A 288,358-nucleotide genomic window follows, 5' to 3' on the forward strand; every position below is an offset into this window, starting at 1 on the left:
CTCGCTGACCCCCTCCCCTCCTCGCTCATACGGATTAATCCCAAACCACTCCACAGAGTAAACATCTGATTAGGGGTGAGGCCTGAAAGATGAATTTACCATATTAATTCCTGCGATCCAGATGGAAGGCGACATCTGTTTTTATGATGAATATTGGTGTTAATCTGAGATTGCTACGACCATTACAGATATTAAAAATGATAGGTCACCCGGCTTACACACTGGGGGGACACCAGGGGTCAGGGGTCCATGTCTGGAGGGGTCTCCTTCAATCTAAGACATTGCAAGAATAAGACTCAGACAAAAGGGAACTAACCAGGAGACAAATCATAATTCTTACACCTGATTGGTTGGTGGGCGGGGCCTAAAGTGGATTAAAGCGGCAGATGGGTGCAAGTGACCGTTTCAGGAACCGGCTGGACGCAGGTGGAGCCCCAGTTGGCTGCAGGAGGTGGCAGTCAGGGTGGGTGATAAAACATTTAGGGTCAGTTCACACGTTGCAGCGGTCTCCTGGATCCAATTCTAGTTTTAGCTTAAAAAATGCATGAAAAATCTGCAGCAAATCGGCATTGTGTAAACAAGGATCTTTCCATTCACTGACAGCAAGCATAAAATTTGAAAATGGTAAGAAATTAAAACACACAGTCTAATAGGAAGTTGCAGAATTTATAGAATGATTAAAACGTATTTACATAAGACTGGGGTCTTGAGGATATGACAGAGTTGAGCTTTTTGGACGTCGCAGAGCTGAGTTTGTCATTTAATACAAATCATAATGGTTGTTGTTGTTGTTTTTGTTATATCGTGATGTGTCATCTGTGGCTTTACATCGGACTGCAGGTAAACTTACTGCATCTTGTACGAAGAGTTAAAGAACACGTTCGGCTCTGCTACATCTGAATATTTTCCACATTTCTATGGTTTTGTGCATGCTATTGCATATCTCTGAGTGTTATCCCTGTGGGCTGTGGGTCCGCCAGTATGACCATTGAATTGTGCGCTGTCCTGCTACGTTTTATGCACATTTTGCCCCAGTTTGGTTTATTAGGAAGCGCCCCGGCAGGCAAAGGGTTACGTTTTTGCTTTGTGTAAAGGAAACAGATGGATGATTCTTTTAAAAGCCCAACGTATGCAAATCTCCATACTAAAGTGTGCGGGATGTATTTAATAAGAGACCACTGCCCGGGGCCATGATTTAAATCCATCTCACTCAGGCGCTGGGCTTTTTATCAGTCAGATGCCTTGAGCGCACAGTCAGCGCGGACATCTGGGGGTCTTTCTGTCCTCTTCCCTTACATTCTGCCAGAGAAGCTCTCCAAACCAGAACAATTGGAACAATATCTTTAAAGCAAACATGGCGGCCGTATTTCCTTGTCCTTTCACACTCAAGTAAACGCTCAAGGAATCTTCACCGGTTTACATTAAAGGGTTAACGGTATAAAAAAAGATCTTGCTGAAATTCAGTCTATAGCAAGATAGGCTGCAATGGTTATCATGGGGCCCTTTACCACGAGGGCACTAAAAGTGGCTGGTTCCAAGGCACCGGTAATTGCCCTTCTATTACACCCTATTAGATTGGGTCATTTAACTATTTTGATTTATACTTCGTTTCATAATATGTTATAGCGGTCGGAGCTGTATTTTTGTGACACACCGAGCTCCAAATCCACTGCATAGAGATAGTTAAATGATAAAATTCTCGTTGCCTGCAGTCACCACTAGGGGGAGCTTTCTGCATATTCTGTGAGTTCAATGTCTGCAGTAAGCTCCCCCTAGTGGTGGCAGCATATAATAGACTAATATTCTAATACTAATACTAAAAGCTTCAAGGCAATTTCTCTATAGCAGCTGACACACTCTGGTAACTGGGTTTGTCCTCCTCCATGGCCCTATCTCTGTCTACAGGTCTCTACTGCCCACCTAAGGTTGGACAAATATATAGGGTTCAGAACCCATCCGGTTCACCTCCTATGTGGTTGGCATCCATTCCTGAATATGGCGGCCTGTCTGACCCACACATGATTATAATGGAACCACTAGATGGTGGATTGCTCCTCTTTAAATAAGGACGGCCTGGACATCATCGGTTGAAAGTGATGTCATCGGTGCACATCATCAGGGGAAAGTGATGTCATCGGTGTACCTCGGTACAGCTTTTGCTAGATCATAGAAGCCCCAAGCTCTAAACACAGTCTTCAATATGTTTCTAAGACAATTCAGATAGTTCTTAAAGAAGAATCAGACCGGGAGGTCAATGGCGGCCCATACATGTGTCCGTTATCGGAAGAGAAGACATGTTGTTGGCTGCCACCTCCCGTTCCCACCATAAAGTAGTCGGGAGAGTTCTATCTGGTAGAATTTCTGGTTTTTAACAAAATGTATATGTTAATTTTATCTCAATTTTGCGATTTTAAAGTGAAGCTAAATGGAATCGGTCAACAAGATGCTGTTGACGGATCTGTTATCATCATGTTTCTCTGTTCATCTCTTATGAGGTGTAGGATCTGATTGGCTCATTAACAGCAACCAAATGAAGGAATTAGATATTCATAATCGCCCTATGTAGACATTGGTCAGCTGAGCTGTCTTGGCTGTTCACACACCCGCAATAAGATCTGTCAAGAGCAGATATCCTGCTTGCTGATGGTTTCCACATGTCAAATACACTGTAAAAAAAAAAAAAAAAAAAACTAAACGATTTCATAACAACCAGTCTGTCTCAACTCTTCAACTCAAACCTTGAGAGAATCAGCAACCTATAAAGAATTTATTGTACCAATCAATTTTCCAGAAAAGTGACGAGCTCCCGGCTCAGCCTGGCATTGTCTAGGTCAGTGTCCATCATCTTCCGGTACCTTCACATTTCCACCACTACCCAACCGCAGTATAATTTTATTTTTAAAGATGCACATTCAGGTCTACGGTTAGACGGTGCCCTCCATATGGTATTCTCTCATTTAGGGTGCAAATAACTATACCATTTGATGCCCAATTATCACCATCATATGTGGATGATGCAATAATAACCGTGCCGTATGTTGGCCACTAAAAAACTACAGACAATGCCATACGGTGCCTAAGTAAATAGCGCCATACAGTGGCCAAATAACAGCTCCATATATAAAATAATCTAATAACAGTTAAGATTTGGGGTGGTCTCAAGCCTCAGGTGCCAGGCCATCATTGGCACCCCCATCAACGGGGTCGCACACTTGTGGCACATAATAATATATGCTACCAAGTCAAAGTGGGGACCAACTTATGAAGTTTTGCGCAGCCAATGCCAAGGAACCATAAAAGTGGTCCATCACGTAGGGGGCATCCTGGCTGCCAAGTTATTCAGATTGCATTGCAGGTTGTCTTAACCCTTTCCTTCCCAAATCAACCCCCCCCCCCCCCCCCATCTTTGCGGCAACGACTTATTTAACTATCTCGTTCACTGCGGCAATCTTTTCCTGGAACTTCAGACGGCCGGCAGCGGGAAAGTTATTTTTTATTTAAAAGTAATTTGGGTCTCTCTCTCTCGGAGGAGCAGATAATCAGCGCAAAGAGCCCGGGGCGGAATCCTGATTGACAGGGCAACTTTACCGCTTCTGAAAAGCAAATTGGCTATTGACAGAACAGTGTACAAAAGGAAAATGCTAAGCGTGTGTTATTTAGAAGCTATTAGGGAAATGCTGGGAGCATCTGTTCTACACATGTGCCAGAACACCTGTCATCCAGCTCCACATCACACAGAAAACGCTCCCCTCTGCAGCCGCCTCCCTCCCTCTCCAGTCTTTTAAGCAGCGGCTTTGTTAAAAAGTTATTAAAAATTGAATGTCATCTTAAAACAAACTTTGCAGATCAGTGCGGCCCCCCTACAACCACTGCTGCCTTTTATCTCCATCTTCAGTTGTTGTGTTTTCTTTAAGGAAACGTTCGTGTGGCGAGAAGACAATATTTACAGTATTCAAGGGGTTAAACTCGCCCCCATGACCGATCGCAGTCTGCATCAATCGTCTGGCTAATGATCACTTATTCTGTGACCTTCTGTTGGCATAAGATCATTGACGATCATTGACGATCATTACTGATCTCATCGGAATATTGTTCTATCGACATTTAAAAATTCGCGTGGGCCGGTCAAAGTGTTTGACCCAATAAGTTGGCCTTTTCCGATGACCAGATAAGAAGTTGACCCAATAAGTCAGTGTTTGGAATGTCCAATCAAGGTTCTTGACCCAATAGATCAATGTTTTGAATGGCCACTGAAGGCGCTTGACCCAATAGGTCAGTATTATCAAATGGACAGACAAGAAGCATGACCTAATGGGTCAGTGTTTTTGAATGACCAGTCAAGTTGCTTGATTCAATAGGTTGGTCTTTGAAATGCCCAGTCAAGAAACTTTACCAAATAGGTCTAATTTTGCAATGCCCACTGAAGGTGCTGGACCTAATAGGTCAGTGTTTGGAATGCCCAGTCAAGGTGCTTGCCCTTATAGGTAAATGTTTTGAATGCCCACTGAAGGTGCTGGACCCAAAAGGTTAGTGTTCTTGAGTCAGGGGGGTTGAGACAACAGGTCAAAGTTGGGAGTGTCCATTTAGGGTTCTTGACCCAATAGGACAGCGTTTGGAAAGCCTATTCAAGATGCTTGACCAATAGGTTAGTGTTTTGTCCAATCAGGGGGGTTGACCCAACAGGACTAAGTTTGGAGTGCCCAATCAGGGTGCTTGATCCAATAGGTTAGTGGTTTGAATGGTCATCCAAGAAGATTGACCTAATAGGTCAAGCAAATAGTTGAATTCCAGTTCCCTTTGGGGAGGAGAGTGTTTGCGCCATTGGGCATTTACCAACCTAGAATCACTGTACAGTTGGGGCAAACAAGGTTTTTAACCCAATTTGTGAGTATTGGGTGGTGACTGCAAGTTCAGACTACACAGTGTTTTTTTCGTATTCTGTAACCATGGAGACACTTAGTTCTGCATGGAAGCTGTATACATAAAATGGATCTGTCAGACTTGCTCCCCCTTAGCCTGAAGGGTTCTAAACATTCTTGGTCCATGCATGTTTTTGGAACGATCGTTCGGACAAAAGGACAAAATATATCCAACCACCCTCCATCTTGTTCTAACCTTCATTTTTAAAACCTTATATGATCTGTTGAGCGGCTGTTCAGCTTAATACCAAGAATAACGAGGAATTTATATATTATTTTTTTTAAGTCGATCTTGGATGTTACTAAAATTACTGTTACTAAAAAGTATTGGAGCCATAAGGTCCCCGCTAATTAGGTAATGGATGGAACAGCTCGTTAGTCAACCAGACAAGTTTTTCTCTTTCGCTCTACGGACGCTGATACGGGATCATTAAATTGACAAATGCTGTTCCCACAGCCCAAGAGCTGAGAATCTAAACGAAGAACCCGGAGCAAAGGGCGATGTAAACAAGACTGATGAATGAAAGACGCACTACGGACTCATTAGCTGAATATATACTGATACTGTAGATGAATCTCATCAACATAATTATTCTATTAAATATTGGACAGATACATACGAAGATAGATAGATAGATAGATAGATAGATAGATAGATAGATAGATAGATAGATAGATAGATAGATAGATAGACATGACAGGGGCGTAGCTAGGGGGGCAGGCGGGGCATGTGCAGATACAATTAAATACTCCTCTGAGAGCGGAATCCCCCCTGACGTCACTATCCCTATATGGACAGTGATGTCAGGGGCTGCAGGAGAGGAATCATACCTCCAAACAGTCACGGACGGCCTGGGGTATGACCCGCAGTCAACTGTATCTGCTTCCTCAGCCCTTGACGTCACTGTCCATATATGAATAGTAGCATCTAGGAGCGGAATCCCCGGCCTATGCTCTGGCTGGGGATTCTGCTCCTGGAGGGAGTCCCAATGGCACTATCTACAGGGGGAGGGGGTAGTGCTATCTACAGGAAAGGTGTGGCACTATCTACATGGGCACTGTGGCACTATATAGGGGCACTATCTACAGGGGACACTGGCACTATCTACATGGGCACTGTAGCACTATCTACGTGGGCACTGGCACTAGGGGCAACTAGGGGCATTATACAGTATGGGGGCATCTAAGGCAGCATTATACTGTATGGGGCAGTTATGGGGGCATTATACTGTATGGGGAAAGCTATAGGGGCATTATACTATATGGGGCAGATAAGGGGAATTATAATGTATGGGGAAGCTAAGGGGCATTATACTATATGGGGCAGCTGTGGGGGCATTATACTGTATGGTGGCACATATGGGGGCATTATACTGTATGGTGCAGATATGGGGACATGAAGCTCTATGGGGCAGCTTTGGGCCATTATAATGTATGGGGCAGCTATTGGGGCATTATGCTGTATGGCAGCAGCTATAGGGGTATTATGCTGTATGGCAGCAGCTATAGGGCATTATGCTGTATGGCAGCAGCTATAGGGGTATTATGCTGTATGGCAGCAGCTATAGGGGCATTATGCTGTATGGCGGCAGCTATAGGGATATTATGCTGTATGGAGAAATTTGATTGGGCATTATACGGTGTGGGAATTATACTGCATGGGAGAATCTGTGTAGGCATTATACTGTATGGTGGCAGCAATGGGGGCATTATACTGTGTGGGGGCAGCTAGAGGGCATTATCTACATGGACACTGTAGCACTATCTACATGGGCACTGGCACTAGGGGCATCTAAGTGGGCATTATAAAGTTTGGGGGCATCTAAGGCGGCATTATACTTTATGGGGCATTATACTGTATTGGGAAAGCTATAGGGGCATTATACTGTATGGGAGAATCTAAGGGGACATTATACAAAGATTATAGGGTTTTCGGATTTTCTGAGGTTCAGAGGAGGTGGGCGCCAAACTGAATCTTTACCCTGGGTGCTGGAGAACCCAACTATGCAGATCGATAGATAGATATGAGGATAGATAGATAGATAGATAGATAGATAGATAGATAGATAGATAGATAGATAGATAGATAGATAGATAGATAGATATGAGATAGATAGATATGGGATAGATAGATAGATATGAGATAGATAGATATGGGATAGATAGATAGATAGATAGATAGATAGATAGATAGATAGATAGATAGATAGATAGATAGATAGATAGATAGATAGATAGATAGATAGATAGATAGATAGCAACTCTCTTCTGATTTGTTACAATCTATCAGTGCAGCTAAAATGTATCAGTATGGAGTCCTGGCTTTTTAAAGGCTATAAATGGCCCCAACTATTGGCCTAATGTTTATACTAATGAGTATATGAAGAGTCAGCTGCTGCCCCTCACATGGACTCCCTCCTATCCTGAAATACTGGAAGATGAGCTGGATACAACAAACCCTCAGCTGTGAGAAGTATTAGATTTGTACAGATTTTCAGGCTTGGAAACACAAAGTATATATAAAAGTTACAGTTTATTCATGTAGCGCAATATCACACATTATAAATAACATTATATGTCGTCACACTTATGTCATAGTGACATGTCAGAAGTTTTGATTGGTGGGGGTCCAAGCACTGAGACCCCACCAATCGCTAAAACGAATTGGGAGAAGTGCCTGTGTGAGCGCTCAGCCACTTCATTTTTGTTTGGCTTTTTCCAGAAAGCCGAGGTATCAGAGTACGAGCTCATAGACTTTCTATCTATCTATCTATCTATCTATCTATCTATCTATCTATCTCATATCTATCAATCTATCTATCTATCTATCCCATATCTATCTATCTCATATCTATCTCATATCTATCTATCTATCTATCTATCTCATATCTATCTCATATCTATCTCATATCTATCTCTCTATCTATCTCATATCTATCTATCTATCTATCTCATATCTATCTATCTATCTATCTCATATCTATCTATCTATCTAATATCTATCTATCCCATATCTATCTATCCATCTCATATCTATCTATCTATCTATCCCATATCTATCTATCTATCTATCTATCTCTCATATCTATCTATCTATCTCATATCTATCTATCTATCTATCTATCTATCTATCTATCTATCTCTCATATCTATCTCATATCTATCTATCTATCTATCTATCTCAATCTCATATCTATCTCATATCTATCTATCTATCTCTCATATCTATCTCATATCTATCTATCTATCTCATATCTATCTATCTATCTATCTATCTATCTATCTCTGATGTGTTTTCCCCATAGACGATTGTATACAATTGTAACAAACTCTGAGCTGTGAGAAATATTATGTCTTCATGTTTTTTCCGCAAGCAAGAATGTTCCTATTCACTGACGGCAAGCAGACATCTTGAAAATGGTAAGGAATTGAAACACAAAGACAATTTGACATATACAGAACATTTAATTGTACAATTTACATAAAACGAAAATGTGCATAGCGTGGAGAAGATTTAGTTCGCACTTTCTGTCCTTGGTCGGGAAGGAATCAAAGTCACATGACGAGCAGATCTCCCCCTCATGTGGCTGGTCCCCGGGCGGCTGCTCCAATAGAACCCCAATCATACGAGTCCCCCGTGGGCACAAAACAGCCGCATCCCTTTCATATGCTAATGTGTTTAGATCAAAATAAAATACAAAAAATCTGCCAACATGATTGTTCCCGGCTCGTTTTATCTTAGAATTTCAATAATTCAAAGACATATCTCCGTCTCACACATCCGGGGGACGCAGCGCTGGGGATTCAGCAGGCAAAGGGTGAACATAGAGAGCAGTGGATTACATTACCCATGGTGCATTGCAACTTAATTCCTCAGATACATATAGTAAATTAACGCCCCACAGTTATAATGGCGGCCATTGAATCGCCTGTAATTCTGCGGATCCAACCACTATGGCCACAATTGTAGCATTTGAAGAGCACTTCCCCTTTAAATAAAAAATATGTATATCTAGTACAGTCCATGCATCCTCTTCCGTCAAGTTATATTATAAGATTATTATCCAGCTTTCCCAGACTCCTAAAGGAGAAGATTATACAACATTATGAGAGAAGGCAATATACATAAGAACTAGGAAGTCTAGGAAAGCCCGGTGACCACCTCTGTGGGACATATCATAGTGGGCATGTTGGTGGTCGCCAATCTTTCCTGAAAATGTATATAATTAAGAAGTGTTGGAATAGGATTGTTAAGAGGGCGACTGCAGGATTTATACGTTTTGGGAATATTTTGATGTTAGTTGGGAATTTTTTTTTAACAAAAACTATCCAAGCGATGGAGGTTAGATTGGAGTTCCCCTTTAAATTGTTAAACGTTTTTGATACAAGTGGAAAGATCTTCCATGGAAAAATCATTCCAATCATAGCAGGATATCTATGCAGCGTATAATATTGAAGATGATGGGAGTGGAATTTTTAGGACTACATCAAGACCATCACATGTACGACCAAATTATGAGACATCTGGTTCTTCAATCCATAACGTTTATGGAAGGGGTCTCAGAAGACTCCAAAGTATTGTGCTTCCTCCATTAGAAGATGACTTGATACACATCATGAGGACTATTGTCTACTGAACACATTGGACAACCATTCGAGAGGACTGTTGTGAGGCATGGGGCTGAATTTGACCCTATAGATCCTAATATAAGGGTCTGAGTGCCTGAAGAACCCTACAACCAGAGGCATAACTATAGTGGGTGCAGAGGTAGTAGCCGCACCTGTGCCTGAGGTGGCCCAAAGGACCTTCTGCCATGTAAGAAGACACCAGTGTTACAAATGACCCATGGTAGGTGGTGGCCCTGTTACAGATTTTGGATTGGGGCCCAGTAGCTTCAAGTTACCCGTCTGTCTTTAGCCACAAGGGATATCTTGCCCCTCAGGAAAGTTGACATGTCATGGTTGTTGGGAAGACATATAAGTTCTTTGTAAAAATGTCTTGACCCATCAGTACCTGCTACCACCATGCATCACTAGGATAGGTAACCAAGGTAAGGATGCCCTCAGAGGGTAGAGTAATGGCCTTTAAGTCCACCGAGTGAATTGCCCCATCTATAGATTGCAGGGTGCACAGCTCAGGTTACCAGTTACACTTATAAGCATGTGAAGAATGAGTGAAAGAATATCTAGAAGTTAAGAGCCACCACGAGGATAGACTGGAACCACCCTTGGTTGGCACTGGTGATGTCAACATGTTCATCTTCAGGTAGGAGCCCACGGTCTGATGCATATGGGTCCACTTGCCCAGATATGAAGTCAGGGCAACCAATGTATGAGATCATCTTTTCCATTAACTGTGCAAAATTGTTGGGAAATCAGTCAAAATGTCCACATTCTGGTCAATGGTCAACATTTTGCTCCATCTGTCATAATGATAGGACGAGGGATGTAATGTCTTCATCCACCAACCAACTATTATTCAGTAATATTGTCGAGCCAGCCCTGCAGCAGCAATGAGGTCAATGCAGGAGGCGGCCAGAGCTCAGGTTGGTTCCATCCTCTTCTTCCATGATCAGTGGGATTCTTGAGAAGGGTTAGTCCTTCTACACATGCAACCAACGTTGAGGTCATGCTGCACTACAAGTATCAAGCTCTACAACCCTAGAATGATGATGATGGTCGTGGTGATGGTGGTGATGGTGGAGTCAACCAGCTCTAGTAAGGTGGCTTTCTCTTCACATCCACCAATAGGATAGAACATATCATCTGGGCAAAAACTAATTTAGAGGAGTTTAGAAAACTCATTGTCATACACTCTATTAGGGAATTTTAAGTTAATAGAAGGGGGTCCTCTGTTCAGGATCCTCACCTCCTGTCCAGAGTGGAAAGTGGTAATAAAGAGCGTCTCTCGCTCTGGAGGACCTGTCCTGTCCTGTATTACACAGACAACCCATTGATATGAATGGATACTGTGTAATACTTCATTTCCCCTGTGGTGGCGCTGCAGGGAAATTGAACACTTACTGCCAGGTTCCCCACCGATCACCGCTGATCGCTGGGGACTATTTGTGATCGACTTATTGTCAAGGGAATTAGGAACTGTCCAAAGTGGAAACCGCTTTAAGGGTTGAGCTCAATAAGTCTGTCTATGGTGGGGCCGTTGGTAGATCTATATTTTGCTACAGTCAATAAAATCTGATCTGATTGACTTCAGAGGATTCAATATGATCCTTCATGTTGGTCAGAACCACCCATTCGTGATCAACGTGACCAAAATTCCAACACAAGACGATATATACGGTAGATCCGGTGAGGCAGGTGACAGGGTAGAGTCCATTTAATACATGATTGATCCAAACTATGGACTGTCTGCAAACTTCCCCAAGACTCCAGTCTTGGTAGAGGCCACCGGGCCAACCTTGGCTTTTTAATTAAAATGCATATTCTTTAATTAAAGCCACTATAACACATGAAGGGCACTCATTGAAATATGATGTGTGACATAGTCATTACCCCGCTGTTAATTACTAATTAATGAAGCTATTTCAATTAATAGCTTTCCTGCTGTCATTCCGAGTCTGACAGGCCTCCTAGCTGTGAGTCAGAAAGGAATCGCAGAACATCAGGGTAGTTGGAATGCCACCAAACGGGACCGCATTGAATATTCATGCTCCGAGTCCGCAGTTCTTTTCAATTAAACATAATAGAGACAACCCCTTCGTCAAACGCGCAAATCAAACGAATGTCAGGACAGGGTCCTTTGTAACAACAAGAAAAATAGCGCCGGAGGCTGTCTTCTCAAACTTCGAGACAGGAGAAGAGCAGGGAAGTGCTGGTGCTGCGGATTGCAAGCTCTTTGGTCTAGTTAACACTTTAAGGGGAAGCGCACAAGACTAAAGACGGCTAAAGATGCCTGACTAATATTCACCATCTTCCAAACCCCAGTGCCACCAGCACCAGAAGAATGCAGCGTATGGCACCCAAGCTACTATATATATCCTGTATATACTACTCTTCTATGCCGGGCTATAGAAATCCTAATAGCGGAGGAGCCACGGGTTACCCATATATGCTAGTCGATGGGGCACAGGGTTGGTAGGTGCTTTACCTTCTATGGACGCCCCTCATGGTATACCATATAGTGCCCAAATAACAATAGGTGCCCAAAAAATACTGTCCAATCTATAGACTAGGTAATGTAACTGCATCCCATGTGGGATCGGGAATGTAAGCTCCCACTGCCCAGGCCATCAGGAACGGGGGGCGTTCACTTCTGTTGTAACAGGTGATGTCATATACACTAAGTGTCCTTTAAAGACCTATCACCCCTCCTGACGTGACTGTTTTAGTAAATAATTGTATTCCGCATGAAATAATAATTAGAGAACATGGTTTTTTAGGACGTTGTGCCGTTCCTCTGTTATTCCTCCTAGAAATTTATGGATATATTGACATTTAGATGTTACCAGACTGTCTGACACTGTCCAATCAGTGCTGACATAGTGAGACTGTGTAGGGACTTGCCTCGTTGACAAGGGGACTGGTAACACCCAGTTATCAATATATTCATAAATTTCTAGGAGGAATAAGAGAGGGATGGCACAACGCAGAATTCTAAGAAAAGATGTTCCAGAAATTTTATTCCATGGGGAATACAAGTATTTGCTCAAATAGATGTCAGGAGAAGCGACAGGTTCTCTTTGAGGATATGTTCACACGGCGGATATTTCACGCAGGTTCCGACCTGAAATCCGCATCAGAAGTCACGTGAATTCTGCCTCTTGTTGTCAATGGCAAATCCGGAATGTGGCTCACACAACACGTTTTTTTAACGCCGCAGATATGAAATAGAGAGATAAAAACATTTAAGTGGAAACAGCGTCACGCAGCCGCACACGGATTAGCGCCATTGAATGTCACACACATATGATGACATCATCACATTTGGAAGCATGTGATTTTTCAAATTTGCAGTGAGGAGGTGGGTCAAAGTACAGCATTTATACAAGTTTCCACATACTGGGGGTGTAGTATAGGGGCCCACACCCTGCTATGTGGCCCTGGAGGTGGGAGACCCTGCAAACGTTTGAAGCTTATGGGCGCCAATTCAAAATCTGTAACAGGGTCCACCTACAATCTGCCATTTATAATACTGAGGTCTCCTCAAGTTGTAGATAGGCCTTTCTAATATACTTTGTGTTTTAATTCCTCACCATTTTAAAGATCTGTGCTTGCTGTCAGTGAACGGGAACATTCTTGTTTCTGGATCTGTAACATCATAACAAACCAGGTGTTAGTCATAGATCATCAGGACGGGTGTCGTGCTCTGGATGTAAACAATGTTTCCATTCACTGGCAAGAAGTAGAGATCTTGAATATAGTGATTAACTGAAACAAAGTATAGGAGAAATGATACAATGACTTACAATAAAATCAGAAAAACCCTATAATCTTTGTATCAGTACTATATGAAATGTTACTTTTCTAAAATTGTATGAAATGTTCCTGAAAAAGCAGTATCCGGTCATACGCAGCAGTAACGGCAGTCCCCGGCGGCCATATTTTGCGCTATTTCAAGCTGATCTAGATATTTACACCTGACTGTAGTCTCAAGGTCAGGCTGCAGCAGCAAAATCCCTGCACAAGTTGCGGGAACAAGAGTCGTGCGACCCGATGGGACACGAGGGACGGAGCTGCAATCAGACCTGATTGGAGTGCAAAAACTACTACAAGTCTGGAGATGGGGCTCTCCATCAGGCCGCAGCAGGGCAACATCTGTTCAGCAAAGCCCGGCCTCGTATTTGCACAACAGCCTGACCTTCCACACTCTGGTTTGCAAATATACAATGTGCATTGACAGTAATGGTATGCCGACCCCCTCCTCCTGCTCACAGGCTGCCCGGGCATCACACTGGGCAGGACATAGCAGTATATATATATCACAGGAGATGACCATTCACTCTGTCAGTGTCCAAATAGCAGGACTGAGTTGTGCGAGTGAATGGCCTAGTACCATCTGTCCACTTGGCACAGAGCAGAGGCCTCTGGGATAGCGCCATTGGCTCGCATTAGCTCATCCACAGTGCCACTAACACTTCCATACGGCAGACAGGAGCCCGGCCATATGGACTCAGCTCTTAGTGGGAACCGAGGGGGAAATCATGCAGGTCTATCAATAACGTCCAATCACCGGGGCATAAAGAAGTCCAAAGCTAATGTCTGTAACAATGTGCAGCCCCCGCTCTCCGCCGCCGCAGGAGCGAACACGGGCACATTACCTCAGTCCAGTGACTCCAGATTTCATCCAGAAATGGCTGCAGCCCATATCAGACAATAGTGTTACTGACGCATTGTCCTACCCAGTTGTACACAGCGTGAAAATAAAACTATAAACTGCAGCGTTGTACACGGTCCTCATAGTATAGAGATACATAGCAAAGAGACACGTCAGGTGTGTATATCTCTGTACATAGAAGAGACATGTGAGGTGTGTATATCTCTGTACATGGAGAAGAGACACGTGAGGTGTGTATATCTCTGTACATGGAGAAGAGACACGTGAGGTGTGTATATCTCTGTACATGGAGAAGAGACACGTGAGGTGTATATATCTCTGTACATAGAAGAGACACGTGAGGTGAGTATATCTCTGTACATAGAAGAGACACGTGAGGTGTGTATATCTCTGTACATGGAGAGACACGTGAGGTGTGTATATCTCTGTACATAGAAGAGACATGTGAGGTGTGTATATCTCTGTACATGGAGAAGAGACACGTGAGGTGTGTATATCTCTGTACATGGAGAAGAGACAGGTGAGGTGTGTATATCTCTGTACATAGAAGAGACACGTGAGGTGAGTATATCTCTGTACATAGAAGAGACACGTGAGGTGTGTATATCTCTGTACATAGAAGAGACACGTGAGGTGTGTATATCTCTGTACATGGAGAGACACGTGAGGTGTGTATATCTCTACAAGGAGGAGAAGAGACACGTGAGGTGTGTATATCTCTGTACATAGGAGACACGTGAGGTGTGTATATCTCTGTACATAGAAGAGACACGTGAGGTGTGTATATCTCTGTACATGGAGGAGAAGAGACACGTGAGGTGTGTATATCTCTGTACATGGAGAAGAGACACGTGAGGTGTGTATATCTCTGTATAAGGAGGAGAAGAGACACGTGAGGTTAGTATATCTCTGTATATAGAGCAGACACGTGAGGTGTGTATATCTCTGTACATAGGAGACACGTGAGGTGTGTGTATATCTCTGTACATAGAAGAGACACGTGAGGTGTGTATATCTCTGTACATAGAAGAGACACGTGAGGTGAGTATATCTCTGTACATAGAAGAGACACGTGAGGTGTGTGTATATCTCTGTACATAGGAGACACGTGAGGTGAGTATATCTCTGTACATAGAGAAGAGACACGTGAGGTGTGTGTATATCTCTGTACATAGGAGACACGTGAGGTGTGTATATCTGTACATGGAGGAGAAGAGACACGTGAGGTGTGTATATCTCTGTACATAGGAGACACGTGAGGTGAGTATATCTCTGTACATGGAGAAGAGACACGTGAGGTGTGTGTATATCTCTGTACATAGGAGACACATGAGGTGAGAATATCTCTGTACATGGGGGAGAAGACATGTGAGGTGTGTATATCTCTGTACATAGAAGAGACACGTGAGGTGTGTGTATATCTCTGTACATAGGAGACACGTGAGTTGAGTATATCTCTGTACATGGGGGAGAAGACACGTGAGGTGTGTATATCTCTGTACATGGAGGAGAAGAGACACGTGAGGTGTGTATATCTCTGTACATGGAGGAGAAGAGACACGTGAGGTGAGTATATCTCTGTACACGAAGAGACACGTGAGGTGTGTATATCTCTGTACATGGAGAAGAGACGTGAGGTGAGTATATCTCTGTACATAGAAGAGACACGTGAGGTGTGTGTATATCTCTGTACATGGAGAAGAGACACGTGAGGTGTGTATATCTCTGTACATGAAGAGACACGTGAGGTGTGTATATCTCTGTACATGAAGAGACACGTGAGGTGTGTATATCTCTGTACATGAAGAGACACATGAGGTGAGTATATCTCTGTACATGGAGAGACACGTGAGGTGTGTATATCTCTGTACATGGAGAGACACGTGAGGTGTGTATATCTCTGTACATGAAGAGACACGTGAGGTGTGTATAACTCTGTACATAGGAGACACGTAAGGTGTGTATATCTCTGTACATGGAAGAGACATGTGAGGTGTGTATATCTCTGTACACGAAGGAGAAGAGACACGTGAGGTGTGTATATCTCTGTACATAGAAGAGACACGTGAGGTGAGTATATCTCTGTATATGGAGGAGGAGACACGTGAGGTGTGTATATCTCTGTACATGGAGAGACATGTGAAGTGTGTATATCTCTGTACACGGAGGAGAAGAGACACGTGAGGTGTGTATATCTCTGTACATGGAGGAGGAGAGACATGTGAGGTGTGTATATCTCTGTACATGGAGGAGGAGAGACACGTGAGGTGTGTATAGCTCTGTATGTGGAAAAGAGACACGTGAGGTGTGTATATCTCTGTACATGGAGAAGTGACACGTGAGGTGTGTATATCTCTGTACATGGAGAAGTGACACGTGAGGTGTGTATATCTCTGTACGTGGTTCTATCAGTGCATCTAAATAATAAACTAGAACAAAATCATAAAAATGCTATATTTTATTAGGGAACATTCGTTCTCCTGCAGTATAACTTGTGGTTAGTCAGTATGGGATGTCCAGTTGTGAAGCTCGTGGGTTGTGTATATTCACAGTGTTGGCCTCCATCGGTTTTGTGACATGACAGGAGTTTCCATGTTATTTCTGCCATAACTTTTTATATCAAGTCCTTTGCGCTATAGAATAAATTAAATACATCTTTAAAAAAAAAAAAGTCTACTTTCTCCTGAGTTGTCCTTTATAGCTTACATGGAGTCATACTTATTTTCCATTTGTGTCTTCATCTCTTCTTGACCAAGGTAACCTATCAGCCAGCAGGGGCGCTATAACCCAAGTTGGTTGGGGTAACTCAGCTGACATGATCATCTTGGTATACTCAACAGATTGACAAAGACCAGGAGGGTAATGTTGGTGCCAAGACTGTTCTGCAGATCCACCTGGTCTTGATCCTCCATGGCTTCTCCATCCATTGCCCGCTTAGATGTGGATCATCTCCACGTCCATTCTTTCAGACTTGGCAAACTCCAGAAACACGATTAAACCCAACACATTAACAGCAACCACCAGATGAAACATGGGGCCCCAGGAGCCGGTGGTTTCAATGAGGTAACCACAAAGATAGACCCAAACTACACCTAGGACCAAAAATGTAGAGTCAAGGAAACACAATATAGAACTGGTCAGACAAAATTATAAGATCCCTTCTCTACCGGGGATCAATCATGGACTGAATCATATCCAAGAACCTATATCCTACAGCAGTGGTCCCCAACTAGTCACTTGGAAGCCACATGTGACTTGTGACCTCCAGTTGTGCGGCTCGCGATAGGATCCCAGAGTTATGACTATATGCATAGGCTACAATATGATTTCCAAATTGACTATATCGAAGACATATCCGAACCTCTGAACCGCGACAATTTGAATGCTATAATACATATTTTCTTCTGTATGTAGAATTGAAACCCTGCAATACCACTTGTACCCCTTTCTTCACTTCCGCTACATGTTTCTTCTTATTTGGAATGTGGCTCGTGACCATCACTCCTTCTAATGTGGCTCACAAGATCCAAAAGGTTGGGGACTTCTGTCCTACAGGCTGTATGGAGGGGTGGGACCTATGTGATCAGCTATTCCTCCTGAAGGGGGCACCATCCATGTCCTGCCACCCAAGGCTGGTGACCACCATAACTCTTAATATTCATTGTGTAGCAGTATTATTTAGACATTGTATACATCCTTGTTATTAGATTACTTTATGTATGGCACTATTTGGTCAGTGTATGGCGGTAATATTTTTTTGTATGGTGGCATTTACGTGGCACTGCTACTGTAGCACTCCACAGGGTATTATTTGTGCAGTGTATGATGGTGGCGGCACTGTATAGCATTCTTGTTTAGCCACTATATAGCACTGCTATATGGGCACAATTATGGAATGCTGTATATGGAGGGGGGGGGGTTACAGCAACAAAATGTACCGCACCGGGCACATCTAACATAAGGCAGCCCTGCCAGTCGTTTTAACCCTTTTTGGACATGTTTAGCCAATAAAAGTGAATTGGACCCAACTTTGAACTCCAAAGATCCTGTCCTGGGTTAATGGAGATCTCAAAAGTCACCCACCCTAATGGATATTTATTTATTACAATAGAGAGACTTGGTATTTATCCATCATAAACCAACAGATCCCCTGCCTCAACAGCTTATCAGTGGGGGCTTCCGCATCTAAACCCTACCCCCATCCCTAAAGATCAGCCCCTGGGAGATTAACCTGCCATATGGGAAGTGACATACAAACTGGACATCCCCTTTAATTGGCAATTATTAGTAACATTGTGACTACACAGTGCAGTTCATTAATATAGGACAAACTCATACGGACTGAGAAGCAATGAGTCCTTTCCCTACATGACGTAGACACCCAGATGCCAGGAGGCTATGCCCACCCATGCCAAAAGTAACGATGAGAACCTTTACCCAGGGAAGAACACAGATCTACAGGTAACATCATTAACCTGAACCCACGGTGCCCCCTGTACAACACCAGACAGAGAACTCTTGTCATATTATGGAGACATCTCGTGGCCACAAAGGGCATAAACTCTGGATCATGGACCATAAATTCCAATATTATACCTAAACAACCACAAATAAAACGTAACCACTGTATAATCATTACACACTTTGTGTTTTTAAATTTCTCACCATTTTCAAGATCTCTGCTTACTGTAAGTGAATGGAAAAAAATATTGTATAAACCAAAATTCTGTACAGACCTGATACTTGTAATAATTAGTCAATAGAAGTATAAGGTCTGTACAGGTTTTAACCCTCTGGATGTAAACAAGTACATTCCAATTCACTGACATCAAGCAGAGATCTTGAAAATTGTGAGGCATTAAAAGTCTATTAGAGAGATTTATATGTTGGTGATCAGTTTATGACTTACCGAGTAATGCTCCTCCAGTGTTGGCCACACCTAATGAAGAGAAGAAGGGATGAGTTATAATGGACTAGCCCTTTAAATGTTTTAAACCCCCATCTGTGTAAGAGGCATCAGTGTGACCCCCTGTAATATAGACGCAACACGTGCCATTACTTTTGAACAATAGGTCAGTAATGAAATCTGATCTCAAGATTAGTACAGGATCAGTAATGTAATATATGTACACAGTGACTCCACCAGCAGAATAGTGAGTGCAGCTCTGGAGTATAATACAGGATGTAACTCGGAATCAGTACAGGATAAGTAATGTAATGTATGTACACAGTGACTCCACCAGCAGAATAGTGAGTGCAGCTCTGGTTGTATAATACAGGATGTAACTCAGGATCAGTACAGGATAAGTAATGTAATGTATGTACACAGTGACACCACCAGCAGAATAGTGAGTGCAGCTCTGGAGTGTAATACAGGATATAACTCAGGATCAGTACAATGTAAGTAATGTGATGTATGTACACAGTGACTCCACCAGCAGAATAGTGAGTGCAGCTCTGGAGTATAATACAGGATATAACTCAGGATCAGTACAAGATAAGTAATGTATGTACACAGTGACTCCACCAGCAGAATAGTGAGTGCAGCTCTGGAGTATAATATAGGATATAACTCAGGATCAGTACAGGATAAGTAATATAATGTACAGTATGTACACAGTGACTCCACCAGCAGAATAGTGAGTGCAGCTCTGGAGTATAATACAGGATGTAACTCAGGATAAGTAATGTAATGTATGTACACAGTGACTCCACCAGCAGAATAGTGAGTGCAGCTCTGGAGTATAATACAGGATGTAACTCAGGATCAGTACAGGATAAGTAATGTAATGTATGTACACAGTGACCCCACCAGCAGAATAGTGAGTGCAGCTCTGGAGTATAATACAGGATGTAACTCAGGATCAGTACAGGATAAGTAATGTATTTACAACTGCACTGCAACTGAGGATATGAGGCCCCGGCCGACTCCTGACAATCCCCTATAACAGATATATACGCACCAAAAAGGAAGCCGGCACAGGAGGGTGCGAGGTCTTGAACATTGACTGTTATACCACTGTAACGAAATAAAGTCATGTTACTCAGTGTATGTAATAAAGGGACCACTTATAATCTACAGCAGCAGGGTCCGTACCTGTGGTTGAACGTTTGCAGTCCCACCGACACAGATGCAAAAACAATAGCCTGGGAATAACTGTCAGTGTGAGCCAAGCAGAGGATGAAAAGGCTGGAGACCCCCATTCCAAAGACCTGGGGAGATAAAAGAAGAGACTGTACAAGAAGGAAACATAGTAGCACTACACACCAGGTGTACAGAGATGTAGCAGAGCCAGACTTTAACTTTTTTTGTGCGTAAAGCGATAACCCTTTGGGTCAATATGGTAGGATTATCTGAAGTCCACACATTACACATTGTGAGCTTAGCACTGCTGCATCAGATAAGTTCAGCTTTACTGCATCTGACACTCAGTTACAGTACACCTAACTCACACAGCCCTGCTACATCTGACATGTCCAGCTAATCTAAACCAAACTAGCTTGGCTGCATTTGGCACGCTCAGCCCTGCTGCACCTGACAAACTCAGCCCCGCTGCCCCTGACAAACTCAGCACCGCTGCCCCTGACAAACTCAGCACCGCTGCCCCTGACAAACTCAGCCCCGCTGCCCCTGACAAACTCAGCCCCGCTGCCCCTGACAAACTCAGCCCCGCTGCCCCTGACAAGCTCAGCCCCGCTGCCCCTGACAAGCTCAGCCCCGCTGCCCCTGACAAGCTCAGCCCCGCTGCCCCTGACAAGCTCAGCCCCGCTGCCCCTGACAAGCTCAGCCCCGCTGCCCCTGACAAGCTCAGCCCCGCTGCCCCTGACAAGCTCAGCCCCGCTGCCCCTGACAAGCTCAGCCCCGCTGCCCCTGACAAACTCAGCCCCGCTGCCCCTGACAAACTCAGCCCCGCTGCCCCTGACAAACTCAGCCCCGCTGCCCCTGACAAACTCAGCCCCGCTGCCCCTGACAAACTCAGCCCCGCTGCCCCTGACAAACTCAGCCCCGCTGCCCCTGACAAACTCAGCACCGCTGCCCCTGACAAACTCAGCCCCGCTGCCCCTGACAAACTCAGCCCCGCTGCCCCTGACAAGCTCAGCCCCGCTGCCCCTGACAAACTCAGCCCCGCTGCCCCTGACAAACTCAGCACCGCTGCCCCTGACAAACTCAGCACCGCTGCCCCTGACAAACTCAGCACCGCTGCCCCTGACAAACTCAGCACCCCTGCATCTCCTCCTTCTTACATCTGATCCTGATATCTGCCACCCGAGCATCTTCCACCAGAAGACAACAGAGAAGAAAGAAATGACAGAGATGCAATTACCTGCATGAGTTTCCGGACCCAGATAGTTTTATATCCTGTAAAGAAAAAGAAGGATGAATATTTCCACAACTATTAGAGGGGAAACCACCAGCAATAGACGCACCAAATATATCCACTCTATATTTCACAATGTCAGTAAAACAAGATCAGAAATTGTCATAGCAACAGCGCCACCTACTGGATATGATCAGTTTTTGTCTTTATATATGTTCTTGCAAATTTCCCTTGCATTTCATTAGCTCATTATCTGGCTAAAGTTTCTAGTATATTTTCTTTACAATTAAATACAACTTTTTCCAGATGAACCAAAATTCTTTAGTGTTCAGAAGGAAACAGTCAGCAGGTGCAATGCTCCCACTGACCATATAATGCCCTTGTGAGAACACTGGAAAAACTGGCTAGGAATTTCAATGAACGCTGCCATTTGTAGTAGTCAAAGAAGCAGGATATTGGCAGATATTTTAAAGTGACAGTTACGCTTTTCGGGGTCAAACTAACCCCTTCTTCAGGCAGCACATGGGGTCAGACAAATAAAAACGGCCGCCGAGCATTCACAATAATATTGGTCACCTAAACTCTTATGCAGAAAGCCGCCTATATATGGGTCAACTTGCCCCCAATCCAATCAGGAATATGGTTATTAAAGGGACATGCACTGCAAATTATTGTCTATGATCGGAAAGATTCTCCAGTGAAAAATCTGTATTGGCCAAGCCTGTTACGACCAATGGAGCAAACGAGTTGACATTGATTATTTTAGCAACATAGCCATAATGGTGTTCAATTAGTGGTATCTTGCAGGTGCCTTACCTTGCGTGATGAGGTAGTCAGACAGGAGCCCACTGAGAACAGCAGATGGGATAGCGACAAGCCAGGGCACAACATTAAACACCCAACCCTGGAAGACAAGAAGCTAGTTAGGAACAAGAAGATCCAGGACATCCGACAACAAAAGATTATGGAAGACTAAGGGCCCGTGAAAGACGACAACTTTTTTCACGCGCTAGACGACAACTTTGGTCACACTATCTCGGTGGCAGAACAGTTGCAAGACCCGAATCACATGTTGCAACTTTACTCACTTTTAATAGAAGTGAATTTAAGTCACCGTTCACTTCTATAGGGTTGTGATTTTACCCTGCAGTTTCCATATTTTACTAGTAGGTGGCACAAGACAATCACATGAATGTATTCCAAGCCTGGGAATTCTTTTGGGTCACATGACTCTCACCTTGGCGTCTGGGAATCGCTCCTTGAAGAAAGTTGGAACCCAGGAAAACAGGGTGAATGAGGTGCTGGCCACGCTGAGCTGGGCGACGATCACTGCCCTAAAATTACACAAACATAGGAATAGAGATAAGATTTAAAGAGACAGTGCTAACAAATAACCAGGGTCTAGAACTGCCTATAGGGATCGGATTATGTGCTGTATGCCCAATCATAATATGAATGTACAGCTGGCGGTGCCAAATACCCTGTAATGCCCACTGATGGGATAATATAAAAATGATTTTTTATTGTATCCTATCAACTCAGGGGTTAAATAGATGCCTTTAAGACCTACATACCACACAGGAGCCTTCCTAAATAAGCGTCTCCAGGGCACGCTGGTCTGCGCGGACAATGAGAAACCCTTCCCCAGGTCTTCAAAAGAGAGAATTCTTTCTAGGAACGACACAAAGCAAAATAATAATAAATAATAATAAATAAATAAAATTATAAATAAAAAATACATAAATAAAAAATAGTAATAATAATACCTAATAATAATTAATAAAAAATAATAAAATACATAAATAATAATAATTAATAATAAATAAAATAAATAAAAATTAGTAATATTAATACATAATAATAATAAAATAATACATAAATAATAATAATTAATAAATAATACATAAGAGAATAATAATAAATAATAATAATAAATCATAGTAATAATAATACATAATAATAATAAAATAATAAATAATAATACATAATGATATAAAGAGCATTATCTCGTCTTGAGAATATCAGAAGTATGGCTAGACATGCGGGCATACAGTGCAACCCCGGGTTGGGGAACTGTGTGTTACCCAATTTTACCTTATGGGTAGAGATGAGTTAGGGTCTTAAGGCTTTGGGGTCATAGAATTGGGTGGGGGTCTGGACAGTATTTGCAATGACAGGCATGACAATACCATTCCCTGTTACATCCATTCATCCAATAGAGAAGATACCCTCACTAATTTTCATGCTGGGAGTTCCCTTTTAAGAAATCGTTTCAGGGGGTCGGGCAGTGAAAATGGTTGTAGTTCTTCTTTAATGCCGATTTGACTATATGTTCAACCCTCTGAGGACTGAAGACATTGATGAACTATACAGAGGTTTTCGTCTCTTGACTGGAAGCAGAGTGGTGACCTGACAACCCCATTCCTGACACTACTAGTATACAACTGGTGGGTACCTTGCAGTTGTCAATGGCCATATTGAAATTTGGGAAAATGGAGACAGCTACGACCTCCCAAACCCCCTCCCTCCAGGTGAATTTAAAATTTTATGTAGAGTTCCCCTTTAAGATGTTAACTTACCTCTTTCCTTCAGTAGGTAGGTGCTCAGACAATACCCCCAGCTTAGGGTGAGAAACCCAGCAAAATAGAAGACGGATTCCCAGCCGTACCACTCCAGCAACACCGACCCGACCCCACCAATCAGCAGCGTCCTGGAACAAGAAAACGAAAGGTCTTTGTTTAGCTGACCCCATACTGCTCCTCACTAAAGGCAGGTAACAATTGCCCAGACCCTAGTGATACAGAGATACACCCTGTGTTCCCATATCTCTGAATAAATAGGTAGATCTGCCATTAAGGAGCCTAGGAAAGCTGGGTGGCCTGAGGCTATATTTTAAAAACTTGATCGATTAAGATGACTTTACTTAATGGTTCTTTCATAACTTTATTTAGACAATTTGCAAAACCCTAAATGTCACTGGTACATACCCAAGCTGGGAGCCACAGCCCACAACGCTGCAGGTGAACGCTCGCTCATTATCCCGCACACGCTGGGAGAAAAGACTGGCCAGAGCCGGGAAATGCACGCCTTATATAGAGGGAACAAGAAGGGTTAAAAGCCAAAACATCAATACAAATTTATGTTTCCATAATAGCAGACATATGGTCATCAGGCCTGACGGCACTTAAAGGGAAACTAGCCCCAGGAACGGACCACCCCTAATATTACATAATCCCCCAAGACCAAGGGACTAGAGGACAAAATTGCACTGACTATGTACCCTCATAAAAGCTGATCAGGGGTGGAGATTATCTTGTCACATAAGCCCCTCCCCTGCTGAACCTACTCAGCCAATAAGCACAGCTGAGAGGAGTCACATAACACTTTCCTGCAGCTGTGACTACTAAAAAACGAGTAGAGGTCCATTTCTAAAAGAATGACCTAACCTCCGTCCTCTTGATCAGGAGAGCCCCATGGGCCCCATTGCGCTAGGGGTTGACACTTGGAGGGCCCACTTAGAAGCTGCTGTTGTGCCCACTAGTTCTGCTTCTGCAAATGCCCTGGAAGTTCCTGGTGATAGTCGCCTTTTACTAGCCAAACACTCTGCCCCATATGGAAATCAAAATTAATCTGAAATTACATTTTAGTACCCACCCCCGAGGATTACCTTGCAGAAGTCCCATTAGAAAGCGTAGAAGACTGACCAAGAGGAGGGGGTCTGTGGTCACATGGGCAGCCAGGGGGGTCACTGCTGTGATGAAGCCCCAGGAGAGAGCAGATAAGAGGATAACCTTCTCTCCCCCCACCCTAGAAAACAGATCACAGGATATCAAGAAGGTTAAAGCCAACCTCCGCTTAAAGCTATCATTTAATATGTCATTGAGAGGTGTCACAAAGTACCAAAGTGGGGGGTCCTCGATCTGGGACCCATGGGTCGCTAAAACAAAGGGGTCGGTGCTCTTCCAAGACAACTTTCAGTCGTGAGCTCAATGGAGCTGCCACCAACATTACTTGAACCTTCAAGCCTAATGGTGGTCCAAAGACCAGCCTGTGCCCCTTGGTAGTAGAGATCTTGGGGGTCCCAGTGACCAGACCAGTATGACATCTAAAAAGGGTTCACTTACTTAAAATGGAGCCAACTGATAGAGAGTGATCCGTGTACTCACTTGTCACTGAGATGCCCCCCTGCCACTTGGGTTACGCAGTACCCCCAGAAGAAGCTGCCCAGGGCAACTCCAGACTGGCGCTTGTCCCAGCCAAAGTACCCGCTCATTGACACTGCGCAGATTGGCATGCTGGCACGGGCACAGTACAGAAGACATGTTCCCATCAGAAGAGCCACGGTCCAGACACGGATCTCCAGCCTGTAACAAAGATTTGATCCCTATTAATAATCTGCATATATGACTCTCCTTGAGATCTACTGGATCGCTATGACATGCGGTCTTAAAGGGGTACTCCAATTTGGACAACCCCTTTTGTATACTGTGACACTGCTTCAATAAAATTGATTGAGGGTGGCACAATTGCATTCAATTACAATGGACACCGATGGTCCTTTTGGCTCTGGCTAATACAGCGGGGTCATGTTTGGGCGACATCCTCTACTGCCTGAAGATTTAGAGGGGCTCTCTATACCAGACAGCCCCTTTAAGGCTTATACAATACTAGTATGTGTGGGTTTCTATGTATCCATATATGTGTAATAATCCCCTTCTACATCTGCTTCTTGGAAAGCTGAATGACCACCAATATGGCTGCCATTAATACTCCCACAGGAGTTACCACCAAGCTTTCCTAGATGCCTGAATGGTAAATCTTCCCAATCGTGTAGTGAAACAGAAGTGGAAGATTTATCACGGTGTAATCAGGCAGACTTTGACATTAAGAAGCCTGGAAAGCTGGGTGAGAAGCCCTGCTAAGGAAAGAATGGAGGTTATATTGGTTGTCACCCAGCTTTCCCTGACACAGACATGCTGCATCTCTGTACTGTAATCAATTACTATGTCGGGGAATTTCCCAGCAGATAAACTGGTAGCACTGGTTTTACAGGCAGCAAATTGGGAGACACAAAATGTAAACCTGAGACAAATACTGGACACCACTGCTTATACAGGTGAGGGGTGACTTTACATCAAGGACAACTCTGCTTTTCGACAGCCTGTATAATGCATTCACAATTCCGCCGGCAGTCTTTGGAAACAGTCAGCAAGCTTGTCACCAGACATACCCCTGACATATGAGCTCTTACAAAACAAGGCGGGCAGTTGTTTTTTCCTACATCAGATTGTAAAGAGATCAAATCCCAGAAGTACTGTACAGACACGGAACAAGCAGAGAATGCTGGGGGATTTCAGCTCTGAAGCCTGCAGTAAAAGGATAATATCAGGTACTGTCCACACATATTCTAAGGGAAATGAGCCTCAATAAGGGGGAATCTGAAGGTCCCGTCAGGACAAGCTCTTTTCTAATACGGACCTGCTGGCGATCTTTTCATTGCTGAAGGTCCGGCAGTTAAAATATCCAACATCCCCAGGAGACAGATAATTAATTACCTCTAGCTCATAAAGGGGGGTCCTGAGTCTATCCAGGCCCCTGTGACATCTATATGCCTTAATAGAACATATAGAAAAGGATTGTACAAATTTAGAAAAACGTAACTGCATTGATCAAAAAACAGCGCCACACCTGTCCACAGGTTGTATGTGGAATTGCAGCTCAGCAATACATTTCAATGGAGCTGTAATACCAAACACAAGCCATGGACAGGTGTGGTGCTATTTCTGGAATAAAGCAGCCATGTTTTTCTAATACTATACAACCCCTTTAAGGCGGCCATATGTATTAGGTCCACCAGGTACTTGCCCTAATGCCCACAGTAGCATGCACAGCTGTACACATTAACTCTATAGTTCAAGGAAGATGGGCGGCTGCCAGACAGCTCTGGTGACGATGATCTCCATTAAAGTGGGCACGTGGTCGCAGATATTGGACCACAAGATCATTGGCCAATCAGTCCCGATTCCCCTACGGACGTTCTTGTTATTTAAAGGAACAGATCGGAGATAAATGGAGCCAGTTGTTTTAGCCCTGAATACAAAATAACAAATAAATTCCAGGTCAGATACAACCTGATGATACAATGTATCACGCAGCATACCGGAATGTAAACAAGGAAGTCTCTTCCCCTCCCCCATCCTTCAGTATCACTGCAGGATAAAAGTCTCCATAGGGAATTATCTTTGTATGAATCAAATAGATCGGGTAGAGCAGGACAGGGAGGACAAATCCACTATGTCTTCCCTGTCCTGTTTTTCAGGTTAGTTTATGACAGCTGGATACAGTCTGCCATAAACAGCAGCCAATGTTCTGCTAATAGATGGGATTGCAATAAGAGTAACATACAGGGGAATATGCAATTCCCTTAGAGCAGAATTCTCCAGCCTGTGGCTCTCCAGCTGTTGCAAAACTACAACTCCCAGCATGCCCTGACAGATGGTGGCTGTCAGGGCATGCTGGGAGTTGTAGTTTTGCAACAGCTGGAGAGCCACAGGTTGGAGAACACTGTATTCGAGTGTGACCTTCAATGGTGTAAATCAGTGATCGCCAAATTGTGGCACTCCAGTTACTGAAAAACTGCCTGCGACTGTTAGGGCATGCTGGGAGTTGTAGTTTTTCAACAACTAGATAGCCGCTAGTTGAAGACCACTGATCCCTAACCTGTTTTCAGTGGAGAGATGGCCAAGTAGTATGTAGAATTACCTGCAGTCCTGTCGACAACCGCAGAGGTCACAACATCTATTGCCAGGTGACAAACTCAGCACTGCTACAGCATTGTATTGTTGTTTATATATAATACACATAGTGCGAGGTTTGGAGACACAGACAGTTTGTTCTCAGGAGATTTTCATGCCAATGATAAACAATAGCGACTTTTTTTTTTACCCAATGCCAGAAGGAACCAAAAAGAAAGGAAAGGTATAAGGAAAAGACTGATGCATTTACTTTCTTTTGTATCCACTTTTGAGTTTGGCTCAAATAACTGATCCAAAAACTGCATCAAAACTGTGCGTGTGTGATCCTGGCCTAAAACAGATGTTTACACCATTACAAATCTGCCACTAGGGGGAGCTCAGTGCATATAGATTTATGCAGCTGCCTCTATGTTTAGTATAACAGTATGCAGTGAGCTCCCCCTAGTGGTGGCTGCAGGAAGACAGAATGTTATCATTTATCTCTATGGCTATGCAGAGGATTTGGAGCTCTGTATCAGGAAAATGGAGCTCTGACCAGTATAAAGATATATTAAGAAACTAAATCAATGCAGAATTTTGAGCCGATGTACATAAAGGCGCTAGATCCAGTTTGGTCACATTATGTAGTAACTTCATGTAGTGGAACTGTGCTGACGGCATCGGCTTTCTAGTCCGAACCTACCAGTTTGATTCTACAATGTAACATTATCACCACCCGCGACTTTATCCGGCTGCACATGCCTAATAAAAGCGGTCAATAAAAACCACAGCTGGCAAAACACGACAGGATTTGTTGTTATCTTGCGCTGTTTATTTTGCACGGTTAGATGTACTGCAGAGCTGAATATGTCATTTAACTCTTGGAGGTGGCTTTCAGATTGGGAGAAAGTGTAACGATAACGTAGAGGGTTTTGTTTGCAGTCCTATGTAAAAACATAGATACATTGTGGCATAACCACGGATTTTGTCAAATGACAAACTCAATTCGTAACGCATCTGGCAAACGAGTACTGCTGCACCTGTCAAACTCGCCTCTGCTGCTACTGATACAATGAGCACTGTTGCATCGGACAAGCTCGGCTCTGCTGCATCGGACAAGCGCGGCTCTGCTGCATCTGATACAATGAGCCCTACTAAATCGGACAAGCTCGGCTCTGCTGCATATAACAAAATGAGCACTGCAATGCTGGTAAACTCAGCTCTGCCCCATGCAACTAACCGATGCCTATTCCATCTGGCAAACCTGGCTCTGCTACATAGGACAAATTAGTTGTGCTGCGCTTCTTTCCATGTTTCTCAGCTTGACACAAAGTGTAAACATCTGTAATCACTGTAGAACTACAACTCCCAGCAATCACTACCAAAAGGATACTCCTATACCAGACACCGCATATTGTGCACAAACACAGCCCAAACTATAACGTGCTAAATGATCATCAAACTGCGCCATTTTTTATGCGGGGGCGTTGCGAATGTCACAACATTGCCACATATGTACGACAGACTGAACCCATCACACAGGCTCAGTGCCCAACTTACACGGCGACAAAGTTACTAAATGACGCACAACTTGTAAGAATTTGTTACAGGCGCAGACCTGTCAGCAGCCACATCAACACTAAAGTGTGGCAATAGATTGCAAGCTCTGTGGGCTCCATACTGCAGTCTGATCACTGACCTGGACCAGTAAGGGTCTCCGCTGTTCCTCTTCATCCGGTCCACATGTTGAGGGGTCTTGAGCGGGGGCTGTGACTGATCATCATTTAGTAATCGTACCAGGTCGCTCCTGTGGGCATGTTTGCCCCCAACAGATGCCATTCAATATAAAAGGGGAAATTGGATTAACCCACGCTGGCACCTAGAAGCATGGCACATAAAGTGGCATATAAAGCTGTGGGCATTGAAATACTAAGGATCCAGGCACTTCCTAAATCTCTCTTAAGCCCAGCTCTGACCCCTTAAATCTTTGTGCATTGACCCTCTAAAGTTCTGAGCCCTGACTCCCTAAATCTCTCCCCATTCACTCTCTACAGTGGTGTGCGCTCCCTATAGTCCTCAGCACTGAATCCTGGAGTATTTGGAGCTGGAACTTTTTCTAGTGGGAGGGACTTTTTTTTTTTTTTTGCATCACAGAGAAACTTTTCTCCACGTTGTCAGTGCTGGTTTCCTGTTCCTGCAGCAATGTTATATACAGGCAGGAAGCCAGGCAGTGGCCACTGACACTTACCTGCTGCCACTCAGGATCTGCTGCATGCCAGGGGCAGCAGTCAGTGGCACACATACCTAGTAAAATAGGGTGACACACCACACCCCAAAACTGACAGCTTAAACTAAGTGAAGAATCTGGGTAGGGAAGGTCTGGCTGACTCAACCCAATCATGAAGTGTTGATATTATTATTTATTTATTTATTTATTCCTTATTATTATTACATCTATTTTTATATTATATATTCTTATTATTACTTTTTTTTATATTATTATATTTTATTATTACATTTATTTTTTTATATTATGATATCTTATTATTATTATTATTATTATTAAATCTATTTTTCTATTAGATTTTATTATATATATTTTTATATTATTATATATTATTATATCTATTATTAGATTTTTTTATTACATTTATTTTTAATATTATTTATTATTTTTTATTTCATATTTTTTTTATATTATTATATTTTATTATTATTACATCTATTTTTATAGTATTATTATATATATTTTTATATTATATATTATTATTATTATTTCATAGAATTTTTATATTGTTTCTTTGTATTTCATATATTTTTTATATTATTATGTATTATTTTATTTTTATATTGTTTTATTTTTAATTAAATATGTAATATTATTAGTTTTTTTTATTAGTGGAGTCGTTTCAAGACATTTTATCTAGGAGTAGCCGTTTACCTAAGGGCAGGGCTACATCTAGACTTTTTGCAGTGCTACTGATTGATTTTAACGATTCGGGCTCGTCCAGACGTAGCGGAATTGCTGCATATTTTACCTACGGAAAATACGCAGCCGAATACATTAGCCGCAAAGAGGGTGAGATTGAACAAATCTCATCCACGCGCTGTGTAGATATTCCGAGCAGAAATTGACCTGCGGTGCATATTTTTCGGATCGCAGGATGTCAATTCCTGCTGCGGAAAGTGGCCTGAATTGCTTCGTTTTTCAGAGCAGAGGTCACCATCCCCCAACATTGTGAAAAACGCAGCAAATTTTCTGCAGTAAAGAAAACAGGAAATGGTGCGTTTCTGCCGCAGCGGAGAGACATTTTCTGCAGCAATTCCATTATGTGTGGACGAGCCCTTAAAATCAATCAGTAGCCCTATGTAAGGTCTAGATGTAGTCCTGGCCTCACAAACCCCCAACGATCAGCTGTTATAACAGGGGAAGCTGCAGCGGCCACTGCAGGTGAAATGTAGTACTGCATGGCAGCCATTCATAGACTAGTAGGGTCTGCAAGAACAGCTCTCTGCTCTACCTGTTTGGAATCCCCCTCTATTATAGCCATACGCCCAAAGGCTATGTTCACACAGGGCAGAAACACTGCTTAAAAGCACACAGCGTATCCGCCCTGGTTGTCGCAGGGAAATGTGGTGCGGAGGAAAATCTGCATTATTTATGCTATGTGTGAACCCGGCCTAATAGGACATACGGAAAGGAGCGGTCTTCATGGGATATAGACGATTTATGAATTATTTTTGCCCATTGACCGTGTACCATTAATATTGTTTTCATTATCAATTTATATTCTAATACAGTTGTTGATAACAATAAATAATAATAATAATAATAATAATAATAATAATAATAATATGTAACTATGATTAAATATTTATTATCATTTATTTACTATTAAGTATTTATTTTTATTTTTTATTAGATTTTTATAGTATTATACTATCAAGGATTTATTTTTACGATATTATTGTTTTATTATTGTTGATAATGTTTTTGTAACTCGAACCTTTAAATTTTTTTGTAATATGAATATTTTTATTTTTTTCAAAAATTGTTAATATAAATTTTTTACAAAAATTTGTATTATAAAGATAGTTTAATGGTAAAAAAAAAATTCTCCAGATTGATTTAAAAAAATAAATAAATAAAATGACCATTAATCTTGTGTTTTATATATTTATATTATTATAATACACTTAGGGCATGACCACACGTGGCGGATTTCCTCCGCAACTGTCCGCATCAATGCCGCACCTAATCCGGGTTGCGGATTACGGCTGCGGATCTGCACAAAATGTGCAGAAAATTGATGCGGACTAGCTGCTGCGGACTGCGGGAAAAGTGCTTCCCTTCTCCCTATCAGTGCAGGATAGAGAGAAGGGACAGCACTTTCCCTAGTGAAAGTAAACGAATTTCATACTTACCGGCCGTTGTCTTGGTGACGCGTCCCTCTTTCGGCATCCAGCCCGACCTCCCTGGATGACGCGCCAGTCCATGTGACCGCTGCAGCCTGTGCTTGGCCTGTGATTGGCTGCAGCCGTCACTTAGACTCAAACGTCATCCTGGGAGGCCGGACTGGAGACAGAAGCAGGGAGTTCTCGGTAAGTATGAACTTATATTTTTTTACAGGTTGCTGTATATTGGGATCGGTAGTCACTGTCCAGGGTGCAGAAACAGTTACTGCCGATCGCTTAACTCTTTCAGCACCCTGGACAGTGACTATTTACTGACGTCTCCTAGCAACGCTCCCGTCATTACGGGAGCCCCATTGACTTCCTCAGTCTGGCTGTAGACCTAGAAATACATAGGTCCAGCCAGAATGAAGAAATGTCATGGTAGCAAAACCAATACGCTCCGCAGCACACATAAGATCTGCGGACTTCATTGCGGAATTTTGACTCTCCATTGAAGTCAATGGAGAAATTCCGCCATGAGTCCGCCACTGCTCCGCAACAGACAGAGCATGCTGCGGACACCAAATTCCGCTCCGCAGCCTATGCTCCGCAGCGGAATTTTACGCCTCGTCTAAACGAACACTGCTAAATTAAAGTGTAAGTCAATGGACAAACGGCTCCGCTGCGGATTAACGCTGCGGAGTGTCCGCAGCGGAATTTCAAGTGAAATTCCGCCATGTGTGAACCCGCCCTTAGAGTGGTTTGAATAATAATAATAATAATAATAATAATAATAAAAATTAAAAATAAAATATATATATATATATATATATATATATATATATATATATAAAAAGTTTGGATCATTCTCAGTTGCATATTTAATAACACTGGGGTACAGCTTGTTCCAGTGCATCGTGTACCATGTTCGAGGCGCGACGGCTGAACTAGGCCGCACTCACCGGCAATTTTCTGGAGCCACACCCCCTTTTTCCAGTGCCCGCCTCATTATTACCCTTCAGGCTAAACACAAATCCCAGCAGCAATACCTCAAAATCGAATGGAAAGTTTTCCCGAAAAATGGAGTTTGTTATAATTCCAAAAAGACCCCCACGATTTTGGAATAATTTGAGTATGTTCAAGGGTTCACATACTTTAAGTCACATGGCGTATATATAAAGTCGTCTGGGGTGACGAGAGAATAAAGACAAATTGTTCTGTAATGTCGGTTTCCTGCTCCGTCGCTGGCGCAGTATTGACACGATCCCGATCACCTTGTAATCTCTAGGGTCAATATTTGCCCAAGGATTGTAAACCGAATGTAGCAGAGCTGAGATAGGAGACCGAAGCGCCGGGTTCTAATGACGAGTGTCTCCTGCCATCATTACTGGAGTCATATATTAATAATAGTCAATATTTCCCTTCCCCCGGATCAGACCGCAACTTCCATATAGAGCAGCGTATATGGACCTATACATGTATCGGCCCTATAACTCTTCTTGTGGTTTACCTTTGTCCGAGTCATTTGGTCTCATCCTACAAATTTTTTCACCGGTATTGGTCGAAATGGCGAGTCAGTATCGGTACCAATTGGAAAATTGCGCACGTTCCCGATACGCTATGAATGTTGTATGTGGAAAGGGCCAAATCAATAAAAAGTTTTCATGAATTCGGCGCATTCGAGCGCCACTATAATTGTTTAAGGGAAATTAAAAGGACATTGCGACCACCGACTTTATGGAATATCCAGAGGACGTCCGATAGGGAGATTCCCGTGACTCCATTGCGCCAGCCAGGATAGGGCGGATAACGAGATCTGGGCTGTCGTCAACTCCGATAGACTTTAATGGAGGAAGTAACGCGCGTGGCGGGTGTGCCCTCTCTTTCTCAGCCGCTGGTGGCTATTTTGCTTGGCACAACAGGGGTCACAGGACCCCCTACCTATTAGACATTTATAATGTATCCTACAGATACGCCACGAGGCTCGTATCGGACGACCCTTAAAGCGGCAGCATTTACCGGACCGCCTGCGGTTCTACTGAAGTGGACTTACATGACCAGGTTTTATGGGGCTCGTCGTCCGATTCAGTAGAACCGCAGGTCTGGGTTATAGCGGCAGTGATACGGATGCTAAAATGTGGGGTGCAGGTCAATCGTTGGAATACCCCTTTAATCTGGCCGCTCCGGGTTATCTCAAGGGAAACTAATAACGTCCAGTGCTTCTTTCTGTTTGATGGTGCCCATAGATATGGAGAAGAACATAGGAAGCGATTATCCGGTAACTATAGGCAATTATACTTAACCTGTCGGACTTGTTTCTAAATTTGACAGGCTGTGGGTTTATAATAAACTTGCTATGTCTGTTTAGGAAAATTCCTGGGTGTAACCTCTCATTTTGTCTGTGGATTTCTTCAGATATCAAGGTACAGCCCTGCCGGGACCTTCCTCCTCAATGACATCATCATAGAACTACATTTCCCTACATTCCTTGCTCTGGGCTCTGCTGGTCTCACTCTCTGTACATGTCTAGCAGCACCCAATAGGAAGTAGAAGAGGTGGGGCAATACGAGGGCACTGACAATGGCTGACGGGCACTAAAGGAGGGGAGCGCAGGCAATATGAGGATGTCATCAAGGCATAGGGCATGCTGGGAATTGTAGTTTCACCAGGGCCGGAGAGCCACAGATTTAAATTCACTGCATAAAAGAGCAGTCCAGACAAAAGTGATACATGCCTAGTCCGGAACCTAAGGGGCGGAGCATGACACGGGGATTTAAAGAAAAACTCATAACAGTGTACCAGTTTTGCCCGGTGTGTCACTTTACATATGTTCTTTTCTTCACCAACATCTATAACATAAACATATCTCACTAAAATTCTCCAGCTCGGGGGCGTTACCCACACATTCATGTTAATAACAATTACTCTTGCATCCAGCACAATGTCAGATTATTAAACCTCAGGTCTGTACGGCCCGTTATATTTTTGCTGTTACGGCACCCCTGTAATACGAATACTTACCTGGCAGGGGTCCTCAGCATATTGTGCTGTTGCTCCCATTGTTTATCATGTGAGCAACTAAGCGTGGGAGGGGCTGCAGTGTGCTTGACAGCGCTGCTGTGAAGTTCCAAGTCTTCTCAGATCTAATTCACACGAGCGTGTCCGTTTTGCGCACAAAAAAACGCAGCATTTTTCCTGCATTGCAGTTCCGTGTGGCATCCATGTACGGTGCGCGTCCGCGTTTTTTAACGTATGTCACGCGTCTTTTAAGCCTGCGAAAAAAAACTGAAGGTGTTTGATTTTTTTTCCCTTATTTCTTTAGCAACTGGTGGGACCCTTACCTATAAGGAGGAACGGGTCTGGTTCACCCATTTACGGCCGCTGCCACCCCCAGTGAAGAGATGGCTGTGCTTGTACTGCTTGCTTGGCTCAGTCCATAATTCCCATGGACTTCAATGGGGACCGCAGTGGCCGGGAATCAGCGAACGTAGTCACCGGTCCCCAATAAGGACCCGCACCTATCAGACATTTATTGCATCTCCTCTGGATATGTCATAAACACTTTAGATGGGAATGCCCCTTTAATGTCGAAAGACGGTAAAATAAAGAGTCGGCAGAACGGGTCTCGGTCTCAGATCTTTTAATTGCAAAACATTTGACTAACCTCTAATGGGTCGGATGCAAATCTTATACAGCGCACGCACACACAGGTCAATCAATCAATGGTTACAACCTGCAATAATGTAAAACTATATACAAAGGCAGACTGCTATATACAATGTAACGCACACCCCTCCCCCGCACAGAGGTGTGCCACCCCTGCATTCACCTACTGATGTGAACCACGGGAAAAGGAAAGAAGGAGGTGGTTGGTTTTAACCATAGCCAGACGAAATCCATTTTGGCGTCCCTCCCATACTGTACCCCCCCCCCCCCAAATGTATAGGGAATGACCACATTACAATCACAAATAAATACCATACAGTTGTGGCCATGCCGGCAGGTAAGAAACTACAACTCCCATTATGCCCTGGCCGCCACAGCTTGCAGGTCACCGCTTTGTAGCATCTGAAGTTCACAGTGGAACCAATACTGCCAAAAAATGACAAATTTCAGTAAATTTTTAGTAAGTCATTCAGCTTTCCCAGACTCCTGAATAGCAGAGCTACCCATATTGCTCCAAAACTAGGCAGATTTGCCATGCAGAAGTCTGGAAAAACTGGATGACCACACCAAAGGAAGCTGTAATAGTGGCCATTTTTTGTAGCCACCCAGCTTTCCCATTAACAGAGAAGTATTCGAGCCTTGTACAAGGTGTCGAGCTTCCACCGCGTGCCGACGTAAACACATAAAAGTGATATAGATCCCGTCCACCAGGTCATTAACCAATAACATATATATCCCATTTACCAGTAAGGCTGCATCTCAGCTCCTATAGGAATTGCCACCCAGCTTTCCCATAGCCCTGAATGGCAGCCTGCCCAGCTACGCATTAATATGGCACCGGGGTATTGGCCATTATTTTGTATGATTTGTGGTAACGTCAATGTCACCTTTGTTTCCATCAGAGCGGATGATAAATGTTGTGGTACACAATTGCCGTCCAGCACAATGGGACAATCGCTTTAAAGGGAGTGCCTGCTACGTGTGCCAGTCTGATGCAACACTTACCAAGCTTAATGCCCGCACATGATGGGAAAAGTAGTGTGTGTGTGTGAGGTTTGGCTGCAGACGGGGGCTGAGAACTTGTCTGGGAATCGCTTACATACTATAATGGGATCATCCACATTAATCCAGTGGGACTGGTCTGGATGTGCTGCATTGCTGCGGGAGGGAGGAGGGCGCTGCCACGGATTTCCCACCAGCAGCCTCCCTGGTTCCTGTCAGCAGAATACAGACTAATTTTTGGCAGACTGAAATGTTCCTCCAAATATACATTTAAGAAATACAGTGCCCCCCTCATCAACTAGGCCAGCAACCTTCGGCAATCCAGCTGCTGTAAGACTTCAACTCCCAGCATGCCCTGGATACAACCTGGACACAAAGGCTATAAGGGCATGCTGGGAACTGTCGTTTCACAACAGCTGTAGTGCTGAACGTTGCCGACCCCCTGCTCTAGGCAAAACCCAATGGCTCCAATGTCAGTCAATAAGGCTCTGAACGGCTCGTTCGGGCAACGCTTGACTCCAGGTAACAAGGACGGCCCCCAAAGACGAGCGGAGGACTGTAAGTTTATAAATTTGTGATAATGACAAAAGGGGGATGTCCGGGATATTAAAAAAAATGGCTGCTTTCCTCCAGCGCCACATCTGTCCACAGGTTATGTGTGGTATTGCAGCTCAGTCCTATATAGTTTAATGAAGATGAGCTGTAATACCAGATGCAACCTATAGACAGGTGTGGCGCCGTTTCAAGAAGGAAGCAGACCATTTTTTTTTTAATCCTGATGATAGGAATCCCCAGTAAATATAAGACCTTAAATCAACCTTTTCTGTCAAGTTTGTTAAAAACACAAAACACTGATCAGCCAGTCCTCCGTTATATCTGCTTCTAGAAAAGCTGGGTGGTAACCAATATGGCTGCCATTTCAGCAAGTTTATCACCCACCTTTTCCAGGATACTGCATAGCAATTCTAGGTATGCAGCAACACAAGGTACGTAGCACTGTACCCAGGGAAATTAAGTAACAACCTCTATAGAAGCAGAAATCGTGGCCATATTGGTTGTCACCCAACTTTTCCAGAATCCGGTATAACTAAGAAACAGAACAGGACGTCTTATGGATTTCTATGTACACGGGATTTGTACTGCGACTAGAACCACATGGCGCTCCACGGACAAGAAAGCGGCCGGTCGCCATCAGTCATATCACAGACCAGTGCAGACCAGATGGACATTTTCTGAACTAACCTTCAATTGCAGCTTATGATCTCCCCTCGTCTACCAAACATCTGCCTAGCGATTTAACGCGGACCTCCGATTTACTATAGCGGATTCTAACACTTTTCTCATATACCCCAGAGGTGTTTGCTATGGAGCACTGCTCCCCTCCCCCACTGGTTTTAATATTTATATGGCTCCAACGTATTCTGCTGCAGTGTACATAACTGTAATCACTACAATAGTATGAGCTCCTAACGATCAGACCCCTGAGAGGGAGACATCGCGGCTCAGAACTAAACCGACGGAGCACCGACCCCGACAGAGTATTTTGAGGGAAGAGTTAAAATACAATCATAATTAATTATTAAAAGTCCTACAGAAGTCCACGTTACAATGTATCTGCACCTCGGAACCCCCTTTCACAGTTTATATATATAGAATTATGCTACAGGAAAAGTTGTCACTTTGTAAACGCTTTATATTACTTATCCTGTATTATACTCCAGAGCTGCACTCACTATTCTGCTTGTGCAGTCACTGTGTACATACATTACATTACTGATCCTGTACTGATCCTGAATTACATCCTGTATTATACTCCAGAGCTGCACTCACTGTTTAGACTAGTGAGTGCAGCTCTGGAGTATAATACAGGATGTAACTCAGGATCAGTACAGGATAAGTAATGTAATGTATGTACACAGTGACTCCACCAGCAGAATAGTGAGTGCAGCTCTGGAGTATAATACAGGATGTAACTCAGGATCAGTACAGGATCAGTAATGTAATGTATGTACACAGTGACTCCACCAGCAGAATAGTGAGCGCAGCTCTGGAGTATAATACAGGTTGTAACTCAGGATCAGTACAGGATCAGTAATGTAATGTATGTACACAGTGACACCACCAGCACAATAGTGAGCGCAGCTCTGGAGTATAATACAGGCTATAACTCAGGATCAGTACAGGATAAGTAATGTATGTACACAGTGACACCACCAGCAGAATAGTGAGTGCAGCTCTGGAGTATAATACAGGCTATAACTCAGGATCAGTACAGGATAAGTAATGTAATGTATGTACACAGTGACTCCACCAGCAGAATAGTGAGTGCAGCTCTGGAGTATAATACAGGATGTAACTGAGGATCAGTACAGGATCAGTAATGTAATGTATGTACACAGTGACTCCACCAGCAGAATAATGAGTGCAGCTCTGGAGTATAATACAGGCTATAACTCAGGATCAGTACAGGATATGTAATGTATGTACACAGTGACTCCACCAGCAGAATAGTGAGTGCAGCTCTGGAGTATAATACAGGCTGTAACTCAGGATCAGTACTAGATAAGTAACGCCATGTATTTACAAAGTGACTACTTTCTATGCAGAGTAATTCTATATATAAACCCTAAAAATGTGTACAAAAGCGAACCTATCCTTTAGACTGAGCTGCCATTTCTTCGGAGAGTATGAGGCGTACAGATGAGGTAACCCAAACAGTCACATAATACATAAAAATAATCTAGTTACTAATATTGGAGAAGAACAAGGCCACAGCAAATATCCGATACGTTGTTTCTACTATAATTATCACATTAAAAAAAAAAATGATAATATTACATGTGCCGGATTGCTAATAAAGGTTATAAATTACATTTTGTCAGATAGTTCGTAGAAGGCTATGGTAAGAATGGGCATAATAAATATATAGGTCACAGATCACTGTACTGTGGCTTAAATACTCTGTACTGTGGTAAAATGCATAGACTACTACTTCCTCCCTATATTTCCGCTCAGGATCAGTGGGACAAATCACTGAAATCAAACACTGGACAGCCGAGGGGCCAAAAGGGGGAGAAAAACAGACTTTTTTTTGTTTTGTTTTAACCTTGCAGGACTTTGCTTGGGTTAGTTGGACCCTTGCCCCCTGTAAACCGCAAGTGTCAGTGCCCCATGAGGAACCGGCTCGGTAAAGGAAGTGTCCAGGTTTAGTGCCGGTATGAAAAAAAACAAAAACAATGCTGCAGTCACAGACTGGTAATGTAGGAGGTCACACACGTTCTTGGTTATCCCCCGGGTGGGGGTGTTACTTGGGGTCCTCCACTGTGCCTTTACTGAGGTCGGCCATCTTGGGGTATTTAACTTTCTTCTGGTCCAGCTCGTTCTGAGCCCACAGGAGCAGTTTAAGGAGCTTTGCCAGTTTGGGCGTTGACTCGCGGTTCTCATAGTCTAAGACGGCCTGGTTAACTTCGCTCCAAACCTGAAAGGACACAATAGGTTTAGTTTACAGAAGGTGCATATGGATATTGGAGAGAAGCGGTGGTGGCAAGAAAATACAGAAAATGTTATCTCCTGACCACTTACCAGGAGAAACATTACAAGGGTTGTGCATAATAAGAAAAACATGGCCGCTTTCTATTAACAACAGCGCCACACCTGGCCATAGGTTGGGTGTGGTATTGCAGCTCAGTTCCATATAAGTGAATGGAGCAGAGCTGCGATACCATACTCAGCCTGTTGACAGGTGTGGTGCTGTTGTTAATAGAAAGCAGCCATGTTTTTGTAACTATATACAACTCATTTAACTACACAACAGTCTGAAGTTTCACTTTGTTTTCTTAAAGGGGTTGTCCAATGAATACCCCCGCTACGTCGCCCAAAGTGCTGTTCCCGGGAAAGCCCCTGATGTCACGGTCTATGTGTATGAACAGTGATGTTAGGGTTTTGTTTTTTTTAACAACAGAGTCCCCGGCCGAGCATTGCAAGCGCTCTGACTAGGGATTCCGCTCCTGGGGGAGCCCCTGATGTCACTGTCCATATATGGACAGTGAAGTCAGGGGTGTCTCTAGTCCCGGAGACCCCGGCCAAAGCGCTATCTGGGACTACAGGTATAACTAGGGCAAAAAGAATTGACAGGAGTCCAAAATTGAATCAAAAACAGTAACACATTTTTTTTTTATTAACACCAAAAAGGAAAGGACAAACAAGTTAAAAACAAACATTGTATACAAAAATTCAAACTGTGATCCCTAATAAGATACACCGTAAAGTGCGCACGAGCCCCAAACTAAATCAGATCTGCTGGACACATGAATGGCACGAATAAGGATCTGGGACTACGAGGACTCCGTAGTTGCAAAGCCCTGACATCACTGTCCATACATGGACTGTGACCTCAGTCCTTCCCCAGGCCCAGAATCCCCGGCCAGAGCGCTACTTAACGCTCTTCCCGGGGACTTCCCACGTGACGTGAATCAGGCCTAAGAGCAGCTCCCATTGTGGCGGACTCTGAATGGCTGGCATATAATACTACGTTACCCCTGCAGGAGAAAAACCCGGCTGGTGTTGGGAGTCGGACCCGCAGTGATCGGCTCATTGCGGCTGCGGCTCCGTTCTGAAGAGACAAGCCCTTTAACTCCCTTCCTGCCAGATGTGCTTCTGGGGGGGGGGGGGGGGGTAGTACCTTCTGCCGCTGCATCATATTCAGCAAATCACCGAACGGAGATTCCTCTGGGTTATCAAAGGCCAACAGCGCCAACGTCCGCTCCATCTCCGTCAAGCACTCTCTGCTCTCCTCCCCCTGCTCAGCCAGCTGCGTCTGGGCGAACTCCAGGGCGGCCTCCGTCTCCCTCTGTCTGATCAGCTCTATGAGATGTTGTTGCTGTAGAAACAAAAGAAGAAGAGATGACCTCTGCTCAGAACTCAATGGCTTCAAACACCCCCAATATCCATCGTCCAACTCATGTCAAGAAGCTGAGATAGGTGGAGCTGTTTGGTAAGATCCTCACCCTATAGATAATGCTGCCTATGACAAGGGAACGCAGCGTTGCAGGGTCAAAAAGACCCCCACGTCCCTTCCATATTACAGGCAGGCACCAAACAGCTTCATGTACCCGTCAGTGTGACAGGTGAGGAATGGGATATAAGGGAGAAGTCCAGTCACCCATCTACGGAGTGATGTTTTATACTTTGCACAGTCCCTGGCCTGACCTGCAGGTGGAAATACAAGTAACGGTGAGTGTCCAGCAACTCCGGATGGAGGGAGTTTATCAAGGCGATGGCCTCCTGGATCTGTCCTTTAAGAATCATCTCCCGAATCTTAATCCTTTCATCCAGGCTCTCCAAGTCTACGCTGGGCTCGATACCGGACTCCATCCGAAACTTCTCTGCTGCCTCCTTGAACCCTTCTGAAATGACAAAAGACAAATATGGATTTATACATCTTCTTGTAAGCAGTGAACTCCTTAGCGTCCCCTAGTGGTGGCTGCAGGATGTCAATGTCAAATGTATCCTACAAAAGCGGTATTCCAGGAATCGACAATTATCACCTATCCACAGGACTGGTCATAAGTGCCCAATTGCTGGGGGCCCCACTCATCATGAGAAAGGGGGCCAGAACCCCACGTTCCTCTTTACTGCGGTGAGGAGGACATTGAATGTAACGGCGGTGGAGAAGGTGCGCTGTTGCTCTATTCAAAGTCTATGGGAATGATGGGAACAGGAGTACAGCGCTCGGCTGTTTGCCTCAGTTCCATAGACATTGAGTGCATGCTCCACCGCCGATAGATTCAAGCTGGACCGCAGTGAGGAGGAACAGGGGTTCTGGATCCTGTTCTCGCGATCGGTGGTGGTCTCAGCAACGGATCCCCCAGCGATCAGGCAATGATCACTTATTCCATGGAAAGGTAATAATTGTCGATTTAAAGGGGTATTCGCAAAAAAAGGGGTGGTCTCAACACAACGACTCCTATCAGAAGTAAGCCGGTCCAGCTCCTGATACCCCTGGAAATGACGGCTGCGGCCAGCCACTGATCTCCGCTGCAGCGTCCGACACAGGTCAAATGAAGTATTACATCACACCCATTCAAATGTAATATATGGCTCCCCCGAGTCCTCCTGAAGTTTATATATAAAATATTCTGAAATGATATACAGTACAACAAAACACATGAGCAGTAATGATCGGAAATGATATCTACAACATTCTGTACGATGTTCAAAATGGTTCCGATGGCCGCAGATCTCTCGCAGAGCGCGGTCCAACTGGCGTCCGTATAGCGGCAGATGTCAGAACGCTTTCCAGGCCTGTGGCGAATTAACCCGCGCATGGCTGGATTACATATGCTTAGTTTACTAATCCGGTGGAGCAGGAATTTCTGCTAATCAGGTATCGAACAATTATAGTCCCAATGTTGGATTAGCGGGAAATTGCCTCCTGGCCCCCGGACCTGAATGTGGAGCTTGATTTAGTGTACGGTCACTGAGGGGAATCATCACAATCATATTGTAAAGGTGTTTGCAGCGTCCAATAATCTAGAAAACGAGATAATCCGGCACCTGTATAAATACGATCGTGGATTTGGAATAGATACTGGAGACGTCATCATTACTGGATCCTACACCTATGTTTATATAGGACTGGAAATATTAACCCCTTAAGAACCACTTTCCATGTGCCCAATTAGGGCATATAAACGTCATAAAGGGGGGAGGGGTCCCCCACGCGAGTCACAGCGGAGAAATGCTAACGTATTCAGGCGCCCTAAACATTTAATCATCATAGAAATTTATACCGAGGGTTAAATAAGGATATAGTAAAATGGGCACATATTACAGCTATCCCCTTTACATTTATTGGGCAGCTAAATATATGCTATTGTCCTCTGTTATCAGCCACTACAGATGACTGCCGTTTTCTTCAACGGGATGAGTGACAGAGAGTAAAGAAAACTCCCTGCCCCCCCCGGATCACCGCTTTATGTCACGTATTTCCAGTGCGGAGACGTGATACCCAGATGTGTGACTGATATCAGCCGCTGCTGCACTAGTAGGGATCATGCACGTAGCGCAGCTCCGGGCGATGGCGGTAATGTTATACTATGGAGGTTTCCGTCCGCTGTGTGCCGTCATGTACCAGGTGTGCAATATGGCGCTGATCTTTCCCATAGAAGACAAAAAAATCGTCCCATATGAGACTTGACATTTGCAGTTTGCGCATTGAGAGTGGAGATTTTTTCATATGGCCACGTATAAGCCTCGGACATTAGGTACACTGGCCCTTTAATAGCGCACACAATCAGCACTGACCGGTTACCAGGTAGTTCATGATCAGTCGGTTCATGTCCGCTCGCTGGATGTGCAGGTTGTTCAGCTTTTCCATCCATTCATCCTTGGTGACCTCCTCAGGTTTCTCGGAATAGCTCATTGTTGCTGTAAAAGACAGATTTTGTTTTTTTTATAATTATTCAGAATTCTTTTTACTTACATTTTTTTAAACCTCAACTACCTGAATAGCCTCAAACAAGACAGATGTGTCACACAGGTGAGGCGCCGCTCGTCTCCTGTCCCTGGACTAGACCTCCGTCCATTGTGGACGTAACATCCCCTCATCGAGGACATTGACCTGTATGGACCACATCTGATCTCTCTCAACAGGTCAGTGACCTACTGAACACCAGAGGGTCATCTGCCCCGAAATCTGGATAAAGCAAAAGTAGCAACCCCTACAGTATACTTGAAGGGTGGTCCGACAAAAACACTTCTTTTTATGACCTGTCAATTAGAAATATGGCAGGTGGGGGTCCATTACCGGGAACGAGGGGCCCAATTCTGCGCTTGTGCGAACCACTCATCATAGAAATGAATGGGAGCGTCAGAATCAGCCAAATGTGACACCAGAGGTTGGACGACCACCACCTCAGCGCCTGGTTTAAAAGGGTCTCAGCGTTCACTCATGATCGGTGGGGGTCCTAGCAGATAGACCCCCTAAAATTAGCAAGCGACATTATAGCCTAGTCGTATATTGTTACTTGCTTCGCTCAGAATACACTTTGTGGTTTGTCAGCTTACCTAATTTTTAGGACAATTTTTCCCTATTGACCTCACGGGGGAGGGGGAAATAAAGTAGAACACAATTGCTATGTGAATATTCCCTACAACTGCATCCATGGCAACCTCGGATTTGTAGAATCCACGGTCGCTGATTGCACCAAACCCACGTGTTACCTGTGCCGCTAAGTATAAACTTTGCTTTTTGCTAATGTAAATATAATAGTCACAGACAGGTGGATGGAGCAAGACAGAGACCACCAGGACAGAAGGAACGAGACCTATACATGACAAATAGACACAAGACCACCAGGACAGGAGGAACGAGACCTATACATGGAAAATAGACACAAGACCACCAGGACAGGAGGAACGAGACCTATACATGGAAAATAGACACAAGACCACCAGGACAGGAGGAACGAGACCTATACATGACAGACAGACAGGAGACCACCAGGACAGAAGGACGAGACCTATACATGGAAAATAGACACAAGACCACCAGGACAGGAGGAACGAGACCTATACATGACAGACAGGAGACCACCAGGACAGGAGGAACGAGACCTATACATGGCGAATAGACAGGAGACCACAAGGATAGAAGGAACGAGACCTATACATGACAAATAGACACAAGACCACCAGTACAGGAGGAACGAGACCTATACATGACAGACAGACAGGAGACCACCAGGACAGAAGGAACGAGACCTATACATGACAGACAGACAGGAGACCACCAGGACAGGAGGAACGAGACCTATACATGACAAATAGACAGGAGACCACCAGGACAGAAGGAACGAGACCTATACATGACAGACAGACAGGAGAACACCAGGACACGAGGAACGAGACCTATACATGGCAAATAGACACAAGACCACCAGGACAGGAGGAACGAGACCTATACATGAGAAATAGACAGGAGACCACCAGGACAGGAGGAACGAGACCTATACATGGCAAATAGACAGGAGACCACCAGGAGAGACGGAACGAGACCTATACATGACAAATAGACACAAGACCACCAGGACAGGGGGAACGAGACCTATATATGACAAATAGACACAAGACCACCAGGACAGGAGGAACGAGACCTATACATGGCGAATAGACAAGAGACCACCAGGACAGGAGGAACGAAACCTGTACATGGCAAATAGACACAAGACCACCAGGAGAGAAGGAACGAGACCTATATATGACAAATAGACACAAGACCACCAGGACAGGAGGAACGAGACCTATACATGGCGAATAGACAGGAGACCACCAGGACAGGAGGAACGAGACCTATACATGGCAAATAGACAGGAGACCACCAGGACAGAAGGAATGAGACCTATACATGGCAGATAGACACAATACCACCAGGAAAGGAGGAATGAGACCTATACATGGCAGATAGACACAAGACCACCAGGACAGGAGGAACGAGACCTATACATGACAAATAGACACAAGACCACCAGGACAGGAGGAACGAGACCTATATATGACAAATAGACACAAGACCACCAGGACAGGAGGAACGAGACCTATACATGACAAATAGACAGGAGACCACCAGGACAGGAGGAACGAGACCTATATATGACAAATAGACAGGAGACCACCAGGACAGGAGGAACGAGACCTATATATGACAAATAGACAGGAGACCACCAGGACAGGAGGAACGAGACCTATACATTGCGAATAGACAGGAGACCACCAGGACAGAAGGAATGAGACCTATACATGGCAGATAGACACAAGACCACCAGGACAGGAGGAACGAGACCTATACATGACAAATAGACACAAGACCACCAGGACAGGAGGAACGAGACCTATATATGACAAATAGACACAAGACCACCAGGACAGGAGGAACGAGACCTATACATGACAAATAGACAGGAGACCACCAGGACAGGAGGAACGAGACCTATACATGGCGAATAGACAGGAGACCACCAGGACAGGAGGAACGAGACCTATACATGACAGACAGACAGGAGACCACCAGGACAGGAGGAACGAGACCTATACATGGCAAATAGACAGGAGACCACCAGGACAGAAAAAAAACAGACTTATACACGGCAAGAGACCACCAGGACTTGGGTAGATCCGGAGCGCTCCGATGTGTATTTATTACCATAATATTTATCCTTAAAGGGGAAATGCAGCTAAACATTCAATGACATGTCATCGTCCATGAAACTTCTGTAACTTACTAATATTTGGAGTGCTTCAAGATCTCTGCTTGTTGTCCATGAATGAAAACATAAATGTTCACATCCAGTGCGCTTAAAACGTGTGCAAACCTAATACTAAAGGGGTTGGGAGGCTTTAGAGTGCCCAAACCCCAGGGAGGACTCTACAATGCTCTGTGGACTCCAGACTGATAAATTTTACCTGCACGGATACATTGTAACAAACTCTCAGCACAGGAAAGATTTGTTCTACCGATGTCTTTATCTCAGAGAGCATTGTCTAGACTGGATACATTGTAACAAACCCTCAGCTGTGAAAAGTATAACGCATTCCCCTGGTGCCACTTTTGCACTGCCCTTTGGCTCTTCATATCACGTGACCATGGCAGCGAATCACTGGCTGCAGCAATTACATCGCTACAGACGACAAATAACCTCAACGTCCAGCTGCTTTGGTCACGTGACATGTCGCCGGACAACACGTAATCGCAAAAAAAAAATATACAAAAATAAAACATCGGTTTACGTTATTTTTTCGTACGAATAACAGATCGTAAATCTCATGCGATGTGAATGACCTTAATAATGGCGATAGCAACCAGCATGAATCATGGCGGAGACGTTTTACGACAGACGCGGTTTTATCACCATAGACGCACAGATCACATTGGTCGGATTATCTCTGCGTCTATGACCAGAACAAATGAAGCAGGACACAAAAGATGGAGGAGACAGAGGCCTGAAAACACGGAGAGAAAGATGGAGGAAAAACCGGGACAGAGAAAGAAATGTGTATGGAGAAGCCCCCCTAGGAAAACCGGATGTAAACACACCAGTGACAGCCCGGGTACCTGGGCCCGGCTCTCACACAACGACCGGAAGTGGGCACAGTACCACCGGCCGACAACACCATGCAACGAAAGAGAATCCACGATCAGCCCCCGGTAAACAGACACTTACCGAACATCCGGCGCTGACGTCACCGAGACACCGAGATCTCAGCGCGCGTCACGTGACTCGGCACCATCGCGATGTTTAGTCACGTGATCGTGAGGTTGCGTCGAGCTGTGCCTGCCGCACATGCGCAGTACACTTAGCTAGTTCTCACTGGTTGCTATAGGCAACTGATGAGGCCTACTAAGCCCAGCAAGGCCTTAGAGCTATAGCAAAGCTGCTGGCTGAAATTTTGTTTCTCTATGATGAAGGATGTGTAGCCGCCATTTTTTCCTTAAAATAAAATGAGTTACAACATAATCCATAATTACGCTGGGGCTCCAGGGCCACATATCGCGATCATGTAATATCGTATCGCAAATATGCACGCAATGTCGATACGTTTGTCGGCACTGGGCCCGACTTAAGTTTGATTTTTATGAAGTTTCCGTAAAATCGTGAATGTATGCTCATAGGATAACATTGTATGTGATATTACAATGCCGTTTTGCATACGTGCACAGGCGCAATAATTGCACGCATTAAAAAACGCAGTGGAGACCTGTATTTGAAGGGTGTTTTTCCACCAATAACGTATATGTCACTTCCTATCGAAATAAGTGTTTGATCAGGCTATAATGGAAGGCACATACACGCTGAGCTGACTCTCCAGTACTCTCCCTCTGGTAGGGCGGCGCAGGACCCTGACCGTCAAGATCGTCAGGGGTCCCAGTCTTTGGCACCACACCAATCATACATTTATGGCATATCCCTATACCATAAATGTTATTAGGGAATCAATTTGTTATTACAGCAACAGCCATCTTTGTTTCTGGGTCGCCATTGCTTGAACATTATTAATACTTGTTACCAATTCTTCATTACTAATGTGGGTAAAGGGGGTTTTACACTGGGCAATTATCGGGCAGACGAGCGTTCATAGAACGCTCGTTGCCGGTAATTGTCCTGTGTAAACAGGGCAGCGATCAGCAAATGAACGAGCAAATGCCCAATCATCTGCTGATCGTATCGTTTTAAAAAAGTGAAATATTATCGCTGTCGGCAGCACATCTCGGTGTGTAAACAAGGAGACGCGCTGCCGACACGATAATAATGTATGGGGACGAGCGGTCGGAGTAACGAGCGCTCGTCCCCATCCATAGCTCCGTGTGACAGGAGCAAACGAGCGCCGATCAACTATGTCTCGTTGATCGGCGCTCACAGCACCAGCCAAAATCGTCCCGTGTAATAAGGCATTAACACAACTAGATTGCCGCATGGTAGTGAAGATCCAGCTGCGTCACCCTCTCCCTCTGGTGTCTGTGGCGAAAAAAATGGCCACAACCTGGTAAGAAAAAAGAAAACATTTACATTTAGAAAAAAAGTCTCATGAAGACAACCCATCCATATGTCCTATTGGGGCAAATGGACATCATGTGCCAGAACGGTGGCTGGCGGATTCGAGCTGTCCATCTGAATGGCTGCCATGTAATACTACATTTCCATCTGTGGCATCATTAGGCCCATGGCAATCAGCTTCTTTGGGTGGCTTTACATGAGACGATTTTGGCCGCTCGGTAAAAATGCATAAAAAATTGTAGCAAAATTGCATGTGGTTTTACCACGAACTCCCGCGGTTTATGATGCGGTTTTCGCCATTGCGGTATCAGGCGAAAACAGCATTGCAAACAACTGCAATTTGAGGTAAAAACGCATGAGGTTTTGACACTATTTTTGATGCATTTTTTTTTATTGCGCGGCCAGAAACTTCTCATGTAAACTTCTCCGGTTTCTGCCACCCCAGTGGGGTAACTATAGGGGATACTGAAGTTGCAGTTGCACCCAGTCCTTTAATTCCTAAAGGGGCCCAAAGGTCCTTGTACCACATAAGAGGACAGCAATATTTAAAATGAAAAGTGACGGCTGGCAGGGCCCTGGTACAGACTTTGCATTATGCCATGAAGCTTCAAAATTTGCCTCTGTCCTGTAAGGGTATGTTCACACGCAGAGTCAAAAACGTCTTAAAATACGGAGCTGTTTTCAAAAGAAAACAGCTCCTGATTTTCAGACTTTTTTGTGCCAGTTGCGATTTTTGCAGCGTTTTTCGCTGTGTTTTTTATAGTTGTTTTTGGAGCTTTTTTCAATAGTGTCTATGGAAAACGGTTCCAAAAACATCCCAAGAAGTGACCTGCACTTCTTTTTCGTGGCCGTTTTTTTCCCACGTAAAAAAACGCAGCAAAAAACGCTCCGTCGGAACTGACCGCCGTTTTCCCATTGAAATCAATGGGCAGATGTTTGGAGGCGTTCTGCTTCCGATTTTTCGGCCGTTTTTCGGGCGTTTACGGCCCGAAAAATGGCCGAAAATTGGCCGTGTGAACATACCCTTATAGCAACAGTTTTAGTTCACACTGCATTTGTAGTCTGTGTAAGGCCTTATTCACACAAGCGTGTCAGATTTACATTCACAAAAAACTGGTCTTTTTCATGCATATGACTGTCCCTATTCCATCAGTGCGGTTTCCGTGTGCCATTCATTTTTCTCGTCCGTGTTTCTCCTCTGTAAACACTTCTTGGTTTCACTTTTTTTTTCTCTGCATTTATTTAGCAACTGATGCATGAAAAACGGACAGCGCACAGATGTCGTCCGTGTGCTGTCCGTTTATTTCACTCACCCAAAGACTTTAATGGGTTTGTCTGATCCGCAAAAAAAGGACCCTAATATAATAATAATAATAATATGCAGTGAGTTTCACGCAATGGACACACGCTCCGTGAAAAAACCCCACAAATGTGTGAATAGCCCCATTGAATTGCACACGGACGTGAATTACGTTAGTGTGAATAAGGCCTAAGGTCTATCCATTTTGCACCGAAAACATCCATGAGGATATTTTTTTATGTGTAGTTGGGGAAGAGTAATTGGCTAGCTTTAGATTGGGATCACCCAGAAATGTATGTGCATATCGGACATGAAACCGCAGACAGTTCATAGCTAATGCGCAGTGAAGCGCGTGAGCTGTCCTCGGCGGTATCTGTGCAACACGATTACACCCAATGCCGATGGACTCATCTCGGTAACGTGTAAGTTCTTTCACTAACTATTTCCAAAACCTCCGGTTTTGACCTGGGCAGGTTTGGCACCCCAGCTACTTAACCACATGCTGGTGGTTTAGTGGCTCCAAACCTAGTGACAGGTTAGATACGCTGTGAAGCTGCAGCAACATCTTCAAGTTAGGCTATGTTCACACGCTGAACTAAAAACGGCTGTAAAATACGGAGCTGTTTTCAAGGGAAAACAGCCTCCGATTTTCAGCCGTTTTTTAAGCATCAAATGTTTTTTTGATGCGTTTTTTGCGGCCGTTTTTGGAGCTGTTTTTATATTGACACAATGAAAAATGCCTCTAGAAGTGACATCCACTTCTTTTTACGGGGCGTTTTATTTACGTGGTCGGAGCAAAATGGCGTTTTTCTCATTGAAATCAATGGGCAGATGTTTGGAGGCGTTTACGACCCGAAAAACGGCTGAAAATAAGCTGTGTGAACATACCCTTATACATGCGGATATAGCTGCGGATTTAGGGTCCGTTCACACGGTGGATTTTGGGTGGCAGGTCCCGCCGCAAAATCTGCCGCGGAATTATTCCTGCCGTTGGCAGGAAGATTTTGCCTCCCATTGACTTCAATGGGAGGTTCAGGCGGGATCCGCCCGAAGATCGAGCAGGACGCTTTTTTTTCCCACTTGCTGAAAAAAATCAGTTAGCGGGAGAAGGAAGCGTCCGACTCCCATTGAAATTAATGGGAGGCGGAATTTTGCAGCAGAATTCGCCTAAAAAATTCCGCCGTGTGAACAGGGCCTTAAAGTGAAAGATTTTTTTTCCACTATGTCTGGAAACATTCACACGATAGGCTACATTCACACGATAGTGAAAAACGGCCGTGCAATGGACGTCTTTCTGACGGCCTTTACACGGCCGTTTTCTGAACGTTAGATTTCTATTGGTGTATTCACACGGCCGGTTTTTTTAACGGCCCGTGAAAACTCGCCATCAAAAAGTAGGACATGTCCTATTTTTGGCCGTTTTAACAGCCACACGGCTCTCATGGAAGTCAATGGAACAATTTTTTTACCAGCCGTTTTCTATGAATCAATCCTTGTAACGGCCGGTAAAAGCTAATCCTGGCCGAGGATTCCACACACACACAGCGCTACTTTGAGCGCTGAGCCCGGAGAAGCCCTTGACATTACTGTCCATATATGGACAGTGATGTCAAGCTTTCAACTGTGGAGTCTCCGGCCAGAGCATTGCGAGATCTCTGGCCGGGGACTCCTGTCTCCCTCTGACTGCCCCTGTAGATAGTGGCAACCCCCCCCCCCCCCCCCCGTAGATGCCGCTCCCCACCCTCCAGATTGCGCCAGGGGATTCCGCTACTTGAGAAGCCCCTGGCGTTACTGTCCATATATGTCTGTTTATTTTTTACATTTAGCGTGTACGCCAGAAAAATCTCCTGCGTCATGTCGCCTATAGGTTCAATGTGAATAATCACATGTATATGGCACGGTATACTTTTTTTGGCACATGTTGAGACTAGAATTGAAAGCTGTAGATATGTTTGGCGAACGCGTACCAAAAAAACGTAGTGTGGACATAGCCTTGGCTCGGTTCACATATTTGTCATGGCATCCGTTCATAATGGAAACCACAATGCTGCGTCCAATCCATCGTATGGAGGACCCCAACGGACTTCATTGAATTATAATGGGGTCTGTCGGAGTTCCATCGTTTTGACGGCCACAATAGCGCTCCATGCTGATTATTTCTTGCCGTTAACATCAGTGTGAACAAAGGCTTATAATGCACATTTTTTTATTCAAAGAAAGAGTTCTTTCTAGACGGCAGCAATGCAAATATATCACTAAACAGCGATAGTTTAAAGAACAACTCCCATGAAAATTGTTGCTGTGCCCATTTGTAATGGGTATCTTGGGGCACAGCAACAATAATTTTCATGGGAGTTCTTCTTTTAGGGCATTTTCTCGGCGCATGCGTATAAGGGAGCGCCCGCCATTTCCCTTTGTCGTTGTAGCTCGGGTCGTTGCTGCGCATGCGCTTTACCAGTCACCAGCAGAGGGAGCCGTTGGTACTTCCTCTAGCAGCCCCTGCTGTTTAGCCGCAGAGACCCCGCAGATGAGCGGCTAATGGCGGCAGTTGTCGTGTGAGAGACTCGGCTTCGTGAGGTGAGCGGGCGGTAGTCTGGCCTGGGGTGGAAAACGGCGATTTTAAGAGACCTCCGCGGTAATTCGGTGATCTTTGGGGTGACATTTGTCGCTTAATCGTGGTACTGAGCAGAGAGGCGCGACTGAGTAGGGGAGGTCATGACTGAGACAAAATGGACGGCGCCGTCTGAGGCGTAGTCGACGAGGATTGGGAAGTTTTGTGAGGGAAACGACGATGAACAGGACTCCGGGCGCTTATGGGAGATGTGAGGGGGGAATCTGACGCGGGTCGCGGGGTTGTATGAGAAGGCGCACCCTAACATTTTTTTAGGGTTTTGTGGATGACGCACTGGAAAATAAAGGGTCATTTGGGTGTATTAGAGGGATAGTCTCGTTTTATTTAATGGGAATAAAGTTTTAGACCCCCAATTGAGGGTTTGTAGTTCAGGCGTCGACATTGGGTGTAGAGTAAACTGTATTTGTGGGATTTTTGGGAGCGTATTAAAGGGTAACCTGTCCAGTTTATGGGTTACAGACTATAGATGGGTGTACTGGAGGATCTACTATATTATAGGGGGTGTACTGGGGGATCTACTATATTATAGGGGGTGTACTGGGGGATCTACTATATTATAGGGGGTGTACTGGGGGATCGACTATATTATAGGGGGTGTACTGGGGGATCTACTATATTATAGGGGGTGTACTGGGGGATCTACTATATTATAGGTGGTGTACTGGGGGATCTACTATATTATAGGGGGTGTACTGGGGGATCTACTATATTATAGGGGGTGTACTGGGGGATCTACTATATTATAGGGGTGTACTGGGGGATCTACTATATTATAGGGGGTGTACTGGGGGATCTACTATATTATAGGGGGTGTACTGGAGGATCTACTATATTATAGGGGTGTACTGGAGGATCTACTATATTATAGGGGGTGTACTGGAGGATCTACTATATTATAGGGGGTGTACTGGAGGATCTACTATATTATAGGGGGTGTACTGGGGGATCTACTATATTATAGGGGGTGTACTGGGGGATCTACTATATTATAGGGGGTGTACTGGGGGATCTACTATATTATAGGGGGTGTACTGGGGGATCTACTATATTATAGGGGGTGTACTGGGGGATCTACTATATTATAGGGGGTGTACTGGAGGATCTACTATATTATAGGGGGTGTACTGGGGGATCTACTATATTATAGGCGGTGTACTGGAGGATCTACTATATTATAGGGGGTGTACTGGGGGATCTACTATATTATAGGGGGTGTACTGGGGGATCTACTATATTATAGGGGGTGTACTGGGGGATCTACTATATTATAGGGGGCGTACTGGGGGATCTACTATATTGTAAGGGCGTACTGCGGGTTCTACTATATTGTAGGGCCGTACGGGGGATCTACTATATTATAGGTGGCGTACTGGTGGATCTACTATATTTTATAGGGGGTGTACTGGGGGGATCTACTATATTATAGGGGCTGTACTGGGGGGATCTACTTTATTATAGGGGCTGTACTGGGGGGATCTACTATATTATAGGGGGCGTACTGGGGGATCTACTATATTATAGGGGGCGTACTGGGGGATCTACTATATTATAGGGGGCGTACTGGGGGATCTACTATATTATAGGGGGCGTATGGCGGGATCTACTATATTGTAGGGGGTACGGCGGGATCTACTATATTGTAGGGGGCGTACGGCGGGATCTAGTATATTGTAGGGGGCGTACGGCGGGATCTAGTATATTGTAGGGGGCGTACGGCGGGATCTAGTATATTGTAGGGGGCGTACGGTGGGATCTACTATATTGTAGGGGCGTACGGCGGGATCTACTATATTGTAGGGGCGTACGGCGGGATCTACTATATTGTAGGGGCGTACGGCGGGATCTACTATATTGTAGGGGCGTACGGCGGGATCTACTATATTGTAGGGGCGTACGGCGGGATCTACTATATTGTAGGGGCGTACGGCGGGATCTACTATATTGTAGGGGCGTACGGCGGGATCTACTATATTGTAGGGGCGTACGGCGGGATCTACTATATTGTAGGGGCGTACGGCGGGATCTACTATATTGTAAGTGTGTACTGCGGGATCTACTATATTGTAGGGCCGTACGGGGGATCTACTATATTATAGGGGGCGTACTGGTGGATCTACTATATTTTATAGGGGGTGTACTGGGGGGATCTACTATATTATAGGGGGCGTACTGGGGGATCTACTATATTATAGGGGGCGTACTGGGGGATCTACTATATTATAGGGGGCGTACTGGGGGATCTACTATATTATAGGGGGCGTACTGGGGGATCTACTATATTATAGGGGGCGTACTGGGGGATCTACATTATAGGGGGCGTACTGGGGGATCTACTATATTATAGGTGGTGTACTGGAGGATCTACTATATTATTGGGGCTGTACTGGGGGATCTACTATATTATAGGGGCTGTACTGGGGGATCTACTACACCGTGTTCCAAATTATTATGCACATTGGATTTAAGTGTCATAAACATTTAATTATTAGTTTTTCAATGAAACTCATGGATGGTATTGTGTCTTAGGGCTGTTTGGATCATTGTAATCAATCTCAGACACCTGTGATAATTCGTTTGCCAGGTGTGCCCAATCAAAGGAAAACTACTTAAGAAGGACGTTCCACATTATTAAGCAGGCCACAGGTTTCAAGCAATATGGGAAAGCAAAAGGATCTCTCTGCTGCCGAAAAGCATGAAATAGTGCAATACCTTGGACAAGGTATGAAAACATTGGATATTTCAAGAAAACTTAGGCGTGATCATCGCACTGTGAAAAGTTTTGTGGCTGATTTAGAGCACAGACGGGTTCGTTCAGATAAAGGCCTAGTGAGGAAGGTTTCTGTCAGACAAATTAATAGGATTAGGAAAGCAGCTGCTAAAATGCCATTGCAAAGCAGCAAACGGGTATTTGAAGCCGCTGGTGCCTCTGGAGTCCCGCGAACCTCAAGGTGGAGGATCCTCCAGAGGTTTGCAAGTGTGCATAAAGATATTATTCATCCACCCCTAAAAAATGCTCACAAGCAGAAACGGTTGCAGTGGGCTCAGAAATACATGAAGACTAATTTTCAAACCGTGTTGTTTACGGATGAGTGCCGTGCAACCCTGGATGGTCCAGATGGATGGAGTAGTGGATGGTTGATGAATGGCCACCATGTCCCAACAGAGGTGCGACGTCAGCAAGAAGATGGCGGAGTCATGTTTTGGGCTGGAATCATGGGGAGAGAGCTGGTAGGCCCCTTTAGGGTCCCTGACGGTGTGAAAATGACCTCTGCAAAGTACGTCGAGTTTATGACGGACCACTTTCTTCCGTGGTACGAAAAGAAGGACCTTGCCTTCCGTAGCAAAATTATCTTCCTGCATGACAATGCACCATCTCATGTTGCAAAGAATACCTGTGTGTCTTTGGCTGCAATGGGCATAAAAGGAGAGAAACTCATGGTGTGGCCCCCATGTTCCCCTGACCTCAACCCTATTGAGAACTTTTGGAGCATCCTCAAGCAAAATATCTATGAGGGTGGGAGGCAGTTCACATCAAAACAGAAGCTCTGGGAGGCTATTCTGACATGCTGCAAAAATATTCAAGCAGAAACTGTCCAAATACTCACAAATTCAATGGATGCAAGAATTGTGAAGGTGATATCAGAGAAGGGGTCCTATGTTAACATGTAACTTGGCCTGCTAAGTTTTTTTTGGATTGGAAGAGCTTTTGATTTCTGTAAATATGACCTCCTGATGCTGCAAATGCAACAAATTACCATTTTAGTTCTCTTTACAACCTTTAAAATGTTTTTATCTCTGTTGTGCATAATAATTTGAAACCGTGCGTTTTTGAGTTTTTTTACTTCTAAAAAAAAAAAGCTGTTATTAGAAGTGTTCAATAAAATTTGCATTATCCTCCAACGGTTGATGGCTTGAAGATTATACTGACTGTCATTTGCATAGACTATATTTAGGAAAATCAGCGAAAAATAACATTTGCATAATTTGTAATTCGGTGTATATTATAGTAGTGTTCTGGAGGATCTACTATATTACAGGGGGTGTACTGGGGGATCTACTATATTATAGGTGGTGTACTGGAGGATCTACTATATTATTGGGGCTGTTCTGGAGGATCTACTATATTACAGGGGGTGTACTGGAGGATCTACTATATTATACGGGGCGTACTGGGGAATCAACTATATTATAGGGGGTGTACTGTTGGATCTACTATATTATATGTTGCAGGGGGTGTATTGGAGGAGATGTTGCAGGGGGTGTATTGGAGGAGATGTTGCAGGGGGAGATGTTGCAGGGGGTTTATTGGGGGAGATGTTGCAGGGGGTGTATTGGGGGAGATGTTGCAGGGGGTGTATTGGAGGAGATGTTGCAGGGGGTGTATTGGAGGAGATGTTGCAGGGGGTGTATTGGGGGAGATGTTGCAGGGGGTGTATTGGGGGAGATGTTGCAGGGGGTGCATTGGGGGAGATGTTGCAGGGGGTGTATTGGGGGAGATGTTGCAGGGGGTGTATTGGGGGAGATGTTGCAGGGGGTGTATTGGAGGGGGTGTATTGGGGGAGATGTTGCAGGGGGTGTATTGGAGGGGGTGTATTGGGGGAGATGTTGCAGGGGGTGTATTGGAGGAGATGTTGCAGGGGGTGTATTGGAGGAGATGTTGCAGGGGGTGTATTGGAGGAGATGTTGCAGGGGGTGTATTGGGTGAGATGTTGCAGGGGGTGTATTGGAGGAGATGTTGCAGGGGGTGTATTGGAGATGTTGCAGGGGGTGTATTGGGGGAGATGTTGCAGGGGGTGTATTGGGGGAGATGTTGCAGGGGGTGTATTGGGGGAGATGTTGCAGGGCGTTATTGAAACGGTGCTGGCCGTACACACAATCTCCCTCATAAACCAGCACGCATGGATCGGCCCAGCGTACGTGTTCATCAAATCGGTAAAAGCAGGATTAACAGATTCCCAGCAGCACTTCTCCCATCTGAGCGACAGCCACATGTTAATCCTTATTACAGGTGGGCAGTCCACACACATTAGATTAAGTTATGGTAAAATCACAAACTGACTTCAATGTTTCCCTGTATGAATTCATAAGCGACCTTGCGATCATCATAAGAGTCTGACCGTGTCAGAAATTCAGCAGTAGTCACGAGGTCCTGTACGGAAGCTTTGTAGTTGCTTCATGATTTCTAGTGGAACTTGCGGGTGACATTGTGTAGGGCCTAACCTAATTTGTTTCACCAAATGTACCTGTGGAATAAGGACTCTTCCACGTCTGCGCTAGGGCGACATTCCGTCGGAACGGAGCCTTGACAGACACAAACGGAAACCGTAGGTAACATTGGTTTCCGTTTTTCTCCATAGTGCAAGGTTTCCGTCGTTTTGATGGAATCAATGTCGTAGTCGACTGCGCTATTCTGTCAAATTGACGGAACCCTTACACAACGAAGACAAACGAAACACATTGTCCCCGTATCTGTCTCCATTGAAATCAATGGTTAAGTAAACGGAAACCTATGGTTTCCCATTGTCTGCCAGGGCTCCGTTCTGATGAAAAGCTCTGTGGGAACGGAGCCCTGGCGCAGATGTGAATGCCTAACACTATTTTTGGCAGTTTTACGACTTGTATCCTGTGTTTTTCACCAGTTTTTTTTCCCTCTGAGGGTATGTGCACACACAATCTCAAAAACGTCTGAAAATACAGAGCGGTTTTCAAGGGAAAACAGCTCTGTATTTTCAGAAGTTTTTTTAAAGCCACTCACGATTTTCGCAGCGTTTTTACTAAGGGTATGTTTCATATGGCTTATTTTCACACTGCTTATTTTTAGCAGTTTTTCGGGACGTTTAAAACTGGGAGCTGTAGGGCTCCAAACATCTGCCCATTGATTGCAATGGGAAAAACGGCGTTGCGTTCCAACGGGGCGTTTTTTACACGACCGTCTGTAAAAACGCCCTGTAAAAAAGTGCATGTCACTTCTTGAGCCGTTTTTATTGTCTCAATAGAAAAACCGCTCCAAAAACGCATAAAAAAAATGTTTGATGCTTTAAAAACGGCTGAAAATCAGAGGCTGTTTTCCCTCGAAAACAGCTCCGTATTCTACTACCGTTTTTAGTTTAGCGTGTGAACATAGCCTATAAGCTGACTCACTCACTCACTCACTCACACCTCTTAAATGAAAGCAAGGAAAGACTTGTGATTTCGACCATATAAAGACTATCGCATAAATATGTTTCAGGTGTGCGCTTTAGTTATCAGCCCAAGCCTGCTGAAGCCAAATATCATTCCATAGTTTCCTGGGTTATAATCACATAGTCAGAGGTGGTGATCAGCCTAAGAGTATGTTCACACGCACTAATTACGGACGTAATTCGGTCGTTTTTGCCCCGAATTACGTCCGAAAATAGTGCCTCGATAGTGTTGTCAAACATCTGCCCATTGTAAGCAATGGGCAGACGTTTGTCTGTTCACACGAGGCGTATATTTACGCGCCGCTGTCAAATGACGGCGCGTAAATAGACGCCCGCGTCAAAGAAGTGACCTGTCACTTCTTTGGCCGTAATTGGAGCAGTTATTCGTTGACTCCAATGAATAGCAGCGCCAATTACGTCCGTAATTGACGCGGCGTTCAAGCGCCTGCACATGCCGTTACGGCTGAAATTACGGGGATGTTTTCAGGCGGAAACATCCCTGTAATTTCAGCCGTTACGGACGCCCTCGTGTGAACATACCCTAAGGGCTCGACCACACGTAACGGAATTGCCGCGTATTTTCTGTCTGGAGTTGCGGACGGAAAATACGCATCAGAATACAGTAGAAGCAAAGTGGGTGAGATTTAACAAATCTGATCTACACGTGGTGTAATAATTCCGACCAGAAATTCACCTGCAGTGCGTATTTTCGTACCGTAGCACGTCCACTTCTGCTGCGGAAAGTGGACTGAATTGCTGCGTTTTTCAGAGAAGATGTCACCATCTCCCAGCATTGAAGAAAAAAACTCCACACCATTTTCTGCAGCAATTCCATTGTGTGGATATATCCTAAATCAAATTCTTAGGCCAGATGCACACAATGCATATTACGTGCAGATTTACTGCACAGATCCTGCTGCAAATCCACAACATAATACAGTACCAGCAAAGTAAATGAGATTTCAAGTAGTCTCCTCTAAACATTGCAGAATATTTATGCTCGTAAATTGACCTGCGGTGTGTTTTAACCCCTTCCCGACATTTGCCTCATGGGTACGCCATGGAAAGCATTGACTTCACGCAAATTGCCGTACCCATACACCAAATGTTTGGCACCGGCTCAGTAGCTGAGCCGGTGCCATCATCGCCGGATCTCGGTTGTATTTTACAGCTGACAACCGACTAACGGCGGGGACCGAAGTTAGCTTCGATCACCGCCATTAACCCCTTAAGTGCAGCGCTCAAACGCGAGTGCTGCACTTAAGGTGTTTGCAGCTCATCGAAACCCCAGCAATGAAATTGCCGGGGTTCCGGTGACTGCAATGGCAACTGGAGGCCTAATACTGGCCTCCCGGTCTGCCTAGCACGGAAACCGGTGAAAATCCACCCGGCAGCGGAGCCTGATCGGCTTCCGTAACCACCGGCTCAGGAGCTTATCCGGAGTCATCAGCGGTGGAAGTCAGCTGTATGTTACAGCTGACATCCACCTGTAACGGCAGGAACTGGAGCTAGCTCCGATCCCTGCCATTAACCCCTTCGATGCAGCAATCGAAAGCTCTGCCATTACGGAAGACGATCAGGCCCCGCCGGGAGGCGAAGCCTAATCGGCTTGCGGTCAGTGAATAACTGACAGATCTAATACATTGCACTACGTAAGTAGTGCAATGTATTAGAAAAAAATCAATCTGACAGCTGGACCTTCAAGTCCCCTAGTGGGACTTGAAAAAAAGTGAAAAAAATAAGTTTGATAACCATAAAAAGTTTCAAGTAATAAAATAAAACACAATCCCCCTTTTACTCCTATCAAGTCCTTTATTATTGAAAAAAAAGAAACCATACGTATTTGGTATCGCCGCAACCGTAACGACCTGAGAAATCAAAATATTATATTTATTGCACGCGGTGAACAGCGTAAAAAACTATACCAGAGTTTCTGGTTTTTGGTCACTTTGCCCAATAAATATAGGAATAAAAAGTGATCAAAAAGTCGCACGTATTCGAAAAATGGTACCTAGAAAAACTATAGCTTGTCTCGCAAAAAAACAAGCCCTCATACAGCTCCGTCGACAAAAAAATTAAAAAGTTATGGTTCTCACAACATGGCGACAGAAAAAATACGTTATTTTTACAAAAGTAGTTTTATTGTGCAAAAAGTTTTAAAACATAAAGTCCTATAAAATAGGTATCGCCGGAATCGTACTGACCCTCAGAATAAAGTTAAAGAGGCTCTGTCACCAGATTTTGCAACCCCTATCTGCTGATAACAGTAATGTTTTTATTTTTAAAAAACGAGCATTTTTGGCCAAGTTATGACCATTTTCGTATTTATGCAAATGAGGCTTGCAAAGTACAACTGGGCGTGTTGAAAAGTAAAAGTACAACTGGGCGTGTATTATGTGCGTACATCGGGCGTGTTTACTACTTTTACTAGCTGGCCGTTCTGACGAGAAGTATCATCCACTTCTCTTCACAACGCCCAGCTTCTGGCAGTGCAGACACAGCCGTGTTCTCGAGAGATCACGCTGTGACGTCACTCACAGGTCCTGCATCGTGTCAGACGAGCGAGGACACATCGGCACCAGAGGCTACAGATGATTCTGCAGCAGCATCGGCGTTTGCAGGTAAGTTGATGTAGCTACTTACCTGCAAATGCTGATGCTGCTGCAGAATCAACTGTAGCCTCTGGTGCCGACACGATGCAGGACCTGTGAGTGACGTCACAGATCTGCACTGCCAGAAGCTGGGCGTTCTGAAGAGAAGTGGCTGATACTTCTCATCAGAACGCCCAGCTAGTAAAAGTAGTAAACGCCCCGATGTACGCACATAATACACGCCCAGTTGTACTTTTGCAAGCCTCATTTGCATAAATATGAAAATGGTCATAACTTGGCCAAAAATGCTTGTTTTTTAAAAATAAAAACGTTACTGTAATCTACATTGCAGCGCCGATCTGCTGCAATAGCAGATAGGGGTTGCAAAATCTGGTGACAGAACCTCTAACATTTAATCTATACCGCATGGTGAACCTAAATAAAAAAACCTAAATAAATCTATGCCAGAATTGTCGTTTTTTGTTTACCTAGCCTCCCATAAAAGAGGATAAAAGGTGATCAAAAAGTCGCATGTACCCCAAAATGGTACCAATAATAACCACAGCTCGTCCCGCAAAAAAAAAGCCCTCCTACCACTACGTCTGAAAAAATAAAATTAGTTATGGCTCCAATAAGTCAGAAAATAAAAAATATGCAGTTGTGCCCGAGGGGAACATTTCTTCTGTTTGAAGAGGCGATTTATCAAGGACCTAAAATTAGGGAACCAGGAAAGGGAGGGCCCAAACATATCCGCTGGAAGCGACGGTGCCCGTATTATACCAGGACAACACTTTTCCAGCAAAATTCCCCAAACTTCAAAGGTGCTGTGTGGACCAAAAGGGGGATAATAGAGGACGCCATATATCAGTGCGACACCGGCCTGTGCAGAAAGGATTGCTTAACAGCGTAACACACATCTATGGATTATTTTATTGTTTTTTTTTACCTCATTATTATACCACCTGACTATGCCCCTGATATACTCTGCCCAGCTTACATGTGCCCCCACATTATAAACGGAAACACCAGCAATACTCAAACAAATCTACTACCAAGCTAAATCCGCTCTCCAAAAGCCAAATGGCGTTCCCTCCCATCTGAACCCTACAGTGTGCCCAAAACAGTGGAAACCCCCCAGAAGGGACCCCATTTTGGAAACTACACCCCTCAATGCATTTACCTAGTGGTGTATGAGCATGTTAACCCCGCAGGTGTTTTGTAGAAATTAGTGTGCATTCGATGTTGCAGAGTGAAAATTTGATTTTTTCCATAGATATGCCAATATGTGGTGCCCAGCTTGTGCCACCAGAGCAAGACAGCCCTCTAATTATTATGCGGTGTTCCCCGGTTTTAGAAACACCCTACATGTGACCCTACTCTTTTGCCTGGACATTTGACCAGGCTCAGGAGTACCATGTGAAATTGAGGCCTAATTTGGCGATTTACAAAGTATTGGTTCACAATTGCAGAGGCTCTGATGTGAAATAATAAAATAAACCCCTGAGAAGTGACCCCATTTAGAAACTACACCCCTCAAGGCATTTATTAAGGGGTGTAGTGAGCATTTCACCCCACAGGTCTTTTCCATAAATGAATGCGCTGCTGATGGTGCAAATTAAAAATGTATATTTTTCCCTAGATATGCCATTCAGTGGCAAATATGTCATGCCCAGCTTATGACGCTGGAGACACACCCCAAAAATTGTTAAAAGGGTTCTCCCGGGTATGACTATGCCATATATGTGGAAGGAAACTGCTCTAGATCATTTCCTTGAGGTGTGTAGTTTCCCAAATGGGGTCACTTTTGGGGGATTTCCACTGTTTTGGCACCGCAAGAGCCCTTCAAACCTGACATAGTGCCTAAAATATATTGTAATAAAAATAAGGCCCCAAAATCCACTAGGTGCTCCTTTGCTTCTGAGGCCGGTGCTTCAGTCCAGTAGCACGCAAGGGCCACTTGTGGGATATTTCCTAAAACTGCAGAACCTGGGCAATAAATATTGAGTTGCATTTCTCTGGTAAAACTTTGTGTTATAAAGAAAATTGGATTAAAAATTAATTTCTGCAAAAATATATGAAATTTGTAAATTTCACCTCTACTTTGCTTTAATTCCTGTGAAAAGTCTAAAGGGTTAAGAAATTTTCTAAATGCTGTTTTGAATACTTTGAGGGGTGGAGTTTTTAAAATGGGGTGACTTTTTGGGGGTTTCTAATATATAAGGCCCTCAAAGCCACTTCACAACTGAACTGACCCCTGTAAAAAATAGCCTTTTGAAATTTTCTTGAAAATGTGAGAAATTGCTGCTAAAGTTCAAAGCCTTGTAACGTCCTAGAAAAACAAAAGGATGTTTAAAAAATGATGCCAATCTAATGTAGATATGGGAGATGTTAGCAACAATTTTGTGTGTTATAACTGCCTGTCTTACAAGCAGATACATTTAAGTTGAGAAAAATTCAAATTTTTGCAGTTTTTCGCAAAATTTTGGTGTTTTTTTCACAAATACTGAACATATCGAGCAAATTTTGCCAGTAACATAAAGTCCAATGTGTCACGAGAAAACAATCTCAGAATTGCTTGGATAGGTAAAAGCATTCCAACGTTATTACCACATAAAGTGAAACATGTCAGATTTGAAAAATGAGGCTCTGTCAGGAAGGTCAAAAGTGGCTAAAGAGGGAAGGGGTTAAAATGCACAGCATGTCAATTTATCTTGCGTTTTGTATCTCAAGTTAATAAAAAAATAAAAAAAGGACCAAAATATGCAGCATAAAACCGCACCTAAAAATACATTTAAAAAAGCAACATTAGGTACGGAATCGGCATGAAAATACGTCCGAGATCGCCCCTTATTAAGTTTAATAGGTGGCAGAGGAGGTTTTTTTTCCCAGCTTTTGGTTGCTCGCGGGTAAAAAAAATCCAATTTCTCTTGCTGCGGTTTCCGCCTCTGACCTCCCATTGAAATGAATGAGAGGCAGAAAAAAACCAGTCACTCGTTTGAGCGTTTTTCGCTTGTGGTCCTTGCATTAGATGCAATGGCCAAGGACGAAAAATGCTCCGAAAAAACAGATACCTGCAGGCAGTTTAAAATCTGCCTCAAAAATCTTAACGGAATTCTGAGTCAGATTTTTTTTCTGCCTACAAAAAATTTCAGCTTGAACAGAACCTTAAAGTACCTATCACCACCAAAAGGTACATGTTTTATTTAAAAAAAATAAATGCCTGAATATAAAAATATTTGACTAATTACAGGTCATTAGAATTTAATTTAATAAAACAAACAAACTTTGTTTCGTTATACAAATGACCTGACTCGGTGCCGTGTCCGAACTGGCTCAGAACGCAAGATCCTGCACTCTGTCAAAGGCCTTATTCACACGGATGTGTACGTTTTGCGCACGCAAAAAATGCTGCGTTTTTTGCGCATTGCAGTTGCGTGTGTCATCAGTGTGTCCTGCATGGCTGCGTGATTTTCACGCATATGCTATGATTATGACACGTGGTTTTGAAGTTTAGAAAATAGAAGGAAGTGCTTTTTTATTTTTTCCTTCATTTCTTTATCTACTGTTGCGCGAATCACGCGCGTCACATGGAAGTGTTTCCGTGTGCCATGCACGATTTTCACGCACCCATGGACTTCAATGGGTGCGTGATGCGCGAGAAACGGCCAATTATAGGACATGTGAGTTTTACACAGCGGACATACACTGCGTGAAATTCACTGACTTTCTGAACGGCCCCATTCATTAACACAGGTCCGTGCGACGTGTCTCCAATATGCGTAGTTCTCAGAATGATGGAAACCCCCACAAATGACCCCATTTAGAAAACTAGACCCCCTAAGGTATTTATCTAGGAGTATAGTAAGTATTTTGACCCCAGTTTTTTGCTAAATTTAATAGCCGGTGAAAAAAATGTAAATATCCAGTTTTTCATAAAAGTATCAGTTTGAAGACCGATTTTTTTCTTTCTAAAGCTAACATGAAAATGAAGAAACACACCACGAAATCCATCACCCTGTTTTCAAAAATACTCCCATTGTTGCCCCAATCTGCTTATTAGACGTGTGGCTGGGCCAAAAAGAGAGGGAGCACCCTTTGGCTTTCAGGGCACAATTGAATAAATTCTAGGCCCCATATCATGCATTTAGAGGCATTGAGCTGCCTGAACAAAAAAGAAAAACCACGCAGAAATGAGCCCATTTTAAAAACGAAACCCCTAAAGGTATTCATCTAGTGGTGTAGTGGGCATGCGGACCAAAACATTTTCAAAGGAGGAAATGATGGGTTTTATTTCAGACACTATGGGTATATAATGTTTTCTTCCAACTCTTATTACGTTTCCAGATAAAATAGGGGAGACGTGTGTAAAAGGTTGTTTTGTTAGAAATATACTACATTAATAAATTTGTGCGGCATACAGAAGAGAAGTGAAGCCGTGTATTCATAACGGATACATGTTGCTATAGACTGTACTTATGACTGCCTTTCTGAAGAAGCCGTTGTCCCGCATCTGTGCCATTATGATGTCATTGTGGATACAATTCTGTCCTAATATAAAATCAGTCAGAGAGGAAAAAATAAACTGTACTGGAGTGACGGGCAATATCTTCAAACAAATGGAGGAAAATGTATCCAGTTATGTTGCAAACTCGAGTCTGTTCACTAGATAGAAGAACACCTGCAGGGCTGTCATGACAAGGTTTTTGTTTTTCAGTGACTGGTTGTACAACGTCTCTTTAGCTCTATCAATCCCTATATGAGGGTTGAACGTGCCAAGTGACGCGGTACAACCATAACAAGCCCCTGCCCGGCAAGGTAGGAACAGCTATGTGCACAAAACAACCAATCACCTACAGAATATATAAAGGGGCAGTGTCCAAAATCATCAATAGGAACAGTAAAGGATCACTAATCCCCAAAATGATGTCAGTATTTCCAGAAGAACTGTAACAAAGCCCATGGTGTATTGATATGGAACAGCTCGATTATTAGAGATCCTCCAAAAAAAAAAATATCATGCCCGTATCACGGTACAGAATTAGGAATGTAACAGCCGTATGTGGCAGGACGTAGTCATAAGAAAAAGGAAATACATCCCCAATTTATTCTTGTAACCATTGCTAAAATGCACGACTTCCACTACAGGGGCGGCTTAGGCCGCAGGTGTTGGATTTATCTACTAATAAATGCAATGCCCACATCTATTTTTTATTTCAAGAACACTTGTGGGGACCATGTTCTGAATAGACAGATGTGGGCTTCTGCACAATAAACAGTATTCATTTGTGAGTGATCAAGTCCTGGATTTAATTGTCCAAGAAATGTATAAAAAAAAAATCAAAGGGGAAAAATAGTTTTACAGTCTGAAATAAATACTTTACTTTACCCCGTGAAAATCCCTCCCTCCCTTGGAAAGCCCAAAAACTCCCTAAAATGAATCCCCCACCCCACCCTTTTTGGTGTTCCCTAAATTATATATAAAATCAATAATTAGAAACGGTTGTGATAGGTCTCAAAACAGGGGAAGTTGCACAGGCCTGGATTTGAAGGGCACATGGGGCAGTAATACCGGGTATCCCTCCTCCTTCCATGTTTACTGCACACCCGGCATCTCCTTTGGGGGTATTCCTTATTCCCAGTGGCAGGGACGGGGTGAAGGAAGTGGCATCCTCTGACTCAAAGGATTCTCCAGGTGCGGGGGGAGTCAAACGGGAGGTGCTCTATAATTTTCTCCTGATACTGGAGGAAACCGGGGCGTTCCCTGGGTCTTAGAGCACATAACTATTGTAAGTGGCCATTTGGATGAGGTAGGTCGCTACCTTTTTATACCAGGCCCTAGTTTTGTGCTTGACCAGGTACGGTTGTAGGACCTGGTCACAGATCGACTCCCCCCATGAACTTATTATAGTCCACCACGCAGACCGGTTTCCTCTTATCAGAGGTAGCGCCCCTCTCTCACTGCCACTGTGGTGTCCTCGTGCACAGTGGAGAGCATGTAAACCTCCTTTTTGTCACTCCATTTGACAGCGAGCAACTGGTTGCTTGGAAATGAGTGTTACACCCCTTTCTACTCGCCTGGACACCAGTTGTTGAGGGAAGCCGACTCTATTTTTGCGTACCGTCCCACAGGCCCTTGTATTAGCAGCATGGAGGGACTTATACAGGGGGACACTGGTGTAGTAATTGTCGGTGTACACATGGTACCTTTCCTGTAGCAATGGCACCATGAGTTCCCAGACAATTTCCCACTAATGCCAACATCCTCTGGGCATCCTGGGGGATTAAGGTGGCGGTTCCTGCCCTCATATATAAAAAAGGCACAGGTGTAGCCCGTTGTGCTCCCAGACACCTTATAAAGTTTCACACCGTATCGGGCTCTATTGGAGGGGATGTATTGGCGAAACGATAGACGGCCCTTGAAGGACATAAGGGACTCGTCTACCGCTATTTTTTGGCCTGGGGTGTACAAATTTGGAAATGACTCAGATAGGAGGGAGATGAGGGGTCTTAACTTGTTGAGGCGATCATGGCATGGGTCACTTCATGGGGGGGATTTGGGAGTTGTCTGAGAAGTACATGAAACGCATTAGAGTCTCATAGCTCGTTCGGGCCATGACCGCAGCAAATACAGGCGTGCTATGGATAGCGCTGGTAGCCCAGTAGGAGCGGATAGAAGTTTTTTTTTACTATCCCCATGTTTAGTGTAATTCCCCCAAAAATTTTAATCTCACAGACGGTTGTGGGGATCCATCGTCTGGCATTTTGGGTGACAAATTGCCTGGCGTATAAATTTGTCTGCTGGACAATTAGTTCCAGGACCTGGTCGCCTATAAACAAATGAATAAAATTATAGGGTGTAAAATTTGCGACATCAGTGTTGATGCCTGGAGTCGCCGTAAATGGCGGAATTTGGGGGGAGAAAGAAACTGCAGGATCCCACATTGCGGGAGGGACTGCAGTACTAGGCCCTGCTCCTGACCCTTCACCGGTGACAGCTGCGTCCACCACCATAGGGCTGGGGGGTCCAGTGGCAGAAGCAGAACTTGTGTCGCTTTCTGAGCCAAGTTCTGCTTCTGATGCAGTGTCCGTATCACTGCCGGAACCGCTAGAGCATAGCATGGCGTATGCCTGCTCTGCAGAGAACATTCTGCGGTTAATTTTTTTTGTAACACTAAACTAAGAAGTTAATATTTTTATTTTTTTTTGTATCTTACATTTATAATATAGACACAAAACTAACAGAAAAAAATACGGTAAACCGCAGTTAATAAAACAATCACCGGAAAAAAAAAAAGATTACGGAGATCACAAGTAATTACGGGTAATCTGGAGTGTTGTTAGGGGTAATCTGGGGGGTGATTACAGGTAATATAGGAACACGGGCAAATATGTGGTGTATTTCACAGTATAATACAGCACAAGATTTGTATAGTATCTCTCGCTCTCCTCTCAGAGATCAACTACAGTGAGAGGAGGGAGGGAAAGAGCACAAATCCTGTGCTGTATTTAGAAAATCTGGGACTATGGTCACTGTGATAGGTATATCACAGTGACCATCTGATCAGGGACCAATTATAAGGGTCCCTGATCAGTTTCTATTTACAGGCAGAATAGCTGCCTTACACTGACAGCGCATGCGTGCGCCATTTTTCTTTTTTCCCCGACAGTTAAGGGTGGGGGACGGGGGGACACGATCGGTAACAAGTATTTATTTTTTTTTTATCCCCTCTCACCAAACATACACGTTGAGAGGAGATAAAAAAAACTCCTTTTACATCGGCACATACATTGTAACGGCGGTCGCCGGTCACTGATCCAACCCCTCAGCTACCTCGGGCAGCTGAGAGCAGGGAGCTAAATCTCCCCCCGGCGGCGCTACTTTATTCCGATGCAGTGACATAGAAAGTCAATGGCATCGGAATAAAGCCTGTTAGTGACCGACGTAGAAACACTATGGGCCGGTCACTAACGGGTTAAAGCTAATGTTTTATTTATAAAAAACAAAAACAAGTACCCTCTTGCTGGTCATAGGTAGACTTTAATATTGCATGTAATCCAATATGTAGGTGTGGGGATACTTTGGTGTTTTTATGATCTGTACGATTGCTGCTCTTGGTTCAGAGTTGCTTACATTTTGTCTGTTACCTGCGGCCCAGTCGTAGGGGCCGGCGGCTCTGCCCTTTGGAACAATATGGGATCTGCCTGTCACAATACTGACAGCCATTGGCGGCTCGCCCAGTTCAGTTTGCATTGTGGCTAATAGTTGTCATGGTGGAATGTGCATCATACTGAGCTGAGCTCATATACTATACTGACTACATGTGCTGTTTAGGATTAGATTTGATTAGAATGTCACATGAAGGTAGTACATTATATTAAAGTATTCGCCCACCCTGACTGGTGTGGAGAGGAGTTCCTTCTCGCTGGGAAGTACAGTTGCTGTGGCAACCGTACAACACCCGAATAGTTGCCCAGGTATAATTTTAATTAATAGGACCCATGCATGATACTTAAATTCAGCACAAAGACAGCGTTTTTATTTACTATAGCTTTGATAAATCTGTGTTTTACTGCCTGCATGTGACACAGCAACAACAATGAACCCATTACAAATGTGTTTCACTGTCACTTTAATTAAAAAAAAATTTTTTTTTTTATAATCTGGTTTTCTTGTGAGCTGTCAAATTATATATGAGATTTCTAAACCAATCTCTGAATCATTTAACTGCCTCACTACTTTGGCCATCATTTTTTTTACATCGGCTTAGGCCCCATGCACACGACAGCAAAAAACCTCCGTTTTTGCGGACCGCACTACGGAAGGGTGTCAGTGCCGTGGAAATGTTCCGGGAATTATGGAACATGTCCGTTCTTTCGAATTTTGCGGGCCGTGCTCCCATACTTTGTATGGGAGCACGGCCCGAAAATGCGGCAGTCAATCAGCGGCCGGCCGTGCCCGCAATCGTGGGCCGTGATTGCGGGCACGGTCGTGTGCATGGGGCCTTAGTCACATTTATGCTGCTATGGCTGAGGGCAGAAAAAAGAACTGGTAGTGTGCTGTCACTACTTAGGAAACTTTAAGGGCCTGTACACACAGTTTTTTGCAGGCAGCCAATTCTGCCTGGAAAAATCAGCTCAGTTTTTTCTTTAAGTGGTTTCCGCGGCAAAAACTGTGGCAAAAAAAAACTGTGTGGACAGGGCATAAGAAGTTTCAGCGTGTTTAGAACTTACATGTGCGATGCAAGTGCCGCTAGTATGAGTCCAAATATATTCAGCCTTCCCCTGCCCTTGAGCCACAGTAAGTTCACACGCAAACTCAAAAACGTCTGAAAATACGGAGCTGTTTTCAAGGGAAAACGGCTCCTGATTTTCAGATGCTTTTTAAGCCACTCGCGATTTTCGCATTTTTTTTACAGCAGTTTTCAATAGTCTATGAAAAACGGCTCCAAAAACTTCCGAAGAAGTGACCTGCAAAAAACGGCCGTCGGAACAGAACTCAGTTTTTCCCATTAAAATCACTGGGCAGATGTTTGGAGGCGTTCTGCTTCTGATCTTTCGGTCTTTTTTTCGGGTGTTTACGCCCTGAAAAACGGCCGAAAATAGGCCGTGTGAACATACCCTTATAGGGAGAACAGTGGCAAATAGGGGCTGGAGGACAGGGGGCGCATACCTGTACTTAGACTCGTATTTGCTGCGCAAGTCTAACTACTAAATTCTCTACTTAAAGCAAGCCTTTAGGCCCCATGCACACGACCGTAAATTCGCCCGTAATACGGCCCCATTCAGTTCTATTGGCCACAGACACCTTTCCGTATCGCTACGTATGGGTGTTTGTGGCGTAAAACTGTGTTGGGAATTATGGAGCATGTCTGTTTTTACATGCTGTGCTCCCATACTTTGTATGGGAACGCGGCCTGAAAATGTTTACCGGCGACCGTGCCTGCCCTCGTGGGCCTTAGTCCTCATAACAAAAATGGACTATACATTTTGAAATGTATAGTCAACTTGCCTGCTGCTCCGCTCCTGAATGATCTCTGTTCCAGGATGGCCACTGCAGTCCTAGAGACTTCTATGGAGATCTTCTTTACAAATCTGAGACATGCCCTCTCCACTGCCCTTTGAGGGACCAGCGCTGATGTCGGCCCTGTGTCCAGAAGTGCCAACTTCATCATTGCTGGTCCCTCTGATACACTTACTATGTATTGTAAATTTTTATCTTTTTGGGACTCGAGGATCGCTTTAACATTAACTAATAAGTGACCGCCTGTTGAAATCCCTGTTTTTGTCACTTCAGACAGAACAGCATAAATATCTGACCGATCCGCTTTAAGTGGTTTTGCCTATTTTGATTGCTTGCTTTTTAAATCTGTTTTAAAGTATCTGTCCGCTGATCATGTAAGAGTAGTATATTTGTCAATTTGTGTCGTTTGGCTAAAAGGATCACAAAGAATACAGCCCTGATAGTTATGAGTCCGCTGTATTCCTGATGAGATTACCCATCTCCCATGAATACAGCGGACTCCTAGCTATGATTTTGCTGTATTCTTTTAGCTATTCTATTAGTCAAACGACTCAAAATAAATTTTTGGCTGCTAGGCGTACGGACCTATAACTGATGTGCTGCGCTTACGTAGGGCCGCGTATTAAAGGGGTTATTCTGGTATTTTTAAACTTTGAAACTCTCCCTTCAAGCAACGGCACCCCGTTCGCCGCTTCTCCCTGAAGTTCCTGCAGTGGTCATGTCAATTATTGACCTCAGTGGTCACATCCTATTTATGGTGGTATCACCGCTGTAGGAGCTTATGGGAGCGGTGGCGTATGGGGTGTTAGTGTTGGATCCGTTGGCATTTCAACGGGTTGAGTACCTGTAAGTTAATTATTTTATACCCCTACCACCTGCAAGATTTGAATACTCCCGGAAAACCCTTTACGCTGACTGATCCACTTTAAAGATTTACCCATTGTTCCTGTGTTTTGGTTGATCACATTTGGGCACCTCTTTAATGTCCCCTTATTTATGTGGTTTTGGCCATATACTAGAAAGCTGTCAGCCAAACATTTTATTATTTTCCTAATTTTTACTTTCCATATGGACCTGTATGCCAACGGTGTTGCCTTATTCTTCTGAATTTCCGGCCTGTTATCTGTGCTTGTTTATAAGGCACTCAATTTTCTAAAGTAAGGAAAAAGGTTTTATTGTGGTACATATTTATTAGATTTATGAAAATGGTGCTTTCTAGATAGATATCTTGCACTACTAGAATTTTATGTATGTTATGGAAAGATTCCAAAATTGGGACACATTTGTCTAACATAATGGCCATAGACGTGCACCATATTTATTAAAGATTTGTGTTATTTTCAATTTAGGCCGTAAGGAGTTCTGTAGATGGCACCGTTTTAATAAATGTTGCGTAATTTGCACGAAATGAAAGCTGTCTTTCCTGTATAAAAATGACTCTTGCGATACTTGATATTTGCCCCACAGTAGTTTAGTAATCGCATCGGTACTTTAAACGTTTTCTGGTACATATGGTAGATGTATGTTGGGGTGAACTAAACTAATGTCCTTTTGAGGGTATCCTCAGATATGGAGGTAGACGGGCTCGGTAATATTTCATTGTTGCATTTGCTCTATAAAGAATATCAACAATTTTTATATAGTTTTATGCAGAATATATTGCCACTTTTACATTCCCTGGGGGGAAAAAAAAAATGAAATGCTACAGAAGGTGATATATATGCTATATAAGTAAGTATGGAATAATGTAGTAGACTACACTATTCTGTCCCACTAAAAAAGTCACACTGTAAATGTTGTTTTTTTAACCCCTTAGTGACCAGCCCATTTTAGGCCTTAATGACCAAGCTATTTTATTCGTTTTTCTATAGTCGCATTCAAAGAGCTATAACGTTTTTATTTTTTCGTCTACATAGCTGTATGAGGACTTGTTTTTTGCGGGATTAGTTGTGCTTTTTAATGGCACCATTTTTGGGTACATATAATTTTTATATTAACTTTTATTAACCTTTTTGGGGGGGATTATAAAAAAAAACTGAAATTCCGCCATTGTTCTATGCGTTTTTAAATTGACGCCGTTCACTGTGCGACGTAATTAACATGTTACCTTTATTCTATGGGTCGGTACGATTACGGCGATACCACATATGTGGAGGTTTTTTTATGTTTTACGACTTTTGCACAATAAAAACACTTTTGAACTAAAATTATTTGTTTTTGCATCGTCGCTTTCCAAGAGCCGTAATTTTTTTATTTTTCCATCAATGTAGTGATTTTTTGGGCTTGTTTTCTGCGGGACAAGACGTAGTTTTGAGTGGTACTGTTTTGGGGTACATGGGACTTATTGATTCATTTTTATTATGACTTTTTTGGGGGGCAATGGAAAAAAATTGCAATTTCGCCATAGTTTTTGGCGTTTTTTTTTTACGGTGTTCACTTTGCGGTTTAAATGACATATTAACTTTATTAATGGAGTCATTACGGTCGCGGCGATACCACATATGTGTACTTTTTTTTTTTTTTTTACACTTTTACTAAATAAAACCACTTTTTATGGAAAAAAATGGTTTTATTTATTTTTTTACTGTACTTTTTATTAATAATCTTTATTTCACTTTGATGACTGATTTTATTAGTCCCACTAGGGGACTTTACTGTGCGATGTTCCGATCGCTGCTATAATGCTCTGGTATACTTCGTATACCAGAGCATTATTGCCTGTCAGTGTAAATCTGACAGGCAATCTGTTAGGACGTGCCTCCGGCGCGTCCTAACAGGCATATGTCCAGGGCAGACCTGGGGGCTTTTATCAGTCCCCCGGCTGCCATGACACCCCATCGGAGACCCGCGATTTCATTCGCGGGCCGCCGATGGGTGAGAGAGGGAGCGCACTCCCTCTGTAAACAAAGTTAAATGCCGCTGTCGCTATTGACGGCGGCATTTAACGGGTTAAACGGCCGCGATCGAAGTAAACTTCGATCGCGGGCGTTGGAGCAGGAGCTCAGCTGTCATCAGACAGCAGAGCCCCGGCTCCTGCCTGCACGGGAGACCCGTGCAGGACTTAGACTAGGCTGACGTGAAAAGGCGTCAGCCTAGCCTAAAGCCCAGTAGTAAATGACGTGAAAAGGCGTATTAGTGGTCACTAAGGGGTTAAACATTGGTATACCGGCATGCAGATTGTTAAGGTTTATTTAACCCCTTAACGAACGGGCCATTTTGTGTTAATGACAAGGATTTTTTTTTTTGTTTTTTCATTGTTGCATTCTAAGGCTATGTTCACACGGAGTATTTTGGGGGAGGAATATCTGCCTCAAAGCTCCAAACGGAATTTTGAGGCAGATATTCCTCCCCCAAAATACTCCGTGTGAATAGCAATGATCGCGCCGTTTTTCGCCCGCGGCCATTGAGCGCCGCGGGCAGAAAACACGCTTTCTCCTGCCTCCCATTGAAGTCAATGGGAGGTCGGAGGCGGAAGCGCCCGAAGATAGGGCATGTCGCTTCTTTTTCCCGCGAGGCAGTTTTACTGCTCGCGGGAAAAAGACGCCGACGCCTCCCATTGAAATCAATGGGAGGCGTTCTCGGGCCGTTTCTGCCGAGTTTTGCGACGCGGTTTCCGCGTCAAAAAACTCGGCAAAAGACCCCGTGTGAACATAGCCTAAGGGTCGGTCAGTTGTGGTTTTTTTCCGCAAAAACCGTGTCGGAAAGCGTGCCAAAAAACTTCCAAAAATGCCTTCCATTTATTTCAATGGGAGGCGGAAGCGTTTTTTCCCACGAGCGGGAAAAACCGTCTCGCTTGAAAAAGAAGCGACATGCCCTATATTCGGGCGTTTACGTCTCTGACCTCCCATTGACATCGATGGAAGGCAGAGAGTATTTTGCTGCATTTTTGCCCGTGGCGCTCAAAGGGCGAGAGCGAAAAACGCCTCAAAAGGTGTGCAGGCAGATAAAAAATCTTCCTCAAAATTCTCAACTGAATTTTGAAGCAAAATTTTCTGCCTGCAAAAAATTCCATGTGAGCATACCCTAAGAGTCGTAACTTTTTATTTAAATTATTATTATTCAGTCGACATAGCCGTATAAGGGCTTGATTTGCGGGACGAGTTGTATTTTTCAATGGCATCATTTTTGGGTACATATAATATATTGATTAACTTTTATTAACTTTATTTTAGGAAAGAGTTAAAAATAAACTGCTATTCCAGCATAGTTTTTTACGTTCTACATTTATGCCGTTAACTATGCAGCATTAAGAACATGTTACCTTTATTCCATGGGTCGACACGATTATGGGGATACCAAATATGTAGAGGTTTTAGGTTTTTCTACGTTTGCAAAACAAAAAAACATTTTTTGTAAAAAAAAAAAAAAATACAAATTACTTGTGTTTGCATCGCCGCATTCCAAGAGCCGTGACCTTTTTTTTTTTTTTTTTTTCTTCCTATGTAACCATATGTGGGCTTGTTTTTTGTGGGACAAGGTGTAGTATTTTGGGGGACGTGGGGCTTATTTAAAGGAATTAAGTCTTTTTTTTTTTTTTGGACGCCGTTCACCCGGCGGTTTAAAGCATTAACTTAATTGTTTCAGCTGTTACGATCGCGGTGATACCATATATGTGTGTGTTATTTTTTTTTTTTTTACACTTTAACTAAATAAAACTACATTTTGGGGAAAAAAAGTGGTTTTTATTTTCACTGTAAACTTTTTTTTTTTTTTTTTTTCCTTCCATAAACTTTATTTAACTGTTTTTTAAATTATTATTATTTTTTTTTGTCCCAATAGGGGACTTCACCATGCGATCTGCTGATCGCTTATATAATGCTTTAGTATACTTTGTAGGGCCCCCGTCTGCCGTGAGAACCTGACGGCACCCCGCGATTTCTTATCGGGGGCGTCGATGGGGTGACAGAGGGAGACCCTCTGTCAAACACATTAGATGCCGCTGTCACTTTTGACCGCGGCATCTAATGGGTTAAGCTGCCGGAATCGGAGCGCGCTTAGATTCCGGTAGTTGCGGCAGTAGCACGGCTGTGTAGAACAGCCGCGCTCCTGCTGCTGATCGAGTGGGTACACTGGCAGTACCCACCCAATCAGAGCGACGGATTTAAAATAACCTAAGGAAAAATGTCTATCACCCCCTAGGGTCACTGGAAGGCTGTACAGGCTGTGATCCTTCTGCCTGCTGTCACTTGAAACTACCCCCTCCCGAACACGCACGCATCAGAAAAATGAGCCAACACCTGCATCAAAACTGTTTGTGTACCTGCCCTTACAGAGACATTGAACCAGGAAGTGACACTTTTCATCCTGTTCCCTGACTATAAAATGCTGCACCCTAAATATTGAGTCTAGAACTTTGTTCCTGGTATGTTTTAAAAGCGAAGATTCCTGGCTTTAATATTAAACAAGCTGTAGTTCAGATTCTAGTTGCGGCAAGCATACCTACTTAGTAAATTAAAGTGAATGTATATCATTTGTATTATCTGCACATGCCATACTTTATTTATCCTAAATATCTCTCTAGTAATCTACTTTTAATGAGCAGTACTGTTAAATCCTGTCCATAAGGCTGGATTCACACAACCGCGTTCGGTCTGATATATACGGACCGTATGCCGGCAGTATTTCCCGGACAGAACACATTGCAGGGAGCCGGGCTCCTATCGTCATAGTTATCTATGACGCTAGGTGTCACTGCATCGCTGTGGGAAAACTGTCCCGTACTGTAATCATGTTTTCAGTACGGGACAGTTTTCTGCAGCGAGGCAGGGACTGCTAGTGTCATGCCGATAGAAGCCCGGCTCCCTGCAGTGTGTTCGGTCTGGGAAATATTGCCGGCATATCACGAAACACGCTCGTGTGAAACCGGCCTAAGACCAGGTGAATCTCTTTATTAAAACTTTCAAGATGGACATAAAATTTTTGGCGACTTGAGCAGGTCACAAAACCCGGTAATTTTATCTTCTGGAGGAGTCCTTTGTTTAACTCCTTAGTGAGCAGCAATAGGCCTTTTCACGGCGGTCACTAAGGGGCCTCAGGCTAGGCCGTTGCCTTTTCACGGCGGCCCAGTCCAAGTCCTGCACGGGTGTCCCGTGCAGGCTGCTGCTGGGGCTTGGCTGTCTGATGACAGCCGGGCTCTTGCTCCAACGTCCACGTTCAAAGTTTACTTCGATCGCGGCTGTTTAAATGCCGCGGTCAATAGCGACTGTGGCATTTAACTTGTTTACAGAGGGAGGGAGCTCCCTTTGTCACCCATCGGTGGCCCGCAAATGCAATCGCGGGCCTCTAATTCGGTGGCCCCCTGGGCATATGCCTATTAGGATGTGCCGGAGGTATATCAAAGCATTATAGCAGCGATCTAAAGATCGCATAGTAAAGTCCCCTAGACTAAAATAAGAAGTAATGTGAAATTAAAATTATTAATAAAAATGATATTAAAAAAAATAAAATCCATTATTTCCCGTAAGTGGTTTTATTTAGTAAAATTTTATAAAATAAATAAAACTACACCTATATGGTATCGCCGCGACCCGTGATGACCCAAACAATAAAGTTAATATGTCATTAACAGCGTAAATAAAACCTGCAAAAAACAATAGCGAAACTATTTTTTCCATTTCCCCCCAAAAGTCATAAAAAAAGTTAATCAATAAGTCATAAGTATCCCAAAACCGTACCAATCAAAACTACGTCTCGTACCGCAAACAACAAACCCAAAAATCACTACATTGAAAGAAAACTTAAAAAATTACGGCTCTTGGAATGCGACGATGCAAAAACAAATGTTAGTTCAAAAGGGTTTTTATTGTGCAAAAGTCGTAAAACATAAAAAACCTCTGCATATGTGGTATCGCCGTAATCGTACCGACCCATAGAATAAAGGTAACGTGTTATTTACGTGGCACAGTGAAAGGCGTGAATTTAAAACGCATAGAACAATGGCGGAATTTAAGGTGTTTTTTTTCTATCCCCCCCCCCCCCAAGAAAAGTTAATAAAAATTAATAAAAAATATGTACCCCAAAATTGTGCCATTTAAAAAGTACAACTAATCCCACAAAAAACAAGTCCTCATACAGCTAGGTCGACGGAAAATGACGGCTCGTCAAAGGAAGTGCAGGACACTTCTTGGGATGTTTTTGGAGGCGTTTTTCATTGACTCCATTGAAAAACAGCTCCAAAAACGGCCGTGAAAAACGCATGTTAATAAATGTCTGAAAATCGGGAGCTGTTCGCCTGAAAACAGCGCCGTATATTCAGACGTATTTTGCGTTTGCGTGTGAATATACCCTTAGGCTCATTCAGACAAGCATGTAACTTGTCTGTGTGACGGCTGTTAAAACAGTGGCCATCACACGGACTCGTGCATTACAATTGGGCCATTCACACTGAGTGTGTGACGGGTCCGTGGAAAAATTGGACATGTCCTATTTTTTGTGTTTTCACGCATCGCTCTATAGACTTTAGTCTGAGGGATCCATGATAACATGTCCCGTGCAGGTGCACTTCGGACATGGAAATCTTCAGTTTTTCACATCGGAGGTTGCACTCGCTCGTCTGAATAGACGCAAATAGCGCCGATCAACCAGACAGCTCCTTTCACAAGGAGCTATGTATGGGGTTACTCTGATCGCTCGTCCCCATACAGCATCATGATGGCAGCGCGTCTCTGTGTTTACACAGCTGGATGTGCTGCCGACGATATTTCAGTTTTTAAAACCATACGATCAGCAGATGAACATTTGCTCATTCATCCGCTGATCGCTCCCCTGTTTAAACAAGACAATTATTGGCAACGAGCGTTCTGCCCGATAATTGCCCAGTGTAAAACCCCCTTATTCTTTGTTATACAATGAAAATAAGTTTGTTTTTTTCCCTTTCCAGGACACTGCCTTTAGGGGGAAGTGCTAACTCCTGAGTATAAAGGTATAGAGGCCAGCAAGCATGTCATTACTGTGACCTTCAGGATGGATCCAAGACTAATTTCTCCCTGAAACCCAGGTAAAGCTCATATATCTCTGTGCTGCATACATCCGCTTTATTGCGCTGGCTTTGTTTTATGGGCATGGCACAGATTCGTTTATTTTCAGGCTTTTAGTTGCATGCAAAACATTTTGTGCTTGACTGTATGATTCTTTGTGTTCTTTTTAATTGTTTACAATTTTAATTTGGAGCACAATCTTCCCACTGAAGCATTTGCTATTATCTGCAGTCATTCTAAGGGCTTTATTCCCTGTGAAATTGATATAAATGATCTAACTATGAAGTCTTATGAGACTGGCCCATGCCGTCCTTTAAGATACAGTCAGACACACTGTGTTCCGCACATGTTGGCTTGACGCTTGCTCTGAAAGATTTGGCTACTGCTGCTTTTACCAAACGTACGTATTTGTTTTCAGAGTTGCAGTGTGGGAGCAAAAGCATCACCTGCAATGGAGGAAGTGACAAGTTCGCTATCTTCAGTGACTTTTGAAACTGAACTCAACCTTGAAATCTTGGAGAGCAGTTCTCCTGGTATGCTGTAGTTTATGTACTCTTCATAGGATCAGTACAGATGTTAAATATGTGAATAAGTATTACTATTATTCCTTATGTAGAAGTATTTCATTTTTTAATGAGTGTACACGCAAGCCTGTGTAAATCAGGCAGGGGTGTGGGCCACTGTTCTGCTTTCATGTTAAAGAGGCTCTGTCACCAGATTTTCAAACCCTATCTCGTATTGCAGCAGATCGGCGCTGCAATGTAGATTACAGTAACGTTTTTATTTGTAAAAAACGAGCATTTTTGGCCAAGTTATGACCATTTTTGTATTTATGCAAATGAGGCTTGCAAAAGTACAACTGGGCGTGTTGAAAAGTAAAAGTACAACTGGGCGTGTAATATGTGCGTACATCGGGGCGTGTTTACTACTTTTACTAGCTGGGCTTTCTGACGAGAAGTATCATCCACTTCTCTTCAGAACGCCCAGCTTCTGGCAGTGCAGACACAGCTGTGTTCTCGAGAGATCACGCTGTGACGTCACTTCCCCAGGTCCTGCATCGTGTCGGCCACATCGGCACCAGAGGCTACAGATGATTCTGCAGCAGCATCGGCGTTTGCAGGTAAATCGATGTAGCTACTTACCTGCAAACGCTGATGCTGCTGCAGAATCAACTGTAGCCTCTGGTGCCGATGTGGCCGACACGATGCAGGACCTGTGAGTGACGTCACAAATCTGCACTGCCAGAAGCTGGGCGTTCTGAAGAGAAGAGGATGATACTTCTCATCAGAACGCCCAGCTAGTAAAAGTAGTAAACACGCCCCGATGTACGCGCATAATACACGCCCAGTTGTACTTTTGCAAGCCTCATTTGCATAAATACAAAAATAGTCATAACTTGGCCAAAAATGCTCGTTTTTTAAAAATAAAAACGTTACTGTAATCTACATTGCAGCGCCGATCTGCTGCAATAGCAGATAGGGGTTGCAAAATCTGGTGACAGAGCCTCTTTAAGTACAACTGGGTGTGTTTAAAGTTAAGTACAAGTGGGGGTGTCGTGTGTGTACATCTGGGAGTTTTTACTTCTTTTACTAGCTGGGCGTTGTGAATAGAAGTGTATGATGCTGACGAATCAGCATCATCCACTTCTCTTCGTTAACACCCAGCTTCTGGCAGTGCACAGACACACAGCGTGTCCTCGCGAGATCACGCTGTGACGTCACTTCCTGCCCCAGGTCCTGCATCGTGTCGGACGAGCGAGGACACATCGGCACCAGGCGACAGAGGCTACAGTTGATTCTGCATCAGCGTTTGCAGGTAAGTCGATGTAGCCTCTGTCGCCTGGTGCCGATGTGTCCTCGCTCGTCCGACACGATGCAGGACCTGGGGCAGGAAGTGACGTCACAGCGTGATCTCTCGAACACGCTGTGTGTCTGTGCACTGCCAGAAGCTTGGTGGTAACGAAGAGAAGTGGATGATGCTGATTCGTCAGCATCATACACTTCTATTCACAACGCCCAGCTAGTAAAACAAGTAAAAACGCCCCGATGTACGCACATAATACACGCCCACTTGTACTTAACTTTAAACACGCCCTGTCGTACTTAAGAGGCTCATTTGCATAAATATAAAAATGCTCATAACTTGGCCAAAAATGCTCATTTTTGAAAAAAAACAAACGTTACTGTAATCTACATTGCAGCGCCGATCTGCTGCAATAGGAGATAGGGGTTTGAAAATCTGGTGACAGAGCCTCTTTAAAGGGTTTTTCCCCACAAAAAACATTTATCGCCTGTTCACTGGATAATTGATAAATATTCGATCTCTGAGCATGGCACCGCTGGGATCCCTACTGATCAAAGTACAGGCGCCCTGAATATTCCGTTCCTCGATGCTGAGAATATATGGAGCGGCGGTCAAGCATGTGCGCTATGCTCCATACAAACTTTTTAATGGTTAGGAAAACAGTAATGTTGGGGTCCACTGGGGATCTAGCATTTATTTATTACCTCTCGTCGATAAAGGGATAATTGTTTGTGGGAAAAACCCCTTTAAAGGTAAATTGATAGGTTGTCTTAGTATATGTTTCTAAAAAGGTATGTCAATTCGGCTTTGTGGAATTTAGTGATATATACAACGCTATATTTCCTTGTATATGTTCAGCATGTCTTAGGAGTAGGGCTGGGCGATTATGACCGAAATCAAAATCACGATTAATTGAACATGTATCCTTGATTACGATTATTTAGGCCACACCCCTTTTACATTCCATGCCCCCTATGTGCATGCTACGCCACTATATTAATATTTATCGCTTGAGCTTGCTGCATACTACTGTATATAATATACCCCCTGACACTGCCTCCACGCAGTATAATGCCTCCATAGTGCTCCCCACGCAGTATAATGCCTCCATAGTGCTCCCCACGCAGTATAATGCCTCCATAGTGCTCCCCACGCAGTATAATTACTCCATAGTGCTCCCCACGCAGTATAATGCCTCCATAGTGCTCCCCACGCAGTATAATGCCTCCATAGTGCTCCCCACACAGTATAATGCCTCCATAGTGCTCCCCACACAGTATAATGCCTCCATAGTGCTCCCCACACAGTATAATGCCTCCATAGTGCCCCCCACGCAGTATAATGCCTCCATAGTGCCCCCCACGCAGTATAATGCCTCCATAGTGCTCCCCACGCCGTATAATGCCTCCATAGTGCTCCCCACGCCGTATAATGCCTCCATAGTGCTCCCCACGCAGTATAATGCCTCCATAGTGCTCCCCACGCAGTATAATGCCTCCATAGTGCCCCCCACGCAGTATAATGCCTCCATAGTGCTCCCCACGCAGTATAATGCCTCCATAGTGCTCCCCACGCAGTATAATGCCTCCATAGTGCTCCCCACGCAGTATAATGCCTCCATAGTGCTCCCCACGCAGTATAATGCCTCCATAGTGCTCCCCACGCAGTATAATGCCTCCATAGTGCCCCCCACGCAGTGTAATGCCTCCATAGTGCTCCCCACGCAGTGTAATGCCTCCATAGTGCCCCCACGCAGTATAATGCCTCCATAGTGCCCCCACGCAGTATAATGCCTCCATAGTGCCCCCACGCAGTATAATGCCTCCATAGTGCTCCCCACGCAGTGTAATGCCTCCATAGTGCTCCCCACGCAGTATAATGCCTCCATAGTGCTCCCCACGCAGTGTAATGCCTCCATAGTGCTCCCCACGCAGTGTAATGCCTCCATAGTGCCCCCACGCAGTATAATGCCTCCATAGTGCTCCCCACGCAGTGTAATGCATCCATAGTGCTCCCCACGCAGTGTAATGCCTCCATAGTGCTCCCCACGCAGCGTAATGCCTCCATAGTGCCCCCCACGCAGTGTAATGCCTCCATAGTGCTCCCCACGCAGTATAATGCCTCCATAGTGCTCCCCACGCAGCGTAATGCCTCCATAGTGCCCCCCACGCAGCGTAATGCCTCCATAGTGCTCCCCACGCAGCGTAATCCCCCCCACATTGCTCCCCACCCAGCATAATCCCCCCCCACATTGCTCCCCACCCAGCGTTATCCCCCCCCCACATTGCTCCCCACCCAGCGTAATGCCCCCACATTGCTCCCCACCCAGCGGAATGCCCCCCACATGTGCCTGATAAAAATAGACATCCTCGCCTATCCCTGTTCAAAACGACGTGTGGAAGGGATCCCTCTACTCCTCCAGTCCGTACGGCTCGGCGCAGAAAGGAGCGATGATGTCACTGCCTCAGTAATACATAGTGAATGGTAGAGCAGGGACCTTGGACATTAGATTAAAGTGCATCTGTGTCCTGAAGATGCAAATAGTTTTAAACCGGGGAAAAGAAAATAATTAAAAAAATATATAAAATCTGCAAGATAACGTTTAATTGCGCTGATTTTGGTTTCGTACTTTTTTTTTTCTGCTAATAATTGCCCAGCCCTCTTTGAGTCAAAATGTAAACACCCCTTTAGAAATGTTGATGCTGGCCAAAAGAAAGCCGCATGTATAGTATGTAAATCATTTAAAGAGTGTTACCATACAGTACAAAAAGTGTCTGATTGCTTGTTTTGGAAACCTACTCTCAGAAACAAATACAAAGCGTTGCACAGCAGGCGTCTATCCCCCGCCTCATGTATTGTTATAAGCTCTTGCACGTCTGAGGAATAATAATGGTTGAAAAGACACAACACTGTTTTCTGACCTTCTACTTAGCACTACTATGTGTTAGATCCTGTTCACATCAGTGTTGCCCTTGAGGGGTGCTGTCGGAGGTTTCCGTCGGGGTTAACCCCTCATCGGATAACTAAGCTTCCGTTTCCCTCGCCATTGATCTCAATGGTGACAAACATTGCTAAAGGTTTCCATTTCTCAATGTTGACAGGGTTCCGTCAAAAACAACGGAACGGTGTCACAAAGGTGACAAACTGAAACCTTTAGTAATGTTTCCGTCACCATTGAGATCAATGGCGAGGGAAACGGAAGCTTAGGTATCCGATGAGGGGTTAACCCGATGGAAACCTCAGACAGATCCCCTCAACGGAAGGTCAACGCTGATGTAAACACAGCCTTACTGATATAATAGGTTGGTAGGCTTGTCAGTCTGCATTCACAATTCACATAAAGATACATTGATTAATGCATATGGGCCGAATAGTCAAAGCACTAGATCAGTCAGCGAATTCTGCCAAAATATAATGTGTATGGGGGGGCCTCCTGACTTTCCTACAATAACAGAGGTTTGAGGATTGGGCCTGTTGGATTTTGTTCAGCTGTGAGATAAGCCATTGTGTCTGGCAGTGACTTTTCTCGCTCTTTCCATTTAAATGTTACGTTTTTTTTTGTATATTGAGATAGACTTTTATATCTTGTATATAGAACAGCAACAGTGCAAAAAAAAAATGACACACTCCCAGAAGGCTCTTCACCAATCCAGTTAGTAGAGGAAAAGAGAACGGAACCAACGGCTGCATCCATACATACACTATCTATTCCCGCAAAGCCATTGTCTAGTCAGTCAACCCCCGTCAGCCACTCTAGGCTATTCACATCTCGATTAACATATTACGTGGCAGTGAGATTACAGTTTATCCACCTACCCCATAGCTACATTTCTCAGGGTTTACTCTACTCCTGCATTATAATTTGTACATGAGAACAGAAGAATTTACATTCTTGTGACTATTTAATGGGATGTTGGTGGTAATAGCGGTTGGTGTTCACGTAACGGCTATCTTATTTGTATGGCCAGCTTTAGTATCTCTGCACACAGATGTATTACAGCTCTGTGCAGGAGCCATATATGTAGAGCCAAGGACAGGAAACTAGGTAAACCTTTCCCAAAGCCTTTTATGGCGAGCTTTAATACAGGTTTAAAGGACTTTCTAGAAGATATGTTAGTGCAGTTGCACACGACTGAGTTTGGGCCGTATTGCATCGTATACATTTTATGATACTAGGAGTCCCTGCCTCCCCACGGAACTGCTTTTCCCGACTGAACCAATTGAAACGTTACGATTAGGAGTTCCGTGGGGAGGCAGGGACGCCTAGTATCATAAAATGTATAAGATGCCAGGAGTCTCGTTCACCTGTACAGTGGTCTGGCCGGGAAATGCGGCCGACGCTTGGACCTTTTTTCACGGCCCGAACTCTGTTGTATGGAAGAGGTGTTACTCTGCTTCTTGCTAGCTGTGTAGCTTTGCCCTAAATTACCAAACATTTTTTTACTTAATGGTGTACAAAACTAAAATGAACTGGTGTACTGATAGTCCAGTTTGCCTAATAGGAAGCAGATTGGCAGTTGCAAAGTGGTTTTGTTACTGTAGTATTTTACCACAGTGTTCAATATTCATGAAAGAGAACGCTTATTTGAGGTATGACAATGTTGCACGATCCCCCTTTTACACCTATCAATTAAATGTCACTTCTTTTTATGGAGATGAATTTGTGCAGACAGTAATACGTGAACGTCTACTTTATTTTTGAACGCTAGTACAATAATGGTTTTGGGATAACCTGAAAAGGCTCTAATTTTATTTATCTTTTGTAAATATTAAGGGTTGAATCTATAACCAGAATTTTTAATATCGAGCCAGAACTTGTGCATGCAACGCTTGTTTTTCTGTACGTATGCTTTTGACCAGGCTTGCCAGTTTTTTGAATGGGGCAGTTTTTTTTATTTGAAAAAAAATGGATTTAAACATTCATAAAGGTTAGATTTCCTTAAATGTACTTAAAGGGGTATATTATGGCCTATTTTCAAGATAGGCCATCAATATGACATCAGTGAGGGCCGGATCCAGCACCCCTACCTATCAGCTGATTGAAGGGGCTGTGATGCTACAGCGAACGCAGTGTTCTGTTCATTGATTTCCAGGCACACCTCTGTACATTTTGTAGTGGCTGTGCCTGGTTTTGCAGGTCACTGATCGGTTCCACTCAAGTGAATACCAGACACAGCTGCTACAAAAATTGGGACGCTGCGTTCCCATCCCTTTAATCGGCTGATTTGGGATGCCAGTAGTCGAGCCACCCCCCCCCCCCCCCCCCATTGATGAGATATAGAAATCCCAGAAAACCCCTTAAACTTTATTTTAAATAAATAAATAAAAAAAAAATGTAATTTTTTTTTTAGTAACTTTGTTATGCATGTTTGAACTGAATTAGATTTTTTTCTTTTTTACTAAGTAACACTTTTAAACTTGCACAAACAACAAAGAAAAGTCAATGCATATGCCAATCGATACGTAATCCATATTCCTTCACTGGTTTTTATTTTTTTTACGTTTTTTCTTTTACACCCCTGAATGGCAAAGTGAATGGAGCGGTTTCATTCATTTCAATATATGAATAGTATATATTAGTACAATGTTTTTTTTTTTTACTTCTAGCCTGTGCCAAAGTCTACTCTCTAAGGCTTCGTTCACATCTGCGCCAGGGTCCCTTTCTGTTGGAAACCATTGGCATCAGATCTGTCACCTTTTGAAATCAATGGTGATGGAAACGGAAAACTTGGGTTTCAGTTTGTCAGTCTGGGTCCTGTTCCGACGGAACGGGACCCTGGCACAGATGTGACCGAAGCCTGATAACTAGTGATATTTTTCCGGCTTTTCATTTGTGGCCATCACCTTTTTGTTTAGAAGTTCTCTACTGTCTGTAGTAATTGTTATAAAAGGGTCCTATATTATTGCAAAATAGTGTGGAACTGGAATAAGGCACATCCCACGTTCTCATTTTGTTAGGAATTGTGGGGTCGGGCTACAGCAGTACTATTTTACAATGGTGTAGGACCCTTTCAGCAAAAAAGTCACTTACGGAACATTGGCCCCACTTTTATTTAGTAATGGCACATTCTACGCTTTGTGTACTGGGTAAAAACGAAGGGTTTAAACATTGATCTCTTAAAGAGTATTGTTTTTGTTTTACTTTTTATCATAATAGCCTCCTTTTCGGATGATAAGGAACACTTTAGTGAAGATGTGCTGACATCCGTTAAGCCAACAAGCAAGGAGTTTAAGAAAACTTGGGGATTTCGTAAAACGACAATTGCCAAACGTGAGATAGTCAGTGACAACGATATGGAGACTGCGGACTCCTCTCAGACTCCCTCACTACGACGCAGCGGGCGCCAACCTAAGCGCACTGAGAGGGTGGAGGAGTTTCTTACGACGTTCAGAAGAAATAGAGGGAGAAAAAGCAACAATGTGGAAGAATCTAGTGATAGGTCATGTCCAGTAACTGATGCTGAAACTGCATCAGAAGGGAGCGTAGAGGGCACTCCTGAACTAAAGCTTGATTCAAAGGCTAGTGGGGTCTCTCCCAAAACCCATGTTAAGAAAGAAGAGGATGACAGTTCAGATAGTGATGGAATGACTCTGAAAGAGATTCAGAACAAACTTAGAAGCCGGCGCAGCGACAACTCTGCCGGTGAAACGGTTAATGTGCATGCGATGAACACTGGAAATGCAATCGCTTCAGAGTCCACTGTCCGCACTAGGAGTGCAAATCGTGCAGCTCTACTTCAGCAGCAAGCCCAGATCACTACTATAAAGCAGGAACCCCTTAGCCCAGAACGCATACAAGACCGGAAACTGGAAAAAATTGTTGTCTCGCCGAAGAACAGACCTGAATCTGAGATCTATGACCCAAATGCACTATACTGTATATGTCGTCAACCTCACAGTAACAGGTATGATTTACCTCAAAAGCATTTTGTTCGTATGCAATTCGTCTCTACATTAGGCTCTATCGATAAATACTACAACCAAAATACAACTGCAATAAGACCAATTAAAATGAGCGCGTCAGTAGTCGTGTCCGAAGTACACCTTCAAAATAGCTTTATCAACTTCACAATGTACAGGGGGGGGGGGGTTGGTGGGTGCTTGCAGACTACTTCATCCTGGAAAAATGATTGCAGGCATCGATTGTAGCCAGAAAAGTATTATGCCATAGAGACTAGATAGAAATTGAATTGCATGCCTACTGAAAAGAGTTTGAATATTTGTCAACGCCAAAAGCTTGTCAATTTAATTCCAGTAAATCATTTTAATTTGTGCTTTCAGAGAGATTGTTACCGTAGCCTTGTCTTCAGAATAATAGAATTTCCTATGTTCCTTCTTTTTAAAAAAAATAAATAAATATATATATATTTTTTATTTATTGCCTTTGGGACAGATTCATGATTTGCTGTGATAGATGTGAAGAGTGGTTTCACGGAGATTGTGTTGGAATCTCGGAAGGCCGTGGACAACTTCTGGAGAAGGATGGTGAGGATTATATTTGCCCCAACTGCACCATTTTGCAGGAGCATGAAGAAAGTGGAACAGATGGCGAGCACAAGGAGCCAGTTACTGTACCAGTTTCTTGCGCTTCTGACGTTACCAGTGTAGGGGTCGTGGAACACTCTGCACCCAATCAAGGCATCAAAGGCAGAATCGAGAAAGCTGCACACCCCAGCGGGAAAAAGAAACTCAAGATTTTCCATCCTGTAAGTATCCTTTGAAACCTTGTTCAGAACTATCTCTAGACATAAAGTAATGTCTCTGTGCTGTGTTCTTACACTATATTTTCATAAATGTGACTCCAACACCCCATGTAGACAGACATTTTATATATACTTATTTTGCTCGTTTGAACTGCAACATTTTATTTATCAACTAGATATCATAGTTAAATATCAGTCCATCTCCCCTCTATTTTAGAAATAAATAAAGAGAATACTTGTCACTGACTTACCTGTGCTGCAGTACAAAGTACATCACTGACGCTTTCCTACAACTATAGAGTGAAGGGTGTGTAATAATTTACTGTAGTAACAAGATGTTCTGCTTTGTGCATGTGATGCCATTAGCTTATATTTTAAATTATTTCTTCGGTCAGCTGATTGCAAGTCTCATTCAGTAACTGGAAAGGGAGGGCTTTGCTCCGTGAAATTAAATTGACTGATGAACCTTAAATCTTTTTGCAGATAATGGTTCCAGAGTCCATAGCGCAACCTCAAGTGGTGTCTGAGACCGCTCGGGTTTCCCATCCGGTTACTACGTGTACGGAGTTGACTGACTCTCCTGATGTAGCCAAGTGCATTGGACCTGGCTGTGTCAACAATGCCCTGCCAGACTCTGTGTATTGCAGTCATGATTGCATACTCAAGCATGCTGCTGCCACAATGAAATCCCTTAACGCAGGCAAAGAAAGCAAGCCCAAGGAGAAGGTCAAGGTAAAATCTGAGAAGAAGCTGCCACCCAAGACCCAGGTAAGACAGACCTCTTTGTAATTATACTATATGTAAATTCCTTGTTTGCTCTGGTGACAATTCTATTTTTCATTAGGCCAGTTTTAGACTGCTGTAATATGGCTGCATTGTACTTTTGTTCCCACCGAAATACCCAGACCTGCGTAGTATGGAGCTAAGGTGTAGTGGCCACAAGGCAGATGCTAAAGAGCAGACATGTGAAGCCAGTCAAATACAAAGTAACTAGACAAGATTGATATGGGAAATTACAAAGCATTTGCAGGTTACAAGCCAAATCTTAAGTCCATTTTATCCAAATATTGTTGATTTTTCTGTAGGGATTGCATTTGATGATTTTTTATATATATATCTCACATAACTGGCGCTGTCAATATTTGAAAAATTAACTTTTAGGTCACAATCTATACAGTATTGTCCCTAAATTTCAGGTTACCCTGCATTCCTAGGATGGGGCAGCACCAATAATCTATAAAGCTCAGTAGAAACCACTGCCTCAGAGTTAAAATAAATGTGATGTTATGTGGTGCTTTATGTCACTGATCTGATGGTTTCCATGCTGTTGTGTAGTAGATTTCCATCAAGAGTAAACTATCTATTCCCATTTGTGGCTGCCGTAGTGGACTGAAGTTGAAATTATATTCCACAAGTTTTACAGGGTTTAAATGTCATATACCTATCCGCTCTAAATACTTAAATAATTAATCTTCATGTATTCATTCTTGATGTTTACTAAATCATATCAATGATAGAAAAGGAGTATAGACTATTGAAAGTGTCCAGAATAAGTGTTGGGAATGTTAAGAAACTGTACCTTCATAATTTTATATTTATTAGACCTCAAAATACTTCAGACTTTGGGGGGTCAGTACCACCACTGCAGGAGCCAACGTCCTTCTTTTGGTGGCTACCAATAAGAACTACAAAAGAAGTTAACTTTTCAGTTACGGGCCCGTAGCAAATTTTTAGGCACATTGGCCACCTGGTTCCTAGAATTTGTCCAGCCCTGTGCTTCCGACACTTGATAATCCAATGCAAAGACTTTAAGCCTTAATTCACTGTAGTGGTACACCCTTATCTTACTAGCATACGTTAGAATGTCTCCATATTGGATGATGGTGGCTTTTTGCCGACTTATAAACCGGTTATACTTATGAACTTTTAAATGTATTATTTTTGAGGTATACGATAGTAATGCAACACCGATATTGCAAAACTTGTCAGCTTTATTACAGTGTCTGTACAGAAATCCTAGTAAGGCTTCATTTACATCTGCGTCGGAACGCCGTTCATGGGTTACGTCGGAGCTTTCCGTCCGGGGAACACATGAATGGAATCCAAACAGAAACAATAGGTTTTCTGTTTGCATCACTATTGATTTCAATGGAGACGGAACCGCTGCAAATGGTTTCCGTTTGTCACCGTTGTGCAAGGGTTCCGTTGTTAGAATGAATAGCGCAGTCAACTTTGGTATTGATTCCGTCAAAACGGACCCCTTACACAACGGTGACAAAGGGAAATAATTTGCATCGGGTCCGTCACCATTGGAATCAATGGTGATGCAAACGGAAACCTATGGTTTCTGTTTGTTTCAGTCGCGATTCCGTTCATGGGTTCCCCTGAAGGAAAGCTCCGACGGAAACCATGAGCGGAGTTCCGACGCAGATGTGAACTAAGCCTAAGCATGCTGCAGACTAATTTGTTGCTATAGTTTCTATGCTGTAATTTCTAAATATTTTACATTGAAATACTGACATTAATCTGGGTTTTATCTTCTGTACTTGTATTTATTTTCAGTGTTATTCCATCCATTAACGTTTATAATTTATTGAATAGGTGATAGATGTTAGATTAGCGCCTATGGGAAAACCCTCAATATGTGACTCGTTGGGGTTCGTAGTCGCCTCCGTAATTGAGAAACGCTGTGCTAGAGCACATACCATACTACTTTTTCTTACATGAATTTCTCAAATTTTTCAGGCTTAGCATAAAAGTAGCTATAATCTATGAAATATTGTGGCTTTCAATAGATCTTACTCATGAGCCACAAATTGTGCATTTTCTGATAAAAAAAAATATCATGTAGTGACCTATATAGGAAATGGAAGTAACATGGGAAGAATTGTTTTTCGATTTCCCTCTATTTAAGTCCATTCCCCTTTTTATGACATAAACAGATGTAACACTAAGGCGGAATTCACACAACAGGATTTCCCGGCCGGGTGACGGCCGTTCATAAATTGGCCGTCACCCGGCTGCATTAGGGACAATAGACCCCTAATGGGGCTATTCACATGACCGATTTTTTGACGGGCCGGGAAAACCGGCCGTCAAAAAATGGGACATGCCCTATTTTCGGCCGGGTGCCCGGCTCCCATAGAAGTCTATGGGGCCGGGTAATACACGGCCATCATCGGAATGTGTCCCGAGTGATGGCCGGGTCTACCGTCGCGCGCGCACTCTCCTCCTCACAGCGCAGAGTGCATGTGAAGGAGGAGTGTATCCCATTCAGAAGAAGCGCTGTATGCAGGGGTACTGTGTGGCAGGGCTGGGGTGTACAGCAGGTGGAAGGGGGCGCTGTCATGGCTCCCTTCCCAAATCTCCCTGGCCCGGCGAATCAGCCTCCTTTCCGCCCTGGCGCTTCTTCAGGCGTCGCTACAGCAGCCATAGCGGCTGCTAGCGGCGACATCTACCATGGCCGATGGCGCCGCTAGCAGCTGCAGCGGCTGCTACTGCTGTAGCGAGGTCCCTGCTCTATGTGCTATCCCCACTTTAGCTCCCTGAAGGAGCGGAATCCCCGTGTGTTCGGGGATTCCGCTCCTGGACAGAGCGCTTGATGTCTCTGTCCATATATGGACAGTGACATCAGGGGAAACTCGTGAAGTGGAATCACCGGCCACATGGAGATTCCACTTCAGGAGTTGCCCCTGATGTCCCTATCAATTGACAAATTAAATTCATCCGATTAAAAAATGGTCAGGGATAAAAACGGATGCAAATCGGCCGGTAAAAACGGCAACCGACCCGGAACGCATGCAAACCGGCCAAAAACTGCAGATTTTCCCGGCCGACACTCGGACCCTGTCGTGTGAATGAGGCTTAAGGCCTCATTCCCACAACAGGGTTTCCCCGCCGGGTGCCGACCGCATTAGGAATAATGGGGCTATTCACACGACCGATTTTTTGACGGCCTGGAAAACCGGCCGTCAAAAAATAGGACATGCTCTATCTTCGGCCGGGTACCCGGCCGCCCGGCTCCCATAGAAGTCTATGGGGCCGGGAAATACACGGCCATCACCGGGATGTGTCCCGAGTGATCGGGTTTTCCGGCGCTTGCGCTCTATCTCCTCCTCCTCACAGCGCAGAGTGCATGTGAGGAGGAGGAGTTGATGCCATTCTGACAAATGGCTGTGCGCTGTACACTGTGTGGCAGGGCCGGGGTGTACAGCAGGTGGAAGGGAGCGCTGCGCTTGCTCCCTTCCCCTGCTTGTTTTAAAAGCGCCCTGGCCCAGCGACACCTTCGATGGCGCCGCTAACAGCTGCTGCGGCTACTACTACTGTAGCGGCGCCACTATAGCAGAGCGGGGAGGTATCTCCCCGCTCTGCTATGTGCTAGCCGCACTTTAGCTCCTTGAAAGAGCGGAATCCCCGTGTTTTCGGGGATTCCGCTCCTGGACAGAGCGCTTGATGTCTCTGTCCATATCTGGGCAGTGACATCAGGGGAAACTCCTGAAGCGGAATCTCCGAACACATGGGGATTCCCCTTCAGGAGTTGCCGCTGATGTCACTGTCCAGATCTGCCCGGCCCGGCACGGATGCAAAACTTTATGCAAACCGGCCGGGCAGAATGGCCGATTTTACCGGCCGGCACTCGGGCTCGGGCGCGACCCGGTCGTGTGAATCCCGCCTTTGGCCTTATTCACGTGACGGCATTTTGTTCTCTATTTGTAAGCCAGAACCGGTTTCACTTGTTGTTTTGGCCTCCCGAGTACTAACCAAAATACTGCTTACGTCAAAGTGGCCTAAATGACATTTACGCCTTGAGTGTGCCCTGATACATCTGAAACATCAAGGAAAAAAAAACAACTTTATATGTTATAATGTGAACAGTTTTTAAAAGTGGTGGTCCCAGGTTAGGAACTCTAACATTCAGCAGAATGTGAATAGGGTTGAGCTGCAGTACCCGGCAAAGCCATATGTGTAGAGGAGCCAAAGTGCTCTGAGCCCTGTTGCTCCTTCATTTTGCTTTATTCCTATAATTAGGCAATCGGTTATTATCTTGGTAAACACCCTTTAAAGTTGCACGTCGCTGATTGCATCACATCCCTCCCCCCAAATAATACATCACTGGTATAAAAAAATTGAGGCAAAATTTTGGTATGTTCCACCCTTTAATATGTTTTTGCTTATTGGACAGACTTCTTCAAAACCTCCAATTGTTCAGAAATCTACATCCCCTGAGAAGACAGACGCTCTAATGAAGAAAGTCTTCGTGGTGATACCAAGAATGGAAGCAGATGCCAGCAGCGAGCTGAAAATGGAAAGTGGCAGCAGCGCGCCTTCCTGGGAGAGTGACCATAATTACATTTCAGTAAAGCCAGAAAAGACTGCTGCCATTTCATCTACACTATTTTACAAATGTATGTATCACATAGGAATTCTCCTCTAGCACACCACCAACATCTTGACCACATATGCATCTTTGTTAAACATGGTTCGTTATCTACACAACCTAATACTTATTAACCGAATACAATTTTCTCCATACTATTTTTATATAAACTTTCGTTGATTACAGGTAGCTACATATAGGGATATCTAGGTAATAGATAAGAGGTAAGTATTGCACAGGTGTAGGCGAAGTGTAAGGAATATTTGACACGCTGCAAAATAGTTGTTAATTTTTAGTACAGAATTCGCACTGAAAATCTGCAACAATTTGCTGTTAAAAACATGTAAATGCAGTTTTAAAAACTCCTTCCTCATGTAACAGTAAGAATCCACAGCATGTCGCGGATTTGGAGTGGGTTTTAACAGGTGTGGACTCTGGATACCTTCTAAACTAGCTTGGGTAACTTGCTTTCTAGCTGTTGCAGGAATGAGAAGCATTGAGCAAAGGGTTAACCGACCTGTTCGAGGTATCTGTTTCCCCCTATTCCTTAGGAAATCCACTATTTCTACGGAGAATTAAGTGTAGCAAGAACTCCATTTCTGTTCTATTTTTACCGGGCAGTGTAAGCTTAACATTGGAGTTGTCTTACAAATGAAAACGTTTGATTTTTCACCTCAATTACCATAAAGTAAAAAATTACATATTTTAAAAGTATTCTAGCAACAGAACCAACTAATGGCCACTGTGGTCAGTCATGACGTGCAACTGACTTTTAGAAGACCAGTGAACCGTTTTGTTTACCTGCCCTATTTTCTTAGAGAAAGTTCAGTTTACTCTTGAGGTCTGACTGCTTTGCACCCTAGGTTAGCCAATTGCTTTGCAAAGCTCGTTGTTTTTATTTATTCTATAAAATGTTTGTTCAATGCATCCTAATGCAAGCCAAACGAAGATCTCCCGTTATCCGCATGGACAACAGTACAGGTAAGTGATCAAGGACCTATGGGTATTGTCGATTTTTTTTATTTTATTTTTTTTTGGAGAGAAAAAAAATTAAAACCATTTTATTGCACCTTCATGTGAAATCTTATTTGTACGCACACTGTTCTCAACCATAATTAGGAGGAAGTATTGAATTGTTACAGGCACAACATCAGCTGAATTGTATCTTTAGAGTCGTTATCTTTTGGCATTCTTGGCAATGCTTTGATAGTGGTGGGCATAAAATATACCTGGGAGAGTATAGAGTACAATCTACACTGATTTAAAGAGGACATGTTACCATTCTGTTTTTGTTTTTTTGTTTTTTTGCAGAGACAGCAGGAATTCTGTTTGCATTTTTATATACTGTAAATTAAGGGATATGCCTTTTGTATTCGTCCCTAGCTGTGCAGAGGGTGCTAATTTAGCATCTCACTCTAGAGACACAGCCGCAGTCCTTCTCTCCACAAACAATCCTCAATTGGCTTTAAAGGGGTTATTTAAAATTGGCAGCAGGGGGTGGTGTAAAATAAACGAACTGTCACCCCCTGAATTTCCCTTTGCTTCTGCCTGATGCCATGGCTTAGGTCCCAGAAGCTCCTGCAGCAGTCACAAGCTGTTCACTGGTCATGTGCCGCTGAGGCCAGTGATTGGCTGTAAACACACGTGACTGATGAACAATCCATGTCCTAAAGCGGGGAACACTTGAAGGGGTGAGCTTATTATTTTAGACCAACCCCTCCCCTGCTGTTTTTTTTTTTTTTTTTTTTTTTTTTTATAAAGGTCCCAGGTAACCCCTTTTTAATAGGAGATTATTGCTCTCGTGTATTGTTTCCTGGTCTATGCTGACTTGGGAGTTTACTAGAGAAGAATCTGAGGAGGACACATGCTTTTTCTTTAGGCTGGGTTCACACGACCTATTTTCAGGCGTAAACGAGGCGTATTATGCCTCGTTTTACGCCTGAAAATAGGGCTACAATACGTCGGCAAACATCTGCCCATTCATTTGAATGGGTTTGCCGACGTATTGTGCAGACGACCTGTAATTTACGCGTCGTCGTTTGACAGTTGTCAAACGACGACGCGTAAATGGACTTCCTCGGCAGACCTACCCTTAAAGACCTCCCAATGTTAATGCATTCAAAATTACAGCAGCTACTGAATATACCGATCTTTAAGGAGGCTCTGTCACCGGATTATAAGTGTCCTATCTCCTACATAGTCTGATCGGTGCTGTAATGTAGATAACAGTGGTTTTTTAGTTTTAGAAAGGATCGTTTTTGAGCAAGTTATGAGCAATTTTAGATTTATGCTAATTAGTTAATAGACAACTGGGCGGGTTTTTTTTTGTTTTTTTTTACCAACTGAGCGTTGTAAAGAGAAGTGTATGACGCAGACCAATCATACACTTCTCTTCATTCATTTTTACCTGTACTCGCAGCACAGCGTGATCTCGTGAGATCACGCTGTGCTGTCACATGCTCCCACATTAACTTTACCGAAGTGTCTTGAGAGTGAATAGACATCCCCTCCAGGCAGGATGCGATGTCTATTCACACTCCCGACACTTCGGTAAAGTTTCTGTGGGACTTACTCACACAGCACAACGTAATCTCGCGAGATCACTCTCAAGACACTGGTAAAATGAATGCTGGAGTATGTGACAGCACAGTGTGATCTACCGAGATCACGCTGTGCTGCGAGTACAGCTAAAAATTAATGAAGAGAAGAGCACGACGCTGATTGGTCAGCGTCATACACTTCTCTTTACAACGCCCACTTGGTAAAAAGGTAAACGCCCAATTGTCTATTAAGAAAGTAATTAGCATAAATCTAAAATTGTTCATAACTTGCTCAAAAATGATCATTTTTCAAAATAAAAACCACTGCTGTTCTCTACATTACAGCGCCGATCAGATTATGTAGGAGACAGGGCACTTATAATCTGGTGACAGAGCCTCTTTAAAGAATGAAAAATAAATTGATTAAAACAAACTGGAAGGTGGCTGGTTCTCTTTAAACTTTTCATTTAAAAAAAAAAAAAGTAGTTCTGACCTCTGGTTTGATAGTAAGAGGTTTGTGATTTGAGATTACCATGACATGGTTTGTTCAAACTGTACTGCTGTGTAGATTAGTACAAAGACAAATGTGGTGTTGCTGGATAAAATAATTTCTATATTCAAATGACAATCTGATTACGATTTGCAACGTTAGTTATGCGTGGCACATATAAATGTCTTGTTGGTTTTTATATATTTACATGAAGGTGTAGTAATATAGTTATTTTTTATTCGTTGTATGTACAAGCATTTGCCACTGCAGTGGTATTAGAACGATCAGGCAGCAAACTTTTCCATGTCTGTTTTTGTGCAATTGAGAACATTGGTTTTACCGAACACCTGTAGGATCCCGGTTTTTGGACAAGCGTATCTGCTGCACAGACCTAATCAATTTTTGGCTTTCGTGGCCAGTGGAAGCCCCATATCTTCACTTATGGAGATGCCGGTCAATGTGAGGCCTTAGCTACGGTGATGTTACACAAATTTTTTACTTGCGCTGGGTGACCAGGTTAAGAGTATGCTCATTGCTCTTGTCATGACCTCCACTGGTTCCAGACCAAGCAGGAAAATCTGGAGGATTATGGGGTCTACCCCAGCAGTATATTGAAGCTATATCCTGATCTCTGTGGATAAGTCAGAAGACCTTGAAAGGTAAAGGTTTGGTACACTTTAGTCTCTACTATCCTAGAGCGTTGGCAAGCAGCTTTCTATCTACGCTCGTCAACAAATCAATATACTAAACCGTCTGAGCTTGTAATTTAAATTGCAAATGTGTACTGAGCCAACATTACCCTCCCATCTTCATTCTCTTTTGGAAGATGATGAAAAGGTGGTTTTTCCAGAATGTTTTTCTTAAAATCGCATACAAACTTTTTTTTTTTACAGAGCTTTGTATATGATTACGTCTTGAGGTTTGTAGTTACAGGCGTGGCAAGATCCCTAGCGCCAACATATGTCATGTGATGACATTGCTGCATGTGATTCCTAGAGAATGCATAATATAGAAGCCAATATTTAATGCATAATAAAGTGCTATGGAGACATCCCACACATCTGGACTACTGATACCTTGCTATCTCCTGTCCTAAACCATAGAAACGCGTTTCCACAGTATAGAAGCATAAGCTGGCCATAGACGCTAAGATTTTTAGTGGGAGTTTCCAGTGAGTTAAACACCGCTGACCTAACGTGTAGGAGGACAAGCTGATCTCTTCCACAGAAATAACAGGGTCTGCTAAATGTACATGTTAATGGGGCAATGGGGAAGATGGCTGAAAGGCAAGCCTTAAAGGGGTTATCCGGGCACCAAACATTGCATTGCAATAATATATTTATGTGAAACGAAGTAACTTACTATTGCACTTTAATTTATAATTCTGTACTAAATGGTTCGGTTCAAACCTCATGAATTATTCAGGAAGTGCTGGAGCTTTTCTAATAATGGTGACGCTGCGACACGGTCAATTCAGGGGTTTCCCAACGCTGGAGCCCCCGTGGGCAGAAGTCCTGGAATCCCCGAGCAAAGCATTAGCTTATTCTCTGCTCTATGACTCCAGTACTATGCTGACATCCTTGTCCATATATGGACAGTGACCATGACCTGGGCAGAAGTTGCTCTGCTCGGGGGGCTCCAGCGATGGGGAAACCCCTGAATTGACCAAATATGGACATTGGTAGCAGTACTGGAGTCCCAGGCACAGCGCTAACTGATGCTCTGCTTGGGACTCCAGCAATAGGCAATGTGACAGCCCCTTGCGGTCATTCTCACGAACAACACATGAAGCAAGAGGTCAGTCACGTGTGACCGTGTCGGAGCGTCACCATTATTAGAAAAGCTCCAGCACTTCCTGAATAATTCATGAGGTTTGAACTGCACCATTTAGTACAGAATTGTAAATTAAAGTGCAATAGTAAGTTACTTCGTTTCACATAAATATATTATTGCAATGCAATTTTTGGTCCCCGGATTACTCCTTTAATCCAACTGTTAGGCTGGGTTCACACGTCATGGTCAAAAAGCATTTTGTGTTTTTGCCTCAACTTGCAGAAAAATATTGCCCTGACATGTAAACCCAGCCCTATGACTGACCAGCTTTTGGCATTATTTTTCCCCTTCCCATGTGTTTGTCTTGGTTAACTTGCAAGTACTCTAAAGCGGTAATGCATAAGGTAAAGGTTATTTTTTCCCATGGATAACATCACCTAACTACAGGATAAGTGATAAATGTTAGATTGGTGGAGGTGAGACCACCACTACTCGCTAGAACTGGGTACACCTGGGCCAGCTCACTGTAAACACCAAAGTGAGTTTGCTGGACTACTTCTGTATCTTCCATAGAGTAATGTCGGCACACCTGCTCGGCCAATGCTCCTCACCATGGTCACCCTGATGATGCAGGAAGAGGGACCTCAACTCTAGCAATTGGTGCAAGTCCTAAGTAGTTGGACCTCTGTTGCTCTAACATTTTATCACCTAACCTGGGAGTAGTTTTCACATGACTGATCTAACCATCACTTGTCGTTTAATGTTAGTCACAGGCGGGTGCAAGTACTGCCCACTGTACCCACAAAATCAGCGGCAAGAGGGCGGATGTAGTACAGACCTAATCTCCCACCCCAGCTTCCTTGATCTGAACACTACAATCCTGGCGGTTTAACGCTTTAGGTGCTCGAGTTGACCGCGACATCTTAGGTGTTTGACAGATTGCGCGGTGCTAATGGGTTACCATGTCCCCAGGTCTGCTCTCTGTATCGGTCTATTAAGCCAGAGGCATGACCTAATAAGTTGTCTCTCAATGATACACGGACAGGCAATAATGCTGTGGAATACAAAGTACTATAGAAACAATCAAAGGATCACCGCTTCAAGTCCCCTAGTGGGATAAAAAAAAAGTACAATTACGTCTTCCCCCTAAAAAAATAAACCCTGTTTTTTTTTTTTAATAAAAAATTTTCTTTTTAAACTGTTAACCATAGAAATATATGTACGGTAATCGGAATTGCCTTAATTGTAACGACCTGTAAACTAGCTTAGATAACTTATTAATATTATAAAAAGGAGTCAATAAATGGTACAAATAAAAACTACAACTCCTCCAAAATAGACACACAAGGCCTAGTTCACGGAATTCTTTGCAGGCCGGAAAAAAATCTGGCTCAAAATTCCTGAAGGAATTGACCTGACTGCGCTTTTTTTTGCCACGTTTTTCACCCGTGGCTCAGGAGGAGCGTGGGTGAAAAATGTGGCAAAATATGCTTGGAAACCAGCACTGCAGGTTTGTTTTTTTGCCTCATTGATTTCAATGGGAGGTCAGAGGCGGAACGTGGCAAGAAAGGATATGCCGTTTTGTTTTTGTTTTTTTCCCCCGCGAGCAACTTAAAGCCACCCGTGGAAAAAAAACGCCTCTGCCTCCCGTTGAAATCAATGGGGGGGATTTTGGTTCTGATTCAGACGCGGTTTCCGCAGCACAATCGGCGCCAAAATACTGTGATATGGGCCTAAGAGTTCTGGCTCTAGGAATTCAGCGTCACATAGTTTGACTTTTTTTTACATATGTTTTTATTGTGCAAAAGTACTAAAAGTGAACATATTTGGTATCGCCACATCAATACAAACCCGTAAAATAAAGTTAACCAGTTGAAGGGGGGACTGTGGATTTTGTGTTTTTTGTTTTTTTATTCCGGCCGATAAAATGAATAAAAGCTAATCTTTTAAAGGGTAACGAAACGTTCAACAAGCTTCTGGCGTGTCATAGAGCACTGAGACCCCCCACCAATCGCTCAAACAAAGCGGCCGAAGTGCTCGTGTGAGCGCTCAGTCGCTTTGTTTCTGTGCTGCTTTTTTACCGGAAAGCCGATGTAGCGCAGTAGGGGCTCAGACTTTTAATTGATTCCCTACGTCCCTACTTTGGTCTCTGGAAAAAGCCAAACAGAAACTGAGCGATCACACAAGCACTTCTGCTACTTTGTTTTAGCGATTGGAGGGGGGGGGGGGGTCTCTGTGCTCGGACCCCACCAATCAAAGCTTCTGACATGTCACAAGTTTGTTGCACGTTTAGTTGCCCTTTCATTTTATATGTACCGCAGAGTAGAGCCATTAAAGAAGTCCTGCAGGAGAACACATGCAGCTACACTGATGATAAAATAACATTGACTCTTGAATGTGAGGATGAAAAAACTGGAGAAAAAATAATTTGGCCAGCTAGGCCCAAATCGGCCTGGACTGATCAAACAATAAAATTTAACTTTTTTGGTTCCCCAATATTAAAATGTGTGGTGCCAGTATTGTAGCCAAATCTTCCTTGCCAATACAACCCAACCCTCACCGAAGATCCAGCACAAATCGGTATGATTTGGCCAGTAACTGTAATGGCCCCTTAGCTGCTGAGCCTACCAGTCGGTAGATCTAAGGTACTTGTGTGCTCTTTCAGTATCTTGCATCCTCTTTCTGGAGAGACGTGTGAAGATCATAATGCAAGTATATAGCCAATCACCTCTCCCCACAGCGCTGCAGCCCCTGAGTTATATGGTGGGAGAATCCGCGGCCGAACCCTTATGGATGAGAACTTATGATATGTCTTTGACCTGTCAGAAGTTTTCTATAACTGAAGGTACACTTTAGCTTTATATTGTTTTCTGGAAACTTTGTTGGAATCCAGGATTTTTCCTGTTCCTATAATCCTAAAATGTTTCATTTTTGTGCTGACTTCCTGTTTCCTGAGCATTACTGAACATGCCCTCAGAAGCCACTGCCGGCCCTCGAGCTGCGGCAATTCTAGTTTAGTTAACAGACTGTCACTGGTTTTGTTAGGTGATGCCATTTATCATGCCATCGTAGTATGTAGTTGCTAAAAACCCCTATATTATCTTTTGCTTCCTTAGGCCTCATGCACACGACCGTAGCCATGTGCAGGGCCATGAATTTCGGGTCTGACGGCAGCGGACTGTCAGTCGCGGGCCGTACACATGGCCGCGGCCATTATTTTCAGGCTAAGGAGGCGCTCTCTGGGGGGCAGCTTGCCTATAATGTGCTCCACTAGTGTAACACGGCTGGTACACACTACACAATAAAGAGCTGTGATGCTAGGTCTATTTATACCAGTATGACAAGAAGTTGCGACAAGCTTCAGGTCGTCATCGTCCTCTTTTGCACACTTTGGTGGACAAGTTAGAGGGGTGTATGCGATGCTGATCTTGCTGCAGGTTTTAAATGATATCCACAGTAAGTCTACAATTTAACCTTTGCAGGGAAAAATGTTCATCGAAGGAGATCCCTCCAGAAAACCTTGTCACAATAAAGCTGATAACCTGAATGTCAGCTGTGGAGAAGATTGTGGCCCTGCTGGGAATAGCGGCTGCCAGTGCCATCGTAACCTCTGATCACGTTAATTATTTCATTTGCTGCTAAGCAGGATTAAGTGGCATTAGTTCTGGGAGGTCTGTGTCATGGATTGCAGTTCCTATGGATTAATGTCACCCCCCCCCCCCCCCCATTGGAAATCAAACCCATTAGAACCGTTGTCTTAGTAGTTAATGTTGGACTGGGTCAGTATATAAACCTGCACATAACGTGGGGTTTATACAACCAGCCCCTATCGGCTCTGGCTACACCTTTAACATGCACAGGAGGTTCCGCACATGGCTGCCATACTGTGTTAATGGGAAAGAGGAGGGAGATAAGTGGCTACCAGTCACTGCTTATCTATGGGTGACCTGGATCATTGAAAACCTTCAGTGTTTTTTTAATATTGGTTTCTTCCAATGTTGGGGAACTTAGGCTGTCCCTGTAGGTATTTCCATGGGATCTGAACAGTCGAGTGCTGTCCTAGATATTGCAAGTTTTTATATGCCCTCTATACTGCTTGGTCATCTGCGACTTTTTACTTATAATGGGGCTAAATACTGAGACGGTACTCGAACTACATACAGGTTTCCTTGGAACATAATATTACGTATTTTTTTCTGGAGATCCAGCCAAACATTGTCACATCAAATGGACAGAAGTCTCAATATGTAATCGGTGAGAGGTTTTAGCACAAACTCCTCCAACACTGGAAATATCGATTTCTTGTGTAACTGCACTTTGTCATAGGGAGTGAACTTCCCGGATGATATGATCCGGCCACTTTTATTCGTCGGCATGTGAACATCCCTAAGATGGATTTTCCCTCTTTAAACATGTTCATGTCAGAGATGTTGAGAAATCGAAAATGCCCGACCGCCAAAGGGGGGGGGGTACAAACGTCTAGTTCTGACAAATCGGTCCTCCCGGCGGGTTCAAAATGCGTGGGAAAATAGTTTATTCATGGCAAGCAGTTTTTTTTAAATACACTAAAGGGGGTTATGCACAGGACTATTATCGAGCAGACGAGAGTTCATATAACGCTCGTTGCCGATAATTGCCCTGTGAGAACGATCAGCAGATGAACGAGCAAACGGTTGATCATCTGGTTGTGTCGCACATCTCTAAACGGAGCATGCTGCCAAAGTGATGTATGGGGATGAGTGATCGGAGTAATGATCGCTCGTCCCCATACATAGCTGCGTGTGACAGGAGCAAACGAGCGCCGGTCAACGATGTCTTGTTGATTGGCGCTCGCGGCACCGGCCGCTTATCAGCCCGTGTAAAAGGGCCTTTAGAGTTTGTTCCCACACAGGATACGCTGCAGATTTTCTGCAACAGTAAATCTGCAGTGAAATCTCAAAAAACGCTGGTAAATCTGTCACCGAAATCCGCAGCAAATAGTGTGTGTTTGCTGCGTGTATCGCTATTCCCGTTTTGGATTTAGTGTTTCACATTGATTATAGAAAAGAATGTGCACTGGCGGGTTTTACTGCGTTTTCACGTTGTATAGCATTTATGCAGTGTAAACGAAACTCTTCTGTTGCAGAATTTATGCTTCCCATGAAATCTGGGTTAAACGTGCAGCGTCTGCACAGAACCCGCAGCATAAATTGACATGCTGCAAAATTGAAAGTCTCACCACAGAACACTTTTTTGCATGACTTTTCAGTGTTCGCAAATCTCAGCCACACGCTGCCGAAAAAATAAGTTATTTACTTTGCTGCTGCTGTAAATGCTGCGGAAATTGGTCAGTGTTTACGCTACGTGTGAACCCAGCCTTACTTTATAGTTTAGTGTCGGGTAGGGGGAAGTTTAGGAGGCACTGGGAACTGGTACCAAATGCATTTTCAGCTTAAAGGGTAAACAAAACATCTGACATGACAAAAATTTAATCGGTGAGGGTCTGAGCACTGATACCCCCACCGATTCCTGAAATGAAGCTGCAGTTGCGCTCGAGTGAGTGCTGTGCCGCTTACTTTTTTTTATCCGCTTTCATCGGAATGTCGTACGTGTTCAATAGAAATTCTAAGTCCGTACACCGCTCGCTCTGCTTTCTGAGCAAAACTGATCCTAAACGAAGCGGCACAGCGCTCGGCCAAGTCCTTCTGCCACTTCGTTTTAATGATCGGTGGGGGTCTCGGTGCTCGAAACCCGCCCTCCCCCACTGATCAAGACATCTGACATGTCACTAATATGCCACTAGTTTAGTTGCCAGTCAAATTAAGCAAGTCTTGAAAGAAACCTTTTAGTTTCAAATTCATATCTTCATATAGTTCAAAGCTATGGGGCATTAGCTGTAATCTACGTCTCCATGAGGGGGAGGGTTCTTTGGGAGATGAAGTGTCTCCATGTGGCCCCTGTATGTTCTGTCCTGTTCAAGAAGTTAGTCGTACATGCCGCAACTGAACTTTTTGTTTAATCGTGGATTAGTTGAGTAATATTTGAAGGGGTTTTCTCCTGAACAACACATATATATCCTATCCACAGCATAGGGGATATATGCCTAGTCCTGGGACCCACACAGATCGGGAGAACAGGGGACTGGTGTCCCTCCTGTAAATGGAATGTCGGGCATGCACCCTGCCACTCCATGCAACTAGCGCTGTACTCTGCCATCTCCGTCAGTTCCATCGAATCGAATGGAGTGATGGTCGGACATGTGCCCTTCTATGGGACTAAGAGAGCTGAGTGCTGTACTCTTATCTCGCAGAGACATTTAAATGAAGTGGCAGGTCGCGTGCCCCACCGTTGCTTTAGCGGTCACACATTTATCCCCTACCCTTTTGTATAGGGTTCGTGGGAGTTCTCTCAGGTCTCCGACTGATCCTCTATCACAGTTCATTTGTAGGTAAACAGGCTAAGGGATTTATTGGAGCTTATTTTTGGTTTAGACACATCAGTAAAATGTAATATATCTTGTGCATTTTTTTATTTTATTTTTTTCAACACACCCCTTCCCCTATGTTAAACTTTTTGTGACTGATTATAAATCATGTTACTCTGCAAGACGAACTCGCACACAGACTTCATGGTCAAAAGTGAGTGGACGCCCCTTATGAGTTAGAACAATTCAGCCATACCTATAATTGAGTACATAAAACACTAACAGTAGGGCAAGTGAAATAAATTGAAAGCTCAGTCATTTTCAACATGGTAGGTGGCATCCCCTGACAGCCATCACATCACCAAATTGCTGCCCTGAAGCTACGCCAGCCTCTTTCAAGAAGAACAACATCAGAGCTCTGAAGTTTTGGACGCAGGCTCAGGATGGTACCAGTGAAGCATCGATGTAACAGTAGTCTTGGTTACATCAGTCAAGAACAAGTTCCTCATCTGGAAGCAATATCTGGCCAACAAAACGTTCTAGATCGTCGCAGCTTGGATTTCCAGAGTCAAGTCGTCTGAGATCACGGTCAGCCGGAGCGCTGTAAAGTCCATGTCCGGATACGCATTCTGTGAATAACTACCAGAATATGGTGCTCTGGTAGCCCAGTTTTATCCATTATGTCTAGTGTATTTACTGAAATGGAAGCTAATTTGGGGCTTGATTTATCCCTGAATTTGTCTAATCAAGGGAAGACTGTGTCCAACTGTCCGAGAGGCTACCCCCCCCCCCTTATCAGACAATTCCCTAGTGTACACCTCGTAGCCGTAAATCTCATGAGTTCAATACAAACCAGGTCATATCACAACTTTAGATCAACGCATGTAATCTGCAGGTATCCATGGACTATGCATGTGCCTATAATTCTTATCGAATGGGGCTTTTGGCCACATTTGCCTGTAATTTATTTGTCTTAAAGAGCTTTGGTTGCCTTACTGCTTACACTAAACCTACATCCTGCAAAAAGTTATGATTACAATACAAGTGACCGGATATCTGCAGATGCATAAAAGAACTACGCTTCAATAGGGATTCAAACCTGCTGCAATCAAGAGGCTGTCGTAAGGTGGTGGCTACCGTTCACGACGATCGACTTGAGCAGGTTATATGTAAACGATTCAAGAAGAAAACGGAAGGCCTTGTCATGCAATGTATTTTTGCCGTCATCCATTGGATGTACTTCCTTTTTGAGATGAATGTGATGGGGACCAAAACCTTTTGAGCATGCCCAAAAAGCTATACACCATAAATGCATATGGAGTGCAATGCCTCGTGGCTAGTGCTATATCCTAGAAATGGTCTATTGGCCAACACCCCCAACGTTGTAGGGCAACGTCTTGTGTACCACGATATGTAGTGGTGAATTAACCAAAGCTGGTTTGATGGTTCACGTTGAGGACTGGCTCTGCTGTAGGTGGCAGTAGTTATTGATCTCATCTGATATTTGAACATTGATGAAGTACTTGCAATCTGAGTAGATATCCCTATATAGACTTGTTGATCAGAAGCCAATTTTAAGTATTTTTTATTTATTTTAGATTAGGTAGAGCACTAAATGGCTCAGCGTAAAGGACTGGTTCGATATTCTGCCGAACCTGCGCATCTTGCTGTAGGTGATGCACATTGAGGCAAAAACCGAGTCAAATGTGTGAACTCCACCTACACTCCTGTAATGTATTTATCTGACTCCTGTGTTGTAGTAAAAGGTGACGGCTTCCCGGCTCACCTTTTGTCTTCCGATTTCTTACATATATTCATACTTCTGGTTTCTTTAGTAAAGGTATATTGGTAAAATATATGGTAATATCCACTGGATTGGCCCATTAGTTCTTGTATGATATGAAACCATTGATGATGTGGACGTATACAATAAAGTATGAACACCCCACAGAGAAACCCAAAGGCGCAAGCAGAAGATTTATTGTTTTGGTCAGTCACCAAGGGTTGAAATCTCCAATAGAGCTTAATATAAAATGCACTGCCGTCCAGATATTCTCCCCCAAAAAATTCAGTGGTTAATTTTTTGAGTGGGGCACGTGGCCGTGAATAGAATACATACTTATGCAGCTGAAACCTGCGCTGGCACGTTGTTGGACCCAGTTGTCAAATTGCTTGTTATTGGTCGCGTGGTTTTGCAGGTAAAAAAAATCGTGCATCTAGAAAGGTCTATTCATTATTGGTTGCCACCTAGTAAAGAGTGCAGAGGGTGGGTATTATGCGGACTCGAGCTCTCCCCTATTCCTGAATTGTTCCATGTTGGAAAGGGGGAGATTCTGGTGATACGAGCTTATTAGGGAACTTGGCTGTATACATAAAATTTGAGTACCTAAGTTAGGCATAAATGTATTGATCCACAGATGCATTATTCATATTCAGAGCTGCTACCTGATTTTATTTTGGGTCACAATAACTCGTTAGGTATACATCAAAAATACTTACACTAGTATACAGAATTTTTTATTTGGCATACCTTTTTTTTTTTTTTTCTGTTCATTCTATCTAATCTATGTATCTAATCCAAAAATGGCGACCGCTCTATGTGAACACTTCCACCTATACCACTAAATATAAATAAATACGCATTGCTGCTTAATCTACTAACAGTGAGGTTCTTAGCGCACGTTTTGATAAAATTGTGTGAGCCCACCTGCCAGGACAAGTCGACCTCTATATGGTGGGTCTCTATGCTGTTTGTACCCCCAGAACTGGGACTAAGCCTATGTATACTTGGTAGCAACCAGCATTGGTAAGTAGATTCAGCAGCAATGCATATTTATAGTGTTTAAGTGGCATTAGTGTTTGCAGAGTGCTGTCTCCATTTTTGGATATTGCATTGTTTTGCAGTCTTCGATCTCATCTATCGATCGATCTCTTGCAGCTCCTTGTCCAATGTCCTGGTTCTGCACAAACTAGTTACCAGTGACCAGATACAGTGTCTACTCCTTGTATAGATAGAATGGTCGCCACTATAGGAAATCATCAACTGGTAGGGAGAAGGCGGCATTAGGAGTGGATGGGGTTGAGAGAAGAGACACAGGCAAGAGATCTTAGATGACAAAAAATGTGGAGTAATTTAATTTTATATTTTGACAAACAAAATGTTTTAAAGGGGTCGGCCCGTCCGGATAATCTCTGTTTATAATCCCTGTAAGGGCACATGGATGTCATTTGACCCCCTTCACCACCCATAGTGGAACGCAAATAGCAGCTACGGCTCTAGAAGTTCTAGTGTAACTTGTATTATATGGTCGGTCTTCAGGTGAATGAATGGGTGCTACGTAATGCCACGTTTCTCTGCAGGGGAAACGACCATCAGGGCTTCAGGTGCTGGACCCCAGACATCAGCTGATTTGATGGCGGGTCTAGAGTTGAAAAGCAACATGCCCATCTTCGGGCGTTTAAGTGTTTGACCTCCCATTGACCTCAATGGGCGGCAGAGAAAGCGTTTGTGCCTGCGGCGCTCAATGGCCGTGGGTGAAAAACTCAGCGGCAAGCTGCGTACAGATCAAAATCTGCCTGCAAAAAAAACAGTGTGAACAAGTCCTAAAAGAGTATTCTAATGATAGGCATGCTCGGCCAATTCTCCCTCCTGTCTCCTCTCATTTTGGTGTTTGGTTCTAGGTACTCCCATAGGACCCTCTCCCCCTATTAGACATTTAATGCTTGTCATATGGATATTCCCTTCATGTGTGTCCTCTAAATACCCTTTTGTATGTTCTCCACTATTCTCTTCTGACAGATCATAGGGCGGCATCGATAGGGGTCCATGAGTACAATTGCTATAGTGCTGTGGTAACAGCTTTTTATCCGCATCTCATAGCCATTGCTTGTACTGAAAAGAATCCTGCATAATATGGAATCCTTTCATATCGCTGATATTGGGCTTTGTGTTCTCTTTTTGGTAGATGGTTGTATTTTGCATTGTTGTCTGAGAACTTGTCAAAAGCCATGAAGTTTTCAAGGTTGTGACTGAGCTTCTGACAATGGATGTTTTCCCTTTAAAATTGATTGTTCAAATGCATTAAGTGTTTTTTATAATCTATATGTAAAATGCTGGATGAAAAGTAGTTGTAAAATCGTGCTCTGCGTGGCGTTGCCTTCACTATTGCGCTGTGTGGGACCTTGTCGTTTTTAGATTAGTTCACTGTTTTTGGCATCTACTTGAGCGATACTAAAAAAACAAAAGTTTTTCCTGTTTTAGTAACAATATTAAATGGTGTCATTATATCAGAGGGTCTATTGTTTCATGCTTAATGTGACCCATCTGCAATAACAATATGCTGACCTGTCACAAGACCACCAGGTTGTAATTCCCACTGATCTCTAGATTGAAGTGTCCCATCGCTCGTCTAAGAACTTTTTGGAATCTAAAGGTGGTTTTACATTGGGAGATATTGCCCGTGTGTACCCACCTTAAACCAGTGCCGATCAGCAATACAGCACGTCAATCGGCGCTCGTTTACTCCTTTCACAAGGAGCAAAGGCCGTTCAGTATGGGAACAAACAATCGTTACTATGATCGTGTGTTTGCACCACGTTTATGCAGGGAGATGTGCTGCCGACTAGCGATTTTTTTTTAAATTTTTTTGACCGCATTAAAAGATGCGATGAGTCGATGAATAAGCGTTTGTTCGTTCATCAGCCGATCTTTGCCCTGTTTACACAGGGCGTTTCGGGACTTCATACGAACACTTCTTTACCCGATCATTGACTTGTGCAAAAGGGCCTTTTTCCGTCCTGTTTTTCGCGTTGGAATCGGCGTGAAAAATGCCTCCTATTGTCTTTATTAGGTGAACCACCCTGTTGTTCATATGGGATTAAATTTTCATCGGGTGAAATTGCAGTCCGCCTCGCTGAAAAAAACCAAAAACGACCTTGCAACATTTCTTGCTGCCATTTTCGCTGCATATTCTGTCACAAACGGCCTCGGTCAGCCACACGCAGATTATCCCCATTGAATGTGGCTAACCTGCAGGCAGAAACACCGCTGGTTTTACTGCAAAACTGTGGCAGAAATCCAAGGATCAGCCTCCAATTTCTACTGCGCATTCTCGGCCAACTCAGCAAAATTCTGTCATGTGAACATATCCTAAGGCTCTGTTCACACTCGCTGGGTTCCTTCAGCAGTCCACAGCACTATTGGCGTGAAAAACCCAGGAAACCTGACGTACACCATTATAGATTATTGGAATTCTATTTGAGAACCGTTATACCGGTCAGCCATGACAGTAGTGTGAACAGAGCCTAATATTTGCAGTAGCCCACTAGGAATGAGTGGGACTGTAACGTATGCGTCCGATGTGGTTCAGCTTCTTGTGTACAACAAAAGGTGCCCTTACATGCACAGATATCTGACCAATTTCTATCCAATCAGACCAATATCCATCTAAATTGATCTGATGGGTTTAAAAATCTGTCTGCCAATCTACACGATTGTAGTATGTATTTCATTATCTGTAAGATCAGTCTGATTGGAGAGAGATCTGTATGTAGCTTTAGCTGTAGGTTATATGATGCAGTGAAGGACCAAAAGATCGGCTGGTGTGCTGATCATGTGACTTACTCGTCTGTTGACGTCCATGATTTTTGTGAACGCTTTTATATTGTAACGAATATTCCTTACACAAACTTTATATCCACTCTCCATGAAACTTACACCCCGACATCGACCTGAGTGGTCTCCACTTTTTGTTATTAATGAATCTACTTCTAATATATTAGGATTTATTTTTTTCCACTTTCTGCAGCAACGAAAGTCGAAGAACCAGAAAAGAAAGTGGAGACTCCGACCCCACCTGTTAAAAAGCCACCTCCTTCTCCAACGTCCTTGGTGATGAAGCCAATCTCTGCTCTACCAAGAATTCCAATGTTAAAGAAGATCACGCCACCCTTGGCTCCCATCAAACCGTCAACAACGCCGAATCCGACCGGCATCAAAAACTTAATACCGATCAAACCCATTGCCATTCCCAGTTATTCTGCCATTAGTAAATTACCACCAATCCCCAGGAAGACTCAACCATCATCATCATCTACAGGACCCACCATGAAGACCGTCTCCAACTCCTTGCCTAAGAAGCCGGCTGCTTCTCTTTCCAATGCAACTCCCACCTCCGTTCCCAATGCAACCTCGGCACCAGCCTCCAACGTCTCCGCCAAGCCGACATCCAGCTCCTCGCAACCGGGTCCTAACGTTCAGATGCGGCAGAACATTCGGAGGTCGCTGAAGGAGATTCTCTTGAAAAGGTGTGGGAGGAAGATTTGGTTTCTTCACTAGTCTTAGAAATGGGTTTGGATATGTGTCTAGCCCCCAGGCCAATGTACTGCGCTCAGAAGCCTCTTCGAGGGAACCCGGGTAGTGTAATAGAGACCACACCTTTAGGCTCATACATGGGGCGTTTAATATCATGTGACCAAGACGAATGTCAATCGCTGCTCGTACTGCAGTGTAGTTTTGCAGCAGTGCCTGAAATTAACATTTATTTTATTTCTGGCATCGCAACACCCGAAACAAAAATCCCATAGTGTCACCCCGTGCCCGCATTTATAGGTGAACCAAGACTTGTATGTTGGCAAATTCCCTAAAATAGAGGATCGCTCGCTTTAGGTTGAGTTCACACGCGGCAGATGTGTGGAAAGTATTCTGCTAAATGTGGCTGAATCCGTGCACATGCTGCAGAAACAACCCCATTCTTGCGAATACGACTGGTTTCCGTTGCAGAAATTTCTGCCAACAAATCGTGTGAGCATAATCTTGCAAGTGGTAGCCTCCTAATAATTGAATTCCCCAGGGCTTGCCTGTCATCGGAATATCACATGCAGGTTAATCTCAGCCGATGCCTGCTGCTCCATTGACAGGACACAGCTAGTAGATCTGCAGCTCAAAAGTCAAGAACTTTTTAAAGGGTTTGTCTAGCTGCTTTCTTCCAAAAAACGGCGCCACTCCTGACCACAGGTTGTGTGGGGTATTGCAGCTCAGCCCCATTCACTTCAATGGAGCAGATCTGCAAATAAGGATAGATCACCCAGAGATGCTGTTTACGGAATAAAGCGGCCATGTTTTTCTAATCTTATACAACCCCTCTTAATTCCTTGCAGCCCTATAAGTGTGATTGTTGATTCCCTTTCCTGTATAGGAAACCGTTCTAATAATAGATTAGGTAACTGCTATATAATAACTTACAAGCTGAACCTATATTTAAAGTGCAGCTAAACGTTTGACAAACTTCTGACATACCATAGTGACATGTCAGAAGTTTGGATTGGTGGGGGTCCGAGCATTGAGACCCCCACAGATCGCTAGAACGAAGCAGCTGAAGTGCTCGTGTGAGTGCTCAGCCGCTTCGTGTCTGTTCGGCTTTTTCCGGAAATCAATGTATCGGTGTACGGACCCAATAGAAAGTCTATGAGCCCGTACTCCGATACATCGGCTTTACGGAAAAAGCCGAACAGAAACGAAGCAGCTGATTTTTCACGAATGTTTCAGCTGCTTCGTTCTAGTGATTGGTGGGGGTCTCAGTGATCGGACCCCCACCAATCCAAACTTCTGACATGTCAGATGTTTGTCAAACGTTCAGCTACACTTTAAACCTGTTAGGGGCGCTATATAACCATGCATTACAAGAAATACAAACGTATTTTTTTCCCCCTCTCCCCGTGCACAGGGTGAATGGCAGCGATGACTTGGTGATGTCTGAGAACGAGGTCGCTAAGATCGCCGTGAACATTGAAAAAGAAATGTTTAACCTCTTTAAGGCTACAGACAACCGCTACAAGAGCAAGTACCGAAACCTGATGTTTAACCTGAAGGATCCAAAAAATCAGGTACAGCCTTCTACATGCGCAATATTTTCTCCTTTCTGTATGGGTCTTTTTATTTCTTTCTGTTCTGGATTCCCTCCTTGTTCCTCTGTGCAATAAATTCTAATTCTCTCTGATAAATGAATTAGAGATTGTCAATGAAAATAAGCAATTTATATGTTTGAGGCTTAAACTAAAGAACACTTTTTTTATTTTTTTATTTTAGGGGCTGTTCCACAGAGTCCTCCGGGAACAAATCCCATTGGCTAAATTGGTGCGTCTGAAGCCCGAAGACCTCGTGTCAAAGAAGATTTCTTCCTGGAAAGAACCCGCATCTAGATCGGTACGTTTATTTATCAAATTTCCCAAAAATCTCCATTCTAATGGTTATACGTGTAATACGTCGAGCCCACCCCAAGGTTGTAGACTACTTTCTTTAAAGGGATTGTCCAGGGTTAGAATAAAAGGTTTGCCTTTCTTCCGGACTCTCGTTCTGCGTCTGGTATTGCGGCTCAGCCCTACGATATCCGAATGCAGTGGTTGCAAATTTTTGATTAAAAAAAAATAAATAATCCTGGGCAACCCCTTTTTAAAGAGCGCTCTGACCGAGCAGGCAGGCCTGTGTTTCCCATACAATAACAAACGATATATTACCAATGGCCGTCATTATGTTTACGTAGAAATGCGCCTTTACTTGGGAAGCTTTCTTCTAGACTTCGCAGCCCCTATTTAACTGCCAGGAGGCACGTAGGAGGGATAAAAAGAAGCAGCAAATATTCTAATAAGGTCTTCAGGGTGGAAAACGGGATTATGTAGTTAGTTCGTTTTTTCTTTTTATTGCTCCGTGAACCCCTGAAAGCCATTTTAAGGTCACGTTTGTTATATAATTATGTGTTGTCTAATTGACTTTTTTTTTTTTTTTTTTTTTTTATATCTTTCCTACCATTGCAATAGAACGCGGTTCTGAAGATGAAGTCTCGGGGGGAAAATAAATACTCTTCCAGGAATACAGGCTTTGATATGGAGGAATCCCCTCCAATGTCTGATACTGATACGGTGGGTAATAAATGGAATAGATTAAGCCCCAATGTAGGTGCAAAAATGTCGGGTGTCGCTGTTTAAAAGGCGTAGTCCCATCAGATCAACCACTTTATGATGCCACGTTCTCAGAGTTTGTGGACATTATAAAGTCCCCTATTTGAATTGGCGCCGTATAATACTGCTTACTTCCTGCAGTGAAATGAGCGGCTATTGGGTAATTCCAGGTCATCACTATGAGTTGAGGCCCTTTTTACACTGGCCAATTATCGGGCAAAGGAGCATTCACAGAACGCTCGTCCCCGATCAATGCCCTGCAAACTATCGTATATGCAGCCGGAAATATTATCGTTGTCTGAGACGAGCGATCGGAGTAACCCGTCCCCATACATGGCTCCTTGTGAACAGAGCAAACGGCCGCCGATCAATGAGCTGTCTCGTCTCCTTGACCGGCACTCGTTTACAGGACACTTAAAGAAGCCGGACTCTCAACAATCAGATGCTTTGCAGATGTAATAACAGGTTTAACCCCTGAGTGAGTTGTGGATTTTCACGTCTGGTCCGCACTTCGTTATTGTAATGTGTCCAGTTCCTTTGGTCAGATCACTTAGTTTTGTAATTGTTCGTTATTACGTGTTACATACAAATTGAATGACCCGGAAGAACTCTGTTATAACGCGGATTGTCTCTGCTTTAGGAACCGCAAGAAACGTCTCGGGCTCCAGCTCCAGAAAAGAGTAGCATGGCTCTGCCCGATGTATTTACCAGTATGTTAAATGACACGACGAGTCAGCACCGGGCCCATCTGTTTGATCTGAACTGTAAAATCTGTACAGGTGAGCAGCCATTTACCTCATGTGATTTCCAGGAAACCAGAAAAGGAAGAACTACTTCTTAACACATACAGTGATCTGGTTCTAGATCATTCCACAGATCGGTGGAGACTCTTTAATCTTCTGTCTCGCTTTGCAGGTCAGATGTCGGCTGATGATGAGCCCCCAAACAAGCGTCCGAAAACCACTTCCTCAACCGTTGTTAAAAAGGCTGAAACCAAACCGGAACCGGAGAAAGTAGACGAGCCGCCTCCACCCCCAGATGAACCTGAAACACCAATGGAGACTGCTGAAAACAACCAGACTGTCCCAGAAACAGCCCCCGTACCCATTGCTTCCCCCACATACCCTGAGCCAGTTTTACCTAATCCGCAACCCCCTTCCAACCCTGTCACCACAGTCACTGTATCTGGTAGAGACCCCAGAAGAGCAATCTACCGACCACTACCTTCTGGAGTGTCTGCCGCCCCCAACGCGAGCCCTAAACTTACACGAGATGAGGACCCTCCAGCACCGCCTCCGCCTCCTCCCGTCGGCAGCACACCCAAGTCTATCTTGATGAAGCCAACGTCCGACATCCGATATTTATCATCCTCATCACCAAATGTCAAGTGCGTAGTCCAGAGATTCTTACGGAACGTATACAGTGCATGCCTCACCATTTGACATAGTCCTAGCTAGGCCGGGTAACAATAGAGTACTGATCCTGGGTCATTTACATGAGGTGTACAGTCTAAATATATATATTATACACACCTATACACCAAGGGCCTTTAAATCCCTTAGATAACCCTAGCCAAGGACAAGTGCGATACCGCTGTGCCTAGAGGAGTTCGGCTTAGTGGGAGGACAAACTCCGGATTAGATCTCATCAGAAGGAAATTGTTCTCTTTGGGGAAGGTGTTCCTGCTTTACTATCTTTGGTAGGAAATGTTTGGATCCAAGCTGACTCTGCTGCCTAAGAGCTTTCTTTTGCTTGGCATGCTGCAGTTATTTTTAGCGGTCTGTCCTATGGATGCGACACCAGGATCTCCTGTGGTATTACTAAACCAATGTTCTGTCCAGTAGAACCACGGGGGGGGTACGACAGGTAAATACTGCTGCGGTATGCTCGTCTAGAGAAGCCCACCGGCCGGCTAACGTGGCTACAAGACCTGAAGGTTCCAGTGAACCAAACTTAGACCACCATAGACTTTTACGGTCTTGCGGACATAATACACGCCATAAAATGTAGCCTTAGGCGTCATCCAAACAGCTGTGTGTTCGCTCCATGTGGGGTTCGATTATTCCCTGCCAAAATGGGATTGGCTCGCATCGTAAGAAATCAGGGGAACCTTAGACGGGCTTCACAGGGAAGTAACTAGGTCTGTACTTTTCCTACCAAAGATAGTGGAGTGGATCCAATCAGGAATTCTGGAAAATTTTATAAAGAGACTGTCTCCTTTTGACCGTGTCCTCATGAGAAGGCGGCTCAAAACGGCTTAACCTGCGATGAAGATGAAAGAATCACGTTCTATTAGACTGAAAGGACCTGGAAATGACACACAAGACATGTAGGCAGTACACCTGTAAAGGATGAAGCCGATGTTCTCAGTTCATGCGGTAAAGGGGCTGTCCAGGAGCTGCTTTCTTCCACAAACCGCGACACCCCTGTCCTCAGGTTGTGTGTGGTATTACAGTTTAGTGCCATTCAGTTTAATGCTGCTGAGCTACAACACCAGACACCTCACATGGACAGGTGTGGCGCTGTTTCTGGAAGAAGGCCGCCATGTTTTCCTAATCCTGGACAAGGCCCAGTCATCGGCCTTACTTTGTACTAGTCCATCCAACAGTGATGGTGACATTCGTCACTCTAGGTATAGGGTTTGCAGCATGACATGTAGGTGCTAAAACACACCCTTACGACCCGCAGTATTGAGAGGATCTGCATCTTCCAACATCCGCCTGGGGATCAGTCCACAGATGGGTGTGATGCGATGCTTTGGCTATGGGCCAGGAAGATATTGTATTGCAACCAAAGCCTGGTGTGTTCATTGGGCAGGTTCCCTTACCCGGGTGTGGAGTAGTCACTAAATTAGAAGATCTGTGAAATTCCCAGCTTTATTGAGCGGTTACAAGAACAGCTTCAGGTAGCTCTTTCACTGCCCCCCATTAATTGCTTTGAGAATTACCTTTCCTAGTGGCCAAAACTGATATTGAGTGTCGAAATCCAGAACTTTAGCTCTTTCTCCTTCTCTGCGGTTTAGGATATCATTCATATGTGTGTGGCTGACCTCTTTTTTTATGGTTACATCTTTACAGCATACAAGATATCCGGTCACCTCAAGACGGAGATACGTCCGGTTTCCTCTCTCGTCTGAACCCCATATGGAAAGGGTTCATTAACATGCAGTCTGTGGCCAAGTTCGTCACCAAAGCCTTCCCCGTTTCTGGCTCGGTGGAGTATCTGAACGAGGTTGGTGTCCAGTTCTTCTAATTTCCTGTCTATATCGAAAAGCGTTTAGTAAACTGGTATTTAATGCTTTATATATCTATGTCTCATGTAGGATTTGCCAGACACCATCCACATCGGTGGAAGAATCTCTCCAAAGACTGTGTGGGATTATGTGGGCAAACTGAAATCCTCTTTGTCAAAGGTAGGCGTGCAAATTACAGATGAAGAAACTGTTGTACGGTGGCCCAATGCGTGTAGAATTCCTTTAATCTGGCCTCTGATAGTCCAGAAAATCCGTTAATCTGGCACTTGTGACATTTTTAAAATAAAAACATCTAGAAGCAGAGAGAATGAATTAGAAAAATTCTCAAATTTTAAAATAATTCTATTTGCAGATTTTGCATTAACACTTTATTTGGGGGTTCTCTTCCTGACGTCCTCTCTTTTTACTGTTACAAATTAGTTTAATAAAAGTTTTTATGGCCGTCCTAGAATATTTGATAATATGGCGCCTATCCAGTCCCGTTCAAGCCGGGTTAAAGGAATCCTAGGTAATTTTTTGATTGAATGATAGAGTACCAGCGTTGTGTTTTTGGTTTCCAGGAACTGTCCTTGATCCGTTTTCACCCCGCCACAGAAGAGGAGGAGGTGGCGTACATCTCGCTCTACTCGTACTTCAGCAGCCGCGGTCGTTTCGGGGTCGTCGCCAACAACAACCGACACATCAAGGACCTGTATCTCATCCCACTAAGCGCAAAGGACCCGATTCCATCAAAACTATTGCCCTTTGAGGGACCAGGTAAGAAGCTTGTGCTTAAAGAAATCACTTTTATCCACCCGCCGTTGTCATTTAGATAAAGGAGCGAGGTAAGTATCAAATCTCTTCTGCCGTTTTATAACGTGATCAGGAATGTGCCGCTGTTTGATGTCATAATAATAAATACTTTTTATAAAACGTGGTCATTGTCTGGTTAACTTCGAGAATTGACGTTCCATCCACTCGCAGACACATGGAAATGTTAAGTAACGTTATTGTGTGTGTATAAGAATAGCTAAGACCAGGGTCGCCGTGATGAGCCTCCTCGCAACGCCCACGTGTGGATCAGCTCTTGGCGGAAGTCATTTTTGAAGACCACGGACACGATTCATCTGCTCACCCTCTTCCTTACGACATAAAAATCAGCACGTAAACCTCAAATATAAAAAGCTTACAATCACCGTCTACAGAACCTACACATATTCACACAAGACAGAAGATTTAAGGGAACAATATCTTACCGCCTCCACTGCTGCTCGTTCCATATCATTGGTGTCTTGTTTTCTATCACCGCGCTGCAGTTACACTATGAGATGATCTGGAATAAGCGGACTCAACTACCACCTCCGCTGCTGTTTATGAATAGACCCCTAGGCAAATCATAATAGTATTTGGATAGATTAAGCAACACGGCCGCTATATGCTACAGATTCGTTCGAGAAGTCCACGAAGGAATACCTATTACACACCCAACACCTTTATCAAGTGCTATCCAAACCCGAAGACCACTTACAGTATTTTAGCATAGACCACATTATGTCATGGGATACGGGTCTACTGGATGATTAGACTTGCCTACAGTCCCTAAATGCTGATGAGAGGCAAACCATTCATAGTATAGCAGTACATATCCTCTTGCAGACACCCGAATCTGATCAGTAGTTCATTCATTACATAAATTTAGGGATTACTGCAACTCTCCTAAAGGAATATGTATAATATAGCAACCATTTTTATTCAATGCATATAAAAAAAATGAACTACTGTTTTATGTATACAGCTCCCATACAGATCTATATGTCGCTATGGTTACAGACTACAATATAGCCCTGTGTAGTCTGATCCTGTAATCTTCCATCTCCTTCCTCTTCTTATAAAACCAAAACATTTTGGTTAAATTAAATCATATTACCGGAAGCTTATATATCACATTGAGCGGCCCGGGCTATAAAACTATATCCTGTTTTTAATCGGCTGATTCTATGACTTTTTCATTTCACATCATACAAATGAATAAAGCATTATGTGGGAATGCTCCATACCTGAAAATGGCACGACTGTGTAATTGACTCCTATTTCAGCGATATAACCTACCATAGCTGAGATCGAGCACATGAAGAAGACATGGGACTTTGAACAGAAAATAAATTCCATTTACACTGTCCAGCCCCTGAACAAGCAGCAGTATTCCTGCCGTTTCGAATGTTGAGGGTCCCACTGCTACACTCGGCCACTTGCTATAGATTTGTTAAGGGACTAAAAGTATATGAATGAATAATAAAGACCATATTCTTAATACAGACTGTTCTATTACAGCTACATTAGAGTTCAGTCGCTGCTTTCAATTGGTCTTCGTTCCCACTTGTCATACCCCTGTATTCCTTCAGGGGTAGCTGTGTGGACATTATGCCGCCCACTGATGTAAAATGCATGCAGGCCCTCTCAAGAGGGACTAGATTTAATGCAAAACGCACCTCGTATTTAATGCTCTCTTGTATTTTTGTTTCTAGGCCTTGAAAAAACACGTCCAAACTTAATCCTGGGATTGGTCATTTGTCAGAGAAACAAGCGTCCAGCTCCAAGTGAACCAGACAAAGTAGAAGAAAAGCGAATGAAACCTCCAAACCAGGAAGAGATGGATATCGTTAATTTTACCAAAACCTCTGTCCCATCTCAAGCAGAAAAGAAGCCTCAGAAATACCAACCATGCTCCAGTACGGCCATTCAAAGTACCACACCACCGGGATCTCCTCCTCCGCTTGCAGAATCTGTTCCAAAGGTGGCTCCTTCCGTCCTTCCTTTGCCAGCTTCTAAAGCTGAGCCAATCTCCACAGCCAATACTGCCCGTAGCTCTCCACCGCCAGCACTTGAAGAATCTGCGGCAACGTCGAAGACTCCACTGGAACACATTTTGAAGACCCTCTTTGGAAAATCGTCCGATAAGAAGGCGGAAACGTCCAACTCTCCTACTGTCACAATCACCGCTAAAGAGAGCGCGGTTGAGAGAGGGTTTGTGGATTCCATTGTACAGCAGTTCGGCGGGATGACGAAAGAAAAAGCCTTCGAAGAGGAGGATAATGATCGGCCCTATGATCCAGAAGAAGAGTATGATCCAGAAAAGGCTTTTGATACTGCAGTAGTGGATGACAATAACGAAACCCCCTATGAACCAGAGCAGCCTTGTGAAAATTTGTATGATGAGGAGGCGTATGATCCGGAAGATGAAACCATCTTAGAAGAAGCTAAAGTTCCAGTCGAGGAATTGCCCAATAAGATGACTGCTGCAAGTAAAATCAAGCCTGCGGAAGTAGGTGAAGAGTTTTTGACCGATGTTGCCGATTCTTCTTCACTCTTGGAACAGCAAAAAATGTTGGAGGAACTGAACAAGCAGATAGAGGAGCAAAAAAGACAACTAGAGGAACAGGAGGAAGCTCTTAGGCAGCAAAGAGCAGCTGTAGGGGTGTCGATGGCTCATTTCTCAGTCTCTGATGCGCTAATGTCACCTCCCCCAAAATCTTCTATAACGAAGACTGAATTCTTCCAGCGAGAGTCGAGTTCAACTAAGACCACCAAGAGTGTAACTTCAGAACTGGTTATCCCTACCAAACGTGATCCTAGACAAGCCAGAGATCCTCGACAAGCAACAAACAAAATGCCTTCAGATACTGGAGACGTTCCCATCAAACCGTTGCCACTTGAGAAAGAACTTGAACCGGTTTCATCTGAACCTAATACATCTATCCCTATATTTTCCAGCACGGAGGAACAGGCAAAACCTCTAGTTAGTGTGGACATTACTAATCAAACTACTGAAATCATCCTTGATAAGGTCGAGGAAGACCATAAGCGAGAGGAGGCTCCTTGGTATAACGTACCAGATGAAACTCTTACACGTGAAAGTTCCATAGCTATACCGAAACCCCCACGCAAGGTACTGTTACCAACACCTGGAGGTATCCCACCATTAATTCAGACTGCCTCATTTACTGCTAGTAACACCATGTGTTATCCTTCGACACAAGAGCCAAACTGGGTCATGGAATCTCGGAATTTTGACAGTCAGGTTCCTCAAGGAAATCGGCCTGATCACTTTGAACCACCAAGGGAAATGTTTGCACAGAACAAGAATCATGCCTCCTTTCTAGAGCAGGGGGACAATAGGAATCTGCAGCCCCTTGCAAATAATTTATTACTGGGACCACCACAGCATGACATACCACCACTGTTTGGTGAACAAAGACTCTCTATGCCTAATGCAGGATTAAGACCACCCACCATGTTTTCCGAGAACAATTTTTCAGTAAACTTGGAAGGATACGGTGGCATTCAGTCTGACCAAAACTTTGAACAAAAAGGACCTGGGTCTGTTCTGCTTGAACAATTCGGTCATGAACCTCCTCATCCCTTTAGAGACAGAGTACCCCTTAATCCTTTTCCTGCTCAAAAGGGACATTCTCCTCCTAGATTAGATCGGCAAAACAGTCCACATTTAGAATTAGTAGATTCTCCTTTTGGTGGCACAGGTGATGCACCCCTCAGGTTTGATGGGCTACCGCGATATGATGCGCTTCTAAGATTTGATGGTCAAAGAGGACCCTTAGCAGCTCCATTTATGGGAGGACCGGCACAGCCATTCAATTTTGATGAACCACTTAGACCTTCTCGAGGTGCGCAAATTCCTACGTCATTTGGAGGGCTTAGCGGGCCTGCACTCCCACACTTTACTCCACGCGGACAATATCCAAATGAATTTGAAGGTTTACATGGTTCAGGTCACTTTCCTGGACCAAGAGGGCCTTCATCTCCTCAGTTAGACGTACCCAATAACAACTCGCCACCCTTATTTCCCAATCAGCGTGTTCCTGTCCTATATGGTGAACAGCGGGGTCCAGCACCTTCTAGATTTTCGGAACAACCTCAACAACTGAGACCCCGTCCTCTGCTTGAGCTTCCAACTATTCTGCCTCCAAACAGAAGTGAAAACTGGGTCAAGCCTGGCCCAGATTCCGATCAGGATTTTACAGAACATAGGAAAGATTCAGATCCCTGGGAGTCTAACAGCTTCAGACAGAATAAAGACCAGCGCGGTCAAGGTTTTGAAGGAAGACCTCGAAACTTTGAGGGACCTAATGAACCAGAACCATCTGAACGTCCATCAAATCAAGGGTTTGATGAAAGACGTAGGGAGCGAGAAAGTGATGCACAGTGGGACAGAGACCGTGGTAGAAACTGGAACAGAGAGAGAAATTTGGAAAGAAGTAGAGAATTTGATCGACCAAGAACAAGAGAGTCAAACCGAGACACTGAGAAAAACAGAGATGGAGACAAAGACCTAGAAAAGAGGGAGTGTGATAGAAACCGGGATAGAGACCGAAACCGAGATCGTGACCGGGACAGAGGAAGAGACCGGGACAGAGATAGGGAACGGGAGCGAGACCGAGATAGTGACAGAGGAAGAGACCGGGAAAGGGAGCGGGAGCGAGACAGAGATAGCGACAGAGATAGAGAGAGGGAACGAGAGAGAGACCGTGATAGGGACAGGCATAGAGACCGGGACAGAGATTCACATAGACGTAGAGATCGATCCAGGGACAGATCTAGAAGTAGGGATCGTGATCGAGACAGGGAGAGGGACCGAGAACGAGACCGAGATCGCGACAGAACAAGAGAGCGGGACAGAGAGCGAGTACGAGATCGCACAGTCCGCAGCAAAAGCAAAGATAACAAAGACTCTAAATCTGACAGATCGAAAGACTCTTCCAAGACCGCGTCGACCGAGGCTGCACCCTCAAGTCACACGTGATGAAATACTGAACTGTAATAATGTACATATGTATATAAATAGTGTCAAATATATATATAACGCCTCTCGAGAGGGAGGGCAAGCCCTCCTGTCATACACTGGTCTACAGCTGCTGGAAAATCACATGTCCCCGACTCACTATTACCCCCCCCCCCCCCCACCCCAAGATATAAAACCTTCTTACATGTTCCTCCTTTTCTTCTACACCGGACAATTCGTGTAGTGATTGGATCACCAGGGAGGAGCGGTGCTAGAGTTTATACTAATGTTCTCCAGCAGTTTTCTGGATTTTTGACTTCAGGAGGGTTTTCTCACTCATACACAAAGGAATATTTTGTAAAAAGAAAAAAAAAAATCAAAAACCTAAATGTAGATGTTTTAGTCGGAGATGTGCTGCTATGAAATGTTTGACGGTTCTCTCGTTCTACATCGGATGCCGCTATTCAGGAGAAAAATTTGGGTCCATTGAGTTTCCCCAGGAAGTCGACAATAGTCCTGATGACTATCATCCCCCCATTATGCCCAAATTTATTAAGATAATATCCGTATATTTACTCAGTAAGTAGTGGGTGGAGATACATTTTTCAATTTTTACTCCCAGATTCCCAAAATCAACTTCTTTCCATCACTAACCTACAGTCGTTCGTTAAAGCGCACCCCTCCTTGACCGGACAGTTGGTACGTCCACCGTTTTGAAGACCACGCTGTCAAGAAATTCCCGTTTCCTGGCCCTTGGATATAAGTTTTTGAGTTTCACGACCGTCGTTCAGGAATTGGGAAGAAAAGATTTCGCGCTTGTGTTTGTGTAAAGTAGCATTTTATATGGGAGAACATCACTGTACATTACAAGTGTAAATGTTAATTTTGTAAGTAGAATAAATATCTACGATGGTTAATTTTCACTAATTGTTGGTTTTCTGACTCCACGTATTTTGCTCCGGGAGAAACATTGGCCCTTTTTTTAATGTTTATGTGAAGTATAGCCAAAAAGTGAATTACTGTTCTTTTCATCAGATTTAAAGGGGCACTCCATCCCGAATGGTAACATCACACCACAGCAACTTAAAGGGGAACTCCACTTTAAACATCTTTTATGAGTAGTACTTTTATAATTATGAAATATTATTTGATGGGGGGGGGGGGGGGCTGTGAGCAGTGACCTCATCCAAATCCTGGAACAGAGGGAGCCGTTGTGCCTAATAAATGGCCACAGATTTGTGTTTGTAAAGTACACAACGATCTTTTTGGCCTATTGTATTTTCACAATTGGCGCCATGTTTTCCCGCTACAATATGGCAGCGGACGAGGATATTTTATGCATCTCTTGAGAGGCGTTTCTTAATGTAGTAATCCACTTAAAGGGGTTGTCCAGGATTGGGGGGGGGGGGAGCCTGGAACACGGATGAGCTGCAATACCAGACACAGCCAATGGACAACAATGGCGCTGTTTCTTCTGTTTAAAAAAAAAAAAAAAACCCCAAATGCCTGTTTTCTAATCCAGAAAACCCTATTAAATTATTTCGTTTTAGTAAAATCTGATTACTAACCCGGCCTGAGTGACCTGGAGTGACTACTACTAGGCTGCTTCTCCCTTACTCTGCTGTCATCTGAGACTGGTTGCCATGGATACACTCCTGCAATCACAACCCTTTTATATAGCACGATGTCCCTAGTCTTCGGTCACTCAGATTAGGAAAGAGCAGAGATTAAGACCATCCTCTCTATCTCTTACTGCTCAAAACTCCGTGATGTTGCCCCTTAGCAACCCGATAATCTGTGTTTGCTGTTTACTAACTTCTGGAACTTGATTGGTCTATATTGGAAACAGGATGCTCATTTGCACTAGTTGCAGAGCGCCCTCTACCGCCTCGGAGTAGAAACTGTTGCCTGTCCTGTTACGGAAAGAACATAACGAGCCGACATGTATACATCAGTGAAGCCTACCAATAAAATGGCGGCTCCATTCAAGCGACGTACGTGGAAGAGTCACATGGGTTGACGTAGAATGCGTCAGGTAAGACCGACGTTGAGTGTCCCAGATGCTCCTCCATGTTTCTACCGACCGCACGCACGTCCATAATATATCGGCAGCAGTGAAGTTCGGAGATATCAGCTTTATCTCCCGCTCCCCATACACCGGTCACGGGAGTGTGAGAGGCGGCAGTGCTGACAATTAGCTGTGGTCTGTGTAGGCGGGGTTTGTAGACGGTTACCGCCTATCGAGCGATGACGTCACAGGGAGGCGGTTAAGGACGGTTTGGTTGCTCCTCCCCCGCGTTTTCCTCGTGCCGGCAGTCTGGTTGTTGTTTTCAGCGGCTCCGCACCTCTTCTAGGTGATATAATGATATAATAATACCCAGTCCTGAGCTCCTGTAAGACTCTACTCATGCCACATCCTTTTCATACCCAGATATTCAGGTTTTATCTACTTGTTGTGTATTATTATTTGTTAGAAGCGTTTCATAGCGTTAAGTGTCACGTCTTGAGATTCCTGACCGTGGTCTGTTCCTACTTCCCTGCATTTACGGTTTGCTTGTTGTTGCTTTCCGTCTTGGAGACGGTTTTATATTTTTACCCATTGACCGTACTTGATCACCTTCATTGGCGCGTTTTCCTGTTGCTCTATGTCGTCTATGTGAATTCTGTGATGTTTGCCCTCTGTATACTGTTGGAGACTTTATTGAGACTAATTATCTTTTAAAAATCTGGCGCCATTTTGCTTTACGTTTTTGGCGACAAGTTTTACTTGATATTTTTAGGACTTATTCAGTCTGACGCGATTATGTTTAGGTCTACCCCAGCACATCCTACGACTTCTAGCTGTCCCGCCGGATCTACGGACTCTTCCACCGTGATTACGTGCGCCGGTGAGGGCGGGGTTAACGACCAGGCTTCGAATTTTACTGCCGCTGAATTAAACATAGTTGAGTTGACCGAGATCGAATACACCCAACTGCACCAGCTCCTCTATTCACACACAGATTCCCAGAGTAATGAGGGTGATGTGGAGGCACGGATGAGCGCCCCTTTTTTTACATCCACTAATTTGTCCAATGCGCCTCAGTATCAATCGACGAGCCTTGCAACCAGCGGCCAAGATGTCCGCCCAGTCGTATGTCAATCAGCGGTGTCTTCTGAAAGTAATATAATAAGCACTAACCAAACCTTAGGACATGTTGGCTTTCAGGAACTGAGGATGATGATGCTTAGTGAATCCAGCTTACCTCCCCCTAGTGGTAACATGGCTGAAAAACACCCCAATAATACTAGCGGTGACTCCTCAGAGGCAGGTCCAATAAGGGTTAGCGATGGCATTCGACTCAATGAGGATTTAGGTCACATGTCTGAACCCAGGACAAAGTCTACGGTTCGTGTTCGTTTAGAGGACAGATTTAACAGTGTATCGACCGATGTACCCAGGTGTACGGAGATGCCGGAGACCGCTGTAACTGCGAACAAGTGTGTATTTTATGCTTTTCAATGTGGTCGATGGGCAATTACAGTTTAATCGTGCTCGTACTCGGGTGGAATCCAATTGTTTTTTTTGTGGGCAACACCCCTATTGTCAAATAGGTCTCCAGGAAGCTGAGATACAGGATGCTTTCTGGTGGGGTCCTAAAAAAGAGAAGCTCCATGTGTTACCTACATATAGAACAGCTTAAGTTGGGCCCCCGGTCAAATTCTTTACCCCGAGGAGCCGCTATTTTGTTAGGGAATTAAACACACTGGGGCCCAACTGGAGTTTTTCTACCATGTCAGGTTCTCTATAAAGGAGAACTCCCCAGAGAATTATATGGATGGCACTTTTTTATGTTTTAAAAATGTAAAGAGGGGTCAACACCACGCCAGTACTGATTGCACCACCAGGACCTCTATAAGAAGCTCATCTGGACCTGACTCTCCTATGACAACGCACCTACTCCTGTGCTCTGGCAGATCCAACTCTTCGTCCACAGAAATGTCCGCATCCACACTGCCTTCTGTCTACATAATGCCCCTATGACAACAACGCTAAGGTATGGGATGGAAGCATTGTCATAGGAAAAGCATGTACAGATGTGCAACCTGATGTTCAATCAGTCATATCCCTTAGTGCCTAGCTATGATCAGTGACTCCAACTTTTGAGGTAGTCTAAAATCCACCTTGTGTCTTACTAAAGGCGTCTGCTCTGTCCCTCCCCGAGCTTTACACTGCAGCTCTGCTTCAGGTCGGCTACTGTATATAGGCACAAGCTCTCCAGGATGTCAGTGCATGGAGACCTCTTTTCCATTGCAGTTCTCATGGGAGTTCTTGAAGGATAACTCTGGGGGATTGTGTGAAATACGTGAATCTGAGTCCCACATTTGCTCCAGACATTCAATAAGATTTGTAGAGAATTTACTTCCAGGACCATACAGGCCGGATATAATAACCTGGACTTTCATTACAGTTTGGTGACCATTATCCGCCACCCTTCACAGCTAATCGGAACCCAACAGCCAGGCAAGTGCCCCCCCCTAGTGAAGAACAAAGCTGCCTCATCGTCACTCCAGTTGGTACATTCCGGCATCAACCTACAGAACACGACTCCTATTGGAAACGCTGATCCCTCCCAAACACAGGTGATCACCAGTCCCCGGCAGTAAGGATAGGGACACACAGAGGGGCCGCCGGGCATTAGGAAGCTACTTTTAATGTGACAGTGAGCCCTCATACCTACTGGCATGGGTTGCACATATGGTGTTCCCGCCCCTGCTTAATTCATGTTCATGTTATTTTCCAGACTAATTCCTCTCTAAACTGCGGAGCATCCTGCCCCCTGCTGGAGGCAGCAAAGAATCAGGAGATCTCTCTGTCTCGAGGCTTTTCCTTTTGTTATCAGCAGGACATTGAATCTTCAAAGCAGAACTTGGGATCCCAAAATAAATCGCTGCCCGGGGAGGTCTTGATTAAAGTGGAAGGTGAGATCTTCATGGTTTGCATCTCTGAACAATCACCTGAGACTTGGGCTACGTTGGGCAGACGAACGTGGCCAAGCTCGGACGGGAAAAACTGCCGAAGTGCACCCGTGCGGGACGCGCATAGACTAGAGTCTATGGAGGGATGCGTGAAGCGCAAAAAAGATAGGACATGTCCTATTTTTTTAATGGACCTTTCACACCATCCGTTGAAACAACGGTCATGTGGACGGCGCCATTGAAATACATGAGTCCAGGTGACCCGGACGACTTATATGCACGGACAACTGAAAAATCAGCATTTGGCCAAATTTTTTGAACCGCCCCCCCCCCCCTAAAAAAAAAGTGTGACTTACTTGAATTACACCAAGAGAGGGGCCCTATATCAAAAGTCAGAATAGGACCCCATTATAGTCCCGGGTTTTGCCACCAAGGACAGAAGGACCTGGTGTTTCCCCCTTTATGTGCCCCCTGGCCCAATTTTTGACTTTACTTACAAAGCAGCTCCACCTCCAGGCCCCATAGCAGCCACATGATCTGCCACTATGGTATGTACGCCGTTCTTTGAGGGTATATAAAACTCCACAACTCCGACCAAAAGTGGATGTTTCGGTTTATGTGTGGAGTCACCCTTTAAGCCTTTGCCTTGCTGGACACCTTTATGACTCTGAATATCCCTTTACAGATCCATTGATTAAGCAATCAATAAAGAAGAGAAGCCGCATACATCAAGAAAACACCGACATGGAGCGGAGAGTCCTGAGTGACATTAGAAACATCTGCCAGGGGGCGCCCTGGGCACCTACGCAAATTAAAACTGCGGAGCAGGCACCTGATAATAAGCTGGCTGGCACCTCTCAGCGCAGAGAGAGGCACAATCGTATGGAGCGAGACCGCAGGTGAGGCTGTCTGATATGTGTTATGCGCTGTTACATTGCAACAAATAAACTGCATTGTGCAAACTGACGATCCATGTTGCTCCGATGACGGGTGTATAGAGCTCCACAGTGATAGAAACAGCTACCATGCGTTTTTGCTGTGATTTGGCTATTATTGTGTCAAAAATACAAACCCACAAAACCTGCTTGTGTGAATACACCCTAAGGCTGAGTTCACACGGGGCGGATACGCTGCATAAAGGTACACAGAAAAACCGCACCAAATTGTGGTGCAGTTTTTCGACCAGAATGTCCACTGCGGAAAACTGTAGAATCAGCCGGCAGGCCGGCCTCCTGGGATGACATTTGATGCCACAAGCATGAAATGGGATTGGCTGCAGAGGCGGTGGCCTGGGATGAATTGTCATCTGAGGAGGCCGGCCTGAGGAGCGTCGATGGTAAGTACGGTAATAGGGGTTTTTTTTGTTTTTTTCTAAATTACGATTTTGTCGCAACACTTCAGTGTTTGTTGCAGGTTTTAGATCTCCATTGAATTCAATGGGGAAAAGCCGCAACAAAATAGCGGCGATTCCGCAAACACAATTGACATGCTGCGGCTTAAAAAAAAACGCACCACATGTCAGTTTGTGTGCGGAATCTCCGCATATCCGGTAAATAGCGAGTGGATGATATTTCTTGAAATCTCATCCACTCTTCTGCTTTTGTATTAGGTTGCGGGTTTTCCGCAGTATTTCCGTCACGTGTGGACTAGCCCAAATGGAGTGGTCAGAACAGTGAACGGTTTCTTGCTTTTATTGCTCGCTTTGCCTGCAGGAGTCGCCCTCTACTGGTCACGTGCACGTTTTTAGCCAACACATGATGAGTAGAGAGCGGCTGCGCTTAGTCTGGGACTCATCAGTGGTCTCCAACTGTTGGGAAAGTGCTAGTCTTTGACTGGTCCCCTTCAAACCGGACTCGTCATCTGCCTGCCGCGTGATTGCTCCTTCAGCCTGTGTACAGAGGTTTACCCCCCCCCCATACATACAGCATCTGATGGCCACAGCCGTACGCTGCCACGTGAAATCAGGGGCATATGGAGCTCCAGTAGAGGCCCAATGCGCTACAATGGGAACCCTATGATGACTTTCTAAAACATAGTGGTAATATGGCCATGTGCATGAGGCCTTATATTGTGTGCAGAGCGGGGAATCACGTCCGCACAGGTTTCTACATATAAAATCCCATTGACACTTCTCCATAGAGAGCCATGCCGCACGCTTGTCCATGGCCACCCTGTCCCCACGCCGACACTCCCTCACGTAATGGCTGGTTATTAAATTCCTTGTCTTCTTCCTTTGTTTGCAGACGCAGAATTAGAGTTTGCTGCGATGAGCTGAACAATTTAGTTCCATTTTGTACAGTGGAGACGGATAAGGCGACCACGCTGCAGTGGACTACGGCCTTCCTGAAGTACGTCCAGGAGAGACACGGAGACACGCTGAAAAAGGTCAGACATCACTAGTTCTCACCAGGCCATAGGGGGAGACGAACGTGAGCAGAAACAGCCAAGCGCCATAGCAGCTACCTGTATATAGAAGTAGAAATGGCGTCACCATGCAACTTTTACTATTCCCTATGATGGTTATTATTACACTTTATTCTGTGTTCCAGGAGTTCGAAACGGTTTTCTGTGGGAGAACGGGAAGAAGAGTAAAAGTTTCCAGATTAGATGGTCTGAGATCTGGCTCAGCCCAGGAGGCGGCAGGGAGCAGCTCACTCCTGGCTGTCGAGTAACTGGGTGTAGGGTGCGCCGATAACATTCAAGGTGACCCGAGCTGCATCCACCTTGTCGGTCGGGTGTCCGGATTATTCAGTAGAACAAATACCAAATGTATCTTAAATGCAAAAAAAAACAAAAACATTGCCGGGAGATAGCAGCCCCCGAGTCGCCCCCTTTTGGTAATCTTTTAAGCCTTTTTTTTCTTGGTCTCCTATTTGGGTGATGACCCATTACCGGGCTCGTAGAGGCTGTCACCCTGCTTGCCACAAACCCTGATCCCCGTTGCACACGACCGAGTGCCACTCGAGACTTTTTTATCAGCGTCCGAGTGGCACCTGATTCACAGACACATTCACTTCTCCGACATGTCCTATCTTTCCACGAATCACGGACGGGACCCGGCCGGCACACAACGATCGCGTGCAGTAGGCATGAGAGTCATCCGTATGTTATTTACCTCCACATAACATTGGCTTATATACCATTCCGGCTCTGTAAAAAGCTGGGTGATCACCTCTATGGTTTCGGTAATGGGTCCCACTACTGGTTGTCAGTACCCATGTAGGAGACCAAAATAATATAGGACATATTAGGATTTCATACAACTCGGGGTCTGACATCTCCAGGTAATTTTTTTATTTTAGGAAGAAATGTAGATGTAGCCTAAGTTATAGTAGTAATAAATATTTCGTTGAAAGCTAAACAAAAAAAAACAACCAAAAATCTGTAAATCATCAATAGTGATGATTGTAGTTTTATCACATTTGTATATGGGGGGTGTGGAGTTTTTGATACATACATATTACATTTCAAGCTGCACAAAGAGCAGCGGTCTGCAACAAGCGTCTGATAGACTGTTGTGAAACTACTACAATACCCAGCATACACATGCATGCTGGGAGTTGCAGTTTGAGGAGAGCCACTAGTTGCAGGCCACTACTTTATAGCCTGTGGCTAGGGTGTATGTGCATGTCACAAATACTCCTTTAGAGCTGTAAGAAGCAGAACGCCAGCTTGGGTTTGCTGGTGTAATGGAGCGTGAAGCTGCGATGAAAGCCACTGAGCTCATTATTTATTTGTCGGCTGAATTTCTGCTCAATTATACTGTTTCTGTATTGGTTTATATTTATTCCATAGTAATGTACATAGCCAATGTATAGCTGTATACCTGTATTAGCTCAAATGGGCAAAAGCAACTTTTTAAAGACATTTTGTGGTACCAACCTCATCAAGGGGGGCGCCGTGGTCCCTTTCTGTCGGTGGCAATGGCACAAAATGGGGCTTATACTTGATAACTGTTACTATGAAAACATAGAGTTGTTCCTTATAGCAACCAGATTTGTCAACACATCTGTGTTTAACTTGCTTTATTTGACAAAAATGTAATTGAGGTTTACAGGGAGTACTGTCAGTGTTTCGGTTTTTGAGTTTTTTTTTGTGTAAACCAGTCTATTGTAGATGTTGAACAGCCATCTCTACCTTACGGCACCCCTATCTAATCAACCATCCACCAGAATTGCACACAATAGGGTTTATGCTTGAAAACTGTTGCTAAGGAAACATGGAGTTGTTCCTCATAGCAACTAGATTCCTGGACAGAACTTCCATGCCTTATTTGCTGTATTTGGCAGAAATGTAAGGAAGTACTTCCGGTGTTGTTCTTTGTTTACTTTGTGTAAACTACTATAATGCAAATGTGGAACTGCCATGGGTACGGAACTGCCATGGGTACGGTACTGCACCCCATATAAAAGAGCTGATCCATATAGAAGTTTAATGCAGATGTAATCCTCTCGTATAGCCGTCTCTCTAACCTGTGGCTCTCCAACTGTTGCAAAGCTACAACTCCCAGCCTGCATCTGTCAGGTTACTCTGGGAGTTGTAGTATTGTAACAGCTGGAGAGGCACAGGTTGTAGACCACTGCTCTAGAATTTTGGGATAAATGCAGTGAGTTCTTAAAAGCCTAGCTGTTGATGGGAAGTAAATCAGGAACTGCCATGGGTACTCTACACACCCCTATGATGAAAGTTGAACCCTGCTTTTGACAGTTCCCTCACCACTGTCTTAAATATTGATCTATCACTCCCCTCTTTCTAAGTTCTGCCAGGAATATTGTTAACAATGATAGTTTGGGTTGTACAAGAGGTTGTGTATGAAAGTGTTGTTGAGTAGTATTATTAGTAATATTAGAAGTAGTAGCAATAGCTCTATGTATACTATACAGTCCCTGCCCTTGTGATGGACAATGTCCACCTCTTTAAGTGTTGTTAATAAATTGCACATTTTTTGACAGTTCTTTTCCGGGTGGTGAAAGTGGCTTTATTCAGTCATTACATCAGATGAAGCAACAGGTTTTATTGTACATACAAGTCACCAAAATAAATACTATTTGTCTTCGAATCGCTGATATTCACAAGTTTGCAGCCATTTATTTGTCCAATATGTAAGGGCAGCGCGCTAAAACAGGACATAATATGCACATGATTTAAAAAACGGACTCTTTATTTTTACAACACATCATACAGTACTTCTCTAGGTCTTGGAGATGGTTTTATTACATGTCTCAGTCACACTGCAGGTTTATTTCTCACCACGCCGGTGGAGTGAGGTTCTCAAGATGGTCTTCCGTGGAAATTTCTATGTACACTTACCTCTAGCAAGATTAGACTGCAAGAGGGATGGGTTTCCTTGGTCTCGGAATGTTGGAACCTGACACAAATAGAGGGTGAGCAGCGTGCCAAGGAAACATGGCCGAAAGGAAGTCTAAGGTGAAGGGGGTGGGGTTCCAGGAAGGTAAGAAATAAATGTGGGTGCCAGGGGTAAAAAAAAAAAATCATTGTCTAGATTACTTTCACTCAGATGTTCTCCAGTTTCGTGGAGCTGGTACTCCATTCTTAAATTTTCGTGATAAAGAACCACCTCCCTGAAGGTCTTCTACGGGAAGGTCTGCCATACAACACTGTAGTAAATTGACAGTTCTTTTTCTATGTTCCATGTGAGATTTATGAATTTTTGAAACCAGATTTTCCTGCAGCGACTGCACCTTGGCAAGCGGATGTGTCACATATTCCAGGAGTTCCTTGAGCACCTACTGAACCAGATCGTCCAGTCTCACCAGGGTAACCAGGCTCCCCGTGGGCACCATCCCGACCGTCTCTGCTTGTTCCAGGAACTCCTTGTGCACCTGGAAATAATGCAAAGGTCCATGTATAAAATCATCATACAATATAGAACTTAGAGGCAGTGGCAATGGATAAAGTGTATACCACATTAATCCCCCACCGATGGTAGGACAATACCTTGCTCTCCTTGATCACCATCTGGTCCATCAATGCCTCGTCCAACTTGTCCTTTGTCTCCTTTCTCACCTAGATTACCTAGAACATAAGAAGACATTAGTCATTAGGGGTATCTCTTTTATAGCTTCAGAAGACTCTGACTGGGGGTGTATTATTCCTACGAAGCTCTGGAACAATGTTAAAGACCATGGCAACCACCCTTTATGGTCTACTTGTAGAAATCAGCCTCCCATTACCTCTTAGACCTGGGTTTCCTAAATCTCCAGTTGGCCCTCTGTATCCTGGTGGTCCACGACCGCCAGGATGTCCTATGCGTCCAGGAACACCTTGTTGTCCGGGTGGTCCAGCAGGGCCTGGTCGACCAACCAATCCTGGAGCCAAAGGTCTTCTTAGATTAGCTGCTAGCTGTGCAATTTGGTCTGTAATGACATGGAGTAAAGAAGCCTAAAACATCATATGTAGATGAAGACGCATTTTCCACATACTCCCCTCGACTGGTCTTAACCGTGGAGCTCAGCAAGGAGGACCTTTTTATTACTACCATCAAATTTATCGCAATCCCAACCCTAACATCCCTGGATATCCAGATATACTCAGACTTGGATAAATTCTTGAAGACAACTTGAAACCCTTGAAAGACAATATCCACCTAGAAGGGCTTGTGCCCAAAAAGATTGTCCACATCAAAATACTGCCCATGGTAACCAATCACATTTCAGCTTTCCGACCCTTCTTGCCCTCCATACGGGTTTCAGAACCCAGGAAAAGTAGCAAATTTGTAAGCCAACCAAGCATTTTTCGACCAACCTGTCATGAACTGTTGAATTTTGGAGCAACTATGATCCCAAATTTTTTTTCCTACTGCCCGGAAACGTTTTTTGGGCAAGAAATATGCGGATGAAACATGGACCAAAAATATGTCCACGTGAAGGAGCCATTACTTCAGGTCATGGAGATAGCATGGTGTTCCACGACCCTGCCCAGCTTTACAGCTACTAGGCGGACATTGAGTGACTGGTCCTGCTGAGTCCAGTATTTATAGTGCAGATACTCACCATTAATCATGCCACCACACAACTCCCGGATATGCTGCTCACTTGCCAGCTTGCCCTAAAACACAACAAAAACATTTACTGGAATCATTATTTGTGACCCGGTCAATAGAAATAACAGAAACCCAGTTCACATTACGCCTTCATTTTTCTTTTTTCTCTCAAGCGCTGCTTTTCGGAAACGGAAATTCAGTCCGTAAAACCACATCACAATGTAGAGCGATTTTTCGGACGGAATGTACTGTGGGTTCCAGGTCAAATACGCTGCACAGTTTTTACGTGGCGTATCCGAATTGTGGGAACCCGGCTTAACGGGTATGTTTACTTTTGCAACAGTTTTTTTATTTTTTATTATCGTTCCATTGCATCTAAAATAAAAACAGAAACGTTTCATATGATCATAAAAAAGCCTCTTACTGTTTTGTGTATACAGCTCCAATGCTTTTCTATGTGTCTCCATGCTCACAGACTACAAGGAAACCCTGCGTGTGGTCTGATCCTGCGCTCAGGTATTACTCCCTCTTCTTGCTGATCTAATCTTTAGATCTGGGTAGTATGGGTAATAAAAAGGGCTACCGGGCTGAATCAGGATACATATATATTGTCCATAGCATGAGACGTGGTCATGGGGTCCTATGGACAAATGTCACATACACAAGACGTATGTGGAAATTTTAAAGGACTATTCCATTTTTGGCACATAGTGTCATGCAAAAGTTTTTGCACCCCATGTCAAATTGCCTGTTTAGTTAATTTCCTAATTGAAAAAAAAAAGTTGACGCAACCGCTGTAGGTAGTGGATACAAGTAAAATGTGGGATGTTCTGGGGGTGTATAACACTATAGATATTTGATAGATATGTGTGCGTCTTAATAGAAGAATGTGATTGTAAATTAAAACTTTAATCGCAAAGAGCACATTTTCAGAACCTCAGTTGCGGGAATTGGTAGATAGGGGGCAGTGTGGGTACACACATCAGCTGCTATTAAATAGACTGGTCTAGGAAAGCTAGATGGCCACCCTATGGCACGCTGTCCGTATTGGTGATCACTCAGCTTTCCTAGAAGCAGGTGGAACTGCTCCTGTATCACAGGACCCTGACTGTTTTGGGGGGGTAGCAGCCAACACGTAATGATGGCACCACATACAGTAGTGTCTACAGCACTTGTTCACCCGTCATTGAGGGCCGGCATATGTGAGATGTCTGTGGGGAGATACTTACAAGGACACCAGATTTTCCTGTGATGCCAGGGACTCCTTGTTCTCCTTGGAAACCCATTGAACCTGGTGGGCCGGGGATTCCAAGTACGCCGGATGTGCCGTTGGGTCCGGAAATACCTTTAGGGCCGGTTTCTCCTCTCACTCCTGGCTGATAGGAAGACAAGGAGAAACACAAAAGTTGTGAGCACATATCACGCTGTAGTCCTTTCCCTTGTACTAAGGATGGCTTTACAGCACCTTACTGACGTTGAGATGGGGAGGGGGAGGAATTGCATGATATTGATATCTGCTGTAGTTTATTTTTACAGACATTTACAAGTTTGGGTTGGGTGCAAGGTCAGGACAAGAAGTAGGCAGCAGGAAGAGCCGCCTAGGGTATTTATATGTCTCCAATGCCATAGGTGCTGAGCTTTGCTGGTACTATTGTATGTACCGGGTGTAATAGTGTGGGTACTACTATATAGCTACCACTACTGTTATTATTCTGTCATTACCGTTGGTTGGGTTTCTGTACTGTATGGGCATAAATGCCAAGAATGGGGCTGGTACTATTGTATGTGGCTGGCACAATTGTATGGGTACTACTATATAATGTTGCCACTACTGTTTAGTCTGCCGTACTGCGTGGGCAGGGGCACTGTAGACGGGGAAGCTGCGAAGTATCTATATGCAACATTCTTCATCGCAGACCCCATTGGGGCATCTTAGATGTCATAATTTAAAGGAGCTGTCCTAGTGACAGGCATGGAATGGGGGGTCTGAATAGGAAAGGCCCCTGTTATTCCTTCAGCCTTCGGTGCCAGCCTCAACGGGTCACCCCCTGAAAAAAGAATAAATGTTTCTCAGTCCAATGGTTATGATTAAAATATTCTTAAAATTCCCTTACCTCTCCTTTCTGTCCGACCGGGCCAAATGGTCCCTAGAAAACGCATAGAAGAGAAGGAAATCAGCATTTTCTGTGCGTATTACAAATTTTCCGTGCCCCCCTTAATATGGAAGTCCCCATCCGCTGAATCAAAGACAAAGCAGTTTAATGGGTGCTAGCAAAATTGCTGAGGTTGAGGTACCTTGTGCCTCCGTTCTTTCTTTAGCAACTATGAGGATAATAATGATACTCGGAGTCCCTGTATATGATAGATCTATGAACCCTGCTGCCCCTATGTAAGGACATGGAGGGCAGAACGATATGGTCCCTGGACTGGCCATCACTTACCATCTCTCCCTTTTCTCCTGGAAGTCCGTCCGATCCAGCAAAACCCTAAAAATAAACAATAACACTTAGACAGACAGACGCCATCTAGTGACCAGGGCTGATCTCTGCTAATGCTGTGTCTGACACTATTCATGGGTGTGTTCTGCCGCTATTATGGGGGTAATGTTACGGATACACAGACTGGCACTGTCATGGGGTCATTCTGGTTGGAACTGTTATGGAGCATTCTGACATGTTACAGGGGTTACTGTGATAGGGACACTGTCTGGCACTGTTATGGCACAATCTGATGCTATTACGGGGGTACTGTTACAGGAACACTGGCTGGCACTGTTATGGCACATTCTAACGCTATTACGGGGGGTACTGTTATGAAGACACTGGCTGGCACTGTTATGAGATGTCCCTGGATAGACTGGTAATAGACACTTTTCAGAAGACACTGGCTGGCTTTATCATGGACCATTGGGACAAGTTACAGGGGTACTAATATAGGGACACTGCCTGGCACTGTTATGGGGCACTCTAACGCTCACAATTGGACAGCACTCCGGCACTATTATGGAGCGTTGGCTAATCTTGTTATGTGGGCTCTCCAGCTCGCACTTTTTTGTTAGAGTACTTTGGCTGACGTTATCCATGGTAGCATTCTGGTTGTCACTGTTATAGGGCACACTGACACTTTTATGGGGGAACTGTTCCATGAGTCATTCTGACTGTTATGGGGCACTCTTATGATGTTATGGGGCACTACTAAATGGAACCTGTTGCCTCTCCTGACGCATTTAGTTTAGTAAATACTTGGCTTCCCCATGAAATAACAATTCTGGAGCATATTTTCTTAGAACTCTGCATTGTATTGTTCCTCTGTTATTCCTCCTAGAAATTTATGAATAAATTGACAACTGGGTGTTACCATTCTCCTTGTCTAAGGGGTGTTTCCCTACACAGTCTCCCTGTTAGCACTGATTGGACTTTGTCAGTCTGTGCAGGGACACCCCCCAACTGTCACTCCCAGTTGTCAATACATTCAATAAATTCTAGAAGGAATAACAGAGGAACGGCACATGTAGAGTTTTTACAAAATATGTTCCAGAATTGTTATTTTATGGAGAATACAAATATTTACTAAAACAGACATGTCAGGGGAGGTGACAGGTTCCCTTTAAACGATCAGTCTGGTTTACACCGTTATGGAGCACACTGGCACTGTTATGGGGCAATGTTATGAGAACACCGGCTGGCACTGTTATGGGGGCACTCTGTTGTCATTCGGGTGTGGTCTGTATTTGGTTGTGGAGCTTATGTGTAAAATATATTTCCACCCCTTCTGCACCTAGAATATCCCAGAAAGCATTTCTTAAAATTTGCTAACGATGAATTAAAGAGAATCTGTCATGGCAGGCCGATCTTTCTTTCTATGGCGGCCATATTGGATGTCACCCAGTTGTCCCTTAATAGACGTTCTGACAGATGAGGACGACTCCAGGACTTTTATTTACTGTGGATTTCGGTGGTGAAATTTTCCATAGTGGGTAACGGGGCGTACTCTGTAATATTGTGCCCCGCATCATGCTCACCTGGTTGCCTTTGGGGCCAGCAGCTCCGACAGGACCCTGAAAGAGAGAACATGAGAAGGTTAAGTTGTGGCTTCCTCCAGACATTCCTGCACAGTGTGCCCCGAGTTCTGGCTGATTGAGGAGGAAGAGTCGTCCTAACAATTGCTGATTAATGAGGGATTAGAGAAAAGTCCGGACACCTCACAAGTCAAGTGTCAAGGCCATTCATAATGGATGACTGGAGCAGGGAACAGCCCAGAGCTCGAATCTCCTCACAGCCAAATAATAGATGCCAATCCAGAACATAACCGAGGTCTGTGCCCAATGTATGCCTCACATGTTATCTATCTATCTATCTATCTATCTATCTATCTATCTATCTATCTATCTATCTATCTCATATCTCTCTATCTATCTCACATCTATCTATCTATCTATCTATCTATCTATCTATCTATCTATCTATCTATCTATCTATCTATCTATCTATCTATCTATCTATCTATCTATCTCATATCTATCTATCTCACATCTATCTATCTATCTATCTATCTATCTATCTATCTATCTATCTATCTATCTATCTATCTATCTATCTATCTATCTATCTATCTATCTATCTATCTCATATCTCTCTATCTATCTCACATCTATCTATCTATCTATCTATCTATCTATCTATCTATCTATCTATCTATCTATCTATCTATCTATCTATCTATCTATCTATCATCTATCTGAGTTAGGCTATCTTCACATCTGCGTTATGAATTCAGGTTTTCTGTTCTGTCATAGGCGCAGAAAAACAGAATTTGAGCTGTGACGGATCTGTCACACAATCGACACCAACAGGTCCATCATGGTGTCTGTTGTTTTGCCAGAAAATTTGTCAAATGGTACTGAATCTGCGATAGAGCCTCCAAAGCAGATGTGAACAGAGCCTATACCAATTATGAGACACTTCTGATAAAAACCATAATATAGTTCCTGCCTTCCTGGTGCGTTATTTTACCCCTACAGGTGAGTTATATTTACGGACTATGACCATTTAATAATCCAGAATGTCTGATAATCCGGCACACCTAATTTGCCTCTTACCCGTTCTCCAAATCCACCACGGATCCCAGTAGGTCCAGGTAAGCCGGGGTCACCAATGTTACCTTTAGGACCCTGAATAAGATATGAAAAAATGGAAAGAAATATGATTATTATCACCGCCTATATAATGACTATATGCAAATGACTACCATGAAATAATAGCCATTGACCCCTTCAGTATCATGCATGGAGCAGAGGGGTAACTGGAAGCTCCTGTGGCTTAATGCAAAATCTGTAATGGCCCCCCCACCTACCATGTGCCATTTATAATGCTTGATATTCTTATGTGGCAGGGGGGCTTCTGGGCACCAGGGTCTTGTACCTCAGCACCCCTATAGCTACACCCCTGATATAACCCATCTGTAGTGTTCTGTAGGATCTTGATGTGAAGCATTGAACCACTGACCTGGTAACCACGCACTCCAGAAGTTCCAATAGGTCCTTGCAGACCGACACCACCCTGCAGAGACAAATATATTCAACTTCACCGAGGGGTGATTGTCTAGTCCTATCCCATTCCCACCACAGCTGATGGCTGAACAGTTCAGGACACAGAACATAAAGGTTTGTAACCATTGGGGCCAACGCAACGCAATAGGCACGAGAAATTCCTTTGTATATGTGCCCATTCTGGCCTTTAAGTCATAGAAGAAGCTCTTTCAGATTCTATGAGGCCATTGCCCATGGAGCATTTAACTCTGGTTGACCCTATTCCCCTTTGTTATAGGCAGTCTGACCCTGCCCGAGGGCTCCCCTACCCCTAATGATAGCAAACAAGGGATGCAAAACTAGCCCGAAGGCCATGCCACTCTTATTTCCTACAATCGATGGAAGGGGGTTAAGGGGCAAACTAGCTCTGGTCTTTCCTGTCCAAGAATGGTGGGAAACAGTGTGATGGTGTGAACCAGCACCAAATGAGAGGACTCCCATTGTGTAGACCTAGTAGTTTAGAAGTAGGAAAAACGGAACCACCGGCGCTGCTTAGATCTTTAGTCGATACAAAATACACAACCAGCGTGATGGGTTAAGTGTATAGAGTTTAATGTTGATAGGCTACGCGTTTCGACGTCGAACTGACGTCTTCCTCAGGCCAATACAGACTGTGCGGTTCCTGCCTTATTTAAGCATCAGGGCCAGGAAAAAGACCGCCAGTTGTTATAGGTCAAAGGTCACATGAGATACAGAAAAAAACCACACAGAAGGAAGAAGCAGCATTAAAAGCAATTACAAGTATCATAATACGATAAGAATGAACGGGATTAACAACATGTTTAGAAACTGTTTTAAAACTCTCAGTTCTACTGACAGATCGGTACCGTATTTTCAAAGAGAAATTTATATAACAGCAAAAACCTTTATTTATGTATAGGACTGTGGGTGAATAAACGATAATATATTAAATATTTACTTATGTCTGAGTTTTTATGTGTTTTAACTAATGTTAACGGAAGAACCAAATGAAGCCCAAGAAGTGCTGAGTCATAGCGTCCTTGGTTACTAGGAGTAAGAGAAGACTACGGGGAGCTGTAGGGGAACAAAAGGGTTTCAATGGACCGCATATTTGGACCGCACGGGTATACAATAATGGTTGAGAGCGTCCTTGGTTACCGGTTGTCACGAACACAAAGATGTCAAGGGGGAAAGAAAGGCTTATGCTGGATCGCACAGTAAGCTGCATCGGGTCGCGGGACTCCGCGCTAGGAACCTTGAAAGAGGCACCTGCAACGGAGCTGGTGAGTGGCAGGACGTCATGTTAGTGGGATATTGGTTATTAGTGATTACTATGGATCTCTTTCATTAATATCCGATTAGGTAAATGGTTATTATTTAAAAACCATCTACAAGGTTAAAACGGTGGCAAATATGTCTGAATTGGTATCGATTAAATTGATTTTGTATGTCGATATCATATATGTTTATAGAAGTTTGTAGATGGACCGACAAATTCTTTTTATAAAAATAGAATAAATTAAAACAAAATAACCTTTTAAGAGAATTTGTACATACACTGAGGAACGGGGGTCAATCTCATTAATATTATGGACTAGAGTTATTCCAATCATAGAGGTCAAAGGTAGAAAGTTAAAAACCTCTTAAAGTTGCGGTAATGTTTGCTGGTTGGTTTTTTATTATTATTTATTTTTATTTTTATTCTAAAGATGACTCAGTAAGGTCATTCAGACCATTTGGATGTAGGGTTTCCAATTTAAAAATCCAATAATTCTCCCTTTGCTTTAGCTTGACAAATCTATTTGCAAAGGGAGAATTATTGGATTTTAAATTAATGGAATTATTGGATTTTAAATTAATTTTAAATTAATGGACTCTAGTCCATAATATTAATGAGATTGACCCCCGTTCCTCAGTGTATGTACAAATTCTCTTAAAAGGTTATTTTGTTTTAATTTATTCTATTTTTATAAAAAGAATTTGTCGGTCCATCTACAAACTTCTATAAACATATATGATATCGACATACAAAATCAATTTAATCGATACCAATTCAGACATATTTGCCACCGTTTTAACCTTGTAGATGGTTTTTAAATAATAACCATTTACCTAATCGGATATTAATGAAAGAGATCCATAGTAATCACTAATAACCAATATCCCACTAACATGACGTCCTGCCACTCACCAGCTCCGTTGCAGGTGCCTCTTTCAAGGTTCCTAGCGCGGAGTCCCGCGACCCGATGCAGCTTACTGTGCGATCCAGCATAAGCCTTTCTTTCCCCCTTGACATCTTTGTGTTCGTGACAACCGGTAACCAAGGACGCTCTCAACCATTATTGTATACCCGTGCGGTCCAAATATGCGGTCCATTGAAACCCTTTTGTTCCCCTACAGCTCCCCGTAGTCTTCTCTTACTCCTAGTAACCAAGGACGCTATGACTCAGCACTTCTTGGGCTTCATTTGGTTCTTCCGTTAACATTAGTTAAAACACATAAAAACTCAGACATAAGTAAATATTTAATATATTATCGTTTATTCACCCACAGTCCTATACATAAATAAAGGTTTTTGCTGTTATATAAATTTCTCTTTGAAAATACGGTACCGATCTGTCAGTAGAACTGAGAGTTTTAAAACAGTTTCTAAACATGTTGTTAATCCCGTTCATTCTTATCGTATTATGATACTTGTAATTGCTTTTAATGCTGCTTCTTCCTTCTGTGTGGTTTTTTTCTGTATCTCATGTGACCTTTGACCTATAACAACTGGCGGTCTTTTTCCTGGCCCTGATGCTTAAATAAGGCAGGAACCGCACAGTCTGTATTGGCCTGAGGAAGACGTCAGTTCGACGTCGAAACGCGTAGCCTATCAACATTAAACTCTATACACTTAACCCATCACGCTGGTTGTGTATTTTGTATCGACTAAAGATCTAAGCAGCGCCGGTGGTTCCGTTTTTCCTACTTCTAAACTACTACAAACCGACAGCAAACCTCGTTTGGCTGTGTTGTGGACCTGGCTGCAGCTTCCTAAGTTTTGTCGACACCCATTTGGTGTCCATCACCCGAGGTGAGCGGAATTGTCTCATTGACCCAATTCTATTACCATTTGTCAGAATCTGATCTGCGGCGCCGTGTTTCTTTTTTCTACCTCACCTAGCATTGTGTAGACCTGAAGCACATCTCCAGGAGTTTTACTGAGACTATGAATAAGTAACTTACGAGCTCCAGCTGGGAAACAAGTAAAAATGTATTTACTACAAATTTGGTTTGATGGTTAAAGTCATCATTAACCAACAAAATGACTATAATGGGTGGACTGAAGAGTGAGTATGTTGGCCTAAAGACCCTGAATCTGAGGCTCTCCATGGTTCCTCTCTCCAGTTGGCTTGAAGACCCTAAAGACTGGGCTCTCCATGGTTCTCCTCTCCATAGACTCAGTGCTGGACGTCCTCCACCTGAAGCTTTACGTGGCGCGAACTACATTCAACTTTATTAAACCTTATTTGGTTGATCTGCTGTCTCCCCTCAAGTGATGTTCTCATTCATCTCAGTCCAACTCTGATGACCATCTTGATTTGTATGCTATCCAACCTATCCTACATGTGTGGCCATATTTCAGCATATAGATCTGGTTATTCTCTGAATGTATCTTAGATTTTGTGGCCACCATACCGCAGGTTGCCATCTGACCAAAGGTTATGGAGGCAACAAAAGTGACCACCGCTCTGAGCTCTCTTCTGTGGTGTCCAGAGCTGCTCCTCTACATGACGATGCAGCAGACGGATCAACATTAGGTTAAAGACCCTCAAGAATTTCCACGTCCACTTACAGCAACTCCTCTGGGTCCAGCCTCTCCTCTCTCTCCTGGAGGTCCAGCTTCACCCTGGAACAAAAAAAATAAATAAACCCCATAACTTAGTTTGGAGAAACACAAGATGTTATAACAACCAAACAATGTGGATTAACGGCATGATCAACTCTATTACTTGGGTCCTCCTTGACTCCCAAGGGCCCCTTGATTCAGGTATGGAGCTTCAGACTTTATGTACTATATATAATTGTAAGATCGTTAGAATTGTAGATTATTGTAGACCCTAGTTTGGATCTAACTACTGTGTGTCTTGTAGGAGTGTGGACAGATGCATTGCCATTGGGTGTTGGTGGATACATACGGGAATACCTGGCTCTCCAGAGGGGCCGGACTCTCCCAATTCTCCATGGCCTCCCTGAAAGAAGAATAACAGTCAAGTAAACTAATATGTCTCCAAGAAATGTTCCATCTAGCCAAACGCTACACTTGACATGACTATAGATGGTGCGTATAGACACTTACCAGTTGACCCTTCTCTCCCTTAGTTCCAGCTTTGCCAGGAAGTCCCTAATGGCACAAAAACATAGAAGATATGAGATAAGTAACGAGTCTATGAGTAATAATGCCTCAGTGATACATTGTATCTCACACGTTGTGTCCGACATATTCTTTTGTAGCCTCTGCTATCACCAATGGTCCTTATCACTGCCATGATACTCCTCATCTTCTACATCCACCTTTAGACTTTTACATAGACGGACCATTGGGTGGTTTTCTGCATGGGACTGTTTTACTAAATACTTTAATTCTGGACTAATGGAGTTTTACTGACTATATTTCAGTTTTTCTAGGAATCATGGGAACCTCAAATACTTACCGGGAGTCCATTTGGTCCCTTTTCACCAGAAATTCCCGGCCTTCCACGATCACCCTGAAAAACACAGTAGGTAAGAACTTATGGTTACAGTTCATGATTGATGTGATACCAACATGAAGCATAGAGTCATTTGATAACCTGAAAACAACAAGGCGGCATGGTAGAGTGCTTGGTAATGAATGTGGTGATAACGCCATGAGGACCTCCTGGAGGCTATTAGAAGTTCAACAGAGCACATATGGGGGCGCTACAGTGAGATTCCACCTGTACCAGCGCCTTCTATCTGCAAGTTAACCAGATTGTTTTCCCCGTTGTATGTCTGGGTATGTGTGGACCAATACTAATCCTGTGAAATTGAGATCTCCCTCCATGTGACTTGATCCATCTTCCCCAGCAGTACAAACCTTCTCACCGTCCAGGCCAGAGGTTCCATCACGCCCATCCTTCCCTGGCATTCCCTACAAAAAGACAAATTGCCAAGATCAATAAAGGTCCAAAGGCCAACTCACATTAGAAGATAATGATATGACTTGATAGCTCCTGCAGTGAAATGTAAGTCAACCATCTTGGTATCTGGCCATCGTAACAGACCAGAACATCCATTCATCACTGCTGATGACTTGGGCTTCATGTACATTGTATGCCACAGCCAAATAATGTCATCTTGACCCCAAGCATTGTCAACGTTATGTCATTACTTGGGACGAGCTCTATAATACCATCATCCGTGTGGGTTTTCACTACGCCATGACATTAAAACGTTTTCTTACCGGTTCTCCTATGGGACCAGAACCTCCTGGCATGCCCTTGGGACCAGATTTGCCCTATAGAAAAAAATAATGAACTCTGTAATTTTCAGAGAGACCACAATTTGACACAAATGAGCCTGAAATCAGTGGGATTTTGGCTTAGCCCTAAATGTATGTATAATATTGGGCCCCAAGAATTGTAGGATCATGAACGGGATGAAGATCAGGGTCACAAACCCAAACAGTTTTCAGAAGAGCTGTATTTATGGTGCTGTCCTGGGAACACCATAAATAATCAACCTTGGCTCATGGTGCTCATACTCCATTAGCATATAACCCCATCTCCATTATCAAGGTCGATCATTTTGATTCAGGTCTACACGCCAAAAAATCCATAGATAGAAAAATTTAAAAAATACCCAATGATGGGTAAGTATTTGGTTTTGGAACACTGTTATGGATATTGCCAGGTCTAGGGTTGTATTACTGATCACTGTATACACTTGCCTATGAGGGTTGAGAGACAGACGTGTATACCTTTAAGAGTTTATAAAGACGTAGATAACTTACTGTGTCACCTTTAGGTCCGATATATCCCTGATGTCCTCTTATACCTTGATCCCCCTGAAATAACAGATAGACACATTGATGGATGACTGATGGTTCTTGAGGAGCTATGGGGTCAGACCGTTTTAAGTTAAAGAATTTATGGGTAACCTATAGATCTGAACGAGGGCCTATGGATTATCACAGATCATTTAGGGAATGGCTAATTTCCTTAAAGCTTCTTTTATAGGGCAAAAGATCTGAAGGAGGGAATAAGCAGTCAGAGGATGGGGAACATGCCTCAAGTTCATACGTACAGCTTTCCCAGGGGGTCCTGGGCGACCAGGCGGTCCTCTAAATCCATTGGGTCCCTAAAAAAAAATGTAAAAAAAATTCACAAAGGGAATTTACTAACTATAAGAAATAAAAAACAAACATCTACTACAACTCCCAGTATGATGTCAGGGCAAATTGAGAGTTGTAGTTTCACAGCAGTTATATAGTATACTATTATAATCTATCACATACGGCATTATATGCTGTTCAGAATACTCACCCTGTCCCCTGCTGCTCCCTGGGGTCCAACTAGGCCCCTTGCACCTCTCGGGCCCTAGAAAAAGTAGACACATGACTAATTAGTTTACTTATTTTACTTCAGAGCTCTGTTTATATCAGATGAGTAACCGGTTTTAAGTCATGACTATTATTATACCAGGCTAATTAGAACTGAAGCTGGGACTTGTAGTTCCCCAGGGTGCCGCTACATGCATATCTCAGGTTGAGATTATAAGTAATGACATTGAGTACCAGGGTATTTACCTGTAAGCCGACACTGCCAGGGATTCCCGGGGACCCAGGAGGACCAGACTCTCCCTGCGGAGAAGAAGACCGAGTCAGCGGATTTGACAAAATGGAAGAATTTCAATTAGAGCTGCAAATTGGTTGTAATCTGAAAAATAAACAAGACTTTCCTGGTAATTACGGGGCGGCTTAATGATCTGGATTGAGTTTATGTTGCCGTCGACACCACATGTGGTCATTGAGTGACTATCATAGCTCCACACGTGGGTATGATTGAGCAAGGAGTTCACGCATCCTACTGAGCTGTAGGGCACATTGGGGGCAGAACAAGGGGCTGCCTCCTCAAGGAGCCCATAGTCCGAATCCCATCACAGGCAGAGGAATGTGTCCATTAATGGACTCTTGGATAAAGCAGATTACTTTCTACTCCAATCATTGATCCCCTCCACTGGTGTCACTGTACCTAACACGGTGCAGAACTAGTCCCAGCTCAAGAACCTGACTGAGGACCTGATAAAGATTCCACCAGTTCCTCCAAGCACGTCATCCCGTATGTTAGTAAAATGATGTTAGAAGATGACACATGAGGTCGTCCCATGACTGATCTATTACTGGCTACACCATCGCGATAAGTTGTCAGGATTGCAGCCAGGTTCCAAGACTTTGAGGGCCCATAGTCCTAGTATGAGTTTTTTTTTACTAGGGTCAAGAACATCCAAGCTATACCTCTGGTGCTAAAAGTACCTCAGTCTCTTATTTTCCCTGGCCAAGTCTGGATCCCCACATGCAATAGGGTGATCTTGTACTGACGGGCATTATGTACAGGTAATTTGGCTGGACCGGCCCCATGGCTGCTGTTTTGCCATCTATTTTAGTCATTATACCCCATGGTTACAATATCATGTGTGGAACCGTTGTGCATCAAAACAACTAGCTTCAAATGGACTGATATTTGATCCATATGTTGGAAAATTTACTGGACGTGTTCTTTGATCTTTTTAAGAACTATCAAAATAAAATGTTGATATTTGCTCAAGAAAATTCCCAAACTTCTGCATCACTTGGATCACAACTTCCCCGGGTCAATAAAGCACCTGCACAAGTCCATGTAACCATGCCCCATTCCAGAGAGAGTCCTGGACACCCCAACATTACCTTCTGACCGTCCTTTCCAAGTTCTCCTCGTTCCCCTTTGTGTCCTGTGTGTCCCTGTAAAGCACAGAATGGGAAGGTTAACATCTGATAAAGACCCATTAAAGCCAATGGGGTGGCTTGATTTTATAGTCCTCCATGTTTGACTCGGCTCGGCTCTGGTTTATAGAAGGGATGCTCAAGAGGTGGACCTCCCATGAGCCCAGGATGCCTACAAGAATGGGTTGTCTATAGCAGATTGGCCCCTTAATGTTCAGTATAGGGAAGGTGATTTACAGGGATAAAATTGAGGATAAGAGACCCCACTACAATACTGAACACCCAGTTTATGGGGGGCATTTAATTTTGTAACTGAAGAAAAACTGCCCCTTTTCTGGACACCATAGACCACGCCGTAGATAACTGTCCAACACCAATCACGTTCGTTGTCAGGATTTAAACAGGCAGCTGGTTGTCAACTGGATTGGCAGATCCTTAAAGGGGTGTGGCTTATCAAAGTGTTGTGGCCAATAGGAAATGGCCAATAGCTGTCAATTTTTAAAGGAGCTCCTGAGGAGCAACTATGGGGATTTGATTACTTTTGCGTACCAGTCTACCAATATTTAATAATGGATTCCAAGACAAATTACCTTAAATCCGGGCATTCCTGGGGGCCCAGGGGGTCCTGGTGGGCAAACAGCTGGGCACTGATGAAGAAACATACATAGTTACATGCACAGTTCACCTTCATTTTTTGACCTTTAGGTACATATTATAAACTTGGCTTTAAAATCTTCACCTTTAAGATAAAGTAGACTACAGCGGGGGAATTGTACTCCAACTCCAATCACCCTCCATGTATAAAAAAAATTCTCTAAAAAGGACCATGACACTTTATGGTAAGACTAGTAAAACGCTGATGTACCACCTCACTGGACGTAGTAGTGACAACCAGTCTATGTGCTATAAAGGGTCCCGGCCTGTTACTCATGAGAGACTCCAGCAACTTCTGCAAATTATGAAGAGTGTTTTTCATTCTGAGGAAAACTGCTTTTAAAAATAATTTATTAAAGTAAGTTTTGAGTGCTAATTCTAGATAAAATTGTAATTTAATTTGGATATAATCATTGGTAAGATCTAGTCATTGGATTCAGTTATTGACCCAGTCTAGTCATTAGATTCAGTCATTGTCCCAGTCTAGACATTGGATTCAGTCATTGACCCAGTCTAGTCATTGGATTCAATCATTGACCCAGTCTAGTCATTGGATTCAGTCATTGACCCAGTCTATTCATTGGATTCAGTCATTGACCCAGTCTAGTCATTGGATTCAGTCATTGACCCAGTCTAGTCATTGGATTGAGTCATTGTCCCAGTCTAACCATCGGATTCAGTCATTGACCCAGTCTAGTCATTGGATTCAGTCATTGACCCAGTCTAGTCATTGGATTCAGTCATTGACCCAGTCTATTCATTGGATTCAGTCATTGACCTAGTCTAGTCATTGGATTCAGTCATTGACCAAGTCTAGTCATTGGATTGAGTCATTATCCCAGTCTAACCATCGGATTCAGTCATTGACCCAGTCTAGTCATTGGATTCAGTCATTGACCCAGTCTAGTAATTGGATTCAGTCATTGACCCAGTTTAGTCATTGGATTCAGTCATTGACCCAGTCTAACAATTGGATTCAGTCATTGACCCAGTCTAGTCATTGGATTCAGTCATTGTCCCAGTCTAGTCATTGGATTCCATCATTGACCCAGTTTAGTCATTGGATTCAGTCATTGACCCAGTCTAGTCATTGGATTCAGTCATTGACCCAGTCTAGTCATTGGATTGAGTCATTGTCCCAGTCTAACCATCGGATTCAGTCATTGACCCAGTCTAGTCATTGGATTCAGTCATTGACCCAGTCTAGTTATTGGATTCAGTCATTGACCCAGTTTAGTCATTGGATTCAGTCATTGACCCAGTCTAACAATTGGATTCAGTCATTGACCCAGTCTAGTCATTGGATTCAGTCATTGTCCCAGTCTAGTCATTGGATTCAGTCATTGACCCAGTCTAACCATTGGATTCAGTCATTGACCCAGTCTAGCCATTGGATTCAGTCATTGACCCAGTCTAGTCATTGGATTCAGTCATTGACCCAGTCTAGTCATTGGATTCAGTCATTGACCCAGTCTAGTCATTGGTTTCAGTCATTGACCCAGTCTAGTCATTGGATTGAGTCAGTCATTGGCTGTATCTAGTCATTGGTGCTAGTTATCGGTGAGATCTCTAGTCATTGACAGGATCTGGCCATGGGATCTAGTTATTGTCAAGGTCAAGTCATTAGATCTATTTCTTTATAAGATCTAGTTATTAGATCTAGCTGTTTGCTAAATCTGGTCATTGGTAGTTTGTAGGAATTGGATCTAATCATGAGATCTAGTCATTGATAAAATCTAGTCACTGGCAAGATCGATCCTTGGGACCTATTCATTGACACGGTCTAGTTATTGAATTCAGTCATTGGCAGTATCTAGTCATGGTATCTAGTCATTGATAGAATCAAGTAATTGATTGGATCCAGTTGTTGAAAAGAACAAGTTATTGGACTTAGTCATTGATAGGGTCCAGTCATTTGATCTAGTCATTGACAGAATCTAGTCATTGACTATATCAAAATGGATGTACTCATTAGTGAGATTTAGTCGTTGGCTCTACTCATTGACAAGATCTGGCCATGGGATCTAGTTATTGATAGGATCTAGTCATCAGATTTAGTCATTGGATCTATCCATGCCAAATAGTATGACCAGTGAGAAACTTCATCCATGCATGCAGGCTGCAAACAATTTTAGATTTGCCAAATGGATATTGACTGCTGCATGGAAAATGATCTTTTTGTTTGTGAACTGCATTAAAATGTTTTTTGTTTTTTTTTTTAAGATTGTGTTCTCGGAAAAAAAAAAAAATCAAGTTTCAGGTGCTAATTACCTGCAGGTCTCCATTGCCATCAGGAACAACTCCGGGAAGTCCCTACAGTAAGAGAAGACAAAGACTATATCATGAATGGATGGAAGTAATCAACCACAGGTAACCACTTATGTAGTCCTACATTATAGGCTTGGAACCTAGATGTTCTAGAATGACAATGAGTAAAAAAAATATTGGTATGACTTACTGGAGGGCCTGGTGGTCCTGCAGGCCCAGGAAGTCCAGATGGGCCAGAGGGTCCCTGTAAAATAAAAAGGAACTTCTAGTCAGGATAAATATTGACAAAAACCAAGACAAATATTCTTCCTATCCATAAAATATCCAAAACTTTCTTTTGAAAGAGGATTGACCTATATTTCAGAACCTTACTATCCTTATAATAGCATGGTGCCAGGGATAGCACCCAAGGAACTTGACCTTTCTCAATGTTTAGCCAAGTCTCGGTAGAATAGTTTGTCTCCTCTGGATCCTCTTTATGGTTGGGTGGATTTTATGTTTTTCTATGTTTTAATGTTTTTCTATTAAAGTCTATGTGTTGGTTCTCATCAACTACAGAGGAAGGAAGGCCATGGTGAAGAAGATCAGAGGTCCCACCTATATCTGAGAGCTAGAAAATGACTGCATTGATGACATCTGGTATGTCCTACAGTGGGGACGACCACTCAAGGTACTATTGTTATAATGAATATATTCTGCACTATGTGGTGATTACTTTCTTCAAATGACTTACATTGTGATACTCGGGGCCAAATTATAGAAGGGGCAAAAAGGCAACTGCATCGGGGCCTCCACCATCTAGGGGTCTCCAACGCCTTGGCTTTACCATTAAATAATCTTAGTCTGAGTGATACAAGGATCTTATTAGCTGCATCATGGCTGGGTCTTGTTGTGATGTCAGAACCTGATCCTGTGGTGGGCCAGTCCAATGCGTCCTTCAAACATAGTCATAGAATTTTTTCATCATTACCTATAAATGTTACCAATGTTTCCTTCCTATAAATTCCATCCTATAATGCATCCGTACCACATGATTAGTACTGAGACTCTAACCAGATATAATTTTGTAGGCAACAGTCCATGAGACCATCTTGATGTTGTTTAGCACTGCCCATTGTTCTCCTTTCAATGCCTCTGTTCATGAGTTCCCTTAAGATCATAGATATGGCTAAAGGACTTACCGCAGGACCTTGGGGTCCTTTACCGCCTGGTAAACCACTTGGTCCAGCTAGACCCTAGTAGAGCAGTAGAGACACCAATTAGACTGACAGACAACCCAAGGAGGAGAGATTCTTCACACAAGGAGGTGACCAAGGAAATATATAGGCTAGTCATTGTCATCCAAGAAGAATTGGGATAAGATGGACAGACCAAGGAGGACAGAAATGGAGCCCAGGGCAGAGAAGCACAGACAGACAGGATAGGAAAACAACAAAGACAAGTGGTCCAAGCATGAGGAAGTCAAGCAGGCTATGTGATGTCCAAGTCAACACATGGACAAGCCTTATAATGTGAGTATATAAAGAGTCATGTTTAGGACACTATAATACTACTCAGACTTACAGGAGGTCCGGGTGGTCCTCTTCCCTACAAGGAAAAAAAAAATAGATCATTGAAAAACGAATAATAAGCATTTTTACGGAAATGTGATGTGATTGTGTTGTAGTTGGTGATAGACGAGGTTGTATGTACATAGAGGCAACCATGCGTGCCATGAGAAGGGGTGCCCAGCTTGGGCTTACAAGTGGTTTGGAAATAGCCAAAGGGTAATGTTGCCCCCTTTTCCAACAAGTGATGGGAAGAGGGTAAACAGGACAACAAGCTCTGGGCCCTCCAATACCTGAATGTATGATGAGTGATGACATAAAGCAGCACCAACAGAGGGACATATTTTGGGTTTTGTTGTAGGGTCTCCTCTGCTTTATGTATGCCACTAGCCAAAGATCCCCCCTTGGCCAAATGTTCCCATTATTTTCTATAGGGAGCTAGGAGGAGCTGATTTTGGATACCTCCTTGTTCCTGTGAAAACAATAAGGCATTGGCTGCAAAAATCAATCATGGCCGATTTCTCTTTTTACTCTGGGTACGACGTACAGGTTTGGTTTGTTGCCCTCACACATGTCTATGGGTAGCTTTAGGCTTCATTGACCTTAGTGGTTGGGAGATCTGTCTGGGAGAGGAAAAGGGAAGCATCTCAAACTTTCCAAAAAATGTCCTTTCTCCGCTGTGCTGGAATCCATCCCATGGTCGGTAATGATGAATGGGAGAATGGATCTCCTAAATGCCAATGTAATTGAAGCCTAAGAAGTGTTAAGGTTTCTTGTAACCAAGGAAGGTGCTCAGTCAACCAGGCCCAAAGTGGTCTACAGCCTGGACATATGGAGATTATTAAAGAATGCACAACAACATGTGGTTGTGTGGTCTAGAACGTGGTTGTGTGGTCTAGAACGTGGTTGTGTGGTCTAGAACTTCAAGTGTCTTGAGCTTATTTCGGTTTAGGTCAATACTCACTGCAGATCCATCAGGCCCAGGTGGTCCAATGTCTCCCTAAAAGAAGACACACATGTGAGCTAGTGGAATGTGACGTGAATGTCCTTCATGGGAACTCTGTACTTATACAGAACAGCCTCTATGGATAATCATACATGTAAACATACCAAACCTACCCAGCCGCCAACCCAACATACATTTTGTTGACCACATTTTAACAACATGCACCGTTCTTTACTCTCTAAAGAACCCCTTTAGGGAGTATGTTTTATCTCAGGGACCACACCATGCAGAGTGCTATACCCTCTAGAGGACCCCTTTAATGCTCCACCTTTTTCCTTATAGTAACTTTATGTCCTCAAGTGCTCTGAATGTAGTCTACATGGCTTGATTATTAGCCCGATGCTTGTTCATCTATATTTGAGACATGAGTGGCTAGGGATTTTGCGTTCTGTTGTTGTATACAGCTCTCCTGCCAAGTAGACAATGTATATTCCCTACGAGCTGAATGATGATAACTTATGAAAGAGTATGATGACAAAGTGATGGATGATGTATTATCAGATGAAAGTAGATGACTGAATGATTGTATACAAATGTGGATGATGATGAAAGAGGAAAATTATTATACTAAAGGGTAATGGATGATGTTGATGGCAAAATTATGATGGTGAGAAGTAGATAATAGAAGTAGATAATAGGGAGAGATGGATGATGGGAGAGGACACTGGATGATGTTCCTTGAAGTTGATGACAATGGAGGGGAGTTGAAGGATAAAAGAGATGATAGAAGGGAAGGGGTTGTTGATGATAGTCTTGATGTTGATTAAGATGGATGATGATAGTGGGATGTGGATGATGAGGATAGAAGGAAATGAGATGGTGTTGATACTCCTGATGTTATATAAGAGACAGATGATTATAGGGGGTGTGGATGATGATAGATGGAAATGGGTTGAAGATGATGGTCATGATTGGTGTTGGTTATGGTGGATGATCATAGTGGGTTGTTGATGATGATAGAAAGAAATGGGCTGGTGTTGATGATGATGATACAATTGATGTTGATAACATTAGAGATGGAATATAAATCAAAATGGACTGGTGTTGAGGATGATTATGTTGATTATGATGGATAATGATAATGGGATATGGATGATGATGATAGATGGAAATGAGTTAGTGTTAATACTCCTGATGTTGACCATATAAGAGATGGATGATTATAGGGGGTGTGGATGATGATCGATGGAATTGGGTTGATGATGATACTCGGTCAATTACGATGGATGATCATAGTGAGATGTGGATGATGACAGAAAGAAATGTGCTGGTGCTGATAATGATACTCTTGTTCATAAAAAATAAGAGATGGATGATAAAAGATATATATGGGCTGGTGTTGATGATGATGATGATGATGATGTTGGTTATGAGTAGAATAATAGTGGGATGAGAATGATAGAAAGAAATGGGTTAATGATGATGTTGAATCAACATCATCATTAACCCATTTCTTTCTATCATCCTCATCCCACTATTATTCTACTCATAACCAACATTGTTGATCATGATGGATGATGATAGTGGGATGTGGATGATGATAGATGGACATGAGTTGGTGTTGTTGATTATATAAGACATGGATGATGATAGTGGGATGTGGATGATGTTGGATGGAAAAGATTAGAGAAAGGTAAGGAAATGAGGATGATAATGAAAATGATAGATGGAAATGATTATGACAGAGAGACAGGTAAATGGGTGATGATGGGGGAATGGATGATGATAAGGTAAATTAGATATTCTTGAGGTAAACTTGACAATGATAGGTAGAAGTTCATGATGATGGGGGTGATGGAAACATTTATGTAAATAAAAATAGATGACCATTAAAGAAGTAGGTCAACATACATAGAAGAATATTATGATAGAAGTAAATGGAGGATGATGTTGATGACAGAGGAGAATGGATGATGATAGGGGAATGCGGGTGATGGGGGAAGAGTATGATGATAAAGGAGAATGGAAGAAGATAAAGATAAGATGATATTGATTTATGGAACTGGATGATGAAAGAACTGGATGATGAAAGAACTGGATGATGAAGGAACTGGATGATGAAAGAACTGGATGATGAAAGAACTGGATGATGAAAGAACTGGATGATGAAGGAACTGGATGATGAAGGAACTGGATGATGAAAGAACTGGATGATGAAGGAACTGGGTGATGAAGTAACTGGGTGATGAAAGAACTGGATGATGAAAGAACTGGATGATGAAAGAACTGGATGATGAAGGAACTGGATGATGAAGGAACTGGGTGATGAAAGAACTGGGTGATGAAGTAACTGGGTGATGAAAGAACTGGATGATGAAGTAACTGGGTGATGAAAGAACTGGGTGATGAAGTAACTGGGTGATGAAAGAACTGGGTGATGAAAGAACTGGATGATGAAGGAACTGGGTGATGAAAGAACTGGATGATGAAGGAACTCGGTGATGAAGTAACTGGGTGATGAAGTAACTGGGTGATGAAGGAACTGGGTGATGAAGGAACTGGATGATGAAGGAACTGGGTGATGAAGGAACTGGGTGATGAAGGAACTGGATGATGAAGGAACTGGATGATGAAGGATCTGGATGATGAAGGAACTGGGTGATGAAGGAACTGGATGATGAAGGAACTGGATGATGAAAGAACTGGATGATGAAGGAACTGGATGATGAAGGAACTGGATGATGAAGGAACTGGATGATGAAGGAACTGGGTGATGAAGGAACTGGGTGATGAAGGAACTGGATGATGAAGGAACTGGGTGATGAAGGAACTGGGTGATGAAGGAACTGGGTGATGAAATCCTCGGAACAAATGAAAGATGAGAACTGATGATCATAAAGGGAAGGAGAAGATATAGGATGTAGATGGTGATCGTTGGATATTGAAGGAAAAAGGATGATGATAATGACGGAAATAAATGATGATAAAAGGAAGATGATGATGACGACCACGAGGTGTGTAATGATAATAGAAGGAAGTTGATGACTGTAGAAGGAAGTTAATGATGACAGAAGAACATGGATGATGACACAAAGGACGTGGTGATGATGCAGTTGGAGGAGGGGGATGACAGAAGGCATTGAATGATGATAGAAGGGAGAAGACATAAGGATGATGGGGTTCAAATCAGATGAAGATCCAAGAAGAAGATCATTATAGATAGAAGAAGAACCTGATGGTGGAAATTAGGTGAAGACACATGGAAGTGTTTAGAGACTGAAGAAGGTCTTTACAGAAGGAAGATGATGGAGAAATGGACCAAGGAAGGTGACTGACAACGAAAGGAAGTGGACGATGACTCCGTGGAGAAGATCATCATAGATGGTGACACCTGGAAGTAGATGATGATGGAGGGATGTACACATGTTGGAGATGTTTAGACAGATGTGGTGACACTTGTAGTTATAGGAAATACCACAGTTTAGTCATCCGGTGTTCTTCAGAGACGTTTAGGTGACGGGTAGTCAAGATCTTTTTCCTACTTCTCTTGAACAACTCAACATTATCAGACAAATAATCCAGAGCAAATTTAAGGAGGAACCTGGTGCCCTTGTTCAGACCTTACAAAGGCCACCTACCCGTTCTCCTGGTGGTCCATCAGGGCCAGATTTCCCGTCAGGTCCAGTTAGTCCCTAGAAATAAAAAAAATTATTAGATTAATCATGTAGCTATAGGGGGTGCAGAGGTAGCAGTCGCACATGGGTCGTGCTGTTGGAGGGGATCCAGTGGCCACATAAGAAGACCCCAGTATTATAATTAGCACATGGAAGGTGGGGGCCCTGATGCACATTTTGCATTGAGGCCCAGGAACTTCAAGTTACGCCTCTGCGTAACCTCCATGGGATCTTACTAGTTCCCCCGACCATGAAGGGAGCGCGAGGCTTTAGCACATGGAAATGTCCACTGCTAGGGTTAGGCCATATGGGCATCATGCATGTTCCTAGGCATTAGTAATAGTTCGGTCCCATGTCTATGAGACACTTGGAGGATGCCGATGTGTTGACCCCTTGGCATTATGAATTGTGCATGTTTGAATATCATATAGATAAATATGAATGAATTACTTACATCAATACCTGGCAATCCAGACAGTCCTAGTTTTCCAGGTTCTCCTGGTTTTCCAGAGGCTCCTTTTGGACCCTTTTGAAGTAAGACAAAGATAAATGAACTTTAGCTGCATCGTCTATGGCATCCACGGTAGTCTGAAATCTACTTCCTGTCTCATCAGAGGTTCAGGCTGCTGCTCGGTCCCTTCTCCATGCTTTACACTGCAGCTCTGCTTGTTCAGGTTGGCTGCTGTGTATAAGCACAAGCTCAGCTGGAAGTCAGTGCATGAAGAGATGATTTCCATTAGAGCAAATAAACTACAAATAACTAAACCACTGGTGAGAAGAGGAAGATTATCAGGTACGGAGATGCAGGAGGCTTAATAAAGGTCGTTTTTGAGTGTTATCCTTATAATATTTTCCACCTGGACTTTTTTTGTTTGCACTTACTAGGGGTCCAGGTAAACCAGGGGGGCCGAGTTCACCCTGCAAGTTAGAAATAAAAGGAAGGTATTAATAAAAAATAAGTTTAATAAAGTTGCTAACTAATGCATCATCAATGAGTATAACCCCATAAAAAGTCATAAAAGGGGTCTCCCTCTAAGGACCTGTCTCTATTAATTGGAGGAGCCACTGCAAAGAGCAGCTATTGTTCTGGAGGACTCAGCACCATCATATATTACATTGTCATCCAATCATTTTATTGCGTGCCATGTAATACCACATCTGTCCTGTAGTGGCCGCTGCAGGAAAAATGTGCAGCAGCCCACTGCTACCCTTAGTGATACCAAGTGACCACTGCTGGTTTCAACAGCCAGATCGATGGCGATTATCTGATCGTCTAGTCATCCTGCTCAACAAGAAGGGTCTTTTTCAAGGAAACAACCCCTTTAAGGGATTCTTTGATTTATTCTGCAAAGTCGATCAAAACTGAGAAGGAATTGATCAAATGAAAGGGTTGGTCCAGTATTATGTATAGAAAAAAAAAATAACTTAAATGAAAACTTTTGCAACTTTCTAATGTACTTTGTTTTTAAAATTTTCAAGATCTCTGCTTGCTGTCCGTGAATAGGAATATTATGATTTATATCCAGAGACTGAAATCCATCCTGATCATGTCCAACTGACACAGGTGCAGTGCTTGATTCAAGAAATGATTCTGATACACTGTTACGGGCCACGCACATGTGTCAGTTGGACAAAGTACCAGCTTCTACATTTTGCATTTAGGAGCGACTAATGATCTGGTGTTCACAGGGTTAAAAATTCCTCCATAGGGGCTGGAGATGACCTCTAGAGGATATTAAAGGAGGTCTCGACAATGCAAGATATATTTACCTGTATTTTGATTGGATGTTAAAAAAATACAATAATTAAATCCATTGCTAGTTCCAGATGTGCATGTTGCATGTGGGCTGTCATGTGGGCTTTCCTACCTCAGTGCCGTCCCTTTGAGTACAGGGACATGACTATTCAAGTAACATACTCAAGATATGAGGTGTCTATGTGTACTTTAATGAAGATGGGTGACCAGGTAACCAAAGACTGCTCTCCACAGCCCCCAAGATGGCTGACTATGGTTGACACTTCCTGTCCCTAGCTGGAATTTCTTTCCTAAAAGATGAATTGTTAAAATGATTTCTTGCTGGTTCTGCACTTAGAGGGGTTTTCCCACATAGGACATTTATGACATATCCACAGGATGTGTCATAAATGTCAGATAGATGCGGGTCCCACCTCTGGGACCCGCACCTATCTCTAGAACGGGGCCCCTAAACCCCGTTTTACCTCTTTGTGTTCCGGCTGATTTCCGACCATGAAGGAGAAAAAAGTGTAGCTCGCTGTTTCCGTAATCCCCATAGAACTGAATGGTAGTTACGGAAACAGCATAGCTTGCATGCTACGCTGCTTCCGTAACTGCCATTCCCTACTACGGGGGTTACAGTAACAGCGCAGCGAGTTACATTCTTTCTCTAACTCCCGACCATGTAATCAGGAAGTGGCCGGGAGGAGGCGTGATCACAAAAAGCTAGAACGGGGATTAGGGGGCCCCGTTCTAGTGATAGGTGCAGGTCCCAGAGGTGGGACCCGCATCTATCTGACATTTATGACATATCCTGTGGCTATGTCATAAATGTACCTCATGGGAAAACTCCTTTAAGAAGTACTTGTCGCCTCTCCTGACATGTCTGTTTTAGTAAATACTTGTATTCCCCATGAAATAACAATTCTAGAGCATCTTTTCTTAGAACTCTGTGTTATGCCGTTCCTCTGTTATTCCCCCTGGAAATGTATGAATAAATTGACAACTGGGCGTTACTATTCCCCTGGGCAACGGGGCGTGTCCCTACACAGTCGAATATTGTCAGCACTGATTGGTCAGTTTCAGTCTGTGTAGGGACACACCCCCAACTGGTAACACCCAGTTGTCAATTTATTCATACATTTCTAAGAGGAATAACAGAGGAACAGCACAACGTAGAGTTCCAAGAAAAGATGCTCCAGAATTGTTATTTCATAGGGAATATAAGTATTTATTAAAACAGACATGTCAGGAAAGGTGACAGGTTCTCTTTAAATTTTAAGGGTTGCCCTAACTGATTAAGAGGCTCTGGGGCCACAATTTGACCATTGGCCCCTGGGCACTGAGCTAATGGCCATAGACATGATCTACATAATAAAGTTTAGTAATCTTACAGCACAATGCTGAATTCTTTTTGTACTGGTCAACATGTATTGTACTCCAGAGCTGTATTCACAATTCTGCTGGCTACTGAGCTCAAATCTGCTAGCATTCCCTGCTTGTTCAGTGTCTGCACAGAGCTTTTCTGGTGAATTGCTTTCTGGGACGCGTCTTCTTTATACGACTGGGCGGTAATCTGTTGTAGGAAACACTAACCTTACCACTGCATTATGGGAACTCGGCTTAGCTGTTAGGGGTTTGTCTGTCAACAATCTGTCGACAGGTTCTAGTATTAAAAAAATGAGTAAATGTACAAAAATGACTAAATCTAAGTGCACCCTTGGTCAACCTATCGGACTATATTACCTAAACAGCAACTCCCTAATATAGTGTTACTATCAGACTCGCTCTTAGTAGCTGCAGAGAAGCGGTGCGGGCCTTTGGTTAGCTTACAGACCTTTCAGCAGACTACAAGCTGCCATCTATGACAGTCTGTCAGTGAATTTTGGGTACAAGCTGTCTAAAAAGAGCGTATTCTGTGATGGTTTCCAGTTCAATAGTAGGTGGAGTTACTAATCCTATAACCCCCACATGTGGAGCAACTGCTGTGATTGCCACGATTGCGCATGTGCAGAGATTGGCCGTGATATTTTACCGTGGAGCCCCTGTCTTTTATACGGGCTGATGATCGGGCGAACGAGCACTTAAAACGCTTGTTCCCGATCATGCCGACAAATGAGAAATCGCTTGTTGGTCGGCTGATCGGATGTGTTATGATCGGTTACGTGCTCCGGCAATGATGTAAAATCTACAGGGACGTACGATCATATTAACCATCATTCATCCAGATATTCCCTATCATTGCTCCATGTGGATCGATCAGGAAATCGGTGGGATGTAGCTGAGCTGTATCTGGGGGGATGTAGCTGAGCTGTATCTGGGGGGATGTAGCTGAGCTGTATCTGGGGGGACATGTAGCTGAGCTGTATTTGGGGGGTGATGTAGCTGAGCTGTATTTGGGGGGTGATGTAGCTGAGCTGTATCTGGGGGGGGATGTAGCTGAGCCGTATCTGGGGGGGATGTAGCTGAGCTGTATCTGGGGGGATGTAGCTGAGCCGTATCTGGGGGGGATGTAGCTGAGCTGTATCTGGGGGGGGGGGATGTAGCTGATCTGTATCTGGGGGGGATGTAGCTGAGCTGTATCTGGGGGGACATGTAGCTGAGCTGTATCTGGGGGGACATGTAGCTGAGCTGTATATGGGGGGATGTAGCTGATCTGTATCTGGGGGGATGTAGCTGATCTGTATCTGGGGGGGATGTAGCTGAGCTGTATAGAGTAGTTGAGTGTGCGGTAGAAGGAGGAGAAGAATTGGATACAGCGTCCTAACAGAAATACGACTCATCTGGTGGACCCCCAGGGTGAGGTGTATTTTTGGGGTGAGATCCTGGTCACATTAGGGAGTTGCCCGTTGAGCGGTTCTCTTGTATGTTGTTGGATCCCGGCTCCATCTCCTCATTGCCGGTGAACATTATTCTAGGCCTGGTGGACTCCGTAGAGCAGAGGGCACTGGGTAGAGATGTGGCAGTAGCAGAGATGAGGTGGCAGTGGACACTAGAAGCTCTGTGTAGAGCAGGAGGCAGGGATGGGAGGAGGGGGTACACAGAGGGTCCATTATACTCCACTCTATAAACACTCCCCATCACACAGGAATGCCATTAACCACTTACCTGCCACAACATCCAACCTCACCATGAAAGGCAATCTATATACCGAGTCCCCTGCAGCGATGATAGGGTTAATCCCCCATTGCTCCTGTGCATAGTGATCCAGCTCTGCCTCAGCCAATCACCCATTACTTACATCTATCCCATCCTTGCCCGGTGTTCCAGGGGGTCCCGGTGGTCCTGCGGGTCCTGGGGGTCCGGCTCTCTGTAAAAGTAAAGACAACCAATAAGTGGAGTGCACAGGTCATCTGGGGTCATACGTATCGGAGGGGGGTACAGGGGTATCAGGGGGGTCCATAGAATTGTCATATTAATAATAGAAGACACAGTGCAACATGCTACAGAATGATAGAGTGCAAGCTCTTGGGTCACAGAAATGCAAGTGGTAAAGAAATGAATGCAAGACCATATCCAGCTCCTCCTGTGGATACAATATGGCCGTAGGTATCTCATGATAATATCCTCATACATGTTACAGCCGCAGTCCTGGGTGAAGAGGGGGCGACATTCTTCATACATGTGACCCCCCATCTATACATTATTATAACGGTTACACTGTGTAATCGTTATATTAATGTATAGATGGGGGGAGGGGGGTCACATGTATGTATACAGTCAGCACCGAGTATACACCAAGCATTTACTATTCAATTAGTACTGAGTATACAGTCAGCAACATGTGTATATAATCAGCACCATGTATATAATCAGCACTCATATACAGTCAGCACCATGTGTATATAATCAGCACCATGTACAGTATATAATCAGCACTCATATACAGTCAGCACCATGTGTATATAATCAGCACCATGTACAGTATATAATCAGCACTCATATACAGTCAGCAACATGTGTATATAATCAGCACCATGTACAGTCAGCACCACGTGTATATAATCAGCACTCATATACAGTCAGCACCATGTGTATATAATCAGCACTCATATACAGTCAGCACCATGTGTATATAATCAGCACTCATATACAGTCAGCACCATGTGTATATAATCAGCACTCATATACAGTCAGCACCATGTACAGTATATAATCAGCACCATGTACAGTATATAATCAGCACTGAGTATATAGTCAGCACCATGTACAGTAAATAATCAGCACTCATATACAGTCAGCACCATGTATATAATCAGCACCGAGTATACAGTCAGCACCATGTACAGTATATAGTCAGCACTAATATGCAGGCAGCACCATGTATATAGATAGCACCGAGTATACAGTCAGCACCATGTACAGTATATAGTCAGCACTCATATACAGTCAGCACCATGTATATAATCAGCACCGAGTATACCGTCAGCACCATGTACAGTATATAATCAGCACTCATATACAGTTAACACCATGTATATAGTCAGCACTAATATGCAGGCAGCACCAGACATACATCATCCTATAAGGCCGTGTCCCAGTAGTGAGTGTCTTATGTGGCCCATATAGAACATTCCATGCGGTCCGCTGCGCATTACTGGGCCCTATGTGACTAATGGGCCCCGGGCTGCTGCTGCTGCTGCTGCTGCTGCTGTGTTTTCTATTGTATCTGTAGCCTTTATATCACAATCCTCTCCAGGTATGTCAGAATCACGATCTATCCAGCTGGTAAATACTGGGCCAACAACAGAGCCCACGGGGCCCTCGTTTTTTTCCAAAAGAATAAGTGATAACGGGGGATGTGTAGCTTGTCAGATCCTGGGAAAGTCTAGTCCTAGCCGCCATTAGGCTCCATTAAGATAATCAATTTAAGTTAATTTAATATAATAAGTTAATATAATAGAATAATATAAAATACTAATATAATAGAATAATATAACAGATATAACATATAATATAACAGACTAATATAATAGAATAATCAATTCTCTCAAATTAATCTCAACAGATCGCAATGGGCAGCGCCAGTATTTACAGCATGCCAAGTTTCAGGTTTTTAAACGTAGTTGAAATCCTTGTCTTCTGAGCTTACAATCTACTACATGGCTGTATGTGCCATACAAATAAAGAGGTCTTGTGGGTTCCAGGCGGTCACAGGGGGGTTAGAAATTCCAGAATACACTAAAAAGAGTCTGTACAGCACACAAATGGTGTAGTGTCTGCACAGACAGGAAAGCACAAGGCACCATGTGTAGGACGTGTTTACACAGCGGAGGAGCAACTACTGAAAGGACAGGGGAAGTGAGCAGCCTATGGGCTGGAATACAAGAGGGGCTTTGTTATCAAGGAATATTTTTCCAGTTTTGACATTCCATAGACAGACATAAGATATGGATCAAAGATATTGAGATGAAGCAGTGCTGAGTTTGTTATTTGGCATCGTTATCAGAATTTGCGATCAGTAATTTTGTTACAGAACTGCATGTAAACCTACTGCATTAACAACTCATGATGGACAAACGCTGCAATACGAAAGAGTTAAATGACACATTCGGCTCTGCTACATCTGTATGACAATATAAGATTACGCTACAGGAAAGCATTGTATATATATATATATAAGTGCTACACTGAAAAGTAATTCCATATTTTTGGGACTGCATTATTTCTTCACTGTGAAACATAAATAGCAGAGCTGAGCTTGTCATTTTGCACAATGTCCTTTTGATATCACAATGTGTTATCTGTGGTTTTCCATAGGACTTTATGTAAACCTACTGCATTATTTGTGCATGAAACTGGAACAGCTGAATGATAAATTCACCTCTGCTACATCTGTAACTTTCTACAGAAGTATGATGCAGTAGCTTTACCTGCAGATGGTGTTTACAAACTTAGCTCTGCTACATCTGTGACTCAACTGAGTGTAGATGAATAGTAGAATTACATGCAGTCCAGTGTAAAACCCCAGATAACACATAGTGATATCAAGACACATGGTGCCAAGCAACAAACTCGGCTCTACTATATCTGCACAAATATATCTATATTCAGGCACCACACAACTTTGCAATGAATTAGGTTCTCATGGAGCTTTTCGATTAGTATGTGGAGATTTGGTCTACAACCTGAAGTGATACTACAACACCCAGCATGTCGCAGGCATTCAGGGCATGCTGAGTGTTGTAGTTTCTTAACACTTGGAAAGCCGCAGGTTGCAGACCAGTGATGTAGAAGTGATGTATGACAGACATGGAGGTGCTGAATTCACATCTCCCTGGTAGATTTAATACACAGGAGGTAAAAACCAACAAGTAGGCTGCTGTCATATCTGGGTATTCTAGCAAAGCCGACAGCGCCAAGGAAGACGATGGCACCATATAACCAAATTTTCATATTGAGTTTTGCAGAATACATTGGATAGCAAGCTCTTTGCGCAAATGGAGCAGACTTGCAGAGCTCCAGTGAATAGAGTTTGGCTTACCTGCCCTTGTGATGCCACTAGGTGGATTATTAAAAGGAACCCAATAGCTGGGAACCTTGCCATGGTCACCTGGGTACCTTCGCCCCACTGCTGGCTCTACACCGTCCTAACGTTGCCCCCTCTGCGCTGGATTGGAGCCCCTGAGTGAGGGGTGTCTGACTCCAGATAAAGTTCGTTCTGTGGGTCCCAGAGTTGTGCAGAGGCAGGGGGCTTCAGAGTGCTGGAGGTGGAGAGAGTGCGGGCAAAGGGAGGAGAAAAACCTGAAACCCACCTATGAATGGGGGCATTGATGATTGGCAGCTCCATTCCCTGGAATGCCTGGAATAGCCGGAGAAAAGGAGAGAGGTGGGAACCTGGAAAGATGCAGAGCCCACCTCCTCACAGTTCTCAGACACATGGGACCCCGACTCTGCCCCTCATACCAGGTGACTTTCATGCCCACCTTATCCATAAGCTCCACCCAAAAGCTTAAAATAGAAAAATGTCAATGTATTAATTTGAAGATGGAGGAAATCACATTCCCAAGAGCAAAATTTTCTGGACCCACTAACCAAAATTAGGGGGCATTGAAGAGGTGGCATCATGGTACTATGATTGTGATGCTCCGTAGCTGGCGCATAAAGTGCATCGTCGTGGATCTAAAGCTTAATCATTTCACACTAAAACTTCCTGCGGTTTTGTCATTAATTTTGGGGGAAAGTTATCAACAGTTTGCAACATTTTTACACCAGAAAACTGGCAAACGGCCCAAACTTCTAAATTTCCCTCAATCTCGTCAGTGTTAAAAATAAAAGAAAAGGTAGAGAGCTTACCAGAAGGAGCGCGGTACGACACATTTACTACAATTTATGCCAGAAGTTAACGTAAATTATAGTAGTAATCTATGCCAGCTCCTGGGTGGAGTAGATGACATTTAGTGGCTCACAGTTGAGGGTTTGTTACAATTGTATCCAGCAGCTTAGACAGTCCTCTGTGAGATAGTGACATCAGCAACACAAGTCTTTATCCTGTCCTCATAGAGTCCAAGCACACGAACGTATTTTTGCGACCGCAATTCATTTCAATGGGCCCAAGCACAAGACCGTGGTTTCCACGGTCCGTGCATTGCCCGGGAGCCTGGACCGCAAAAAGATAGGAGATCTCTTATTACGGCCGTGTTTTGCGGTACAGGCTCATAGAAATTAATGCACGCGGCAATGTGCACGGCCCGCGGGTGACACTCCTCGGCTGCCCGAGCCCTAAATCACGGCCATGCACACCACTACGGTCGTGTGCATGAGGTCTGCTACAATGTATCAGTGCAAGTAAAATGTATCAGTCTGGGGTCTAGACTTTTTAGTTTACAGGGGATTGTTTGTAACAATAATAAGTAGGATAAGTTACACATCACCCTTCAGCATGCTGGTATAACCTGGGCATCTTCTGTATATAATTATATATGAACAGCTGGTATAAATTATACATCTTCTTGTACATAGTGATATGGAGCATGCTGGTATAACCTGGGTATCTTCTGTATGTCATTATATATGTACAGCTGGTATAAGTTATACATCTTCTTGTATATAGTGATATGGAGCATGCTGGTATAACCTGGGTATCTTCTGTATATAATTATATATGTACAGCTGGTATAAGTTATACATCCTCTTGTATATAGTGATATGGAGCATGCTGGTATAAGTTATACATCTTCTTGTATATAGTGATATGGAGCATGCTGGTATAACCTGTGTATCTTCTGTATATAATTATATATGTACAGCTGGTATAAGTTATACATCCTCTTGTATATAGTGATATTGACCATGCTGGTATAACCTGGGTATCTTCTGTATATAATTATATATGTACAGCTGGTATAAGTTATACATCCTCTTGTATATAGTGATATGGAGCATGCTGGTATAAACTGGGTATCTTCTGTATATAATTATATACGTACAGCTGGTATAAGTTATACATCTTCATGTATATAGTGATATGGAGCATGCTGGTATAACCTGGGCATCTTCTGTATATAATTATATATGTACAGCTGGTATAACCTGGGTGTTTTCTGTATATAATTATATATGTACAGCTGGTATAAGTTATACATCTTCTTGTATATAGTGATATGGACCATGCTGGTATAACCTGGGTATCTTCTGTATATAATTATATATGTACAGCTGGTATAAGTTATACATCTTCTTGTATATAGTGATATGGAGCATGCTGGTATAACCCGGGTATCTTCTGTACATAATTATATATGTACAGCTGGTATAAGTTATACATCGTCTTGTATATAGTGATATGGAGCATGCTGGTATAACCCGGGTATCTTCTGTATATAATTATATATGTACAGCTGGTATAAGTTATACATCATCTTGTATACAGTGATATTGAGCATGCTGGTGTAACCTGGCCATCTTCTGTATATAATTATATATGTACAGCTGGTATAAGTTATACATCTTCTTGTATATAGTGATATGGATCATGCTGGTATAACCTGGGCATCTTCTGTATATAATTATATATGTACAGCTGGTATAAGTTATACATCCTCTTGTATATAGTAATATGGAGCATGCTGGTATAACCTGGGTATCTTCTGTACATAATTATATATGTACAGCTGGTATAAGTTATACATCCTCTTGTATATAGTAATATGGAGCATGCTGGTATAACCTGGGTATCTTCTGTACATAATTATATATGTACAGATGGTATAAGTTATACATCTTCTTGTATATAATGATATGGAGCATGCTGGTATAACCTGGGTATCTTCTGTATATAATTATATATGTACAGCTGGTATAAGTTATACATCCTCTTGTATATAGTGATATGGACCATGCTGGTATAACCTGGGTATCTTCTGTATATAATTATATATGTACAGCTGGTATAAGTTATACATCTTCTTGTATATAATGATATGGAGCATGCTGGTATAACCTGGGTATCTTCTGTATATAATTATATATGTACAGCTGGTATAAGTTATACATCCTCTTGTATATAGTGATATTGAGCATGCTGGTATAAACTGGGTATCTTCTGTATATAATTATATACGTACAGCTGGTATAAGTTATACATCTTCTTGTATATAATGATATGGAGCATGCTGGTATAACCTGGGTATCTTCTGTATATAATTATATATGTACAGCTGGTATAACCTGGGTATTTTCTGTATATAATTATATATGTACAGCTGGTATAAGTTATACATCTTCTTGTATATAGTGATATGGACCATGCTGGTATAACCTGGGTATCTTCTGTATATAATTATATATGTACAGCTGGTATAAGTTATACATCTTCTTGTATATAGTGATATGGAGCATGCTGGTATAACCCGGGTATCTTCTGTACATAATTATATATGTACAGCTGGTATAAGTTATACATCGTCTTGTATATAGTGATATGGAGCATGCTGGTATAACCCGGGTATCTTCTGTATATAATTATATATGTACAGCTGGTATAAGTTATACATCTTCTTGTATACAGTGATATTGAGCATGCTGGTGTAACCTGGCCATCTTCTGTATATAATTATATATGTACAGCTGGTATAAGTTATACATCTTCTTGTATACAGTGATATGGATCATGCTGGTATAACCTGGGCATCTTCTGTATATAATTATATATGTACAGCTGGTATAAGTTATACATCCTCTTGTATATAGTAATATGGAGCATGCTGGTATAACCTGGGTATCTTCTGTACATAATTATATATGTACAGCTGGTATAAGTTATACATCCTCTTGTATATAGTAATATGGAGCATGCTGGTATAACCTGGGTATCTTCTGTACATAATTATATATGTACAGCTGGTATAAGTTATACATCTTCTTGTATATAATGATATGGAGCATGCTGGTATAACCTGGGTATCTTCTGTACATAATTATATATGTACAGCTGGTATAAGTTATACATCCTCTTGTATATAGTGATATGGACCATGCTGGTATAACCTGGGTATCTTCTGTATATAATTATATATGTACAGCTGGTATAAGTTATACATCTTCTTGTATATAGTGATATGTGATATGGAGCATGCTGGTATAAACTGGGTATCTTCTGTATATAATTATATACGTACAGCTGGTATAAGTTATACATCTTCTTGTATATAATGATATGGAGCATGCTGGTATAACCTGGGTATCTTCTGTATATAATTATATACGTACAGCTGGTATAAGTTATACATCTTCTTGTATATAATGATATGGAGCATGCTGGTATAACCTGGGTATCTTCTGTATATAATTATATATGTACAGCTGGTATAAGTTATACATCCTCTTGTATATAGTGATATGTGATATGGAGCATGCTGGTATAAACTGGGTATCTTCTGTATATAATTATATACGTACAGCTGGTATAAGTTATACATCTTCTTGTATATAATGATATGGAGCATGCTGGTATAACCTGGGTATCTTCTGTATATAATTATATACGTACAGCTGATATAAGTTATACATCGTCTTGTATATGGTGATATGGAGCATGCTGGTATAACCTGGGTATCTTCTGTATATAATTATATATGTACAGCTGGTATAAGTTATACATCTTCTTGTATATAGTGATATGGAGCATGCTGGTATAACCTGGGTATCTTCTGTATATAATTATATATGTACAGCTGGTATAAGTTATACATATTCTTCTACATAGTGATATGGAGCATGCTGGTATAACCTGGGTATCTTCTGTATATAATTATATATGTACAGCTGGTATAAGTTATACATCCTCTTGTATATAGTGATATGGACCATGCTGGTATAACCTGGGTATCTTCTGTATATAATTATACATGTACAGCTGGTATAAGTTATACATCTTCTTGCATATAGTGATATGGTACATGCTGGTATAACCTGGGTATCTTCTGTATATAATTATATATGTACAGCTGGTATAAGTTATACATCTTCTTGCATATAGTGATATGGAGCATGCTGGTATAACCTGAGCATCTCCTGTATATAATTATATATCTACAGCTGGTATAAGTTATACATCTTCTTGTATATAGTGATATGGAGCATGCTGGTATAACCTAGGTATCTTCTGTATATAATTATATATGTACAGCTGGTATAAGTTATACATCTTCTTGTATATAATGATATGGAGCATGCTGGTATAACCTGGGTATCTTCTGTATATAATTATATATGTACAGCTGTTATAAGTTATACATCTTCTTGCATATAATGATATGGAGCATGCTGGTATAACCTGGGTATCTTCTGTATATAATTATATATGTACAGCTGGTATAAGTTATAAATCTTCTTGTATATAGTGATATGGAGCATGCTGGTATAACCTGGGTATCTTCTGTATATAATTATATATGTACAGCTGGTATAAGTTATACATCTTCTTGTATATAGTGATATGGAGCATGCTGGTATAACCTGAGCATCTCCTGTATATAATTATATATCTACAGCTGGTATAAGTTATACATCTTCTTGTATATAGTGATATGGAGCATGCTGGTATAACCTGGGCATCTTCTGTATATAATTATATATGTACAGCTGGTATAAGTTATACATCTTCTTGTATATAGTGATATGGAGCATGCTGGTATAACCTGGGTATCTTCTGTATATAATTATATATGTACAGCTGGTATAAGTTATACATCTTCTTGTATATAGTGATATGGAGCATGCTGGTATAACCTGGGCATCTTCTGTATATAATTATATATGTACAGCTGGTATAAGTTATAAATCTTCTTGTATATAGTGATATGGAGCATGCTGGTATAACCTGGGTATCTTCTGTATATAATTATATATGTACAGCTGGTATAAGTTATACATCTTCTTGTATATAGTGATATGGAGCATGCTGGTATAACATGAGCATCTCCTGTATATAATTATATATCTACAGCTGGTATAAGTTATACATCTTCTTGTATATAGTGATATGGAGCATGCTGGTATAACCTGGGCATCTTCTGTATATAATTATATATGTACAGCTGGTATAAGTTATACATCTTCTTGTATATAGTGATATGGAGCATGCTGGTATAACCTGAGCATCTCCTGTATATAATTATATATCTACAGCTGGTATAAGTTATACATCTTCTTGTATATAGTGATATGGAGCATGCTGGTATAACCTGGGCATCTTCTGTATATAATTATATATGTACAGCTGGTATAAGTTATACATCTTCTTGTATATAGTGATATGGAGCATGCTGGTATAACCTGGGTATCTTCTGTATATAATTATATATGTACAGCTGGTATAAGTTATACATATTCTTGTATATAGTGATATGGAGCATGCTGGTATAACCTGGGTATCTTCTGTATATAATTATATATGTACAGCTGGTATAAGTTATACATCCTCTTGTATATAGTGATATGGAGCATGCTGGTATAAGTTATACATCTTCTTGTATATAGTGATATGGAGCATGCTGGTATAACCTGTGTATCTTCTGTATATAATTATATATGTACAGCTGGTATAAGTTATACATCCTCTTGTATATAGTGATATTGACCATGCTGGTATAACCTGGGTATCTTCTGTATATAATTATATATGTACAGCTGGTATAAGTTATACATCCTCTTGTATATAGTGATATGGAGCATGCTGGTATAAACTGGGTATCTTCTGTATATAATTATATACGTACAGCTGGTATAAGTTATACATCTTCATGTATATAGTGATATGGAGCATGCTGGTATAACCTGGGCATCTTCTGTATATAATTATATATGTACAGCTGGTATAACCTGGGTGTTTTCTGTATATAATTATATATGTACAGCTGGTATAAGTTATACATCTTCTTGTATATAGTGATATGGACCATGCTGGTATAACCTGGGTATCTTCTGTATATAATTATATATGTACAGCTGGTATAAGTTATACATCTTCTTGTATATAGTGATATGGAGCATGCTGGTATAACCCGGGTATCTTCTGTACATAATTATATATGTACAGCTGGTATAAGTTATACATCGTCTTGTATATAGTGATATGGAGCATGCTGGTATAACCCGGGTATCTTCTGTATATAATTATATATGTACAGCTGGTATAAGTTATACATCATCTTGTATACAGTGATATTGAGCATGCTGGTGTAACCTGGCCATCTTCTGTATATAATTATATATGTACAGCTGGTATAAGTTATACATCTTCTTGTATATAGTGATATGGATCATGCTGGTATAACCTGGGCATCTTCTGTATATAATTATATATGTACAGCTGGTATAAGTTATACATCCTCTTGTATATAGTAATATGGAGCATGCTGGTATAACCTGGGTATCTTCTGTACATAATTATATATGTACAGCTGGTATAAGTTATACATCCTCTTGTATATAGTAATATGGAGCATGCTGGTATAACCTGGGTATCTTCTGTACATAATTATATATGTACAGATGGTATAAGTTATACATCTTCTTGTATATAATGATATGGAGCATGCTGGTATAACCTGGGTATCTTCTGTATATAATTATATATGTACAGCTGGTATAAGTTATACATCCTCTTGTATATAGTGATATGGACCATGCTGGTATAACCTGGGTATCTTCTGTATATAATTATATATGTACAGCTGGTATAAGTTATACATCTTCTTGTATATAATGATATGGAGCATGCTGGTATAACCTGGGTATCTTCTGTATATAATTATATATGTACAGCTGGTATAAGTTATACATCCTCTTGTATATAGTGATATTGAGCATGCTGGTATAAACTGGGTATCTTCTGTATATAATTATATACGTACAGCTGGTATAAGTTATACATCTTCTTGTATATAATGATATGGAGCATGCTGGTATAACCTGGGTATCTTCTGTATATAATTATATATGTACAGCTGGTATAACCTGGGTATTTTCTGTATATAATTATATATGTACAGCTGGTATAAGTTATACATCTTCTTGTATATAGTGATATGGACCATGCTGGTATAACCTGGGTATCTTCTGTATATAATTATATATGTACAGCTGGTATAAGTTATACATCTTCTTGTATATAGTGATATGGAGCATGCTGGTATAACCCGGGTATCTTCTGTACATAATTATATATGTACAGCTGGTATAAGTTATACATCGTCTTGTATATAGTGATATGGAGCATGCTGGTATAACCCGGGTATCTTCTGTATATAATTATATATGTACAGCTGGTATAAGTTATACATCTTCTTGTATACAGTGATATTGAGCATGCTGGTGTAACCTGGCCATCTTCTGTATATAATTATATATGTACAGCTGGTATAAGTTATACATCTTCTTGTATACAGTGATATGGATCATGCTGGTATAACCTGGGCATCTTCTGTATATAATTATATATGTACAGCTGGTATAAGTTATACATCCTCTTGTATATAGTAATATGGAGCATGCTGGTATAACCTGGGTATCTTCTGTACATAATTATATATGTACAGCTGGTATAAGTTATACATCCTCTTGTATATAGTAATATGGAGCATGCTGGTATAACCTGGGTATCTTCTGTACATAATTATATATGTACAGCTGGTATAAGTTATACATCTTCTTGTATATAATGATATGGAGCATGCTGGTATAACCTGGGTATCTTCTGTACATAATTATATATGTACAGCTGGTATAAGTTATACATCCTCTTGTATATAGTGATATGGACCATGCTGGTATAACCTGGGTATCTTCTGTATATAATTATATATGTACAGCTGGTATAAGTTATACATCTTCTTGTATATAGTGATATGTGATATGGAGCATGCTGGTATAAACTGGGTATCTTCTGTATATAATTATATACGTACAGCTGGTATAAGTTATACATCTTCTTGTATATAATGATATGGAGCATGCTGGTATAACCTGGGTATCTTCTGTATATAATTATATACGTACAGCTGGTATAAGTTATACATCTTCTTGTATATAATGATATGGAGCATGCTGGTATAACCTGGGTATCTTCTGTATATAATTATATATGTACAGCTGGTATAAGTTATACATCCTCTTGTATATAGTGATATGTGATATGGAGCATGCTGGTATAAACTGGGTATCTTCTGTATATAATTATATACGTACAGCTGGTATAAGTTATACATCTTCTTGTATATAATGATATGGAGCATGCTGGTATAACCTGGGTATCTTCTGTATATAATTATATACGTACAGCTGATATAAGTTATACATCGTCTTGTATATGGTGATATGGAGCATGCTGGTATAACCTGGGTATCTTCTGTATATAATTATATATGTACAGCTGGTATAAGTTATACATCTTCTTGTATATAGTGATATGGAGCATGCTGGTATAACCTGGGTATCTTCTGTATATAATTATATATGTACAGCTGGTATAAGTTATACATATTCTTCTACATAGTGATATGGAGCATGCTGGTATAACCTGGGTATCTTCTGTATATAATTATATATGTACAGCTGGTATAAGTTATACATCCTCTTGTATATAGTGATATGGACCATGCTGGTATAACCTGGGTATCTTCTGTATATAATTATACATGTACAGCTGGTATAAGTTATACATCTTCTTGCATATAGTGATATGGTACATGCTGGTATAACCTGGGTATCTTCTGTATATAATTATATATGTACAGCTGGTATAAGTTATACATCTTCTTGCATATAGTGATATGGAGCATGCTGGTATAACCTGAGCATCTCCTGTATATAATTATATATCTACAGCTGGTATAAGTTATACATCTTCTTGTATATAGTGATATGGAGCATGCTGGTATAACCTAGGTATCTTCTGTATATAATTATATATGTACAGCTGGTATAAGTTATACATCTTCTTGTATATAATGATATGGAGCATGCTGGTATAACCTGGGTATCTTCTGTATATAATTATATATGTACAGCTGTTATAAGTTATACATCTTCTTGCATATAATGATATGGAGCATGCTGGTATAACCTGGGTATCTTCTGTATATAATTATATATGTACAGCTGGTATAAGTTATAAATCTTCTTGTATATAGTGATATGGAGCATGCTGGTATAACCTGGGTATCTTCTGTATATAATTATATATGTACAGCTGGTATAAGTTATACATCTTCTTGTATATAGTGATATGGAGCATGCTGGTATAACCTGAGCATCTCCTGTATATAATTATATATCTACAGCTGGTATAAGTTATACATCTTCTTGTATATAGTGATATGGAGCATGCTGGTATAACCTGGGCATCTTCTGTATATAATTATATATGTACAGCTGGTATAAGTTATACATCTTCTTGTATATAGTGATATGGAGCATGCTGGTATAACCTGGGTATCTTCTGTATATAATTATATATGTACAGCTGGTATAAGTTATACATCTTCTTGTATATAGTGATATGGAGCATGCTGGTATAACCTGGGCATCTTCTGTATATAATTATATATGTACAGCTGGTATAAGTTATAAATCTTCTTGTATATAGTGATATGGAGCATGCTGGTATAACCTGGGTATCTTCTGTATATAATTATATATGTACAGCTGGTATAAGTTATACATCTTCTTGTATATAGTGATATGGAGCATGCTGGTATAACATGAGCATCTCCTGTATATAATTATATATCTACAGCTGGTATAAGTTATACATCTTCTTGTATATAGTGATATGGAGCATGCTGGTATAACCTGGGCATCTTCTGTATATAATTATATATGTACAGCTGGTATAAGTTATACATCTTCTTGTATATAGTGATATGGAGCATGCTGGTATAACCTGAGCATCTCCTGTATATAATTATATATCTACAGCTGGTATAAGTTATACATCTTCTTGTATATAGTGATATGGAGCATGCTGGTATAACCTGGGCATCTTCTGTATATAATTATATATGTACAGCTGGTATAAGTTATACATCTTCTTGTATATAGTGATATGGAGCATGCTGGTATAACCTGGGTATCTTCTGTATATAATTATATATGTACAGCTGGTATAAGTTATACATATTCTTGTATATAGTGATATGGAGCATGCTGGTATAACCTGGGTATCTTCTGTATATAATTATATATGTACAGCTGGTATAAGTTATACATCCTCTTGTATATAGTGATATGGAGCATGCTGGTATAAGTTATACATCTTCTTGTATATAGTGATATGGAGCATGCTGGTATAACCTGTGTATCTTCTGTATATAATTATATATGTACAGCTGGTATAAGTTATACATCCTCTTGTATATAGTGATATTGACCATGCTGGTATAACCTGGGTATCTTCTGTATATAATTATATATGTACAGCTGGTATAAGTTATACATCCTCTTGTATATAGTGATATGGAGCATGCTGGTATAAACTGGGTATCTTCTGTATATAATTATATACGTACAGCTGGTATAAGTTATACATCTTCATGTATATAGTGATATGGAGCATGCTGGTATAACCTGGGCATCTTCTGTATATAATTATATATGTACAGCTGGTATAACCTGGGTGTTTTCTGTATATAATTATATATGTACAGCTGGTATAAGTTATACATCTTCTTGTATATAGTGATATGGACCATGCTGGTATAACCTGGGTATCTTCTGTATATAATTATATATGTACAGCTGGTATAAGTTATACATCTTCTTGTATATAGTGATATGGAGCATGCTGGTATAACCCGGGTATCTTCTGTACATAATTATATATGTACAGCTGGTATAAGTTATACATCGTCTTGTATATAGTGATATGGAGCATGCTGGTATAACCCGGGTATCTTCTGTATATAATTATATATGTACAGCTGGTATAAGTTATACATCATCTTGTATACAGTGATATTGAGCATGCTGGTGTAACCTGGCCATCTTCTGTATATAATTATATATGTACAGCTGGTATAAGTTATACATCTTCTTGTATATAGTGATATGGATCATGCTGGTATAACCTGGGCATCTTCTGTATATAATTATATATGTACAGCTGGTATAAGTTATACATCCTCTTGTATATAGTAATATGGAGCATGCTGGTATAACCTGGGTATCTTCTGTACATAATTATATATGTACAGCTGGTATAAGTTATACATCCTCTTGTATATAGTAATATGGAGCATGCTGGTATAACCTGGGTATCTTCTGTACATAATTATATATGTACAGATGGTATAAGTTATACATCTTCTTGTATATAATGATATGGAGCATGCTGGTATAACCTGGGTATCTTCTGTATATAATTATATATGTACAGCTGGTATAAGTTATACATCCTCTTGTATATAGTGATATGGACCATGCTGGTATAACCTGGGTATCTTCTGTATATAATTATATATGTACAGCTGGTATAAGTTATACATCTTCTTGTATATAATGATATGGAGCATGCTGGTATAACCTGGGTATCTTCTGTATATAATTATATATGTACAGCTGGTATAAGTTATACATCCTCTTGTATATAGTGATATTGAGCATGCTGGTATAAACTGGGTATCTTCTGTATATAATTATATACGTACAGCTGGTATAAGTTATACATCTTCTTGTATATAATGATATGGAGCATGCTGGTATAACCTGGGTATCTTCTGTATATAATTATATATGTACAGCTGGTATAACCTGGGTATTTTCTGTATATAATTATATATGTACAGCTGGTATAAGTTATACATCTTCTTGTATATAGTGATATGGACCATGCTGGTATAACCTGGGTATCTTCTGTATATAATTATATATGTACAGCTGGTATAAGTTATACATCTTCTTGTATATAGTGATATGGAGCATGCTGGTATAACCCGGGTATCTTCTGTACATAATTATATATGTACAGCTGGTATAAGTTATACATCGTCTTGTATATAGTGATATGGAGCATGCTGGTATAACCCGGGTATCTTCTGTATATAATTATATATGTACAGCTGGTATAAGTTATACATCTTCTTGTATACAGTGATATTGAGCATGCTGGTGTAACCTGGCCATCTTCTGTATATAATTATATATGTACAGCTGGTATAAGTTATACATCTTCTTGTATACAGTGATATGGATCATGCTGGTATAACCTGGGCATCTTCTGTATATAATTATATATGTACAGCTGGTATAAGTTATACATCCTCTTGTATATAGTAATATGGAGCATGCTGGTATAACCTGGGTATCTTCTGTACATAATTATATATGTACAGCTGGTATAAGTTATACATCCTCTTGTATATAGTAATATGGAGCATGCTGGTATAACCTGGGTATCTTCTGTACATAATTATATATGTACAGCTGGTATAAGTTATACATCTTCTTGTATATAATGATATGGAGCATGCTGGTATAACCTGGGTATCTTCTGTACATAATTATATATGTACAGCTGGTATAAGTTATACATCCTCTTGTATATAGTGATATGGACCATGCTGGTATAACCTGGGTATCTTCTGTATATAATTATATATGTACAGCTGGTATAAGTTATACATCTTCTTGTATATAGTGATATGTGATATGGAGCATGCTGGTATAAACTGGGTATCTTCTGTATATAATTATATACGTACAGCTGGTATAAGTTATACATCTTCTTGTATATAATGATATGGAGCATGCTGGTATAACCTGGGTATCTTCTGTATATAATTATATACGTACAGCTGGTATAAGTTATACATCTTCTTGTATATAATGATATGGAGCATGCTGGTATAACCTGGGTATCTTCTGTATATAATTATATATGTACAGCTGGTATAAGTTATACATCCTCTTGTATATAGTGATATTGACCATGCTGGTATAACCTGGGTATCTTCTGTATATAATTATATATGTACAGCTGGTATAAGTTATACATCCTCTTGTATATAGTGATATGGAGCATGCTGGTATAAACTGGGTATCTTCTGTATATAATTATATACGTACAGCTGGTATAAGTTATACATCTTCATGTATATAGTGATATGGAGCATGCTGGTATAACCTGGGCATCTTCTGTATATAATTATATATGTACAGCTGGTATAACCTGGGTGTTTTCTGTATATAATTATATATGTACAGCTGGTATAAGTTATACATCTTCTTGTATATAGTGATATGGACCATGCTGGTATAACCTGGGTATCTTCTGTATATAATTATATATGTACAGCTGGTATAAGTTATACATCTTCTTGTATATAGTGATATGGAGCATGCTGGTATAACCCGGGTATCTTCTGTACATAATTATATATGTACAGCTGGTATAAGTTATACATCGTCTTGTATATAGTGATATGGAGCATGCTGGTATAACCCGGGTATTTTCTGTATATAATTATATATGTACAGCTGGTATAAGTTATACATCATCTTGTATACAGTGATATTGAGCATGCTGGTGTAACCTGGCCATCTTCTGTATATAATTATATATGTACAGCTGGTATAAGTTATACATCTTCTTGTATATAGTGATATGGATCATGCTGGTATAACCTGGGCATCTTCTGTATATAATTATATATGTACAGCTGGTATAAGTTATACATCCTCTTGTATATAGTAATATGGAGCATGCTGGTATAACCTGGGTATCTTCTGTACATAATTATATATGTACAGCTGGTATAAGTTATACATCCTCTTGTATATAGTAATATGGAGCATGCTGGTATAACCTGGGTATCTTCTGTACATAATTATATATGTACAGATGGTATAAGTTATACATCTTCTTGTATATAATGATATGGAGCATGCTGGTATAACCTGGGTATCTTCTGTATATAATTATATATGTACAGCTGGTATAAGTTATACATCCTCTTGTATATAGTGATATGGACCATGCTGGTATAACCTGGGTATCTTCTGTATATAATTATATATGTACAGCTGGTATAAGTTATACATCTTCTTGTATATAATGATATGGAGCATGCTGGTATAACCTGGGTATCTTCTGTATATAATTATATATGTACAGCTGGTATAAGTTATACATCCTCTTGTATATAGTGATATTGAGCATGCTGGTATAAACTGGGTATCTTCTGTATATAATTATATACGTACAGCTGGTATAAGTTATACATCTTCTTGTATATAATGATATGGAGCATGCTGGTATAACCTGGGTATCTTCTGTATATAATTATATATGTACAGCTGGTATAACCTGGGTATTTTCTGTATATAATTATATATGTACAGCTGGTATAAGTTATACATCTTCTTGTATATAGTGATATGGACCATGCTGGTATAACCTGGGTATCTTCTGTATATAATTATATATGTACAGCTGGTATAAGTTATACATCTTCTTGTATATAGTGATATGGAGCATGCTGGTATAACCCGGGTATCTTCTGTACATAATTATATATGTACAGCTGGTATAAGTTATACATCGTCTTGTATATAGTGATATGGAGCATGCTGGTATAACCCGGGTATCTTCTGTATATAATTATATATGTACAGCTGGTATAAGTTATACATCTTCTTGTATACAGTGATATTGAGCATGCTGGTGTAACCTGGCCATCTTCTGTATATAATTATATATGTACAGCTGGTATAAGTTATACATCTTCTTGTATACAGTGATATGGATCATGCTGGTATAACCTGGGCATCTTCTGTATATAATTATATATGTACAGCTGGTATAAGTTATACATCCTCTTGTATATAGTAATATGGAGCATGCTGGTATAACCTGGGTATCTTCTGTACATAATTATATATGTACAGCTGGTATAAGTTATACATCCTCTTGTATATAGTAATATGGAGCATGCTGGTATAACCTGGGTATCTTCTGTACATAATTATATATGTACAGCTGGTATAAGTTATACATCTTCTTGTATATAATGATATGGAGCATGCTGGTATAACCTGGGTATCTTCTGTACATAATTATATATGTACAGCTGGTATAAGTTATACATCCTCTTGTATATAGTGATATGGACCATGCTGGTATAACCTGGGTATCTTCTGTATATAATTATATATGTACAGCTGGTATAAGTTATACATCTTCTTGTATATAGTGATATGTGATATGGAGCATGCTGGTATAAACTGGGTATCTTCTGTATATAATTATATACGTACAGCTGGTATAAGTTATACATCTTCTTGTATATAATGATATGGAGCATGCTGGTATAACCTGGGTATCTTCTGTATATAATTATATACGTACAGCTGGTATAAGTTATACATCTTCTTGTATATAATGATATGGAGCATGCTGGTATAACCTGGGTATCTTCTGTATATAATTAAATATGTACAGCTGGTATAAGTTATACATCCTCTTGTATATAGTGATATGTGATATGGAGCATGCTGGTATAAACTGGGTATCTTCTGTATATAATTATATACGTACAGCTGGTATAAGTTATACATCTTCTTGTATATAATGATATGGAGCATGCTGGTATAACCTGGGTATCTTCTGTATATAATTATATACGTACAGCTGATATAAGTTATACATCGTCTTGTATATGGTGATATGGAGCATGCTGGTATAACCTGGGTATCTTCTGTATATAATTATATATGTACAGCTGGTATAAGTTATACATCTTCTTGTATATAGTGATATGGAGCATGCTGGTATAACCTGGGTATCTTCTGTATATAATTATATATGTACAGCTGGTATAAGTTATACATATTCTTCTACATAGTGATATGGAGCATGCTGGTATAACCTGGGTATCTTCTGTATATAATTATATATGTACAGCTGGTATAAGTTATACATCCTCTTGTATATAGTGATATGGACCATGCTGGTATAACCTGGGTATCTTCTGTATATAATTATACATGTACAGCTGGTATAAGTTATACATCTTCTTGCATATAGTGATATGGTACATGCTGGTATAACCTGGGTATCTTCTGTATATAATTATATATGTACAGCTGGTATAAGTTATACATCTTCTTGCATATAGTGATATGGAGCATGCTGGTATAACCTGAGCATCTCCTGTATATAATTATATATCTACAGCTGGTATAAGTTATACATCTTCTTGTATATAGTGATATGGAGCATGCTGGTATAACCTAGGTATCTTCTGTATATAATTATATATGTACAGCTGGTATAAGTTATACATCTTCTTGTATATAATGATATGGAGCATGCTGGTATAACCTGGGTATCTTCTGTATATAATTATATATGTACAGCTGTTATAAGTTATACATCTTCTTGCATATAATGATATGGAGCATGCTGGTATAACCTGGGTATCTTCTGTATATAATTATATATGTACAGCTGGTATAAGTTATAAATCTTCTTGTATATAGTGATATGGAGCATGCTGGTATAACCTGGGTATCTTCTGTATATAATTATATATGTACAGCTGGTATAAGTTATACATCTTCTTGTATATAGTGATATGGAGCATGCTGGTATAACCTGAGCATCTCCTGTATATAATTATATATCTACAGCTGGTATAAGTTATACATCTTCTTGTATATAGTGATATTGACCATGCTGGTATAACCTGGGTATCTTCTGTATATAATTATATATGTACAGCTGGTATAAGTTATACATCCTCTTGTATATAGTGATATGGAGCATGCTGGTATAAACTGGGTATCTTCTGTATATAATTATATACGTACAGCTGGTATAAGTTATACATCTTCATGTATATAGTGATATGGAGCATGCTGGTATAACCTGGGCATCTTCTGTATATAATTATATATGTACAGCTGGTATAACCTGGGTGTTTTCTGTATATAATTATATATGTACAGCTGGTATAAGTTATACATCTTCTTGTATATAGTGATATGGACCATGCTGGTATAACCTGGGTATCTTCTGTATATAATTATATATGTACAGCTGGTATAAGTTATACATCTTCTTGTATATAGTGATATGGAGCATGCTGGTATAACCCGGGTATCTTCTGTACATAATTATATATGTACAGCTGGTATACGTTATACATCGTCTTGTATATAGTGATATGGAGCATGCTGGTATAACCCGGGTATCTTCTGTATATAATTATATATGTACAGCTGGTATAAGTTATACATCATCTTGTATACAGTGATATTGAGCATGCTGGTGTAACCTGGCCATCTTCTGTATATAATTATATATGTACAGCTGGTATAAGTTATACATCTTCTTGTATACAGTGATATGGATCATGCTGGTATAACCTGGGCATCTTCTGTATATAATTATATATGTACAGCTGGTATAAGTTATACATCCTCTTGTATATAGTAATATGGAGCATGCTGGTATAACCTGGGTATCTTCTGTACATAATTATATATGTACAGCTGGTATAAGTTATACATCCTCTTGTATATAGTAATATGGAGCATGCTGGTATAACCTGGGTATCTTCTGTACATAATTATATATGTACAGCTGGTATAAGTTATACATCTTCTTGTATATAATGATATGGAGCATGCTGGTATAACCTGGGTATCTTCTGTACATAATTATATATGTACAGCTGGTATAAGTTATACATCCTCTTGTATATAGTGATATGGACCATGCTGGTATAACCTGGGTATCTTCTGTATATAATTATATATGTACAGCTGGTATAAGTTATACATCTTCTTGTATATAGTGATATGTGATATGGAGCATGCTGGTATAAACTGGGTATCTTCTGTATATAATTATATACGTACAGCTGGTATAAGTTATACATCTTCTTGTATATAATGATATGGAGCATGCTGGTATAACCTGGGTATCTTCTGTATATAATTATATACGTACAGCTGATATAAGTTATACATCGTCTTGTATATGGTGATATGGAGCATGCTGGTATAACCTGGGTATCTTCTGTATATAATTATATATGTACAGCTGGTATAAGTTATACATCTTCTTGTATATAGTGATATGGAGCATGCTGGTATAACCTGGGTATCTTCTGTATATAATTATATATGTACAGCTGGTATAAGTTATACATATTCTTCTACATAGTGATATGGAGCATGCTGGTATAACCTGGGTATCTTCTGTATATAATTATATATGTACAGCTGGTATAAGTTATACATCCTCTTGTATATAGTGATATGGACCATGCTGGTATAACCTGGGTATCTTCTGTATATAATTATACATGTACAGCTGGTATAAGTTATACATCTTCTTGCATATAGTGATATGGTACATGCTGGTATAACCTGGGTATCTTCTGTATATAATTATATATGTACAGCTGGTATAAGTTATACATCTTCTTGCATATAGTGATATGGAGCATGCTGGTATAACCTGAGCATCTCCTGTATATAATTATATATGTACAGCTGGTATAAGTTATACATCTTCTTGTATATAATGATATGGAGCATGCTGGTATAACCTGGGTATCTTCTGTATATAATTATATATGTACAGCTGTTATAAGTTATACATCTTCTTGCATATAATGATATGGAGCATGCTGGTATAACCTGGGTATCTTCTGTATATAATTATATATGTACAGCTGGTATAAGTTATAAATCTTCTTGTATATAGTGATATGGAGCATGCTGGTATAACCTGGGTATCTTCTGTATATAATTATATATGTACAGCTGGTATAAGTTATACATCTTCTTGTATATAGTGATATGGAGCATGCTGGTATAACCTGAGCATCTCCTGTATATAATTATATATCTACAGCTGGTATAAGTTATACATCTTCTTGTATATAGTGATATGGAGCATGCTGGTATAACCTGGGCATCTTCTGTATATAATTATATATGTACAGCTGGTATAAGTTATACATCTTCTTGTATATAGTGATATGGAGCATGCTGGTATAACCTGGGTATCTTCTGTATATAATTATATATGTACAGCTGGTATAAGTTATACATCTTCTTGTATATAGTGATATGGAGCATGCTGGTATAACCTGGGCATCTTCTGTATATAATTATATATGTACAGCTGGTATAAGTTATAAATCTTCTTGTATATAGTGATATGGAGCATGCTGGTATAACCTGGGTATCTTCTGTATATAATTATATATGTACAGCTGGTATAAGTTATACATCTTCTTGTATATAGTGATATGGAGCATGCTGGTATAACATGAGCATCTCCTGTATATAATTATATATCTACAGCTGGTATAAGTTATACATCTTCTTGTATATAGTGATATGGAGCATGCTGGTATAACCTGGGCATCTTCTGTATATAATTATATATGTACAGCTGGTATAAGTTATACATCTTCTTGTATATAGTGATATGGAGCATGCTGGTATAACCTGAGCATCTCCTGTATATAATTATATATCTACAGCTGGTATAAGTTATACATCTTCTTGTATATAGTGATATGGAGCATGCTGGTATAACCTGGGCATCTTCTGTATATAATTATATATGTACAGCTGGTATAAGTTATACATCTTCTTGTATATAGTGATATGGAGCATGCTGGTATAACCTGGGTATCTTCTGTATATAATTATATATGTACAGCTGGTATAAGTTATACATATTCTTGTATATAGTGATATGGAGCATGCTGGTATAACCTGGGTATCTTCTGTATATAATTATATATGTACTGCTGGTATAAGTTATACATCTTCTTGTATGTAGTGATATGGAGCATGCTGGTATAACCGGGGTATCTTCTGTATATAATTATATATGTACTGCTGGTATAAGTTATACATCTTCTTGTACATATGATCATTTACGTGAGGTGGGTCAGTTGAGATGTGATAAACTTGTGTACATAGGGAGCAGTACAGCCAGTTATGTATGGGATAATTCATCTCCAATCCAACCAGAGTTCTAATATTGTAACACATTGGAACGCTGGTTATTAAAGGGCCAGCATCATAAGCGAATACGACTTTATGTAAAGTCTATTGATTTGTTTCTGTCTCTTAGATGGATGTTGTTTGACAGTCGTTATTAATAGTCATTACAGTGCTCAGAGGTTATTGCCCCACACAGCTTTCCAATAACCCTGAATGGCTTACCAATCTGTTTTTCATGTAGGATTACATTTTCTTTCCTTACCACTCCACCCTACGGGTATTTTATTCATGAACCAGGAAGCTCAGGATGAACAGTGGTAAAGATCCTGCTCAGTGTACTTGAATTGTGGGAGTTAAAGTAATGAAGTGAAGGTAGATGATAAGCAGAATACCCCCTGCGATCGAAAGATTTTTAATTCTGAGCGGTGTGACATGGTGTGTGGAATGTGACAGCTTCCTGCTAATGAAGAGACAGCTCAGGAGAGGGGATTCTGTCTCTGCGTAGTGCCCAGTGCTACATAAGGGGTTAATTACTACGTGTCAATTAAGATGAGATAGGTGTAGGTACGGGTGACCCCAAGTCATCAGTGGATCCTTGCACCATAACTAAGCTGAGCCGATGATCTCCCACAGCCTTAAAGGGCTTGTCCAGTTTTATGCAAATGAAGCTTAAGGGCCTGTTCACATCTCCGGCCAAAAATACTGGCAGCAATAGCGCAGCATTTCACGCTATGGTTTCCGGTAAAACCATGGATACCCTGTCGGAAACCATTAAATTTAATGGGTTCCATCAGGCGCTGATCGTGTCGGTCGTACAACGGAATCGGCGCTTCTGGTATTTTCGTTCTGCTCCTCGGACGGAGTATAACAGAAACTCCAACACAGGAGTGACCCTGCGCTTAATCCTTGTATAATAAAAACTTCAACTTTTAATAACTCTGCTTGCGGTGGGTGAATGTGATCATTCAGAAACCTGTATAGAACAGATACTTCTCACAGATGAGGCTTTGTTACATTTGTATCCAATCTAAACAATCCTCTTTGAGCTAAACAACACATGATCAGCAATGATCTATCACCTGTCTGGATAGTCTGCTACAATGTATCAGTGCAGGTAAAATGTATCAGTCTGGAGTCCAGGACTGTCTAGGCTTGTAACAAACCTTCTGCTGTGAGAAGTTTTAGGTTTGTAGTTGTGTTTTTCTGTAGATGTTGTAAATTAACGGGCCCACATTTTGTCAGCAGGTGTCTGGTGGCCAAACGTATCTTTTAATAAGGGCATTGAGCGATCGTGGACAGCCGACGTGACTTTCCGCTGGCAGTTACCTCCTGCCACCCTACACATTACAGGTATTGATGTCATAAGCATTTAGACGAGCAGGAGTTCTGCAGAGTTTCTGGAGAGCTGGGTACAAACCAGTCGCTTTCAGTGCAGCTGTATCAGTTGTCACCCAACTTTCCTAGATCCCTGAATGGCAAATCTGCCTTGATACAGTGACATAAACATGACTACAATACGCGTTTATAACTACACAGGTTTGCTTTTCTGGATTCTTAGAAAGCTGGGTACTACCAACATCCAAAAAACCGCTTCACAGCATGGCAGAAGATGGTAGTGCGTTCGATCGACTCCAATGGCAGTGATGTCATCATTCGCTTGGAGATTACCAATGCGACATGGTGCCCACCATCCCCTGGATCCCACCACCGATGCCATCTTCCACCATGGCTGTAGGGTCACATTCACTTATTTCAGAAGGAACCTATTACATACCCAAACCATAACCCGACTCCAGGATTCACACATGTGGCAGCCACGTGCCGACCACCTGACCCTCGCACCCGTGACGTCACACTGCCGCCATCTATTCCTTATAAATTCCACACTCCCCTGAAACATTCCCACAGCAAGAGACCAGGCAAAACCCAAATTCTTGTTTTTTTACTTTAATTTACAAACAATAAACAAAAGCCAAACGTAATCCCGTCCACGAAAGATATTATACAAATCTATGGAAAGTTCTGGCAAATGTCGTGTTCATTAAAAAGTCACTCCCCCCCCCCATAATTCACATTTCTTTCAGGCATACCTGAATGTCTACCATGCCCCCTCTGTAGGTAATGAGTCAGTAGGATTACAGCACCCTATCTGGCAAAGCGTAAAACACTAACTTAAAGGGAAGGTCCACCCTCGAACACATTGCTTGAAAAAAAGATTCAAAATTCTGTGCTGAATAACTTCTTAATATATCTTTATAGCGGTCGAAGATCAGTTTTTCTGATACAGAGCTCCAAATCCCCTGCATAGACACGGTTACATGAAAAATTCTGGTAACCTGTAGCCACCACTAGAGGGAGTTCACTGCATACTGTTTAAACATAAAGCCTAATAACAGTATACAGTGAGCACCACCTAGTGGTGACTCCAGGCAGACAGAATTTAATGATTTGGAGCGCTGTATCAGAAAAACGGATCACGGACTGCTATAGATATGATATATATTAATCAGCACCAGATATTGGACCTAAAAAAACGTGTTTAAGCGGAGGTTAAATTACAGCATGGTGGGGTGCAAATACTTTAGTCAAGTGGATTAAAGAGAAAAAAAAAAGTAAAAAAAATAACAAATTACGAGTTCTTTTATGTCAACGGATTCTTTTGTATGTGTTTCTGGGAAAGCTTGGTGACAACTAATATCACCTCTATGCGGATTTTCACCTAGCTTTTCCAGACTCCTGAACAGCAAAATCTTCCTATAAGGGCGAGTGACGGACCTAAATCTGGCGATATTGGTGGTCACCCAGTTTTTCCAGAAACAGATACAAAGAATCTCTTGACAAAAAAACAACTTATAATTTGTGGTCTATTTTTTTCTCTTTTTGTTCTACTTTTTTCCTCTTTGATAACCTTGACTAAAGTGAAGTGATTGAAGGGGACAACTCAAGGACTTTTCAAGGGGCAAATTTGGCCACCCTCCAAGACAAGAGCGCTGCGGGTCGCTCGAGTTCATGCCATTGAAACTACTTCTCGGTCACGATACTATATATCAATGTCCAGCTAGAAAGAACTTTTTTTAAATATTTCCCGATAAATTGAAAGTTTTGATGTTTGTGAAGTCACTGGAAAAAAATGCTAAATTACCTACTAGCACCGATATCGAGAAAGAAAACAATGCCACATGGTCTGAAAAGTGAGGACTGAGCGTTTCATAAAAGTTGCTCTTTCCCCGATCAAAAAACACAGATCATATTGGAAAAAAAACAAAAAAAAAAAAAAACATTCCTGTTGGTGTCGTCCTGCCAGGAGGTGCAATTAAGGCTGCAGAGGAGACGGACGGGAGGCCGGCCCTCTTAGCACGTCCTCCGGTGTCAGGACAGGACTATGGATAACATTACAACTGAACCTGAAGATCTCCCACGACCCTGGACAATGGCTGGTCCACATAGGGGTTGGTAATGTCGGCTGTTCCTCCTGGCAGAGGTCTACCTGCCTCCGTGCCACCTCCCGACCAGGAACCGTACTCCTTCTAATCTAGAACCTACTGCAGATTCAGTCTCGCTACTCGTCTGTGTGATGATCCTGGGAATGTTCTTGTAAATTACATCCTATGTTTGGATTATCGGCAACGTCTCCAGGAACGGAGTCATCAGGGTCGTCGGCTTCTTCTAGCCCGTTAAGACAATCTGTGGTTTGTCTTTCCACTAGTTTGAGCTTCTTCACTTCGACTTCTACTCGGTCCACTTGACCTCCTTCGTCTTCTGTTCGGCCCGGACTGGCATTCACACCGGACTTTGTGCCGTCTCCGGCCGGACAGCCATCGGTCGGAGGGCTCATGGGGCTAGAGTCTGGCACCTTCCTTTTCCGGTGATGTTCTCCTTGGTTATTTTTATTCTCAACATTTTGGTTGGAGAGTCCATTGACCTCCAATCCCTCTTCTAGGTCATGCTCCGTCTTCTTAAGGACTTCTTCCTTATGGACTTTCTTTGTTAAATTTTCCTTGCTCGGGTCTTCTTTGGCATCCTCAGAGTCAAGGTTCTCTTCTTTCTTGTCGTGGTTCTTCTCCTCCTCCTCCTCCTCCTCTTCTCCTAGACCTACGATGGAATGGGAAACGTTGGAGAGCGCAGTACTTTGGTCAGGACCGGCCTCTGTTTCATGGTTTGGACTGTTATCTGGCAAGGCGCCTCTGTCGTTCAAAGGTATCAACTCACGGACATTGTCTTTTTCCATCTTGGTGTCATGTTGACTTGGTGTAACCTCATCATCTCGGGCTCTACCAGACTCATGGACGTTAATAAACTGTTGGCCCTTCCCCGGGTTCTTGCCCATCTTCGAATCTTTACTCTTTACGTCATCTGGTAATCCCTCCGAGCTCGCGTTCTCTTTCACATCATTCTCTTCCCAGGGGTTGAAATTTTGGAGCTTATCCACAGGTCCCCAGATAAACCTGTCTTGGTGATTATTTGGTTTGTAGTTCTTCCAGGCGAAGTGCACCAGCTTCTTGCGCTCGTGCTTGTCCTTCACGGCGAACATGAAATAGTCTAATACGCTCCTTTTCACGCTGGATAATTTGTCTTTCATCAAGGTCTCCTCCAGGAAAAACTGGACCAGAGGGGCCTGGAAGTGTTCATAGCCAATCTCCCCCAAACACTTCAGTATCCGGGTGATCCGCAGGTTGTTGTGGCCGTGACTGTAGGGAGGATGGAGATGAAGATTAGAAGGTGTTGGTTACCATTTCCCCCTATAAAGGGGCTCTCACACTTTGGTAAACATGTTTTTTGACAAATCTACCCCCGCTCCCCAAAGACCAAGACCGTAAGTCACACTTAATGCAGTCACGGGGCGAATACAGCGACAAAGCCCATGTTGTAGTGTGGACACAGCCTTGGACTTTGTACAGAGGAGACCAGTGGGGCAGATGTCTTCTATTTCTTAAGTATAGTGGAAAGTTGGGCAACAACCAATGTGGCCATTAGGAACCCCAGACTTTTGAATAAGCATCAGTATATGTTAGTGGGATGGCAGATTTTCAAAGAGGTTGCCCCATTTCCATGTGCCTTATTAAAGCAAATGAAGTTAATAGAGGGGGTTGCCCAAACGGGAGCCCCTTCTATTAGCCAAAGCAGGGACTGTCATTGGAGGAATATTGAAGTCTTAACCACAGTAATCAGCTGGTCATTCGTGGACCTGCTCCATGAAAAGGGAATGTACAAAGGCAACAACCCCCTTAAAGGGGTTGTCCAGTCACAAGAAATTGATTGCCTATCCTCAGGATAGGCCATTAATAGCTGATCGTTTGGGGTCCGACTCCCAGCACCTCCACCAATCAGCTCTTCTGAAGAGGCTGCGGCACTCGTATGAGCACGGCTTCCCCTTTCATTCCAGTCACTGCTCGGTCTGTGAATCGCCACTACACTTGTAGCGGCCGTTCACAGTATTACAGCCTTCTCTCATTCACTTCAAAGGGAGAAGGCTGTAATACTGTGAACCACCACTACAAGCGTGTTGGCGATTCACAGTAATAGCAGATAAGGAATCAAGGGGAAGCCGTGCTCATACGATGATGTATTGATGGCCTATCCTGAGGATAGGCCATCAATTTATTAAGACTGAGCAAACCCTCTAACTCATATACACCTCATGAATCTAGGAAATTTGACAACCCCTACAACAGCCATATTGGTCCTCCCCAGCTATCCAAGAAATGGAGACGTGGTAGAATGAGACTTCAGGGACTTGTATACAACCCAGCGATGGTTGAAGAACTGCGTCACTTACTAATTCAGGTTCTTAAATCTGTCCTCCCAATTCCCTGCCCGAGCCACTTCTCCCGTCTCCTCACTCAAGAGTTTGATACCGTAAAACTGAAGCATTAATTTGTAGGCTTTGAGGAACCTCGTCATGACGGCCTTGTCCTCCTTCATCATCTACAACAGACAAAGAAATGACAAAGGCAGGTGAAATATAACGGAGCAGATAGCAATAAACTATAATATACATAGAGATGTTCCCTCTACCTTGATCTCATTCAGGGTCAGTGGTTTGGCATACGTGTTCATCCCATATTCCCGTAATGGAAACAGCCTGGAAAAGATTTAAACCCATCAGGTCTCCAAAAAAGAGAAGTCAGCCCTCCCATGACCCGCCTCACCGGCCCTCCGACTGACCCGTGCCATCAGCCCTCCCATGACCCACCTCACCGGCCCTCAGACTTACCCGTGCCATCAGCCCTCCGACTGACCCGTACCATCAGCCCTCCCATGAACCGTCTCACCGGCCCTCCGACTGACCCGTGCCATCAGCCCCCCCATGACCCACCTCACCGGCCCTCCGACTGACCCGTGCCATCAGCCCTCCCATGACCCACTTCACCGGCCCTCAGACTTACCCGTGCCATCAGCCCTCCGACTGACCAGTCTCACCGGCCCTCCGACTGACCCGTACCATCAGCCCTCCCATGACCCGCCTCACCGGCCCTCCGACTGACCCGTGCCATCAGCCCTCCCATGACCCACCTCACCGGCCCTCAGACTTACCCGTGCCATCAGCCCTCCGACTGACCCGTACCATCAGCCCTCCCATGAACCGTCTCACCGGCCCTCCGACTGACCCGTGCCATCAGCCCTCCCATGACCCGCCTCACCGGCCCTCCGACTGACCCGTGCCATCAGCCCTCCCATGACTCGCCTCACCGGCCCTCCGACTGACCCGTGCCATCAGCCCTCCCATGACTCGCCTCACCGGCCCTCCGACTGATCCGTGCCATCAGCCCTCCCATGACTCGACTCACCAGCCCTCCGAGTGACCCATGTGACTGGTCCTCCCATGACTTGCCCCATCCCATGACAGGGGATTGCTAGTTCCCATCGCAATCAATGTTTTTATTCCGGAGGCGTTACCACCGTTGTACACTGCGCCGCACACATTGGTGCCTCTATTGCTCCCGTGTCCATCTTTTAAAGGATTTAAGGAAGTTAAAGGGTAACTAAACATTCAAAAAACTTCTGACATGTCAGAAGTTTTTATAGGTGGGGGTCTAAGCACTGAGACACCACCGATCGCTAAAATGAAGAGGCAGAAGCACTCGGGTGAGCAATGAGCCACTTAAGTCTCTGATCTGCTTTTCTTGGAAAGCCGAGCAATTGGTGTACGGGCTCGATGAAAAAGGTCTATGAGCCCGTAAACCGTTCTGAAAAAATCCGATCAGAGACGAAGCGACAGAGCTCACCCGAGCACTTCTGCCGCTTCGTTTTAGCGATCGGTGGGGGTCTCAGTGCTCGGACCCCCACCGATCAAAACTTCTGACACGTCAGAAGTTTTTTTGAACGTGTAGTTACCCTTTAACTAAAGGAAAACCTCAGCGAGGAACAGTTTCGGATTGTAAGCGTACATTAGGGTGTTCTTGAGGTTAGCGGGTAGGTCTTTCCTGGAAGCAGTTCTCTGCTTTGACTAATGGGGGGGGGGGGGTGATCAGGGCAGCACACGCTATGACCCACATAGATACGGCAATAGAAAGGGATGCAGATTTAACAGAACACGTGACATGACAGATCGTACTCACCACTGGATGTAAGAATGGTTTCGCTCTAGCGTGTTGTAGTCTTCCTTCCATTCGTTGAGCAAGTCTTCGATGCATAATCCTGTATGTAAAGTGAGAGCCGACAAGCGGTAATGCGACGTCACATTAGGTTTCCCATTACACGGTAGATGAATGTGAGGAAGTGACAGGACGATCACTGCTGCCCATAGACAATGGATTTATAGGACAGTACCCTAATATCTGTGTCCTCAGTATCTGGAAGCCCCCCCATCTCCCTCGCCTATAAAATACCATAGACACATTGCCGCATCACTAGTGCATACAATGGGGGAGTCGATGCTGAGAACAGTGGAACGATGGTTTGGATGATCGTATTTTGCCCCTCTCAGCTGATTGGCTGTATTCACATTATTCACTTTCCGGCAGGCGATAGGTTATTTTTTTTTTATGCCACTATTCTTGCCATTAAAAATACGTGGAATCCCGACAGATCCCATTTATATGTCAATAGGATCTATATGGATTTGTTAGAAAATGAATCCACCATAACTTCGTTGTGAGAGGCAGCCGTGACACTAGTGTGAACAGAGCTCTAGAAGACTCCCCTGACTTTTAAAGCCGGTCAGGTGATCCCTCACAGCCAATCAACAGAGTAGCGCTTTGCTTATAGCGCAGGCTTCATCTTGACCCTCCCGTTTTAGGACCTTTAAGGGACTGGTTAGTGGTATTGTGACAGAGCTGGCCCCCTCACCCATGAAGTAAATGGAGGTACTGACACAGCTGAGGGGAGCCATTGGGCTATTTCTGTGTAATGCATTTACTTTAGATGACTGCGCTGCCACTTTTCTGCCAGAAACAGCGCCCAGACACCCCTTATATTGGGATCCTGGGGGTTCCAGCAGTTAGATCCCAAGTACGTGATTTTTATGGGACATCTAGCGGATATGTCATAGAAGCGGCACTGGAGACACATTCACGAATAGGAAGACAGGTGAATGTTATAATCCACGTTCACTTCTTATCTCACTCACCACCCGGCTCGAAACACTTCTTGTTCTGGTAGAAGTCCAGGTTGGGCGTTGGTTTACAATTTTCTCCCTGGGGGGTAAGATATCTGATGTTAATGACACTACAAGCCAGCGTCTCACAGACAACTCTATGGGGTATTAATTAAGAGGAGAGACCTGGAACTAACAATGGTGCACTTACAGTGGATCTCCAGTAAGGGGCCTTGTATTGTGGGTAATATTACCTGCTATTTATTCTCTGCAGCGCCCCTAGGGCACAACTATAAGTGGCTCCGGCTAAGCTGCATTGTCTACTTCTGACTGAGGTGGTCTGAAATCCACTTATTGTCTTGTGAAAAGCTCAGGCTGCGGCTTGGTCCATCCTCTATGCTTTACACTGCAGCTCTGCTTGTTCATATTCGCTACTCATCCTCTATGCTTTATACTGCAGCTCTGCTTGTTCATATTCGCTACTCATCCTCTACGCTTTACACTGCAGCTCAGCTTGCTCAGATTAGCTACTCATCCTCTATGCTTTACACTGCAGCTCTGCTTGTTCATATTTGCTACTCATCCTCTATGCTTTATACTGCAGCTCTGCTTGTTCATATTCGCTACTCATCCTCTATGCTTTATACTGCAGCTCTGCTTGTTCATATTCGCTACTCATCCTCTATGCTTTACACTGCAGCTCTGCTTGTTCATATTCGCTACTCATCCTCTATGCTTTATACTGCAGCTCTGCTTGTTCATATTCGCTACTCATCCTCTATGCTTTACACTGCAGCTCTGCTTGTTCATATTCGCTACTCATCCTCTACGCTTTACACTGCAGCTCAGCTTGCTCAGATTAGCTACTCATCCTCTATGCTTTACACTGCAGCTCTGCTTGTTCATATCGGCTGCTGTTTATTAGTACATGCTCGCCAGGACGTTACCCTGGATTGTAGTGACCGATGGAAGCTACTAGGAGTCTTACATTATGCTAGAATACAATTACTTGGCTATAAGTCTGGTTGTTTATAGTCAGTCACATGCAGCCTCAGGCTCATCTCAGAATTTAAGAAGTTAATGACCAGGCCAATTTTTTTCTTTTTTAGGTTTTCCCTCCTCGCCTTCCAGCAACCATAACTTGTATCATTCCGTCGACATAGCCGTTTGAGCGCTCGTTTTTTTGCGGGACGGGTTGTAGTTTCTAATTGTACCATATAATGTACTGGGAAACTTTTTTAAAAAAATTTGTGTAGTGAAAATGGAAAAGAAATGCTGCAATTTCCCCATTTTTTGGGGGGGTTTCGTTTTTATGGCGATCACCCTGCGCTAAAAATGACATGTTAACTTCTATTCTGTGCATCACTAGAATTACGGCGATACCAAATTTATATCGTTATTTTTAGGTTCTACTTATGTTTATTGTTAAAAAAAAAAATGAATGTGTCACCATATTCCGAGACCCAGAACTTTTTTATATTTCTGTCGATTGAGGGCTTGTTTTTTGCGGGGCGAGCTGTAAGTTTTACTGGTACCATTTCGGGGTACGAAAAACTTTTTGAAACAATTTTATGCAATTTTTGGATATTACCAAACATCAGCCATTTTTTTAATTTATTTTTTACGGCGTTCACTGTACGGGTTAAATAATGTGACATTGTAATAGTTTAGATTTTACTGACGCGGCAATACCAGTTATGTTTTTTTTTATTTTTCATTTGGGGAAAAATGGGAAAAGTCTTTTGAACTTTTTAATTTTTTTTCTGTCTATAAAAAAAAAAGAACTATTTTTTACTTTTTTTTATTTTATATTAGTCTCCCAGGGGACTAGAACTAGCGAACGTTGGATAACCTACATGATACACTACAACACTAATGTATTGCAGTCTATTGTGTTTTTTACCAGCTGCTTCCAGCACATCATTAATAGGAGCATATTAGGCTGCCATAACAACCATCAGCACCCCATAATCGCGTCATGGGGGAGGGGGCAATGAGCTGTCGGAGGGAGCTGCCCCCTCTTTCTAATGGCTTAGATGCTGCAGTCACTATTGATCGCGGCATCCAAGTGGTTAAACAGCTACTGTAATATAGAGCTGACACCTGCAGCGTACAAGTGGGCATAGCCCCCCTCCCCCTATGACGTATATGTGCCATGATTGGTCCTAATTGGGTTAAAGGGGTTATCTGGGATGTGATTTTTTATTTTTTTTTATTAGGGGCTGGAAATGAAATAAACCAATACTTACCTATCCTTGACCCCAGCAATCCAGCTCTAACGCTTCGGCAGCTGTCCCGGTGGTTGTTTACATGCACGTAGCATGTGACCGCAGAAGCCAATCAGAAAGCTCAGTGGCCATGTTGTATTTCTGGCGCTATGCCAGAATTCCGATTCGTCACTAGTGAGCCCCGCTGAGCCCTCTGATTGGCTGCAGCGGTTACATTCTACGTGCATGTAAACAACCACCGGGAGCGCAGCCGGAGGACAGCGCTGGTTCGCCGGGGCCAAGGATAGGAAAGTATTGCTTTTTTGGTTTATTTATTTCCAAGCCCCTAGTAAAAAAAAAAATTTCACATCCCAGATAACCCCTTTATACAAACATTCTGATATATTTGCCCATCGTCAATTTTGGTGCCGCTGGTCACGGAGGTCCTTCACCGATTTCTGGTGTTTGTCACTAGTTTTAGCAGTGACCTCAATATGGATAATATGTCACATGACGTAGTGCTGCGCCATAAACGGCGGGTGACCCTGGTGACCGGCGGCACAGGATCGGCATCAAATTCAAAGAACCCTTAAATGGCTACAATGTGTACAAGGCAGCGACCGAGCAGGATTACCATGCAAGACTGATCGCTGGAAGACTCCCCCCTGTAGCCACGTCTGTAGCGCTGCAGGTCTCTGTCCGGTCTGTTCCTCCACCGCCGAGAATAAGAATTCTGCCGGGAAAGGAAAGAAGAATTAGTAAACAGACGAGTTTTACAATTTTCCAATATACTTTCTGTATTGATTCCTCACGGTTTGCAAAATCTCCGCTTGCTGTCATTCAGTAGAAACGTTCATTCCCCCGGGTGGATAAAAATCTGTCCTGGTCATGTGATGGACACACAGGTGAAGAGCTCGTCACAGTTCAGGTGCCCGTACACGCAGCACTTTGCAATAAATCGTTTACGATTGTGCCGCGTGGCATAATGTCACTTAACATGTGGGAACCCCAACTGTACTGTGACGAGCCAGGCAGCTGTGTGTCCAACACAGGACAGATGTCACATCCAAAATACAGACTATTATATACGGGTACCCTCATGTGATGGTGGCCTATGACCCTGGGGCCCTATAATATGAACATATAGCTCCATCAATGGGTCCTGCAAACCACAGGGGGCGTATCAGCAATAGCCCATGTAATATAGAGGGTGACCACTCTGGTCCCTGTGACTGCATGGACATATGAGTAGTCACTTCTGACAGGTGGAGCCTGTTGCTAGGCAGCGCAGACACCTCATCCCTCCGTGTCACCACTCCATCCCCCAGGGGTCTTTCATGCAGCCCACAGAGGTCGTCCCCCATTACACCCCAAGGAAAAGCCTCCCTGCCCAGTACCGGCCGCTGCTTCCTCGGCTCCCGAGTTCTCTTGCTCCCGTCCTTCTCATCCTCCCAGGTAGAGTCATACTCGGACGTCCACCCGTCCTCACCACCGTCCCGGGACATGCTGCTGGTAGCGGGGCCGCGGAGCCAGGGCCCGGGCAGCACCAGGCAGGGGAGCACGGTGCCGGCTGACGTTCTGGAGGCCACAAGTCTGGAGCCTCCGCTACCTGACAGCTGAGAAACGAAACTGAAACCCGGCGCCGGGCAGTGACGTCACGATAACGGCGGCGCAGGCTAGATGCGTCAGGCGGGTAGAGCGCAGGGGGTGCTGGGAGCTGTAGTTCAATATCTGTAAACCGTAGTTAACGTTTCTACTGGGGAAAGCGTCCCCCGCTGAGGTAAAATATATTGCAATTGGGGTTTTCACCTCTAATAATGCCGCCTGGCCGCCATTACAGCTCACACAGAGGTTGTAGCCCAACAAATATGTGAAGTAATGGAGTCGAGGTAAGATGGGTTTATAGCTCTGTGTGAGAGCTGTACAGTTGACTAAATTGGTTGTCACCCAGCTTTCCCGCGTGCAGAGCAGCCCATTATTATACTGTGGGGCTGTGTAGGGCACTGCTCCGCCATGTCTACCCTCCATAAAATAAATGACTTATTAGTTAACCCGAGACGACCACTGGCAGCAAAAAAGAAGAAAAATAAAAAATGATTTACCACAAAGAACAAATTGTATAAAAGGCGAACAGAATATTTAGTTTGATTTATTTTGCCTCAAATATTAGGTGCTCGGTGGCGCCCCAAAGGCCGGACTGGCCGTTTGGGAAATGCCATACGCGCTGGTGCACAGTGGGCCGGTTGGCTCACACCCACCGTTTTTTTTTTAAATGGGTTTTCCCAAAAATCATAAATTATCGCCAATTTGCTTATCGCTAGAGGCCCCACCACTGGACTGGGACCCCCACCGATCGTGAGACGGAAGGTCCTGAACGCCCCGATCGTCCTCACTGCAGTGAGGAGAACGTTAATGGATCGGCGGTCGAGGTTGCCCATTCATCGTCTATTGGAATGACGGAAACGGCCGAGTACAGCGCTCGGCTCTTTCCGTCATTCTCGTAGTCAGTAAATGGAGCGGCTGGCGCAAGCTCGACTGTCGCTCCATTCAATGTCCTCACTGAGGGGGGGAATGAGGAAGATCTGGGGGTTCACAGCACTTGTTCTCATGATGGGGGTCCCAGTGGTGGGGTCGCCAGCGATCAGAAAATGATCACCTATCCTGGGGACAGGTGATAATTTATGATTTTGGAAAACCCCTTTAGGGGGAGTTCACACAGAGTTTTTTTGACGCGCAAACCGTGCCAAAAAACGTCATTCATTGATTTTAATCGGAGGCGGTTTTTCACGCGCTTCAGCCACAACACAGAGCAGTAGAACGGGGTTTAGGGGGCCCGGTTCTAAAGATAGGTTAGGCTCCCACCTCTGAAAACGCCTCAAGATAGGGCATGTCTCTTCAGTCTCAAAAATCCTTTTCAAATCAATGGGAGACGGAAAAAAACGTTTTTGACGCGTTTTTCTACGCGTTTTAAGGCAAAAATCGCTCGCGGTCTTTTCCTTTTTGCCTGTCGAAGAAAGTGGTAAAAAAAGGGCGTCAAAAAACGCCTCACAAAATGCGTCAAATAACGCCTATGGTGCAAAACCACTTCAAAAATACCGCAGCTGATTTTTCCAGACAGAACTTTCTACCTGCAAAGAACTTGTGTGAACAGGTCCTTATAGTGACATCAGAAGTTTTGATTGGCGGGGGTCCGATTGCTGAGACCCCGCCAATCGCTAAAACAACGCGGCAGAAGCGCCTCTGTGAGCGCTGAACCACTTAGTTTCTGTTTGGCTTTTTCTGGAAATCGAGGTAACGGTGTACAGACTCAATAGAAAGTCTATGAGCCCGCACTCCGACACATCGGCTTTCTGGAAAAAGCCGAACAGAAACAAATCGGTTCACACGAGCGCTGCTGCGGCTTTGTTTTAGCGATTGGTGGGGGTCTCAGTGCAAATTTTTGGTGTTTTTCACAAATATTGAATTTATCAACCAAATTTTTTTCACTAACATAAAGTACAATGTGTCACGAGAAAACAGTCTCAGAATCGCTAGGATGAGTAAAAGCATTGCAAAGTCATTACCACATAAAGCGACACTTGTCAGATTTGGAAAAATCAGCTGTGTCCAGAAGGCCAAAACTGTCTGCGTCCTGAAGGGGTTAAATGAGCTTTAGGCCTCATGCGCACAAACGTGTTTTTGTGGCCGTAAATCTGCGGATGGATTGCGGACCCCTTCATTTCTATGGGCCCGTGCACACGACCGTGGTTTCCATCCACCCGGACCGCATAAAGTTAGGACAAGTCATTACACGGTCCGAGTTTGCAGTCCGAGCTCATTGAAATCAATGTGTGCACGGCCCGTGAATTGCGGGCGGCCCGCGGATGACACTCCGCGGCCGTCTGTGCCGCAATCACAGGCCGTGCAAATGGCTACGGTCGTGTGCATGAGGCCTTACTGCTTGGAGTTGTGCCTTTAACCCCTTAACGCTCCATGACCTACTATTAGGTCATGCTAACTGTAGCGTTCGCGCTCAGTGACCTAATAGTAGGTCATGGAGTAAACACGGCGCCGTTCGCGCGGGGCGCGTTCATGAGCTGTGATAGCTGCTGTTTCCGACAGCAGACTATCACTGCTCAATGTGCCGGGACCGATCGCGGAGCTCCCCCGCCGATTAACCCCTCAGAAGCCGCGTTCAATAGCGATCGCGGCTTCTTAGGGGTTAATCCGCCATCGCCGGCCTGCTACACGATAGCGGCCGGCGATGGTGACTATGGCAACCGGACACCAAACAATGGCGTCCGGCTATGCCATAGACGGAAGCCTAGTGGGTCCTGACAACGTCAGGACCCACTATGCTTGCTGTCAGTGAGTAGCTGACAGCTCTAATACACTGCACTACGCATGTAGTGCAGTGTATTAGAATAGCGATCAGGGCCTCCTGCCCTCATGTCCCCTAGTGGGACAAAGTAATAAAGTAAAAAAAAAGTAAAAAAAAGATGTGTAAAAATAAGAAAATAAAAGTTTTAAAAGTAATAAAAGTAAAAGTCCCACTTTTTCCCTTATCTGTCATTTATTATTAATAAAAATATATAAACAAACAAATAAACTATACATAATTGGTATCGCCGCGTCCGTAACGGCCTGAACTACAAAATTATTTTGTTATTTATCCCGCACGGTGAACGCCGTAAAAAAATATATTGATAAACCGTACCACAATCACAATTCTTTGGTCACTTCACCTCCCAAAAAATGGAATAAAAAGAGATCAAAAAGTCGCATGTACCGAAAAATGGTCCTGATCGAAACTACAGTTCGTTACGCAAAAAATAAGTCCTCGCACGGCTTTATTGATTGAAAAATAAAAACGTTATGGCTCTTAGAATAAGGCAACACAAAAAGTGAATGATTGTTTACAAAACGTATTTTATTGTGCAAACGCCATAAGACATCAAAAAAAACTATAAACATCTGGTATCGACGTGATCGTATCGCCCCGCAGAATAAAGTGAATGTCATTTATAGTGCACGGTGAACGCTGTAAAAAAAAAAGTATACAAAAACAATAGTAGAATTGCTGTTTATTAGTCACCACGCCACCTAAAAATGGAATAAAAACTGATCAAAAAGCCGCATGCACCCCAAGAAAACTACAATGGATTCCTCAAGGGGTCTAGTTTCCAAATTGGGGTCACTTTTGGGGGGTTTCCAATGTTTTGGCACCACAAGACCTCTTCAAACCGGACATGGTGCCTAATAAAAAAGAGGGCTCAAAATCCACTAGGTGCTCCTTTGCTTCGGAGGCCGGTGCTTCAGTCCATTACCGCCCGAGGGCCACATGTGGGATATTTCTCAAAACTGCAGAATCTGGGCAATAAGTATTGAGTTGTGTTTCTCTGATAAATCCTTTTGTGTTATAAAAAAAATGGTATAAAAAGAGTAAATTTCACCTCTACTTTGCTCTAAATTTCTGTGAAACACCTAAAGGGTTCATAAACTTTCTAAATGCTGTTGTGAAAACTTTGAGGGGTCTAGTTTCTAAAATGGGGTGTTTGATAGGGGTTTCTAATATATGGGCCCCTCAAAGCAACTTCAGAAATGAACTGGAACCTAAAAAAATAAATAAATGAGGCAATACTTCGCTTCTTACATTATACTGATAATGAGCCGTGCCCACCCCGAGATGACCCCAGTTTTGACCGTTTGGATAAACGGAGACCCCTATTAGACCGTTTCAGTGCCCGGTTTTCCCAAGCATACACCCCCGAGAAGTGTTTTTCTATTGATGAGTCCCTGGTACATTTTAAAGGGAGGGTTCAATTCCGCCAGTACCTGCCAGGTAAGAGGGCAAGGTATGGCGTGAAGATGTATAAGCTGCGAGAGGGCATCAGGGTATACCTACAGATTTAGGATATATGAAGGAAAGGCCACCCGCAAACCAGACTGCATCCTGGACTACAATAGGTACATGGGAGGGATGGATTTGTCAAATCAAGTCCTGAAGCCCTACAGCGCCATGCGGTGTGGTATAAGAAGCTGGCCGGGCACATCATACAGATGGCATTGTACAATGTGTACGTGCTACGTCGATGTTCAGGCCAGAGGGGAACTTTCCTGGAATTTCAAGATCTAATCTTTAGGGACCAGGAAGGGGGGGCACCCAGTACTTCTGGAAGCGAGGCCACACGCATCGTACCAGGGCAACACTTTCCAGGAGAGGTTCCCCAAACCGGTGGAAAGGGAAAGAGTCAAAAGAGGTGCAGAGTCTGCTATAAGAGGGGGATAAGGAAGAACACAATATACCAATGTGACACGTGTCTCGAAAAACCAGAGCTCTGTATAAAAGATTGTTTTAAAATGTATCATACATCCCTTGATTTTTAATTTACCCTGATGCACTCCGCACAGCTTACCCCCCTCATCTTTCCCTTCTGAGCCCTGCCGTATGCCCAGGCAGCTGATAACAGCCACATGTAGGGTATTGCCGTACCCAGGAGAACCCACATTACAATTTAAGGGGTGTATATCTCCGGTGGCGCATGCTGGGCACACTATATTGGACACTGAAATGGCATATATATATATAAAATTGCAAATCTCACACTGCACCATCTGCTGCGCATTATCTTTTACACAGTACCTGTGGGGTCAAAATGCTTACTACACCTCTAGATGAATGTCTTAAGGGGTGTAGTTTTTAAAATGGGGTCACTTCTCGGGGGTTTCAACTGTACTGGTACCTCAGGGGCTTCTGCATACATGACTTAGCACCAGAAAAGCTCCAGTAGGCCAAATGGTGGTCCTTTTCTTCTGAGCCCTCCCATGGGCCCAAACGGCAGTTTATCACCACAAATGGGGTATTGCCGCACTAAGGACAAATTGGGCAACAAAATGGGGTATGTTGTTCCTTGTGAAAATAAGAAATTTTGATCAAAAATGACATCTTATTGGAAAAAATATCATTTTTTAAATTTCACAGCCCAATTCAAATAGGTGCTCTGAAAAAACTGTGCTGTCAAAATGATAACAAAAACCATAAATGAATTCCTTGAGGGGTGTAGTTTCCAAAATGGGGTCACTTCTGGTGGGTTTCCATTGTTTTGATACCTCTGGGCCTCTGCAAATGCGACATGGCACCCGAAAACCAATCCAGCAAAATCTGGACTCCAACAAACACATAGCGCTCCTTTCCGTCTGAGCCCTCCCATGGGCCCAAACGGCAGTTTATCACCACAAATGGGGTATTGCCGCACTAAGGACAAATTGGGCAACAAAATGGGGTATGTTGTTCCCTGTGAAAATAAGAAATTTTGATCAAAAATGACATCTTATTGGAAAAAATATCATTTTTTTCATTTCACAGCCCAATTCAAATAGATGCTGTGAAAAAACTGTGCAGTCAAAATGATAACAAAAACCATAAATGAATTCCTTGAGGGGTGTAGTTTCCAAAATGGGGTCACTTCTGGTTGGTTTCCATTGCTTTGATACCTCTGGGCCTCTGCAAATGCGACATGGCACCCGAAAACCAATCCAGCAAAATCTGGACTCCAACAAACACATAGCGCTCCTTTCCGTCTGAGCCCTCCCATGGGCCCAAACGGCAGTTTATCACCACAAATGGGGTATTGCCGCACTAAGGACAAATTGGGCAAAAAATGGGGTATGTTGTTCCCTGTGAAAATAAGAAATTTTGATCAAAAATGACATCTTATTGGAAAAAATATCATTTTTTTCATTTCACAGCCCAATTCAAATAGGTGCTGTGAAAAAACTGTGCGGTCAAAATGATAACAAAAACCATAAATGAATTCCTTGAGGGGTGTAATTTCCAAAATGGGGTCACTTCTGGTGGGTTTCCATTGTTTTGATACCTCAACACCACTTCAAACCTGGCATGCTGCCTAAAATATATTCTAATAAAAAAGAGGCCTCAAAATGCACTAGGTGCTTCTTTGCTTCTAGGGCTTGTGTTTTAGTCCACGAGCGCACTAGAGCCACATGTGGGACATTTCTAAAAACTGCAGAATCTGGACAATACATATTTAGTAGTATTTCTCTGGTAAAACCTTCTCTGTTACTAAAAAAAAATTGAATAAAATTGAAAGTCAGCAGAAAAAATTAAATTTGCAAATTTCATTTCCACTTTGCTTTAATTCCTGTGAAATGCCTGAAGGGTTAAAAAACTTTCTATATGCTGTTTTGAATACTTTGAGGGGTCTAGTTTTTAAAATGGGGTGTTTTATGGGGGTTTCTAATACATAGGCCCCTCAAATCCACTTCAGAACTGAACTGGCACCTTCAAAAAAAGGCTTTTGAAATTTTCTTAAGAATTTGAGAAATTGCTGTTTATGTTCTAAGCCTTGTAACGTCCAAGAAAAATAAAATAATGTTCAAAAAACGATGCCAATCTAAAGTAGACATATGGGAAATGTGAACTAGTAACTATTTTTGGTGGTATAACCGTCTGTTTTTCAAGCAGATACATTTAAATTCTGAAAAATGCTATTTTTTGTAAATTTTCTCTAAATTTTGCAATTTTTCACAAATAAAGACTGAATATATCGACCAAATTTTACCACAAACATGAAGCCCAAAGTGTCACGAGAAAACAATCTCAGAATCGCTTGGATAGGTTTAAGCATTCCGACGTTATTACCATATAAAGTGAAATATGTCAGATTTGAAAAATGGGCTCTGAGCCTTAAGGCCCAAACTAGGCTGCGTCCTTAAGGGGTTAATGATCAGCTTGCCTCCGGTCGTTTGTCTTTCTTTTCGTGGAAAAATAATAAAAATGTATTTGTTTTATATTTGCTGCGTCCAAATTGTCTTGAAAAAGAAAGATCACATCTTTGTAATTTATTTTTCGACTTGATTTATATTGCGACTCCACCACCCCTATAAAGAAGCGCTGCTGTGGAGACATGATTTCCCCTCCGGACAGTCTTTAACAAAAAAAAATATATATTGAAAAAAAAGCCCTTCAGTCCTGCGAATATGTTCCTCAGCTGCAGCCGATAACGCATTTGACTAATAAGGTGCTAGTGGCGTTTACTGTTGTGTCTGAACATATAAGCTGCAGGACGACGGCTCCACCTGATCACATTCACCTCATAAAAAAAAGCGCGGTAATCTGACTCAGCAGAAGTCACTTTTGACTGCATCGGGGCATGAGAGCGCTGTGAGTGGGGGGATGGGGGCTAAAGTGCTGCGTTCAGGAACACTAGTGTTAGCCCATGTGCTTGGGGCTGAAGCTTGCTGCATGCCACTTACGGTATGTTGTAGATGGCATTCCCCTTCTACAAGTTTTCTGCCTGTGCTTAACCGGTTCCCGACTTCTGGCTGTATATTTACGGCCAGCGGTCAGGGTCCTTAAAACCCGCGCCATAGACTATTTACGGCGCGGGTTTTATCTTGCTGCCCGGCAGCTGAACGTCGGGTCTCCGGCTGTCAGTGACTGCCGGGGACCCTGAGGAGAGGATAGAAGCAGCTGTCTTCTCTGATCGCTTTTACACAGCGTTCAATGCGCGCTGTGTATAGGACTAGAGGCAGCGGCCGCGCCGCTGTCTCTATTGGTCCTGGTGATCATGTGACTGGTCAGATGATCGCCGGGATGCCATTAGTGGCAGGCTGCTGTTGGATCTTACTAGACCCAGCACAGCCCTATTAGTGACAATCGACACTATGCGAGGGCTGATTCCCCTGTAACTGCTGTGCAGCTCCAGTTGCAGTGGAAAAACATGGTGTAAAAGAGGAATGAAAAAAAAATAAAGTCCCCCAAAGGTCTTTTCTGACCTTTGAGGGACAGACCAATAAATACACATAAAATACCCACGCCCAAAAAAAAGTTCCCCCGCCAATCATTGTCACCACCCCCCCTCATCGTAATGCTAGTCCTGAGCCTATTACCCTAAAATAGACATGTAATAAATAAAAATTTATGGTAGGCCATGACGATCACAAATAAAAGGTCGATTTTAGGTATAACTATGTTATTACCAGAAGAAAATAGCTGAAAAGTAAAAAATCTTATTTTTTTTTACTATTATTTTCAAACTTTAAGCCTAAAAATTCTAAAATAGCAAAAAGGATGTGTATAAAATGATTAAAAAAAAAGAAACCTGCATTGTCTACGGAAAAAACATTGCAAAAATCACATCACTAGCCCAACAAATAAAATAGTTATAGCTGTTAATCCAACGCGTGCTAAAAAGGTCTAAACGGTGTCTGGTCCTGAAGGATCAAAATAGCCCGGTCCTGAACTGGTTAAAGGTGACATCGCTTTTCCAACGATTTTGTCAAGCGGCTGACACTAAACTGGGCAAATGCATTTCTGCTTTAAAGGAATTCCTCACCTTGTGAACCTGCAGCAGTGAGACACAACGAGGAGATCCTGGGGATAGAACCCACATGGTCCTCATTCCTCAAATTTATCAGCAGTGAGATTTACCAGTGCGCTACCCCTGGTTTCAAGTGCTAGCTGCAAATTCTTCCAAAGATGACATGTTCTTATCCCTGCTGGAAGTGACAATTATATTTGGTCTTATGAGGACAATAAGAAATCCCAGAGTTCAGTCTGAGCTGGTGGTGTGGAGCTTAAGCAGTGTCTAAATAGTGAGTGTCTTCTGTGCAGATCCTGGTTCATGTCCTGATGTGTGGCTGAGCCCAAAAGGGTGTAGTGGTTATAGTGGTGTGGAGGCAGTGCAATGAGTATGTTGTTGCATAGGAAAGTTACATAAGGGGAAAAGTAAGTTACTTATAGGAACAAGAAAGTTACTTATGCAGCTGATTTATATAGTAGATTATTGCATATTTCAGCAATATACACATCACTCAAACAGGTATCAGAATCTGTTACTCCATAGATGGCACTTTGGGAAAGGGGGGAGCTGCCCAAGGTCACCAGGAGAACAACATGGGGATTAGAACCCACATTGTACAGAAGTGATTCCTGCTCTCAACTCAGATCACACAAGCTGTGAGCCAGCTGCACCGCAGCTACATAACACATTTTTATTCACCTCTTAAATAAAACAAAAAGAAGGGGTAAGCGGACTTTAAACAAAAGAAACTTTAGATCTTATTGGGGAATCATAGCGCAGTGGCTTAGGCCTTATGTGCAGAGGTCAGGAACACCATGGTGTTAGCTCGTGTACCTGGGTTCAAATCTTGCCTGTGTTATCCTTTCTTATACAAGTTTGCTGCCTGTGCTTAAAAGTGGCAATGCTTTTCCAACAAGCAATGCACTTCCCTTTAAAACAAATTCCTCACCTTGTGAACCTGCACTGGTGAAAGGCTTTCAAGGCTGGAGACACAAGGAGGAGATCTCAGGGATAGAACCCACATGATCCTCGATCTAATTTATTAGCAGAGAACTTTGTCAGTGCGCTACCCATGTTGTCAAGTGCTGGCCACAAATTCTTCTAAAGATGACATGTTCTTATTCCTGCTGGAAGTGACGATTATATTTGGTCTTATGGAGACAATAGGATACCCCAGAGTTCAGCCTGAGCTGGTGGTGTGGAGCTTAAGCAGTGTTTAAGCAGTGATTGTCTTCTGTGCAGATCCTGGTTCATGTCCTGATATGTGGCCTTGTCCAAAAGGGTACTGTGGTTATAGTGGTATGGAGGCAGTGCAATGAGTGGGTTGCTGCATAGGAAAGTTACTTATAGGAACAAGAAAGTTACTTATAGGAACAAGAAAGTTACTTATGCAGCTGTCTCTTTTGAGACAGCTGTATTTATATAGTAGATTATTGCATATTTCAGCAATATACACATCACTCAAACAGGTATCAGAATCTGTCACTCCATAGATGGCACTTTGGGAAAGGGGGGAGCTGCCCAAGGTCACCAGGAGAACAACATGGGGATTAGAACCCACATTGTACAGAAGTGATTCCTGCTCTCAACTCAGATCACACAAGCTGTGAGCCAGCTGCACCGCAGCTACATAACACATTTTTATTCACCTCTTAAATAAAAAAAAAAGAAGTGTTAAGCGGACTTTCAACAAAAGAAACTTTAGATCAAGTTGGACCATGATAGCATGGTGGCTTGGTCCTTAAGTGCTGACGTCAGGAACACCATGGTGTTAGTCCATGTACCTGGGTTCAATTCTTGCTGGTGTTATCCTATATTATACAAGTTTTCTGCCCGTGTTTAAAAGTGGAAATGCTTTTCCAATAATTTTGTCAAACAGCTGACGCTCAACAGAACAATGCACTTCCCTTTAAAACAAATTCCTTGTCTTGTGAACATGCCCTGGTGCAAGGCTGGAGACACAAGGAGGAGATCTCGGGGATTGAACCCATCTAGTCCTCACTCCTCCAATTTGTTAGCAGAGAACTTTACCAGTGCGCTACCCATGTTATCAAGCAGCGTCTAAATAGTGAGTGTCTTCTGTGCAGACCCTGGTTCATATCCTGATGTGTGGTTGTGGTTGTAGTGGTGTGGAGGCAGTGCAATGAGTATGTTGCTGCCTAGGAAAGGTAGTTACAGGAAGAAAGTTACTTATTTATATAGTAGGTTATTGCATATTTCAGCAATATACACATCACTCAAACAGGTATCAGAATCTGTCACTCCATAGATGGCACTTTGGGAAAGCTGCCCAAGGTCACCAGGAGAACAACATGGGGATTAGAACCCACATTGTACAGAAGTGATTCCTGCACTCAACTCAGATCACACAAGCTGTGAGCCAGCTGCACCGCAGCTACATGACACATTTTTATTCACCTCTTAAATAAAAAAAAGAGGTAAGCGGACTTTCAACAAAAGAAACTTTAGATCTTGCTAGATCTTGCTAGATCTTGCTAGATCTTGCTAGATCTTGCTAGATTATGGTAGCACAGTGGCTTAGGCCTTAAGTGCTGAGGTCGGGAACACCATGGTGTTAGCCCATGTACCTGGGTTCAAATCTTGCTGGCGTTCTCAGTTTTTTATACGAGTTTGCTGCCTGTGCTTAGACGCGACAATGATTTTTTTTTAACAATTTTGTCGAACAGCTGACGCTCAACAGGGCAATGTACTTCTCTTTAAAAAGAATTCCTCGCCTTGTGAAAGGCCTTCAAGAATGCAGACACAAGGAGGAGATCCCAGGGATAGAACCCGCATAGTCCTCACGCCTCTAATTTATCAGCAGAGAGCTTTACCAGTGCACTACCCATGGTGTCGAGTGCTGGTCATAAATTCTTCCAAAGATGACATGTTCTTATTCTTGCTGAATGTGACAATTATATGTGGTTTTATTGGGACAATAAGAAAGCCCAGAGTTAAACCTGAGCTGGTTGTGTGGAGCTTAAGCAGCGTCTAAATAGTGAGTGTCTTCTGTGCAGACCCTGGTTCATATCCTGATGTGTGGTTGTGGTGGTGTGGAGGCAGTGCAATGAGTATGTTGCTGCCTAGGAAAGGTAGTTACAAGAAGAAAGTTACTTATTTATATAGTAGGTTATTGCATATTTCAGCAATATACACATCACTCAAACAGGTATCAGAATCTGTCACTCCATAGATGGCACTTTGGGAAAGCTGCCCAAGGTCACCAGGAGAACAACATGGGGATTAGAACCCACATTGTACAGAAGTGATTCCTGCTCTCAACTCAGGTCACACAAGCTGTGAGCCAGCTGCACAGTAGCTACACAATGACACTTTTTTTACTTCTTTTATTTTTTTTTTCATCTCTTAAATAAAAAAAAAGGGGTAAGCGGACTATCAACAAGAGAAACTTTAGATCACATTGGGGGAATGCTAGTGCTGAGGCTGGGTGGGTGGCTTAGGCCAAATTTGCTAGGGAGTTAGCCCATGTACCTGGGTTCAAATCTTGCTGGCGTTCTCCTTTCTTATACAAGTTTGCTGCCTGTGCTTAAAGGGAATGTGTTGCCAGCAAAACATGTTTTGTTTTTTTTAATTAAACATTTAGTGTGTATGTAATTAAACATTGTTCACATTTTTTATTTTTTTTTCACGAGACAGGAAATATTATAAATTAGATTCTAATTTATAATATTTCCCATTGCTGGTCACTAGATGGAGCTATTCCCAAAATTGCAGCATTGCATGTGGTAAAGCAACCACATTGCTTTTTGCTGCAAAATTGGGAAAAAAGCACTCGCTCTAGTGAGCTCTGAGAATCCCCCCCACCCTTTATCCTGGCTAGTGCCGGGAGAAACGAGGGGATTGAACGGTCTAACCTCCTACACTGTGTGTCGCCATTTTTTGAGCTAACACACAGTGTAGTAGGTTTATATACAGTAGTAAACACACACAAACACGAACATACATAGAAATCTCTTACCTGCTCCTGCCGCCGCGGCTCCCTCCGGCCCGTCCGCTCCGTCTGCTGCCGCTGGTCCAAGTGCACAAGTCCGGAAGCCGCGACCGGAAGTAGTAATCTTACTGTCCGGCCGCGACTTCCGGTCCACAGGAAAATGGCGCCGGACGGCGCACATTTCAAATTGGACTGTGTGGGAGCGGCGCATGCGCAGTTCCCACACAGACGGCGTACACAGAAGTGGATGGGACGGGACCCGTTCGCAGTCCCTCTGGGACTGTGGCTGCCGTATTCCATGTCTGTATGTGTCGTTAATCGACACATACAGAAATGGAAAAAAAAATGGCAGCCCCCATAGGGAAGAAAAAGTGAAAAAATAGAAAAAAGTACAAACACACAAACACACAAATAAATAAAAACTTTTTAATAAAACACTAACATTAAACTGCCATGAATTTTTTTTTTGTGGTGACACTGTTCCTTTAAAGAGGCTCTGTCACCAGATTTTGCAACCCCTATCTGCTATTGCAGCAGATCGGCGCTGCTATGTAGATTACAGTAACGTTTTGATTTTTTAAAAACGAGCATTTTTGGCCAAGTTATGACCATTTTTGTAGTTATGCAAATGAGGCTTGCAAAAGTCCAAGTGGGCGTGTTTAAAGTAAAAGCCCAAGTGGGCGTGTATTATGTGCGTACATCGGGGCGTTTTTACTAGTTTTACTAGCTGGGCGTTCTGACGAGAAGTATCATCCACTTCTCGTCAGAACGCCCAGCTTCTGGCAGTGCAGACACAGCGTGTTCTCGAGAGATCACACTGTGACGTCACTCACAGGTCCTGCATCGTGTCGGACGAGCGAGGACACATCGGCACCAGAGGCTACAGTTGATTCTGCAGCAGCATCAGCAGGTAAGTCGATGTAGCTACTTACCTGCAAACGCTGATGCTGCTGCAGAATCAACTGTAGCCTCTGGTGCCGACATGATGCAGGACCTGGGGCAGGAAGTGAGTGACGTCACAGCGTGATCTGCCAGAAGCTGGGCGTTCTGAAGAGAAGTGGATGATACTTCTCGTCAGAACGCCCAGCTAGTAAAAGTAGTAAAAACGCTCCTGAAGCCCAGTTTTTTTCCCAGTACCCCATTAAAAAAGTTAATAAAAGGTTAATAAATAAATAATAAGTACCCCAAAACGGTGCTATTAAAAAATACAACTTGTCCCACAAAAAAAAAAAAGTCCTTGTACAGCTAAACTACCGTTCAAAAGTTTGGGGTCACCCAATTTTGTGTTTTCCTTGAAAACTCACACTTATATTTATCAAATGAGTTGCAAAATGACTAGAAAATATAGTCAAGACATTGACAAGGTTAGAAATAATGATTTTTATTTTAAATAATGATTTTCTCCTTCATACTTTGCTTTGGTCTTGGAATGCTCCATTTGCAGCAATTCCAGCATTGCAGGCCTTTGGCATTCGAGCTGTTAATTTGCTGAGGTAATCGGGAGAAATGTCACCCCATGCTTCCAGAAGCCCCTCCCACAAGTTGGATTGGCTTGATGGGCACTTCTTGCGTACCATACGGTCAAGCTGCTCCCACAACAGCTCTATGGGGTTGAGATCTGGTGACTGCGCTGGCCACTCCATTACAGATAGAATACCAGCTGCCGGCTTCTTCCCTAAATAGTTCTTGCATCATTTGGAGGTGTGCTTTGGGTCATTGTCCTGTTGTTGGATGAAATTGGCTCCAATCAAGCGCTGTCCACAGGGTATGGCATGGCGTTGCAAAATGGAGTGATAGCCTTCCTTATTCAAAATCCCTCTTACCTTGTACAAATCTCCCACTTTACCAGCACCGAAGCAACCCCAGACCATCACGTTACCTCCACCATGCTTGACAGATGGCGTCAGGCACTCTTCCAGCATCTTTTCAGTTGTTCTGCGTCTCACAAATGTTCTTCTGTGTGATCCAAACACCTCAAACTTCCATTCGTCTGTCCATAACACTTTTTTCCAATCTTCCTCTGTCCAATGTCTGTGTGCTTTTGCCCATATTAATCTTTTCCTTTTATTAGCCAGTCTCAGATATGGCTTTTTCTTTGCCACTCTGCCCTGAAGGCCAGCATCCCGGAGTCGCCTCTTCACTGTAGACGTTGACACTGGCGTTTTGCGGGTACTATTTAATGAAGCTGCCAGTTGAGGACCTGTGAGGCGTCTATTTCTCAAACTAGAGACTCTAATGTACTTGTCTTGTTGCTCAGTTGTGCAGCGGGGCCTCCCACTTCTCTTTCTACTCTGGTTAGAGCCTGTTTGTGCTGTCCTCTGAAGGGAGTAGTACACACCGTTGTAGGAAATCTTCAGTTTCTTGGCAATTTCTCGCATGCAATAGCCTTCATTTCTAAGAACAAGAATAGACTGTCGAGTTTCACATGAAAGCTCTCTTTTTCTAGCCATTTGGAGAGTTTAATCGAACCCACAAATGTAATGCTCCAGATTCTCAACTAGCTCAAAGGAAGGTCAGTTTTATAGCTCCTCTAAACAGCAAAACTGTTTACAGCGGTGCTAACATAATTGCACAAGGGTTTTCAAGTGTTTTCTAATCATCCATTAGCCTTCTAACACAGTTAGCAAACACAATGTACCATTAGAACACTGGAGTGATGGTTGCTGGAAATGGGCCTCTATACACCTATGTAGATATTGCATTAAAAACCAGACGTTTGCAGCTAGAATAGTCATTTAGCACATTAACAATGTATAGAGTGTATTTCTGATTAATTTAATGTTATCTTCATTGAAAAAAACTGCTTTTCTATCAAAAATAAGGAAATTTCTAAGTGACCCTAAACTTTTGAATGGTAGTGTATGTCGACGGAAAAATAAAAAAGTTATAGCTCTTTGAATGCGACGATGGAAAAACTTACAAAAATTGCTCCATCATTAACTGGTTAAGCAGGGACGGTGTGAGTTTGGATCCCCTGTCACCTTGGACATAGTGCTTATATTTACATAAATGAACTGCCCTATCAGCGTTTACAGTAAGTAGGTCCTTCAGCTCCTGTCGTAAACCTCATCCACACGGTCGTGTGCATGGAGCCTGAGAAGTGAAAGGTCTTGAGCATTTTGCAAAGCAGCATGTTTACTCAAGTTCTCAAGGGGATATCTGGGATAGAATAGAATTAATACACTTCTCCCTCTCCTTATACTTTCAATTTTGGCAGTACAAAAACAAGCACAAAATTTTTTACATTCCATAACATGACGACAACAGTTAAGGCAACAATACTGACATCATATTAACAGTAATCGGTAAGTAGAATGTGGAGGAAAGTACAACATATTGATATACGAAAGATTTATTTAGAACAGGAGGGCGAAGGTGTCAGTAACCAATGCCCAAAAAAAAACAAAAACAACCATACACTCACACTATATTCAACCAGGTGCTCCATTCATACCAAACCGTCCCCAACCCCGCTAGCATTCTAGAGTCTCCAACCACCCAGACCATATCTTACTAAATGTATCAGGACATTTCCTGTTAAGATATAATTTTTGGTACACAGGTATATTACTTGTATACCATTTGCATCAAATTTGGGCATGTTTTGGCTTTCCAAGCCATAATCACAAACTTTCTAGCACAGAACAAAATAAAGCGGAAGAATATTTTGTCATAATAGTTCTGTATTATCTCATTCATAATGCCCAAAAGGCATACCTGAGGAGTAGAGGGAATGCGAAGTGGATATGGAGGAACTCAAGTGCCAAAAGGGCAAGATCTTGGGACACAGCCATATACAATGAAGATATGTGCCAACTTCAGATTGACAACGGAAACACCTATCCGAAGTAGAGGCACCAATTCTTTGGAGTCTGACCGGTGTATAGTAGATCCGGTGCAGAAAACAAGATTGTATCAAGAAATCCCTTGCAATTATAACGGAATCGAAGAATGAAAGTTCTACTTCCCTCCACTCCTCCAATAAATCAGGAACATCCCTCTTCCACCCTGCAATTGCCCTATCAAAAGGTCTCTGCTGCCCAGAGGACAACAATAGGAAATAAGTTTGGGTGAGGGCCTTTGGGAGGTCTGATACACCAAGCAGGTCCTCCAGTCTAGAGAAGCCCAATGGAGGCGTTCCAGAAAAAAATTGGGCCGCACAAGCATGATGTAATTGGAGATGATGGAAAAAGGCTTTTCTCGAGATTCCAAAACGATCCTCAAGTTCAGAGAAGGGTACAAAGCCATTATCCGTAGAAACTTTACCCCTGCCCCAGTCCACAACACCGCTCCCGGCAGAGACTCAAGGTGAGACCACCAGGGATTGTCCCATAATGCTCCCTCTGCTTCTTTAATCTAGCACCTGGACTTATGAAAACTCTCTGAAGGACAGCCGTATGAGATGTTATCAGAGACATCTGGAGTGCTATTAAGGGAGGAAAAACTCCATTAGAGAGTCGTGTATACGTCGGGTGTGTTTATAATCTAAAATCAAAATTTAATTCAGAATCCAAGTGAACGCTCCTCTTGGGAAGGGAATCAGGTTGGATTATGATAGAAACAAGTGTGTGTTCAGAGACCAATATCACAGCTATATCAGAATCCACCAGCACTGGTGGCATCATTCAGAGAGGAACAAGTAGTCCAGTCTGTGATATGTTTGATAAAAGGTGTCATCTCTCATGTTCGGGGGTAAGCAACTCCAAACATCTCTAATGTGTAAAGAAAACAAAGACAATTTCAGCTTCCGTAATAGTTTGTACGGGGGGAGGACGAGTATTTTTGAAAGAGTCCAAAATGGGGTCTGAGACCTCATGCACACGACCGTGCCCGTAATTACGACCCATAATTACGGGCACGGACAGCCGGCCGCTTTTACGAGCCGTGCTCCCATTATAAAGTATAGGAGCACGGTCCGTAAAATAAAAAAATAGGACATGTCCTATTTTTTTCTGCAGGTTTCTACGGCACGGACACCCTCCCGTAGACATACAGGAAGGTGTCCGTCGGCCATAGAAATGAATGGGTCCGTAATTACGCGCGATTTTAGGGTCGTGTGCATGGGGCCTAAGAGAGTATTCAAATCTCCACCTAATATCAGTGGTCCCTCAGTGAAAAGGGACACTTCATCTTAAAGAGGCTCTGTCACCAGATTATCAAATCACTATCTCCTATTGCATGTGATCGGCGCTGCAATGTAGATAACAGTAACGTTTTTTTTATTTTTTAAAACAATCATTTTTGACTAAGTTATGAGCAATTTTATATTTATGCAAATGAGCCTTTCTAATGGACAACTGGGCGTGTTTTCTCTTCTTTCCAACTGGGCGTGTCTTGTGCTTTTAGCAACTGGGCGTGTTTACTTCTTTCACTGCACAATCACACTGTGCTGTGGATCATGCTGGGCTGGAACAATGAGAACTGCAGGACACTGATTGGTCACTGATTGGTCAGCCTCATACACTCCTCTGTACAACACCCAGTTGGTAAAAAGTAAAAACACGCCCAGTTGTCCATTGAGAAACTCATTAGCATAAATCTAAACCAGCTCATAACTTGCTCAAAAATGATCGTTTTTCAAAATAAAAACCACTGCTGTTCTCCACATTACAGCGCCAATCAGATTATGTAGGAGACAGGGCACTTATAATCTGGTGACAGAGCCTCTTTAAGGCCCTATTACACGGGCCAGTGAGCTCTTTTATGCAGCATTAAAAATCATCATGGTCGGTGGCGCATCTCCAAGTGTAAACAACGATGCGCTGCCGACATCACGAAAATGTATGGGGATTAGTAATCGGAGTAACGAGCGCTCGTCACTATACAAAAGCAATCATTGCTCCGTGTGAAATGAGTGCCGATCAACGAGCTGTCTCACTGATCGGCACTCGTTTACATGGCCCACGTCGGGCCGTGTAATAGAACCCTAAGACTGCAATTAGCCAAGAAATCGGCTTAATATTAGGGGCATATAATTTGACACCAGTAAACTTTTGATTCGCTATATTCCCTTAAGAAACAAATAACGCCCCTAAGGGTCTTGTTGCTTTGATAGTAGTTTAACCCCTTGAGGACACAGCCTGTTTTGGCCTTATGGACCAGGTCACTTTATCTGGTAATAACTTTGGAATACTTTATTTTTTTCAAGCAATTCTGAGATTATTTTCTTGTGATACATTGTACTTTATCTTAGTGGTAAAATTTGATCAATACATTCATATTTGTGAAAAACACCAAACATTTGAGAAAATTTCCCAAAATTTGCGTTTTTCTAAATTTAAATGTATCTGCTTGTAAGACAGATAGTTATACCACACAAAATAGTCACTAATTAACATCCCCCACATGTGTACTTTATGTTTGCATTATTTTTTGAACATTCTTTTATTTTTCTAGGACGTTACGTTACAGGGTTATAAGTTTAGCAGCAACTTCTCACATTTTCAAGAAAATTTACAAAGCCTATTTTTTTAGGGACCAGTTCAGTTGTGAAGTGGCTTTGAGGGCCTTATATGTTAGAAACCCCCTATAAATCACTACAATTTCAAAACGGCACCCCCCAAAGTATTCAAAACAGCATTTAGAAAGTTCTTAACCCTTTAGACGTTTCACAGGAATGAAAGCAAAATAGGGGAGAAATTTACAAATTTAATTTATTTTGCAGAAAATCCATGTTAATAAAAAAATTTCTGTAAGACAGAAGGATTTACCAGAGAAACGCAACTCAATATTTATTGCCCAGATTCTGCAGTTTTTAGAAATATCCCACATGTTGCCCTAGTGCGATAATGGACTGAAGCACCGGCCTCGGAAGCAAAGGAGCACCTTGTGGATTTTGGGGCCTCCTTTTTATTAGAATATATTTTAGGCACCATGTCAGGTTTTAAGAGATTTTGTGGGGCCAAAACAGTGGAAACCCCCCCCAAAAAAGACACTATTTGGCAAACTACACCCGCAAAGAATTTATCGAGGGGTGTAGTGAGCATTTTGACCCCATAATTTTTTTGCTGAATCTCGTGGAATTAGGCTGTAAATTGAAAATCTTGAACAATTTTTTCCCAATGAAACGTAGGAATGTTCAATTTTTACAAGGAATAAAGGAGAAAAAGCACCCCAACATTTGTAAAGCAATTTCTCCTGAGTACGGCAATACCCCACATGTGGTCATAAACAGATTTTTGAAACAGTCGGCAGGGCACAGAAAGGCAGGAGCGTGCAGATTTTGCTGGATTGGTTTTTGGGCGCCATGTTGCATTTGCAGAGCCCCTGAGGAAACCCCTTAAAAGTGACTCCATTTTGGAAGCTTCACCCCTCAGGGCATTCATCCAGGGGTGTAGTGAGGATTTTGACCCCACAGGCGTTTCATAGATGTTTTTAGAAATAGGCCGTCAAAAATATGTAGTTTTAGCTCCCAATTTTTTATTTTCACAAGGGGTAATAGGAAAAAAACACACAATTTGTTACTTAATTTCTCCCGAGTACAGCAATGCCCCATATGTGACCCTAAACTACTGTTTGGGCACACGGCAGGGCTCAAATTGGAAGGAGCGCCATTTGGCTTTGGAGAGCAGATTTTGCTGGATTGTTGCTCGGGCGCCACGTCACATCTACAAAGTCCCTGAGGTACCAGAGTAGAGTGGAAAGTCCTGAGAAGTGACCCCATTTTGGAAACTACACCCCTTAAGTCATTGCCTGGACATATGACAGGGTTTCGGAGTGAAACAGCAAATGTGCATTTGAGGCCTATTTTAATGATTTTCACAGCATTGGCCCACAATTGCAGTGGCTCGGAGGTCAAATAGTGAAACAAAACCCCAAGTAGTGACCCCCATTTTGGAAACTACACCCCTTAAAGGCATTTTGACCCCACATGTCTTATTTCATTAGAAATTAATATGCAGCAGAAGGTGCAAAGTGCAAATTGCTTTTCCCGGATATGGGAATGACATATATGTGGAAGTAAACCGCTGTTTGGGCACGCTGTAGGGCTTAGGAGGGAGCGAGCGTCATCTGGATATTGGAGCGTGGATTTTGCTTGGTAGTGGTTCCGTTTGGGGTTTTACATATTTAAAGAGGTGGTCCAGGATTATGGATGGTTGCTTCCAAAAACAGCGTCACAGCTGTCCACAGGTTTATGTGGTATTGCAGCTCAGCTCTATTTACTTCAATGGGGCGAAGCTGCAATACCACACGCAACCTGTGGGCAGGTGTAGCGCTGTTTCTGGAAGAAAGCAGCCATGTTTTTCTAATCCTGGACAACCCCTTTAAGGGAGATGTAAGGGGCTTGGCAAAGCAAACCTATCTGCAGCGCGCCGCTATTCATCCACAATATTGGGAAAGGGTAGTGTATTGTATGTGGGCTGCTGGGGTTTGTGTGCCAGGGTTGCTTTTAAGTCTCAGTCCGGCCATGGCGCGCCTATCCAGTGTATGTAGTGTAATATAGAATTACCCCTGATAGCCACTAGGGGGAGGTAAACAGCTGTGACCACCGCTTCTGTGCCGCCGCTTTCAGCCATACAAATGTCGGGGACATTACACAGGGCCTCACACCCCAAGATGCGGATTACACCCATGGATACATAGTGGGGGGTCCAACATGAACGATCCCTTTAAAAAGAGCAGACGGCTGGTTCTATACTTTTGGATGGGACTTTCTTACAAGGCGTAAAGTAACAAATAAAGCAGCAAAATCCTTTAAAAGACAAAATTCTCTCCAATAAACCGACTGCTTTTTCCTTGTCCTCATTTTCTGCTCCTGACAACAATTTCTCCTCATCGTTTTTGGGGTTTTCAGCTGGATACACCCCCGCTGCTCTTACCTGCGGAAGCAATGCCTTATGTGCTAGGTTACTGCCCCCCGTTGTCAAGTTCTCATTGCCTAAGCTAGTGCCCTCTGTTATCAGTTTCTCATTCCCGATGTTAGCGCCTGCTGGTTTCTGTTTATCATTTATGAGGCTAGTGCCCTCTGTTATCGGCTTCCCATTCCCCGAGCTATTGTCCTCTGTTGTCTGCTTCCCATTCCCCGAGCTATTGTCCTCTGTTGTCAGCTTCCCATTCCCCGAGCTATTGTCCTTTGTTATCTGCTTCTCATCCCCTGAGCTATGATCCTCTGTTGTCTGCTTCTCTGAGCTATTGTCCTCTGTTGTCTGCTTCTCTGAGCTATTGTCCTCTGTTGTCTGCTTCCGTGAGCTATTGTCCTCTGTTGTCTGCTTCTCTGAGCTATTGTCCTGTGTTGTCTGCTTCTCTGAGCTATTGTCCTCTGTTGTATGCTTCTCTGAGCTATTGTCCTCTGTTGTCTGCTTCTCTGAGCTATTGTCCTCTGTTGTCTGCTTCCCTGAGCTATTGTCCTCTGTTGTCTGCTTCTCTGAGCTATTGTCCTGTGTTGTCTGCTTCTCTGAGCTATTGTCCTCTGTTGTATGCTTCTCTGAGCTATTGTCCTCTGTTGTCTGCTTCTCTGAGCTATTGTCCTCTGTTGTCTGCTTCTCTGAGCTATTGTCCTCTGTTGTCTGCTTCTCTGAGCTATTGTCCTGTGTTGTCTGCTTCCCTGAGCTATTGTCCTCTGTTGTCTGCTTCTCTGAGCTATTGTCCTGTGTTGTCTGCTTCTCTGAGCTATTGTCCTCTGTTGTCTGCTTCTCTGAGCTATTGTCCTCTGTTGTCTGCTTCCCTGAGCTATTGTCCTCTGTTGTCTGCTTCTCTGAGCTATTGTCCTGTGTTGTCTGCTTCCCTGAGCTATTGTCCTCTGTTGTCTGCTTCTCTGAGCTATTGTCCTGTGTTGTCTGCTTCCCTGAGCTAGTTCTGTCACCTCCATGCTCTGAAGCTTCTCTTGGCCGTACATCTATCACTGCTTTTCTATCATCAGGATCCTTCTCCGCAGGTCCGCCATCATCCCCCCCCTGCACCAGGACGTCTCCGGTCTCTTGCTGGTACTGGGAATAATGGGGTACATCATCATGGTGGGGATGTGGCCATCCAATAGGGTTCAGAGTATTGTCTTTGGGGGCCACACTTCCTCCTCCTCCCGCTGCCACCTCAGGTTCTTGGTCTGGGTCTTCAGTTCCTTCATTTCCCTTCTCTTCCTTGTCATTGGATGTGATTTTTTGGAGCTTCTCCACCGGTCCCCAGATAAACGGTTCCTGGGATTTGTAGTTCTCCCAGGCGAACTGCACCAGCTTCCTGCGCTCCTGCTTGCCCTTCACGGTGAAAATGAAGTAGTCCAGGACGCTCCTTGCCACATTGGGTAAGTAGTTATTACATAAGGTCTCCTCCAAGAAAAACCAGACCAGAGGGGCCTGGAAGTGTTCAAAGCCCATCTCCCCCAAACACTTGAGTATCCGGGTGATCCGCAGGTTGTTGTGACCGTGACTGAGAGAATAGAAGGGAAAAGCTAGTAAGATTAAATATTTCTATCTGTGTCTGGGAAAGCTGGGTGACAACCAAAACGGCCGCTATTATAGCTGCCACGGGGGTTGTCACCCAGCTTTCCAGTACTCCTGAATGGTAAATCAGCCTAGTTATAGGTCAGTATGGCCGCAGGGGTGGTCTTGCTGCACATAACACCATATTTCGGTGTCTGGGAAAGCTGGGTGGTTCCCCATTAGCATAAAAGATAGCACAGCTTTCCAGTTATATTGCCTCATAACTATACTGATTTACCATTCAGAGGCTCAGGAAAGCTGGTTGATAACCCCCTGTTGTAATGGTGGCCATATTGGTTGTCATCCAGCTTTCCCAGAGTCTTAGAAGTGCCTAGGTATACAGTAATACAACCCATTTCGGTTGTCACCGAGCTTTCTTAGGCACAGATAAAACTAATGTTGGGTGGCAGCCAATATGGTCCTCAATACAGCTCGTACAGGGCTTGTCATCCAGCTTTCCCAGTCTTCTGAATGGAGGTGATATACAGCGATATGGAGGGGGGTTGTAGTGCTGCATACCTAGACATGTCTAGGAAAGTTGGGTGATAATAGGGTCACATTATTACATCCCCCAATGTTGTGTCCAGGTAGATTTGCCATTCAGGACACTGGGAAAGCTGGATAAACACCCCATATATCTAAGTATCTCAAAGCCTCACTCACTTGTTTAAATTGCGAAATCTCTCTCTCCAGTTTTTGGCCAAGGACACTTCTCCGGTCTTCTCGTCCAGCAGCTGAATGCCGTAGAACCCCAACATGAGCCGGTAAGACACAAGGAACCTCCGCAAGACGTCTTTATCCGCCCGCATCATCTACAACAAAGGTGGGCATTATATACACAGCCGTACATTATATGCTGCCAGTCAGTGATCTTACATCCTCCCGTACCTGAATTTCTGCCAGGGTCAGTGGGCTGGCGCACCGGTTCACACCGCGCTCTCGCAATGGAAACAGCCTGAAATAATAATCTGTATTACACAGCGGTACATAATAATATGAGGATAGAACGTCAGTGCTCCCATCAAGGGTTAACCGCAGCAAAAATGATTGATACGTCCCAGCTTTAGACCTTGTTCACACGGCGCCCGAAAAAAACGACGTGTAAACCTGTTAAAAACGCTAATGTTTTTGTAAAGCGCATTTTAAACTACTGGCGCTTTTGACGCGTTGTTTGACACGTACTGTAGGCGTTTTCACCACTTTTTGTGGCCCGTGAATAGGACTCCCATTGACTATGGAAATTAGGCGCGTTTCACACGCCAATGAATTAACCTGCCGACGCGTTTTTTTTTATAAACCCGCGCATAAGAAAACGTGTCGTATGCACTACCAATGCGCTTTCCCATTGTCAATGAGAAGCTTAAGGGCTTGTCCACACGTAGCGGAATTGCTGCGTATTTTCCGTCCGGAATTGTGGGCGGAAAATACGCAGCAGAATACAGTAGCAGCAAAGTGGGTGAGATGGAACAAATCTCATCCACACGCTGCGTAAATGCTGAGCGAAAAAAAAATGCTCAGAAATGGACCTGCGGTGCGGAATGTCAATTGTATTTGTGTAATTGCTGCGGGTTCTCCCCATTGAATTCAATGAGGAGGTGAAACCCGCAACAAATAGTAGTTGTTGCGATTTTCATGGCGGGTTCGCAGCGATTCCACCGCAAAAAACACAACTCTGAAAAAAACAAAACATCTCTACTTCAGCCCCATGCCGTAGAAAAATCATAGAACATGCCCTTTTTCTGTCTGTAATTACGGAAGCGTTGCTATGCGACGCCAGGGGATTACACAAGATTCCTCAGTTTTTTGCGGATCCATAAATACGGATGCATTACGAATGCACTATGGACCGTATTTACGGACACCGTTCCGTATATGAGGATGATTTACGGATGACTATAAACGACTACGGATCCGTATTTACGGATGGATGAAATCTACGGACGTGTACATGGGGCTGGGCGTCTGTGTTTCTTCCTCCAGTCCGGCCTCCTGGGATGAAGTTTTATCCCATGTGACTCCTGCAGCCAATCACAGGCTGTAGCGGCTGTCACATGTCATGAAATGTCATCCCAGGAGGCCGGTTAATGCAGAAGTTTTCCACCTCGGACATTCCGGGCGAAAAACAGCACCACCGTTTGGTGCGCTTTTTCACCCGGAATTCCCCGCAGCGCACAGGGCGGATATGTTGCATGCTTTTACTCAGCGTATCTGCTCCGTGTGAACCAGGCCTGAAAGGTAACTAAATGTTCAACAAACTTCTGTCAGAATTTGTGATCGGTGGAGGTCTGAGCACTGAGACCCCCACCAATCGAAGTGGCCGAAGTGCTTGTGTGAGCCGCTTAGTTTCTGTTCAGTTTTTTCCGGAAATCGATGTAGCGGTGTACGGGCTCAATAGAAAGTCTATGAGCCCGTACACATCGATTTCCGGAAAAACGAACAGAAACCAAGCGACTATGCGCTCACACGAGCACTTGAGCGCCGCGGTCAAAAAATTCTGCAGAAAACGCTGTCTCCGCCTCCCATTGATTGCAATGGGAGGTCAGAGACGAAACCGCGGCAAGAGAGAGCATGCAGGTTTTTTTTTTCCCCGGGAGCGGGTTTTGAAAGTTTTTTTTGGCGCCGATTCGAACACGTTCCCGCGTCAAATCAGCGCCAAAAAACTCAGTCTTGAACTGACCCTTAATCATTCATTTTTTACGCGTTTTTTGGCACGTAAAATGCGCACAAAAACGCATCGCTTACATGTTGTGTGAACAGGGCCGAGGACAACCTCCTGTATAGACAGGGTCCCCAAACGATTCCCCTCTTTTAGGGTAATTGCAGACCAACACATTTACTATAATTTTAGCCAAATATTATAGCAGAAAAATTAAGATTTACTTTTCTGTCGCACGCACAGCTGAAGATGCGACAATTTGATTAAGAGGCTTGCGCCATTTATTACATTTATCGCATCTTACTCCAGCCGCGTTAAAAAACGCCAAGCGCTGTGTATGAAGGCACCCTTATATAGTTTTGATAAATATGCCCCTTTGTGCTTCAATTCCTCACCATATTCAAGATGTCTGCTTGCTGTCAGTGAATGGATTTTCCCTGCACATTGTAAGGGTATGTTCACACGGCAGCATCCATTACGGTGCTGTTTTCAGGAGAAAACAGCACCGTAATTTCAGCCGTAATGGCATGTTGAGGCGTTTTTCGCTGCGTCCATTACGGGCGTAATTGGAGCTGTTTTTCTATGGAGTCCATGGAAAACGGCTCCATTTACGTCTGAAGAAGCGACAGGTACTTCTTTGACGCGGGCGTCTTTTTTACGCCCCGCCTTTTGACAGTGGGGTGTAAAAAAAACGACCGTCGGAACAGAACATCGTAAGACCCATTCAAATGAATGGGCAGATGTTTTCCGACGCTATTGAGCCGCATTTTCGGACGTAATTCGGGGCTAAAACGCCCGAATTACATCCGTAAATAGTGTGTGTGAACCCAGCCTGACAGACAGGCGAGATTTGTACTGCCGATATATTTACCTCACAGAGAATTGTCTAGACTGGATACAATTGCGGCAAACCCTCAGCTGTGAGAATTGTTAGGCCCCGCTCACACGTTCAGAATTTGACACGGTACGGTCACCAGCTGAAATTCGCATTAAATCTGCATAAGTGATTGGGATTTTTGTAACCCTGTTCACATGCAGCAGAAAAAAATAAATCAGTGAGAATTCTTGCTGATTAGCGGAAAAAAATGGCGGATTAGCCCCACACGTATACATTCAATGGGGCTAATCTACGTGTGAATCCGCGGGACATCCAACTGCACCATCTGCGGCAGAAATCTAAGCGTCAGCCTTGGAATTCTCTTGCGAATCTTCTAGTCTGAACACTCACTTAGAGCTTTACAAGGTTTCAGCCTCTGAATGTAAACAATGTTTTATTCACTGACAGCAAGAGGATATCTTCAAAATGATGGAGAATTAAAACACAAAGTATATTAGAAAGTTGCAAAACTTTTCATTATTTAGTGACAGTGACCCTGTCAGCGACCCCCTCCCCCACCCCTTCTCACCACTGGATGAAGGAATGATTTTCTTCAAGTTCGTTATAGTTTTCCCTCCAGTACAGATGAAATTCCTCTATTGTTACTCCTGTAATTGGTAAAGAGAACCGGTCAAGCTGGTCACCATTGATGTAACTATTATCATGAACAAGCAGAGCTGCAGTGTAAAGTATGGGACAAGGATCGTTTCTGACGAGACAAGAGGTGGATTTCAGACCACAGTAGACAATGTAACCTATATACTCATCATTACATCTGGGCTTGACACCCAGCTTTTCCACAGTCCTAATTATAAAGCAGTACATAGGGGCAGGAGATACATTACTGCATTTTGCCATTCAGGGGTCTGGGAAAGTGTGATAAAACAGATAATGCTTCCAATATTGTGCCTGGCTCTACTGACCGTGGGGCTCAAACTCCATCTTGTTCTGGTAGAACTCCAGATTTGGCATAAATTCCTGATTTACCTATAGAGAAAAGGTTTAAATCGGCTGCATGGACTTGGCTTAAAGAGACATAACCATGAAAGGCGGCAATACATGTAGTGGTAATTGCTAACAATACGACCGGAAACGCCGATTAATATTGGTGACAAAATTATTGTTTACGACCGATGGAAATTTCGTCAATCAAGTCAAACACATCAGTCCTGGTATATTTAGGTGTATGCCCCTTTAAGAACCACTGATTGGAATGGGGCAAATTGACATATATATGGTCGGCTATGAGACATAAGGTCCTGCAGGGGGTATTTACCGGGTAATTAGCAGTATACGGGTTCGGTTCTCCATATCCATGCCTGTAGTTCTGCATGTCCCTTGCTGCTCTGTTCCCAAAGTTGCGCTGAAAAGAAAAAAAATGAAACCGACTCAGCGCCAAATGCATTTTAATCATAATTTTCAGCATTTTCTTTTCTCGGTTTAATCACTTACGTGTTTTATATAAGTTTTGTGCCGGGCTATACCTACCATTAAAATGCGTAAATATCATAAGATGGGGAGTTTGCATTGCTGACTTCCAATATGCATGTGGGCTGTCATGTGGACATTCCTACCTCAGGGTAAAAGTGCCATGTCGAAGGACTAGCACAAATTTCCCCCCCAAAAAAGCCAGTAGAGCTCTCATGAGAGTAATGTAGGTTGTATTTGCGTCTCTGCTTGCTGTCAGTGAATGATAACATTCTTGTTTGCTTGAAACCAGTACAGACCTATCCACAGCTGGGGGTTTGTAATAATGGGTACAGTCAAGGCATTCTGCGAGGACTACCAGGCTACACTGATACAGTGTAGTAAACCTATAGGTTATAGGTCAGGACAGGTTTTTAGTCTCTGAACGTAAACAATGGTTCCCATTCACAGACAGCAAACAGAGATCCTGATAAGGGTGAGACATTGAAACACAATGTAGAACTTTTCATGATACAATGATTTATCAGGTTCTACACGGCGACATTTGGATTTATGGCAAACAAGCTCCCGGGGTTCATACCTGATTCTTCGGTTTCGGTTTCTTCTTTTTGGGGGGCTCCGACTCCTCATCTTCCCAGGTGGAGTCATAATCTGAACTCCAGCAAGCATCCCAGTTGTAGCTATACATGCCGAGGATGTCACTAAATGCTTCGAATTCTGAAACCTGGAGAGGAAACATAGATTACAGATATGTATACAGTAAAATTCCATTAATCCGGCACCGAATAGTTTGGAAACCCTGCCAATCTGTCATGCAACAATAACTCAAGTTCTCCAGATGGCGCTATAAAACTTGCTGTGATTGCTGAAATATTCCGTTTTACTGCAAGCTGTAAAATGAGATGACATTCTTTTCCAGTGTACAGTATAGCCTGTGTGCTGACATCTAGTGGTCAGTGTGAAAACTGCAATGTTTTCTATTTATAAAATGTCACTTTCTGACAATAGTATCGCTTAAAACTAGTGCCAGGGAATAGTGGGGAGATCTAATTACACCCTGTACATGCTGGGACTTGTAGTTCCTTTCAGGTGGATATGACTTACAGCCCTGCTGACTGGAAATTAGTGTGGACTTCCCCTTTAAATTGACCCTTGGCATATATGCAGAATATCGCACTTGTTAGGAAATCGTTCTTCATTCGTGATGAGTGCGCCCAATCTCTCACCCAATACAAAATCAGATGTGGGTACACTGGCGCCCTCTGCTGTCCGTACTTGGTATTATTATTATATATATATTTTTAAAGGAACAGATGCCAATTTAATGGCCGTGATTTTCCTGTGCCGTTTAGTTGCTATGTAGCCAGAGCCTAAAAATCCAGACAATATAAATAAATGAGGAGCATTTCCTCCTAAAATCCATCAAGCTGCTAACAATTCACATCTGTTTCTGGGAAAGCTGGGTGATCACTAATCACAATAAGGCATCGTTTACACGAGCGTGATATACGTCCGTGCGACGCGTGTGCTTTTCACGCGTGTCGTACGGACCTATATAAGTCTATGGGGGCTTGCAGACAGTCCGTGAGTTTTCCTCAGCGTGAGTCCGCTGAAAAAAACTCACGACATGTCCTAAATTTGTGCGCTGTTCGCGCATCACGCACCCATTGAAGTCAATGGGTGCGTGAAAATCACGCGCACCGCACGGAAGCACTTCCGTGGGATGCGCGTGATTCGCGCAACAGCAGTCAAAAGTATGTTTGCAAACAGAAAAGAACCACGTGCTTTTCTGTTGACAAACATCCAAACGGAGTGTCATCATGATGGCGACTGCGCGAAAATCACGCAGCCGCGCATCATACGGTGATGACACACGGAGCTGGTAAGTGCCTTTTGCGCACACAAAACGCCGCGTTTTTTGCGTGCGCAAAACGCACACGCTCGTGTAAACCCGGCCTAAAGCTGTGGGTTATTGGGCAAGGAATTATTCATGCCTCCCAGGAATCTAGGAAAGCTGGGTGACAACCTTATGAGAGTTCTAATGGTGGCCATATTGGTTGTCACTCAGCTTTCCTAGAGACAGATATAGCTGTCACAGTTATGTATATGGATTTTTTTCCGCCCATTTTGTTACTTTCTTTACGACTGACAGTTAAAAACATTACCAGATGTAGCAGAGCTGAGTTTGTCAGATGTGGTAGTATTGATTTTGTCCCTTGGCACAATTCATGTCATAGCCCAACATGTTATCTGTTGTTTCACATAGGACTGCTGGTAAATCTGCTCAGAGTGTGTTCACCCGACGATAAGAATTCAGCTCTGCTACATCTGTGCAGAGCTATCCACTTACCCGTATTATACGACGACGGTGGATGGCGCGTGGTTCGGGGGTTTCTCGCTGCTGCTAACAAGGAAGAAACAACTTAAACTTTTAGCCTAAATTCAGTCTTGAGTTTCACTTTCTATTTCTGAGAATCCTTGTTCCCCCGCCCATTAAAGGGACAGCGCTGCCCAAACACATATCTACATAGTTGATAAGGTTGAAAAAAGACGCAGGTCCATCAAGTCCAAACTATAATCCCACCGTGTTGATCCAGAGTAAGGCAAAAACCCCATGAGGTGAATGCCATGTGCCCCATATTAGGGGAAAAATTCCTCTAGGACTCCAAACACGGCATCAGAATAAATCCCTGGATCAATGTCCCATCTTATAACCTGTAATATTGCATATTTAGGGAAAGGCGTTTGATAACTCTTCGGGTATATTCACACGGCTTATTTCAGCCGTTTTTCGGGCTGTAAATACAAACGAAAAACGGCGGAAAATACGGGGTCTGAACGCCTCCAAACATCTGCCCTTTGATTTCAATGGAAAAAACGGTGTTCCGTTCCCACGGAGAATTTTTTACGCGGCCGTTTTTAAAAACGGCGCGTAAAAAAACACCCCGGAAAAAAGAAGTGCATGTCACTTCTTGAGCCGTTTTTCATTGACTCAATAGAAAAACAACATCAAAAACGGCCGTAAAAAACACTGCAAAAAACGCAAGTTGCTTAAAAAACGGCTGAAAATCAGGGGCCGTTTTCGCTTGAAAAAACAGCTCTGTATTTTACAGCCGGTTTTGCTTTGCTGTGTGAACATGGCCTTCTTGGTACTGCAGTTCCCTTAATTACCTTGGTCGCCCTCCTCTGCTCCCACTCTAGTTCAGCTGATGATGTAGGCCTGACATGTAGTGTGGACGCATCATATCCTGGACGGGCAGTGACGGCTCCCTGCACTGTGACTGACGCCAGCACCAATGTCAGTTACTGAATTTGACGTACGGACTTGAGCGCCAGACATTAGATGTAAAGAGAAACCCAGTGCAGGGGCATTGGCTGGGCTATGTTTGAAGGAATTGGGGCATCTGTGGCTAACTATGAGGGACGTCTCTGGCACTGATGGGGCATCTGTGGCGGGAAGTATCAGGGAGATCTCTGGCATTGATGAGGCATCTGTGGCAGGCACTACGAGGGACGTCTCTGGCATTGATGAGGCATCTGTGGCAGGCACTACGAGGGACGTCTCTGGCATTGATGGGGCATCTGGCAGGCACTACGAGGGACGTCTCTGGCATTGATGGGGCATCTGGCAGGCACTATGACGGACGTCTCTGGCATTGATGGGGCATCTGGCAGGCACTATGACGGACGTCTCTGGCACTGATGGATCATTTGTGGCAGGCACAATGAGGGACGTCTCTGGCATTGATGGGGCATCTGTGGCAGGCGCTATGAGGGACGTCTCTGGCACTGATGGGGCATCTTTGGCAGGCAGTATGAGGGACGTCTCTGGCACTGATGGAGCATCTGTGGCAGGCAGTATGAGGGACGTCTCTGGCACTGATGGGGCATCTGTGGCAGGCAGTATGAGGGATAGCCCTGGCACTGATGGGTTATATGTGGCTGGCACTATGACGGACGTCTCTGGCACTGATGTGGCATCTGTGGCAGGCAGTATGACGTTTATCTCTGGCACTGATGTGGCATCTGCGGAAGTCATTATGAAAGACGTCTCTGGCTTTGATGTGGCATCTGTAGCAGGCAGTATGAGGGACGTCTCTGGCTTTGATGGGTTATCTGTGGCAGGCAGTATGAGGGACATCTCGGGCACTCATGCTGACACTACATAAGTAATTGTCTTCTCTAGCTATTGTGTAACTATATATCAGTTTGCAGAAACTTACGTTTTTCAGGATCGCCATGCCACTTGTATACATTGAGAACACCTCTAAAACAACTTACCTTAGAGGTTAATACTTATATTCCTGGTCTGGGGTGGATTACTACTTCATTTTGAAGAGTCCTAGTGACCTAGAGTTAATACATATTATCCCTAGTGTGATTTTGGATTAAATTTAATATCTATGGCAGTCAATGATAAGTGAGAGGGTCCATGATAATAATTTGAATGGTTTCTAGTCCCGTAGTGATAAAGATGGTAATGATAACACCCCTGGTGGTCTGCAGTAGTGGAAATGGTTAATGGTGACATCCACGGTGGTCTAGAGTAGTGAAAGAGTTCCTGGTAACATGCTAAATGCTCCAGGGTAGTAGAGGGTTAATAGTAGCATACTTGGTCTTTTAAGGAGGTGAAGGAGTTAATGGTAGCATCCCTGGTGGTCTTGAGTAGTGGAGGTGGTAATGGTGATATTCCTGGTGGTCTAATGTGGTAAAGGGGTTGATGGGTATGATCCCTGGTGGTCTAGGGTGGTCAAAACATTATTAAGTATCACACTTAGTGGTCTAGATTATACAGGGGTTAATGGTAGCATCCCTGGTGGTCTAGTGGGGAAGCAATTAACTCTTTCATACCTGGAGACTCCACCGGTCTTCCTCTTCTGCACTGATGATAGAAAAGACTGTGGTCTTGCCCAGTGCCACCAGTCCCCCTTCATATGATCCCCAATATGTGAGCTCGATCCCCTGCCCCTTTAGGGCATGTATGCCCTATCTCCACCAGTAATAGTTGGTTTTCATGGATCACTATGAGAATTGAAGAATACTTGATCAGAATTTGCCTTTATTGTGCCGAACTTGATAAGAACAAATCATCCCGACTCTACAAGATTCCTTGTCGTCTTCTCATATTTCCTAATTCCTGAGTGGGTGGAACATAAACAAGTCTGTGTCGCATGGAGAGGCAGTCAACTGTGCATCAGACACAATTTTCTGTGACCACTTAGGTACATAACTTAGTACAGAGATTAAATGGTTGCTAGTCTACCTAAAATTGAGAATAGTCTTGAGTTTATATGGCTGAGATTGGAGTGGTAGCCTTCACATGCCACACAGACTGCACCATTTTTTATAAATGGAGCCCATTATGCTGAAACGGTAACATTTACCTGTTTGAGTTTCAATTATCTACTGAACTTCCTATTCCTACCTGCAGACCTCCCCTCACTCCCAGTCCCTTTTCTGTAACTTTGGAGCTTCTCCACCGGTCCCCAGATAAACGGTTCCTGGGATTTGTAGTTCTCCCAGGCGAACTGCACCAGCTTTCTGCGCTCCTGCTTGTCCTTCACGGTGAAAATGAAGTAGTCCAGGACGCTCCTTGCCACGTTGGGTAAGTAGTTATTACATAAGGTCTCCTCCAGGAAAAAACAGACCAGAGGGGCCTGGAAGTGTTCAAAGCCCATCTCCCCCAAACACTTGAGTATCCGGGTAATCCGCAGGTTGTTGTGGCTGTGGCTATCAATGGAGAGAAAAAAACACCTATATATATATATATGGGAGGTATGAGAAGAGAAAGGAGAGGATGAGGGGGTGATGGAAGAGCAAAGAGCTTAAAAGGGAACTCCGGTGAAAACCACAGTTCTCTAATAATTCACTGGGTGACAACTGCAAATCTGTCTACAGGAGCTTGTGCCTTCTGCTGTTGTAACTGAATTTCCTCCAAACTGCTTACCTATTCCTGTCGATGATGTAAGGCTACAGCCAACCAATCAACTCTTCTCTTCCCTGTAGCAAGCTTAAATTTGCATACTGCCTGTGACATGCATGCTGCTGCACAGAGCACAGTCTGCTTCCTCTCCTGTGCCTTAGTAGCTCTCCAGAATCCTGCTCACAACTGGAAATGATCTACAAAACTGAAACTTCCGATAGATGTAAGGAAAGGAAGAAAGGACAGAAAGGGAGGAAAGGAAGACAAATGAAGGGAGGGAGGAGGAGGAAGACAGAAAGAAAATGGGAAGAAGAATAGGGAGGTAAAATATGGAATGGGGTAGGAGGAGGGAAGGCAGAGGAGAAAATGATAATTCAAAGTATCCTCACTCACTTGTTCAAGTTATAAAATCTTTCCATCCAGTTTTTCTCCCTTGTGACCTTTCCAGTCTCGCAGTCCTGGAGTTTGATTCCGTAAAATTCCAGCATTAGTCTGTATGCCGCAAGAAATCTCCTCCGCACTTCTCGGTCTCTCTTCATGATCTAGAAAACATTTCATAGTTTATCAATATGGGACAGAATATGGGGGCAGTGCCATAGCTATGCGGGCGGAATTGCATGTAGGCCCTGGTGACCCACGGGCCCAACAGGCCACTCTACCACAGGAAGAGGAGGAAGACCATTATACATAGAATGTAATGGGTGGTGAGAGGGGGGGGGGGGGCGGGTAGTGGCCCTGGTACAGATCCTGCATATGTCCCTAGTCTATGTCTCTGAGCCAGATGATAGTCGCCATATCAATGTCAGGTACCTGGATCTCATTCAAAGTCAGCGGTTTGGCACTTGCATTTCTACCTCGTTCCCGCAGTGGAAAAAGCCTACAGAAAAAAGCACAATAAGTCCCTGTTCACACAGTTCTTGCAGGCAGAAAAAAATCTGCCTCAGAATTCCTTCAGGAATTTTGAGGCAGATTTTGAACTACCTGCGCTTTTTTCCCCATGTTTTCACAGCATTTTTCGCCAGCGGCCATTGAAGCTAACGCAAGGACTGAGGGAAAGAAACCCAGAAAAAAACGCTCGGAAACTAGTGCCGCGGGGAAGTCAGAGGTGGAAATGCTACTTTTTTCCTGCGAGCGGCCAAAAGCCGAACGGGAAAAAAAAAAAAATGCCTCGGCCTCCCATTGAAATCAGGGGGGGGGGGCATTTAGACCATTTTTTGGCGCTAATTCCGATGCGGTTTCTGCGTCAAAATCAGCGCCACAAAACTCTGTGTGAAGAGGGCCTATCAAATTAACTAAACATTAGTATCTTACGTCTATGCTGGTTATAGGCCCAATGCCTGAGGCTGCACTACTGAGAGGTGACACGTCCTGATTCTAAATTCTGTCAGGTGCGGCGATGTCATGGAGATCTCGTGGGGTCTAAATCACCAACTACATCAATATCTACATAGACGTGAATGGCGATTTGAATCTATACAAAGTCTTCATGACAACTCCTCAGAAATCAGAAGCGGGGACATGTCATCAGAATCTCTCGGTAGTGCAGCCTCAGGCTTTGTGCCATATGTCAACAAAAAAAAACAAGATACTAAACACCCATTTTACCATTTCGATAAATCACATTTTTGCCACTATCAAGTTTATATTTTACTATTTATATTTAGCTGCTTCTGCGTCTTTTCACAACGTCTTTGTCCCTGGGAGGGACCTAGAGTGTCCTTCGTGGTTCATGAATATAATTCCAGAATTACAGTGAAGACTGACACATATACAACAGAAGGAGATCAGGGGGAAATTTTAACTTTGCCTAACAAATAGATATATATATCATTTAGAGTCTATAGAAGGCTGGGTCACAACCTCTATGGCTACTATAATGGCTCCCATAAAATATATATATATTTTTTTAGCTGGATAAACTTACCATTGGATGTAGGTATGACTCCTCTCCAATCTGTAGTAGTCGGACTTCCATTTAGTAAGTAGTTCTTCTATGTATACCCCTGCAAGACACAGATAGGGTCATACTTTCCATCCCATAGGGACCGCAGTACATCACAGAAGTCCACACGATTTTTAACTGCATAATTTGGAAGGTTTGCCATTAAGTGGCTTAGGAAATCCGGGCGACAATCCTGTAGGAGCTATCACGGTGGCCATATTGCTGGTCATGTAGCTTTCTGCCAAGACATATAACTAAGCAATGGCTAAATAGGATATTGACCACTCGACTCAAGGGCCAATACCAACCCGCACTGACCATTTGGCTTGAAGGGCTCCTTGTTTTGGTAGAAGTCCAGATTTGGTGTAAGGTTTGAAGTCTTATCCTAAAAAGAAGAGTACAGAGGTAACAAAACAATAATGTAGCATTGCATCATGGTCCGAAAAATTTAATTGCTAACCCACGACCAGCTGCCAGCCATATTGATTTCTATTGAAATCCAAGTTAGGAGGAGAAGTTAGCTACTTCCTCAATCACATATGTCACCATTGAATTAAACTTCCCAGCATTCTTCATTTATCATGTTTCACACTCTACAGGCAGAAAGGGATAGTGTTTTGATTACCAGGGAAATGTGAGAGCGGGAGGGGAGAGCCCTACGGGTGACTCAGTGACCGGGAGGATAGCCCCGTGAGAGCCAATATGGCTGGCTATGGTCAGACAGCCACTTCTGAAAGCATAAACAGGAAAAAGTTCTTTTTTTTGGGGGGGGATTAGCGGTGGGACATAAATTAAGAAAACTTACCCTGTAATATCTGTCGTTTTTGACACGGTCATCACCGCCAAAACAACTTACTATTGAGGATGGGGACGACTGTTCTTTTGCTATGACTTGCTAAGGGGATATAAAGAAAAAACAAAAAGTCACATGTTCACAAAAATAAACTCTAAATATAGAAATGTAAACATTAAGGAAAGTGTTCTTAAAGGGGACCAGCTCCATTTTATTTGCATAAAGGGCTTTCCTATGGCACCCCCTTCTCCCAGGGGGGGGGGGGGATTCTCTAGGATTGGTATAACTAGAATTTATTTTAGAGACGGAGGGGGCTGCTTGCCAGGAAGAGGGTAATAATATATTCTCTAGTGATATTGCTCTCTTCCAGGGGCCCTTGGAGGGGCCTAGTCCTGGACGGTCCCATTCCCTTTGCTTTTCAATGGCGAGAACCTATTCAGGACTCTCCTTTCAAGAAGAACTACATTTTTAGCAAACAAGGGTATGGGGAATTGGACCAAGGGTCATGGAAGAGGAAGCAGACGGCAGGCACTTCTGCTCTCAGTGGCACTACCCGGCCCATAATTGGGGTCAAGTTTGATCTGTGATAAGGGGCCCACCTTCTCTTCCGCGTAGGCCACTGACAGTAGGACAAATAACATAGCAGGTTTATCATAGGGTCTTACGTTTTGTGGGTAACTGCGTCTGTACATCTGGAGATCCCTTGAGGGAACGCATCTTGGATCTGTAAAATGAAACTGTCGGAGAAAGAGAAAAAAATTAAAGGAAGTTCTCCACCTAAAAGTATGCGTAAAAAAATAATGCGGCAAGAAGAGATAGAAAAAGCCTCAGTTGAAAGTGTTAAAGGAATTCTCCAAGCAAGAGCTATACACGGTTATGCCTAGTGCAGGTCCTGAGGGGGCGGGGCATGACACAGGAATTCAAGAGAAAATACCAGTGTCATGTCCCGCCCTCTCAGGCCTTGCGCTAGACGTTACACCCTGGCCAACATTTACGAATTTTACACCAGTCTTTGTAAATGAGATAGTTGGAGTGATTTGCGCCAAATTCATTCAACGGGGCATTAATAAATTTGAAGCATTTTGCTCTAGTTGCTTTGAGCAGGTGATTTGTGGGAAATTTTGCGCCATTCTCAGGCCTTCTACTTGATGAATTTGACTACGCTCCCTAGAGACCACGCCCACTTTTATCACCGCTTTCCAAATTTGGTGAGTGGCGAGAAAAGTCGCAAATTTGACAGTACATTTTCTGCACGTTGCGTTTTAAATATTGCATGATAAATGTGGGTCGGTGTAACCATTTTGCCTGTTGTCCTTCCTCCAGTCCTAATAGTCCCTGTTTTTTACTGGACTGTTCCGCAAATGTGCCCCTAAAGAGGTGGGGCTTGTAAATTTGCATAAAAGAGGCATTTCTGGCTGCACAGGGGTTGTGCTTATAATGTGGCCATAACAACCAATCACAGCACAGCTTTCATTTCTTCAGAGCCGATTAAGTAATGAAAGCTGAGCTCTGATTGGTTGCTATGGGCAACGAGGCCTGTTTTTCTGGCTGACAATTCAGATAAATGAAACTCAAATAAACGTTATTTCCGAGTCAGCAAAAATGTTGTAAATTGCGCCAAATGTATTAAAATGGCAGATGTGGTATAATATATTCGCTACACCCCTCTCTAGTGGGGCGTATTTAGATTGGGAAGATGGCGAGACTTACGCCTAATTTATTTAAAGCCACACGACTCTTATTTAATGTGGCGTATTTTAGAAATGTCTGCCTATGTTTATACATGTGCTATGTATATTGGCGGTTTTTACTCTCTCCATTTGACCGTAAACTACATCTCCAGCAAGATCACGCCCAATGTTCTTTTATAAATTTTGGGGCTAAAAGAGAAAAAATGGCAAAAAATTGCGCATTTGTGTAGCACACTCAATGTGCCTATAAAGAAATTGCAGCATTTACGCCAAAAATGGTCACACACAATAAATATGCCTTGTTGCCCACAGCAACCAATCACAGTGCAGCTTTCATTTTGTAAGCTGCACGGGAAAATGAAAGCTGCAATGTGATTGGTTGCTACAGACAACAAGGCCAGTTTTTTTGCAGGCAGAAAATTCTGCCTCAAAATTCAGTTTGGAATTTTGAGGCAGATTTTGATCTGCCTGCACGACGTGTGCCGCGTTTTTCGCTCGCGCCCATTAAGCGCCACGGGCAAAAGCGCAGCAAAAAACGCTTTCTCTGCCTCCCATTGATGTCAATGTCAGAGACGTAAACGCCCGAAGATAGGGCATGTCGCTTCTTTTTCCCGTAAGCAACGCCTCCGCCTCTTATTGAAATCAATGGGAGGCATTTTCGGATGCTTTTGGCGCGGTTTCCGACACGGTTTGCGCTGAAAAAAACTCAGTGTGAACAGGGCCTTACAGGGAACAACAGATTGTAGTCTACCGAACAGTACGTGGAGATGAGACTTTGAGCTTAGACCTTAAACACAAACAACGTCGCGCCCTATTTCTTTACAATCTGCTTATCGGAAAGGTAAAGTGCGCCGAACTGGGCGGAGCCAAAATAAATCCGATGCTGAAAATACTAGCGGCTAATCAGACCATTATAACGTATAGTAACGAATTTAAATATTAGTTCAGCTCCTTGTTCTCAAACTGTTGCAAAACTACAACTCCCAGAATGCCCTGACAGCCGAAGACTGGTATGCCATGCTGGGAGTTGTAGTTTTGCTGCAGCTGGAATGCCACTGGTCGGAGACCACAGAAAAGTTGATCATATAGCACTTCCCATAGAATATACATGACAATATTGGGGTGACCGTGTACCCCTTGTTATGACACTTATCTCACAGATATCAATGTAGACCCTCCACATACCTGATTTTTTGGGGGTCTCTGTTTCCTCGATCTCTCATCCTCCTCCTCCCAGGTGGAGTCATAGTCCGGCTCCCACTGTACATGAGGTTTGGGGGAGACCTTTTTCTTGGACTTGGTGGCCATCTGTCCCATACGGAACTTACTTTGTTTTTTCGTTGCTAACAGAAAGTGAAACCCAGGAGACGGAGGATTATAAAGAAGGGACGGAGTCTAAGATTACATTACACACAGAACCTCCCCCTGGGCCTCTCAAGCCAAATTCCCTGGTTGTTCTTCTATTTTTTGGTGCAGTGTAGTATAAAAGCTCCTGTTTTGACCTGGAAACCACGATCAAGCTGCTGTTGACTGATCTGTTATTCGTATTGTGACTGTAGTTGGTACTATGAATATTTAAGGCCCTGTTCACACTGTCGTCACGGCTTCTGTTACTACGGAATTCATGATGGATACGACAAATCTGTTTTGATCTAGTTGACGGATCCTTAATGACGTTATCCCCCCCATAGTCTAATCTGTCCATCAAGTTTACGATTTTTGGATACAGTAGCTGCAGCACTATTCAGTCAGTGGGACCACTCGGGTCTCAATCACCCACACTTCTCCTAGCCCTCGCTGCCAGGCTCTAAGGCGCGCCAGGGGGACACAGACCCTTATTCTGCCCATTGACACAATGTCTATCATCAGAATACCCCTTGAATATATCCTTAAAGGGTTACTCCATCTTATCACTGGAATATGCCATCGCTTTGCTGTCAGTCGGAGTCCAACTGACAGTTTCCCCACCGATCCTGAGAACGAAGGTGCCGCATTGCTAATTTAGCGCTGTGTCCACTTCTACATTTTCCCCGCACAGCGGTGCTTGCAGCTGCGCAGGGAACTGCAGCACAACCCCATCCACTCGAATGAAAAAAGTGAAGGAGCCGCAGCGCTAAAGCCACCCCCTCAAACTCGCGATAGCTGGGAGTGCCGGCACGCGGAACCTTACCGATCGCAAAGTGATAGTACACGCCATCACTATGTGTAATGGGAATAACCCTTTAAGCCCGGATTCACAACTTGGTGTTGGCTGTCAGGGAATGCTGGGAGTTATAGTTTTGGGGACACTGTGCCAGTGTCTGTATTATCCCTACCATCCTCCAGTCACTTACCAATCCAGTGTAGCGAGTGGACAGTGACAACACGAGAAGTTCTTCTAGGTATGGACAGTAGTAGTCCCTGCTGTGGTCTGTATATAATCAGCGTTATACCTTACAGTAGGCCAGGGACTACTTAAAGGGGTATTCCGGTTTCAGCAAATGGAGCTGCTTCTTTGCGTAATTAAAAGTTATACCATTTTTCAATATATTTGCAGGTTTCTAGATCTCTGCTTGCTGTCATTCAGTAGGAACTTTTATTGTTTACTACATAAAAAAAATAAAAAATCCATCCCACTCATGTGGTGCATGGCTCGTTACAAGGCACAGCTCTGATAACTGTAACAAGCCCTGCAGCTGTCGATTGTGGAGATTTTTGGTCTGTGTGTGTAGACATAGGTAGAACGGTCTATAACCCCTTCGTGACCACCAATAAACCTTTTCACGGCACCCTAGTATAAGGCCCCATGCACACAACCAAATTTTTCATCCGTAACCATGGACCCATTCATTTCTATGGGCTATGGACACCTTTCCGTATTTTTCCGGATGGGTGTCCTATTCTTGTCCATAATTACGGCACGGACTCCCCTTAGGAGTCTATGGGCGTTTTCGTAAGTATGGGCGGCTACGGATGTGCACCTGTAGCCGTCCGTAATTCCGGAATAGTTGCTAGGCGATGCCAGGTTTGCAGATATTACACATATTTGTGGTTTTCTTTTTGCGGATCCGTATATACGGATGCACTACGGACCGCATTTGCGAATACCGTTTCCTATATGCGGATAAGTTGCAGATGACTACAGATCCGTATTTACAGACAGATGAAAATACGGTCGTGTGCATGAGGCCTAAGTCCTGCACGGGCCGGAGCTCGGCTGTCTGATGACAGCCGGGCTCTTGCTCCAACGGTAGCGATCAAAGTTTACTTAGATCGCGACCGTTTAACCCCTTAAATGCTGCGGTCAATAGCGACTGCAGCATTTAATTTGTTGACAGAAGGAGGGAGCGAGCACCCTCTGTCACCCATTGGTGGCCCGCAAAAGCAATCACGGGCCGCTGATGTATTGCCATGGCAGCCGGGGGCCCTGCCCTGGCTATATGCCTATTAGGCTGTGCCAGAGGCACATCCTCGGATATTGCCTCTCAGTTTTAGGGTATGTTCACACGCAAACTCAAAAACGTCTGGCCGGGGACTCCATAGTTGTATATATGGATAGTGCGGTCAGGGGCTTCCCTGGGATCAGCGCTCAAAGAAGTCCTTGGCCATGACCAGTTTTCAACGACCGTTACAAGGATGGATTACTGAAAAAACGGCCGGTAAAAACTGATCCATTGACGGGAGCCGTCTGGCCGTGAAACACGTCCTGTTTTTTTTACGGCTGCTATTCACGGGCCGTTAAAAAAAAACCATGTGAATGTATCCTTAGTGTAGGAGTGAGGGCACGATATGAATTTTTATTTTAGAGTTCAGGTTTCATGTGACTAAAGTGTGAAAATTGTCCCAAAACGGCAAAAATGTTAAGGAGAGTTCACACATAGCGGCTAAAAAAAGCACAGACATGTGGTGTTAGCGCTATTCAGCACAGTTTTCAAATTGATTGTAAGGGTATGTTCACACGCGGAGCCAAAAACGTCTGAAAATACGGGGCTGTATCCAAGGGAAAACAGCACCTGATTTTCAGACGTTTTTTGAGCAACTCGCGTTTTTCACCCGTTTTTGGAGCGGTTTTCAATAGAGTCAATGAAAAAACGGCTTCAATTACGTCCCAAGACGTGTCCTGCACTTCTTTTGACGAGGCTGTAATTTTACGAGCCGTCTTTTGACAGCGACGTGTAAAATGACAGGTCGTCTGCACAGAACATCGGCAAACCCATTGAAATGAATGAGCAGATGTTTGCCGACGTATTGGAGCCGTCTTTTCAGGCGTAATTCGAGGCATAATACGCCTCGTTTACATCTGAAAATAGGTCGTGTGAACCCAGCCTTATAGTGTAGCTAAACGTTTGACAAACTTCTGACATGTCATACATAGTGACATGTCAGAAGTTTGGCTTGGTGGGGGTCCGAGCACGGAGACCCAAACCAATCGCTGGAACAAAGCAGCTGAAGGTCTCGTGTGAGCGCTTCGCGTCTGTTCAGCTTTTTCCGGAAAGTCGATGTATCGGAGTACGGGCTCAGACTTTGTATTGAATCCATACACCGATCTAGTGATTGGTGGGGGTCTCCGTGCTCGGACCCCCACCAATCCAAACTTCTGACATGTCACTATGACACGTCAGAAGTTTGTTGAACGTTTAGCTACACTTTAATGGCCGTGCTGTGGCCTCTATGTGTGAAGTCCTAAAACGTCTGTCTGAAATTAGCAAACAGGATCGGCTTTCTACTCTAGAAAAAGCATAGCGTTGGTGTGTCATATTGCAGCTCAGCCTTATCTTCTTCAATGGAGCTTTGCTGCAATACCAGACACAACCTATGGACTGGAGTGGCGCTGTTTCTTGAACAGAGAAAAAAAATTTTTTTTTTAAAATAATCTTAAACAACCTAAATGGAAGCTTTAAGGGGTTGTCCAAGATACCATCATATTTTCAAAAACCCCTTTAATGCCATGTAATTTATAAATGTAAATACATTTGTAATATACTTACATTTATAAATTACATGCATTAAAGGGGTTTTTGAAAATATGATGGTGTCTCGGACAACCCCTTTAAAAGACAGATCCCTTATTGAACCTTCATGGTCTTAAATGGCAGAATTACCGTTTCTTAGAGATATTCCCACAAGACATATCATAAATGTCTGATAGATGCGGGTCCCACTGCGGAGAATCAGTGGTGAGGAGGCCGAGAATTACGGAAACAGCTGAGCTGACTCTGCTCCACACTCCCTTTCACTTCTATGGGAGCTGCGGAAACAGCGGATCTCGGCGAGTTTGTCCGTTTACAGAATCCCCCGTCTGGATGCGGCGGCCTAGGGCTACCTCTCCAGGCAGGATGGGGGTCGTGGGACACCTGTGGGTCCCAGAATCTGGTACCTTCATCTATCAGACAATTAGGGCATATCTGGGGATACCCCTTTAATAAGTGAACCCACACACTAGCTCTTCTCTACACAATCCGGGGCTACGTTACTGTAAATCCTGACCAGTCCGGTCCTATATGTAGGAAAGAAATCCAGGAGACGACACACCTTGGAAGTGGTTTATATAGAAAACACTTATAAAACATTAAAAACATTAAATATTGCTGCAGTCCTGCGCTGAGCACGTCGGGGGGGGGGGGGGGGGGGTCATCCTAGAGAACGGGGTACGAGCCTCCGAGGATCTACTTATAATACAAAGTTCCTATAAAATTCAAGGCACCAGGCGCTGGTGTCCACTACAGCTCAGGGATATCTACAGCGGACCGGCCTGTAGCTTTAAAACTTTTCCTAAGATGCAATGTAACCTTGGCAGGCCTGACTAAATCGAATGCTGGGAGTTGTAGTCTTACAACCAATCTATAATAGGACTACTACTTCAGGATTCTGTCTCTTCATACACGTGTGGAAGCCCTTTAAATTCCGCTCCGGTTCCCGCCACTCCAGCGTTTAGATCCATACATAATGACGTCATGTGACCAAAGAGGCCAATGGCTGAGGGCCGTAGTCGCATGACATCATTATGGACGACATTATTGTGGAGGGAAGCGGAGCAGAACTGGAGAAACATTACAAAGTCCGTCCTTCCCTTTAAATGACGTTCATGGCAGTAAGATTTCCCATAATCTCCTTGCACTACGGACATTTGTTGTTTTTCCGCAGCTTAAAGGGGCAGTCCACTTTTCTTCGGCAGGGAGTTAAAAGATTGAGCACCAACCAATATTAATGGGGTCTGCTATGAAGGGGAACAGGGATGTGACGGGGAGCCCTATCGACCCCAATTATATTACAACGTGTAAGCACCAAAAAGACGCTCAGTCTGAACCCGTATTTAGGGGAATGTGGAATCCCCCTTTAACAACTATCTATAGCTAAGAAAACCTCAAACCAGAGGGCCTGCCCCCCTCCCCAAACAGAAAGGGTTTGTGCCAAGCGATCGCAGAAGACTCCGTGACCCTGACACAAAAGCCTCAACTTCTCAGTCTTAAAACTAGAACAGAGGCCGCTCCCCCGAAACGTATGCGGTTACCGATCACAACGCGTCAGCGGTAACGGGAGACTTGGCAGGCGGATGAGGCCACGTCGGGACGTCCTACAAGCCGGAGCGCTGGATCTCATCCTTACGTACGTCTCCGCTTGTTGGCGTTGGGACTCGACGGATTGCTGTTGGCGTTGACGACCTTCTCGGTGAGGCGGCTCCGCTTCCGCTTATCGCCGGACTCCTTGGAGCCGGACTCTGACAGCGTCCTCTCCTTCTCTTTGCTGGGTTTGTCCGCGGTCTTCCCTGAAGTCGTCGAAGAGTTTGTAAAAGCTGAAAGCGCGTAAGAAGAGGACGTGAAATCACAGGGGTTATCACTCCACTCTGATGTTCAGGACTCTAGGAAAGCTGGGTTACAACACAGGACTCACCTTCATCGGGCGCGGAGTGCAGATCTACGTCTTCCTTCGTCTCTTCTTTGATGTCGTCCTCTGTCGTCACTTTACCTAAAACATTACCGACAATAATTATCTCAAATAAATATATATATTTTTTTAGATAAGCGGCGCCTGCATTTTTGGAGCCGCTTATCTCCGAAAAACCAATAGAACGGGCAGGTTGAATCCCTGTTTCACCCAAACGACAGATGACAAGTCTACCAGTCACCACTGAAAAGAGACGGCTCCACCAATAAAAACAAAATATGTTTATGGCGACTTGTAGAATCTGGTAGGTGCCGGATTATCAGCTGGTCTGGAGGATCGGATGCCGGATTACAGGGATGCCGCCACACAGCCTCTCACTGCTACTCACCCTCTTTCACTTCCTGAATAATTTCTTCGGGCAGAATAAAGTTTTTCTCGGAATTTGGGAAAGGAAGGATCTCGGATTCATGCTGAGAAAGGAAAATGATAAAGAGGAGCGCTCAGTCCCTGAATGTCACGAGATGGATTTGTTGTGCCGGTCAGGGCCTTGGGAAAGCTGGGTGACATCACATGTACTCACCAGGGCCTGCATGTCATACATGGTGCGCAGATGTTCCCAGATCACCCTGGATGAGATCTGCCGGCCGATGTTCTGGCTGAACTTATCCCGAATACAGATCATGTGGAAGTGTCTGTTCACACCTGCAGCAGGGAGACAGGAGACGCTCGGGAGTCATGGCAATGGCGGGGCACTTCACAGCGTGTTACTATGGGATGGCGGGGCACTTCACAGCGGGCTACTATGGGATGGCGGGGCACTTCACAGCGGGCTACTATGGGATGGCGGGGCACTTCACAGCGGGCTACTATGGGATGGCGGGGCACTTCACAGCGGGCTACTATGGGATGGCGGGGCACTTCACAGCGGGCTACTATGGGATGGCGGGGCACTTCACAGCGGGCTACTATGGGATGGCGGGGCACTTCACAGCGGGCTACTATGGGATGGCGGGGCACTTCACAGCGGGCTACTATGGGATGGCGGGGCACTTCACAGCGGGCTACTATGGGATGGCGGGGCACTTCACAGCGGGCTACTATGGGATGGCGGGGCACTTCACAGCGGGCTACTATGGGATGGCGGGGCACTTCACAGCGGGCTACTATGGGATGGCGGGGCACTTCACAGCGGGCTACTATGGGATGGCGGGGCACTTCACAGCGGGCTACTATGGGATGGCGGGGCACTTCACAGCGGGCTACTATGGGATGGCGGGGCACTTCACAGCGGGCTACTATGGGATGGCGGGGCACTTCACAGCGGGCTACTATGGGATGGCGGGGCACTTCACAGCGGGCTACTATGGGATGGCGGGGCACTTCACAGCGGGCTACTATGGGATGGCGGGGCACTTCACAGCGGGCTACTATGGGATGGCGGGGCACTTCACAGCGGGCTACTATGGGATGGCGGGGCACTTCACAGCGGGCTACTATGGGATGGCGGGGCACTTCACAGCGGGCTACTATGGGATGGCGGGGCACTTCACAGCGGGCTACTATGGGATGGCGGGGCACTTCACAGCGGGCTACTATGGGATGGCGGGGCACTTCACAGCGGGCTACTATGGGATGGCGGGGCACTTCACAGCGGGCTACTATGGGATGGCGGGGCACTTCACAGCGGGCTACTATGGGATGGCGGGGCACTTCACAGCGGGCTACTATGGGATGGCGGGGCACTTCACAGCGGGCTACTATGGGATGGCGGGGCACTTCACAGCGGGCTACTATGGGATGGCGGGGCACTTCACAGCGGGCTACTATGGGATGGCGGGGCACTTCACAGCGGGCTACTATGGGATGGCGGGGCACTTCACAGCGGGCTACTATGGGATGGCGGGGCACTTCACAGCGGGCTACTATGGGATGGCGGGGCACTTCACAGGGTGTTACTATGGGATGGCTGAGCACTTCACAGCGGGTTACTATGGGATGGCTGAGCACTTCACAGCGGGTTACTATGGGATGGCTGAGCACTTCACAGCGGGTTACTATGGGATGGCGGGGCACTTCACAGCGTGTTACTATGGGATGGCGGGGCACTTCACAGGGTGTTACTATGGGATGGCGGGGCACTTCACAGCGGGTTACTATGGGATGGCGGGGCACTTCACAGCGGGTTACTATGGGATGGCGGGGCACTTCACAGCGGGTTACTATGGGATGGCGGGGCACTTCACAGCGGGTTACTATGGGATGGCGGGGCACTTCACAGCGGGTTACTATGGGATGGCGGGGCACTTCACAGCGGGTTACTATGGGATGGCGGGGCACTTCACAGCGGGTTACTATGGGATGGCGGGGCACTTCACAGCGGGTTACTATGGGATGGCGGGGCACTTCACAGCGGGTTACTATGGGATGGCGGGGCACTTCACAGCGGGTTACTATGGGATGGCGGGGCACTTCACAGCGGGTTACTATGGGATGGCGGGGCACTTCACAGCGGGTTACTATGGGATGGCGGGGCACTTCACAGCGGGTTACTATGGGATGGCGGGGCACTTCACAGCGGGTTACTATGGGATGGCGGGGCACTTCACAGCGGGTTACTATGGGATGGCGGGGCACTTCACAGCGGGTTACTATGGGATGGCGGGGCACTTCACAGCGGGTTACTATGGGATGGCGGGGCACTTCACAGCGGGTTACTATGGGATGGCGGGGCACTTCATAGCGGGTTACTATGGGATGGCGGGGCACTTCATAGCGGGTTACTATGGGATGGCGGGGCACTTCATAGCGGGTTACTATGGGATGGCGGGGCACTTCATAGCGGGTTACTATGGGATGGCGGGGCACTTCATAGCGGGTTACTATGGGATGGCGGGGCACTTCATAGCGGGTTACTATGGGATGGCGGGGCACTTCATAGCGGGTTACTATGGGATGGCGGGGCACTTCATAGCGGGTTACTATGGGATGGCGGGGCACTTCATAGCGGGTTACTATGGGATGGCGGGGCACTTCATAGCGGGTTACTATGGGATGGCGGGGCACTTCATAGCGGGTTACTATGGGATGGCGGGGCACTTCATAGCGGGTTACTATGGGATGGCGGGGCACTTCATAGCGGGTTACTATGGGATGGCGGGGCACTTCATAGCGGGTTACTATGGGATGGCGGGGCACTTCATAGCGGGTTACTATGGGATGGCGGGGCACTTCATAGCGGGTTACTATGGGATGGCGGGGCACTTCATAGCGGGTTACTATGGGATGGCGGGGCACTTCATAGCGGGTTACTATGGGATGGCGGGGCACTTCATAGCGGGTTACTATGGGATGGCGGGGCACTTCATAGGGTGTTACTATGGGATGGCGGGGCACTTCATAGGGTGTTACTATGGGATGGCGGGGCACTTCATAGGGTGTTACTATGGGATGGCGGGGCACTTCATAGGGTGTTACTATGGGATGGCGGGGCACTTCATAGGGTGTTACTATGGGATGGCGGGGCACTTCATAGGGTGTTACTATGGGATGGCGGGGCATTTCATAGGGTGTTACTATGGGATGGCGGGGCACTTCATAGGGTGTTACTATGGGATGGCGGGGCACTTCATAGCGGGTTACTATGGGATGGCGGGGCACTTCATAGCGGGTTACTATGGGATGGCGGGGCACTTCATAGCGGGTTACTATGGGATGGCGGGGCACTTCATAGCGGGTTACTATGGGATGGCGGGGCACTTCATAGCGGGTTACTATGGGATGGCGGGGCACTTCATAGCGGGTTACTATGGGATGGCGGGGCACTTCATAGGGTGTTACTATGGGATGGCGGGGCACTTCATAGGGTGTTACTATGGGATGGCGGGGCACTTCATAGGGTGTTACTATGGGATGGCGGGGCACTTCATAGGGTGTTACTATGGGATGGCGGGGCACTTCATAGGGTGTTACTATGGGATGGCGGGGCACTTCATAGGGTGTTACTATGGGATGGCGGGGCACTTCATAGGGTGTTACTATGGGATGGCGGGGCACTTCATAGGGTGTTACTATGGGATGGCGGGGCATTTCATAGGGTGTTACTATGGGATGGCGGGGCACTTCATAGGGTGTTACTATGGGATGGCGGGGCACTTCATAGGGTGTTACTATGGGATGGCGGGGCACTTCATAGGGTGTTACTATGGGATGGCGGGGCATTTCATAGGGTGTTACTATGGGATGGCTGACATGGTGGGCACTTCATGGTGAATTATTATGGGATGTCTGACACTTGCAGGCTCTTTATAGTGTTATTATGGGATGTATGACATGGTGTGTACTGAGCATGCGTCACCTCTGCTCTGATAATAATACAATCTCTATTGTTTCCGGGGGTCATTATTATCACTATTATTAATCTGAATAATTTCTGGGGTACATAGAAGTAAATTTATTAAGAAGAAACCAGGTGACCCCCGCTATCAAGCCCCCGGGCTGTCTGCACACCTCTCCCCGCTCCCCCTCATCCTTCTCGGGTAGGTCATCTACTCCAGCACGGGGATCAGCTGCGGCCTTTACTCACCGACGGGTTTGTGCCCGAGCATGGCGTGAAACAAGCACACTTCTACCTCCGGGCTCCACAGCACCGGCTCCTCCGCCGGGGGTCCAGGGGCCGGCTCCGTCCTCTCCACAGCTCCTTCCCCGGTCTCCGTTTCACCCATCGTAGCGGCCACTACCGTGAAACACCGGAGGACTGCTGCCTGTGCTGGAGGAAAGAGGTACTACACGCAATAGCGACATCTAGTGGTGGCTTATAAGTACTGCAGGAAGATTTGGTTTGAAAATAAGGAGTATAGCGACACCTGGTGGACATTCTATTGCCGTACACCTGTTGGAAGAACATTAAAATAAAATAATATAATATAATACAATTAATATATGAACCTCTTTGAGACGACCTCCCAAAATTGCATTGTAAAGTAGTCTTCTCAAAGAAGATGGGCGGTATACCTAGTGTAGGGTGGAACAGAAAATCTGTCACATATTATTGCCCTACTAAAGACACTGTGATAGCATGGTACTGTGGCTGGCATGGGGGCACTGCGGTTGGCACTGAGACCCTTTGGATTACTGGTGGCACTGTGGCTTTCTGGCGGTATCGTAGCTGTCACTGTTGTTGGTACTGGATTACTGGGGGCATTGTGCCATTGTTATGGGGGTCCATATAGTATAGTGCTGTGACATGGTACCCATATATAGGACATAGTTACTCTAGTGAAGATATTTGGCATATGCTATGTACATGACTGTTTTTGCTGCACTGACGTGACTGGGGTTGCTCTTTAGGTGGGTTATATTCCATGTCCACGTCAGTAGAGATGTACAGGAGACATAGGATCAGTAGAAATAGATGTTTAAGAATACTTCATTTCTGCCTCATCATCTTGTGTCATCCTCCTACTCATGGTAGCCATGGACTCCGCGGTACTCTCCTCACCCACACACAGGACACTATTACTACATTATACTTACATCTCTTACATGTCAAATGCATCAAAAGATAACTTCAGTTCTTTTAATGATGGTTTTCTTTGTGTTCATTGTGCAGCAATAACTATGTATATGATGTATAACAATATAGCGATGTGGCCTGCATCGTGTTTTTGCATCCGCAAAAATTTCAGATCAATCAGTGGTGTAACTACCGCTGCAGCAGCCACGGCGGTTGCTATGGGGCCCAGAGCCCCCCCCCCCTTCGTGTTTCCGCTGCATGAAACACACTGCATGTCCTATTCTAGTCCTTTTTTGCGGACCACGCGCCCTTTGATCGTGACGTCCGTGTGCTCTCCGTGTTTCACGCTACCGTTGGTAAAGAAGGGCTGAGAAAAAAATAAAGAAATTAAGAAATGTGCACCAACACGGATATAAACAACTAATGCCACTCGGAACAAACACTCATGGCACACAAAACCGCAACGCATGAAAAACGGTGCATTTTTTTTACGGGCGCAAAACGGACACTTTCGTCTGAATAAGGCCTTAGGCAGCATTATGCCGGCACCCTATGGCCTGGTCCACATCTGTGTCAGAGGCTTAGTTCAGAGCCTAAATTGCAGATTCCTCAAATTTGCTATCCTTCCCGTCAAAACGGCAGAACCTGACGGACCCCATTATAAGTCAAACGGTCTATCTGGAACTATTGGTATGTGATGTACGACAGACCCGGTACTGGTATCCTGGTTTGCATAATAAACGTAAACCAGCGCACAAATGTGAACAGAGCTTTAGATGGGTACTGTAAGGGCCTGTTCACATCAGCGTTCGGTTTCCGTTGAGTTCCGTCGGACCTTTCCATTAGAGGAACCCATCAAGGGAAAGGCAAACAGAAACCACAGCTTCCGTTTGCATTACCATTGATTTCAATGGTAATTCTTCTGTTGCAAATGGTTTCCGTTCCGGAAGTTTTTTGTTTTTTTTTGGCGTAAACAATAGTGTAGTCGACTGCGCTATTGATTTCGTCCAAAAAATGGAAACCTTACGGAACGGAGACGAACGGAAACCATTTGCAACAGAAGCATTGCCATTGAAATCAATGGTAATGCAAATGGAAGCTGTGGTTTTCGTTTGCCTTTCCGTTGAGGGGTTCCTCCGACAGAAAAGTCGTACGGAACTCATCAACGGAAAACGAACGCTGATGTGAACAGGCCCTAAGATGGTATTGTATAGGAGCTGCATTTTGTGGGAACTGTGTGGCGATATGTAGTTACTGTATGGCAGTAGTTTATGACCCTTCCCTCCCCCTCTTGATCAGACACTGAGGACCACCATCTTTATACCCTGAGTTTTCACTCATTGAGTATGACAACCACCTTCTTTTTGGGAAAATGACTGAGGTTGTCACAGCCCCACCCCCTTCTAAAAAAACCATGAGTATCATCAGTCCTGACTGCTCTCTCGCCATGCATCTTATAGTTAACCAGTATTTCTTCAGAGACATTGACAAAGCTATAGGGGTGCAGAGGTAGCAATGTCTCCTAGACCCTGGCCCTAAGGGGCACAAACGTCCCTTTGCCACATAAGAGCCGTACTATAAATGGTCAATACTTATTAGTCATATATTCTGAGGTTATCTGGGGAAGATTGTTGATGTCACAGAGTAAAGACTTGGGATTATCTGAGGACGGTTGGTGATGTCACAGAATGAATGGGTGGGGTTAACTGGGGATGGTTAGTGATGTCACAGAGTAAGTGGCGGGGTGTCTCGGGAGGGGTGAAGATGTTCCATAGGGGGGTGCAGGGTTATCTTTGGAGGACAGGCGAAATGACAGACTTCATTGTCCTAAATGGGGGAATTACGGCTCCGTAATGGGAAATTTGAAGATTGGCGAATCTGTGAATGAGCAAATTTTCCACATTGTGATCGTCTCTACTTATATATATTTTAGAAACTATTAAACTTTTTCCGGCACCGACAGAACCTTCCGGTAAGCACGTTTCCATAACGCTATCAAAGGCCGGAGCGGATGATTTGCTTTTCACCAGTTTCAAAACTTCTCCAGATAGATAGAGAACTGCTGAACTCTGAGACTTTCCTCCTTTAATCTCCTCCGCTCCTCATGATTGTCGCCCGTCTCCGCTCTTAACAACATGTACAGAAAATCACAGATAGACAGCAGGAGCTGATAAACAAGAAGCTCCATATCTCTCCAGGGGTAACCTTCTCCATAAAAAATAACAAGAATTATTCCACTGCAAGAAGTCCAAGGCAAAAGTAGGTAAGAAACAAAACAAAAACTTCATAATGGAGTTTCCTACTTCTGGAGGGCTCATCTGCTTGGAATGGGACACCCTTGCCTAACCTGGTAATGATTCTTAAAGCTGATGTCAAGCTTGGACAGCCCCTCTCTTTATACTCCTTTAGGCCATAAGGGACCCCATTGCAAAGAACTGCTGACATGGATGTCCATAGATTTTAATGACCTCCCTATAATTCTCTATTACAGATGATGAGTGACTCCATTGGTGATATAAGTTGATCGTTCCAGTGAGACACTGCCCTACTGGTCAGCCAGACACAGGTTGAACCCCTTTAATTAAAAGGGTCTGTTCCACACGGACAACCCATTTAAGCTGGTCATAGATCTGTTAATTGTTGGTTAGGTGGCTAAGGGTTTGAGGATGAATATTCTTAAGGTGGCTTATGGTATAATGATAATATTCATGGAAGTCTAGGGTGGCTTGAGGTTTAATACAAATACCCCTGTTATCAAGGGAGGCTTAGGGTTTAATGATAATATCAATGGTGTTTTAGGGAGGCTTAAGGTTTTAGACATAATATCCCTGGTGGTCTAGGGTGGCTCAGGGTTTACTGATAATATCCCTGTGGGTTAGGGAGGCTTAGGATTTACTTATATTATCCCCGGGGGTCTAGGATGGCTTAGGGTTTATTAATAATATCCCTGGTGGTTTAGGGTGGCTTAGGGTTTACTGATAATATCACTGGTGGTCTAGGGTGGCTTAGGGTTTAGTGATAATATCCCTGGTGGTCTAGGGTGGCTTAGGGTTTAGTTATAATATCCCTGGTGGTCTAGGGTGGCTTAGGGATTAGTGATAATATCCCTGGTGGTCTAGGATGGCTTAGGGTTTAATGATAATATTGCTGGTGGTTTAGGGTGGCTTAGGGTTTAATGATAATATCCCTGGTTGTCTAGGGTGTCTTAGGGTTTAATGATAATATCCCTGGTTGTCTAGGGCGGCTTAGGGTTTATTGATAATATCTCTGGTGGTCTAGGGTGGTTTAGGGTTTAGTTATAATATCCCTGGTGGTCTAGGGTGGCTTAGGGTTTAGTGATAATATCCCTGGTGGTCTAGGATGGCTTAGGGTTTAATGATAATATTGTTGGTTTTTTAGGGTGGCTTAGGGTTTAATGATAATATCCCTTGTTGTCTAGGGTGGCTTAGGGTTTATTGATAATATCCCTGGTGGTCTAGGGTGGCTTAGGGTTTATTAATAATATCCCTGGTGGTTTAGGGTGGCTTAGGGTTTATGTAAAGGATCTGCCAGACACAGCTTCTGTGTCAACGCCCATAGGTAATCAGTCTGCACCTGCTTCTATGTCTGTGAGATTGACTCCATCTTCCCCCACCCAGGATGGCAGGCTTAGAAGTGGGAGAGCCTATCACAGCCTGGCCAGACGGAGCTAGCTCCCGCCCTCTGTCTATTTATACCTGCCTTTCCTGTTCCTCCTTTGCTTGTGATTCTTCTCTGCTGGTTTCCTGGCCCTGCTGCAGCTTCTTGAACTACTGACTGTTAGGGATCTGCCAGGTACTACGTCTAGGTATACTCCTGGGATTAATCAATCCACACCTGAGGCCAGACCTGTTCGACTGACACCATCTCCCACCAACCAGGGTGGCAGGCTCAGGAGTGGGAGAGCCTATCGCGGCCTGGTCAGTCGGAGTTAGCTCCGCCCCCTGTCCTTTATTACCTTCCGTGTTCTCCTCCTCTGTACTCCACTTCATCCTGGTCCTGACAACTCATTCACCGCTCCGTTTCCTCGCGGCGTTCCGTGGGCTACTGCCCCTTCCCTTGCGTGTTCCCTGTTTGTTCTCCCATGCACTTAGACAGCGTAGGGACCGCCGCCCAGTTGTACCCCGTCGCCTAGGGCGGGTCGTTGCAAGTAGGCAGGGACAGGGCGGTGGGTAGATTAGGGCTCACTTTCCCTTCACCTCCTTCCTGCCATTACATAATTACAAGCCCCTTACCTAGTCTACCATTTCCCCTACGCTGACGCTATCATGGACCCCCTTGAGACCCTGACCCAGCAGATGCAGGGCCTCTCCCTACAGGTCCAGGCCCTGGCCCAGAGGGTCAACCAGGGTGACGCTGCCGTAGTAGTTCCGCTCACCTCACCTCTAGAACCCGACCTCAAGTTACCTGACCGGTTCTCAGGGGACCGTAAGACGTTTCTCTCCTTCCGGGAGAGTTGCAGACTGTATTTCCGCCTTAAACCCCACTCCTCAGGTTCCGAGAACCAGCGGGTGGGTATCATCATATCCCGACTCCAGGAAGGGCCCCAAGAGTGGGCCTTCTCCTTGGCTCCTGACGCCCCTGAACTTTCCTCTGTTGATCGCTTTTTCTCTGCCCTCGGACTCATTTACGACGAGACTGACAGGACTGCTTTAGCCGAGAGTCAGCTGGTGACCTTACGTCAGGGTAGGAGACCGGTTGAGGAGTACTGTTCTGATTTTAGAAAGTGGTGCGTAGCTTCTCGGTGGAACGATCCGGCCCTAAGGTGCCAGTTTAGGTTAGGATTATCTGACGCCCTGAAGGATCTGCTGGTTAGCTACCCCTCTTCTGACTCCCTTGACCAGGTTATGGCCCTAGCAGTACGACTTGACCGACGTCTCAGGGAACGTCAGCTTGAACGCTTCAATGTGCTCCCCTCTGACTTTTCTGCGATCCCCCCCCGAGGTCCCGTCTCCTCGCCCCTCCACGGAGGACTCGGAGGTACCTATGCAACTCGGGGCCTCCATGTCCCCTCGACAACGTAGGGAGTTTCGCAGAATGAATGGTCTCTGCTTCTACTGTGGGGACGACAAGCATCTTCTGAACACCTGTCCCAGGCGCAAGAATAAAAAGCCGGAAAACTTCCGCGCCTAAGTGATCATCGGGGAGGTCACTTGGGCGCACAGGTATTTCCCGTTAATGTGAAACGCAATAAAATTTTGCTTCCCTTTCAGGTCTCGTTTGCTGGCCGGTCTGCTACCGGCAGTGCCTTCGTGGATTCTGGCTCATCTGCTAATATCATGTCTGTGGAATTTGCTATGTCTCTAAAAATGCCTTTTATTGATTTACCTTATCCTATCCCTGTAGTAGGTATCGACTCAACCCCCCTTGCTAATGGTTATTTTACTCAGCATACTCCTGTTTTTGAACTCCTGGTTGGCTCCATGCATTTGGAGCAGTGCTCTGTACTGGTGATGCAGGGATTATCGTCTGATCTGGTATTAGGTCTTCCCTGGTTGCAGTTGCATAATCCCACGTTTGATTGGAATACTGGGGATCTCACCAAATGGGGTAGTGAATGTCTTATGTCATGTCTTTCTGTTAACTCTATTTCTCCCCGGGAGGAGGTAAACACGCTTCCTGAGTTTGTTCAGGACTTCGCCGATGTGTTTTCTAAGGAGGCCTCCGAGGTGTTGCCCCCCCATAGAGATTACGATTGCGCCATCGATTTGGTGCCCGGTGCCAAGCTTCCTAAGGGTAGGATATTTAATCTTTCATGTCCTGAACGAGAAGCTGAGGGTGTATATCCAAGAATGCCTGGCCAAGGGTTTCATTCGCCCCTCGACTTCTCCTGTAGGTGCTGGCTTCTTCTTTGTGGGGAAGAAGAATGGTGGTCTTAGGTCGTGCATTGATTATCGTAACCTGAATAAGGTCACCGTAAGGAACTAGTACCCACTTCCTTTGATTCCGGATCTTTTTAATCAGGTTCAGGGAGCCCAATGGTTTTCTAAGTTCGATCTACGGGGAGCATATAACCTTATCCGCATCAAAGGAAAACTGCGTTCAACACACCCGAGGGTCATTTCGAATACCTGGTCATGCCCTTTGGGTTGTGTAATGCCCCTGCTGTCTTCCAGAATTTTATTAATGAAATCCTGAGAGATTACCTGGGTAATTTTCTTGTTGTGTACCTTGATGACATACTGGTGTTTTCCAAGGACTGGTCCTCCCACGTGGAGCATGTCAGGAAGGTGCTCCAGGTCCTTCGGAAGAATAATCTGTTTGCTAAGACTGAAAAATGTGTCTTTGGGGTACAGGAGATACCATTTTTAGGGCAAATCCTCACTCCTCATGAATTCCGCATGGACCCTGCCAAGGTTCAGGCTGTGGCGGAATGGGTCCAACCTGCCTCCCTTAAGGCGTTACAGTGTTTTTTAGGGTTCGCCAACTATTACAGGAGATTTATTGCCAACTTCTCGGTCGTCGCTAAGCCTCTTACGGACCTTACTCGCAAGGGTGCTGATGTCCTCCATTGGCCCCCTGAGGCCGTCCAGGCCTTTGAGACCCTCAAGAAGTGCTTTATCTCGGCCCCCGTGCTGATTCAGCCCAACCAAGAGGAGCCATTTATTGTGGAGGTTGACGCATCCGAGGTGGGAGTGGGGGCCGTCCTGTCCCAGGGTTCCAGCTCCCTCACCCATCTCCGCCCCTGTGCTTACTTCTCTAGGAAGTTTTCGCCCACGGAGAGTAACTATGATATTGGCAACCGCGAACTTCTAGCCATTAAATGGGCTTTTGAAGAGTGGCGGCACTTCCTGGAGGGGGCCAGACACCAGGTAACGGTCCTTACGGATCACAAGAATCTGGTTTTCCTAGAATCGGCCCGGAGGCTTAATCCTAGACAAGCTCGGTGGGCACTATTCTTTACCAGATTTAATTTCTTGGTTACCTATAGGGCTGGGTCCAAGAATATTAAGGCTGATGCTCTGTCACGTAGTTTCATGGCCAATCCTCCTTCCGAGAAGGATCCTGCTTGTATTTTACCCCCTGGTATAATCGTTTCTGCCACGGATTCTGATTTAGCTTCTGATATCGCGGCTGATCAGGGTGCAGCTCCCGGGAACGTCCCTGGGGACAAACTGTTTGTTCCCCTGCAATACCGGCTAAGGGTACTCAGGGAAAACCATGACTCCGCTCTATCTGTTCATCCTGGCATCTTGGGCACCAAACACCTCATTACCAGAAACTATTGGTGGCCTGGGTTGCCTAAAGACGTTAAGGCTTACGTCGCCGCTTGTGAGGTTTGCGCTAGGTCCAAAACCCCTAGGTCCCGACCTGCGGGCCTACTACGTTCCTTGCCCATTCCCCAGAGACCTTGGACCCATATCTCCATGGATTTTATCACCGATTTGCCTCCATCTCAGGGCAAGTCGGTGGTTTGGGTGGTAGTAGACCGCTTCAGCAAGATGTGCCACTTTGTGCCCCTTAAGAAGCTACCTAACGCCAAGATGTTAGCTTCTTTGTTTGTGAAACACATCCTGCGTCTCCATGGGGCCCCAGTCAATATAGTTTCTGACAGAGGGGTACAATTTGTTTCCTTATTTTGGAGAGCCTTTTGTAAAAAGTTGGAGATTGATCTGTCCTTCTCCTCCGCCTTCCATCCCGAAACTAATGGCCAAACGGAGAGGACTAACCAGTCCCTGGAACAATAGTTAAGGTGTTTCATCTCTGACTGTCAATTCGATTGGGTCTCATTCCTTACCCTTGCTGAATTTCCCCTGAATAACCGGGTCAGTAACTCGTCAGGGGTCTCCCCGTTTTTCTGTAATTTCGGGTTTAACCCAAGGTTCTCCTCCGTTTCCCCTGGTTGTTCCAATAATCCTGAGGTAGAGGATGTTCATCGGGAACTGTGCACTGTCTGGGCCCAGGTTCAGAAGAACCTAGAGGCGTCCCAGAGCGCACAAAAGATTCAGGCGGATAGTAGACGTTCTGCTAACCCCCGGTTTGTCGTCGGGGATTTGGTCTGGTTGTCGTCCAGGAACTTGCGCCTTAAGGTCCCGTCCAGGAAGTTTGCTCCCCGATTTATTGGGCCTTATAAGATCATTGAATTCCTCAACCCTGTATCCTTCCGTCTGGAGTTGCCCCCATCCTTTCGCATACATGACGTCTTCCATGCCTCCCTCCTTAAACGCTGCTCCCCATCCTGGTCCCCCTCGAGGAAACCTCCTGTTCCCGTTCTCACCCCTGAGGGGGTGGAATTCGAGGTGGCCAAGATTATGGACAGTAGGATGGTCCAGGGCTCCCTCCAGTACCTGGTCCATTGGAGAGGATACGGGCCGGAGGAGAGGACTTGGGTACCTGCCCGTGATGTTCACGCTGGGGTATTGATCAGGAGGTTCCACCTTCTCTTCCCTACTAAACCGGGACCTCTTAGTAAGGGTCCGGTGGCCCCTCATAAAAGGGGGAGTACTGTTAGGGATCTGCCAGGTACTACGTCTAGGTATACTCCTGGGATTAATCAATCCACACCTGAGGCCAGACCTGTTCGACTGACACCATCTCCCACCAACCAGGGTGGCAGGCTCAGGAGTGGGAGAGCCTATCGCGGCCTGGTCAGTCGGAGTTAGCTCCGCCCCCTGTCCTTTATTACCTGCCATGTTCTCTTCCTCAGTGCTTGTAATTCTTCTGGATTCCTGGCCTCACTGCTGCTTGCTCCAGCCTGCTTCTGCCGTGCTTCTGCCTTGCTGCAGTTCCGCTTAAACTGCTTTGCTTTGCCCCTGGCTTGCTTCCTTCTCCGTGCTCACTTTGGTATACTCCACTTCATCCTGGTCCTGACTACTCATTCACCGCTCCGTTTCCTCGCGGCGTTCCGTGGCTACTGCCCCTTCCCTTGCGTGTTCCCTGTTTGTTCTCCCGTGCACTTAGACAGCGTAGGGACCGCCACCCAGTTGTACCCCGTCGCCTAGGGCGGGTCGTTGCAAGTAGGCAGGGACAGGGCGGTGGGTAGATTAGGGCTCACTTTCCCTTCACCTCCTTCCTGCCATTACATAATTACAAGCCCATACCTAGTCTACCATTTCTCCTACGCTGACGCTATCATGGACCCCCTTGAGACCCTGACCCAGCAGATGCAGGGCCTCTCCCTACAGGTCCAGGCCCTGGCCCAGAGGGTCAACCAGGGTGACGCTGCCTTAGTAGTACCCCTCACCTCACCTCTAGAACCCGACCTCAAGTTACCTGACCGGTTCTCAGGGGACCGTAAGACGTTTCTCTCCTTCCGGGAGAGTTGCAGACTGTATTTCCGCCTAAAACCCCACTCCTCAGGTTCCGAGAACCAGCGGGTGGGTATCATCATATCCCGACTCCAGGAAGGGCCCCAAGAGTGGGCCTTCTCCTTGGCTCCTGACGCCCCTGAACTTTCCTCTGTTGATCGTTTTTTCTCTGCCCTCGGACTCATTTACGACGAGACTGACAGGACTGCTTTAGCCGAGAGTCAGCTGGTCACCTTACGTCAGGGTAGGAGACCGGTTGAGGAATACTGTTCTGATTTTAGAAAGTGGTGCGTAGCTTCTCGGTGGAACGATCCGGCCCTAAGGTGCCAGTTTAGGTTAGGATTATCTGACGCCCTGAAGGATCTGCTGGTTAGCTACCCCTCTTCTGACTCCCTTGACCAGGTTATGGCCCTAGCAGTACGACTTGACCGACGTCTCAGGGAACGTCAGCTTGAACGCTTCAATGTGCTCCCCTCTGACTTTTCTGCGATCCCCCCCGAGGTCCCGTGTCCTCGCCCCTCCACGGAAGACTCGGAGGTACCTATGCAACTCGGGGCCTCCATGTCCCCTCGACAACGTAGGGAGTTTCGCAGAATGAATGGTCTCTGCTTCTACTGTGGGGACGACAAGCATCTACTGAACACCTGTCCCAGGCGCAAGAATAAGAAGCCGGAAAACTTCCGCGCCTAAGTGATCATCGGGGAGGTCACTTGGGCGCACAGGTATTTCCCGTTAATGTGAAACGCAATAAAATTTTGCTTCCCTTTCAGGTCTCGTTTGCTGGCCGGTCTGCCACGGGCAGTGCTTTCGTGGATTCTGGATCATCTGCTAATATCATGTCTGTGGAATTTGCTATGTCTCTAAAGATGCCTTTTATTGATTTACCTTATCCTATCCCTGTAGTAGGTATCGACTCAACTCCCCTTGCTAATGGTTATTTTACTCAGCATACTCCTGTTTTTGAACTCCTGGTTGGCTCCATGCATTTGGAGCAGTGCTCTGTACTGGTGATGCAGGGATTATCGTCTGATCTGGTATTAGGTCTTCCCTGGTTGCAGTTGCATAATCCCACGTTTGATTGGAATACTGGGGAGCTTACCAAATGGGGTAATGAATGTCTTATGTCATGTCTTTCTGTTAACTCTATTTCTCCCCGGGAGGAGGTAAACACGCTTCCTGAGTTTGTTCAGGACTTCACCGATGTGTTTTCTAAGGAGGCCTCCGAGGTGTTGCCCCCCCATAGAGATTACGATTACGCCATCGATTTGGTGCCTGGTGCCAAGCTTCCTAAGGGTAGGATATTTAATCTTTCATGTCCTGAACGTGAAGCTATGAGGGTGTATATCCAAGAATGCCTGGCCAAGGGTTTCATTCGCCCCTCGACTTCTCCTGTAGGTGCTGGCTTCTTCTTCGTGGGGAAGAAGGATGGTGGTCTTAGGCCGTGCATTGATTATCGTAACCTGAATAAGGTCACCGTAAGGAACCAGTACCCACTTCCTTTGATTCCGGATCTTTTTAATCAGGTTCAGGGAGCCCAATGGTTTTCTAAGTTCGATCTACGGGGGGCATATAACCTTATCCGCATTAAAGAGGGGGATGAGTGGAAAACTGCGTTCAACACACCCGAGGGTCATTTCGAATACCTGGTCATGCCCTTTGGGTTGTGTAATGCCCCTGCTGTCTTCCAGAATTTTATTAATGAAATCCTGAGAGATTACCTGGGTAATTTTCTTGTTGTGTACCTTGATGACATACTGGTGTTTTCCAAGGACTGGTCCTCCCACGTGGAGCATGTCAGGAAGGTGCTCCAGGTCCTTCGGGAGAATAATCTGTTTGCTAAGACTGAAAAATGTGTCTTTGGGGTACAGGAGATACCATTTTTAGGGCAAATCCTCACTCCTCATGAATTCCGCATGGACCCTGCCAAGGTTCAGGCTGTGGCGGAATGGGTCCAACCTGCCTCCCTTAAGGCGTTACAGTGTTTTTTAGGGTTCGCCAACTATTACAGGAGATTTATTGCCAACTTCTCGGTCGTCGCTAAGCCTCTTACGGACCTTACTCGCAAGGGTGCTGATGTCCTCCATTGGCCCCCTGAGGCCGTCCAGGCCTTTGAGACCCTCAAGAAGTGCTTTATCTCGGCCCCCGTGCTGATTCAGCCCAACCAAGAGGAGCCATTTATTGTGGAGGTTGACGCATTCGAGGTGGGAGTGGGGGCCGTCTTGTCCCAGGGTACCAGCTCCCTCACCCATCTCCGCCCCTGTGCTTACTTCTCTAGGAAGTTTTCGCCCACGGAGAGTAACTATGATATTGGCAACTGCGAACTTCTAGCCATTAAATGGGCTTTTGAAGAGTGGCGGCACTTCCTGGAGGGGGCCAGACACCAGGTAACGGTCCTTACGGATCACAAGAATCTGGTTTTCCTAGAATCGGCCCGGAGGCTTAATCCTAGACAAGCTCGGTGGGCACTATTCTTTACCAGATTTAATTTCTTGGTTACCTATAGGGCTGGGTCCAAGAATATTAAGGCTGATGCTCTGTCACGTAGTTTCATGGCCAATCCTCCTTCCGAGAAGGATCCTGCTTGTATTTTACCCCCTGGTATAATCGTTTCTGCCACGGATTCTGATTTAGCTTCTGATATCGCGGCTGATCAGGGTGCAGCTCCCGGGAACGTCCCTGGGGACAAACTGTTTGTTCCCCTGCAATACCGGCTAAGGGTACTCAGGGAAAACCATGACTCCGCTCTATCTGGTCATCCTGGCATCTTGGGCACCAAACACCTCATTACCAGAAACTATTGGTGGCCTGGGTTGCCTAAAGACGTTAGGGCTTACGTCGCCGCTTGTGAGGTTTGCGCTAGGTCCAAAACCCCTAGGTCCCGACCTGCGGGCCTACTACGTTCCTTGCCCATTCCCCAGAGACCTTGGACCCATATCTCCATGGATTTTATCACCGATTTGCCTCCACCTCAGGGCAAGTCGGTGGTGTGGGTGGTAGTAGACCGCTTCAGCAAGATGTGCCACTTTGTGCCCCTTAAGAAGCTACCTAACGCCAAGACGTTAGCTTCTTTGTTTGTGAAACACATCCTGCGTCTCCATGGGGCCCCAGTCAATATCGTTTCTGACAGAGGGGTACAATTTGTTTCCTTATTTTGGAGAGCTTTTTGTAAAAAGTTGGAGATTGATCTGTCCTTCTCCTCCGCCTTCCATCCCGAAACTAATGGCCAAACGGAAAGGACTAACCAATCCCTGGAACAATATTTAAGGTGTTTCATCTCTGACTGTCAATTCGATTGGGTCTCATTCCTTCCCCTTGCTGAATTTTCCCTGAATAACCGGGTCAGTAACTCGTCAGGGGTCTCCCCGTTTTTCTGTAATTTCGGGTTTAACCCAAGGTTCTCCTCCGTTTCCCCTGGTTGTTCCAATAATCCTGAGGTAGAGGATGTTCATCGGGAACTGTGCACTGTCTGGGCCCAGGTTCAGAAGAACCTAGAGGCGTCCCAGAGCGCACAAAAGATTCAGGCGGATAGTAGACGTTCTGCTAAACCCCGGTTTGTCGTTGGGGATTTGGTCTGGTTGTCGTCCAGGAACTTGCGCCTTAAGGTCCCGTCCAGGAAGTTTGCTCCCCGATTTATTGGACCTTATAAGATCATTGAAGTCCTCAACCCTGTATCCTTCCGTCTGGAGCTGCCCCCATCCTTTCGCATACATGACGTCTTCCATGCCTCCCTCCTTAAACGCTGCTCCCCGTCCTGGTCCCCCTCGAGGAAACCTCCTGTTCCCGTTCTCACCCCTGAGGGGGTGGAATTCGAGGTGGCCAAGATTATGGACAGTAGGATGGTCCAGGGCTCCCTCCAGTACCTGGTCCATTGGAGAGGATACGGGCCGGAGGAGAGGACTTGGGTACCTGCCCGTGATGTTCACGCTAGGGTATTGATCAGGAGGTTCCACCTTCTCTTCCCTACTAAACCGGGTCCTCTTAGTAAGGGTCCGGTGGCCCCTCATAAAAGGGGGAGTACTGTTAGGGATCTGCCAGGTACTACGTCTAGGTATACTCCTGGGATTAATCAATCCACACCTGAGGCCAGACCTGTTCGACTGACACCATCTCCCACCAACCAGGGTGGCAGGCTCAGGAGTGGGAGAGCCTATCGCGGCCTGGTCAGTCGGAGTTAGCTCCGCCCCCTGTCCTTTATTACCTGCCGTGTTCTCTTCCTCAGTGCTTGTAATTCTTCTGGATTCCTGGCCTCACTGCTGCTTGCTCCAGCCTGCTTCTGCCGTGCTTCTGCCTTGCTGCAGTTCCGCTTAAACTGCTTTGCTTTGCCCCTGGCTTGCTTCCTTCTCCGTGCTCACTTTGGTATACTCCACTTCATCCTGGTCCTGACTACTCATTCACCGCTCCGTTTCCTCGCGGCGTTCCGTGGCTACTGCCCCTTCCCTTGCGTGTTCCCTGTTTGTTCTCCCGTGCACTTAGACAGCGTAGGGACCGCCGCCCAGTTGTACCCCGTCGCCTAGGGCGGGTCGTTGCAAGTAGGCAGGGACAGGGCGGTGGGTAGATTAGGGCTCACTTTCCCTTCACCTCCTTCCTGCCATTACATTATGGCTTTAGCGGTACGACTTGACCGACGTCTCAGGGAACGACGACTTGAAAGTTTTTGTGTTTTCTCCTCTGACTCCCCCATGATGCCTCCCGAGGTTCCGTTGCTTCGTTCTTCCACGGAAGACTCGGAGGTACCTATGCAACTCGGGGCCTCCGTGTCCCCCCAACAACGTAGAGAGTTCTGCAGGAAGAATGGTCCCTGCTTCTACTGTGGGGATGACAAGCATCAAGTGAACACCTGTCCTAGGCGTAAGAATAAGCAGTCGGAGGAACTTCCGCGCCTAAGTGATCATCGGGGAGGTCACTTGGGCGCACAGGTATTTCCCGTAAATATGAAATGTAATAAAATCTTGCTTCCCTTTCAGGTCTCTTTTGGTGGTAGGTCTGCTACCGGCAGTGCCTTCGTGGATTCAGGGTCTTCTGCTAATATTATGTCTGTGGAATTTGCTATGTCTCTAGCTATGCCATTGATTGATTTGCCTAAACCTGTCCCGGTAGTGGGTATCGACTCCACTCCTCTTGTTAATGGTTATTTTACACAGCATACCCCTGTTTTTGAACTCCTTGTTGGCTCCATGCATTTGGAGCAGTGCTCTGTACTGGTGATGCAGGGGTTATCGTCCGATTTGGTTTTAGGCCTTCCCTGGTTGCAGTTGCATAATCCCACGTTTGACTGGAATACTGGGGATCTTAACAAATGGGGTAATGAATGCATGACGTCCTGTTTTTCTGTTAATTTTATTTCTCTCCCTGAGGAGGTGAATACTCTACCTGAGTTTGTTCAGGACTTCGCTGATGTTTTCTCTAAAGAGGCCTCCGAAGTGTTACCTCCTCATAGAGAATACGATTGCGCAATTGATTTGGTACCAGGAGCTAAGCTCCCTAAGGGTAGGATATTTAATCTTTCTTGTCCCGAACGTGAAGCCATGAGAGAGTATATCCAGGGATGCCTGGCCAAGGGTTACATTCGCCCCTCTACTTCTCCGGTAGGTGCTGGCTTCTTCTTCGTAGGGAAGAAGGATGGTGGTCTTAGGCCATGCATTGACTGCCGTAACTTGAATAAGGTCACTGTAAGGAACCAGTATCCCCTTACTTTGATTCCTGATCTCTTCAATCAGGTTCAGGAGGCCCAATGGTTCTCTAAGTTTGATCTACGTGGGGCTTATAACCTTATCCACATCAAAGAGGGGGATGAGTGGAAGACTGCGTTTAACATGCCCGAAGGTCATTTCGAATACCTCGTCATGCCCTTTGGGTTGTGTAATGCTCCCGCGGTCTTCCAGAATTTCATAAATGAGATTTTAAGAGACTACCTGGGGGTATTTCTTGTAGTGTACCTTCATGACATACTTGTGTTTTCCAAGGACTGGTCCTCCCACATTGAGCATGTCAGGAAGGTGCTCCAGGCCCTTCGGGAAAACAAACTGTTTGCTAAGACCGAAAAATGTGTGTTTGGGGTGCAGGAGATACAATTTTTGGGTCAAATCCTCACTCCTCATGAATTCCGCATGGACCCCGCCAAGGTCCAGGCTGTGGCGGAATGGGTCCAACTTACCTCCCTGAAGGCGTTACAGTGCTTCCTGGGGTTCGCTAATTATTACAGGAGATTTATTGCTAACTTCTCGGTCATCGCTAAGCCTCTTACGGATCTCACTCGCAAAGGTGCTGATCTTCTCCACTGGCCTCCTGAGGCTGTCCAGGCTTTTGAGGTCCTTAAGAAGTGCTTTATCTCGGCCCCTGTGCTGGTTCAGCCAAACCAAATGGAGCCATTTATCGTGGAGGTTGACGCGTCCGAGGTGGGAGTGGGGGCTGTCTTGTCCCAGGGTACAAGGTCCCTCACCCATCTCCGTCCCTGTGCCTACTTCTCCAGGAAGTTTTCGCCCACTGAGAGTAACTATGATATTGGCAACCGCGAACTCTTAGCCATTAAATGGGCATTTGAAGAGTGGCGCCACTTCCTGGAGGGGGCTAGGCACCAGGTAACGGTCCTTACCGACCACAAGAATCTGGTTTTCCTAGTTGTACTTCCCCATTTCCCCGGCTTCTTTGTACCCTTGTCTGTTTGTCTGTCGTGCACCTATTGAGTGTAGGGATCGTCGCCCAGTTGTACCCCGTCGCCTAGGGCGGGTCGTTGCAAGTGGCGGGTAGATTAGGGCTCACATGTCTGTCTCCCTACCCCGACATTACAGTTTACTGATATTATCGCTGGTTGTCTATGGTGGCTTAGGGTTTAGTGATAATATCCCTGGTGGTCTAGGGTGGCTTAGGGTTTAGTTATAATATCCCTGGTGGTCTAGGGTGGCTTAGTGTTTAATGATAATATTGCTGGTGATTTAGGGTGGCTTAGGGTTTAATGATAATATCCCTGGTTGTCTAGGGTGTCTTTGGGTTTACTGATAATATCCCTGGTTGTCTAGGGTGGCTTAGGGTTTATTGAAAATATCCCTGGTGGTCTAGGGTGGCTTAGGGTTTAATGATAATATCCCTGGTGGTCTAGGGTGGCTTGGGGTTTGTTGATAATATCCTTGGTGGTCTAGAGTGGCTTAGAGTTTTACTCATAATATCCCTGGTGGTCTAGGGTGGCTTAGGGTTTTACTCACAATATCCCTGGTGGTCTAGGGTGGCTTAGGGTTTTACTCATAATATCCCTGGTGGTCTAGGGTGGCTTAGGATTTTACTCACAATATCCCTGGTGGTCTAGGGTGGCTTAGGGTTTTACTCATAATATCCCTGGTTGTCTAGGGTGTCTTTGGGTTTACTGATAATATCCCTGGTTGTCTAGGGTGGCTTAGGGTTTATTGAAAATATCCCTGGTGGTCTAGGGTGGCTTAGGGTTTAATGATAATATCCCTGGTGGTCTAGGGTGGCTTGGGGTTTGTTGATAATATCCTTGGTGGTCTAGAGTGGCTTAGGGTTTTACTCACAATATCCCTGGTGGTCTAGGGTGGCTTAGGGTTTTACTCATAATATCCCTGGTGGTTTAGGGTGGCTCAGGGTTTAATGATAATATCCCTGGTTGTCTAGGGTGTCTTAGGGTTTAATGATAATATCCCTGGTTGTCTAGGATGGCTTAGGGTTTATTGATAATATCCCTGGTGGTCTAGGGTGGCTTAGGGTTTAATGATAATATCCCTAGTGGTCTAGGGTGGTTTAGGGCTTATTAATAATATCCCTGGTGGTCTAGGATGGCTTTGGGTTTGTTGATAATATCCCTGGTGGTCTAAGAAGGCTTAGGGTTTTACTCATAATATCCCTGGTGGTCTAGGGTGGCTTAGGGTTTTACTCATAATATCCCTGGTGGTCTAGGGTGGCTTAGGGTTTTACTCATAATAACCCTGGTGGTCTAGTGTGGCTCAGGGTTTAATGATAATATCTCCCATCATACAGACAAAAGAAGGGGGAAGGAAAAAACGGGAAGGGAGACAAAACAAGGGCGGTAAAATGGGTTGAAGTCAGCAGCGGGTACCACAAGGATCGGTGTTAGGCCCAATTCTTTATTAATGACCTTGTGGATGGGATTGATAGCAAGGTGTCCGTTTTTGCTGACGATACAAAACTTTGTAGGACACTTAACACTGAGAGTAACTCTTAGCCATTAAATGGGCATTTGAAGAGTGGCGCCACTTCCTGGAGGGGGCTAGGCACCAGGTAACGGTCCTTACTGACCACAAGAATCTGGTTTTCCTAGAATCCGCACGGAGGCTAAACCCGAGACAAGTTCGATGGGCGTTGTTTTTTTACTAGAGGAGGATCCTGCTTGTGTTTTGCCCCCAGGTATAATCATATCCTCTGTTGATTCTCACTTAGTCTCCGAAATTGCGGCTGATCAGGTGTCCGCTCCCGAGAACCTTCCTGAGAACAAGCTGTTTGTTCCCCTGCAATTCCGGCTAAGGGTACTCAGGGAGAATCATGACTCTGCACTATCTGGCCATCCAGGCATCCTAGGTACCAAGCGCCTCATTTCTAGAACCTATTGGTGGCCTGGGTTGCTTAACCCCTACCCGCACCAGGACGTATAGTTACTGAGTTATTCCCGGTGCACACTGTCGGCGACAGTGTGCACCGGGAACCCGGAAGTCAGCTGTCGCCGACAGCTGACACTCCCCTCTTGCCGGCCAGCGGTCCTTTGCCACTGATTTCGGCGAATTAACCCCTTAAATTCGGCGATCGGGTGCAATCGCCGAATTTTAGGGGTTTCTAGCATATCGGCAGACCCCCGTCCGAAATCGCGGGGTCTGCCGATAGTTAGTATGGCAAACGGAAGCCAAACAATGGCTTCCGGGTCTGCCATGGACGGAAGCCCATCAGGACCAACCTTCGGCTGGTCCTGATAGGCTTCCTGTCAGAGTGACAGAAAGTCACTGTGCCGTTCCCTGATGCACACTGTTGGCGACAGTGTGCATCGGGAACTTCGAGATCAGCTGTCCCCGACAGCTGACACTCTCCAGTGTTGCCGATCAGCGGCTCATCGCCGCTGATTTTGGCAATTAACCCGTTACATGCGGGGCTCGATTGCGATCTCCGCATGTAGCGGGTTTGTAGCGCATCAGCAGCCCCCATGCAATCGTGGGGGCTTCTGATGCTTGTGATGGCACCCGGGGGCCAGACAACGGCCCCCAGGTCTGCCATGTATGTCAGCCTATGAGGATCAGCCTCTGCTGATCCTCGTAGACCAACTGTCAGAGTGACTGTGACGTCACACTGACAGTTGGAATACATTACACTACCTAGGTAGTGTAATGTATTCTAGCAGCGATCAAAGCTGCAGGTAAAAAAAAGAAAGTGTAAAAAGTAAAGAAAAAAGTTAATAAACAAAAATATAAAGTGTAAAAAGTAAAAAAAAGTTAATAAAAATGTTTTATAAAAGTGTAAAAATAAAAAGGTTTTGTTTTCCTATAAGTCATTTATTATAGGGAAAAATGAAAACGTTAAAAAAAAGTACACATATTTGGTATCGCCGCGTTCATAACGGCCCAAACTATGAAACTATAATGTTAATTTTTCCGCACGGTAAACGCAGCAAACAAAATAAACGGAAAACTGTCAGCATCACTATTTTTTGGTCACCACCCCTCCCAAGATATAGAATAAAAAGTGATCAAAAAGTCGCATTTACCCCAAAATGGTACCAATAAAAACTACAACCCGTCCTGCAAAAAACAAGACCTCCCACAGCTTTTTTGACGAAAAAATAAAAAAGTTACGGCTCAGAATAGCGTGTCCCAGAAAATAAATTATTTTATAGAAACTTAATTTTATTGTGCAAAAATCTATACACATATGGTATCGGCGTAATCGTACCGACCGGCAGAATAAATTAAAATGTAATTTATTGCGCACGGTGAACGCTGTAATAAATAAAGAATTTAAAGCGCCAAAATTGCTGTTTTTTGGTCACCTTAGCTCTAAAAAAGATCCTGAGGGGCCAAAATGCTCACTATACCCCTAGAAAAATTCCTTGAGGGGTGTAGATTCCAGCTAGGGTGACTTTTGGGGGGTTTCCACTGTTTTGCTCCCTCCGTTGCGTTGCAAACCCGACATGGCACTGAAAACCAATCCAGCAAAATCTGCGCTCCAAAATCCAAAAGGCGCTCCCTCCCTCCTGAGCCCTGCTGTGGGTCCAAACATCAGTTTACGACAACATATGGGGTATTGCCGTAATCGGGAGAAATTGCTTTACAAATGTTGGGCGGCTTTTTCTCCTTTATTCCTTGTAAAAATGAAAAAATTCTATGTTTCCACAGAAAAATAGGTGATTTTCTTCTTCACAGACTAATTCCACTAAATTCTGCAAAAAAACTGTGGGGTCAAAATGCTAACTATACCCCTAGAAAAATGCCTTGAGGGGTGTAGTTTCCAAAATGGGGTCACTTTTTGGGTGTTTCGACTGTTTAGGTACCACAAGACCTCCTCAAACCAGACATGGTGCCTAAAATATATTCCTAAAAAAAGGAGGCCCCAAAATCCACTAGGCGCTCCTTTGCTTCTGAGACCTGTGTTTCAGTCCATTAGGACACTAGGGCCACATGTTGGATATTTCTAAAATCTGCAGAATCTGGGCAATATATATTGAGTTGCGTTTCCCTGGTAAAACCTTCTGTGTTACAGATTTTTTTTTATTACAAATTAATTTCGGCAAAAAAAATGAAATTTGTAAATTTCACCTCTACTTTACCTTAATTCCTCTGAAACGCCTAAAGGGTTAAAATACTTTCTGAATGTGGTTTTGAATACTTTGAGGGGTGCAGTTTTCAAAATGGTGTGATTTATGGGGACTTTAATATATAAGGCCCTCAAAGCCACTTCAGAACTAAACTGGTCCCTGAAAAAATAGCCTTTTGAAATTTTATTGAAAATATGAGAAATTGCTGCTAAAGTTCTAAGCCTCGTAACGTCCTAGAAAAATAAAAGTACGTGAAAGAAAATGATGCAAACATAAAGTAGACATATGGGGGATGTTAACTAGTAACTATTTTGTGTGGTATTACTATCTGTTTCACAAGCAAATACATTTAAATTTAGAAAAATGCTAATTTTTGCAAATTTTTGCTAAAATTTGAAGTTTTTCACAAATAAATATTGAATTTATTGACCAAATTTTTTCACTAACATAAAGTACAATATGTCACGAGAAAACAGTCTCAGAATCGCTTGGATAGGTAAAAGCGTTCCGGAGTTATTACCACATAAAGTGACACATCTCAGATTTGAAAAAATCATCTGTGTCCACAAGGCCAAAACAGGCTGTGTCCTAAAGGGGTTAAAGACATTAAGGCCTACGTCGCCGCTTGTGAAATTTGTGCTAGGTCCAAGACTCCCAGGTCCCGACCAGTGTTCTTACTATGTTCTTTGCCCATTCCCCAGAGACCTTGGACCCATATCTCCATGGATTTTATCACCGACCTGCCTCCAGTAGATCGCTTCAGTAAGATGTGCCACTTTGTGCCCCTCAAGAAACTACCCAATGCTAAGACGTTAGCCGCCTTGTTCGTCAAACACATCCTGCGTCTCCATGGGGTTCCTGTCAATATTGTTTCTGACAGAGGGGTACAATTTGTTTCATTGTTTTCAAGAGCTTTCTGTAAGAAGCTGCAGATTGATCTGTCCTTCTCCTCGGCCTTCCATCCTGAAACTAATGGCCAAACTGAGAGGACTAATCAGTCTCTAGAACAATATTTAAGGTGTTTTATCTCTGACTGACAATATGATTGGGTCTCATTCATTCCCCTCGCAGAATTTTCCCTTAATAACCGGGTCAGTAACTCGTCAGGGGTCTCCCCCTTCTTCTGTAATTTTGGATTTAATCCACGGTTCTCCTCCGTTTCCCTTGGTGGTTCCAACAATCCCGAGGTAGAGGTCGTTCATGGGGAACTGTGCACAGTCTGGGCCCAGGTTCAGAAGAACCTAGAGGCGTCCCAGAGCATACAAAAGACTCAGGCAGATAGAAGACATTCTGCTAACCCCTTGTTTGTGGTCGGGGATCTGGTGTGGCTGTCTTCAAAAAATTTACGCCTTAAAGTTCAGTCCAAAAAATTTGCTCCCCGGTATATAGGGCCATACAAGGTCATTGAGGTCCTTAACCCTGTCTCCTTCCGGCTGGAGCTACCCCTGTCTTTTCTAATACACAACATGTTCCATGCCTCCCTCCTGAAACGCTGCTCCCCGTCCTTGGCTGCCTCGATGAAACCTCCGGTCCCTGTTCTCACCCCTGAAGGGGTGGAATTCGAGGTGGCCAAGATTGTGGACAGCAGGATGGTCCAAGGCTCCCTCCAGTACCTGGTCCATTGGAGAGGATACGGGCCTGAGGAGAGGACTTGGGTACACGCCGGGTTATTGCTCAGGAAGTTCCACCTTTGGTTCCCCAACAAGCCAGGTCCACCTAGGAAGGGTCCAGTGGCCCCCTCATAAAAGGGGGGGGGGGGGTACTGTAAAGGATCTGCCAGACACAGCTTCTGTGTCGACGCCCGTGGTTAATCAGCCTGCATCTGTTCCTAGGTCTGCTAGAGTGACTCGATCTGCTACCACTCAGGCTGGTAGGCTGAGGAGTGGGAGAACCTATCACAGCCTGGCCAGACGGAGCTAGCTCCCGCCCTCAGTCTATGTATACCTTAATTTGCTGCTTGTCCTTTGCCTGTGATTCTCTTGTTTCCTGGCTCTGCTGTTCCTGCTGTTACCATTCTCCTCTGCTTTATATTGACCCTGGCTTTACTGACTACTCTCCTGCTCTGCATTTGTTACCACATACTCTCCAGGTTTGACTCGGCTCGTCCACTACTCTGTTGCTCACGGTGTTGCCGTGGACAACTGCCCCACTTCCCTTTGTTTCTGTGTACCCTGTCTTGTTTTGTCTGTCGTGCACATATTGAGCGTAGGGACTGTCGCCCAGTTGTACGCCGTCGCCTAGGACGGGCTGTGCAAGTAGGCAGGGACTGAGTGGCGGGTAGATTAGGGCTCACCTGTCTGTCTGTCTCCCTCTCCTGACATTACAGGTGGCTTAGGGTTTAATGAAAATATTTTTGGTGGTGTAGTTTGGTGTAGGTATTGAATATAATACCCCTGGTTGTGTAGAGTGACTTTGGGTTTAAAGAAAATATCCCTGGAGCTCTTGTTTTTGTCATTAAATTGGGGAAAATGAAACACCATCTGCCCCTGCATTATAGAAGCTCAGCTAAGCTACTAAGGGTGTGTCTGACAACAAACTGTCGACAGGTTCCAGTATTAATCAGCAGCATTGTGAATGCAGCTCCTGAGCACAACACAGACTGTGACGCAGGATCAGTACAGGATAAGTATTGTAATGTACGTGACTAAAATTGGTGCATCCATTTTTAAATGACCACATTGTAAAGAGGGAAAGGGTTGGAGTCCCACTTTATTAGCAGGGTTAATCTATCCCCCTTCTGTGACAAGACAAGTTCAATCCATTGCAGCAAAATGGGAAATCTTAGGTTTTCTGAGCATCTTTCTCGCTGTCGGATGCAGTAAATTCCTCCGGAGTTAATTGGCACTTCTGGCTCGGACTCAGCTGTTTGGGATTTTGGGCTGTTTTGTAGGATTTACTGCCACAGATGCTCCTCTAATTATTGTCCAGTGGGCTGCAGACACTCAGCCAGACCCTAGCACCAGTATCAGAGCGCCAGATGTGACCATCCAAAATCCAGGGAGATCATTATTTACTGTAGAATGAGACAGGAAACAAAATAAATAGAACACTTAGAATTGACACATTTTAGTTTCAAAGTAGCAACTTTTAAAGGGACAGTAACCACCACAAATAGGTGTTGTCTTCCAACGTTCCCCTACCCTGAATGGTATATAAATCTACATTGTCATGCATTTACATCCAGCTGCTGCCTTTTTCATAATGCTATGTATCAGTCTTTACTGCCATTATAGAATTCTATTCATGCACCAGAAGCATCAGGATGAACAGCGATATTAGGAAAGTGTTTGAAACTCAGCTGAACCGTATGGAAACGTGGAGAGACAAATTAAAGGAGAATAATTATCATCTGTTAGGAAGGCCACAATCTGGGGCTCTTTAAAGAAATTAGCTGTATAAATGGAGCATTTTTCTAATATATTCAACAGATCCCCAAAACCCATAAATGTAAAAATCTTATCTACCTGTTGCTACCACTAGGGGGCAATCTTTATGTTGCTCTGTATACAGTTACATATATCCCCCTAGTGGTGACAAAAGGTAGCAACAATTTTTACAAGTTGTGTGTGGAGGATCAGAGCTCTGTACTGACGTAACGGAACATCATCGCCTCATCAATAGAAAACGAACAAATAATTTATGTTTTAAATTCTCTTTAAAGGCGTCATCAACGCATCATTATATTATATAATAGGTTAGGCTTTCAATAGAAACTTGTACCATAGCTATAATAGCTTTTGCTGCTGTCTTTGAAAGTCTAGTGTGCTGGAGGGCCACAGGTGGCCCCTAGACTGCTAGTTGGGGTCCCTACAAGTTGAAGGTGGTCCATATATTGTGAGCGAGCATCTTTCATCTCCACTTCTATAATAATTCCACACCAGTGACTCCATCTCATTACATCACATCACATTAATATTGCATCCCTGCCTAGTCTTTGTCATGGTGTACAGGTTTTTCCGCTTTAATGTGGGGCTCAGCCGCAGTGCCAGGGCCAGCGGGAGATCTCATGTGCCTCGGTATCCACTGAGACCAGAGTAGCCTGGTCCTTAACCCTGTATATTCCTTATATATCTGGATATATTGTAATGTCCTGCCCAATGCTGGCTATCGCCTGAGAATTAAAGGGTTAAACACGTGGACGGAAGCACTGGAGTGTTAGTTAAAGGCAATTAGTCCACATTTTACATGGTTGGTTACATGAGCACCACGTGGCACTGTGGGCAGCAAATGTTACTCTGCACATATGGTGTTATTCTATGATTACGGTATTGTTTGGCTTCACTTGGGACATTGTTGTCACTTCCTATTTTCTTACTATGTTGGATTGCAGTAAATAGGCTAAAGTCATTTAAAGGGTGACTCCATCCCAAAAATATAATTACCTATTTATCTTTGCTTAGCTGGGGAAATGTTATAATGGCTGTAGTACAGCTTGTGACCACCAGATGGCGGTGCACTCAGTCCCTCCATTCAAGCTGAGCTATACTTGTACAGTGTAATTTGTATGTTACAATAGGCAGGAATCCTATATGCCACCAATGGCCAGTCACCGTCCCCTCCCTCTACGGGATTTGGAAGTTTATAGTAGAGTTGGGGAAGATAACTGTGCGACAAATGACTGGTCAGGCCATGTGTATGTCCAACTTACAGGGGATGTCCACTTTTGACAATCTCTATCTGTTACAAAGGTCTCCAAAATGTAAGCTGATCACAGGTTGTTCCACTGCTTGGAGCCCCAGAAATCACTTGTAATCTTCAAGGGAAACTGACAGCAAGTGTTTAATTCTTCTTCAGCGCCACCCCTGGAAAAATGATGCATTACATCGTTCCAATTGAAATGAATGGGCTGTCTGTCTAATATAGAGACAGGCAGAGTGCTCCAGAGAAAGACTTCCTCGGAGAGTGTCTATGTTCACATCTGTCCGGGGGTCCGTTTTGAGCCACTGTTAGTGGTTCCATCACTTTTGGAAGGCCAGACTATCAGAGTATAGAGCATATGTAAGCAGTACACTCTAAGTATTGTACCCTGTGAGCCCTGCAATAAAAGGCCAACCATCATATATTACCCAAAATAACACAATGAATAGAAATAGGCCTGAATTGTCTAAATACGGGGTTGCCCTTTAAGAAGCATAAATTTAATGAGACGTGTTTTGTTTCATGGCCTCCCAGGAGGACAGCCATGATGACAGGCCTCCAATTCTCTGTCATTTTGGCACCCAGAAGAGCAGTCCTGACCAATGAAAGTGCGTCGTCCTAAGTTGGGGTACTTTAAATCATAATTTCCCCCTTGGTGTACTCATCGAGAGTCATTTTCTTGGCCTCTGATCCTGTGACGATGTTGGCACTGCTTCATTTGTAGTGACATTCTCAAGGTCACATTGCAGCAGTCCATTTAGAAACGTTGTATCTTTTGCATATGACGCGTGTGGTGAGGTTGGGTATAACTCCCATCAGTCTCTATATATAATAAATGCGCCTGGCCATGGGATGTCATCGTCTTTTTATGACCCTTGTTCTTGAATCGAAAAGTTTCTCAACGTTCTTGGCAAGGTATTTTCAATTTCCTCCTGTTAATTACTGATATTCTGACAATGACGGTACGAGGTCTGTGCGGTGCTGCAGATGTAGCAGCGAATCCACGGAGCAGAATGAGTCACGGTTTTACCATCACAGTGATAGGATTTCACGTCAAGCTTCACCTTTGATTAACATTGTTGATTTAGTGATGTCAGATCGAATGCGGGGGAGAGCCTATAGAACCCAGAGTGACACCCGCAATCAGCACTAGCCTGTAGGTGCTGCCCGTAGGTGCTGCAGTGATTGTGGCACCTATTAAAATGAAGGGGAACCAGTATAATGCTTTTATATACTGATCATGTCCTCATAATTACAGCTTATTATTTGCATCAGACGGAGTGACCCCATTAATAGAGCTAACCAGAGTGCCCCAATGAACAGTCATGGTACCCGCATAAATAGTATAAACCAGAATGCCCCTCGAACAGTGGTAATCACGAATAGTGCCAAATTCATTAATAATGCTAGTCACAGTACTGCCAGGAATAGCGCCAACCCCATTAAGACTGCCAGCCAGAGTGCCTACATGAATAGTGCCAACCCCATGAACAGTGCCAAACAAAGTGCTTACATGAATAGTGCCAACCCCATGAACAGTGCCAGACAAAGTGCGTACATGAATAGTGCCAACCCCATGACCAGCATCAGCCAAAGTGCCTACATGAATAGTGCCAACCCCATGAACAGTCAGACAAAGTGCCTACATGAATAGTGCCAACCCCATGAACAGTGCCAGACAAAGTGCCTACATGAATAGTGCCAACCCCATGAACAGTCAGACAAAGTGCCTACATGAATAGTGCCAACCCCATGAACAGTCAGACAAAGTGCCTACATGAATAGTGCCAACCCCATGAACAGTCAGACAAAATGCCTACATGAATAGTGCCAACCCCATGAACAGTGCCAGACAAAGTGCCTACATGAATAGTGCCAACCCCATGAACAGTGTCAGACAAAGTGCCTACATGAATCTTGCCAACCCCATGAACAGTGCCAGACAAAGTGCCTACATGAATAGTGCCAACCCCATGAACAGTGTCAGACAAAGTGCCTACATGAATCTTGCCAACCCCATGAACAGTGCCAGAAAAAGTGCCTACATGAATAGTGTCAACCCCATGAACAGTGTCAGACAAAGTGCCTACATGAATCGTGCCAACCCCATGAATAGTGACAATCATGGCAATCCCATGAATAGTTCTGATCACAGTGGCCCCCATGAATAGTAGCAGCCATGGTGCCTAATAAACTGCACCAGCCAGAGTGCCTAAATGAATAGCGCCAATCTCACTAATAGTGATAGTCATGGTGATCTCAGGAATAGTGCCAACCAGAGTACCTCCATTAATATCAGCATGATTCAACCCAAATTCTCCTGGCCCCAGTGTTTCACGTACATGTTAACGCCCAACAAGCAGCAGCCCACATGTAATTTCCTTTCCTTATGCTGATCTGTATGTGCAGAGAGCAACGGCAGAGATCAGCGGCAGAGAGCGCTATTCATGGGAGCGATCAGTTAAAGGGGAATCCGCTAATTTAATAATGAGACAAAACATTATCCGTTATTTCATGCCTATTGCCAGCTTCAGAGATCCCATAGAACTACAAGTGCCATCATGCCCAACCCAGCTGCTATCTCTTCTAATATAAGAGCTGAAATAACTGACCCCCCCCCCCCCACATCAGTGCCTCCCAACCTTCCCATCACACAAGATCACACATTTTCTCTGTCTAACCTTTAGATTGTGAAGTGGCAATTACAGATCAGGGGGCAACAGAGTCAATTTAAGGGTCAGCGCGGGGAATAAGGGGAAGACGCGCTCAGCATAGTCCAGTCTTACGATTACTGACATTGGTGGGAATCTCCGGAGAGTAATAGCGGGGAGAGAGAATATTAATATTAATAAAATCTTAAGAATTAAATTTGTCAGCAGATAAAAGACTTACTGACACTCTGACCCCCATTCCCCCTTTGAAATATCAATTACGCTGAAAATCTGCCAGCTTCGAGCGGTCAAATTGCATCCCTGAGCGGCTGGCGAAACATTTACTGTAAATATAAATTGGATTCAAAATATACTGGCAGCTACCATTATTTTTGAAAAGGGTTGTATATGATTTATTTTTGGGAAACAGCGCCACTCTTGTGTATGGCCATGTCTGGTATTGCAGTTCAGCTTCATTCAAGTGAATGCAGTACCAGAGATGGCCATGGACAAGGGGGATTTAAATTTGGCTTGTTCCATTGCATGTGATATTACAAATATGGCGCCTCATAGGGGCACCATTTGGTGGCATACCAAGTGCCCATGGCTCCACAATAGGGACTCTGTGTGCCACCACATAGGCTCGGCTATGTGTATAAAGCTGTAAGTTAAAGGGGTTGCACAGGATTAGAAAAACATGCCTGCTTTCTTTCCAAAACAGCGCCACACCTGACTACAGGTTGTATGTGGTATTGCAGCTCTTCTCAAATCACTTCACTGGAGCCGAACTGCAATACCACATACAACCCATAGACAGGGAGGGGCCTTATATGAAATATTAACACTGGGATATTTATATAAAGGTTTTAAGACCTGTCATATGTCCCAAATCAAATAACTGCCCTCCCCCCGCCATTCCTGAATCTGTTACTATTATAATTCACAAATCAATCAATGTCACGTGACCTGGACCGCACGGCCTATATTACTTGACCCTACTAGAATCGGAGTGGATACAATATCCTATAATTTGATTAATGCAGCAGGGCCGCGGATGTTCTCCTGTACCCAAAGAAGCAAAAAGACTAAATCATAAAGAAGAACAATTAATTAGTAAATTTAGAAATGATCCACTGACCAGAGACATGGGAGAAGAAGAAACCCAATCACATCCTGCCGAAGATGGGTAATAAATCCTTGTGAACGAGCGTGGAACGGAAAAAGAGAAGCTGATAGGGGTCACAATGAACCGCAAGTCTGTATATATATATATATGTATTGTGTGGTCCAGAGAAGGCATTTTGTGGGACACAGAATATATTTTGTACACCTGAAAAGCAATTTTCTAATCATATAATGTAAAAGGGAATAACGGCCGTTTTTCATAGACTCTATAGAAAAACAGCTCCAAAAACGGCCGTTAAAACGCCTCAAAAAACATTTAGGGTATGTGCACACACACTAATTACGTCCGTAATTGACGGACGTATTTTGGCCGGAAGTCCCGGACCGAACACAGTGCAGGGAGCCGGGCTCCTAGCATCATACTTATGTACGACGCTAGGAGTACCTGCCTCTCCGTGGAACTACTGTCCCGTACTGAAAACATGATTACAATACGGGACAGTTGTCCTGCAGCGAGGCAGGGACTCCTAGCGTCGTACATAACTATGATGCTAGGAGCCCGGCTCCCTGCAGTGTGTTCGGTCCGGGACTTGCGGCCGAAATACGTCCGTCAATTACGGACGTAATTAGTGTGTGTGCACATACCCTTAATGAAAATCAGAGTCAGTTTTCCCTTGAAAACAGCCCCGTATTTTACAGCCGTTTTTACTTTAGCGCGTGAACATAGCCTAAACGGTACACCAGGGAGAGAAGCAGATGCTGCCCAGGAGCTGAAACCGTCAAACACAGTAAGTAGGCGCTTGGTGATGTTTTGTTGCAGCTCACCATTTTACAACCCTTGTAGGAGAAAGGGCAGCCAAATCTCCTCTACCTGGTCCTTGGGGGAGGGATGGGCCACACTCAAACTGGGCCCCTACTGCTCCCCATGTGCCCCATGGCAGCCACAGGGACTGCCCTAATGTTAGATATTCCTTTGCGCTGGGGGGGAAAGTTTCCTAACTTTATGATTTAACTTAGAAAGTGTTAAACATTCTCTATAATGCCATATCCAGTTTATTTTATAGCGATAGGAGGTTATTACAATCTCTTTATTGTTATTTATATCCATAAAAAAAAAAAGCCACCACTAGGGGGAGCTTAGGGGTTTACTGCATACTATGTTGTTATTGTTCAGTGTATAACAGTATGCAGTAAGCTCCCCCTAGTGGTGACTGCAGACAATGAGAATTCCTTTTTTTCATCTCTATGGCTATGCACTGGATTTGTAGCTTTGGATCAGAGCTCGGAGCGCTATGAAGAAATATTAAGAAAGAAATGAAATGCCACTATCTAGATTAAAAAGAAAAAACAGCAGGGTGGATATTTGCATTAAAGGATATGTACACGTTTGAAAAACGTGTATGGGTCAGTTCACACGTGTATGGGTCAGTGTATGGGTCAGTGTATGGGTCAGTTCACACGTTGCGTAACAACTGCAGATTTTCCGCAACTGAATTTGTTGCGTAAAATCAACAGTAAATCTACAGTAGCAGCATACCCAGGAGACGGTGTTTGTTCGTCCAGGCCGGCCTCCTGGGATGACGCTTCATCCCATGTGACTGCCCCTGCAGCCAATCACAGGAGTGATTTAGTACCGGCTAAGTGCTGCAGTTTTACGCAGCGGACATTACGGGCGAAAAACGGCACCACAATTTGGTGCGGTTTTTCACCCGGAATTCCCTGCGGCGCACAGGGCGGATACGATGTGTTGCTTTTACGCAGCGTATCTGCCCCGTGTGAACTCAGCCTAAGGGCTTATTCACACGAACGTATAATACGTCCTCACGCGCGTCGCACAGACCTATGTTAGTGAATGGGGCCGTTCAGACTGTCAGTGAATTTCACGCATCGTATGTGTGCTGCGTGAAACTCACGACATGTCCTATATTTGGCCGTGTTTCGCACAGCACACACCCATTGAAGGCACATCGCACTCGGCACATGGAAGCACTTCCGGGTGCCGCACGTGATTCGCGCAACATTAGTAAAAACTATGAATGAAAACAGAAAAGCACCACGTGCTTTTCTGTTTACAAACATATAAACAGAGTGTCATAATGATGCCGGCTGCACGAAAATCACGCAGCCGCGCATCATATGGTGATGACACACGGACCTTTTGCGCGCGCAAAACTGACATGCTCATGTGAATCCGGCCTAACAGTGTATTTGGTGCAGCTTTCTAATTATTTTTTATCAAAAATGATTTGTACTTTTTGAGAAACAGCTGCTTTGTATGAGCGAGCGGCGGGGATCTGTGGCAATCCAATTACTCATAATAAATTAAGTTAAATTTTAAGCACCAATGACTCCTTCAGGATAAGGGTATGTTAACACGAAAAATCGGAAGCAGGACGCCTCCAAACATCTGCCCATTGATTTCAATGGGAAAAACGGCGTTCTGTTCCGACGGCCGTGAAAAAGAAGTGCAGGACAGTTCTTGGGACGTTTTTGGAGCCGTTTTCCATAGACTCCAAAAACGGCCGTAAAAAACGCCACGAAAAACGCCGCAAAAATCACGAGTGCCACGAAAAAAGTCGGAAAATCGGGAGCGGATTTCTCTTGAAAACGGCTCCGTATTTTGAGACGTTTTTGACTCTGCGTGTGAACATACCCCAAGTGTTCTCATCTCCGTAATAACATGGACGTCGTTACTTGTCTCATCTCAAGGTCCTTGCATTTTTTATGTTTAAAGTAATTGGGAATAGGAAATGTCACCTTCCGTTTCACGGCGACAAAGATTCTGCCCTTGACCTCACTTTCTCCAGGTACATTCATACGAGACGTCCGTTACCCTAATTCAGCCACATCCTATTGATCTATTCGATTTCATTGCTTCTATATGGAACATTTGCTGTAGTTATAAACATACCAGGATGGATGTTAAAGGGGTATTCCAGGATGAACCATCAATGTATGATTGATAATCGATTAGAGTCCCGCCCCCGAGGAACCACTAACGATCAGCAGAACACAGAGCAGTGCAGCCCTTCCTCTACAATAACCGACAGCGCCACCCATACATTTGTGGCTGTGTTCGGTACTGCAGCTCAGCTTTTCTAAATGGTATTTTAAAATGCTTCATGGTGTGAAAAATAGCTACTACATATGCCCCTGCCCTGTGTGAGCCAACTGAGCCATTAGATGCCACATGACACTAATTTACATCACCCACCAATTAGAAGAAGAAGGAAGAGAAGGGCACTGCTTGGGAGCAATTAAATGGGTGCATTTACACCCAATAGCTCTGTGTCCAGAATATTATACTGTTCTCCTTATTAAAGGGAACCTATTCTGGGGTCAGATTGACTTTAAGGAGCTTCTCCACCCAAGGCAGAGAATTCAGTCTTTGATACAGTTTCCTTTGATCACTCACCTCCGCGAATAATACTTACCTGGGGTTCTCGGGGGCTGAGATCCAAGGGGGTAGCTGAAGCAAGACGCAGTCTATTCCTCTGCAGGGCAGCTTCAACTTCAGAGTTGTCACCCAGAGCATCGGGCCCTTTTAAGGTTTCTGTGACAAACAACAAGGTTTTCAGGGATCAGGGGGGGGGGGGGGTTCCCTAAAAGCTTATCAGGGTCAACCAGTTCTTACCACACTTTCTTGGGGCCACATAGAGATTGGATCCAGCATCATCACATTGTCACATGACACAGGCCCCAAGCAGTTGGATCATGAACTCCCCTGAAGGGAACCCTATATAGACCACTTGCTATGCCACTGCATACTTCAATATTTGACAGGGTTGTACAGGATAAGAAAAACATGGCCAACCTTTTTCCAAAAACAGCGCCACACCTGTGCTCAGGTTGTGTGTGGTGTTGCAGCTCAGCTCTGTTCACTTCAAAAGAGCTAAGCTGCAATATCAGACACAACCCATAGACACGTGTGGCGCTGTTGAAAGAAAGCAGCCCTGTTTTTAGAATCCAGGACAACCTCCTGCCGGGATGTCTTCTCATTAGGCAGCAGATAGACTGATTGCTATAAAATAAATAAAAATAATTCTTCCTTTGTGGTCAAGGGTTTGGGGATTCAGAAGGTTTGGAGGGGGCACTCACTGTCGTACAACTATATATCTGATGATCACAACTTAGTTTAATTTGCAAATAACATTCTGGAAATATTCCATTAGAATAACTAAGTACAGAACCAGACGAATGTGATTCATTACTTCTCATTAATCCAGATCAGTATGAGAAATGTGTGGAATTAGCAGAAGTGGAAATCAAGACGAGACTCCAGATATAAACTGAGGCTGTGTTCACACGATTAACAAAATACGTCTGAAAATACGGAGCTGTGTTCAAGGGAAAACCCGCTCCTGATTTTCAGCCGTTTTTTAATCATACTCGCGTTTTTTCAGCTGTTTTTCTATAGAGTCTATGAAAAACGGCTCCAAAAAGTGACATGCACTTTTTTACGGTCGTTTTTTTACGCGGCTGTTTTGTAAAACGGCCGCGTACAAAACAGCCTGTCGGAACAGAACGCCGTTTTTCCCATTGAAATTACTGGGCAGATGTTTGGAGACGTTCTGCGTCTGACTTTTCAGACGTTTTTCGGGACGTTTACGGCCCGAATAACGACTGAAAACTCTGCGTTGTTCAACCTTAACCCCCTTATGGACTTTCCTGGCCAAGTAATCACCAGTTGAGGATTAGGGTATGTTCACACGCCCTATTTACGGACGTAATTCAGGCTTCTTACACCTGGAATTATGCCCAAAAAAACGGCTCTAAACCGTCTGCAAATATCTGCCCATTGAATTCAATGGGGTTACGATGTTCTGTGCCGACGGGCTGTTTTTTTTACGCGTCACTGTCAAAAGACGGCGCATAAAAAGACGCCCACCTCAAAGAAGTGCAGGACACTTCTTGGGACGTAATTGGAGCCGTTTTTCATTGACTCCAATGAAAACCAGCTCCAATTACGCCCGTAAAAGACGCCACGAAAAACAGATCCGTAATTTCAGACGTTTTTGGTCACTGCGTGTTAACATACCCTAACTGTGCAAAGGGAGAGAAAAACCGCTGGAGGGGGAGCCAAAAGTGCGGCACTGGACCACAATGGAAGGATCCATTTTACCACCTTCTTATAATCCGGTTTGCTTACATGGTTGGGTGGACTATGGGTTCCAAAAGGCCTATGGCAGGGGTCAGCTACCTTCGGCACTCCAGCTGTTGTAAAACTACAACTCCCATCAAGCCTTGATAACCAAAGGCTTTATTACTCCAGACAAAATCTGCCAGGGCATGCTGGGAATTGTAGTTTTACAACAGCTGGAGTGCTGAAGGTTGCTGACCCCTGGCCTATGGGGTTGTGATTGCTACCTCTGCAAGGCCTAAAGTTCTATCACTGCATGTGTCCTTGTGACAATGTTGTCAGTCATCCCCATACTTTACACTGCAGCTCTGCTTGTTCAAATTCGCTGCTGCGTATAAACACACCAGGAAGCCAGAACCAGTGAGAAAACAGCGTCAGTAGGAGGGGGAGTCTGGAGATATATTTCAACTAATCACTGTTTTTGGAGAAAAATGCAAAAATTATCAGGTCATGATGTAGAAAGTAGGACATGGAAGAATTTTTTTTATCGTTCCTACCTCCCTAGGTCTTTAACCCATTAAACAGGCTAATTAAAAATGTTCTTACAGAGCTGAGGAGCGGACGAGATTCTTCACCTGCGCAACACAATAGACCATCTGGACACTTGAAGAAAGAGGTAGGTCCGTGTTGTATATGATTCATAGATCAGCATCGTCCGCATGAGGGATCCGGCGATGTTGTCCATGTTAGGGATACGGTTCACCTGGGATACAAGTGTAAAGACCAGCATTTTAATTTAAAGGGGGCGGTACAATTTTATTTAAAGTGGACTGGCCCTTTAAATAATAGAGCTGATTACCCGTATGGTCCAAGCTTTCACTGAAGAGCCGTCCGGTGTATTGTACCAACTCAGCCAGGCCTGGAATTATTTCCTTCTCTATATTTCCATAAATAATCCGAATGCTAGAGGTCCACGGCGACTTTTGGTTGCGCAACAGTTGCGGTAAAATTGTACAATCTCAATGTTTCCCTATGGGGGGGAAATGAAGGCGCAAGAATTGTCCTGATAGGGCATATGACGGGGGTGGCCTTCATGAGTTTTGGCTATGGCCATAAAATTGTAAAATACTATACTGTGGTCACTGTCGCAGGCTGTGATTGGCCGCCGCGTTCATGTGATGTGTCGTTAATATGAATAAAACATCATGGCATATGGAAGTAAATAGTGGACCGCAAGGGGAACCGGAGAGGTGGGAACGGGTGGGATTTTAGTATTTTAATATTATGAGCTAGAGATGGGTACAGTGCTGGAGGCACCATGGCGACTAAACGGCCGCAATTATCTCAATGATGTCGTCACGTTAGATCGCAGTGCGATGTTGTGGCGAATGTATCGAAACTCCATGTGTACTTGTCATTTCAGGCAAAAAATCCAACAATGTCGCGACAATCACAAATTGCGTGCGTCTTTTACTCCCACAGGGTTCTATTAAAATAGATTTCGATATTATGTGATTTTATGCAATTTTTATATTTTATACCGTAAATAAAAACACAGAAAAATTTATATCAAACCGAAAAGAATTATCATACGTGACGTGGCGCTGCCGTCTCAGGCGAAATTGCTCCAGCCTCAGGGCTCATGTACACGGCGTGGATCTTATACGGAGGTCACGCAAGCTCCTTAGTGCGGAGATATTGTCCCCCATAGCATTGCTTCCATATACCTCCGCACATACAGAATCTCAGGGAACAGGCCGCCATTTTTTTTCAGGAGAAATCGTACAAAATTTGATAGAAAAAACCTCTGTAGGCCTCCGAGGAAACCGCAAGTACAGTAGAGGCCCCATATATCTCTATAAAAGCCCTATTATAGCCGGCCGTGTGCATGACCCCTTCATGCAGCTGTAAGGCCGTGTTCACATGGCATATGTTCCGTCTGAAAAATACCAGCCTCTAAGATCCCGGCGCTTTTGGAGCGGATTTTGATGCATATCTTCAAAGCGTTTATTGAAGTGTCAATTGGAAATGCAAAAAATCAGCTTGTAAAACGCTTCAAGACCCGACCCTTCTATTGTTATGAAGTGTATTTTTACGAGGCGTTTTTTAATTCAGCACCGTAAAGATACGCCCCGTATGAACTACAGTCTATCTGCTATTGAGATCAATAAGAAGCGGTTTGCAGTCATATTTCAAGTGTATTTCGGAACGTAATACGCGCGTTTTATTCTCCGAAATGCGCCTGAAAATATATTGTGTGAATACGAGTTCCATAACCCTAAGGGCCTGTTCACACAAGCGTGATTCTTGTCCGTGTGCAGAGCGTTGAAACAACGCACAGCACACGGACCCATTGATTTCAAGAACGGGGCTGTTCACACATGCGTGATTTATCACGCAGCAAGTGTCCGTTGCGTGAAACTCACTGCATGTCCTGTATTGGTGCGTTTTCACGCACCTAGTCGCCCATTAAAGTCAATGGGTACGTGAAAACCACGGACAGCACACGGACGCACATCTGTGTGCTGTCTGGGTTTTACGCGCATCAATTACATTGAAATACGTGGAAAAATTACGTGAAAAACGCATGCCACACGCAAAGCACATTGGTGCAAAACTCAACACACTCAGACAGATTTACGTACGTTTTTTACGTGCATAAATCTGTCACGCTCATGCGAATGTAGCCTAAGGCCTTGTTCACACAGTGCAGATTTGCTGAGGATTTTGCATGGGTTTTTTCAATTAGAGGGGTTGTCCCAAGATTAAATGTTATCCCCTAACCACAGGAGAGATGAAAACATGCTGATCGGTGTGGGTCCAACCACTGGGACCCCCACCGATCTCGAAAATGGAGGTTCCGTTCCTCCGAATAAATGGAGCAGCAGGTTGGGCATGCGCTCTGCTGCTCCATGCGTTCTCTATGGCACTGCCTGGCGGAGATAGCCGAGTGCTGTACACGTCTATTCCCGGCAGTCCCATAGACAGTGAATGGAGCAGCACTGCGCATGCTCGACCTGCCACTCCATTCATTCAGAGGAAAAGACCCCCGTTCTCGTGATCGGCGTGGGCCCTAGCGGTTGAACCCTCATCGATCAGCATCTTATTACCTATCCTGTGGTTAGGGGATAATATTTAATCTTGGGACGACCCCTTTAAGAAAGATCTTACAAGTCTGCTCTCCTTGATCCAATTCTGGTTGGGGCTTAAAAAATGCAGGCAAAATCTGCAGCAAATCTGCACTGTGTGATCAAGGCCTAAAGCTTATACTTTCCAAAAACAGCTTTT

The 288,358-nt window shown here is 43.8% G+C and overlaps 9 protein-coding genes and 1 long non-coding RNA gene across 14 annotated transcripts; 3 read left to right on the top strand and 7 right to left on the bottom strand.

Annotated features, from left to right (window-relative positions):
* Positions 1-16,657: 16,657 nt before the first annotated feature.
* Positions 16,658-30,357, bottom strand: SLC17A9 (solute carrier family 17 member 9). Its single transcript, XM_075846740.1, has 13 exons — positions 29,967-30,357; positions 25,700-25,897; positions 25,201-25,340; positions 24,521-24,620; positions 24,113-24,243; positions 23,108-23,204; positions 22,771-22,867; positions 22,350-22,437; positions 21,540-21,574; positions 20,312-20,427; positions 20,178-20,233; positions 19,124-19,153; positions 16,658-17,306 (listed from the first exon to the last, which is right to left on the bottom strand). Exons 1-13 carry the CDS (start codon positions 30,104-30,106, stop codon positions 17,149-17,151), a joined length of 1,386 nt encoding a protein of 461 aa, XP_075702855.1. The 5' UTR covers positions 30,107-30,357; the 3' UTR covers positions 16,658-17,148.
* A 9,754-nt stretch (positions 30,358-40,111) lies between these two features.
* GID8 (GID complex subunit 8 homolog) lies at positions 40,112-48,656 on the bottom strand. Of its 3 annotated transcripts, none has more exons than XM_075845333.1 (5): positions 48,550-48,656; positions 44,636-44,758; positions 42,539-42,735; positions 42,012-42,209; positions 40,112-40,808 (listed from the first exon to the last, which is right to left on the bottom strand). In XM_075845333.1, exons 1-5 carry the CDS (start codon positions 48,554-48,556, stop codon positions 40,635-40,637), a joined length of 699 nt encoding a protein of 232 aa, XP_075701448.1. In that variant the 5' UTR covers positions 48,557-48,656; the 3' UTR covers positions 40,112-40,634. The 3 variants fall into 3 exon arrangements, with proteins under 3 accessions (XP_075701448.1, XP_075701449.1, XP_075701450.1); XM_075845334.1 differs by lacking the exon at positions 48,550-48,656 and adding an exon at positions 48,423-48,543; XM_075845335.1 differs by lacking the exon at positions 48,550-48,656 and adding an exon at positions 48,441-48,542.
* A 4,999-nt stretch (positions 48,657-53,655) lies between these two features.
* DIDO1 (death inducer-obliterator 1) lies at positions 53,656-124,837 on the top strand. 2 transcript variants are annotated; one of them, XM_075846737.1, is made up of 17 exons: positions 53,656-53,758; positions 80,487-80,603; positions 81,002-81,116; positions 88,544-89,291; positions 89,780-90,092; positions 90,573-90,857; positions 95,272-95,494; positions 112,480-112,978; positions 114,397-114,556; positions 114,759-114,875; positions 115,487-115,588; positions 116,268-116,406; positions 116,543-117,014; positions 118,705-118,858; positions 118,950-119,039; positions 119,441-119,636; positions 121,385-124,837. In XM_075846737.1, exons 3-17 carry the CDS (start codon positions 81,035-81,037, stop codon positions 124,675-124,677), a joined length of 6,873 nt encoding a protein of 2,290 aa, XP_075702852.1. In that variant the 5' UTR covers positions 53,656-53,758; positions 80,487-80,603; positions 81,002-81,034; the 3' UTR covers positions 124,678-124,837. The 2 variants fall into 2 exon arrangements, with proteins under 2 accessions (XP_075702852.1, XP_075702853.1); XM_075846738.1 differs by lacking the exon at positions 81,002-81,116.
* A 1,871-nt stretch (positions 124,838-126,708) lies between these two features.
* TCFL5 (transcription factor like 5) lies at positions 126,709-134,674 on the top strand. Its single transcript, XM_075846739.1, has 6 exons — positions 126,709-128,136; positions 129,108-129,279; positions 129,441-129,618; positions 130,301-130,514; positions 131,859-132,000; positions 132,165-134,674. Exons 1-6 carry the CDS (start codon positions 127,460-127,462, stop codon positions 132,285-132,287), a joined length of 1,506 nt encoding a protein of 501 aa, XP_075702854.1. The 5' UTR covers positions 126,709-127,459; the 3' UTR covers positions 132,288-134,674.
* On the bottom strand, positions 134,588-167,521 carry COL9A3 (collagen type IX alpha 3 chain). Its single transcript, XM_075846238.1, has 32 exons — positions 167,459-167,521; positions 164,216-164,284; positions 160,122-160,157; positions 159,694-159,765; positions 159,204-159,257; positions 155,584-155,619; positions 154,636-154,659; positions 154,254-154,307; positions 153,263-153,316; positions 153,076-153,117; positions 150,741-150,797; positions 150,115-150,168; positions 148,978-149,031; positions 148,715-148,768; positions 148,476-148,529; positions 148,183-148,236; positions 147,634-147,687; positions 147,268-147,321; positions 146,864-146,917; positions 146,509-146,553; positions 146,348-146,401; positions 146,005-146,058; positions 142,123-142,176; positions 141,717-141,788; positions 140,640-140,675; positions 139,060-139,104; positions 138,733-138,765; positions 137,848-137,994; positions 136,629-136,683; positions 135,810-135,992; positions 135,574-135,651; positions 134,588-135,458 (listed from the first exon to the last, which is right to left on the bottom strand). The coding sequence occupies exons 1-32, from the start codon at positions 167,519-167,521 to the stop codon at positions 135,277-135,279; spliced, it is 2,031 nt and encodes a 676-aa protein (XP_075702353.1). The 3' UTR covers positions 134,588-135,276.
* Positions 167,522-190,375: 22,854 nt separating this feature from the next.
* Positions 190,376-200,849, bottom strand: LOC142665510 (uncharacterized). Its single transcript, XM_075845225.1, has 7 exons — positions 200,589-200,849; positions 199,826-199,924; positions 197,018-197,084; positions 196,008-196,086; positions 194,464-194,530; positions 194,225-194,373; positions 190,376-193,136 (listed from the first exon to the last, which is right to left on the bottom strand). The coding sequence occupies exons 1-7, from the start codon at positions 200,694-200,696 to the stop codon at positions 192,008-192,010; spliced, it is 1,698 nt and encodes a 565-aa protein (XP_075701340.1). The 5' UTR covers positions 200,697-200,849; the 3' UTR covers positions 190,376-192,007.
* Positions 200,850-219,845: 18,996 nt separating this feature from the next.
* Positions 219,846-231,246, bottom strand: LOC142665508 (uncharacterized). The gene is made up of 8 exons (XM_075845223.1): positions 231,174-231,246; positions 229,404-229,547; positions 228,672-228,758; positions 228,319-228,382; positions 227,925-228,003; positions 224,751-224,817; positions 224,526-224,674; positions 219,846-223,809 (listed from the first exon to the last, which is right to left on the bottom strand). Exons 2-8 carry the CDS (start codon positions 229,509-229,511, stop codon positions 222,057-222,059), a joined length of 2,307 nt encoding a protein of 768 aa, XP_075701338.1. The 5' UTR covers positions 229,512-229,547; positions 231,174-231,246; the 3' UTR covers positions 219,846-222,056.
* A 2,619-nt stretch (positions 231,247-233,865) lies between these two features.
* Positions 233,866-240,521, bottom strand: LOC142665440 (opioid growth factor receptor-like protein 1). Of its 2 annotated transcripts, none has more exons than XM_075845138.1 (8): positions 240,358-240,521; positions 238,147-238,218; positions 237,494-237,583; positions 237,007-237,073; positions 236,671-236,749; positions 235,557-235,623; positions 235,140-235,288; positions 233,866-234,553 (listed from the first exon to the last, which is right to left on the bottom strand). In XM_075845138.1, exons 1-8 carry the CDS (start codon positions 240,487-240,489, stop codon positions 234,223-234,225), a joined length of 987 nt encoding a protein of 328 aa, XP_075701253.1. In that variant the 5' UTR covers positions 240,490-240,521; the 3' UTR covers positions 233,866-234,222. The 2 variants fall into 2 exon arrangements, 1 of the variants encoding a protein (XP_075701253.1); XR_012851506.1 differs by having other exon boundaries at positions 234,482-234,553; positions 234,771-235,288.
* A 4,159-nt stretch (positions 240,522-244,680) lies between these two features.
* Positions 244,681-250,826, bottom strand: MRGBP (MRG domain binding protein). Its single transcript, XM_075845227.1, has 5 exons — positions 250,619-250,826; positions 246,617-246,738; positions 246,425-246,506; positions 246,043-246,117; positions 244,681-245,944 (listed from the first exon to the last, which is right to left on the bottom strand). Exons 1-5 carry the CDS (start codon positions 250,755-250,757, stop codon positions 245,754-245,756), a joined length of 609 nt encoding a protein of 202 aa, XP_075701342.1. The 5' UTR covers positions 250,758-250,826; the 3' UTR covers positions 244,681-245,753.
* A 2,486-nt stretch (positions 250,827-253,312) lies between these two features.
* Positions 253,313-254,169, top strand: LOC142666120 (uncharacterized). Its single transcript, XR_012851641.1, has 2 exons — positions 253,313-253,811; positions 254,040-254,169. It is a non-coding gene; the product is annotated as an uncharacterized LOC142666120 (long non-coding RNA).
* Positions 254,170-288,358: the final 34,189 nt, after the last annotated feature.

This window comes from Rhinoderma darwinii, chromosome 13 (genome assembly GCF_050947455.1).
Source record: "Rhinoderma darwinii isolate aRhiDar2 chromosome 13, aRhiDar2.hap1, whole genome shotgun sequence".
NCBI lineage: Eukaryota > Metazoa > Chordata > Amphibia > Anura > Rhinodermatidae > Rhinoderma > Rhinoderma darwinii.

Excerpts from the sequence above, each read along its gene's own strand:
- TCFL5 (XM_075846739.1), top strand. The coding sequence starts at position 127,460 with ATGTTTAGGTCTACCCCAGCACATCCTACGACTTCTAGCTGTCCCGCC. Across the intron at positions 129,280-129,440 it reads CTGATCCCTCCCAAACACAG|ACTAATTCCTCTCTAAACTG; the intron begins GTGATCACCAGT and ends GTTATTTTCCAG. Across the intron at positions 130,515-131,858 it reads CGTATGGAGCGAGACCGCAG|ACGCAGAATTAGAGTTTGCT; the intron begins GTGAGGCTGTCT and ends CTTTGTTTGCAG.
- COL9A3 (XM_075846238.1), bottom strand. The coding sequence starts at position 167,521 with ATGGCAAGGTTCCCAGCTATTGGGTTCCTTTTAATAATCCACCTAGTG. Across the intron at positions 164,285-167,458 it reads TAGTGGCATCACAAGGGCAG|AGAGCCGGACCCCCAGGACC; the intron begins GTAAGCCAAACT and ends TTACTTTTACAG. Across the intron at positions 147,688-148,182 it reads TCGGACCTAAAGGTGACACA|GGCAAATCTGGTCCCAAGGG; the intron begins GTAAGTTATCTA and ends TTTTTTCTATAG.
- MRGBP (XM_075845227.1), bottom strand. The coding sequence starts at position 250,757 with ATGGGTGAAACGGAGACCGGGGAAGGAGCTGTGGAGAGGACGGAGCCG. Across the intron at positions 246,507-246,616 it reads TGTATGACATGCAGGCCCTG|CATGAATCCGAGATCCTTCC; the intron begins GTGAGTACATGT and ends TTCCTTTCTCAG. Across the intron at positions 246,118-246,424 it reads TATTCAGGAAGTGAAAGAGG|GTAAAGTGACGACAGAGGAC; the intron begins GTGAGTAGCAGT and ends GTAATGTTTTAG.
- LOC142665510 (XM_075845225.1), bottom strand. The coding sequence starts at position 200,696 with ATGTCCCGGGACGGTGGTGAGGACGGGTGGACGTCCGAGTATGACTCT. Across the intron at positions 199,925-200,588 it reads AGCCGAGGAAGCAGCGGCCG|AATTCTTATTCTCGGCGGTG; the intron begins GTACTGGGCAGG and ends CTTTCCCGGCAG. Across the intron at positions 196,087-197,017 it reads GAAGTGTTTCGAGCCGGGTG|GATTATGCATCGAAGACTTG; the intron begins GTGAGTGAGATA and ends CTTTACATACAG.
- GID8 (XM_075845333.1), bottom strand. Across the intron at positions 42,736-44,635 it reads CATGAACTACCTGGTAACCG|AAGGGTTCAAGGAGGCAGCA; the intron begins GTCAGTGCTGAT and ends TTGTCATTTCAG. Across the intron at positions 42,210-42,538 it reads ACTTGTATTTCCACCTGCAG|CAACAACATCTCATAGAGCT; the intron begins GTCAGGCCAGGG and ends TTGTTTCTACAG.
- LOC142665508 (XM_075845223.1), bottom strand. The coding sequence starts at position 229,511 with ATGTATAGCTACAACTGGGATGCTTGCTGGAGTTCAGATTATGACTCC. Across the intron at positions 224,818-227,924 it reads AATCATTCCTTCATCCAGTG|GCTGTTTCCATTGCGAGAGC; the intron begins GTGAGAAGGGGT and ends TTATTATTTCAG. Across the intron at positions 224,675-224,750 it reads TGACCCTGGCAGAAATTCAG|ATGATGCGGGCGGATAAAGA; the intron begins GTACGGGAGGAT and ends CCTTTGTTGTAG.
- LOC142665440 (XM_075845138.1), bottom strand. The coding sequence starts at position 240,489 with ATGGGACAGATGGCCACCAAGTCCAAGAAAAAGGTCTCCCCCAAACCT. Across the intron at positions 237,584-238,146 it reads GACGCAGTTACCCACAAAAC|CAAGTCATAGCAAAAGAACA; the intron begins GTAAGACCCTAT and ends ATATCCCCTTAG. Across the intron at positions 237,074-237,493 it reads AAAACGACAGATATTACAGG|GATAAGACTTCAAACCTTAC; the intron begins GTAAGTTTTCTT and ends TCTTCTTTTTAG.
- DIDO1 (XM_075846737.1), top strand. The coding sequence starts at position 81,035 with ATGGAGGAAGTGACAAGTTCGCTATCTTCAGTGACTTTTGAAACTGAA. Across the intron at positions 89,292-89,779 it reads CGTCAACCTCACAGTAACAG|ATTCATGATTTGCTGTGATA; the intron begins GTATGATTTACC and ends CCTTTGGGACAG. Across the intron at positions 115,589-116,267 it reads CAATGTCTGATACTGATACG|GAACCGCAAGAAACGTCTCG; the intron begins GTGGGTAATAAA and ends TCTCTGCTTTAG.
- SLC17A9 (XM_075846740.1), bottom strand. The coding sequence starts at position 30,106 with ATGGCATCTGTTGGGGGCAAACATGCCCACAGGAGCGACCTGGTACGA. Across the intron at positions 22,868-23,107 it reads TTTAGGAAGGCTCCTGTGTG|GGCAGTGATCGTCGCCCAGC; the intron begins GTATGTAGGTCT and ends GTGTAATTTTAG. Across the intron at positions 17,307-19,123 it reads CACTGGAGGAGCATTACTCG|GTGTAGTTTGGGTCTATCTT; the intron begins GTAAGTCATAAA and ends TTTTGGTCCTAG.